This window comes from Harpia harpyja, chromosome 2 (genome assembly GCF_026419915.1).
Source record: "Harpia harpyja isolate bHarHar1 chromosome 2, bHarHar1 primary haplotype, whole genome shotgun sequence".
NCBI lineage: Eukaryota > Metazoa > Chordata > Aves > Accipitriformes > Accipitridae > Harpia > Harpia harpyja.
The window spans coordinates 1,526,320-1,754,840 of NC_068941.1; the positions used below are offsets into that span (position 1 = coordinate 1,526,320).

At 41.6% G+C, this 228,521-nt stretch overlaps 3 protein-coding genes and 2 long non-coding RNA genes across 9 annotated transcripts; 2 read left to right on the plus strand and 3 right to left on the minus strand.

The window, feature by feature from the left end:
• Positions 1-9,244: 9,244 nt before the first annotated feature.
• On the minus strand, positions 9,245-13,591 carry LOC128153083 (uncharacterized). The gene is made up of 3 exons (XR_008238843.1): positions 12,694-13,591; positions 12,280-12,409; positions 9,245-10,785 (listed from the first exon to the last, which is right to left on the minus strand). It is a non-coding gene; the product is annotated as an uncharacterized LOC128153083 (long non-coding RNA).
• Positions 13,592-20,757: 7,166 nt separating this feature from the next.
• Positions 20,758-33,653, minus strand: LOC128153088 (albumin-like). 2 transcript variants are annotated; one of them, XM_052811987.1, is made up of 15 exons: positions 33,513-33,653; positions 31,953-32,013; positions 30,909-31,041; positions 29,993-30,207; positions 29,145-29,277; positions 27,968-28,065; positions 26,776-26,905; positions 25,630-25,844; positions 24,952-25,084; positions 24,020-24,117; positions 23,722-23,860; positions 22,961-23,184; positions 22,295-22,427; positions 21,196-21,252; positions 20,758-20,950 (listed from the first exon to the last, which is right to left on the minus strand). In XM_052811987.1, the coding sequence occupies exons 1-14, from the start codon at positions 33,595-33,597 to the stop codon at positions 21,202-21,204; spliced, it is 1,848 nt and encodes a 615-aa protein (XP_052667947.1). In that variant the 5' UTR covers positions 33,598-33,653; the 3' UTR covers positions 20,758-20,950; positions 21,196-21,201. The 2 variants fall into 2 exon arrangements, with proteins under 2 accessions (XP_052667947.1, XP_052667938.1); XM_052811978.1 differs by having other exon boundaries at positions 20,758-20,955.
• Positions 33,654-34,211: 558 nt separating this feature from the next.
• Positions 34,212-59,195, minus strand: LOC128153100 (uncharacterized). The gene is made up of 3 exons (XR_008238845.1): positions 59,073-59,195; positions 54,567-54,731; positions 34,212-35,092 (listed from the first exon to the last, which is right to left on the minus strand). It is a non-coding gene; the product is annotated as an uncharacterized LOC128153100 (long non-coding RNA).
• Positions 59,196-59,530: 335 nt separating this feature from the next.
• Positions 59,531-156,458, plus strand: ANKRD17 (ankyrin repeat domain 17). 4 transcript variants are annotated; one of them, XM_052812007.1, is made up of 34 exons: positions 59,531-60,114; positions 104,332-104,485; positions 105,099-105,255; positions 107,642-107,789; positions 108,093-108,240; positions 109,418-109,651; positions 111,688-111,782; positions 117,023-117,260; positions 117,845-118,036; positions 118,420-118,529; positions 119,377-119,464; positions 120,458-120,585; positions 121,048-121,191; positions 121,783-121,885; positions 123,449-124,204; positions 131,882-132,030; positions 133,457-133,568; positions 133,743-133,888; positions 135,936-136,078; positions 136,845-137,058; positions 138,112-138,287; positions 140,295-140,457; positions 141,252-141,347; positions 142,525-142,641; positions 143,457-143,628; positions 144,398-144,845; positions 145,256-145,411; positions 145,676-145,825; positions 146,353-148,001; positions 149,898-150,095; positions 151,205-151,453; positions 153,399-153,574; positions 153,903-154,067; positions 155,859-156,458. In XM_052812007.1, the coding sequence occupies exons 1-34, from the start codon at positions 59,734-59,736 to the stop codon at positions 155,916-155,918; spliced, it is 7,815 nt and encodes a 2,604-aa protein (XP_052667967.1). In that variant the 5' UTR covers positions 59,531-59,733; the 3' UTR covers positions 155,919-156,458. The 4 variants fall into 4 exon arrangements, with proteins under 4 accessions (XP_052667967.1, XP_052667975.1, XP_052667992.1 ...); XM_052812015.1 differs by having other exon boundaries at positions 131,885-132,030; XM_052812024.1 differs by lacking the exon at positions 59,531-60,114 and adding an exon at positions 80,755-80,862.
• A 2,092-nt stretch (positions 156,459-158,550) lies between these two features.
• On the plus strand, positions 158,551-164,704 carry LOC128153129 (cytochrome c oxidase assembly protein COX18, mitochondrial). Its single transcript, XM_052812044.1, has 6 exons — positions 158,551-158,821; positions 160,207-160,307; positions 161,035-161,198; positions 162,316-162,428; positions 163,481-163,588; positions 164,374-164,704. Exons 1-6 carry the CDS (start codon positions 158,555-158,557, stop codon positions 164,545-164,547), a joined length of 927 nt encoding a protein of 308 aa, XP_052668004.1. The 5' UTR covers positions 158,551-158,554; the 3' UTR covers positions 164,548-164,704.
• Positions 164,705-228,521: the final 63,817 nt, after the last annotated feature.

Here is a 228,521-nt window from a genome sequence, read left to right on the forward strand (position 1 = left end):
CAAATAAGCTCTGTCCCATTGTTAACTAAAAAGCCCTATAGGAAATAGAGAAATCTCCTTGAAGAAAGAAGTCTGGAGGTTATGGACTGTATTTCTACGTATATGATCCTCATTAAGTCCATAGGAGCCGATCAGAGAATGCTTTTCCCATCCAGCTGTTTCCAAAAAGCCGATTCCCTTACGCTTGTGGCAGTCGGCGCTATCTCATGTCTGCTAGCGGCAGATTCCTCCCTCCAGCTCCCTGGACCCAGCAGCATCCCGTGCTGAGGCTGCCAGAGTAGAGTCCTTGCCGCGGCAATCCGGGGACCGTCCAGTCTGTTCCTGCTTCCCTTTCCCCAGAAGTAGCCAGGAGAGAGGCAGATTGATCCTCTCATTTTCAGAATAACACCTTAATACAACCTTGTCACTGTGAGCTTTATAAAAATACAGGAGGTGAGGGTGTACTACTTGAGGTGGAGCTGCAGAAACAGCTGATACACTGATTCAGAGACTTTGTTCAGTGGGTTCTTCTTTGGTCCAGAAGAATGTCTTTTGGAGACTGTGTATGTATCATGTGTTGCCCTAAGTATTTCTAGAAGCTGCACTTGGCTGCTGCATTTAAAATCCTTTAAATTAAATTTCTCCACTGCCCTTTTCCATGCTCAGCAGGATGGTTAACTACTTTTCCCTTTTCTTTGAAAATACTTGCCACTGTTTGGATGGCAATCATCTGCCTGTTTACAGTGAACACTCTCCCATTTGCAGGAGGGAAATGTATGTACAGTATTTAACTGGAAAGAAAGAGTGTGGCAAACACTAGAAATGAGATCCAATGAAGAGCTTAAGTCCTCATTAAGAGTTCCCATTGTCCTTCAAAGTAGGGAAACCATCTCAACCTATTCAGTTTTACACCTATTGAAGACCCAGCTGTTTCCAGAACTTCTTAGAAACTGCCTTGCAAGGTCAAGATAGAGCTAAAAGCAGCTGATAGCCTTCAGGGTGTGGAGTTGTGAATTCCCATCAGCTGGGGGTGGTTGGTGGGGGATGCTCAGTACACCCTTGAAATGCCCGGCAGTCATGGTCTTGGAGCTTTTTTGTTCTGTGTGTTATGTAGCAGAGAGGTGAGTTAGTTTTTGCAGGACATTTCTTTTTGATGATGTTCGCCAGCTTTAGGGGAAGGTCTTTATGTCTCAGGCTGGTCTATGTTCCTGATAGATTTCAGTTGCTGATTTTCAAATTAGGCCAACAACGTGCAAATGTGTGGGCCCAGAGCTCAGCTATTTTGTTTCTGTTATTACTAAAGACAGCAGAATTTGTGAATCCTCCTTTAGCTTGGGTTGTTTTCTTCGTGATGGTATCAATACTTCAATTCTTTTTCTTGCAATTCAACAAGGGTGTTTTCTGGTGATATAAGTAGTGCACATACAAGATTCAAGTACATTCTTTCTTTAGAGTTAGAGACTATCCTTCTTGTCAAATCTGGAGCATTCACTCTAAAAACAGTAATGCTCATAGGGAGTTCATGCTCCTGAAAGAACTCAGCTTCTTCCCAAGTAGTAAGAAGGTTTGTCTTAAAAAAAATCTGAGCTGCTTTGATGTGATATTTGGAGTTATTTTCCGTGTAAGTAACTTGAAGTTCTGGGATGCGATGTGTAAGAGGCATGCTGGAACTTCATAAACTGTTTTATAAAGAAAACATCTTTCATGTCAATGTGTTTAGGTGGAAATATCATGGAAGGAAGGTGGCTAGACTTTATCTGATTATGTATTTTTCGATCTGTCTTGTTTGGGTTCTGGAGTCTCCTGCCTGGAGAAGATACAGTACAGCAGCAGTTATGAAAGATGAGTGGTGATTTCCCTCCTCCTCCTTCCCAGTGTTTCTCTTTGTTGCAAACCCAAATCACCACAGGCCTTATGAGTTCCTTGGGTAATGGAATTACCTTCTTCTTCAGGGGGGGCTATTGCAGGTAGCTAACCTCAGCACCGTCTGCTATGTGTTTACCACCGGCTCACCCAGTACGTAGGACATCAGCAGTTCTCCGGCTCTGCTATCTCTCATCTAGTGTCCAGAGCTCTTTGGCGGTGGCAAGAAGAAGTTTCCAGCCCCTTCCCCCTCTCCCCAGAGGCGTGAGGCATTTCTGTGGGTTGCCCTGACACCTATTTCAGCGTGTTAGGCTGTGCTCTTTTATGACCCTGTGAAACGGACATACCTGGCTGAGTGCTTGCTTTGAATTTACAGAAGTGATCAAATTATATTCCAGAGAAATGTATAGTAATTATGAAGAGTGACAGTCCCAGCTTGTGTAAACTGGTTCTGCTGAAGGCAACATGATTATCCCAATTTACAGTAGCTGAGAATCTAGGCCAAATTTTCTCATGTTGCAGCTTTTTTTTGCTGGTCAGCTGGGGCATGGGCTGGCCAGAGGAGAACTGGAAATAGCAGAGAGAAGTAGCATTCTTTTAATAATTACAAATATGTTAACATGTAAAGTACAAACTTTTTGTTATTTACCATGTTTCTGGCAAAGCAGTCTTTGCTGGTAACGGAGATATTGTTTGCAGCTTTGTAAATATTTGAAGATGGAGCCCTAGGAAGTTTCTTGGCTAAATAAAACCAAAAACATGAAAAAGAAAGGGAGGATGGGAGGGGGAAAAAAAAAAGACGACATTGGAAACTTGATAATGAGTTAAGTTGCAAGTTGTTAACATTTCTGTAACTTCTGTGGATCCATCTCTCCAGAAAGCCACACAGGAAGAGTGTCTCCTTAACCTAGAAGTTGTTGAACCCTTGTTACTCAAACCATTTATCTGCGCAGCCAAGAAAAACGAGGTTTAGATCATATGCTGGAGAGACGCTCTGTTATAACCGGGCCCTTTAATACTCTAGGTCTATGTTTCACTCCTGAGGTCTCCCTACTCGCACTTATTGCTCCACTGAGCAGGAGCATGACTGTTTTGCTGCTCATGAAAGTTTTGTCCGTATTGAATTTAGGTCTTGTCATTGTCAGACTGAGCCTGCTGCTTCCTGTGTGCAGTAACGGCTCATTAGTCCTGTCTTACCTCCCAGGCTATTTTGGGTTTTCACGGAAAGGGAAGAAAGGCATTAAAGATGACCATTTGAGAATGAGGGGTTGCTGGTGCAGTCCTTCACTGCCTTCCTGTAAACAGTTGTGTCAAAAGATGAAAGCAAATAAATTTTTACACACACAGAGACGGATTTATGTGTGCATATATGTATACACATACATTAAAAAAATAATAGCTGTTTGAACTCTTTACACTATCAAGGTGGTAAAGCTGAGATGGTCACAGATTGCCCTTGGAAAAATCTCATCCACAGGGAGTTTCATTCTGTATTGTTAAAAATAATCCAGCTGGTGTGGAGGTTGGTTGATATATATGGAAACAGCCTGTGCTGTCTATAAGGCATCTAGCACTGACTGTAAATATTGTGATCGGCCTGTCTGTAATGACTTGACTTTACGTATATCAAGCTTCCATGTATCAAGAAATACACCCAATGTGTATGATGCAGCTTGCACTTGTTGATCCGCTGAGCACGTTTGCTGCAGTGGTAGCAGAGTTGCTGTTAGGATGGTGGGTGGCTGCTGTTCTGCCCTAGAAGCAGAAACTTTTGCCGTTTTGGAAATAAGGAATAATTCCCTGCTATGAAGAACAAGAATTTATAATGACTGATTTAAAACTAAAAGGGTAAAAGTATTGTTTAAATGCTAAAAATGCAACAGAGAAAGTCTGGTTCATTTTTGCAGGTTTGCTTTGTTTAGTTTTCATTGAAAACTCTGACTCCTTTCCTCCTCGTCTTCCAGTAATTGCTTTGTGGTTGAATACACAGAATTTTCCATGGAAAGCCAAATCCATTTCAGCTTTTCCATGTTGTTCAGTTAGTTAACTTCGGATTCCCAAAGTGAACTCACTTTCCTAGAACATATTTGAGTCTTTTCTGCAAATATTTAGCTCAAAAATCAGCAACAGTCCTCTGTCCTCTTGTACGTGTGTGTGAATGGCATTCCAAGTGCCCTGAACTGGGATTACGCTCAGCTCCTCTTGCTTACACTGAATTAACCACGCATACTCGGGCAGTATGGGCCAGATCCAGCCTAATTCACGTGAGAGCCTTTGGCTGGAGTGTTACAACTTGACGCTTACTGAAGCAGAGGAGAGTTTTTTATGTGGCTTTGAGGGTCTACTTTGAGGCTTATTGAAGAGAGTGGAAGCTTTGCTCTTGAGATCACTTGTCACAGTATGGCAACTGGCACTCATTGCTGAATCTGTGCCTCAAAACGTAAGGTGTGGCATGGGGCATACTACATAAAACTTTATTACCTGTATATTCAGCAAATCTTTTCCGGTGTATGTAGCCTGGAGGCAGTACAGGGAGGAAATCCAAGTTGTTCACTTCATTGCTGCAAATGACATATTTGGCTACGCTGGGAAGTCTGATGGTAAGAATTGTTCTTTTCAGCCCCTGCAAATGACTAATTATATCAAAATCATTTATGAACTTCTGTTTGACCTGGAGATTATTTCCTGAGTGGGTATATATTGCCAGAAGTGCATGTCTTAACCTCTTCTCTGACTATATATGTAATCCAGACCTTGTTATTTTTAGAAGGCTTTATAAATTCAGGGACTATCAGTACGTAGAGATGTATGACTTGTTTCATGAAAAACAGGCAATTTTTGACACGCCATGGAAGTATTCTCTTGTTCCCCCGCCATGCCTTTTTGCTGGTATACGTTGAAAAGATGTACGTGGTGTAACACAAACTGTAGTTTGTCTAGCTAAAAGGATCCTGTTCAAATTCTTTTCACTTGCGGGAATGAGAAGATTCATGTATGATGTCTGGCTTCTCCCTTTTTTTAGTTACTCCTGCATGTTTCGCATGGCCCCTTGGTTTGATCTGAATCAACAGTTTTTCCTTGAGTCCTCGTCTTCAGGAATCTTCACCCAGTGGGTGTATAAGCATGTTGGCACAGGAGACAGGATAGCCTCTTGCAGTACGGGTGGGAGCATGCCCAGGCCATGCACGCCTACGTGCTGCCATGAGTTGGCAACAAATCCCTCTGTCCTTTGGTTCCTCTGAGTCACTTGGCTGGGAATGAAACAATTTTCCTTACCACTTTTCTGGCAGTGCTTCTCCCTATCCCTTTTGTCTCCGGGCTTGCGAGGACACATTTGCTGCGTGTTTTGTCAGTGGCATGTGGGTGGAAAGTGCACAGGGTGCTTTGCATGGTCCCAGTGTTGGAAATAAATTGACAGTTGTCCCAGGAGGACTTGTCTGTGTGGGTGTTTGTAGTGTAGGTCTCTTAGCACGCCAACACAGGGAGAGCTTGATTTTTCTTTACAGTCCAGATCGGTTAAACAGATCTCCCTTTTGAGAGGCAGAAATTGGCATACGACAGAGTGTCACACACAGATCACTCCCAAGAGGGCTCCAAGGAAGTCTAGTGTTAGCAAACGGGGCTCTCGTCCTTTCTCCTGGTGCGCCAGCTGTAAGACTTAGCCTGCCACAGGGGCTGGTGAAACTCACCAGATCAGTGGGCTGCCAGCAGTGCTGTTGGTCCTTCAATGTTATTGCATCTAAGGTCAAGCACTAGAAATCTTGCCTTGTCTTCAGCTTCTTTGATTCTGGTAAATTGTTCTGGAGTACTACAAAGAGAAACAAGAAGGAACAAAGCCTGTTAAACTGACAGATTAAATCTTCACATACAGGAGATATATTAATTTGCTTCAGCCTCTCTAATACTCTTTGCAAGATAAATTCACATAAAACTCACAACGTTTCTTGCATTGTGACTTCTTTTTTCCTTCATGCCCCTTCTCTTCCCCTTCATTTTTGTTGTGATGCTGACAGGATGCTTAAAGAGGGATGGCTGCTCTTCAGGATGTCTGCAGGCTGTGTCATACCCTGTGGGTAGCAGAGTGACAGAGCCATCTAGTTTTCTTGAAGAGGTTCAGTCAGTGACTGCTGTGCCATGAAAGGTGACCTTACTGCCCTAACAGATGTGATGGTTATTTATACATGGTGAAGGATTCCTGCGTGACCTGTTCTTGAGGGAATTACTCCCGAGCTTCTAAGAGAAGATCCAGGTTTCACCCATATTCGAGGCTATTCTCCCAGCTTCTGTTGCATAAAGCTATGCCTTCCTCCCAGGCATGTTGTTAAGCAACAAGAGTGTAAGAAGAAAAAGCAACCATCCCACCACTGCTGCCTGCTGAAGTGGAGCTCCATGGCACTGTTCCCTCTTCCTCCATAGAGCAGGGAGTCAGCCTTTTGTTTCGGTCTTTCCAAGTACAGGATGTCATGCTTCCATCTGGAGTGCAATTTGGTCACCTCCATGGCATGAGGACCGAGTTGTACCTGCTGAGTTTTACTACTCGGATTTCCACCCTGCCCTACTCCTCCACTTCCACTTAATTCCAGAACTATGTCAAAAGCAAAATAAACTTCTCCTATAGAGTAGAAAAGAAACATTCTAGTAACTCCAGGAGCTATTGCTCACCTCAGAGGCAATCTCTCTTATAGTAAATGTTTTTGACAGTAAAAAAAATAGAGAAAACAGACACCTATTTGGGACTTGGAGGTCTGACAGCTCTCTTCAGGAGTTCAAGTTCTAGTCTAGTTCAGCGGGTGGTGTTGGTGCCAGTATGGCTTCATCAAGAGAACTGAGTGTCTGCTTTTGCTCTGTAGGATGCTTTCTTTCACGCAGTAATGAAATGGTTTAATTGGATGTAACCTTGTTCCGCCTTGGGTGAGGATGATTACCAGGAGAGGCTCTTCTGCTTTCTGTGTTCAGTGCAATGAATGTCCTGCTGGAGATTCTGGACTGAAGTAGTTATTACCTCCTAAGAGGGAGGAAAGAAGTAATCATTGATCCTAGGTGGTTCCTGGGTATTGGGAGGGGGATCTGCAGCCCAGTATTTAGTGTGAAATCTTTGAAGGGGTGATGTTTTGTAGAGGCTGCTGCATACATGTTTGTTACCAACACAATATGCCCTTTATTGGGAAGCAAAGCCTATATGCCAGCTAATTATGAGAGCGTAAGATGAACCTACAACATCTGGAATGGAACAAGTAAGAAATTCCTCAAGTTAAAATCCTTCACCCCCAACCCACCCTCCCCTTAACTTCCTAAGCAAAACACTCCCAATTTTATCTGTGTTCCAAATCCCACTGGGGGTTGATTGCAACTGAACTGGACACAACAAAGTACAAAGGGTGACATTTACAACTTGTCCTTGTCTTTATCTGGCACCTGTAGGTGTAATGGTCTAGCCAAGTGAAACACCATCGCTGAATGTCAAAACAAGTTATCTTAATACAACACAATCACTGTTATCTTATCTGCCTTGTGGCAAACTTAGGTTGCAGTGACCTGCTTACACAGCGTTTTTATCTGCCTACAGGTAGCAAAACAAAATACATGGCCCCAATTAATTCCTTGCAGCTGCTTTGTGAAAGGCACTGCTCCCAAGACACCGAGTATTCTACAGCTCACTTGGGATGTAGTGGAGTTTTAGTTCTTGGAGTACAAATTCTCCCTTGACTCCTGGAGTGAAGTGTCTGGTATTGCCTTGTCCAGTCTTTCTTTTCTGACAAAGTCATCCTTTTGTCGGGTCAGTTTTTTTACACTGGTAGTTCTCCTAAGATGACTCCATTTGCAGCTTACACCTCAGGTGTGACTCTTATGGTGGCCCCATAGAGCAGAGAGAGCTGTCAAGCCCAAATCCACTTTTGAAGCCGTGCTGCCTGGTATTTCGTATCACTTTCTGAAAGGGATGGGCATTTCCCTTGGTTCAAGTGCACACAGTGGCTCTTTTTGCCTTGTGCTTGCAAAGGAAAAGTTCTTCCACCTCACCAGGTTTCTGTAAGGGTCTGTTTGAGACACTTGCTCCAGTCAAGGACCTGGTCTCTCAGTGGAATTATACCCCCCCCCGATCTTTTTTTCCTAAAAAAGCCAACACTGCGATGGGTTGTTGGCTCCTATCCTGTCTTCATCTTCTCCTGACACCTTTTAGGTTGTTCATGAAATAAATAAGGTTATGGTTGAATAAACTATTTTCAAGAACAGTTGTGAAGTCCTGATAAGTAATCATCTCAGACTAAAGCCCGTACTTGATTTTTTTGTTTGTTTTGTTTTTGAAAGGAAGAAAGAAAAATGTCAACTTTTCCAGTATTCACATTTTCTTGTTTTCCATGGACTAACACTCCCTGTGTGTGCGCTTCTTGGGTTTAAGAAGCAAGCACACACGGTAGGGTTGAGTACCCTGAACACAGAAGCTGTGTGACGTCATTGGGTAGCTGCAATACTGGGGAGGGGGTTGCCTAACATGGAACTTTGCCCAGAAGAGAGCTGTGACCTTCTGTAGTAGTAGATAGAGACCAGGCAGGTTACCTAGGGTATCTCAAATGGCGTTAGATGCTTGCTTTTAGGCAACCGAATCATTCCTATGGCTTCTGCATGTCTGTATAATCAGAAAAGCTTAGGATGCCTTAGGCTTCTAGAGGCTTAAGGGCTTGCTTGTCCATCTTGAGGGCGAAACGTATACAAAATTGGTCCCCCCGTACAAGGGAGTGTTCAAGTATGTCTACCTGGCAGAAATACATATTAGGGAAAAAAAAAATAGCGACAGGAGCCTAAAATGGCCTAACTGCTAAAAATAAGTCAGTGGAACTAGCCACAATTGATTACCAAACCTATATAGATGTTCTATAAGTAAAGGAAATGGAAGCGTGAGGAGGCAATGGCTTTCCTTTGTACCATGTCCCCTCTCACATCAAACCACTGCTGCTTTGCTTGAGTTGTTAATTTTTGCTTTACAGAATTAAACAGTAAACTGGAACAATGTAGACTTGTGAAGTGTTTCTCTGTTGCCCATTTAAAAGAGACAACAAGAGAATTGAAAAGGATATGAAAAGTCCATGTAGGCTCAGACACTGAGTAATTTCGGTGACTTTGTTACTGCCGGGAAGAAAAGTAGAGGCTGAGCAGAAGGCTTTTCCAGCATTAGCATTGTTAATCTAAACTGAGAGAAACCAAAAAGATGGGATGCAAGTCTAACGCTTACGTAAACCACCAAGAAGTCACTTGCTAAAGTTGGTGAGTCACAACTCCAAGGTGCAGTTCAGGCTTAAGCACGTTAGTGCTAGTCGCCCAGAATGTGGGCTCGCTCTGCCTCTGACCTGAAGAAAGCAAGATGAGCCCTGCTGCAGAGCTTAGCTGCCACAAGTAATTAGGTTCATGAATTGGAACTGCAACACCAAAAAAAAAAAAAAAAAGACAAAGGCCACAGAAAGCTGGATTTCCCTGAATGCAAGACCTTATCAGTTTCAGCTTGTAAAAACCATCCTTGATGTGTGCTGTGTTCTGAAAACGGACATTTATGTTCCTGATCCACCTTGTGGATGCCTTGTCAAAACCTGCATCTCAACGGAGTGTTGATTCATTATGTGAGTCAAAGCCGTTGAAAAGCTTTAGTACTAGTGATATTAGAGGAGCGCTCTCATCAAGGAAGATGTCTAGTTCATAGTCTCAAACTTAGAGTTCTTGAAGAGCCAAGAGTGTTCCTGCCTTTTGTGCTGTGTTTTGAAATCTTCTTCTCTTCTACAATTTTGTTTTGCAGTCATCTTTTTCTAGAACTCACTGAGGCCTTTTGTCTTATGACATTAGGTTTTGCTTGTGATAGTATAGTGAAGAAATTTTTCATCTAATTATGCATCTAGTTGGTCTGAATATTTATGTGTAGTAGAGGGATGTTGTTGCTGTTATGTGCAGGGCTTTAGATACCATTTCCTAAGATGGCTGTAGTTTGGGCTATCAGGTTTGCAAACTAGAAGACTACAAACATAGGAGAGAGAGAGTCAAAGGGGACTGTGAGCACAACCTTTCATACAGTTTATGTCTACTAGTCTGGTGTCAAGAGACACAGAATGTACCATTCTAGACACACTAATTTTCTTAACTGTTTATAGAGAATACTTCCTCTGGAGCTAATGAGCTCACACTGAAGGGGATCATGATAATAAGGAAAATGTAACCAAAATGTATGGTAAGTCTGAAATACCGTCAAGTTATTAATTTCCTTTCAGTGCAAAATTTAGGCTTAGGAACCGATATTTACACGTTCTGAAACTGTGGTTTGAGACCTCTCAATTGCTGCACATAGGTTTGTTTTGGCTTTTTTTGAAATGTTGATTTCTTCTGTGGAGTTGTTCTGACATAGCATGCAGAGATAGCAAACTTAAAGGAACGAATGCTGTTGAAACTGGAAAAAAGAAGTGGATTACATAACTTGAGACCACAATCACCTCAGCTCTTCATCTGTTTTCATTATTTTTGGGGGTGCCTCCTTTTACATAAACCATCTGTTCCTATAATTTTCAACTTTCCCGTGTGAGATGCCTGAAGTGGATCAGTCACAAGGAAATTACCTTATGTGTGTCATGGGTGACATGTTTTGCAGTGCAATGTAAAGATTAATTAGTCTGTGTGTACATAAAGGTGTAGTTTATTATCTGTGGGCAAACGCATGGCAAAACTGGCTGTACAAACGGCCACTCTAGCTGGCTGAATTACTTGATCTAAACGTGTTCACCGATATTTGCTATGTCAGCTTTTGTTGTCAAGTGGTTTGTAAAGATATGAAATACCTCTTCCCCCAAGTATGTCGCAGCACCTGTTTGCTTGCAGCATTTGTCTATCATAGCAGTAAAATCGGCAATCACTTTCTTTGCTTGTCCATCTGTCATCTGAGGGTTGCATTTAATGAGACGGAGCAGCAATCTGGAAAGGAAGTCAAATGCAGAGTTAGCGCTAGTTGCTGAAGCTTGATGTGTGGATTTGTAATATCATCCTAAGTTTGTAACTGTGCAGTATGTCCAGAAGGGCATACACGCTATGACTGTCACCTGTGGCTATATTTCTATCTCACTTTGTGTCTGCTTCTCCCACAGCTGTCTTCTCCCTTTCTCTTCCTTCACAGCAGGAGGAGCTGTGGAATAGTGTTCTTGAGTACACGTTGATTTTTTTCAGTAAAGCACATTAATAAGACATCACATCTACAGACTTCAGTCTAGTCAACTGAGATGCTTACATTGATAACAAACTCTATGTGCTATTGGCTAAACAGACGTTCTCAGTTGAATGCCACTTTCTAAAGTCAGTCATGTTTGGAAACACAGGCAACTATAAGGCCTACTAGTCTCTAGAAATGTGATCCAAGATGCTAAAGATTAAAAAAAAAAAAAAAAAGACCCTTGAGTTCTTCTTGGACACAATTTTTGTTTAGAAAAAGAGGAGACAGGTAGATGTATTAATTTCCCTCAGAAAATAAAATTATTTCCAGTTTGCAGGCAAGCTCTCTGAGTCATCCTGGTAATTTTTTTGACAATATACTCCATCATTGGCAAGAACTGCAACTGAAGTACAATTCCATCAAGTGTAACATACCTGTTGTCATCTGTGAGAGACTTGTGTTTTAACTATTTGGTTTTCTGTTGAAGTGACCGAAGACTGAGATATAATATGATTCTTACATGCAATAAGTTTGCCAAAATGTAGAATAAGCGTTGCAGTATTACAAAGAATTACCTGTTGCTGTCTCCATAAGAGAAGGATCTGCATTTAAAAGCTGATTAAATCAAGCTGCTGGAGTTGATACTTGTGTAACATTTGTTTCTAATTAGGAGTATGGGCTATTCCCTTCACTTACAGTAGCAGACACAGTCTCAGCATCGGTTCTATTCTACATTAAAATCAGAAGGACTTAACTCAGAAAGCAGCATCGGAACAATGGACACGCTTCTGGAAAATCTTCCGATTGAGTGGTATGTGAGTTGCAGATGATTCCCTATCTCTGTTCTCCACTGTATATTCAAATTTTGGGACAGCCTGTCCATATCGCTTTCTTAAATGGTGTTTGGACACTTAGTCTGTTGTGAAGCCTGTCTCTCCAGACTTCTTCAGAATATCACAATTGTACTCATGAATCCTGCTTAATTCCTTGATTCCTTTCCATAGCTGAACAAGCTACGATAACGAGCATGTTATCTACTAAAATGAGCATGTTTCACGAATGGAGAGACAACCCCCTGAAAACTTATTTCCTTATGCAAGTCTGACATTATTGGGATCCAGAGTTTTGATTTTTTTTTTTTTTTTTTTTAAGCATTGCAGCAGGGGAAAAAAAATGCACTTAAGGTTGAAAAAATTCAACAAACAGAAGTGTGCTTAACAAAACCAAAATACAATTTTTTTGGGTGAAGAAAACTCTAATACCTTTAGATTCAATCAAATGCTGGGACTAGGCTGTTTGCAGCAGTTTTCAACTGCACTCTCGTAGTTGATAACCAGAACAAGGGTAGGAGCAGAAAGAAAAGCAGAGCTTCTTGCAACCATATGGATGTAACTGTAACAAAAAGAAAATTTAAAAGCCGTTGTAATGCTACAGAAAGCTTGTAAGAAGCAATTTTAGTAAGAAAACAAACAAGATCTACTTTTGCATCTGCTGATGGCCGAAATCAGTCATGAAAGTCACCATATGCCTCCTTGCATTTTCAGACCCAAATGGTAATCAGCACTCCATATTTAAAAACATATATATATATATACACACACATGTACATGGAAATATGATGATAGCCAAAGATTTCAAGAGTTTTACAGTGGAGAAATCCTCACTCCCATACTTACCATATTTCTCTTCTTTGTGCTTTCTTAAATTCAAGGCTTTTTGAGAGTTGTCATTTTTCCTGGGAAAATAGAGAGGAAAGGAAGGTAGAGAAATTGAGAATTAAACTTAGGACAATACAGGTGTTTTTACTAGAATACTGAAAACTGAAAATATAGAAGAAGGTTTCTGAAGAGAAGTATTTTTCTTACAATATTGTGTAAAATAAAAATTATCTGATTTGACAGTGGTGGGTGAAATACTCCAGTGTTTGAAATGTGTGTGCAGCTCTTTCTAGGCATATACCAATATTTCTTCAAACTGTTCTATACTACCTGACTAAAAAGTATGTATCCAGTACAAAATAAGCAGTTTCCTTACTATTCCAGGAATGACACTTTGTTGTCCTACTGTTCCTTGAACAGCATACTGGGCTCTAGGCTCTGGTGTGGTTGAAGGAAATACTCATTGGGAGTTCTGAAAGGTAGGAAATGCTGATTTATTTCAGGGTCAGCTTTGGGACAGCAGTCAGCTGCTGCACAGGCTTTGTGAAGTTTTCCTGACAGATCTTATCCAATGGTGGGCTACAAGAACAAAAGTAAAGAGAGGGAAGAACATCAGAATGATGGGACTGTACAGAAGTCTTGTATATGATTCTATCAATTCAGATTCCTGTAAAATACGTGTGTGTGTGTATATAAATCCACAACTTGTTTAACTCTGGGGACAGATTCTCTGTGATGGTTACTTGTCAGTCTTGGTTGGCTGGAAATATAACCTTAAGATTAATTTCTTACAGGTGGTTTAAAACACTCTGGTGTCACCTCATTGTGACCACACCAGTGTGCAAGATGGACAACTCTATTCACTTGTTCTATGCTTTTTGTAACGGCACTTCTAGAGATACTGATAAAATGTGACCATGGCCCTGAAAGAGAAGTACTTTGTCAAACAGAGGCACATTTCAGACTTCCAGAGACTCTGACTTCTGCATTCTAAGACTTCGACAACTATCTGTAGGGACTGGGCTGAGAGCACAGCTGGCTACAAGAAGCTAAGTCAAGTCACTGCAACTACAATTTCCAATGGGCTTCAATGCTTTTGCGCTTAATTGTATGCATACCCCTAAGGAAATGTACAGCAGTGTGACTTGTTCATTCAAATGGTCCCAGAAATCTGTGTCCTTCCAGGTTTATTCCCTTCTCTGGTGAGTTATTTTTATGTTGTTGTTTTTCTCCTATCCAAAGCTTTATGTTGACTACAAATACTTCAGATAAGGATTCCTTCTTGTGTGCTTCCTTCTTCTTGAATCCAAGAAGCTTCTAGGTGCTTTATGCTCTTAATTGTTTATGATAACTGATAATAAAATATTTTTCTGCCTCAGCATGGTTGGTGATATATTTTTTGATGGTTCTTTTTGAATTCCCTTCATTACTAACATCTACTGGTTAGGATTAATATTCTCAGGAAAGGCAATGTGTCCTGCCCCAAGAGGGGTTATCTGCCAAGGCCCTACCATGCATGCGGTAGCAGGTTGTGCTGCGAGGATGTGCAAGGTGGCACTGCTTCCAGATTCAAGCAAGCTTTAGGTATTTCTGTCTAAGCTGGATATTTTCTATGCTGTGGAAAAGCAGAAGCATCTGTCAAAGGGAAAAATATTACTGAAATGAGAAATGTTAAACTGATGGTTCACTTAGACTGCTTTAAAACTTCTTCCCTGTAAATTTCTGAACTGCTGGACAAAATAACATATAGATTCCAGGAAGCAAAGGAAGAAACCGTGGGGCTTTGTGCTGCAGTTACTGTGGGGAGATGTGTGCATTCGCTCCTTTTGGGAATAAATTAAGGCACTGGGTTACAGTTTACAAAAAAGCTAGTTTTCCACCAACTCTTGATGGGAATAGTACCACTAGCTTCACCTGGTATAGACCAAACTGGTCTTAAGTATGTTATGAAATGTCACCCTTTGACTGCCTGGTCCTAAGGTGAATACATTTGTTAGCTCTACATCCTTAAAGGCTTCTCCAGGTCCCCTGAGCTCTCTAGTGACAGAATATCTGTGTGTTTGACTGGGAAAGCTCAAGCCCACCCTCAAAATGTTTATACGGTTACAGGAAATAACTGGTGCAGGTCAGCAAGGACTATGTACAAGTATTTGTTTTGGTTGGCTTTGTTATGGTTTGTTGTTTTTTTTCCCTCACAAGCCACCACCACCACCCACACGCACATGTGCTATTTTAGCCAATAGTGTCAAATAAAATCACATATCCACAGGTTATTTGGAAAACACTGGTAGGCTTTCCATTTTGCAGATCCCGAAAAGAAAGAACTATTAGACTGGATTCTGGTTACATTTGACACAAATCACCACCATAAGGCTTCTGTAAGAGATAGGATTAGTTGGAAGTTTTCAATTTGTTCCACTTGAAACGCATATGTTTAAAAAAGGCAGGTCTTTGCATACAGCAATGTGTATCTATATGTAAATTTGAAGCCCTTTATCTAGCATTCATTGAAAAATTTTCAGTACGTAGAAAGCAATTACTAGAACTTGTAAGATAATGAGGATTCCCATATGCTGAAAAATGACATTTAAAATGATGTTATTTGGGGGTTTTGTTGATTTCTGTAAACTTTTTTTTACTTAAACCCACATTTTTGTCTAGAAGTAGTGAATGTTTCATTGAAAATAAAGATTCTTACCTTTCACTGAATTTTTTTTCTTTTTTCTAAATGGGAAATTAGAATCTTTAAGGAAGTACAGGTTCTTCCTGTTTGGGGACCCCCCCCCCCCCCCCATCAATAATGTTTAATTTGTCATAGTTAGCATATTGTATGTATTCCAGTAGCCTGAAAATAAGGGTGTTTCACTTCATGTTCATTACGAAATTAAGTGAAATCAATTGCAACCAGTTATTGACACAGTTGCAAAGCTTATAAGGACATCATAAGAGGGAAAGCAATTCACCTAGAATGTTCTTACCTGCATTTCAGGCATATCTTTTCTGATTTTTGCATGTAGCAAAACTGGAGCAAATAAAGGAAATAAACAGTATCTGCTTTATTATCGTGGAGTATTTGCAGGTGTAGACCATGCAGGGGAGCTTGGAAACAAGTAAGATTGAAGGCAATGAAATCATTTGTATGCTGTTAACAAGCACTGTCTGTAAACAATTAACCACACAAATGTAAATTGCTGTAAATTTCCACAGAGATTTGGAGAGGGCTCCCAGGCTGAACCCACCCTTGCTAAGTGAGCATGACAAAATATTACGTTTGTGATTTAGAGGGGGTGGTTTTGAAAAGATGATGTAATTTTAGCTTTTTGCTTTGCCCAGCTACATAAGAAATTGTGCAAATTAAGAACTGGGTTACAAGATGTTCATGTAAAATATAACTAGGTTTAATCTTACAGTTGTGCTCTCTTCTGTCCCTCCTTTTTGGGGGTGTCAGCAGTGAAGACAGTATTTGTGGAATACTGTTCTGTATTAGCGACTAATGGCTGAGGCAGAGCTGAGAACTGCCGTCACAAATCCCTCAGGACTGTAAATCCTTAGAAAGTTAATTTAGAATTTCAATTGTTTTACATGAGCTGAGGTACATTTTCCTCAGCATGTTCCTGGTGCTTTACAGGCTTCCACTGAAAGAACTGAAGTGGAGGTTCATTTTTCTTCATGGGGAAGCCCAGAACAGACGGACTGCACTTGTGGATCTGGTTCAGTACTTGCAGCCGTTTGAATTTGGCAGATTCATGTGAGCCACTGCTGCAACCAAAGCAAAATACCATGTATTTTAATCCTGATACCCCTGGTGCATAGTAGTTTTATGTTAATTGAAATGCAATTGACTACTGCTAGCATGCAGAAAAGTCACATTCAGTCTTTGGACAAAGGCAGTAATGAATCGCGAATTGGAAACCACCAAAAATGAAGTCATTTGGACAGCATTGACTACGAAAGTATGCTTACTCATAATTAACACAAAAAGCATAACCCCTGCTGGGCAGCAAGGCAAGTGATACTCTTAGTATGAGGTAACAGAGAACAGCCCCAGGCAGTCAAGTAGGTTGTAAAGGTTTATATTAAGAAAACATACACCCAAATGTACTGGTGGACTGCCTTGTACATTTTAAATACTTTGCACATCTTCGATCTGATGCAGTCAAAAAGGTTTCACGATGCCAATCTGAGAGCTGAAAAGGGCTAAACAGTGCGCTAGCCAAAAGGAATTTTTCAGAAAGCCAGGAATATGCTCTGGTCTGAAGCCACTGATCGTTACCAAGGGCTGTACATGCTCTACTGTATTTTTGCTAAGGCTGAGTGCCGTGAGATCAGCGTAGTAAGCTGGTACAGAGTGCTGGAAGAACGTTCTTGCTACCCGCTCATTTTTCTATTTGTTTTGTCACGAACTGGATATAAATTGTTCCAAATGTTCAGGTGGAAGCTGAAGCACACATTAAAGGAATTCCCATACATGAAGGCCACATCTAGCAGCCTTCTTCCAAGAGACACTCCAGAGTCATGATGCTATGCCTAGCTCCCAAGTATCAGCAATGAATGCAGAGCAGCTGGAGCCTAAGGGTCATGACATTTCATCAACCTCAGAGGGACCGTGAGAAATCAAGAAGTAACACAGAAATGCCATGACCAAGAGATCCAACTTAGCCCAGTGACCTGGAGATGACAAAACCTTTTAGGGATGTGCCTAAAAAGACCACTACCAATACTCACTGTTTTAAAGGATACAGGAAACTGTGCTTACAGCCAGGACAACTGTCACTTCATGATTCAGAGTGTGGTAGAGGTACGGAAAGGAGAAGGACGTTGAATAATTCAGGGATGAAGAAAGTAAGGAGCTTGGGGCAGATGGGAAGGGAGTCTGATGGATGCAGGTGATGTGTGGTCAGCTGAAGGAATTAACGACTGAAGGAGAAGGTAGAAGGAAACCGATGTAGCCCCTTACTCTTTCACCCTAGAAGCAGTACAATAAAGAGCTTGCCTTCTAATCACCTCAGAGAAAAGTAGCACTTCTAACTTCTGATCTGGCTGTTACTTTGAAAACATTGGAATCTGCCGGTAGAACTTCTTTGCCCAGCAATGGTAAGTTTTGCATTTGTTAAGAATTAATGATTTTGTGTGTGTTTGTTTCTCTGTGTTAGTATAGAAAATCTACATACAGCAAATAAGCTAATTTAGAGTTGAGTCTGAGGAGATTTCTATCATTAGTGTTAATGGTTGGTGCTGTCAAAACTGTGCTTGTTCCAAAGGATGGGTGTGTGGTTCCCATAGGGTTTTCTCCAAAGATTGGAAAACTCGTTTACAGGAATAGTTTTTGTGAATATTAGAAGTTCAGTGGTCGTGGCTTTACTAAGCTTTATAGAGGATATGTGAGAAAGAGATATGGGCAAACAAAAAAAGGAAAATGGAGGAAGTAAACATTAGCCTGCATATTACTGAGGGGTAAAAGTAGATCACAAACTACAACTACATATCCATTCATTATGCTGTGCTGTAGAGGAAAGAGAAGGCAAATGGTGCATAGAAAAAGGAGCAGACTACGAGGTGTGTAGTTCTTCATATTATTCTGTACCACGAAGGTCTCGCTGTTTTAGATCTTTATCTATTACCACAGCATCATGTTTCTTCCTGGGACACCATCTCCCAGGGAAGGAGTTTCTATTTTTATCTAGCCAGAGACAGTAAATGTCAGCCTCTCCTGGGCACATCACATACCAGCAGAACTGCCAAGTGAATTGTCACAGTACAGGGAAAGGATGCTTACACCAGTGCTCTGGCTGATCGGGCATGCTGTTGCAAACTCAGTTGTTTGCAGGCAAGGAGAGGGGCCTACAAAAAACTCATGTCTGCCTTAAAATCGATGTGCTGGTTTTTGTATTGTTTTCCCCCTTGAATACTCAGGAATACTTATATAGTTTTCAGTGAGTTCTAGGGACTAGAAGTTGCAATAGAAGGATTATAAAACCTAAAAGACTCTTGAAATTACCTAAGAAAAGCTGCTGCATGACAAGAAGTCACAGGTGTGTGAATAGTTATCATGACAGCTGGCCCTTCTGAAATTTGAACCCATCATTCAGGTTTGGTAGTATTTAACAAATTTAAATATGTTCCAGGTAATTAGGGCGAGATTTCCCTACCTCTTTAGGCGACGCTTCAGTGGTTAAAGAATACTTTTGTACAAGTGCAGTCTTAGCTACAGCTGCAGGTGTGCTTATTCCTTTTCCTTCTGAACTCAGACTCTACAAGGGAAAAAGGAAAGTCACCTCATTACAAAGAAACCCAGGTGGACAAAAATGTATCGGTTGTGGAAAACCACGGCCCAAAAGAGAGCCCCAGGAATATGAGGAAGATTACTCAGCACGGGAGCAAAAGCTCTTAAGAAGTAATTTTCAAAACCACATCAACACTGAGACTTAAGATACTTCTTTAAGTGCTGCAGCTTGGCTGCAGCGCTCTATCTTTATGCAAGCTGAAAGACACCGTGACATGCAAAAGTGAAATAGGTGGGTTCCTATGAATTGTAGAAATGGGGGTGGGGTGGAGGGAAATCAATTCTTTTCACGTATTTTTGGTATATTGATATTCGACTCGACTACTCTCTTGACACATTGCTCTTTTCAGCATTGATAAATGCAGCCCGGAAATCATTTCTGTATTAATTCTGTATCTGTCTGGAGCCAGCAAAATTACAAACACATTAATTATAAACACGGTTTCAATTTCTAAATCTTAATGGAATCCTTAATCCGCTTTGTATTGGAGTTATTTAACGTGCAGTTGAAAAGCCATACCAGATGTGACAGGAAGCTAACCAGCACGTGTAAGAATCGTGATGTGTCGTGGCATGGGGATCAGCTGGAAATCTAATGAGAAATCCACGCTTCCTGATAGATTTGTGGGGCTAGTGTCGATTTCTGTGCCTCAAAATCTTCACCGACCCTCCTCCTCCAGCAAGCTGAACTTGTCCTAATTAACTACAGCTACACTGTCCTAGAGCAGGTTAGTTTTAGCTGCAGTGAATCACTGTCAGCTTTTTGGATGGTGGATTAGATAGTGGGAATGGTCTTCATAACGACTGTTTGTGCTCCCTTAAACTAAGGGAAAAGGTGCATCTGACAAATCTAACTGCATCTGACAAATGATTGTTGCTCAAAATCACAAAACTTTACATATTGAATGAGATGTTTGTGAATGCCTTGCGGTCACATAAACTCTTCTAAACCAATACATAACTATGACTTAGGGCGATTGAATGTTTAAACCTTTCAATCATAACAAGACTGATGAGTCTTCATTTAAAATTTTCAACCCAATGTCTCCGAATGTTTCATTCAGAGTATACTTCTATGATTCTGGCGAAGATTCCCAGTTCATGAACTACAGGCACAACGAGCGTCAAGGCCGAGGAAACTGCCCTTACGAAATGCCTTATTATGCAAGGGCTCTTCTAATGATGCAAAGGTTATGCAAGGGTCCTTGTTAAAGCGTAGAAGACTGGGGGGTTTCTGTTCGCGGACTGAAACTAAGTATGTACTAGAAAATCACGCTGTTTTAGTGGCAGAGAACAGAAAAATTTATCTCTTAGGAGCTTCCTGCGAGGAAGGGCATGATTTAGGTGGTGGGCTTTTCAGAAGACATCTCTAAAGTCAAAAGCTGTTTTAAAAACAACTGAAGACATGAGAAGAAGTGTCTAAAAGCAGATCTGTTTGCAGCTCTTTGGAAGTGAAGAGGTACTTGATTTGTGGCTGATGCAAAGGTTTTTTTTCTTTTTATAAGAGCTCACTGCTAGTCCTCTTATTTAGACGGAACAGTTCCTTTGAACATTCTCTTAATCTGTAATTATAATTGCTGAACTAAAGAGTAAAATGAACCTGTAATTGAATCAGAGTATTAAAGTCTAGCTAAATGTCTTAGCACCTTTAATATTCTTTCATACCTACTTTCCAAGAGCAAGAAACAGAAAAAAACCCAATGGACTCCCTGGCCGTATATTCTACTTATTGCAACCATTTTGTGTAGGGAGCGCTGCAGAACTTTGCCTTATGGTAGTCACCAGCAGACAAGGACAGATGCAGATTTATAAAGCTTTTATTTATTATTCATTTCTTTCAAGGTAATAGAATTGAAAAGTTTCTGGAAACGTATGTGGTTTGGCAAAACACTTAAGATTTATGAAATACTCATTCAAAACCAAATGAAAAAAGGTAATGGGCAGGAGAAGTTACACAGAAGTATTTTTCTTCATATTTTTCCCACTGGCAACCTAGACTGGAGAAACAAAAAGGATTATTTTGTAAAATGGTAGCACACTAGCAGTACTTCAACTTTCTGTATGCTATGTAATGGCAGATGGTGAACCACCCATTACAAAAAGCAAATGCCTGGTGGTTAAAGGGAAGCTAGAAGCTTTTTGGAGTTGAAGGAGTTAAATGGGTGGAATGGTGGGCAGAGAGGGGTAGACAGACAGATGACCTGTCTGCATATATATGCATTGTTGCTGTTACCTACCGCGTGTTAAACACCAATTCCTAATGTGGCTCTGCTCTGGACTATTAGGTTTGCACCCTAGAAAAAGGAATACAAACAGTTGTGAGAGAGAAACCAAGGGAGCAAAGTATGTAGCGCTTGAGCAGGAACTTTTATAAGCTTTAACTTGTGTCTGCGTTACGGTTTGGAGGATAATTCTAATGGTACGTCCTAAGCTTAGAATCTGTGCGCTCCTGTATGTTGGGTATTTTTCAATTTTGCAAAGGTAGAAAATGAACTTTTAGAGTGAATTACAGAAAAATAATTCTTCCCTAAGTCTTCCTAATACATCTACTTATGTAATGCTTTGGTTATAAATAAAAAAGAAGGATTCAATCAATAACCAGTTTAAGATATTAGTAATACAGTTCTATGCTTCAAATGATAATGAGGTTGCTGTTGGAAACTGTCATTTATACTTCCTGTAAATGCGTTGCGCTTGCTCAGCAATATGGCTACAGATAAACTTCTCCTGTGGTTATTTCAGAGACAAGTGAATGTTGAATGAATGAATGTACCTGTGGTTGATGAGTTTTTGAAAAAAATGGAATGATTGTTCATAGGACATAATCAGCTGGACTCCCCCTGCTAATATATGTATATTTGCTAGGCACCTCTAATAACTGATCCAGATGCACTTTTTACTGGTAATCCTTCAGAGTTCTATAAGAATCTGTAGCACAAAAGGAAGTTTATGTATGCTAGAAATATAGTTTAAATTCTACATATATTTATTTTTCAACTATGGCTTGTAGATATGCAACTCTTCCAGACAAGGCCCTGAAGAACCTTATCTAATCTAGAATTTAGCTGTGCTTTGAGCAAATGACTGGACTACATTACTTCCAGACAACGTTTCCACATGCAATTGTTCAATGACTATAATCAGTGACTATAATCTGTACAGTCAAGATATGTGTTATGCTCTGTAGGCGAATTTATTGTAAGGGCACACGGACAAGTAATCATAGCAGCGTGCAGAACCACTTTTGTAGTGCATGGTTTCCTAGTGAGTTTCCACTTTCCTGTACATGTGGTTTTTTTTTTTTTTTTTTTTTTCTTAAAAGGAGATAGGAAATACCTCTTCCCCAAAGCATGTCTCAATATCCGATTGCTTGCAGCACTTGTCTACCATGGCAATGAACCCATCAGCAATTGTCTTTATTTGTTCTTCTGTCATCTGAGGCTTGCGTTTAATGAGGTTGACAAGCAGTCTGAAAACAAAGCCACAATACACAGTTAACGCTACCTGTTGTAATTTGGTTTCCCAATTAAAAATATGCCATTCCATGCAGGTACAGCTCATTTATGAGGTTTTTTTTTTTTTTGTCACGCCTAGAGGAGTCTGTGCCTATTTGTGACCCTAAACCCCCAGTCCACCACAACCATCCGTTCACTTTTTGTTATCCCAGTTACAGGTGGGAAAATAACTCATTGAAATGATCTGTATGTTGTCTCAGTTAAGCACATCTTAAGACTTGCACTGGCAGTGGACCTACATGAAACTCGTCAGCGAAGACACTGATTTTATTTGAAGAAAATACCCTATTTTGCCTCTTCCAAACTACATGATGTTATGCACTGACAAGCTCAGTACAAACACATAGTTCCATCTGGTTTTCTCTCTGTCACTAGTGAAGTCCCAGTCAGATGACAAAACAGGGAGTTTGTAGCTTCCTTCTGCCCTCCACCCCCGTAAAGTGTTACACTTCAGAAGTTTTTCTGCAACGTATTTCTTTTAGCTTACTTCATATGCCCTAAATCCCGTTCAGCAGGAGAAGCAGTGCACAATTTTTCATCAAAGCTGAACATCTCGGGGTCAAATGGTGGAGGCACATATTTGGTATCTACTCCCATGGCAGTGAAACACGGTCTCCTGTAAGCGTAGGAGTCACTGCAGCAATGTGAAACGTTGTCATTTACAGGTGTGGTCTCCTGTCTCCGGCACATATCTTGAATCACCATGCTCAGCTGAAAAGAGAAGGAAAGGACAAACATGAGTTACACCACCTACAATAACAAAAGAAATCTGTGATGTTTGTGTCACAATAGCATAGCTGGAAGTGGAAGCTGTCATCTAAACACCTGATCGGAAATGTCATGGTCTTAAAATTTAAAATAAAGACATATTCCTGAAGTTGAGCATTTCTTAATCTGCAAACAGTCTGTCCACTGGGCTACAATCAGTAAGTACTCTTTTTTTTTTTTTTTTTTTTCTTAAGAGACTGTTCAGCTTTTCCAAATGCAAGCTGCCACAGACCCAGTCAACTTACTTGTGCTTTCTGAGGGAGAGCGAAGTTGAACTAAAATTTTCACAAGCTACCATCAGACAACTATTTAGGTTCTCACATCCATTAAAAATGAACAGGCTTCAAATTCTGTTAAGTAGATGCTTAGCTTGGGGTTTATGAAAAATCATTGTGAGTTTACTATCTCACCAGAATTCAACATTTTTAAAAACAGAAGAAAACTCCACAAGGAGTAGAGAGAATAAACAAATGTACTCACATATCCCTCAGAACAAGGTAGGCGTCTGTCTTCAGGAAGCTGGCAGCACTTTGTACCAACGTCTGTCATTTTCTTTCCAATTTCAAGCAAGGTATCAGTTGATACCTGAGGCATTTTCTTAGTGTAGCGGATCAGAAGTCTGAAAAAGTCGTATCAGAATGACTGTTTGCTCACATTTGAAGAATGCTCTACTGAGTTAGACGACTAAAGTGAAAATAGAAGTGAAGACCAAATAAATTTGCCCAAAGCAGCCAGCATCATGGTTTACACTAAAGAATATTTATCAGAAAGTACTTACGCTTTAAGAAAGTCTGCCTCGCCATGGGTAGTGAGAAGCTCACAGTTGGTCTTTACAACATCCTGAGTTTCTTTGATATGTTTGTTCAAATCCTCTTGCTGCAATCGAGTATAAATTTATTAGTAACGTTGGAGGAGGACATCTCGGTAACAGTCATACACATATACCTTTTGACGTCTTCTAAATATTAGTAGCTACAAGATACCCATTTTGCAAGGCTGATCACTTCCGTATAGCCTGGATGGCGTAGGAAGGACTTGATTCTCATGTGAGTCTTAAGTTCTAACAGAAATTTTGTTAAAAAGGCACCAAGATTTTTGAAATTTAATTTAAATTAATTACCCATTGGACTTACTTTCTAGACAATAGGCGTTTTTTGTTTGTTTGTTTAGATTGGGTGAATATTTTTCAAGTATAGGATTATCAACCACGAGGGGAACATCCTCTTTCTATCCCTTGGCCAAAGCTGTCAGTGACTCAACTTGTGCTGTGACTTGTGTGCGATTCAGTTTAAGATTAGGTGACCTAAGTTTAGGCATCTCTATGTGAGCTGGCCAGGCAGGTTCCCGTCATAATCCATGAGCAGCCCTACTCACTATAGGCAGTGGAGCCTGTAGCTAACCAGCTACAAATTATCTTCTTCAGGATAAGGAGAATCACTTCTGAGAGATAGAGGCATCAGGCAGTTGAGTGAGAGTAGTCTGAAATTTCATGAGGTGACCAATTAAGTTACTCTGTGATGTGAGAAAACTCTGTACCCTTGCCAAGGGCCCTGCACTGCTTCATCTCCCATCAGAACACTGACTTCCCCTGGGCTTAGTCTCTCCGAATGCTTTCTGTCTGCTCTTCCATAGGACCTTATCAACCTAATTGTTTCACAAAAGGTACCGATCAAGCATTCCAGTTATCCGCAAACAAAGCTTTGCACCTACAGCATTTCCGTAGCATTCAGCAGGGTTGTCTGTCTTGCAGCACTTCTCCAGGAGTGTTTCGTATCCCTTAGTAATTCTCAGAATCAGCTGCGTGGATAACTCGGGGTGTCTTCGTGAGTAATCATAAATAAACCTGGAAGACACACAAGCTGACATAATTAGAGCTCCCGAATAACATGCTGCTTTCTTTGTGCACAACACAGTAATTGACAATGACAGTTCCTCGGATAAGATCAAGTGAGGTGGACAATGAGCTTGGAATGCTGTCTGCTTGTTTTAGTAGAATTTTTTGGTCATTCTGTTTTCTGCCAACAGGGCAAATGTGAGAGGAACAAAATAGTTCCCTAGGACAGAATAGTTCTTAAGCAGAAAATGTAAGTGGGCCTGCACAAAACCCTCAAATAAAAGAAAGGCACTGATAAATTCAGCTGTGATAAGTAGGACAGTGCTGAACAGAAACAGTCACAAAGCATGAATGAGAAATGAGGGGTTCAACTAGGGTTGAAGCCACATTAGTTATATCGGACTTGCATGTGGTCATCTCTTTTCTCCATATGCACTTGAAACACCCAAGAGGACAGTTTTTCCAGTGGTGCAGAAGGCCAAAGTCCAGGAAAGAGAGAGGATTGTTTGCAGGAACTCTCAAATGGAAGCACGCATGCTGCTGGCACTACTTACTCTGACAAGAATGCATCATGGCCTGCCTCAAATCTTTTACACACTTCCTTATCTTGTATGTATTTTTCAACCAGTGAAGGAAGATCTTCAGGTTTGTCATCAAAATCTGCTTCGATAACGCACTGGCTTCGTTCCACAATTGGCTTCTGACAGCAGTCTTTGATTTTACTTGAGAAAACCTCTTGTTTAGAGCACATATAGGTTATAAGCTCTGCCTGTAAAATAAAAACATACTATCAATCAGACAAGCTATGAAATAATAATTTAAAGATAGATTAATTTGTCTCCTCTCTCTTTTCCAGATTCTTCCCTTTTCACTCAGGTCACCTATTTACTTAGCACTTTCCTAAGGAAATGCTGTCTCCGTACAAAGAGAAATAACCAGAGGGACGGGCACGTCCTGTGCGCGTTGAGCACGATGTTCGCAGGCGCGGGGGACAATGTGGTTCCCTCCCTGATCTCAGAAACTTTGAGAAAACAAACTCTGGAAAGCCAAGGAAAGTCACTGAGTGGTCTGTCACAGGGATGCCTGATTGGTTTTGTCAGTCCTGTCAGGTGCCCAGCTCTGATAGAGAACAAAACATGAAAAACCCCAGAGCTTCATAAAGCCAGCACTGGACACCAGCTGGTTTAAAAAGTCTGTCTAAATTCCAGCCAGCCAGACAATATCTAAATCATGTCACTATTGCACAGTTTTGCTAATCGTCCCATGCAAGCTGTTCTCTAGAGTTCATTGGCATTACAGGAAAGCTGGATTAACGGCAGTGTGCACAACAGGACAGCAAAAAAATTGTGGCCGTTTTGCCTCTGCTTTCTTTTGCTTTGTTTATGATTGATTTGAAGTGAGTATATACCATCAAACAATATCTCCCTGATAAATGTTTTGATTTCAACAAAACACACGTGCTATACTGTAAGTAACAGCTCCTTGCCCTCATGATCATAAAGGGCTCGATCTGGAAACTGGTCCAAAACCTAGTTCCAGTAGCAGTCAGCTGAGCTGGCCATGAGTTTTTCAGTGGCTGAGGAACCTTCCAGAAGTGCTGAGTCTAAGTTCCCTGGACTGTGAATGAATAGAGGCACAAATTATTGTCTTCCTAAACATTTTTCAAGTATGTAAACATTTCTGAAAAGGATTTAGCTTACCCTGTCATCCATGCACTCTACCATGTCCCCTTCACAGCACTCTTTGTAGATACCCTTAATACCTTGTAGAACTTTAACAATTTCTGAGAATGGAGCCTTGGGATATTTCTGGCCCAGGAGAGCAAGTTTACTAGGTGGAAAAGAAGAAAAATACACTTGTTTTAAAGCTGGGTATGGAACAGAAACCTTGCAAATGCCCAACATTTATGATGCTGAAGATCAGCATTGTTTCAAGTAAATATTCATTCATTCTTCTCATCTAATTTCTGGTGGCTAAGAAAAAAGAGCATTGACACCTGCACCAGTAACCCAGTGCTCCTTTAAAAGAGACAGAAACAACTAACTTTGTGATTCTTCTGTTCTGAGCTGTCCATGTAAGAGTCACATCCTAAAATTCCCCATTGCTCTTGAGCAACTGTAAAGCATCTCTAGATTACTTAGCACGGACGTATATAGTCCTACTTAAACCTTTAAATCAAAGCTGACTATGTCTAGTAAGGTGATCCTAGTCAATGTTAGTGTATTAGACTAGCCACAGAATGAAAGCAGTTCTCTGTGCTTAGGCAGGTGACCCGATTATTAATTGCAAAAGTCTTTCTTAATCTTAAAAAGGCACTTTTGACAACAACTGTGACTCTGCCCAATTTGACTCTTTGACCACTTTCAGGTTCAAACTAGCAACTTACTTTGCTGATTACCAATGTGCCTATCGCTAAAAGCTGTAGGCATAGGAACGTGTCACAGCTTTGGCAAAAAAGTAAATTAAACACACTGGAGTCTCTGGTTCTGAGTGACACTCCATCAGTTAACTCCGCGTCTCCTGGATTTGTTTCAGAGACGGTTTCATTTCTCTGTAACTCTCATGGCTGATCTTTTTACTAGTACTTACTATCAGCCTGAAATACACAGGTTCCCCTTTGCGTCCAGTCTTTATGTAGAAACCTGATCAGAATTAAATTCTACATTTAAATAAATAGGCTAAGAAATTGCCGTCGGCCTAGCGTTGAAAGACTGACCCGCTGATTTCTATTCTGTTGGACGATGGTCCTCAGCCAAAAGTATGCTAGGAAGTACCACGAGTTTTCAAATGCAGCATATAGAAGTGAATTATATATGCTGATGTTTTCCTCTTGAGTAGATTCAGGTTTAGGTTAACAAGCCTACTTTTTGCAAAAAACTGACTGGAACTTACTCTGCTTGGAAGGTTCTCTCGCCAAACTTCTGGAGGATTCCACAAGAATACTGCTGCATCACACTTATTTTCTTGGCTTTTGCTTTTATGGCAGCTGCCTATAGTAACAGGATGCACACTGTCACATTAAACTGATTACATTTAATGGACTGAGAAAAAAAGCAGATCTGAAAACCCCACTTCAGAAACATAGCAGGTTCTGGTCCAGTTGGGTCTGATGAAAAGCCAAGCCAACTGAGAATTCCTTAGGCAGTCCTAACCAGTTTGCGATCAGCGTTTAACTTCTAGTCTATACACTATACCTTATGGCACAGTGCAATTCTTCTACAGACGTGCTGCTGTTCACCAAGTACTTCAATTTCATTGAAACCCTGTGGCTTCAAAGGAGCGTAAGTTGTCTTTCAAAGCACCGCAGTGATTATGCAGAAGTCACTGGGACTGAGTTTCAGACAAAGGGAAAGTTTGGCTCATGCCATTCTCAAGGTTAACATGAGCTTTTGGCTACAGTTCTCTAAACACCAAAGCTATGTGGAAGTCATCCGCTATTGATTCATAGCACTAACACATGATTAATCCTGACCCTTCTCTGCAAGTTCTTCATACAAAGGTTTGCACGAACAGGAAGATTCTACCCATTCTCACTGTTTCTCCTCCATTTGCTTGGGCAATGAACAGGGGAAGAATAGGAGAGACCTCTCATTCACCTACATGTCGGATGTGGCGATGGCATGTTAGGCTGCCAAGTGAGATCTGTCTTTCCCTAGTGCCTCTTCGGTAGCGTGCCTTCTCGCTACAGTTTACCACAGATGAAAAATTCCAAGCGCTACATGTTATTTGGATTCAGCACATCTGTGCAATACTCATAGCTGCCTGATAATGTGTTAGCAAAGGGACAAAAAGACAAGCTTAATTATCTGCAGTTTGACTCTTTTGTTTTTTCACTTAAAAAAATCAAAATATGAATTTTTCGACCATCTTAGCTTCTATGAAGCCATATACAAACGTTTACTGAAAACCACCACGGGAAAGCGCAATTTTGGAATTATAAACCGTAATTTAACATTAGCCTCTTAAAATCACTTCTGACTTTAAAGAGAATTACTGCTAAAATCAGAGAGCTACCTTACGTAGCAGACCAGTTGCTTAGTTTTCATCCATACTGAAAAATTTTATATACCTTTTCATCTAAGCAAGCATTGATATCAGTCTGTTTGCAACAGCTTTGAAGCGCGTGTTCATAATCAGCAGCCAGGCTGAGGATCGTCGGGGCGTACAAGAAGGGGTTTCTTCTTGCAACAGAATAGATGAAACTATAAGGAAAAGGAAAACGTAAGTTACGTATTCCAATGACAACAACAAATGGCCTTACATCTCTTACAGCTTCTATAACTTTTATTTCTGGTTTAGAAATGTAATCTACTTTCCTAAGATAATACCTACTAATGGTAAATGCTCGGCTAAACCTCACTGTTGCCAAAGCAGGACTCAGTAACAATGACAGAAGGATGAACTCTTTACACTGTCAGCTACTTAGTTTGTTGTACATATGCTTTTTTAAAATGCATTGTCAAATACTTGAAAATTCTGATTTTGAGTGTGAAAAATGCCATTTCACCAAGATTCTATTGCCAATTTTTACTCTTTTTACTGTTCTCTTTCTTCATCCTTTCTAATTACAACGAGGGTAGTGGGAAGCTGGAGCAAGTAAATTATTAAATCAATATTGGAAACACTGTGATTTTTCAGGGTTTTTTGGAAAAAAAAGAAGTCCCCCAAGATTTATAAAATGTGATCCCTTAAAGCCCATTTTTTAGTGGAAAAACCTGCTCTAGCATGGAATGAAAAAAAAGTGATCAGAGCTTTGGATATTTAATGATTGAGCAACTGTTTTATACATGCAGATATGAGGTTCAGTACTTGCAGCTTTTTCAAATGTCCTGCATGTCCACACACTCTGTATAGCTTGGGGATCCCTCTTCTGCACGACTAAATACTTAAACAGTACAAAATGGCCATTTTTCTTACTGTCCCAGTAATGACACCCGGTTGTCCTGGTACTCTGTGCATATCACATCAGAAGCTGGTCTTTGGTATGGCTGAACGAAGTCTGGTTGGTGAACTTTAAATGACAGGAAACAGTCATTTCTTTCAGGATCAGCTTTACTACAGCAGTCAGCCATTGCACCATATGAGTCGCGGAGCTTATCTACTTGGCAGATTTCATCCAGGAAAATGGAGGGCTATAAGGGAGATGCTGAGGGTCAGAATTATTGTTTATAGACAGTATAATGTACATTATATTTATCTGTAAAAGAAAACCCAGATTGAAAAGTAAATACGTTTTTACTGGATAAGATTTAGACCATAGATCAGAATAATCCATTGTTTTCAACACAATTTCATAAAGTTTTATGTGGTCCGGTATCAAAACTGTTGCAATGCTTTATTGAAAAAAAATTAATTTTAATTATAATTTAAAATACTCTGTGCAAGACAGCGATCTCCTTCTACTTATAATCTGACTAAACTGAATTTTCAGATGAATTGAAGCAGGATTTGATATTCTACTTGATGATCAGCTTGGGAAACCTTTAGGGAGAACTAATGTAGTCACGTCATTTCATCTGAACGTTAGAGCTCGCAAGAACACAAGCGCGTAACTTTCTGAAGGGCCGGGCTGAACCTGCTAGACATCCAGGGAGCTTACGTACCTGCAAAATTCTTCTGTTACCTGATCTTAGAGGAGTTTTTTTAAAATTTCTTAAACTAAGTACCTTAAATTAGCACACAACACAAGTTCTGTGTTTCACCACTAAAATCTGAGCATTGGCTGATGACAACAGCAACACCTGAAAGGATCAGGTGTAAATCCTCAACAAGGATGATTCTGGTAGCTGCATGGAATGAGGAGAAACACAATACCAAAGGATTCACTGCCTACCAGTGATTTTGTGCACTCCGGAGCATCCTCATTGGCCACACACTTCTGTGCCAGATCAACAACATCCTTCACCAGCTTAGACAGTCCATCATAAGAACATCTCTGGAGATACTGGGCAAATGTGATCATGGTACTGAAACACAAAGCACATTTTGGAGTATGGAGATAAGAAACTTAACAGTCAAATCTCTGGAGATACTGGACAAATGTGATCATGGTACTGAAACACAAAGCACATTTTGGAGTAGGGAGATAAGAAACATAACAGACAATATTTTCGAAGGTGCTCCTGGATCCAAAATTGTTTGTTCAAATGACATGCACAAATTCTGAAACAGAGTACCACGAAGAGCATAGTACCAGATCCCATATCCTTCCTCTTCTCGCCTCCTTTCTGAAAAATGTTTTTAAACTTACTTCCCAAGAACAAAAGTCTTGAATAATAGACTAGAAACAAAACAGAAAAGACTGTGATTTGAGTCTTCTGCCACTTTCACCAGCATATCTGTAAATGCCATAAACCAAGCTGGTTTTTGCCATTGTTACAAATTATGATCTTCAGGCTGCCTTCTTTCAGAAGTAGTTATGCTCCTGCCAGGGCCCTCTGCCATTCCCAAAACAGGAATTTCCCCAAATCATTGAATGGTCTCAGAAAACCTGTCGCAGGTTTGTGTTTTGAGGTTGGTTGTTTAGTTGGGGTTTTTTTGGTAATGTCTGAATCCAGCACAACTCCTCTCCACCCTAAAGTTATCAAAACTGTATTACTCATGCCTATTTTCTTTTCGTATAAGGAACACGGGTTTTCTCATGAGGTTTGCAGGGAGTGCTTTTCCCAGAGAGCAAGAAAGTCGTCGTGACTTTTGCAGGCCTTGAAATATTTGTAAGCTTTGTACACTAACAGTAAGATGGCTAACTCAATGCCATACTTCAGTGAGACATACGCACTCTTCACTAGCTCATACAGTGTGTTTTAGTTTCCCTTTTTTGTCCAGTATCAACAGAGACAGAAAACAATCAGAAAATGTAAGCTGAACATTGACTTACACTGCCTTAAATGTCTCTTCCTTCAAATCATTGTAGCGATGGGCAATCTCACTCTTGTGCTCTAGAAAAAAAAACAAAGAGAACAATGATGCTCTCTCTCACATTGGCTGGGCTAGACCCCTTAAAGAATACATTCTGGGCCCCTTGGGCCAGATTTTGAGAAGTGTTCAGCATTCACCCAGCTCTTATACTTAAGGGAGTAATATAATTGTTTTGAAACAGACCAAGTTAATGCTGAGCACTTGTAAAATCCCACCTTTGGGTACACCATCCTGGGTAATCTGTACTGCTTTTCCGGGAACTTCAACCTAAAGCTTTCTTCAGGCCACCTTGAACTCTTTGTTGTCTCAGATGACCTTTCTTGTCTGTTTGTCTGCAGATACCTAACTCTTATCCGTGCTCCTCTTTCTGAAGCAACCCAAGCATGTGATTTTTAGGATTCTAATACAATATTTACCTCTGTAAGCACATACTTAATGCAAATATTCAAAACGACTGCTGTAGCCTACTATTAAGGGTTAGCAAACATGTCCTTTGCGTAACAACAACATTATTGTGTCTACACTACAAATAAAGGAATGCAGCAAGCATTAGTAGAATTTTCTCTTTTTGAACACAAAATTAACTCGGCAGATGCATATTCTTGTTCCACCCAGTACATATCATCTGTGCTCTTCATGAGCTTTGCTTGGTCCTGATGGCAGCAAATACAGGTTGCAGTTATACCTCGCTCTTGGCGAGAAGACTCCTACAAGACCTTCCCAATAGATACTGAGGTATACGGCAACACTACTGAATGAGCTACAATGGGGCAGTTGTTTTGTTCTAGAAATACCATTCACCAGCATTTAGAAAACGTGAAGAGTAATTGCCTTACCTAATGGAATACACCTGCTTTGATAATAAGGGTTTCAGTGCAGAAAATCGTAATTTGAAGATTTTTTGCTGTTGTTCACTGCCACTTCCAGCCAGCTCCGGAAAACTCAGTTTTGTTAAATTTGGGTATTTTTACGTTTCAAACAAAATTCAAAAGTATCAGTGGAAAAATTTCTGGGACTGCCTGCAGAAATATTTGTTTGACCAAGGTCTAAAGAGTTATAATACAGAGAGAAATGACACAATGAGGAGTTTTCAGCTAGCCTTCTTATAGCCCAGACTGAGATGCAGATTTTTGGATTTCTGGCCTACTCGTGTGAAAACCGTTGCCTTTAATTGGTGACGAGCTTGCTTATGAACTACCATTCAAAAGACAGCACTTCCAAAAGCACAGCGCATCCGCCTTCTCCATGCTGGAAAGCAAACAGATTCTGAATAATCAACATCTGTTCATGCACTGCACTGATGTTGCAAAGGGACGCTACCCAACTTGCTCGCCCAGTTAAGTTGTCCTGAGTGTTCTACCCATCTCCCCACGATTTCTTCATTTAGTTTCTTTTCAAGTCAATCAAGTTTTTCTGTTCTCTTTGGATCAGGCTTGCAAGAATTGTTTGTGAAATTGCATTAAAGACATTAAATTGATATAACAAAGACTGCAAAGACAACTAATTAGTCCTTTCTTACCTGTGTCTCGAGCAACTCTTTGCAGATTCCTGGAGCTGGCAGAATTTAAGAGGAAAATAAATGAAATTAACGTTACCCACTTCATGGCTGCAAATTATGATGTGGGCTAAATTGTTCAGAAATGCTAGGAAGATTGAAGGGAAAGCATTTGCTTATATAGCCTTTACTACCTGTGTCTGTAAAATATTAACCACAGAGCTGGCATTTGTAGATTTCCATTTGGTCTGAAGAAGATTACAAAACTTGGACTGTCCTTGCCAAAAATGAATTTGATATTATTTGTTTATTATGTGTTACTCTGGGCCTTTTTGTCCTGAAAAGGTTGAACCTTCCAGCACCCGAATAGATAAAAGTTTTGCGTAAATTTCCTTATCAAATGACAAACAAGGAGTTCAAGGCATCAGACAAAAAAGTCATCAAGTCTAATCCTATAGCTATGCTTTTCTTTTTTTTTTGCTAGTATTTGTTGAAAAGCAAAGCAAGTTGGTATTGTACAGTAACAATTCACCCAGATAGGGCTCAGTCCACATACTCGCTTGTAATTAGACAATTTTAATTTTAAATCACTTGACGAAGATGAGATGGCTCATCTAGACTTTGGTATAAAAAAGATTACAGATTGGTAAAATACAGCAATGAGCACAAAGGTACAGGTAAACAGCACCTCCAATTTCAGTTGGCTTCTTAATTCATAAAAGAAACAGAAGGTAAAAAGTGTGGAACAGGTACCACAGAATCTGAATCTCACAACGTATGTAGCTCCAGAGTGGAAGAACTTCGTGCAGACAATGGATCTGTGTCAGTAAGTTGGAACTGACACTTTTACACTGTATAAGACTGCTTCTCACGCCAAATTTTGGGACGTACACGTAGGGTAACATCCAAAAGGAAGACTGCTCAAACAGCTAAAGGGCTGATTTGAGCACCTGATTTGTTAGGTTCCTTTCGGGTTTTCTGTGGGTACTGCTATTCACCAGGATCCAGAAAACTGCCAAATACATGTGTAAACATTTGCAAGAGCTGTCATTTCATAATTTTTGCAATTCCTCATTTGAGCTGACATCCTCCCACGAGTAATCTCTTAATGAAGCACCGCTCTCCTCTTCAAAAATTTTCTGTGGATTAGTCGGTAACTTAGGAGATCAGGCACAAGAAGAATTGTGAAGTTTGCACAGAGCCCCGGCACACGGAATAAAATTGAAATTATTTTTCCAGAACACTCAGTGAGAGGCTTAAAAAAAACCACAAAAACCCACGTATAAGGTTGGATCCTTACTGAGTGCAAAGTGATGTAGTTCCACAGAGGGAAATACTAGGGTTTACTGTTAATGAATTTGACTTGCCGGTGGCTGGATGTCAACCCACACAACTATTCTCAGTGCGTTGCTGGAGGTCGTGCTCTGCCTTGCAACTCATTGCTTCTGGTAGCAAGTACCCACCTGGTATAGCTTAGAGCGAAGTCTTGTAACGCTTCCTTAGTCCTTAAGGTTCCCTTTTCTACTCTGTTTTTTTTCTCAAGTGGGCAGTTCTACCACAACTCTGTATTATTCCTCCTGGGAGTAGTATGAATTTTCAGTTTTCTGGAAACTTGACACAAAAAAAAAAAAAAAAAAAAGAAAAAAGACTTCCCTTTGTGTCTGAACTTGAGTTTTTAAACATGTCTTAAATAAATCAAATTATGTGTCTAAGCATAAAATATTTGCAGGCAGTTTTCATTTAGAAAAATGTCAAGGCAACGCATCGTGTCTTTCAGAAAGACCATTCTGTTCTCCATGAATAACCACATAAAACTTAGATGAGTTTACAGAATAGTTTGATACAATGAAATTAGTACTACCTGCTGCTTTTGCAAAAAAGTTTTGCATTTTCCCAAGTCTGCTGCTGGTATCTTTGTAGGCAAAAACCAGCATTCCTGTTAGTGATTTAAAGGAGCAAGGCTCTATTTTGGGAATTAAAGGTTACCTGGATAACTCTTACATGAAGGATGTTGGGGGGAAAGCCAAATTTGCAGAAAAGCACCCTGGTTTTGTCTTAATGTTAGAAATAGGGATAATTTTCAGGTGGTTGTAGAAAAATCCCAACTTTCTGCAGAATGATGGGAATCACGATGAACAATCTGGACCTTTCAGATCTGTGCTGCCTTAGCCTAACAAAATCCCAGGAAAGAGCTGGTTAAACGCTTCAGCCTGTAATTGGTTTTACTGACCACATCCCTCTGTCAAAGAAGAACCCATCACTAAAACGTGGATCTTTTTGATTAACCTGTAATGTTCAGAATGGCTGAAGACTACCTAGCATTTTTTTGCACAGTCCCTTAAATCACTGACATTTGGATGTATGAGCATTCTGAGTTTGGAAACTTCTGCACGTATTTTGCACTGATATAAATGGTGAGAGGTGGAATGGTGATACAGGGGCGTAAGAATACTTTTTCCAAGATCTCCGATAAAATGAATGCAAGGAGCTAACTCAGAAATCTGACAAGTACCTTCTGACCCAATGAAAGCCACTGTAAAAATGGAATATAACTTTCCTACAAACATCAGCTTGATTTACCTGCGTCTTCAACCTGTGTCTCCATTGAGTGAGATGTAAACACACTTTTAGGTGTCTTGCTGATAACCATAAAGTGACTGTAAAAGGCAACCAGACTGGAACATTGCCCAAGTCAAAGTGGTGAAAAAATGTGGTAGTGGCAAATCGTGCCTTAGAACAGCTCTTGAAATGCTCTCGGGCTGTATCAAAGCAGTCTTCAGAAAATGACAGCTAAGGACTGGGAGTGGGAAATATTTTCTCTTACACTGAAATTTAGCACAAGAAAAAGTCTCGGTATGTAATGTTGCATCTTGGAAGCTATCTGGAATTTTCCCCTGCAGCATTGTGCAGTGTTAGCAGTAACACTACTGGTCCCCTAGAGTTAATATGTAAGTCTGTAATACAGGGTCCATGTTTATTTCTAGATATCTTCTGTTGTCTGTCCTGTACTTCATGCCAACATTTCATATAACTGCTGAAAGAGAGATCTGAACTCCAATGCTGATGTTTGTTAAACAATATTAAATATTATACTGAGTTTCCTGTTACTCAATTCTTCCATACTGTGTTGAGTACACTTTCAACAAAGTCCTGGTATTACAGAAAGGAACATATCAATTGCATTTTAAGACGAATGCATTTTCACACACATTTATGTCTGAAGTTACAGACGGTGACTAGAGTTATTTCAGATGTGGGGGACCAAAGGACAGTAATGCCAAGAGTAATTGACCTGGAAAAAAAGGACGCATCATTTTTAAATATTCCATCATACCATGCTGTGCAAAGTGGAAGAGTAGATACAAAGAGGATTGCTTCATTCTCAGACTCTCACTGAAGAAATACTTTCAGGGATACCTATTTAACCAACCTCTGTTTGCATATGGCCAGGCTTCATTTTGTGCTGTGGGCTCCCTTATGCTGGATACAACAAAATTAGTAAGGATGAAGAGATGCCATGCTAGAGCCATAGCTCTTAAGGAATTTCTGAGCCATGAATTTTACCATAACAGCTCCATTATCAGAAAAAAACCCACCCATTCACCTCTATGTTCAGTGGTTTGCACTTAAAGGAGATTGCAGGAGAGTGGAAAGCATTCAGAAGTTGAAGGGAAAGCTATTCATATTTCACTGGGATTAATGTTCCTGCTAAAGGTTACACATATGTGGACCAAAACGTACTAAAATTGCATGAGACTTCTGAGCAACAAATTTGATACATCATCATAAGAACAACTGCTAGAGCACTTTTGGAAACTAAGTCCTTTTCAAAGTGAACTCTCAAAAAAAAAGACTATTAGTAACCCTCTAATTTTGTGGCCCTCAATTTTATTTACTGCTGTTTTCCTTTGTTTTCAAGACGAAAACTTTTGTTTGTGTGACTGGACCATGAGATATACACCAAAACTAGAGACGTTCATGTGCCAGCATCACCACTACTGCCAGTAACCGCAGTTCTGTTTTGGAGGTGGTTTTGTTCTTTTTTTTTTTTTGCTTTGGCTTTTTTTACGTATCTAATGATAACACGAAGGAGGGCAGCCAAATAGCAATTTTTTTTCTTCCTCCAAATGAAAAATAGCCTTCTGCCAAAGCGGACAGAACCAGCAAAAAGAATGCTGTTTCTCATCCGTCTGCAGGTAGAGGGGAGATAATGCTGAAAAAGGTGTCGCCATCTCCTCTTCCCAGTCCTGTGCCTACAGACATGTGGCTTAGCTGTTTTGTTTTTTTTCCATTGGACAGTAGCTCATTTTTTAAATAACTGTAATTATCAGTATATTTCTAAATAAGCGGCTGTAGTTCTGGACACACGGTCAGGTACCAGTCTTTTCCTGCTCTGGTGCATTATGTTTGCTATTCTTATCACTGATGTTTGGCTCCCATGCAAAGCAAGTCAAACACCTCAAACAGATATATGCCTTTTGTTTGAACAGAGATGGACTCATAGATATAAAATGAGCAAGAAGGCCCATCTGATGAGCAAATATAAACATGGAAAGGATTTGATCACTATAGCAGAATAGGCAGAGACCTGCTAAGGTGTAGCTAACAGCATTCCATGACAGGACGTATCTTCTGGGCACATCCTCAGTTCTGATGCTAAGCCACTCTCTTGGGTGATCAGCCACTCATCTGCAATTTTACAGAGTTTTCTCTCATTAAAATAAAATCAACTATTCATAGTCTCACTGCACCTAAATAATCCAAACACCTAATTCCGATAAGCTCAATTTGTAATTTACTGTCTTATTCCTGTAGTCCTCTGCTGGAACAGATTCAAGACCACAAATCTGCATCCTCAAAACCTAAATAGTTTTGCAAACCTGAACTTCATGCCAAAATCCAGAACACAGACAGGAACGGCCAGAACATGCAGTATTTGGTGCTGACTTCAAAGTGAGGGAGAAAGACCTCAGACAGGGTAACATGCAGACCTCATTGTCCCCTCTATGCTCTCTCTACCATCAAGTCCATCTAGAAAGCAGACTTTTTAAAAATTATGCTGAAAAGCATACCGGAAAAAATGGTTTTCATATGCGTATAAAAATGTTTTGTATATGTATTGTTACGTATGGCAGATGTACGTTTTCCAGATTGCAAGGTTAAGCTTGAATTTGATAACCTGATTGCATAATTTGAAATTATACCTTCCAAAGTCCATCTCAAGACAGACACATGCACACATATGTGAATGACTCTGCTTTTTAAAGTTATTAGTTTCTTTTTGTTTAGGTAGTCCCCTAATTACCTGTTAACAAGACATTTACCGTGGCAGGGGTTGGAAAAGGTTCTTTCACACCATGCCAACCCTAAAGGTCTCGGGAAGGCCTTGCAAGCAGATGGGAGGAGAAGCCAGCGCAAGTCAGTCTTCTTTCTATGTCTTGTTGACCAGGTCTCAGTAGGCTGCCTATTTCGCTGTGCTCTATATTGTCAATATTACTGTTCCTCATTGACGGGACTGTAAGGATTTACAGCTTCATTAAAGTGAATTCGGTGCTGCCTTCCCTGAAGAAGCGGGTATCTGTTTGTCAGACACTTACTTTCAAGTGCACAGTTTGAAAACGATTCATGCATGGTCTTCTGCCTGAATTTTTCTGCTAAGCTGTTCGCCTCTTGGTTGTATTAGGTTTCAGACAATACACGCTTTCCCTGTTCTTCCTATTTTGTCCTTTACTTCACTGGCAATGGTAGTGATATCAAGACTTCAGGCTTCCGAGTCAGCTTTTTCCTATTCATGTGGCATTTGTGTATATTTCTTTGTTGTTGTGCTCTCTACTACGGTATTGAGAAGTTTGCCCAGTACTTTACCTTTACTATTTGACTGGCTGTAATATAATGAAGACGCAACTAAATGTCTGTTTCCAGCCAAGTTGCACCAACCGGCTCCAAAACAATTACGGTAGTATGCCACCCATTGAAATGCTATGTTGCTTTGCTTACAGCAATTGCTGCAGCAGTATCTGGCAATATGTAACACTTCCAAAAACCTAGATAATGGTTTACGGTAACGCGGTAATTTATGTGCATTCCTAATGTATACTGAGCTCTACTGGGAACATTGCACACTTTCATTGTCTGGCCCTGGATTTTCCTATGTACGACACAGCTATTTACCAGGTCTTTCATCTCTCTTATAGTTATCTGCATATGAGAAATCAAAATGGCTCTAATGGATATTTTCAAGAATAACTTTTCTCAAGAATACGTGTTTAACAGTATATTGCTTATATATGATGCCTTTTTTTCATATGCAGATCTTCCAAGTATCCTTAGCATGCTAGTAGCAATTGTGACCCTCTGATCAGAGCTTATTCTTGCTCTTTCAGGTTCCTGCCTTCAATCTCCTATCTAGTTGCTCTAAACGATGTTTTCCCTTACGAAGAAAAATGCATTTTTCATAGCTTTCTCTTCGTGATCTAGGACTTCTGTGTGAGAAATCATTTATATGCATCTCATGTTATCTCCGTTTTAGCTCTGCTGTTCCAAGAACACCACATAACAGTGTTCTGGGGGTGTGTAGGGTACTTCATAAAAATGCCTTCTGATTATTTACAGTAGTGTCTGAAGACTCTCCTTCCCCACTGTGCTGGTGGAGCTTATTACACATGCAAGTGATTGCGAGATACTTCAGTTGTGCGTACATTTTTCTGTGGGTATTGATGTGAAAGCTCCCGGTTGCCATATCTCTAGAAACAATGTCCCAATCCCAGCAGCATTGTCCCTATGCTCCCTATCTCGGCAGCAACAAGCTTTGCAGGTCTCTACTCATACACACCGCAGAATATCACTGAATTTCAGAACGGGCAAGTTACTCCCTACTCTTTGCTTTATCATTTGGACGAACTGCGACTCTCGCCATTTCTATCTTCTACTCACCCTGGGCATCTATATACACTAGGCTGACATGGAAAAAAACATGTTAAATATCTTTTAGTGAAGGCTTTGATATGATGTAATATATCTTTTAGATGTGGGATATCTTCTCTGTTGGTTTTACCTGTTCAAAGCAAGCTGTGGGTAAGTTAGCAAGTACCTCATGTACTGTGCAGCAGTGAGCCAGAAATCACGTTGTTCTTCCGTCTTCCCTACTTACACTGATCAAAGGGAAGAGATTGAGGTCATACCTTGCTACGCTTCTTGTTATGCTGTCTTTACATCCAAACTACTCTCCATTTCAACATTAATCTCTGAAGTGTTTGAGTCCTGTTAGTGAGTCTTGTTGCCTGTCTTGCTTTTCAAATCCTGTACATTTGATCCATAGGGCATTCCACTATCCCTACCAATTTGTCTCATGAAATCCACAATGTGGTGATGTAGCTGTTTTCCTTATGAAGTAACAGTTGCCACTATCATCCTTTGGCAGCAGGTACAAGAAAAGGTTTTTTTTGCCTTGTGAGGTAATACCTTACTGACTGTAGGCATTTCATATTGACTCCTCTATAATGCATTAAATTGCCTGAATCTATCCAAATATACAGCATTCAGTATTTCTTGAGGGCTATCAGCTGGGAAGATTTATTCTAGGAGCAGCGTTACTCAGTTCGTTAAGTCCGTATCAGAAAGAACCTTTTGCTTCAGTACTTTTTATAAATTTCTTTGATACGCTATCTGGAATTTAAATTGTTGCGGTGGTGCGATTGATGTTTGTTTCATGATACAACTATCGGTGGTGATCTTTTTTCTTCCTCTTACATAATTCTCCAGAGGCCTTTGGAATCCAGTACATTCACTTGTGCCCTAGAAACTTTTTGGCACTCGGTTTCCAATTTCCATGCTGCTGCCTGAGCTTTGCAGCCTGTGTTCTGAATTTTATGATCCACCTACTTTTGCTGGTTTGTATCTCGCTGATGTCGTATCTCCACAGAAGCTCACATTCTCAGTGGCTGCTTGCATTCTTCTTTAAGGTGCCGTTTAAAAACAGTTGGCATAGCTGATATATGTGGAACCACATACATTTCATTAGTGTGTTTTTTTCAATAGCACACTAAGCATTGTTCTACTTCTGCTTATATTTAGCTGTGAGCTACTTCATGTATTTCTAACGATCCTAACAGAGCTGCTGTAAGTCCTCTGAAAATTCTCACTAAGAATCTCTGCGGTTCATTCTTTTCACCAGTCTGTCTCCGTTGTGGCTATTTTGTTTCCGATAGCTAATAAATGGCATTCAACCTCTAAGAAATTGTTGGTGGCTCTGTGCCTGGAAAAGTGCAACTGCAGTCAACTGTAGCTTGATGGTCCTTGGCAGTATAGAAGAACCATTCAGCGAACACAGCTCAGTCAAGGGCCAAAGCTGAAAGCTTTTGTTTGACCAGAGATTGTTAATATTTCTTCCCTAGGTTTGACGTACTTCAGGTCTAGCAGCGAAAGAGATATTGAAAACTTCTGAGGAACGGCAGGAAATGTTTTGAGTTTTTTTTTTTTGTTGTTGTTGGTTTGAATTCCTTTTAAGGCATTTATCTGTGACCTCCAATTTATAAAAAAAATGGCTACAAACTTTTTTGTGAGTGTAAGCAGGTGTATTTGCTAAAATCAGAAGAAAGGCATGTTGAAAATGAACTAATGATACTGGGAGCTGGTGGTTTTGCTCCCAACTTGGAACACTTTAAGAGTTGAAAAAATTTTTTTATGTCTAGTGGGGCTGTAGGACTTCTGGAAAATTTCTGAGATGTTACACAGACTCCCCCATTCTGCAGCTGACACACCCAGATGTTACTGCATCACTGACAGCCTTTGACCCTCAGCAGTGCTGACACTCTTACTTTGTCCTATTTTTCATTTAGTTTCATCATAAACTTAAGGTTTTCCCATTCTGTCCTAAAACCTTCAGAGCTGATAAATATTTTCTCTTTCGTGCGCATCCCCCTAGAAACAGAATCTGTGTTACTGCTATAATTGTTCTCTGATATTGTGCTGTTTTTTCTGTTACGGCCTCTGGAATTCTTATGTTGGTTTGTTTCTTGGGAAGATACTAGTTTATCTAGTTAAGACAACTTGTAAATGTTCAAGCATTAAGGAGAAAAAGAGACTGATCCTGTTCTCATTCTTTCCTCCATTTCTGAGTAAGCAATTCCTGGAGTTACAGCCCTCACAACTTTGAAAAATGGAAAGATAGTTATTTTAAAGTGAAGCCCTGGAGCAGGAGTGGCGTTTTCCACCTCAAATATCCCCTACTGCCTTCAGAATTTCTGTAGCTAAGAGTCAGGGCCTGAACTGGCACCCTAACAGGAGAACAGAGTTTTGTACAGCCGCTCGTAGGTCCTCGTTGCTGGAGGAATGTTTATGGCGCAAGCGAGACAGATGAACGTGTAGGGAAGAATCCTTTCAGTCCCGTATATACCGAACAAAGTTCTGTCATGGTTGTATTCAAAAATATTGCTCCTTTCAGCACTCCTGTCAGAAGCCAGATTTTCAGTTTCCTCAGAGCCAGTATCTGGATAGAGGTAGGACTCACCTCCTGACATCACAGCAGGGAACTCTGAAACTGTGAGAGCAGAGGGGTAAGGGTGAACAGCAAGAAAGAGGGTCCAGGGCTCTGCAGCCTGCCAAGCGGCCCTGCTACAGCTAGGACTGAGCCTGTTCCACTCTTCTGAAGCAGGCAGGGTAAGAATTTTTTATAGTTGGCACTGTCATTTACTCAATGACATAAAAAAATAATCCACTTCTGCATATTATTCTGCTGTAATGAATTCTGAGGCTCCACGAACTGAATGTGAAGCTTTCCGTCCCCGCAGGTGAAATCCAAAACCACAGTGAAATATTTCAACATTTTTGTCTTAGCCTCAGAAGCAAAGTTCAATTAGTCAAACCTAAGCATGTGTACTTTTCTGTCTGAAAAAATCAATTGTTTTTAACAGCTAAAAGCTCTTCAAGCAGCATTCAAACAGACCACATTTATTAGGTGATCTCTGGCTTGTAGTTTCAGGTCCAGTACTACCTTAAAAGTGAATCAAACTCCCAATGATATTATCAGCATGTAATGGTCTCTTAGAAGAGAATTCCATCTGCAGCAGCAGCACTAAAACGCTGTCTTTCTTCTGGTTGCCGTTTTCCTTCCTATGTTCTCCTTTACCTGTATTTGTTACAATATAGCATGTAACACTGGAAACCTGGGACTCCCAGTGTTAAGGAAGTGACTAAAATATAGTATGAAACTGAGGAAGTGTTGCTCGTTTTGTTTGTTCGGTTGTTTTTTTCTTTAGAGTAGTGCTTGGAACCTCTGATTTTCAAAGGAGACGAGTGATTTGGGGTACCTAATTTGAGAGCCTTCGGGAAGACCTGATTTTAAAAGAGAGGTTGCTCGCTACATTCCAAAAATCAGAAAAGTTTCATCCAAGACCAAAACCTGTGATTAAGCTTAGCAAAGATCCGTATCGTTCATGTGGTTGACTGAAATAAGCAATAAAAAGATTGGTCCTGACAGTCGCATCAAAGGAATTAAAAAGAGGCACCAGATAGATCTGTGGCTTTGCAAAGTCTGAATAGCTGTGTTGGTTTTTGTTTTTTTTTTTTATTTCAACGCTAACCCGAGAATCCTTCTCAAGTCATGAAAAGAAATATTAACAAACTCTTTGCACATGAAGCTTTTCGTGTTGTCTTTTGGATCAATTAGCCAGTGGCTATACTCGCTAGGCCATTCCTCTATATTGCCCTCCAACCCCATGCTGACAGTCCTTGACATTTGCTTTCTGTTCAAATGCCTTTTATTCTAATACCAACAGTGGTTCAATATTGCCCACCAAGCATATTCATGATCTATCTATAGGTCTCAAAAATAACTCATGAAATTAAACTATAAGAATGAGTTCAGAATTGCGCTTATCTGGCTCCTGCGCTTTTAAGTGATCTAAGGTTTCTGACTTTTCTCCACGGCTATAAGTGCTGCAAACACAGAGTGGGATTCGTCTTACTAAGCTTCGGGTGTCTGCAGTACAGGCACCTGAGCTGTTCTCACTGCAAAGAGACTTGAGGCTTCCTGTAAAGTCAGTGCAGATCTAGTCCATATAGCCATGGAGCGAAGGACGCATGTCATCTAACCAAAAGTAGGTGCTTGATTTAGAAAGAGAGGAATCCTGCCCTGTGTCCCTTACAGTAATGGGGAGGGGTCTGTCTGTCCTTGTTTGTAAATAGCTAGTCATGTTACCTGATTTATATGTTATATCTGCCTCCTGTGTCTTAATAAGTGTTTTCCATGCCGGGGTTGCCTAAGGCTGCCAGATTCCTGGCTCCCTGGGAAAGGAAGTTGGAAGCTGTGCAAATTATGTGTCGAACTAAATCTCTCACAGTTCCTACTGGCAGAGCGGAGAGCCTAGCGCTGAGCCAAGACCTAGGACTCAGCTCCTGGTGTAAGAACAGGAAGCCTGAAAATGCGGAGCGCCTGACATGAACACAAGCCTCACGGTCGCCAAGGTCCTGCTGCACGGTCAGGCACTGTAGCCTCATTGCTGTTAGCACTGTAAAACTTTGGGGATGGATGCTTTGGCATCGCAGAACACTGATGTTCTTGGCTCGTTTGACTGGGTGCCCCAAAGCTAGAAATCCTGCAAGCACAGGGCCTGCCTCCCTGCAGGTTTGTTTAAGCCAATATGATGGTTCTATAGGAAACATAACTTCGGATTTCATGAACGTTTCCAGTCTGATGTTTCCAGCGAAACGTTTTTGGATTCAACTAATTGACTTTTTACGTGAAAACTGTGCAATAAATAGGTAGACCAGGTCTACTTTACGTCATAATGGTTGCTTGATCAGAAATATCACCAGCACATCTTTGCTCCTACTGAAGTAAAACAGTAAAACTCCCGACAGGGGACTGAGCTATGGTTAGCATTGAATCCACGGGAAATTACCCTTCTGAATGCATTTGTTGTCCCTGGGGATGGCGTTTTGTGGTCTACAACCAAAGCAGTTCAAGAAAGAGTGAATGTTTAAAATGTTCAAACCTTTCAAATGACAAACATCTCTTAATCTGCTAACCCTGACCTATGTCCAATAAAATTTCAAAACAAATTAACAAACTACAACGCTACTAGCCTAGAACCAGTACTCAGTGATGACCTACATGGACAAATGCCCGTTTCTCAGACTAGGAATGACAGAGTCCAGCTACTATGCCTGACGTTGATGCCTCTTCTCAGAGACCAAGACTGGCTATTTGTGACAGACTTAGCCTTTTACAGTGGCTATTATTCTCTTCAGCCTTCTAGGAATGTGCAGATTAGATTGTATTAGTCCCTGTGACACTCTCAGACATGTAAGCCCGCTCCACATCTTCCAAGTTGTAAATGCAAATTTGAGTGTTGAATTTATCCTGCCAATCGTAACGAGCAGTCTTAAATCTGAAAACACGAAAGGTTTGAAATAGTCACGCAAAAGATGATAAATGTAATTCCTGGAGATCTTACACTGGAAAATAGACAAAAGTCATTATGTCTTAAAAAGACCAAGCCTCATGTTCCTTGTGTACTTCATTTCTGTCAGAAAATCGGTATAAAAAGGAACGCAACATAAGCAAAACTGAATGTGCACGAGGAAGCGTGGTTTCAGTTAAAATACTGCATATGGAAAGCACAGGATCCATCGTTATCGGCAGTGTAAGTTCAGAATGTTCGATGCTATTCCCACTAACGCAAAATAGAATAAAATTTCTGATCCTGCAGGCCCCATTTTGTCTTACGCTGACTATCTCATGAAACGGAATGAATAGAGACTAACGCGATGTGAATTTTACCTGTAAAACTGGACTGCTTTGGTAGGTGCCTGATTTCATGCAATAGACAGATGGGAATGAGAAGATATCCCATAAACAGACCGTCCATTAAAAATATGACCATTTGAACCAAGTATAAAATCAAGAGAACAAAAAGATACCAGTTTGTCGCCGGGTCTGCCTCTAAAATTAAGACATCGTCTCTATGGAAATTCAAGAATGACTTTTTCTGTTTAAAGACCTACAGACCCAGACCCTAGGAAAGATTTGTAGTTGTCATGGTTTTAGAACAACAAATGTGGAAGCCCTTGGCTAGTCACCTTCACTGTTTTACTGATAACAATACTGATTTTTGTCAGTCCTTATGGCATTTATTCATGAAACTTTGCACTGAATTTTCTGTTCTTTGGAAAAAACACACAGTTATTGTACCATGTGGCAACAAACAAAAACTCTACTGACATGGACTTGGGTCATTTTATCTTGCCACCCACAAAAAGAAAACTTCATGATCGAGCTGGTCATAAAATTCAGTGCAGAATGATGTAACACTGGAACTAAAAATTATTGTGTGGAGAAGGTGAAATTTAGACTAGGTTTCCCAAGGAATTTCTGTGTTGGTTTTTTGGTTTGTTTGTTGTTTTGGCTTTTTTTTTTTTTTTTTCAAAGAAAAAGGAAACTATTTTATTTGATTCCTGGCTATCAAGTAGGCAACCTACCTACTTCCACTTCTGAAAGGAAAATCAAGTACTCCCCTCCTCCTTTTGGTATATAACTGCACTTTCTTTAAGTTGGGTAAGGACCGATTTAAATGAGACAAATCAGAGACTCCTGTCTGTTGGACACTGACATTGCCTAAGTAGCTATTTGACAACTCAGTAAGGTTATCAGGTCCTCAGTGTAGGATTTTGAAATACATTCAGCATTGGCCTAATTCTGGTTATGTGGAAGCCAGCGCTAAAACTCGCCTGACTTCACTGGAAAATGAGTTAGAAAAAACCGCGTGCTTTTGAGAAACGCACTGCTGTTTTACCCCAGTTGCAACCAGAGAACTGGATAGCTTAGAAAAGAAGATGAGAAACTGCTGAATAATCAAGCAATAATCAAACTTTTTTTGAGTAAAGTACCACCTAAAATCACAGATCCCTTCACGTCAGGTCAAAATTAAAATCTTTAACCTGCCATGAGGTCTGTGCAAGCAAGCCTTTATACCAGTGGATCTTCAAAGGTAGGAATTACAAATACGCTTAATTGTGTGCACAGTGTATAGCCCCATTGAAGTCAAGCTCCAGCAGAGACACTGGTTAGCATGAACGGCGCAGAAACAGTTTATTTTACACAAGTGGCTACAAGTGGGAGGCTGCTCTTCATGCAATAGGCTTTTTATTAGGCCTTAGTTTTGGAAGGTAGGGGTTTAATTTACAAAACTGCCGAGAGATACTGTGTCTTGGAACTTTCCCCGTGGACTTTAGACACTCTCTACAACATTTTAAGGAATTTATTTCACAGCAAATCACACAAATATTTTTAGTCTGGTTAGCGGAAGAGTAGGAAATGTCCATGTCACACAGCAAAGAATTAATACGCGTTTAATTACCTCCTGCATGTAAGGCAAAGCGACCCCTCAAAACTGCAGGTGAAGGCTAGTGCAGATGGAGCGGCAGTAATAGATGAAAAGGCCGTTGCAATGAGCTGCGGGAAAAGCGCAGGCTGGGAGGAGCTCTGGCATAAATGCAGAAGGCACAAGTACGGACAGTAAAAAGCAGGTCTATCCCAGGTTATATTGAGATTACTCTAAAACCAATGTTCAAGCCTAATCCTTTCCTAAAAGACAGCTCTGGCAGGGAAAGCTAGTGTGTGCCCCGAAGTAAACAGGTGTCAGCCAAGAGCTAGTCTTGATCAAGATGCAGCAAGCCTTTTCCAATTCCTCAAGCAGGAGAAGTATGCCACCTACTGTTAACAAAACTCTTTTGCACAGCGAAGCCGTGGACCTCAACGTTGACGAAAACGTTAATGTTCCTGTGGGCAAAGAAAGGGCTATTCTTTCAGTTTATCAGAGACATCATTCCTACAAACTATGTCCACTTAGTAACTAGCTATTCCAGGATAAAAGTTTTCTGTTTTGGAGAACTATAGGTGTTAAAAACATAAGAATGGCTCAGCAACATTTAAAACCATCAAGATAGCGATTATTTGTGCTAGTTTGACAGGTACTGCAGCAGTCAGGCCGTACTATTACACCAGGATAAGAGTTTCCTTTCCGTTAATTGTACTTTAACTTCTTTTATTCAGGCTGCTGTAAGTAAAAACCATTGAACCTGTAATTGCACATTACAGGTGGCTAGAAATGATCAGACTGGTACTGCTGAAATAACCCTGCAAGCTACCTGTTATAGCAGATGGTCAAAGGCAGAAGCATAGGAACGAAACCAGAGAGAAAAAGCATTTGCAACGGATAGGTCCCATTCTTGGCTTTGCCATTCACGTTCTGCGCGACCATTTCTACTTCGCTAGCCCTCTCTGCTTCTGCTTCCTCTCTTAACTTTTTTAAGATTTATCGGTCCATAGCACAAATACTTTTGGTCAGGACTGCCTATCAGAAAGGATCTGTATGGTACCAATAGAGAAATCCTGAGGTGCCCGAGAATGGCAGTGTTCTCGGGAGGCTAAGCCTTTTTACATTCTCTTCATTTAAGAACTTCGCAGAAATGTTTGCTACTTTAAATAGTTATATTCGACAAGCATCAGATGATGATATTAGGGGCATGATATGTCAATGAAATATAGAAAGATGGTGCATCTGTGCAACTTCCCTTTTTTTTACTGGGCCAGCAGGGCCTTTGGCAGTCTGCTCTTTGGCCGTGCAGGGAGCACTACCAATACCTAGCAGCAGCCTGACGGAATAAGGCTTCCTGAGGATACGTTGTCCATTCTTGGTATAAAATACCACTTCAGTATGTCATAAATCTACCCATTTTTTTCCTTAGGGAAAAGATCTAAAGAAATGTAAATATTGTTACTCTACCTGTAGCTAGGAACCACTGACTTTGCCTGTATTGTTTTATATAGGTCTGCAGAGCCAGCGATTCACAAACCACGGGGCTCTTACCAGTCCGTTTCTGTGCATGTGCACGACACGCGCACCACACACAAATATACAGGGAGTTAATGTCCCTATCATCACAGCATCTGTTAAAAATGTGGTCGCTGAGGGATTAAGGGATATCTTAAACGAGAGAAGTAGAACAATGTGTAGTGAAACCACCATTCATATCCATAAATCTCCTGCATTCTTTCTGGTAGCAAAAACATTTAGCTTCCTCTTGTTTGGCACTGGGGAATACACACAGCACAAGGTATTTGTCAAACACCGAGCGGAAACCACAGTATAAGGAAGCATCTGATTTTTTCCTTAGCTCTAAATCGTTGCCGTTTCTCTCACAGCTAAGCTGTCTGAAATTGAACTTTATTAAAACACTGTAGGGAATGATCCTGTGTTGGTTAGAAAAGGAAAATGAATTCAATTTGAACTACAAAAATAGCCTACACAGTTACAAGAGGGGGATGAAGTGAAGGATTCAGCTCTGAAATTGTTGTCTGTTGATCTCTTGAATTGTCTTTTTTCCAGCCAGAAGGTGAGATTTTCCTTTTCCTTTTTTTTTTTTTTTAAATTTTTTAAAGAGCTGCACTTTTGGCTCAGATTACTTTCTTAAGCTCAGAGTTCTCTGAATGCATAGATGTCACAACAATTTCATTGGCAAAGTTGTCACCTAATGATTACAATTATTAGTAACTAAGTGTCATACTGAATGCCCCTCAACTCAAATGCTTTATGGGAGACTTCATATAAAGAAGTTATCGCGACCACACTTACCGATTTTTTTATAACGTACTCATTCCAAATTTCAGCTCCCTAACACCATGGTTGAGTCAGGTATCATCACGTAGCGTTTTCACATTATGGATGAAAACTGTATCCTAAAAAGACACATTTCCCCAGATCAGCCTCTTGTAAGGATCTGATCCGTTGTGTTCAAACGCACCCGAGCGCAAGCTACTGACCACGCTTTGACAACACTTTTACTGAATGCAGTTGAGGAAGAATGAGGCCTCTAGGAGGCTGAAATGGACCTTCGTCTCTGCCATGGCTGGAGGCTGAATGGCAGCGTGTACAGTTTGGAATAGAGCCTTCCCTAGCTTGTCAACAGTCAAATCAAAAGCCCAAACCTAACAGTACACGGATCTGTCTGCAATGCATTGAGGTTGCAAGTTCTCTGACTAACATATACAAGAAATATGACAACATATACAAGAAATGCTGACAAGAAATGAGCAGAACGTAGGAAATAATTCCATGACAGATGAAAATTCGAAGTAGAATAGTCGCTAAGTATGTAACTGTCTCTAACGTAATCTGTTTAACAAAACTCAGGTGTATCTGCTTGGGACTGACAGTCCACATAGGCAGGTAAGTAATGTATCTTATTTAGGATATTCTAGCACACAAAACAAAAAACCACGTCTAATATTCCAGTGCCAGTCTTAGAAAATTGCCATCGTGAAGTGTATAACAAAGAGATCAGCTCTCACTGGGGTTTTGATTAATAACAAAGAGCAAACTTGACTTGTCGATTAATAAGTATGTGCGATTTATTTGGCGCTCTGATTGTGAAGTATTTGTGTAAGACTTTTGGAAGTACTTCTATTGAAAAGTGTTTTCATTGTCCTTAACACTGGTCTTTTTAAATTAAAGAAAGATATTTGAAATACAGAATCTAAAAAGTTCCTCAAGGTATTAGGTGACACGGATAAAGCATAGCATTCCAAAAATTATGAACAGCTTTTCTGGCTAGTAATAGTCAGTAGCTAAGAAACAGGTGTGCCAGGTTCGGAACTAGGGTACCTAAAGGTTACATGTACTTTGTTGTGCTTTGCTGAACGCAAGTAGGCTGAAGCAGATGTTTTAAATGTCGCTGAAGTTAAGTGGCATTTAAGAGCTTTGCCAAACATGGGGAGACTGTAGTGATGTCTGAAGGTGAGCTTGTGAATTTGTGTTCAAATTGACTTCTGGAATACAATGTTAAATACTGAAAAGTAATGCCTTGTGTATAATTGAAAATCACACACTTGAAAAAACAGATCAGATGTTTTAGGCTGAGTCCACGCATCGAAATTCATGAATGAGAATAAATGATCCAGATGCACCTTTCAACACCCTCATAAGCTCACTCACCAGACATCTGTAGGTAAATGTGTATTTTGACTTACTGCAGCCCTCTTTTCAGGTACTGTCTAGTGGTACTTCCTCATTTAGAAATATAACTGAATTCATGTTCATGAATGAGAAAATAAGAGAATGACAGACAGGTGACAAAAGGAAAATTCACCCCATCAGCATTTTTCCTCCCATGTACATGAAATGCTTACTGAAAAGGACACTAATTCAGGAACACAAAGCTATTCAAGGCAGCACCTAACTTTGTAACTAGCTGGCATTAAAGTCAATGGCGTTGTAAATGTCACACAAGAAAAAAATCCCTGTTTAGCCGGCTGGAAATAAATGAGAAAAAAAAACCCCTTATATTTACTGTTGAATGGGAAAAAAAAATATTTTTAGGACACACATGTTCAAGAATCAAATGCTTTAGTAAAATTTCATTTCCAGAATGTTGGGAAGAGTAAGAATTTGTCATGCACGGCCCTCAATTCTGACTAGTTTTATCTCAAGATGGATTGCCAGCTTCTAGCTCCATCTACTGTGTCAAACTGAAATAACAGAAAGATTGGTCTTCCCTCTTTTTTAAAAAAACTGTATCCCAACCTCCCCATAAAATAGGAGATCAGGAATCAGCAACATGTAGCTGTTGAAAGAAAATGCATTAGAGCGAAGACAAAATGGCAAATAACATGAGCCAGTAAGTAGAATAGCACACAGTAAACAAGGTAGGGAAGGTTCTGTTTTGAAAAACAGAGGCTCCACAGGATCCGGAGGGGTGTTAGAAAATTTTAAGACGATTGAGGGCTTTTACACCATTTTTCTAGTTATCATTTAAACTCTGCGAAAAATGTTTTGCTTCCACTTTACATACCTTTTTTGAGAAATCAAAGAAATTTCTGACATTGCCTTCACTGAAACCAAGATCTCACGAAGTTTCACACAGAGATTCTCACTCCCTTTCTCATCCAGAGATAAAGTGGCCTGGTAGTATAAATATTTTCTAGGCACACTTTGTATGAAAATAGAAAAGCAACAGCTTGTACCTTGTTGTTCTGCATGCCAGCAGAAGGCTGCTTGCATTAAGATCTCCTGAGCAGCACAAAGAAAAACAATTTCAAGGACTAATTTCAGAACTAATCAATTGTTTACTTAAAAAGTGGTTACTATAGAAATTATCATTATGGACTGGCAGGACTCAAGCAAAACATAAAATGTAAGAAATGTTCAACGTCCTAGCTGATTCTTGTGTAGTCCACAGCTGATGCTACCTTAAATGTCAGTAATAAAAAAAACCAAAACCAAACCCAAACAACAAAACATTAGTTTGACAAGTAAACTTCGATATTCAAACACAGGTGGTTTTGGCCTGAGAGGTGTCGTTCACAGTTTTGGAGTACAGATCCATTATACATTAACCGCAAAAAGCTTCTCTTTATCTTACGATTTGTCTTGTTTTTATTTTATTTTTATCTTCTACAGCACTTGAAGACAATTAGAACGAAATCCAGAATCTCATCCAGATGCTGTTTGCCTCAATTTGCCGTGGTATTTTTCGATTTTATACTCGCAAAGGGTAAGCATTTCGAAAGCGTGTGAAGCAAATTAGGAACCTGAAACCTACTCTCAAAAATCATTTATGCATGTAAAAATGTAAGTCTTTCAGAGTACTAATAAGTTTTAGGATTCCGACTGCTTAAGCCATTTCCTAAAGAAGATACAGACTCCCGAAGTACTAAATATATTACAGAACAAATGCCCTTCTAGCTTAACACTTTAGGTCAATTGTTAGCTAATCAACCCTTTAGAATTTCAAGTTCAAAGTACTGTTACCTGCTGGGTAGTACTGGGGCTATAGAGAAGGGTATGAAATAGTGACTAGTTTGTAAAGCTCACCGTAAAAAACCACAAAGTACAAAAATTACATCAAAACCTTAATTTTAATACAAAAGGTATTGCTTTCCTTTGACCCATCAGGCTTAGGCTGCCTGCCTAATGTCTGTCCGGGGCCATCAGTGTTTCAGCTCAGTCTTCTCTGTCAGAGTCAATCATCTTGTATCACCTACGCTGTACACAGATTTCTCAAGTGCTGTCTTAAATCGTAGTCTTTTGCTTGCAGTACTCTTGCAGGAAGACTGCTTCCAAGCCTCATGTCTCTAACTAGAACTCTGAACTTCCAGCCCCCAAACAGTCATGGTGTATTATATATCACTGTTTACACTTGTGCCATTATTGTATTTTTAACATTTGCCAGATTCTTTGGAAAAACTAGGCCAGCATGGCCACAGCTAGCTAGCTCCTGTTACGTTAACACGCACGCCTCTGCCTAAATACTCGAGCGAAAACGGCAAGATGAAAAAACTGCATTCCGAACTTGGGAGCGCTTTTCCCTCAAAACCACACCAGAAGCAGCAGTGAGTAAGCCCCGCTGAACTACCTGAACCAACTCCAAGTGTATGGGTAGGCATCATCGCATTCAGACGCAAACCAGAACTATTCCATGCCACTGAAAGTCTCCAGCGCTCCTACTGGCCTCCCAGCGAGTGCCCTGGTATCAAACACCACTCTGGACTTCAATGTCCTGTAGGTGGATGAACGCCACTGGCGACACTCCTTGAGATCGAGCTGATCGCTTCTAGTGATGACATCAGGAAGGAACCAGGAGAAGGTTAGTCTTTGTTAGCAAAGACTTAACTGGATGGAACGCCATAATTTCCTGCAGAACAACTGCGCTTTACCTTTTTCAACAGAGCACCTGCGTATTTCTTCAGCCAATCAATATTCAAAAGGTTTTGCTTTCTGGACTTGTTTTTACTTTCCCAATCCTGCCTGTGAGGAAGTGGTCAAAGCTGGCATGACATTGTATTAAGGTTTAAGGGCAACTACCAGAACATGTAATATCACTATCTGAGATGGAATACAAATACTTTTCAAGACACTCAAGCGGGATATATATGTTATTTCAAACTGACACCGATCATCTTTAAGTGTAGCAAATGGCAAAATCACCTGGCTTACCATGCCAAATGTAGGCAGAAGTCAATCCCAAATGGGCCTTCATACTGGCTGGGTTTGAGTGTTAGCATTAATGTTAATGCTTTACCTTCTGCACATATAGAGGTGCCGTCCCGTGATGAACCGGGCTGCTGTAACTCTAAGCAGTTCCTCCAGGCTAGCACCGCTCTTGTTAAATTCTGAATCTGTCTGGATTTTCTTTACTTTCTTTACTCACAAGGCCACAGCAGTTGAGATGCTCACAGGAAACTTGCTATAACGGAGAAATATTTAAAAAAATGTCATTTAAAGCAAATGCCATGGCTGCGTAAAAACAATTTTTAATCATTCTTTTCCATGTGTAATTTACAGCTACTAAAACTGAGTGCTTTAGGCAAGCCTTAAAACATATATCACAGAAAACAGACTTCTCTGAATGCAGAGACATTTGTGTTTTTTTCCTTCTTTCTCCCTTTGACTTGGTCAGCAGTTAACTGCGTAATTGCTGAAGAACTTCAATTTTATTATTTCTGTTTAAAAGAATTACCGATGGTCTAGTTTTAGTTTATCTTGTCTCCCATTTCAGATGTGTCTTCCATTTTTTTTTTTGAGACAATGCTACGCACCAAGGACGTTCATTGAGCCAGTCCTTTTGGTACGTGTGTTGAAGGAATACAATCATTTGGGGTTCACAATTCCCAGAACGATACGAATAAAACTGTTGCAGCACATACAGAAGCTGCAACAGCTGCAAAACCGTATGCATCAAAGATAACCAATGAATTCACTCCTTCTATAACCAGTAAGACAGGTGTGATTTGGTTTTTGGATTAATTTCATCGCTCATTCGGATAATCATCTCATCTGGAGATGTAGAACTGCTGTGCTCCTCCCACGTTCCTCCTACTGTGACAAATACTATAACTGGACACACTCAGTCTTGCCACGAAGAGACAAAAACGTGGGGGGTGTGGTTTTAGGCTGACCGCATTCGCCCTTTTTAAGAGGCATTCGCTCTTTAGCACTTAGAGGAAGTCAGCTGAAGGAGTTGTATTCACAAAAAGAGAAAAATCGATACTGAAACTGCTGGAGTGAGACAATGGGAAAAGGCAGCCTTGTTGCAGTCGTAGCAGTCCCGAGTTTGGGTTAAAAATTCAAGAAGTTTTCACAAAAACAAATACAGAGAGAAAATACATTCACCCTTCCCAAAAAGAAAACTATTTCAGTGATTCAGAAGTGCCATTTCAGTGCATTTACAACAAAAGTTATTGAAGTTAAAAGCTAGATTATTTAATCTTTGCACATCAAGAATGAGACACCTTCTTTCATCCTTTTTTCTCTCCAGCCCTCAAGTGATAATTTCAGAAGTTCCGGCTGTCGTTCAGGAGCTCCTAGAAATAAGAGCTGAGTGTGAACAGAGGGTGTTTAGGACTGCTGGATGGCATGGCACCGAGCACAGGTGGGCTGACTTAGCTGACACGTGTACGAACCGGGAGGGAGAGGGTGCACATGTAAAATCAGGGCAGGAGGGCAGGTGGAGGCAAAAGTCACAGACTTGCGGGGTGTGAAAACTTGCATGTTACACACGCGCGCGTGTGTGTGTGTCTGTGTGTGTGTCTGTGTCTGTGTGCTGGAGGGATTACTAAAACTCAAACCAGGAATAACTTTTTCGGTTTCTGTATTAGTTATAATTCCAAACAAAACTCAATATCCCCGCTTCCCGACTTTGACGATGATACTGCTCCCAGCAATTATAAATGAAACTGAGAGCAGATCCATACAGATAATTACACCACAGCATAGGTTTAAACAAGTGAGTTGTCCCACAGAACTTTTTAAAGAATCTGGCATACACAAGGCAGTGCCTGAAGGCATTCGCTGAGTTCAGACCTCAGGTTTTCCCAATATTTATACTGAGTGTTTGGTGGAGGGATCAAGAACCAGAAGGGAAATGAGTAAATACTGAAGTAGAAGACACAGATCAAAGGCATAACGAAGGATTATTATTTTTCTCAAGATTTCCTGCAGCTTTATGCCAGCAACAAACCCAAATGTCCAGAGTTAATCAACCTTACAGGCTCACAAAAGGAAATGTATGTTAGGTATTACTTCCCTGATTAGGGCCTATACTGACTTTCCATTGCTATATAATCCATTACCTAGCAGCCCTACGAAAAGCAAACACAGCTTTGGGTCATGCACCCATGTGGAAACTGGGATACAAAAAAATGGTCTCAATTATTTAGTCTTTCATTATAAGCCCGTCTTGACGATTATCATGGTACCTATGAGAATGTTTTATTTTGGTTTTCTAAAATATAAAGCGCTGTTATGCAACCCGGAGAAGTTTCACGCCTTCCCAAGGCGTTCTCTTGCTCAAACCATCACAGGACTGATAGTTGACTTTTGTTAGCAGCTTTTGCCTGTGACAAAAACAAAGCTTATAAGCCCAATGAATCCGACACTGAGCTTCTCTAAAGAGCACAAGTGCTTTTATTGCTGCTGCACTCACAAAAGGCTCAAACTAGTAAGGGTGGTAGGGAGAGCAGGTATAAACTGTACGTTACAAAAATGGAGAAAACCAACTTCCTCTACACTGCAAGATTAGAAGGAGCAACTCTTTGATCAGAGCAGAGGTCACCATCATAAAAGAAACTGAACAAATAGTCTCAGATAGTCCATGCTGCCTGTGCCAACAAAAGTGGTGTTTTGTAACTACTCCCATCTGATTCAGGGCTTGAGAATACAACGCAGAGTGATAAAATAACACGGTTGCTTTCATTAGCAAGAAACTGGACTGGATGGCTCAAAATACCCTTTCCAAGCCTAACAACTTAAATGGACTCTTGAAGAAGTAATGTGCAAATGTTGTAGCCCAGTATTAAAATGCAGATTTGTAACGCAACCGAACTGAGCGTTACCGCAGCCCCGCTTGGCCTCGATCAGCTCAGCGGCAGACCGACCCTTCGATGCCATTTCCCAACCTCACGCTGCACTGGAAAGGGACAGAGAGGGCAACTCCTTGCTAACAGCTCAAAGGGTAAAATCCAGTCCTGCAACCGCCCTTCCTGAATCCAAGCGGGTGAATTTCGTGCATTCGGACAATCTGTTCCTCTGCCCGGCTGCTTGTACAGCCAAAGAAATCTTAGAGATGTTTTGTTTAAAGAAGTCAGTCACCTCTTGGATCAAACGATGAAGACTAGGTCACTTTTCCAGGCTTATCACTTGAAAAAAGTGACATCCTTTTCACACCCACACCATGAATCTCAGGTGGTAAGGCTGAGGTTACCTATATTCACTTGCAATTCTGTTTTCTGCTTGTTGTGATCGCAACAAGTAAGAAATGCTTCATTTGTGCTTGTTATCTCTACGTAAATCAGTAAAAATCAAGGCATTTGCCACAAGAGGACAAAAACACTATTCTCACTGATCTGCCGTCACGAATCTTGTGCCAGTTTTGAGATTTTTGTGCAGTCATACCAGGAAGTAGTAGGTAGGTGACTGGAACGTTCAGTTTATTCCTCGCACCTGAACACTAGAGGTTAAGAACTACAGTTATAGCCAGATGACTTAGAAATTATGTAACTTAATGGTGGTGCTGTTACCAGTAATGCAGTCCTTTTATTAAGAACATATAAAGGCACGTGACAAGAGCTAGGTTTTGGTGGGATGTAAGGCACGTGAAGATTTGGGGGGAAACTGTGCAGACTTGCTTTTGTGACGAGCGTTAGTTCTTTGAGAATTTTTTTTAAAAGCAATGTTTCATTTCAGAGGTGCTGCAGACATGACGGGTGCTTTCCAACATTATCCAAAGATGACAAAAGACAGCATTTAAGGGTAAAGTAATCAAGTAACGACAAGCTCTTTACGTTTCCCTAAAATGTAACTGGAGTAGACACTGGTGGTTTGAAACGCTAATTCCAAAACACCCGCAGCGTACCAGCGCACGAGAGCCGTTACCGATCTTTAGAGTCACGTGTTTCTGTGGTTAACAACGTTTTTCCCTGTTGATTTCCATTAGGTCTAAAGGAAGAGAAAAAAAAAAAAAAAAAAAAGCCCATTCCTTCAGCGAGCATTCGCTGGTTGCTTATATTTAACTGCCACAAGCCTTTTGTTACTGCAGGACCTGACCGGCATCAATGCAGGCGACATGTTTTTCCACACAAAAAGTTGAGTATGACTGTCCCAAGTACATCTTGGGTATGGAAGTCTGGGCTGGGGGGGGGGGGGCTGAAGGAGGAAACGGGATACGGCGACACAGTTTAAAGGACGTAATCAAAGCGCGTGGTCAAAGTGACACAGGCAGCCTGATGCTTCCTACTTTTTTTTGGCGGTCCTCCACCGACTTTCTTTTAGAGCAGGGCTGAGGAGGTTGCCTTTGAAGCCCAGAGGGTCCGGGGAGGACGCACCGTACGGAAGACCATCGCCAGCGGTTGGACATGGGGGTTGTCGTGGTTTCACGGTGGGGCCGAGCTGAGGCCTTACTCGTGCCTTGGCCGTTTCCTGAGGAGGTTTCCCGCCCACGGCGTCCCCTGCACCCGCACGGCCGACCCCCCCCCCCCCCCCCCCCGAAAAGTGTTGCTCGACAAGGCCCCCCCCCCCCTCCTCCTCTTACCCCTCTCCTGCCATTTCGTTTGACGCAGCAACTCCACCGGTACAGAGCGGCCGCCTAGCAGCCGCCCTGCCCAACCACCTCCTCTCTCCGACGGCGACCCCCAGACCTCCCCCTCCCCGGCTGTTCCCCTGCCCTCTGCTCCACAGAGCAGCGGGGCGGGGACGAGGAGATGGCCGCCATCCCCGTCCGAGGGCGGGCGGAGAGGAGGGAAGCGGCCTCAGAGCGCCGCCGCGGCGGGTGATGACGTCGGCGGCGGTTCCGGCGCCGGGGCGGTGACTGAAGCACGCACGGAACGGTGGAGGAGGAGGAGGAGGGGGGGGGGGGTCGCCGCCAAGGAGGCTGCCGCCGACGGAGCGGGGAGCGGCGGGGGAGCGTGGCGCCGGGCCGAGGCCGCGCTGAAGCGGGGCGGCGGAGGGAGGGAGGGAGGAAGGGAAGGGGCGGGCGGGCGCGGGGCGGAGGCGGCGGGAGCGGCGCCCGCCGCGGTTGCTGCTGCCGAAGGCGGCGGCGATAAGTATCGCGAGAAGTGGTGCGGCGCCGGCGCTAGAGGTGACCGAGACAGCGGCGGCGGCCCCGGGTGCCTCCTCCTCCTCCTCCTCCTCCTCCTCCTTCTTCTTCTTCTTCCTCACCGGGCGCCGGCGCTGAGCGAGGCGGATCGGCGGCCATGGAGAAGGCGGCCGGCTCGGTGGTGGTGGCGGCGGCGGCGGCGGAGGGAGGCGGTGACGGCGGCGACGCCGGGAGCGCCACGGCGGGGCCCGGTCCCCCGGAGGGGTTGAACGGCGGCGCCGGTACCTCACCGCCGTCGTGCCCGCCCGGGGCGGCGGCGGCAGCGGCAGCGGCAGCGCCGCGGGGTTTGGTGCGGGTGTGCGACCTGCTGCTGAAGAAGAAGGCGGCGCCGACGAAGGCGAAGCGGAGCGGGCGGGCGGGCCGGCCGGCCAGCAGCAGCGAGAGCGGCGGCGGCGGCAGCGAGAGCAGCAACAACGGCAGCGAGGAGGAGGAGGAGGAGGAAGACGAGGAGGAAGAAGAAGAAGAAGAGGTTTCTGAGGTACCCCGGGGGATGGGGGGGGGGGGGGGGGGCAGGCTGTGGGGGACGGGGTTGCTCCGCCTGTCCGGGGCCGTGGATGGAGGGGGGGGGTGTGGGACGGCGATGCCCGTGGAGGGGCGGCCCCGCAGGGTTGCCCTACTGCTCCGGTTTCATAATTCCTGCCCGCTCCCGCCTCCCCCGCCGCAGAGGCAGGAAGGGGGCAGCACCGCGCCGCCCGCGGGCGGCCTCGTGGTGGGGCGGGACCGGGACCGGGACCGGGACCGGGACCGGACCGGGCCCCCCCCGCCCGCCGGGGCACGGCGGGGAGCCGCGGCCGGGCCTGGCGGGGGGCTCGGCGCATCTCCCGCCTCAGTGAAGGCGGCGGGAGCGGTCACCAGTGCTCCCCCCCCCCCCGCCGCCGGTTTCTTTGTGGGGGGGTGTCGGTGTGTCCCGGGGGGGAGGCGTGGAAGGGACCCGGGGGTCGGAGGGTCGCCGGGAGGGTCAGGCGGCGGTGGGCCTTGGTTCTCTGGTTTTGGGCACGTGTGGTTTTTTTTGTTTTTGTTTTTGTTTGTTTTTTTTTTTTTGTCGTGGCGCTGCTGAAGGGAAAGGCCCGAGAAACGTCGCGGGTGCCCCCTCGACGCGGCGTCGCTCGACGTCGGCGCGTGTGCCATGCGGCGGAGCAGAGGGGAGCGGGAGAGCGCGCCGGTGGGAACGGGGCCGGGAGCAGGTTTCGGAGATAGGCCTGAGCTCTGGTAGGAAGCTGTTTGTGCTCCCGGTCGCGGGAATAGATCTTCCTGAAGAAAAGCAGGTGAACGCGCCACCGAAGGGAAGGCTGGCTTAGAGCCCTGGGCGTTCCGCTCTCATCCGGCGCGTTCTCTGAACCTGACGGCAGCCGCCCTTTCAACCCACTGCCGAAACAAGCGCCAGCAAGCGTTATTGACTTGTTCTCGTTTAACGTTAGGTTTCTCAGGTGGGTATCGCTGGAAAAGGCCGAGCAGGTCTTGAAGCCCCTTTCTTATTTGCATATGCAGTCACACAGAGCTGCTTTGCCGAGGAGTTTTGATTCTGTAACCTTCTAAGCTGAACGTTCACTTCCGCTTTTTTTTGAATAGCGTCCTCAAAAAGGTCCACGTCAAATTTGTAAGTTTTTCTTTGAACTTTATTCCTAAGTGGTTTGGCTTTTAAGTGGTAGATCTACTTTTGTCTTAGAAATTAAAACGAGCAGGAAGAAAGGGAAGGAAGAGTCCGATACGTTTTACGAAGGGCTGGGCTAAGATGGTGATAGGTTTTTCCACGGTTAAGAAGCACTCTGCAATTTATTTCTGAAGAAGTTGGTTCGAGAAGCATTTTATCCAACTGCTGTGAGACAAATTGCACACGATGAGTGTGTCTCAATTAACAAGTAATTATGCCTGGTATTTTGTTTCGGTAGTGTTTATTTTTAGGAAAGCGCGTGTCATCGCGTAGGTAGAAGTTTTTGAGGTATAAAACTTGTAAGATAGGCAGCCATGGTTACGTGCCGAACTGTGCTATCTAGCAGTCCTAGAGATACTTGAAGAACTCTCTTGCTCTCTTGAACAGAGTCCCTGGAGTTTTGCTATGGTGGTGTGTGGCGAAGGGATGAAGGCCCCCTAATGACTTAGCAGATGCGTCGGTTGATAGTTAAGCGTTGAGATAAGTTGTATGTGACGGCAACCTTCGACAGATTTCACGTAAAGTGAGACTTACTGGCAAAATCGTAGGCAGACTTATTTTGTGGTCCATAGCCGCTCTTCCAAATGGCTCCTTATACTGATAGCTTTCAGATGTTGCTGTGTGTGGCATGATGAGAAAGGCAGAGGCAACCGAGTACTATGTGTATTTTTAGGTGAGGTGAGCCTGTGCTTGCATGTTGTCCCTTACATAGCCATAGGTACCTATTTAATATGCTTTGAGACCTGTAGAGAGATAAAAAAGATCATTAGACTATCATGAAGCAGCAGAAGAACACTTCACTTTTCTTTTTTTGACAGAATGACACGTGCTGTAGATACCGATAGCTGGGAAGGCATTTTTGGCATCTGGAAGCTTCTGCGCCGTTTTTTATCTTATTCATAGTAAGTGAAGGCTTTCCCAGTCTAGGTGGTCTGGAATTAAATTTTACGCAGAGGCAAGTAAGTGATAAACAAGTTAATAATATCGAGTTTATGAAGTTAAGGATAGGATATGTTTTGTCATGTACCAGCTTCATATAATTCTTTTTCTTGATCATTCAGGGTGCTTGCAAAAAACTGTTCTAGTCTTTCTCTCAGTGACTTCAGGATGAAATGATAGAGCTTGTAGAATATGCACAGCCGAAATCACAGTTTTTAGGAATGTGAACGTGAGGATGGCCTGATTAATGGAGCAGAGGATCTAACTTCAGAGTAGTTCCCAGCAGCTCCTGGGGAAGAAATGTGTTTTGAGTGTTCTCAGTGAAAGGGAGTTTTCCTTGTCTGAAAGCAACCTGATGTTTAATTTTGGGTTTTAGAAGCTTTAAAAAAAAAAAAAAAGTTTGTTTCTACTGTGGTATTTTTATTTGTTAGGGCTTTAATTTTTTTTCTTTTAGTTCAGACTTACTTGGGATGTGCATAGCTTGTATGGCTTTCAGCAGTTGGATTGTGGTCTTCTGACCACTGGCGGTCTGGAAGGCACATAAAATGAAAAACACAAAGAAATCTACGTTTATGGTTTTGCTGTAAATGGAAACTGTTGTGGAAACACTGCATAAGATGGTGTTCCCTCCCAGCCATTCATTTCATTATGTCTGTAAATTTAAGGCAGTTTGTCTTAGGCTATTTTTTGCCCTTCCCATGCTTAATACATTAAGACTTCTCTAATCTCTGAAGCGAAGTGCTTCTAGATTTGACTACTAATGAGGCAGCTTCTAAAAATCAGGAGTACGGTAGCAACAAGTCAAAGGAGTTACAGTCGGAAACCTGGCAGATACTGAATCACGAAAACCCCATGAGTGGAAAGGTATTGTTTGGCTTAGTTGTTGCTGAGCTGATGGAATGGAATAAAAAGTTGTAATCCGATGTCTTCATCTCAGTCTGTTTCTAAACTCCATTAGATCTTGGTGTGGAAGCATAGGTGCTGGGTAGAGTTTTGGGAGAAGTTAAGTTGGAATTTCATACCAACAACTTAATGAGCTCCTACTACAATATTAATGGCAACCTCCAAAGTTGCTTGTTGAAATTGCAGCAAATGGCTGTTTGCTAAAAAAACCCAAGATTCTAGGTAGCGTGATCCAGTATTGTCTGTAAATGGACAATTGCCTTTTCCCTAACTACCAGTTAAGAAAAAAAAAAAGGCAACTCTTTTTGGTACACAGGAAGACGAATCTTAAGGTATGAGAAAAATGACGGTAGAAGTTACATACTGGAGGAGGTCAGCTTGCATGCTTCCCGGCAGAATTCTGGCCTCAGTTTATGAACTGTCACATAAAACAAGTGAAATGGTTCAGTTTTCATAGAGGTAGTCTCCTAAGCTGTTTAAGGAGCTGTATTGTTGTTAAATAGGACTGCAGTGCCGCTTTGATCGGGTGGTAACTCACAGAGAGCGTGCTTTCAGGCAAAAACTGGATAGGTGCAGTGACACATAGGGAAAACTTAACTGGTTGACATGTTAGATGTTTAAGGATGAGATGAAGGTGCATCTCTGTTCTCCATCAGAATTGTGTGAGGAGTGTCATTGAAGAAGACTATAGTGTTGGGCCAGTGCCCTAACGGGAAGCTGCTTTAACTTTTTAGCGGGGCTTTGTACGGTGTACCTTCTGTCCCCCATTTAGCATAGCTTATTATTGATATGTAAATATGTGAAACAAATACAAAGAAAAATGCCTGTCAGATTTGTGCCTTAGGTCAAGTCAAAGGTCTGTCTTCCGAGCTGCTTAAAGGAATGATTTTTCAGGACAGGAGTCAAAAAAAAAAAGTGTGTGTTTGGGGGAAGAGCAGGTTAGACAAATGGAAGCTGGCCTATAATGTGAAACTTGGGAACATTATTATTGTTTGGGAACTTTACAGGTTTGGGTTTTGTTTTTTTTTTTGTGAAAACATGGTTTAGCAGTTCCTCTGAAGAGGCTCAAATAAAAAACAAAAATATGCAGATTTCTCGAAAGTGTTCTTGTATGTACTGATTTTGTTAAACATTTGTCTTCAATAAATAGCGAAGTAGTGCAGAAAATGAGCAAGTCCTAGTAGCAAGTTGCTACTTAAAAATCTGATATCCAGAGTGCATTAGGTCTTCTCTTACTAAACACAGAAAGGCTTAATTGTATAATAAAAAGTGTTTACAAGCTTATTTCAAGTCTTTGAACTCACAGGATGTTTGCTGCTAGCAGCAAAGTTTATAATTGCTTTTCCTAATAGCGTATCAATTTTAAGAGTTTGTAAGTTCAGTTTTCTTCGTGAGCAGAAAGTCTCGTGATGATTAGATGTAGATCAGCCTTGGATTTGTGTGTGCTTATTTCTGTTCTTCCTTTTATTTTTTCTGACTGGTATGGTATGTTACTGGATTCTCATATGACGTGCAAATCAGCTTTCCTAAACGTAATCCTCAGTAGTGTTAGCTATACCTGAAAGCGCTACCCCATGCAAAGGGTGTTTTTTGAGATACTTTGGTTGTTTCTTAAGCATTCTTGTTTTTACTTGGGCCTCATAGCTGCTGTAAATAAAAGTTCATTTTTGTTTTTTCAGCTGCAATTGAATTAGTAATTGAACTGAACTAGTAAGATGAACTGAATAAAAGACCAAAACACCACCGGTCTTCTAAAATTTGTTCATGCAGAAGAAGCTACTCTTAGCTTCTTTAGCTTCACATATAAGGTGTTAACCTGACAACTTGGACTTACAGGTGTGATTTCAAGAGCGTCACAGGCACATGGTTGTAATACTTAGAACTGTAAAAGGCTTTAACAGCTTAAGTGTTAAAGCGAGCTGTTGATCTGAAACACAGAATTTATTTTAAAAATTTTTTTTTAATCCCAACTGTCTTAATTAGAATCCTGGAGTAAGGCCTTTGGATTCTGCAGCACTGCTAAAGAGCCGGTGTGTCTCGCTTGACCGCTGTATGATACGTTCTCTGTACTACTATTACTTTCATCCCCTTGTGTCTTCAAATACGTGACTGAACATGCAACTAATTGGGCTCTGTCCTTGTTAGCGTGCGACATGCGGATGTACAGTTCAGTCTCGTATTCTGCTGCATTGTTTATGCTGTAATTCTTTTCTTGCTGTCTACTTTGGCAGCTTCTTGCCTGTACCGTTTTGTTTCTTCCCTTCAAAAGAAGAAATAATGGTGAAATTCCTTAGGAAAAAACCCCACCTTGTTTAAGACCTAAGGTGATTTTGGCATTTTCCTCATCGGTATAGTTACTACAATGTGTAGCTCGGCATAGCAATAGTTACCTTACATCAGTTCACCTGATGTGACCCAAAAAACAGGTGAGCCCCAGCAGGGTCCGTGGCAGACTTCTTTTCCGTCTCCGGAAAGCACCTTATCATGATACTTCAGAAACACCGGTTTTTACCTGTATGTTATGTAGTCCCAACGCAAAGCCCTCTCTTAGGGAAAATATTTTAACGGGGTTGGTGCTATGGGTGACATTTTTGTTTTATCTTGCGTGAGGGATAGGGTAAGTATGATGTAATATAACTGTTGAGAGTTAGCATCCATTAATTGTCTCTGAAGGTGAGTAGCGTTAGAGGCGGCCCGGAAGTGTGAAAGGATGTTTCTAAAAAATCGCTGAAGTAACAGGGCCCATCGGGATGTTGGTAGGTGAATCCTGCAACCAAGTTTCACAATAATGAAATCTGCTGTAGCTGACCCGACCCCAGGAAGCATTAGCCAAAAATGTTTAACAAACATCCCTTCTTTATTGTTCCCCAGACTAGGTTCCGGCAAAATCGCTTTGGAAAACTGGAATAAAGATTTGGCTGGCTTTGGCATTCCCTGGTGTAACTCCTTTTCTATCATTACTGGCATCGCCCTATAGGTGATGACTAGCATATGCCCCCTTATCTGAGGGAGTAACATTACTAGAATTCATATGCTGGTTAGGAGAATTGAGTGTACTGTTAACTGGCTGAGGTGGTAAGCAAAGATTAAGTAGGGTCTTTATGTGCATGGCAAAGAGTCTAGGTATGCAGAGCTGATAAATCGTGTCTGGTTAGACCTAGTGCATATTTTATAAAAAAAAAAAAAAAAAATTGAAGTTTTTTTTTGTCTGCTCTATGTAATTGAAGTTATTAGTGAATATCTGGGTTTAACAAGAAGCCCCCTGCATCAAATGACCACTGCAAAAGGTGGGCTTAAGCATTGGTCGTGCCATGTGAATTTGTTTACTTCCGCAGATCTTTCTCCAGGAAATGTCCGTATAAACGTAACTCCTGTGTGCAGGCTGGAGCCAACCAACCTGTGTTTTAAGCTAGTAATTTAGTTCTTTAAACAGTATTATTTCTCTGGAAGAGATTTAGCTGAGAGAATTTCCTCATCTGTCAACTTTGAAGGCAAGTGGGATTATATATGTTTGGGTTTTGTTTTTCTGTTTTTGTTTTTTTTTCCTCTATTTGTGTTTTAAAACCAAAACTATTTGTGCTTATTTAGGCTACAGCTGATTTGGAAATTGGATTTAGGAATTGAAAAATCAATGGTGCAGATCCATGATAAGTAGGAAGACTTTTTTCTGAGGTTAGAGAAACAAGCCCTTTTAACTTTGATTTAAGAAAAAAAAATTACACAAATTTGATACTAGTTTTTTAGGCGATTTGAGGCAGAATCCACGGCTGCCTTGGTAGGCATTCTGCTCTTTTTCGGAAGTGACGATGTGCTTCTGGTTTCTTGATGGTGTGGCATTTTAGGTGACCGAGTTGAATCGACATCTTGAAGATGTGCTGTATCTATAGAGCTTCAGTACCTATCCTGGTCATCTTTGTCATGTCAGTAACTTTTCATGTTTTGAGGAAGAATACTAATTGTGTGGGTGGGGAAGGACTTAATGCTAGCAAATGGTTTGGATAAGGTCATTTAACTAACGTGTACTTAGGGGAAAAAAAGTCTTCCTTAACGTGTGGTTAGCCTTAGCAGTGAAGGTAAATATGTCTTGGTGTTGGTGTGTGAATTCTGGTGACCTCTATGCAGTCATTGTGCAGTGTTGTCAGGAGTATTTGAAAAAAAATACATGCTTGACCAATGAAGGGCAGCATTTCCTTTATGTTTTCACTAAGCAGTTAGTGCTTTGTGTTAATCGGTACTCAGAGAGGTTATCTCAGTATTCCAGATGTTTTTCAGCCACATTTGCCCCCCCCCCCCCCCCCCCCCCCCATATGCAATCCTAAGCTCGTAACTATCTGAAGAGCTAATGCCATGTGGAGGTATTACTTAACTGTTGTGTCACCTTATTTTCACATTGGGTAGTAGTTGTATACCAGGCTAAAAATGAGCCACGAAACCAAGCATGCCTGTAATACATCTTTGTGCTTGCAGTGTTTTCTTTTAGGCTGAATGTTGCAGTTGGGATGATATTGTTTGAGCTAACCAAAGCAGTTTTTGACAAATTCAAATGGCTGGTGTGTGATGTGCAGGTGTTTTTCCTCTGCTGTATTTTAGCTGACTCTTCAAGTCTTAGGAGTATAATGGTGTATTCTAGGAAATGAGCCGAAATAAACTTTGTTTTTATTTTTTTCCCTGCCCCACCCCAATATCTTAGGTCTTTGTGGTGTTAATCATCAAGAATGGATAACGTGTCCAAATACGCAGCTGTTCAGATGCTAGAAAGCAGAGCTAGGAAGAAGTTTGGAGGCTTAAGAAGTATGATGAAATGTCGCTATTTAGAATATCAGTTTGGGGTTTTGGCCTCCATGCTCCTCAAGTTCAAGTTGAAACAGTCAAAAAGTTAAGTGTCTGGATTCCTTTTTTTTTTTTTTTTTTTTTTTTTTTTTAAGGTTAAAATTAAAGGCATCTTTCACACAGTAATGTGACTTCTTCCTATTGGTAAGGAGGCTACCTCATGTTTAAGCTCAGGTTCGTTTCCCCTTGCCCTAATAGAAAAGGAATGTTTGTTTCTAAGCCTGTACATCTGTCCTTCTTTGCAGGAACTGTTTTGTGGATTACGGCCTCAGCAGAAGGAGAACATCTGAAACCTCTCTCTAGGGCAGGGAGTAATTCAGAGATAAGAGGACGAAGGTTGTTTTTATCTTCCCAGTTTTTCCCACACGCAAGAATAGAACTGAACGCTTTATTTACCGAGAAACTGGTGGTCCCTAGTACACCTGTGTCTGGCTGTTATCTGGTGACTCACATGTTTTCCTGCCCTTGAACTTTACCGTTTCAAAACTTCAGCTATTTCTTTCCTTTTGTTCAGTCTTGTCCTGAAATGCTTTGCCAGGGGAATTTTCCTTTTTATGCTGTTCTGCAGGTGTGAATTGTTCTCCTCCACAGAATGGTGAACAATGCTTTAATGAAGTTTAAAATTTCAAGTCATCATGTGACTTAGGTTTTTTTCCCTCAAGTGCTCAGTGTTGTTCAGCCTCTGTCAGCGTGGGTACTAATCCCACTGAAGTCAGGGGAATTGGGCTTGTAGGAAGGTTGCAGTGAGCATGCTGCTGCTGAAAGGGGAAAAAGAAAAAGAAAAAAATAAAGGCATTCATTGCTCCTCCCAGCCACTTGGGTAATGATCTTGTTGAAAAAATCTCAGCAACAGAAAAAGCATGTTTACAGTTGATCAGTTCCTTGATCCAGTTTGTCAGGCAGTCGCAGGAGGGCTTGTGCTGACACAGCGAAGAGCCAGGAACTTGAGCAGGGAGGAGGGATGAGGACTGCCTTTTTTGGTGGAACTATTCATTTAAATGCCAGTCAAAGAAACGCTTGCATTGTCTTCGAGGACTCGAATTGTTAAGAAAGGTACAGATCTGTGAAAATTTTTATATTAAAGTGAAAGTAGTCCTCTTGACGCTTCCTTTGGATCTCCTATTTGAAAGTGGCTGGCACAGTCCTGGAAAGATAAATCGCGCAGAAATTTATTCCTGCGTGCCGCTTTAAAACTTGAAAGCTTCTTGAGATAAGATCAGCGCTGACTTTTTTTATCTCTGGTATCTGTTAAGGTTCTTGAAAGCAGCCTATTAAGGATAGGGAGAAAGAGAGGAACGGGGCGGTATTTTCTTAAAGTGTTGCCGCACTTTTGAGTATCACCGTCGCCGCTTTTGCGTCATTTAGTGCGGGGCAGCAAAGGACTCACTTTGTTCGCTGACTAGCATAAAGTAGTCACGAAGCATAATTGTCATCAGCACGGTAATCGTAATACAAATAACGAAGGTGGTTTAAAGAAAAAGAGCACTTTCAACGTAACAGTCTGCTAGATAGATGAACATATGCCTTCTGTCCGTCTCAGTCGCTAACAGAAGTGAAAGTTGGCATAACAGCATGCTGGTATTTTTGTGAAGCATCAGCTCGATAAAGGATCTCCTCAGTGATAAATATAGTGGCAAACTTTATGTGCTAAACTTTGAAAAAGGGCTTTCCTGAAGCCTGTGTGTGAGGGAAATGTTTATGCTTCTACACAGCTCCTGTGTAACATCGCTCTAAATATACTTGCGTCTTTGAGTTGAGGTGGGTTTTTAGAAACATGCTAGTACGTGCACCGAAGTTGGGTTATGCAAAAATATTTAGGATATGGGATGGCATAATCTGATGAGTTGATCTAATAGCTTACCTCTGCCAAGAGGGGGGAATGTCTTCCTCTGAGCTATTCCCAGCTGTGCATTTACGCTGCCTGTTTTCTGGCAGCTACCTCTGTAGCAGGTCGCTGGCCTGTGATCTGTCTGAAAGGTGGTAAAGTGGGTACAAAGGGGGAAAGGGGGGAGAGCTGTGTGGAGTTGTTTGTTTGTTTTTTCTTTTGAGTCTGGAACTGAGGTGTTACTTCAGCTCAGGATGTTGCCTTGTTCACCTGTGTAGGACTTCATATACCCAAATCTTCAGCTGAGCATTGATGAAACGGCTCTGCCAAGTGGAGTGTTTGTTATGAAAGTTGATATCGACATTAATTCCTCTTGTGCTTTGGAACTGTTGTGTGCTGTTCGGTCCCAGCATCGCTTAGTGATGTCAGTGTATGGCCAAAACCTTGGTTGGGTTGCAAATCTCTGCCTTCAACAATAACTATCAACATTACAGGTTTTGAAGAAGTGTGTGAAGCAGTGCCATCTAGTAAGCGCTAGCTTGAGTGAATTAGACTTGAAATAAGGTTAGTAGTAGTATTGTCAATGAACTTCATTTAAAAATAATATTTTTTACATCTAAAAAAAGAAAAGGGCAAATGTTTTCAAGAAAGGCAGGTGTCTTTGGTGGTGGCTTTTGTTGTAATCCAGAGATGGGTGTTGCAGAGTATGCAGTCTTTCCAAACCGTTGGACTACTTGTTTGTAGAAATAACTTGAGCAATTGATTTTGTAACAGAAGTATAGTGTACGCGGTCTGGCACATGTTTAAATATTTTTTTTTTTTCCACTTTTTGTGAACTTCCAATGCGTTTATTAGATTTTGTCATAGTAGAATAATTCCTTTAGGCTGTGAGTGTATGATTTAATTTAAATGCCAGTGGAGGGGGAGAGGTTCCGCTATGGGAGGGGAGTGCTGCACGTATGTTGGGTTGAAAGGGCACCTCAACCTCAGCTGTCAGGGTGGTGAGTATTGTCTAGCTATGCTGTTGAAGACTGCTGAAGATTTTTGGGTTTTGGAGTCTTGAAAGCCTTTAGGGTTAGTCTTGGGCTAAAATTGGGCTATTACTGTGAGCGCATCTTGAATTGAGAAGGGCAATCAATAGTTTGCGAGTTAACTGTTGTATCTTTTTTCTGGTACTTTGAGATAAACTGACCTTGTGATATTATTTCTGAAGACTCAACAAAGAAGAGATGGGGAACAGGGGGTATTGAACTCCAGTGAACAAGCAGTGCTCAGCTAGAAGTATTTCAATTTGGCAGCTGGTTCGGCTATATTGATAGTAAATGCTGTGAGTTCTGCTATGAGGTCCCCAGTCTGTCTTGATCTTCCAAGTAACTTCAAATGAAACGAGAAGTGAACAACCATATAGAGAACACAAGTGTCTCTCGCTGTTTTTATTCAGTTTATGTATTTTTCCTTCTTCAGCCTTTTCTAACAGCTTGATCTCTGGTAAACTCTAGGCCTGGTATTGCTGTCAGGGAATGGAGTAGGTTTTCTAGCTGTTTTAGTTGGTGAACTTGAAGATGCTAGCTAAGTAACTCTGATTATTGAGAGCTTTGTAAAAGAAACAAACATAAAGTACATTGTTATGGGTCCCGCTTGTTTCCATAGCAGTTAGGAGAGGTCTCAAAATCTGATACTAGCCAAGTCCAAATTCATTCAGAAAAGCCTACCTGAACGTAGAGCTGTTGAAACAACTGACTGATTCACCGCTGGGAAAAGGCAGACAGGTACGTCCCGATCCAGCAGATCCTGGATTAGAATTTGGCATGGAAATACTTCATATCAGCGCTCACTTAATTGGATTATTATGCATAGAAGAAAATGACGGACTAGGCCACTTAAAAAGGAGGAGGAGACTTTGTTCTAGAAAGAGGCTTTTTCTGGTTGAAGGTTTCCTAATTCTTTGTGGGGAATGTATTTGCACTTCAGCTATTCAGGAACTTCCAGTGACTTACAGCTGTTACCTGCAGAAAGTGCTTAGATTTAAAACATTAGACAAGTTCCAATGTATATTTGTATAAGCTTAATGACTGAAGAACTGGAAATAAGGAACTAGTCTCCTGCATGTTGCATTCAGTCCTTTTTATGGTTACTGAGTCTTGGATTATTATTTGTTTGTTGTGTTCTGTGAGTGCGTAGCCAAAGTAGCCAGAAATACTTTGTGTTGCAGCAGGTGTAAGAGAAAGCGTCTATATTAGGGAGCTTGCATATCAATATTAACCAGGTGAAAATAAAGAGCCACGTTTCCCAAACTATGCATGTTCTCCTACTTGCATATCAAATGGAGTGCACAGATAGAGCATATGTTAAATGAGAATGGTTCTGAGCTTGTACTCAAATTTTCACATACTAATGTGAAGATACCTGGGATAAGTAACTATCTTAGAATTTGAGAGGTGTTAGTATGAGTGTTGTTGGACTGTACGTGACTCCTGCGTGTGAGAACTTACTATTCTGTTTAGAGGCTGTCCAAATGCTGCTTACATTATGTATAGCTTTCCTGTCACCAATATTTCACACGTGGAATGAGAAAGGAATATATTTGAATTTGTTGGACGAAGGAACCTCCCTGTTCCAAATTGCTGTCTTACCTGAACGTGTTCCCCATCTTACTTGTGTTTAGCCCAAAAGCAGATTTCTTTAGTGTGTTGAAAGTTGTTGGACTACAGGCTTGCAACGTAGTATTACCCAGTGAAAACGTGGACTACTTAAAGCAAAGAACTTCAAGTAAGTTCTCTTATAGAAAGCTCCCCTTAGACAAAAAGTTGTGCCAGTAATCTTACGCTTCTGATGAAAAACACTTTTAAAATGCTTGTGTAATGCTACGTAATTTTGTCTCACTTTTGCACCTTTGTGTCAGTTTTGTTTGAATTTGCGTTGGGCAGTTCCTCCATAGCAAAGTTGTAGAGGGTCCTCCCACATGAGAGAAAACGCACTGGACAAATGAGAAGGCAGAACCGCAGGAATGGATATTGACTCAGTTGCTTTTTAAGGATGTTCTAGTTTAGTTCATCTTCAGGGCAGTGCTATGGATGAGTAACGATATTTTCTTTCCTCCTTTTTCCGTGTTTAGATTTGCCTTACAGAATTGGAATCCAAAATAATAGGGCTGATGTAAGCACTTACTGGGGAAGAAGGCTCTTTGCTGTTTAGAAGGGTTTCTTTTGCTCTGTGCCAGAATGCTGCTTACCTGCTGCACTATAAAACTGTTTAGATGTCAGTTTCATTTAGGCATAGTTAAAGACTTATTTGAGAAATATTTTTAGACTGTGCATCTACCTTCTGTTTTAGGATTGATGGTCTGTATAAGAGGCTGCTAATAGAATTTAAGACTACTTAACTTACGACTCTTGACTCGAGTGTTGCAATCTTGCTTTAGATAGAGCTAGCTTTTGACATCCCTTGCCTTAGTGTTCCAGAACAAGTCCTATAAGCGGAATGCTTTTGCTTTGAGCTTCTATGTGCTGTCAGTGAACCCTTATAGTTTCCTTAGCTTCCTGGCATTATGTTGCTAACTTTTTTTCAGTTGAGGAAATGATTGCCTTTTTTTACTGACCCTTGAATGAGAAATCTTCTATGAAATGGTAATGCAGCGTGAATGCCGAAATGCCCCAACTAGTACTGGGAGGAGGTAATACCTATTTGAAAAGGGTTCTCTGCATATGGAGTCATCATCTTCCCTGATCCCACCGGAACCTGATAGTTCATGCAAGCTGCCAAGTATACTTTGCCAGCATAGTGTTTCTGTTAAGGGAGAGCAGATCCGAGGAGGGTTGTGCGAAGGGAATCAGGCAGTGTTATTCCATCAGACAGGTCATAAACATCTGAGTCTGTTGTCAACAGGCAGTCTTTAAACCTTTTTAGTTTTATGCAGTCTTTTAAATTGACATAAAAAGCCCAGGATGTGTTTATCTTGGCACTTTCGAAGGTAGTTAAGTACAGACACCTTTCAAAGATACTAGTTTCCTTGGAGCTGTGGAAAACCTAGGTCTCAAGAATACCATATTAAAGCTCCTTAAAGAATAGAATTTCAACCTCTCTGGCTTTATATGCTTACCAAAATGAGTAAAACTAAATGAGGAGAAGATACTGAATGTGACAGAAGGATCTTGAATGCCTTGCTGCTGCCCTAGGCCAAGTGAAAAATATGCTGGACAGAAACGAAAGATCCGTCTTGGGAGAAAGCTTAGTTTGTGAGTGGGAAATTATCTTGGACGGTCAAAAAAGTTGTTGCATAGTTGTTACAGAAGAAAAATATGTGGATTTGTTATGGGCGTTTCATTATCTGTGGGAGGTAACGGAGCTGAAGCGAGGGTGGTGTGATAGTAAGGATGGGCAGCAAGGATCGTGCGATTGTAAAACTCGGTGAATGCTCCACCGCAGTTTTTGGCAGAAAAGTCTGGAAATGCTCAGAAAGATACACTGAATTATAGGCATAAGGGAATAAAAAGAAATTGGAACAAAAGTATGTCTTAAAACCTGTAGATTTTTATCAAGTTAAAGCCCATCATCCCCACATGCCCCCACCCCAATAATAAAAATCAAAGGAAGAAAGTAGATTTTTTTGATTTGAAGTTCACTAAAGCACCTATCTGAATGATGTTGGAAACATAGTCAGGCTGACAACTGCAGAGATGTGATTGCTGTAAGAAGTGAAGAAAAGGAAAATGATAGACTATGTGAAAATAGAAAAAGCAGTGGAGGGCTATGACTTCAGATGGTTCCTGAGGTTTGTTTTTGGACTGACTTGATTTTATGTAATCACTAACCACTGAGGATCAAGAGTAAGGAGTTCGATGAATCTGTCTGGAGAGAGAAGGTGAAACAGTAGGTTTAAAACTTTTTTTTTTTTTTTTTTTTTTTGTATTGACATGGAACTAAGGGACCTTACAAAATGCACCAAGTGATGACTGATGCAAGCTACTATGAAGTAGAGGTCGTGCTTTTGCAGTATAACAAGATTTTTGTATTTAAAAAAAAAAGACATGATACGAGAAGTAGCACAGAAGAACATGTTTAGTGTCTTAGTGGTTATCTGAACCAGCTACTGACAATGATGGAGTGATGAAAGGTATATGCACAGGTGGGTATGTAGTTCCTAATGAAGGTTGATAAATACTAGTTCATTTATCTGAAGTAGTGTGTACCCTTAGGGGGTGTCTGGGGAAACGTTCACTTCTGACTTAGCTGTAGAGGGTTTTGAAAAAGTTTTGTTTTTACTCTAAGAGCAGGTAGGAAGAAGCTGGCTCAGTCCAGCAAGATGAACGTGGGTAGGAGTATCATAACTCTCTAAAAAGGGAAGAAATGGACCCAACACAAAGCTGAAAGCTTGTATTAGCAGAAAGAGGGGGAGATGTACATTAGGTGGTGGGTAATTATAGTGTGTCATTTTGAGTTGTTTACCCGTTAGTGTGTTTCCCAATTAAGTTAGGTTTCTTGCCCCCCCCTTTTTTTTTTTTCCTTTTCCCTGTGCTACCTTTAAGATAATTTTGGTGACTGCATATTCTTTAATACAGAATAGCTTCACGAAGTGCATCTGTTTTCAAGGGACACCAGCTTCCTAGATTTTTATGAGGTTGTTGCATGTAAAGCGCTGTTTTGGTGATCTGCTTCTGCAGCCTCTAAGACAGAATAAAGAAAGTCCAGAGTACCAAAAGTCATCCCTTCAGTGTGTAATGACTTGTGAAGACATCTGATTGATTTTTGTGGATTATTCTGTAGGTGATTTCTTGTCTTAGACATGTGTTTTGCTCTTCCCTTAAGCAGTAATAGGAGTGCTCTCCCAGTACCAATAATGAAACTCGGGAGAGAATCTATAATGGGTCAAGTTTCTAGGTGCTTTACCGCTGCTGACTTGGATGTGTTTCTCACCCACGTAGTCTTTCAATACAAGTTTGAAGCAGCCTTTTGAAAAAGCTATCTGAATATTGCTTGCACCATTGAATGTTTCTCTTGCATATAAACAACTGCTCATCTGTCTTACCATGTTTTTTTGTTCCGTGTTAGAAGAGGAAGCTTGGTCAGTTGAAAGTTTTAATGATGGAATTTTCCCCTTTGTGGATTAATTGAGTTTTTTCATTTCATGGATGTTTCTAATCCATGTGAAATGTCAGTCTTCTCTTTGCAAGTCTATCCTGTCATATTCGACATGTTCAAATACATTTTGTTTGTGGTAGATGCCTCGGTTTTCAAGGTATTCTGTGAGACAACGGTGGGATTTTTGCCTCTTGGCGCTCTACACGTTGTGGAAAATCGGCATGTCACAAAATTTCGGCTGGAAAGCCACCCTGCTTTTTGGTCTTGACTGTCTCAGGAACTTGTTGACTCTATCTGAGGTCATCTTGTTAGGGCTTTTAGCTACTGCTGGAAGGAGAAATCCTTGGAAAAGCCGTGCTGAAGGGGGTAACCAAGTGATGCTTTGTACTGTATTGAAGGGCTATTTTCAACTCTTCCCCCGCCCCATCTCAAAACGATCTGTGTTTTTAGTAATGAGTGCACCTCGTGGTTCTGCTGAGTAAGGTGTTGGCATCCGCGTGGGACATGGTTTAAACAACCCAACCTTGACATTGAGCTCTGTGACTCTGGAAACACACAAAAACGTGTGTTTGTGTGCTTTGGGACGGTTGGTGACCAGTACTGCTTGATCAGCTGTAAATAGATAACAATGTGCTTTTGTGATATAAGAGTGGGAATTGTCTGATCAATTGTTCAAATGCTTACATTTCTGGGTGCCAGAATCTGTCTCGGATCAATTGTTAAAATGCTTGTGTTTCAGGGTGACGTAATCTGAGCGATGACAGTTCAAAATTCCTGGTGGCCTGTGAGGTACTGGAAGATGGAACGAAGAGTTGTCTTAAAAACTGTCCTCTGGCTCTTGCGCATTTATAGCTCTGCTATATACTTCATCCTGCACGAACAACTGTGTTCTTGCGGATGCTTTTATTCTCCCTTTGGTCAAATCATACGCTTTCCCCTTAGTTACCACTGCTGTACGGGGACCGTAGCATAGAATGAACCAACCCTGATTTGTACTCAGCCCTGGCTGTGGCTTTCACAAAATACTAACTCAGGATTCCCTTTGGTCTAACACGCTTCAGTGTATCTTGAAATAGGACTTTTTTCCCCGTTTTTAAGCAGTGCTGTGCTAAGTTGTCTCCTCGAGCTGCACTTCAGATGTTTACTCTGCCACCTTCTGTGTGGGGAACATAAGGGCTTTTCTGCGTTTCAGGCTTACAGAATGTAAGGGACCGTAGTAAGAAAACATGACGTGCACGGCTTGGACGGCTGCGTTGGTTTGAGGTACCACTTGTTCAGAAGGCTGCTTTTTAGTAGTGGATAGTAATAGGTGAGAGTACTGACTGGATCATGCCCTTCAGAGTAAGGCAAAATAAAGATAATGAGCTTTCGAATAGAAGCTGAGACATTTCAAAAAGAGAACATGTTTTTTTTTCTAAAACCTCTTAGTTCATAGTAATTCATAGAGTTGAACTTGAAAGCAAGGAAGAAACGGATTTGTGTTCACCTTTGCAAAACTTGAAGCTACATTTTCTGACCTGTGTTTAAAACCCCAAACTGCACAGTAGAACTAAGAAAGAAATTAATCATGGACATTAAATAGGGTTTTTTGTTTGGTTGGGTGCTTTGCCCCTCGATGCCTCTTTTTCCTGCAGGAACAGAATGGAAGCCTGCATTAAATCCTTTACATTTTACTGAAGATCTCATAGCAGTGGCGTAAAGTGTTGGGAACAGGCTTTTTGGAATTTGGTATTCCAGCCTATAAATTTTTTTTAAGTACTAAGTGGAGTAGTGGATATCATTTGGCAAACGAGTGCTTCTCTCGAAGCCTGCGCCAGAGGGCTGCAGATGAAGGTGGGCCTGGAGAGGGGAGGAGGTGAGGGAACACAGACATGAAGGGGATTGGAGTATTGAGAATTTGAGTGTGAAAGCAAACATATGTTGAGTGTGACTTGCTTTCAGTGGAGTATCTAGCTGGTTAGGTTGTCTGCTGCCCTCATTGCTCACGCGTAGAACCTGGCTCCTCGTGGTGTTTCTGATAGTGTAACACAACTTGAGAAGCTCCGAATTATTCTTTTGCTTATGGATTTGTAAGTGAAGTTAGGTTGTTGCAGACAGAACTCTCTGCTGTTTTCCAGGTGGGATGGGAAAGGGTGCAGCTCTTGAGGTGAGCTTGTTTCTCTTCCTCCTGAAAATCTTGCACTTGTTTTGTAAAAATGGAGATTATGCTATTCAGTTAGTTTTGCATGGAACAGACAACTTCTTTTGTTCCTGTGTTATGCTGTCTTTCCATTTGAAAACGTTTTCGGTGTTGTCTTGTGTAAACTATCTTAATTTCGGTGCTAAGTTGTGCATTTTATGCTTTTTTTTTTTTTTGGTGATATAAGGTATCTGTTAATTCCTTCTGATGCTCAGAAGACTGAATAACTGGTCTTCTGAGACATGAGTGTTATGTGGGAGGTGGTAGCTGGGTTTTTTTTGGTTTGGGGTTTTTTTTAGTCTAAAGGAATCCTTCAAGTTGGCAGGGATAACTTTGTACTTGGGCTAACATTTGTGTGTAATTGCTAGATTGCATGTACACAGGATCAGTTGCAAAGGGCTGCTAAGGATATTAGAAATGCTGACCTGAAAGCACTACTCCAGTGGAACCGTGGAGTTTTGTCCTGTGATTGTTAGCATGGACAAAAGTTTCCTACAGGAAGTAGGCTGTGATGGGTAGATGATGTATGATTCATTTCCCTCAAGACAGCTAAGACTTCTATGAATCTTCTTGACTATGTAACTTTAGATTGCTGAGCTTTTGCTTCTGTAGGTACACGTACCCAATAAAGTTTGATAGGAAGTCAGGAAGGCATTACTAGATTTGATCCTGCAGAAAATACTGTTAAGACAAAGCTCAGTGGGTTGAAGTCTATGGTAAATGTTGGAAAATGTTGTCTTGTCCTCGCAATTAACCTCCTATAAGGATAAGTCATTAATTTTTTCTTTTTAAGATTGTTTAGAACTTCAAAAAAACCCAAACTGGCTGAATAACAGACAAAGTAGTAATGGCTGGGTTTATCAGTTAACTCTTTCAGTACAGTACCTCTGACAGGAAACCTGACCAGCTGAATGGGCAAAGTTCAGAGCTCGCTAAGGTATTTGATGACTAGCATAAAAATTCTTCTGTGACATGAATGATGTAGGACATACTAACTTCTGACAACAGGCTCAAGACAAGTTCTGCAGTGTCAAAAATGAACAGCCCGTAGAGGAGGTGCTCCTTGAATGAGTTCCGGTAAAACGGTTTAGAAACTGGGGTGTTCCCTAAAGTGGAAAAATAGTATGGACTGCTGGAGCAGGTGTAGAGTTTGTCTACAGTGAGGGACTTTCTGATAGGTGAGTAGGAGGTATTTCCCATTTTTAGGGGTTAAAGAACAGAATTTTTGGCAGAAGAAACGTAGCTGTGCTTACAATTTAGACTGATCAACTAGAAATTCTCTTTGTGATGTTAGTAGTTGGTCTGGTCAGCTTTCTAAAACCAGGTAAGAATATTCTTGCTGTTAGGAGGAGAGTATTTGTTACAATTAGAGCGTATTTTGGAAAAATACGATGTTGATGAGAAAAAGTGAGTACTACTAGCATTTCTTCAAGTCAAAATGTGAACTGAATTTCTTTGGCCATTAGACGCTTTTGTGCTCTGCTAAAACGAGTTTGAGAGAGAGGAGATTTTTGTGGGGTCGACAAGATTTATTATGGTGTGTTTTTTGAACTGGAAAATGAAATATTTTGAGAGCTGCAGATGCGATTGCTCAATGATTTTTGACCTGCTATGCGCGGAATGGGTATCACTGTCACCTAGTGTTTGAAGGAGCGTGTAAAATTTCATTCTTTTGGTCCGAATTATCACTTGGTGTTTTGAGTGAAGCAGAGGAGAAGCGTGGAGATGATGATGGTGGTTCTCACAACCACCTTGTGGAGACCTTTCTTCACATGGTCAGTCCCTTTGTTACTGGTGTCGCAGGCTATTTCTGGCATTCTTGCCGCCCTGCATCGCCCTCGAGCAGTGGAGGAGAAAAGGCTGGGGTGGTTGGAGACACGGTAGTTGACAGTGCGGCACTTAAGATGGGTTAGTTGGTTTTAGGAGGTTTTGCTGGAACGGGAAGCCAGATGATAGCGCAGAAAAAAATGTGGGCCATGCCATAGCTCTGCTTAACCTAAGGGTTGGTGTTTCGTTTGGTTTTTTTGTTTTTTTTTTTTTTTCGTTTTCCTTTTTGTGAGGAGTGCGCTTTGTTATCGAGAGCAGCTAGGACAGGATAGCAATAAATAAGACTCAAGGAAAACCACCTGCAGCGGATTTGCCAACTTCACTGGGTCAGAAGGAGCATGTCCCTTCCAGCGTCCCCCGCCTTGCTGATGTGCCCCCGGAGGGTTTGTCGGACCCTCTCAAATGGTTTCGTGTGCGAGTTGGGGGGGCTCGGAGGGCCAGGCGGTGGGTGAGGAGAAGCACCGGCCGCCGCACGAACGGCAGGGGAAGGGAGGTGAAATGCGTGATGGAAACCAGAGGAAGGAGCTGGTTTCGTTAGGATTTTTTTTTTCTTTTCTTTCTTCTTTCTTCTCTTTTTTTTTTTTTTTTTTTTCTCGGAATGCTCAGGTGCTCTTTGCAGGGACCAGGGCAGAAGCGCCCCGAAGGAGGAGCCGGGCGGAGGCGCTGGCCGGGGGCTCCCGGCGGGGCTGCCGCCGCACCCCCCCGCGCTCGGGTGGTAGGTGCCCGCCCTGCGCGGTGTGGAACAGTCCATTTCCTGTTCCCGTACTGACAGCGGGGGGGTGGGGGGGTGGTTGGAAGCGAGCGTGCTGCTGCCGCTGCCGGGCGGCCGGCAGCCCGTCCGCCCGTCCGTCCGTCCGTCCGTCCGTCCGTCCGTCCCGGCGCCGGCGGAGGGTCGGGAGGGAGGGAGAGGAGAGGAACATGGCCGGGCGGTGAGGCAAGGGCGGAGGCGGCGGCCGCCGCGATGGAGGCGTACGTGTTGGAGGACATCCTGGAGGTAGGGGCGGGAGAGGGCCGCAGAACAAAGGGGTGCGCGGGGTCGGCGTCGGGGCGGGGGGCGGCGGCGGCCGAGCCCCGGGGAAGCGCCCCGGCGGCGGCGGGGTTCTGCCGGGGGAGACCGGCCTCCCGCCGCAGGGCAGGCGGGTCCCGGCGGCCCCGAGGCCGGCCGGGAGTTGGTTTGGAGGCGGGCGGGCACTCGGGGCCTAGGGTGGGAGCGCGGTGTGCCCGCCGGGGCAGCGGCCGCCCTCCTGCCGGGCGGGTGTCCGCGGGGCTGCCGTCGGTTGGGTGGCTGGCGGGGCCGGACGGCGGCCCTCCGCCTGGTTCGGTGCTCGGGGACGGGGACACGGAGACACGCAAATGACCGGAGGGGTGCTGGGGGAGGAGGGAGGCCGCCTGCGCGCCGTGGAGGGTGCCGCTGCGTGATCCGGGAGGGTTTTCTGGAGTCCCCGCGTGTGCTTGGGGCTGACATTGCGGGAAGGCTGCTACAGCTTTCAGCCCTTCTGCAGAACGGCCGGTTCTCGTAACTCTCTTTTTGTGTTTTGTTTTTGGTTTTTTCTTTTTCTTTCTTGTTTTTGCCAGTGTTCCCGTTGCTTGCACCAAATAGGTGTTAGGCCTGTATAATTTCTTACCGTCTTTCTAGTCATCTTAAGCGTGGTCTGCTTTTACTTCCTCTGCAGAAGTAGATCCCACGTTATGAAATAAATGACATAGTCCCTTCTGGCGAGTGAAATGTGAAAATGCTATTTCAGCCAAATGGGGAGAGAGGCCTGCCTAGGAATCGTAAAGTGAAACTTCTGTTCCAAGTGACACAGGTCTCTGCTCCAGATTGTATTAGCTGTAGTACTTCAAGGAAGTATCTTCTTTTGTTGTTGTTATTCCTGTGGTTTTTCTGGTTTTGCAAGCAAAAAATATGATTTCGTTGCCAGTTGACTTTTCAATATATCTGCATGTACTCTTTATTGTAAATGGAAGCTGCTACCTTATTAGCTGCTGTCAAAATTTAAACAAACCAGTGCTTTCGGTGACGCTTGTCCGGTAGGTTTTTTCCTTAATGGTCATACTTAGGTTACTCTTTACGTTGCTCTGAAATTTTAAATCGATAGGAATACATAGTGTTGCTGTTAACTTCCTTGTGAACCTTGGAACTGTCTAACATAATGACATCCAGAATGTTAACACAACTGCTCAGTTTGTGCTTAAGAAACTGGTACAGATGTACAGACAAGATGTCTTTACCAGTATCTGTCTGAGCGGCTGGGTTTCTGTGGTGAGGTAGGAAGACCAAAAGTGAACTGGGCTGTCTGCCATCAGACAAATATTTCAGTACTTCACTTGTCTTACTGAATACCAAAAGCTTTTTCTTTTTTTTTTTTTTTTTCTTTTTTTTAAATACAGTTGTCATATGCAACTCCATAGTATGTCAAATTGATAAAATACTTGGTATTTATTAATAGTCTCGTTTGGAAAGGCAGTTAGCAAATTAATTTTGTCAGTATAGCAGTATTTGGGGTTTGTATGTGTGAGCTAAGCAATTACATCTTACTTCTCGGAGTAGGATGCGGTGACTTTTTTCTTTTGAGAATTTCATCACACATTTTCTTCCTGGTGATGAGACCAACTGTATCCAGGTAAAACATCTTCAAAAATCAAGTACGGCTTGTGTGACTTTAGGTGTGTGTAAACTATGACTGAATCAGTCGTTCATGAATCTCTGAAATACTCTGGTAGCAGTGGAGGCTGTTCGTAATTTCTTAGTGCATCAGTAGAAGCAATGTAATTGTCTTGCGTTCCCAGTACGGGTCCAGAGGTAAAACTCGGTTCCCTCAGAACTTGTTTCTATTGTAGCTTTGAACAGCGTGTTTACGGTGTGTGTCTTATTTTTCCATTTTAGGGCTTTTTTTCTCCTGTGGAGCAGTTTCTGATGTTCGTTCAAAGACAGCAGTGTGAAGATCGGGAGAACTGCTCTTGCTTAGGCAGCAGAATCTATGTCTGGTCTCTGTTTTATTGGACAGACTTTGTACTGCTTAGTATTTAGTTAAATTTGGAGGGATCAGTCCTTGCCTTTTCATAAAATCTTCAAGAATGTTTTCACCTCTAAGTTGGTTATAATTTAAAACAGGGAAAAAAGGCTTTTTTTGTAGCGTGCTAGTTTATGTTGAGTTAGCGTAGAGACTGAGGTTCAAACTGTGTTAGAGGTCCTTACCGCAAGAAGCGAGTGGGTCCTTCTGGGGCAAAAATCACTTCTGAGTTAAAAAGGTAGATAGTCATCAAGTAATGCGTACTTCACGTGTTCTAGCTTGCCCTAGTGTGAAGGCTACTTCCTTGGGTAGAGGAAGAAACAAGATGAGGTGAAAGCATAGTCTCTGCTTGTTTCATTGCTGAAGTTGCAGGACTCTGTTAGAAATAATTTTTCCCCATGCTTCTTTCCTATCAGAGGATACAACTAAAATAATTCTTCAGCAGGTTTAACGGAACTGCAGGTGGAAATGGTTGTTAGCCTGGAAGATACCATGCGGCGTCCTGGCTGCTGTGTGCTTACACCACCTTCAAAGAAGGTGTACTTAATGCAGAACTTGAGCTGGCTTTGCTTCTATCAGCTGAAGATGAACTTTGTTTTGGCTTTCTTACTTGAATCTGGTATTTAAAGTGCTGTGTGGGAATACAGTTGAATAAAATTTAAGTACTGTGGGGTTAATTTGCAGGTAGCTTCTCTCTCATTTGGTTCTTCTGATAACGTGTATCTTGGCCATACTTCTGTGTTGATGTGTGACTGAACTGACAACAAGGCTTTTTTTTGTTGGTATAACCTTTCAGGTTTTGGCTCATCTGTGCTACTGAAGGAATAATTATGCTACAGGAGACCTTGGTATGGTATTCCAAGAGAGACATAAACCCGTAGTCGTGTTTTTGACACTTGAGTGAGTCAACAGAAACATTTTTTCGGTTGGGAGAAAAGGAGGTACGTTTTGTCCTGTCAGATGAGGATGGGGTCTGTATTGTGGTGTGCTGAACTCAGACTGACAGCACGGAAATGCGCTTAGGAAGCTTACGACAGTAGAGGGGTAAATTTATATTCCCTGTGTTGATTTCTCACTTTCCAAGAGGAGCAACGATGTGTTCTGACCTTCAGGTTCTTAGAAATCTTGTTTGTGCTTGACTTAAGAGAAGCAGACCGGAGTATAACGCAAGCCCACATGTGGCAGCTTCTTTATGTCCTTGGGAAGTGCATTAAAAGAAAAAAAATTCCTTTGACTTTCTAGCTTAAGTATCTTTCACCTACCTTGAACTGAAACTCAAAATCATTGCTAACAAACCTTCGTTTCTTACTGTGATATTGGGAGTATTTCCGAACTGCAGAAGATTTGTTTTAATTTTGTGCTAGAATCATGGGGATATTTTAATAACCTCTAAGATCGTGCTTCGGTTTGTACGTAGCTGCCATTGGTGTCGGTCAGAGGTGAGGTAATATGGAAGGATCATGTATTATACATTCAATTGTCTAGTCGAGCCACAGTGAGGATAGTGGAGCATAGCTCATGTAGCGACCAAAAGCTTTATATAGAGTGGAGACTACCCTGCTTGAGTACACGGTTGCTTTGTGAAGCAATCATGGAAGGAAGAGCAAACACTAAATACAGCAATGTCTGTAATGTAAGTTTGGAGATCAGAGAGGCTTCTGCAATGCAATTTTTAATTTTTTTTTTTTTTTTTTTTAACAGGCCAAGGTTTTAATATTTATAAACACTGTAGTCTGTTGGTCTGAAGATTTAAGTCAGGGTTACGTTACAGTATTTCTGGTTTGGGCATTAGTAGCTTTGCCATGTTCCAGCTCTTAAAGAAACGATTCTTTTCGCTATTTTCTTCCTCACAGTTTCTCTTGGTAATCTTGTCTGTTTTACTTCTTGCCTCTTTTCCTGTCTTTTTAAAGAGTTTGCCTATATGAAGTCAGTATTGGCTACTAATGTGCTCCAGCATTTCCTAGTGAATTTGTTGCAGTTGTTCATACGTTGTTTCTCAGAACAAGGTCGTCTTGTTGTGTTATTTTCAAGTAAGTTGAAGCACCGATGTACTATTCCTTTTATTAAGGCATCATTACTAAGTCTGGGCTGCATTTGGTCCCAACCCTAGCTGGTGATACTGGAAGCTTGTGTTCCTGACTGGGTCCAAGGTAGTAGGATTTCTAAGGTTTACTCTCAAGAAATACTGAGCTAATGTTAACAAGAGGAGCCCCACTTGAATGCTGCGAGGTCGTCCCCCGCAACAACGTTTAAAAGGTTTAGCTGAAGCTGGTGGCGAGGCAGCAAGAATGCAGTACGGAGCGCTCCGAGTACATCAAGACCTGGACTCTCACTTGTTGCGGTGCTGGGAAGTTATGCTGTTGCCTGATAGTCTGAAGTAGAAAGGACCTTTTTGTCAGAACGCGTGTTCTGCTGAAGAGTAGCTACGACCTTCCATTTTGTTAGTCGTTTGCATCTGGTTAGTGCACTGGCGCCAGTCAGTAGCTTGCTGATCGTGCCATAGTTTGCCTAAACTTTAAGAAAAGCAGATGGTTTCGGTTGCCTTTTCAGGGTGTGGGACTAAATTGTTCTGAGGTGAACTCATGTTCAGGGGCTCTCTGGGTGAGTGAGAACTGAACGTAGTTGAATAGGCCTTGTCTGAAGTATTGTTCAGAGAGGGAAACTGGCCTGAAGGAAAGCAAGCTGAACACGCTAACGGAAGAGGTTAATATTCATCAGCCATCTTATATTCAGGAGGTGGCACTAATATCCCTAGCGATGTGCAGTGAAGACGAGTAGGAAGACCAGGATGCCTGAACTTGTACCATATCCTTGCTCGACTGGTAGTATCACATGAGTCTTTTAGGAAATTTTAGAGCAAAAATACTTTTGTTTTTTGTTTTTTTTGTGGGGTTTTTTTGTGCCTATCTTGAATCAGCTGGAAAGAAGAGGGGCTTTCTAAGCTTACTGGCTGAGATACTTAAGCAGCTTTCTGATCTACTATGCAACTATTTATGTAGTGAAAAACTCTGTGCTGCCGCCTTCTTCCCCTGGCTCGGTGGATTTGACAGAATGGCGTCAGTCTGACTGAGCAGCAGTGATGGCAGTCACCTAGGCCCTGCTAGCTTGTGTGTTTGCAGTTTCACGAAGGTGAGTGGAAACTAGAGTGAAGCTGCCTGGCTGGTTCCCAAGGGCTCTTTCTGTATCGTTGTCTAGTGCTTTCAAATAAAACATAGGAAGGTGATTTCCCTTCCCTTGAAAATACTCTCCCCCTAATATTGCCGCCTCTGCCCGTTTTTTTCTGTGGTGTGAGGCAAAGACCTTACAGCAAGGGTGTAGGTGTAGTCTTCTCGAAAGGCAAGTTCTGTCTTTGATTGCTGTTACTTTCCCCCTTCCAGTTAATTTGGTAAGACTGTTTTGCAGGGCAAGGAGCTAATTTTCAGCTGCTGGATCTGCGTTCCCCTGCGTGACAAGCAAGAAGCAGAAGCTGGTAGATGTGATTTCTTTGGGTCCTAAGCTGTCTGTCCTTGACTTGCAGGAAGAGATTACAAGCTTGATAGTATAATTGGAAACCGTTCTTGTTATTTATGCTTTATTGCTTTATCTTTTTCAGTAACAGTTGGTTCTTGGTACAATAATATGAAAATTCAATTATCGTGTGAGAAACCTTTAAGGCGATAAGTAACTTCGTACTTGTGTAACTGCAGTTTGAAAGGTCAACGTTATTCACTGGTTGTGTCTGCCCGTGAGCGTCTTGCTCATTGGGACAACTTAACCAAGGCCTTGACTAGCAGGTGGGATCGGATGACCTGCAAAGATCTCTTTCCCACCCTTCTGTCTTTTAGGCTGTTGGTTCAAATGAGGTACTTCATCAAAAACAATAAGAGAATTGAGAGACATGTTTTAGGTGAATTTATTGGTGTTTTTTTCCCCCCATATGTCCTGTCTTTAAACTTCTATAGAAGTGTGTAAAAAGGTTCTTTTCATGCCTAAGGTACTTGTCCCTTTTTTCCTGCATGGGCATAAAATCTCTTCAGATCTTTGCCTTGCTGGAATTTGCTGGCTGTGTTGACTGACAGGAAGTCACATGCTCTAAAGCTGTAACCCACACTCAAAACAACCTGTTACACCACCTCGGCGTCAAAATCACACGAGAAGGAAATCTGGATAACTGGCTAGTATAAATGTGGTTTTCTGTCACCTTATGGCCACCGTCTCCCATGCTGCACAGTTCTTGCGCAGTTCCTTCAATTTCATTGCACTTAAAACAGCAACATTCTGTTAGTAGGTGACGGACTTGAACATCTTTGATGTTTTAGGAAGAAGTGTGGTGTTCCTGTCTCTCACTGTGGACAAGCATGTTGTAATAGGAAAAGGAACTTTGTACTAGCAGTTTTATCTGTGATCTGAATATAGCTGAACGTAGTTTGTGCTCAGGGAGGGAAGGAGAAGAAATGAGTCGTGATGCAGCTTGTCCTACTGAGAAGCTGATACTGGAGCTACGTTTGTGTAAACATTGAATAAATATGCTAAAATACCTTTGTGGAACAGATGTGATCAGAAGCGTTAAGGGGAGAGTAGAAATCAAAATTGTGGTAGTGATTTGAAGGAACTTGGCACACAATTGTAATATCTAGCATGCGAAGAAAGACTCCGCTTAAAATTGCTGTCTTTGCTCTGCCCTTAAACCTTGATTTATTTTTTTTAATAGGACCTCTTTTTGATAAGGGCGGGGGCAGGAAGATGTATTTGGATTTAGTCAAATACTTGTGCATTGCTTTAGCTACCTTCCCAAGTCTGTTAATTTACCATACGTAAAAACTTTTTCAAATCTGTTCAATATGCAGCAGCTTTCAGTTGGGTGTGCCAAATAGAGCAAAATAAAAATTGTAATTCATTTATTAGGTACGCCTAACAGTAGTTTGTATTGAAGGAAGAATTCCGTGACTATCAAGCCTGTCAGAATTTTAACCAAATGAGTTGAAATTATTAGAAATAATTCCTTCTGTGCTCAGTTCCCCAGGCAGTAACAATAGGAATTCTAATAAGATACTGCACTGTCTCCTCCTGTAACTTTATCCTCTCGCTTCTCATCCGAAGATTGGTAAACTAGGCCATATCAGTTCCTGTGCTGAAATGAAAAAAAGACTTCAACTGTAAATGCCAAAAGGAAAGGAGATCTGCATAATGTTTCAGTTTGTTCTGTTTCACTTTTTTGTTGGGCTCAGTTTTTGCCTGTAATCGTGGTTGGTTGTTTTGGGACAGTTGCGTAGCTATTTCTCCATTTCATTTTACACGACAAGAATAAATACCAATAAACAAAGCTGGAATGACTCAAAGTAATTTCAAAGTTCTTGACCTAAGTAGTCATATCTTTCCAAACTATTTTTGGTTAACTTCATATATGTCTCTACATAATACTTTGATTTGGTTATGCTGCATGATGAGAGATACTGAAGGGAGATTTCAGCGGGATAATTACATGGAGAAAAGTAGATGTTCTCTAAGGACCTCTGGTTTCTACTTTCCCCTCCCTGATACTGATGGGTTAAATTGGATGCAGGCCACAGAACTTCTGGAGGCAGTATACTAGAAAGGTCTTAATTGTCATCTGCGCAGGACAAAAAAAAAAAGGGGGGCTTCTATAGTTTGCTGTGCAGTTGAATGGCATGTAGCATTTGATTTGCTTGGGATGAACCCTTTTTGCTGATCTTGATGTAAAGCACTTCCCTTAAGGAGCTATTTTTCAGTCTCCTGGTTCTGCTGTGATGGTGAATTTTAAGCGGTAGCAGCGTGGCCGGTCTCTTTGTTTCCTCCATTTGGAAGTTAAGGTAGAAGGGAATGGTAGCTAAACCTGCATATGCTAAACAGAATAGCAATTTTACTTAAACGTTGGGGAGGCTGGAGAAAAAATGCAGATGTTTGCTATGTCTCAATCTTTTTTTCATTAGTAGAAAAATGTTAGAAAACTCTGTCCTTCTAGTAAGTATTTTTTTCCCTGTATTGTATCGCTTTTCTTGTTTGTAACGTGCTCTAGTGTCCGTGTCTCTTGTCTGTTGGTCACTTAGTGTAGCATGCCTTGACTAAAGGAGCTACCACCTAGTGTCAAGAAGGATGAATAGTTGAGACATGTATAATGTTTCTTTGGGTTTTTTTAGTCCCTGGAATAGCATATTGCGTTCTGACCATGAAGAGAGGGGCACACTTGTCTTATACTTGCACTGTGTCCTATACAGGGGACTGTTGCTCTCATTGCTTTGATGATGGGAAGGGAAAGCTGTGATGAAGCTAAGCTATGCGTTGTGTTGCTTGAAGAAAAAAAATTGTTCTAGCGTTCCTGCATTTTGGTTTACATCTCTGCATACAAGTTGATCCTGTATTGCTGTGAACAAGCCTGTGCACACATCGCTGTTTCATTCATGCCAAAGGGAATTCTGAGTTGGACTCAAAACAGAATAGCTGTTTGTGCGTTCATCCTGTCCCTCCTCCACATGTCCTTGTTCCCTTCTGACGCTTCATCCTTCATTGCAGAGCACTTGCTTGCTATGGTGAAGAACAGCTGACCAAAACTACTTACAGAAGGGAATGATTTCCTGCCAAATTTGTGTAAGAAAACATGTGGGCAGCTTAAAACTATTTCTGTTTCAAAACCAATTGGTGTTATGCAGTTCAGGCCACTTGCTTACTGTGTTTTATGCTCAGTAGTCACAGTGAATGATAGAATAAATTTGTGTGTCCTTCTGGTGACTGTGGACCTGATGCCTGGAATGCACGCGTCGGAGTATGTGCAAAAGCGATTAGAATTGAGAATCTGAGGATTTTTTTTAACAGGAGCAATGAAGGAAAAATACGGAGCTTAGGTCAAAACGAGCGGTAGCACTGCTGAGCATCATTTGTTCATTGAGGGCAGTGAAAATACTGTTTATCTAAAATTGTAATCTTTGTTTTTTCAATATTTTTTTTCCCAAGCCTTCTGTTCCCTGGTGTTTTCTTACAGGAGAAAAAAAGCTTCTGGAGGGAGTATAGGTTATACATAGTGGGCAAAACAGGCAGACAGGAGTGGGAGGCAAACAGCTTTTCTTTCTTGCTGTGCTGGGAGAGATGGATATCTGCAATTGACATGTCTTTTCCTCTAAAGTAGATCCTCATTTTTCTGAGCGCAAGCAAAGAGGTAGTCTGCCGCCATGGAGGGGACAGATGGGGAGGGGTTGGGAGTGTGTTGTGTGACAGTATTTTTTGTAGTGCCCGGTAACATTTCTTCAATCCCTGATGGTATTTTGGACTCTCTGTTTTGATTTGTACCCTTTCCAGCGCTGTGGCAGAGAAGGCAGGGAGAGAGCTGGTGGGTGCAGCGGGGTGCACGCCTCACCTGAGGCGGCCTCTGCCACGCTTTTTTTCCGACACTACATCAGCCCCCTGCGCTACTACCGCAAAATGCAATTTTGCTGCCCCAGGGTTGGTATATCATCCTTTAAATGGCTAATTTCAAGTCGGCTGTTGTTACTGAAGCTTTATGCTAACTTCCACATCGGCTTTTATTAAAAAGAGAAAATGGGATGCTTTGGGGGGAAACCTAAGTCTTTTACTGCTCAGTATGTTCCACTCAAAAGTGTAGTTTCTGGTATGCACCTTCATTACTGTGCAAGCGGTTTGGTAAAAATTCTCCGATGGTTATATACTATGATATCGGTATAACTGCCACACGCTTCTCTTACGCCTTTTAACAGCTGATGTAATGGAAGCCTGCAGTTTGTGATAGGTGTTCAGATAAGCCCTGAGCACTTTAAGCAACACGTTAAAGTAAATAACTGGAGTTCTTGCAACACAGTGCCACTAGGTGTGGGTTTGAGAAAAGCGTACCTGAAAGAGCCGACTGCTCCTGTAAAGCCCCAGTGCACAGAGCCATTTTGTGCCTCTTCTGGACAGGTAGTCTTGTTGTACTGCTTCTGGTTCTCCTTCTTGAAGTGGAGTTGGTTTCAGGCAGGACACTATCGAAATACTGCACTTTAGCTATGAGTTGTCCAGGAAGCAGTTAATGTAGATGCCTGACTTATATTCTTGATCCTGACCAGAGAAAAAAGGCGGGGGGGGGGGGGGGGGGAGAAGTGCTGTGAGCGTCTTTGCTTCTTCCTTGATGCTAGTCTGATGTTGTATGAGGGTTTTTAAAGCTCTGAGATGCAGCAGTTGGGTGACCACCCCCCAGCTGTTCTGACTGAGGGATGCTCTCCTGGTAGTTATTAGACATGAGAGGCAGTTCAAGGTGCCACTACAGAAGTAAAGTTATAGTTGTTGGTGCAGCAGGGAAATTGATTTTTCCTTAGTCTTCCTGGTAGTCGAACAGCTTTGTGGTTGGGAAGGGGAAGTCTCTGAAGCATGAGGTTTGTGTGTACCCCAGATCCAAACTGAGTAGTAGAGTTTTGAAGTAGACTGCTGTAATGCACAGAGCCTTTTAAGTGTCTGTTGGATTCTCAAAGGTTGATCATGCTTTCACAGAACTGTAGCGTTGTGGGTTCCTTTTCCCATGACAAGAATGTGTGGTATTCATCATTGCTGCGGAGCCGAAGACGACTGGTCCTGCCGGATGGGTGGTGGTGGGTGCTGGTGGTGGGTTTCCACAAACGTTGTCAGGAGGGCCTCCTTCCGTCAGAACACAGAGCTGTTACCTTTGAAGCTTTGGGGAAGGGGAGGAGTTTCCTAGAGATGGGGGACATGGTGTTTGAGTTAACAAAGGAGTGCATTAGGCATCAGGAGGTCTGAGGTTTAGTCCCGAGGGGAACAGTAACTTGTTGTGATTATTTCTGTTCCCATTATTTCTCTTGTCCTGTGATCCGATGAATCTGTATAGCTCAGTATCTGTGTTTGGGGATGAAAATATGTGGGCAAACATGAATCACTTGCCTTCTGATATTGTTGAAACAAAATAGCATTGGCTTAATAGCTTGTCTGCATGTTAGAAGTTTCAGGCATTTGAGGTCTTCCTACATGTGTATTTTGTGGCCAGAACAAGAGTGGTCTGCTGTTTGGAGGTTTTGTGGTATGAATGAGCATGTGAGCTGCCCTCTGTTTTGGGGTTGAGTTTGGCTTTAAGGTCAGAGTTGGGAAACACACAGAAATAAGTCATTTGACAACAGTTAGGGAACAGGAATAAACTCCTATTGGGAGTTGTAGCTGATTTACCACTGCTGTAGTCACTTGCAGATGCAGGGAGGAATGAAGCCAAGCTGACTAGGCTAATTGTTGAAAGTTGTGCTGACTGAGAAATGTTTTCTGGCAGATTTAGCGTAGCAAATCTGAAGCATCTCTTTGCGAAGACTGAGAAAGTCGGTGGTTTCCCTCTTCCTAATGTTTCAAATGGAGCATGCTCTGTCAGTGAAAACTCACCATGTAGCAGTGGTAGTGGAGGCTTTCTTTTTGCAAATTTATTTTGAATGGACATACGATTCCGGTGTTATATATTGTACGTAATGAGGGGTGGGAGGGTGGTCTTGCCTGTGATTGGCATGAATAGCTAGAAATGCTTGTCCTCTTTCGTCTGAATCTGCATAGTTTGCTAAGTTTGACAGCTTCCTTGGCGTGGACTACAGAGGAGCTGCTTTGGGTCAACTGAGGCCTGGCCTCATTGCAAGAAATAAGCGTGTGTTTAAATCTGAGAGAAATGCTTTTGTGTTAACGAACTTCAACTATGCTGTTAGAAAATCTGGATGAAGGCAAGGCTCCGCAGCACTGTTTCGGCATAGGGCTTTATTGCTGCTAGCTTTGTCTACACCGAAGTTATGATGTTGTGTTTCCATTGTTCAGCTGTGCTGATCTACAGTCCTTAGAATAACAACTTGTTTCATCTGGAAATGGATGGGTGTGCACAGTTCTGAACTGAAATGTCAACAGAGTGCATCGGGCCAGTGAAATGGAAGAGGTGAAAAATATTCCAGAAAAAGCGCTTGTGAGAAGTTGGGCCACCTTTAGTTGTGCTAAGCTGCTCTAAAGTCCCTTCTCAAAGGATTAGTTAAGGGTCTTGATCTGTTACAACAAAGCCTGAGAGTGACAGAGAAATGGCTGCTTATTGAGCTGTGAAAAGAAAGCTCAAGATACTTCTCCTCCAAGACTCTGCAGGCAACAAACATGCAGACAAGCCCCCTGAAGTTAACCAGTGATAAAGATAATAAATTATCATTGGGAGTTCAAGCTTGGCTCTTGTAGAGATAGCAGAATCGAAACGATGCATTTGTGCTTTTAACAGCTCAGGATTTTCTTTTCTTTTTTTTAAGTTTTCACTTTTTTCTTAGGTGTTATTTAAAAGGAGGATGCTTCAAGCTTCTAAATCAGTTGATGTGGATCTGTCAGTGTAGCAAGGCGCTTCACTGTGGGCTTGGAAATGCTTGTATTGAGAAAGGATCTGTTAAATCTATCCTTGGAGTATACAGTCAAGGCAAAAGGTGAGTCCAGTGGAAACGGAATGGGACCAACTGTTAGAGAAGGATTTTCTCTTTCTAGTGAGCTCACCTTCCTTAAACAAGGCTCAAGAGAATAATTAGTCCCTTGAAAATAGGTCAGTGAGGAATAGGACGTAACGGTGCACGGTAGGACTGCTTAGTCCTTTTTCAGTAGTGCACACATTGTTCAGAGATGCTAGCGTTACTGTGAATCGAGGTGCTCTTCAGGTAGACATCCAAAACCTTTTGTTAAGAGCAGAGTCACGCTTAATGTACTCCCCCATTTTTACATACCGAATGACAAAGCTGAAGAGACTTTCATACAGCTGTGTTGTTCTGTACTCCTTATTTTCTCTGTGTTCCTTAGTTCTTACTACTGGATCCATCGAAGGTGGCCATGTCATGATTAGGGGTTAGTCTGAGTCTGTGGTGGTGGTCCTCAGGATGTGCTTGAAGCGCAAGCTTATCTAGAGAGATTTGCAGTCCTTGAGCTGTCCTTCAGCAGGAGGAGAGATGGGAAAACTCTAAAATGCCATTTACATAGCTCAGAAGGCTTGTCTTAAAGAGCCTGCGATACAGTCTGGGTGGAGCATTGGCTAGGTGGTCAGAGGCTGCATAACCCCTCTAAGCTTTTTACAGCTGTAATGAGTAGGCTCTGGTTTGTGTGGCCCTATAAGTAACTTGTTAAGTAGCTTAAGTGATGCTTACCTCAGATACTTGAGTGAATGTCTTAGGGGGCTGCAGTTGTTGTTCAGGTGTGACATTGGGGGACTTCGGTGACAAGGGAAGAGGGTGATTCTGGGAAGCTCGGTTGCATCATCTTTTCTCTTCGTAGTTGTTATGTGTCCCCGTGATTCTGTCTCTCTGATAGATGAACTTGTATTGTTTGGGAAGATATGACAGGTTACTTGCTAAGGGCAGCAAAAATTGCCTGCGTAGGATCAGGCTGTCTGTTTAGTATCCTTCAGCTGCCGGGGTTATTTTGCAGAGAGCTGTTTCCATTTTGGTTTTGCAACGGACAGTGTGGGAACAACCTTTGTTACATGTGTTATCTATTTGTCAGTGGCTCTGATGTAGACCACCGCATCTCGGGGGTGGTGCAGAGGCAGCAGCAGTCTGAGCCAGTTATTCGTACACTGTCAAAGTTTTGCTTCTGTGGTCAGTTCTTCCTAAGTTCACTCCAAAAGAGATGGTTTCTATCAAATGTTCGTGTTCGGCTTTTTTGTGGGGCTTGGGAGAGTGAAGGTGCGTACCTGTGTTCAAGTGGTTGGATTGGAAATGTGTCAGCTTTTTTATTGTTAATATAAAAGTATTGTCTGAAGCTGAGCTTTCAGAAGCATGATGGCAGGTGGTTTCAGAGTGTTTTAATGATTTTTTTTTTTTTTTGGTGGTTTTTACATCCTGTTACTCGTCAGAGACTAAAACTTATTGCTTTTTTTTTTTTCTTCCCCTCTGCATAAATGTGAAATTAGGGCAGGGAACTTAATAAGGTAATGAGTTGAGGTGTTGTTATTTTTACGTTGGCATGAAATTCTTCTCACACAAACAATTGCTGCTGGATACCAGTTAATGCATAAATTTGCTTAATGTGTAAGTATGCTAAGTGTTTGGAATGAAGATTTGAAATGGAAAAAGAATATTAAACTGAAGGTGTTTTTCCTCATAGTTTCACAACCTTCTTGTAGCTATAGGTATCAGTCTGCCTGTCTGTCTATTGTTGTTTGTAATGCTGGGGATAGGGACTACAGAGGAGAGGAGGGAATTTTTGTGTGAATACATCAGCACCTGTCTCGTCATCAGAATCACAGTAATACTGCAGTAATAATGCAGGTGTCCTTGCAGCAGAAACTCTGTTGGTGCCAGTCATGAGGACGGTGTTATGCCATTTCAGCAGCATGGACTGTTACTCTTCCCACCGTTCTCCCTCCCTCCCCCTTCTGTATTTTTTTTTTTTTTTAGCAGCAGCGAGAGAAATGGAGGGTATAGTTGATGGAATAAAATGAAAGAAGACACTGTTGAGACGTTCCAGCTGCCGGACTTCAGATTTCTGCTGAACAAGGCATTTAGGTTTGGGGAGGGTCACTGCATGTTTGAAAGACAACAGATCTGATTATGTATCCGAGATAACTGGAAGCAATCCTCACTGTACAGGGAAGAAATGCTGCCGTAAGACTTTGTGTCTGCGGTGACAGTGCTGCTGTAGTAGCTGGGTAGGGCAAGGGAGAATCACACAGCTTGTTCCTGTATCAAAATAGATTTGAAGAAAAAAACCACAAAAGCTGCAAGTCTGAAATTGAGTAGGCAAAATAGTCTGCTTCACTTGGATTTAGCGTACGCTTTCCCTTTCAGTAACCAGGAAGCTGATCTTTATCTAAAGAAAATGGTGTCTTGTGTAAACATCCAGTAAACCATCATTTTCACTTCAGAGCTATGTCATAAAAACTAGGTTGTCCCCACAGAAATGGCAAGCAATGCCAGAGGCTTGTATTCAGTAAAGCTTTGAATGGAATTTTTAATATAATACATTATTAATGCTCTGAGGATCTGCATGTTAAAATGGCCTGAAACCTGTGTTAACTAAGTGGTAGTTTCACCTGAAAACACGTAGCCTTGGGTGAAAAGGCAGAACCATACACTTTGCCTTAATATTTGGTTTGATCAAGTCAAAGTCTGTTCCCACTGTTTTATTTCAAGATGTAAGTTGGTTGCTTTGTCTTGATGGTTCCCATAAGAGTATTTTTTCCAGTGAGCTGACTTTCAACTGAGATGGGTTAATGTACTTCGAAAGTGTAAGCGGTGATATTCTGAGGGCTAAAAGGTAGCGGGGTAAGGGAGAGCAGACGCTAAGTTCTTGCTTTAGTATGGGACACGCGAGGGGCTGAAAAAATTTCCTACCCTTTTTTATGCTGAGCTGACCTGTGACTAAGATGAACAAAAAAATGCAGTGCATGTGTGTTTTATGGGCATTATGAAGTACCTTTGGCATAATGAGTGCTTTGTCTTTCCAAGACTCCCACGTGATTTTTTGACACTTAGAACTGAAAGCTACATATAAAGACTTTGGTAGCCCATTAAGATTAAAAATGCGATGGAATGATGCATTGTAATTTGTAGGTTTGGGGTTGCCTATTTGTAGGTTAGGTTTTGTGTGCCCAAGTGAAAAATTGGTGCTTGAAATACTTGGTCCGGTTTGCTACATTGCAAATGTATCATTGCTTTAGTTTTGATTCACTCTTACCTCACGAATCCCTTGATGTGTGTTGAATGTTTAGATATGACATTAAAAATACCTAGCAGTGTTGTGCAAAGCAAACTTAACTAGTTATTAGTCAGAGTTGGACTTTGTTCTTGCACAGGGAATGTTGTTTTATTTCCTCTTGTGTGTTCCAGTTGCAAGGTAATAGTATGAAAGTTGCTATTTCTGTGTAAAATGGACTCGTAGGGTATATTCATGCAGTGAACAGTGGAAAATACTTTATTTAAAAGAAATGCTCATGAAACTTGTATGGAAGATGGAGATACATATATATATATATATATGTGTTTTGGTTTTTTTTTTTTTGGTGCAGTGTCTTGGAATAACTTGGAACAATTTCATGGTAATCCCCAAGGCTGTAGGAAGTGATTAGCAGATACTCAGTGGAACTGATCAGCAGCTAAAAAATACACGGGGACCATTTTTCATAGAAGAAGAGAATCTTGACAGGGGTCCTGATCCTAAACTCCAGGAGAGTTTATAGACTTGTCTGTGATCTTCAAGAAAAGGTTTGTCTGTGTGCTGGTCCGGTGCCCCCTTCCTGCCTGTCCAGTCCCGCACATGCCATTTGTGAGGTGGAAGTGCTGTAGGTCCAGCTTTAAATAAGTAAATGACATAGGCTGTAAAAACAATCTGTTGCCTTAATGAGATGAAGGGCAGGGACAGAAATAATTAACTCTCTGCCATTGGAGGTGTGAGAGCTAAAACTGTTCTGGAGCGAAAGCTGAGATTATCTTGGATATGAGTTGCTGGAGTGCAAGGGGAAGGCAGTGTAACTGTGGGTCAGGCTCTGCTGTTTATATGAGGAGTTCCTCGTGTAAATCGGGATTAAAACCGATCGCTGTATGGGAGCTATTTTTAGCTGAGGAAGTGAAGAATCTGAAGGTTCCTTGCTCTTCAAGCTGGTAACTTGTCGCTGTAGTGGAAGTAAAGTTTATTAACTGACCTGGTAATGGTTGTCGTTTTGGTCTGAAGGTGTCTTTGCAATACCTGACAGACTTGAAAATCCATGTTAAATTTCATATTGTCTTTAAAAACCTTTTGCTGCTCTCCAAAAATTCTGGAGCTGGGAAAAACGGACTGTTGCAGTGCTTGCAAATTGGCAGTAAGTCCTTCTGTGACTTAAGAAATAGTACAAAAGGACTGTCTGTTAAGGTCTGTTTGAGGTGGTGAGGTTTGCTACGTGGCTGTAGCCACTAGCTGTTCCTTGTACGCCAGGTTCTTAGGAAAGGCTTTGTACTAAGCCTTGATTCTCATAGGATCCATTTGACACCCTCTGGGTATCAAATGCTAAAGGCCCAAGGGCCAAGGCAAAAATGTAGCAAATTCTAAAATTGTAATCAGTGCCTAATGTGAGGCAAAAGTCATGGGAGTCATCTGAGAAAAGCTGAGAAACAAATCTGCTGCTGGATTGTAAGCCTAGAAAATAGGGTCCAGCCCCAAGAGTAAGAAAAAAACTTGCAGAGAAAATATTTTGTCGTGAAAGGTGTTTCTTGGGCCTTTTAAAAGACTTCGTCTGGGCTGGTGTGGTTCATGCAAATCAGGTTTCAGATGCTCTTGCTTATGGAGCTTAAAAACACTTGAAGCTTGAAAACGTTTCATCCTTTTATGTTAATGAGTACAACTCGCTATTTCACAGCCTTTGAGGTCTGTTGTTCGCAACCTAACTGCTAGACACTTAAACTGGATTTCACTGTTTACTTGATACTTTTTGAAGAGCTGTTTACTACTTTTTTTGAACATGTCTTCATCTAAGGCCTCAAGGTAGAGAAACATTATATTGTCTATTTTCTCATTATAAACAATGGCTAAAACGCAGCTAGGAACTTGCGTAGCTTCCAGGAAGATGTTGCTGGATGTTTGGCCAAGAGTGCTTTTCACGTTCTTATAAGCAAGTGTTTCAGCTGGGTTAATGACATTGTGTGCCTAAATGTACCATACAATAAAGCAACTGTTTGCTGCCCTCCATTTCTGTGCATCCGCTTTCAGATGGCACATGTTACAGTAATATGATGTCAGTTTTATAATTTATATGGAATGTAGGGTCTTGAATGTTTACTCTGTGTTAATTGGTAACTACATGCTGGAAAGCGGTAGCACATAAATACTGTCTACATGCAGGATGGCCTTAAAGAGAAGGACTAGGGAATGGAATTGGCAAAATGGGCTCTTGAAGTCAGGCCGGGAACCTGAGATAAGAAGGAGAAAATTACTTCTACAGCCTTTTCTTAATGCCTCTGGGTTGTCCTTGTAGCGCAGCTGTGATTGAGGAAAAACTGCAGAACAGTGATAAACAAATGCTGGAGATGCTGTGTAAATTAATGACCAGAGCTATTCATGGCAGCTATGTACTGATTAGATGGATAAATAATGGGCTTTTGTTGTTTTGCAGTAAGGGCTTCAGTAGGTAGTGGATGCTGGAAACTCTTTTCTACCATTGTTCATAAATGAAATTTTAAATAGTTGCTTTTATGTTCTCTGCTACTGATGAAGTTTACTAATCATAAAGTTCCCTGGTAATGCTTTGTGGGCAACTATATTGATGTAAAGTGTAAATATTACAAAGTCTTAGATATGTATGAAAAGACGGAGTTCAGACACTAAACCGAGTGACATTTTAAAGGTACCAAAGTCACTAGCGTACCAAAAAGGCTTAGCTTTGCTCTTGGGTTCTTTCATTGCGCGGCATCAAACAAGATGAGAACTTCTTACTAGTGTAGTTGTGCAGTCTCATCAGAGTTCAATAGTGTTGTGGCCAATCTGTGGCAGGTACTTCTGCTGAGAGTAAGATGAGAGTTGCTGTTGTTTTAGGCTTGTAATGTTATTTTACGTATTGTATACCAATTTTGGTAGTCAAGAGACTTGACTAGCTTGATATCTTAGTTGATGACGTGGCTCCAGAGGAGCCGTTTCGTGTTGAGTACTGGATTTCTATCTCAAAAGTGTAGAAGATGTGAAGAGATAGTTGTTTGTAGCTGGAATGTATCTTCCCTCCTCCCTCCCTCCCTGGCTTGACATAAAATTAGGAAGACGCTAATCTGTCTTTAGCCTTCTCAGTAGTAAAATTGAAATCAATAGGTGACCGACTCCTCTGCAAATCCTTAATGCATGGGGGTTTTTTTGTGTGGTGTGTTTTTTGTGTTTTTCGTGGTGGGGTTTTTTATTTCTGTCTTTTTTTTTTTTTTTTTTTTTTGTGAGGGAAACTATGGGAGAAAGTTTATTGTTTGACCTTGGTTTACGTCTGTGTGAGACTATGTGGAGGCATATGTATGGACTCGGAAGACTCTGCTATGGGGATATGGGGGGATGTTTGCATCAGCGTGTCCACCGTGAGATCTATGCTGATGGCAGTTTTATATGCATGTGGCTTGATGATGAGAGATCGATGAAGTTTGAGTTAGCATCAAGAACTGAATTATGTCTCTGGCTGATCTAGTATCACATGGTGGCAAGAGCCATGCCAGTTAGAGCAAAGTAACTCAATTGTGCTTTTTTTTTTCTGCTCTTACCTGGCATTTATTAAACTGTATGTTCAGTATCTGGTATTTGGCAGTCAAAACATAAAATTACTGACATCTTGCAGGACTGTCTTTAGGGTGTATAGACATGAGTCCTGGTGGATCAGCTTTTACCTGGTTGAGGTGTCTATGTCCACGTACCAAATGGCAAAACAGTACTAAAAATGCCCACGTACTGTTCTTTACGACAGAAAAGATACAGTCTTGCCCACAGAATCGTTTTTGTAAAAAGTTAGACCTCCTGGTTATGGTCTGGTGAAGAGGAAATCCCTTGATGTTATGTGTCCTACCTGAAGGGGAAAACAGAAGGAGCAAACTGATCACCCTAGGGTTGGAGTAGGAAAGAACAGGTGGGGTTCCGAGTCTGTACTTCAGAAAACAGAGAACACGAAATAACCTAGGTCTGCGTGAGTGCGTGCACACAATGGTGTGCCGCGTGGGAGCCTGGGAGTGTGCACGGGGAAAAGGACAAAAGAGGTCACTGAGGGAGAGGATGAGTGCGCAGAACCCAACTTGATGATGTCGCAAAACTTTGCTAAGTAGGGAAGGACTCGTCTTTTTAATAAGAGGTGATAAAAGCGTGTAACATTGAAAATTGAAGTTCAGTCTAGTCTTACAATACTTGGAAAATTTAGAGTGACTTTTTTGCCTAGAAAAATAGGACTCGGAACATATGCTAAGGTACTTGTAGCATGCAATTTCCTTGAGGTTTGGATTTATGTACCTGTTAATACTGAGCTTTTCTGAGCCATTTTTAAATTTGTCTTTACAGTGATGTTCAACACATCAAAACTGTAGGCTGTTCTTTTTGAGAGTCAGAACTTGGTGATTTTGTTCTCCTACCATGTTTTTTGATTGCAGAAGCATCAAATACACTAGAAGTGATTACGGGCAAAGTAAACTTGGGCAAGTACAGAACATGAGATTCTTATTGCAGGATGAGAGAGGAGGAGAAATCTTGTACAAGGCCTTCTGTTTGGGACTGTCTGAACAATTGGATTATGTCAGAGTATTGTTTGATCAGAGAAATACTGACCAAGAACCCAGATTAAGTATTCTGATATGTGAGGTGGAGCATTTGTGGACTATTCTACACATTTTTTTAGTTAAGGGAAATAAAATACATCTGAAGACCATTAAAGGAAATGTCTGTTTACTTGGCCTGGTAACTGGAAATGCTTTGTCTTCAGTTCGTAGCTTCTGTAGAGAAGGCAGTATTTTCGGAGAAACGAAAATGGAATTTTCACTTCTACCAAGACTCAGTTTTATTCACCGCTGTTAGACACTGTGTCTTTTATCACTGTCACCCTGTATGGTATTCTGTGTCATGCTGAACCGGCTGAAAAGACAAGACTGTAGATCTAATGAAAATCTTAAGCTAAAAGGCAATCGTGAGAATACGCAAGAGTGTAACTGGAGGCTTGGATGAAAAGCTCTGCAAGCCACAGGTTGAAGATGTATCTCTTCTACCTTAGAAAAGGAGAACTAGCTGTATTCAATGTCATAAACTAGTCTAAATTTGTTATTTAATAAGTTAATTTCTTGAGACGTTGCTCTGAAGTGGTTTAAATGACAGCTCATAATACAAACATTTTCAAGACTTCATTGCAAGGGAAGTTTTCTTCTGATAACTTGTGGTTGTCTTGGTGCTGTATTGTTTGTAGGTGGATTGCTTTTTCTCCCTGTTCTTGTGTTATAGTTGTTTTTTTAATCATACCACGCTCATATTTTTAGCTGGAAGGAAAATAGGAAGATTTTTCCGTTTGAAACTTAAACTGCCTAAAAGACCTAATTGGAAGGGAGAGGAAGTGAGTGGGGGAGAGATGTTTTCCGATTTTGACTTTTTTCTTAGCAAATATTTCATAGTGTTAGGAAGAACCACGACCAGCTGTTAAATATCTCACTCAGATGGGTTTTTTTCACTTAGTCTTAAGTAGTAGGGATTTTGCATGAGTTGGGTGAGCCAAGAATCCTTCTGACTGCTCAGTAGTTTGCCTTTCCGGTGGTGAAATCTGTCGCTTGGCTCCTGAACAGCGGAGTAGTTCCTTTCTCTTGCTGCGGCAGGCTTAGGCCTCTGGAAGAAGACAAATGGCAAGTCCTCAGATGAACCAAAACCAGCCTAAAAACTGCGTTGTAGATGCACGGAGCAGAGCTGGCAGTGACCAGCGAAGGACCCTGGCGAGGCAGGAGTGAACCGTTCCTTAGGGCTGGGGAGGAAGCTGGGAGTTGCCTGCACCGGTTTGCCAAACTGGAAAACTGCAGCGTGTGTGAGTATCACTTGGAAAAAGTAGTGCTGAGGACCAACATGGAATACTGCAGGACTGTCCTGTTGTTGGCAGTTGTTGACATCAGAGCCACTTTTGTCAGAAGCTGGAACTCAACTCCTTCAGCTTGCTGCGTTCCCAGGTTTGAAGAAGGAGGGCAAAGAGGCTTCAAAGGAGTGGAAGGAGGCTTCGGAGATGCCCTAGAGATGTATGCTTGTGTATTGACAAAAGCTGTCTGACAGGAGATTTGGTTTCTCAGTGGTATCGTTGAAGTGATAAACTGAAGTAATTTCCAAAGTAGTTCTCAGCCCACCTTCCTAAACAAGGTGTTTAGGTTCAAGCTATGTGCTAGTACCGTATCCTAGTAAGTTTTGAGCTGGAGGCAGACCGCGGAAGGAGAAGTTCTTGCGTGAGCTCTTCACTCGTGAAAAGAGAATAGGTGGGAGGATGGAGGGAGACTTTTCAGGAGTCCTGACATGAATTGGTCGCTCTTCTGGTTTCTCTGCCCACTTAGATTCTTAGGGCATTTATCTGCAGGAATCTGAACTTGTGATGCTCACGAGACTGCTTTTAAACTTTGGAGACACACACGAATCTTAAGAGTAAAATAAATTGTATTTCTATCTTAATGAGCTCTATTCCATGTAGAAATAGATTACTGCTGTACTACGGACAGTAGCTGCTTTTATCTGAAGATGACTGAAGTTTCTAATCATGTTGTAGGGGTGGCTGGCACGTGTGGTTTGTTTGTCTGGCAGACTTGCATTTAGGTTGATTTTGAATTTGGATGGGCATTGGTTGTGGTTTTTTGTTTGTTTTTGTTTTTTTATTTCTTTGACTTATTTGAAGACGTGGATTTTTGAGGCTGTTAAGCTTTGTAGGGGGGTGTTTAAAGTTTGCCTTTATAATCTAATAAATGGTTCGAGATGGCTAGTTCATAGGCTTAGGTGTATGTTTATGGAACTCTTAGAGGAGTGTCTTCTCTAAAGTACTTGACCCTGTTCTCTTTTGACAGGCAGTGAAACACAAATGGATGCTAGGGGCTTTTCTTTCTAATATGCTGATCTGTTCCTTAATTTCTATGTGTTTCACAACCAAAACAAATGGAGAGTACAGGAAAGTAGGATCTTTAGAAGAACTTAGACCACTCAGCATCTGTTTTATGAAAAAGGCAGATATCCGCAATGGCACGTTCTCTAGCTAATGTTTTAAATAAATGTTTTCTCCAGAAATATTCTGTGAAACCTTTGTATGTTGCATTTGAGTTGATTACATCTAGAACATGTTGCTTGTCTTTTTGTGTTTTGTTTTTTGGGTTTTTGTGGGTTTGTTTTTTTTTTTTTTCTGTGTTGGGTTAGGAGACATCAGACTTGAAATAAGTGAGATAGCTGAGAGATTTTTTTCTGCAAGTGAGAAGAAAACAGTCGGCACTAAAATAGTGATGACTGTTAGTTTTCCTGGTTTTGTGTGCTAACAGAGTGTAATGCCATTTGAGGGTAGCTTACTTCTTTGGAAGATGACTGGGTTGTGTGAAATAGAACAATTCTGTCTTTGTTATATGTATCTTTCATGCTTCGGGGAGGGAAAAAACAAAACTAAGCAACAGCTTGCATAGAAACTCGTGGCCGCTGCTACCTTTAGGCCTTCTGGAGTGATACCTGTTCTCTCACTTTTCCCTCCCTGTGTTAAGTTGGACTTGAAAACTGTAGAGTGCAGTGTGGAGATGTGAAGTCAGTCTTAAACTTTCCTAGTATATCATGTGGCTTCTAGACACAGAGCTAACGGATAAGCTGATAAAAGGTGCATTCGTTGTATGGGATTTTGGAAAATCTCATTGCTTCCGTTGATGAAATAATACCCCTTTGAGTCAACTGAGGATAGTTTGGCTGACAAAGTACTTCAAAAGCAAATGCTTAAGCGATAACTACAACTGTGGGGTTTTTGTGTTTTAAGCGTATTCAGTCAGTTACATAATTCTTAAATGAGATGGGCTGTTTTTCAGGTGGAATCATTTATCTTGGATCAGGATGATCTCGAAAACCCTATGTTGGAAACAGCTTCTAAATTGCTTTTGTCAAGTACTGCTGATGGTGCTGACCTGAGAACAGTAGATCCAGAAACCCAGGCAAGATTAGAAGCTTTGCTTGAAGCTGCAGGTAAGTACTCGTGTCCCATACAGGTTTAACCCCGAAGCCCTTACACACGAGACCATACTGGAACTGCTTGCATAAGTCTAATCCATATGAGCATGATATAAATGCAGAATGTAAGGCGGTGTGAACTTGGCAAGGTTGTGCAAGTCACTGTAGAGAGAGAAGTTCATTAAAGCATTTCAAATTTTGGAAAATCAGAGTTTCATGTGAAGGCTGTGCTTCTAATTGGGTTCCTTCAACGCTGGATTTCTAAAAACCGGAGTAAAAATTGACACCTGGCCTTGGCTTGCAGCCTTATATCAAGAACTAAATTGCTCAGTGAGGCTTTGTTTTGTAACAACTATTGTATGAAAAGCTTTACTAGTTGCTTATACTAAGTAGTTATCAATAGTTGAAAAAGAATGCCCTCTGTGGATCGGAGAGTTTCATTCATGCGCACCACATCTGAGTGCAGCTTTTAAATTAGTTTTGTAAACAGTAAATTCCTTCATTTTGGAAGCTGTAGTTCGTTATGCTTGGAATGTTTCTGCCAACAGATCTCATAGGCTCAATTTCAACTTCTCTGTTTTCTCCTTTTCTGGCATGCGTACCAATTTGTTGTAAATTGGAATGAAAGGAATAGGTAAGCTGTCTACAGCTGATGGTAAAGCATTTGCAGATCCTGAGGTGCTTCGCAGACTGACTTCTTCCGTCAGTTGCGCGTTGGATGAAGCTGCTGCTGCGCTTACCCGGATGAGAGCAGAAAGCACGGCAAATGCAGGGCAGACGGACAAGTAAGCCAAATTTTATACTGGATTTTTTCAGTAGTTTGCTACTTTTAGAAGCAGTTTTTTGTGTTGTATCACTTCTGATTACAGGGTGATGAAACTCTTATATCAAGTGGAATTAGTGCCAAGTTATCACCTGTGATTCTCTTGCTAAATATTCCTGGACTGTCAGGTCTTAGAATGGGGAGTGAAGCAATTAATACTGCTTAGAACTCGGAAATCATGCTTCGAGTAATTTAACTTGACCAACTATAGAAACAAAATTTCTAAGCTCTTAAATAGTGTGGGCCTTAGAACTGTACCAAAAAATAGCAAATCCCAAAATGGGTCATTCAGTGATAGCATGAAACTAGCTTTGGGACCAAAAAAAACCCCCCAAACCCCATCTGTTGTTTTAGAGAACTTTAGAGCGCCTTTTTAATTGAGGAAGGAAAAGAGTCTGGAGCGACTGGAGCGTTCATAGTGGTCAGCAGCTTTCTCGTGGTGGGTAGGACCTTGGACAGAGCATCGGCCAGGGAGTCACTGCTTTTTAACTGGGCTTTTTGGCTTTTGTTGTGGTTTTTTGTGTTACTAGGATGTTTATGAGGGAAAGCAAAACAAGCTTGCCTTGTAGGCTGTCATTAAGCTTCCATACAACAGAAACAGAGTATTAGTAGGAGCAACTAAGTGCTGCTGTGCTAGTTGGCAGTTTGTTCCTTCTAAGTAACTCCTTGGAGTAACTCCAAAGAAACATTTCTTGGTGTGTTGACAAGGACATATGAAGGAGAGCAGAATAGTTTGGAGTTATGTCTGCTTCTATTCTGTGTGTGTCCTTCCGTGCCCCCAGCTATGTCTTGCGGACGGTGGCTGTTGCCAAAGTTGTTACCGGGACAGAGCATGTGGGAAATAAAAATAAATGTGGGAAATGCAGAGAACTGACATATTTGAGAAAGAATTCTCCATATATTAATATTGCATCTGGTGGCACAAATTAAATACGAGTCCTGGGCACGATATACAGGTGTAAGTTAGTCCTTGCTACACAAATACCCGCTTTAGTATTTTAAGCGTTGCTCGTATTTGCAGAGAGTTATATGGTTTGAAAAAGTTTTCTGTCAACTACCTTATTTTTCCATTCCTTTTTGAATTAGTTCTGTGTTGATGGGACTTCTTAAATGGAGAAGAGATGAAAGGGCAGTGGGTGGGGTGGGGCCAGTAGTCTTGGATTTATTATTATTGATCTAATTATTTGGAGCAGAATAGATAAGTATGTCAGACTTGAACTTTTTTTCTCACAAAGCAATAACTCTTTTGGAATGAAAGCAATGTAGACAGAAGACAGAATCGGCGGGATTGAAGAATATGCTTCCAGTAGACACTTTTTTGACTGAAACAGAATTGGAATGATAGAAGCGAAGAACTTGTGGAGTGACGTGAGAACCACAAGTACTCTGACTCAGGCCTTGCCAAACCAGGAGAATTTTATGCTTTTCTGCTTGTTTGAGTTAGGGCCACATCTGCAACATCGACTGTGTTACAAAATTCTGGGGTTTTCAGCACAGGGCAAAAGCGAAGTGATTAATTTGTTATAGAAGTGTGATGCAGGTCTGGCTTTTTTTAGTTCAATTAACAGTTACAGTGCTGAACAAAAGCTAAAGTTTTGTTAAGATGGACAGGCAATTTCAGTCTCCTCTGGTCCTGGGGCAAAAGAGAATGTGAGTGCAACTCTGAGTAGCGGTTGCTGATTTGGAAAGAAATACTCACGGTGCTGTTCTTACCGTGATTTAATCAGTTCTCCCTTTCGTCGAACCTTATTTCAGAAGACACATGGGACAAAACCTGTGTTTTTAAACGGGAACTATAAAGCAGAAATAGGCTGAGAGTGTATTTTATGTTGTAATTAATAATATAAACCAACAGTGATTTGTTTGCAGTGCTATATGATTAGCCGTTTGAAAGGGAAAGTTATTACCTGTTTCTCACATTATTAAATGATTACCAAAAAAGGTTTTGTACTTAGGTAGCACATAACGTCGTGCCGCACGTATAGTGCTGCGACGGTAAATCAGGTCCGCGGTCGTGTCTTCTCTCAACGTGTTTTCTGCTTGAATTGTACGTAATGCAGAACTTGATAACCTAAAGGGTCATCCTGCAGATGTTTCTCTTGTAAACTCCTGTTAAAAATGAGTAACAGTAGTGGCTGAGTATGCACATTACTCAATTTTCTGAAAATTTCTGTGGAAACCTCAAGTGTAAAAACAGCACCTCTTAAATTAGCAGTTGGCGCTTTTTAGGTTGTATCTCCTTTTTTGTTGACTGCATCCTCATGGCATGTTGGATTTTTACTCTGCACGTGGAGCAGGCTTTTCAAGCATAGTCCATTTTCACTTTTAAATGCTTTCTATCTTACTAGCCGCAGCTTGGCAGAGGCTTGTTCAGAAGGAGATGTAAATGCTGTGCGGAAGTTGCTAATTGAAGGACGAAGTGTGAACGAGCACACAGAAGAAGGGGAAAGCCTCCTTTGTTTAGCCTGCTCAGCAGGATATTATGAGCTTGCGCAGGTTGGTTTCCTAGCTGTTTTTAGTATGTGTGTATTGTACAAAAATAAGTGTTGAACTAATCTATTCCAGTCTTATGCACCCGGAAGGCAATATTAAGGTAGTGGAAAATGTCAGTTAACTGGCAAATGAAGACTTATACGTAAACTGAATGTTGCTAATGCATTCTTTGTGCTTACTTTCTGTAAGTGTTTCTAACACAAAACTGTGTGTTGGTGAAGGTGGAGGCTTTGTGTAGCATTTCAACCATCTTGAATGGGTTGGTTTGTCACTTGCTGGTGGTGTTGATCACCCTTCTGTTCACAGGTTCTTCTGGCAATGCATGCTAATGTAGAGGACCGTGGTATTAAAGGAGACATAACACCTTTAATGGCTGCTGCTAATGGTGGACATGTCAAAATTGTCAAGTTGCTGCTAGCTCATGGTGCTGATGTGAATGCACAGTCGTCAACAGGTAAGTAAGTGTGTTAGAGCGTGTTGAAAACAATTGAAAAGCTGAGACTTGCAGTGTGCAGGGAACTTTGTGTGGAAATTTGGGAGGAATGGCTCTCAGCCAAACAACGCAAAATGCTTTCTTGTGGTTTTACTGTGCAGCTTCTGGGGTTTTTTGTGTTTTTCTTTAACAGAGTTGTAAAATATTAGTTGGTTGCGGACATACAAAGGTAGGTAAGGTCAATTAGTAACTGAAAGGTATTTGTGTACCTAAGATGTGTTGCCACATAGTATTTTAAGCACAGTTTGGGAAGTTTTTGTGCACATAGAATATTATTTGGTGTCAGGTTTAGGAAACCAAGGGAAATTAGTTAAGAAGAAGGCGGCCCCCTTTTCTGCCCCTTCTTTCCCATGGCAGTTTGGTAGGCATTTGTGTTGAAGTGACCAAATTGGGTGATTTTCTTAGTTTGTGCAGCCTTGAAGTGGAGAGATTGTGTGTAATGAACAGTCATTGACAAATGGAGTGGATTACTGACCCTGAGTTAATGAGGGAAGTTGGGATACCAGAAGATACTTTATCTATCTCTATCTATCTACACACATATATATATATATATTTTTTTTTTTTTTTTTAGTGAGGTAGTTCAGAGTAGTAATACTGCTTTGACCTTTAACTCTTTTCAAGGCATCTTTTCATAAAGGCAGATTCTTTGACTGTTCTGTTCACATACATGTTTCTGTAGTTTTTCTGTGGAGGTTGTTTTCATCTCCTTGTGAAGACTATGGGCACTTTTGAACTAGCCCTTTAGGGGTTTTTAAGACTTGATATAGAAGCAGCACTTCATTCTGTTCCTTGTTTTGAGCTTTCCTTTTTACAGCATAGGATGACCCTGCTGATGAACAAGAAAAGGGATGGGTTTTTGTGATGGAAGCTGGGATTAGCTGGGATAGAAATCGGAAGATAAGTGAATCAATAGAGTCACCAGGCACATGGAGATCTTCAGTCTGTGAGCACTGAGCTACTTTGTGCAGTTACTTGCTTGTTTTTCCCCTCCCTGTAGTTCTTGGTCTGTAGCCTTAAAAAACCCTAGTCCATAAGGTAGCCAGGTAAAAGGGATGAAATGGAGCATAAGTGGAAGTTCCCAGTGTAGAAATGCTATCAAATTCACTTTTCAAACTTTTTTCTCTTCCATCTTCAGGCAACACAGCCCTTACATATGCCTGTGCTGGAGGCTATGTAGATGTTGTGAAAGTTCTGCTGGAATCAGGCGCTAGTATTGAGGACCATAATGAGAATGGTCACACTCCTCTGATGGAAGCAGGAAGTGCTGGCCATGTGGAAGTGGCCAGAGTGCTGTTAGAAAATGGAGCAGGCATAAACACGCATTCCAATGAATTCAAGGAGAGCGCGCTTACCCTGGCTTGCTACAAAGGTAGAGTACCAAGTACCATACTTGTTACAAAGGTCTAACAAATGTGGAAAAGTGTGACAGGTGTGAAAAGTCTTTTCAAACACATATTTTTTCAGCCTTGCTGTCCTGGACAAAATGAATTTAAAGGTTATGAATAGACACTTTCTAATGCTTTTCTCCTGCCTGTGATACCACGTAGCATGTATGCGCTGTATGTAAAATGATGATCAGTGTGGAGAGTGTAATTATCAAGATATAAACTTTTTCTCTGAATCGTTATGATGCTTTAAAAGATTCTCTGTTACATGAATTGGGAGACGAGGAACTAATACGCTTTACCATGGAGTAAGTATGGTAAACTTTCTGTATTGCAGCTGTGTTATACAAGATACCTCTGCTTAGGTACAGAAATCACTTAATTTTAAAGGACTTGGCACTTGGGAAACATGCAAAATCTAGGACCTTGCCTTTTAGGTGTCAGTGCTTAGGCAACAGGCCTTTCTTGCCTCCCTTAGAGCGTTAGGCCGCTCTCTTGCATCACCCAAGAAAGGGATGAACATGTTTAAGAGGCCAGAGGTGTTCACACGGCTGAGCAGTTGCTGTTATAGGCACTTAGGACATGTTTTATTAGAGCTGTTAGAGTGGCTCTTGGGATCATTGAGTAATTGATGTTGTTGTTGGAGGTACTTCTGTGGTACCTCAGCAGAAGAGTAGAAGATGGTATTAGTCTTTTGTTCATGTTTCGTTTATCTGCCTTGATAAGTTCTTGGTTCACTGTTGCTGGACACCCTCATAAGCCGCAGTAATTTCCTTTGGTGGTGGCTGTTGGAGCAAAGGCTTGTGTTTGAAAGAGGGGAGTGGGACCCCAAAACATTCCCTCCCTGAGAAAATGTGCTTGGGCTCTGAATCCTGAAGTGAGGCTGGAAAGCGGAGATGAAAAATGAGAAGTCTGTGCTTAGTCAGTTGTTCACTGTGATACATGGGGCAGAAGTGAAGATATTCAGGCTTTTATGTTTTTCACCTTATCTTTATGTGGCTTGTCTATCTTTTGTGCATTTCTGTATTGCTCCAAATCTCATGTTTAGGGCATAAAAATAAGCTCTTAATTTTCTCATGTTGCTTGCTTCCTGTAGTAGAATGACATGTGATATTTGGGACCAAGAAGGTCACTAACTTCTCCCAAATACAGGGGGAAGGGTGAAAAGGCAACGTAGCCTCCTATTGAGCAGTATCTGTGCTATTCGTGGTGTTGCTAGGTGTAGTTCCAGTTTTAAGGTTTAGCCACGGTCATGTTGAGCTATGAAGCGGCAGTTTTATTTTCTTTGACTTGGTTTTATATCCTTGCGTATTGTGTTGGTCATAACGGTGTAGCAAAGTTGACTGAACTTGGCACACATACAGGACTTGGTGAACTACAGCCATGAATTAATGGAGCAGTTGAGAGCAAATACTTTCAACAAGGTGTGAGGTGTCCTTATCTATGGAGGATTCCTATAGATGGTGGAGTTCCTAAGAGGATGTTTGGAAGTGTGAAGGTCTATCTGTTTGGTATGTTTTATGGTCTGAGGGCCGGTGTGAGCTCAGGGACTGGTTACAATACCATTTATAAAAACAGTAACCCTAAATCCTTCATGTCAAGCAAGTAGAGGGGAAACCCTGACCCCCAACAAAAAACCAACATGGAGTGGGTTTTTTTTTTTTTTTTGGATGAAAAAAATCCAAATATCTTTGCACAAAATATATCATCCTGTTAAAGTTTCTGGAGTGTGTTCTACTTAGCTCTCATGTCACCTCAATGAACGCGTGTAGTGCAGACATGCTTTTAGAAACTAAGTGAATTGGATTGTATTTATAGTAACCACACTGTTAAGTTGCTCTGTGCGTTGAATGCATAGATAGATACGAACAAGTCTTTCAAGAGTGTTTCGTGGGATTTTTTTTTTCAATGTTGTACCATGGCCTTCTATTACCTTCACTATGTTCGTTAGACCCTTTCTATGACTTGTGAAATGCGCTTTCTAAAGTAGTTTTTATCTGTTAAATGTTTCTCCATACAGGCCATCTAGAAATGGTGAGATTTCTGCTGGAAGCTGGTGCAGACCAGGAACACAAGACAGATGAAATGCATACTGCTCTCATGGAGGCTTGCATGGTAAGAGATGTATGGCTTGAGCAGTGAGGCATACGTACTCTCTCTTCTCTTCCTGAAGATGAACAGGGATTCCTTTTGGCCTCCTTTTGGTACAGAACCTAACTATGTAATGGTTCAGTTCTCCTGTGTACTTGATGGGCCTTTTGCAGAAGAAATTGGGGGGGCGGGGACAATACCTGGTCAAAACCCAGTACTTCCTAAAACAGTAAAATTGAACTCATTCCTCTCGTGGCTAACAAAAGTAGTTGAGTTCTTAAGAGACATCAGCTAAAACTTGCATCACGTGAGCATTAGCAAAAGAGCTCTATTAACCCATCCTTAGAATAAGTAGGTTTCTGTATGTCTAGCTGCACTTTATTATTTTTTTTTCCTGAAGTGGTGGAAGTCGGTGGATAAGGCTGTGCTCGTTGTCCCAAAGCAGCTTATGTAGGCTACATCTCTCGTTGTGCTGTGGTATGTCACTTGCTCTTTGCTTTTTGCCCTTCTGATAATCATGGAGGCCTGGTTTGAAACAGATACTTTTGTGAGCTCGGTTCAGAGACATGAATGACTTCAAGAGGTAGCCAAAAGTAAATAATAGTCATTTATTTGAACAGAATTTTTTTTCTTCTTCTTTGTGTAATTTTTCAGGCTTCTGGGTGAGCAACTTTCAGTTTATGATGGGAAAATCCTTTATACAGGAATCTCCAAATTAAATAACTTGAAGTGGAGGATTCTCAGTCGTTGTTGAAATGCTTTTAACAATTCTAAGGTGCTAAACGTAGCAGTGAATATGGTCACAGCCTGGCAATTGGAGTCATTAAACATGCCTATGTCACGTTTAAAGAGTTTGTAAGCTAAGTTCTCTTTCATTGTAGGTGGTTATGTTTAGGTGTGCGTGTGCAACTTGTTTCAGTGTGGTTCACATAGCCACGTGCTCCTTTAAAACACAGGATCAAAAGCTGTTTGGGAAGCAACTAGGAAATGGAAGGGGAAACTGCTACCTTTTACTAGTAAGAGTACTTTCATGTTGCTGCTTTGCCCTTTTGAGGCAATTGTAAAATGACAGTGTAGAATAGATTACATTTTTATAAAATTTAGTAAGATTCCAAGAACCACTCTGTTTTTTTGGATAATAGTTTTTTGCCGTAGAAGACAAATACGCGTGAAGCTTTCCCTTGAAAATGTTTTGTGTGGGTACATTTTTAACACTGGAATGGTATAATTGATGCTGGATTTAGGATTCTTCCGGGCTTCCGTGGTGAAGAACGCTTGCTAAATTGATGTCTTCAGGTAGTTTTTCTGTTTGGAGTGCTCTTAGGCTTGAACAGCTATATAAGTCTCATATATCTGCATCATCTTTAAAGCACATATCCTATTTGATACCTATTTATTACGTATTATCTGAGGTAATGGGATTCAATTGCTTGGGCTTTTCCTTTGGAGATTTCTTTTGATGATGGAGTAAATGTGCCCATTTTTTCCCTTTATTTCTCCTCCAGGAATTGTTTAGACTTTGGTACTCCCTCTCAGAGAAATGAATACATTGCCGTGAGTTTATTAACCCTGCACCATACCACGGGTTGGCAGGGGTAAGCTAGCAGAACGAAAAATCCAGGAGGTGTCAGTTTGTGTTTTTAGAGCTGAGAATGTTTTGAAACATTTCCTGCTGGGGAAATGAAAATGAAACAAAATGGAGCAGAATTAGGCTCCATTTCTAGACTCCCCAGGTTTTCTTTGTGACCCTGAATTGCAGTAGGCTGTTGTGCAATGCTTACTGCAGAGGTTTCCTCTACTATTTAGGATGCATAGCTGCAGCATGCTTAGGTAGGTTAGTAGTTTATCCCTTATGCCACCGTATTCCAAATCCTTCATCTGAATATGGAACTTAAATGTAAAACTGAATACTTGTCTCTTAAATTTCCTTTTTACCTTCCTCTCGAAGTAGCTTTCTCACGGGTCAGGTTTTTCACGTCATTAGCCTTGTGTAGTGTCACGTTGTGAATCTGTGGCCGTAGAGGAGTGCCGCAAATCCTTATTTAGTCTTCCCTTCCCTGAAATAACTGTAATGGCTCTAAAATCAGCCAGTTAGGTCTATTCAAGGAAGTTAATGGCCTCAGATATGGGAATCATTAACAGAAACCATTATACTTCTCAAGAAGTCGTTAGAAAGCCATGCAGATAAACAGGACTTCAGCTATTGTTTATCTCCTCGTCTGAAATCTTAATAGATAGCCACATAAATATCATGGGCCTTGTCCTTGCAGCGAGTTCCCTGGAAGGTGACGATAAAATTATCTTGTCTGATGTTGCAGTCGCCTTCTCATCAGGACGGCTTCTTGACAGATCAGAAATTTGCAGAGAAAGCTGCTATTTCACGGAGCAAGCCGCCTTTCCCTTGCCACCCTCTTCCCACTCCCTTCTTCCTCCAGCAACAGATGTAACAGAAGTCCATTGGACTCGCAGAAATGTTGAGACCCCTTTTTTTTTTTTTTTTCTTATTAAGACTTAGTGAGCAATAGGAAAAAAAATCGTCACCCTTATTTCTGCAGGAAACTGTTCCCAAATAGGCATTTCCACGCTGCTGCTTAGAATTGACAGGTAGTTGAGAGTCTCCGTACCTTCAGCTCTGCTTAAGAGAGGGAGCAGCTTTCTATAACAGTACTTAAAAAGATTGCAGGCTGAAATAAAGCAGTGCAGGAGCTTCTCATCTCGACATGTTTTTTCTGCAGAAACAGTTGTTGCTCTTAAGTAGCTGAAGAAAAATACTTTCTCCGGAATAGCATTGAACTCGAATATATGTTAATGAATTGTTTGTATGTGGCATAGCACTTACGTACGAGCCAGTGAGACTGTTTAAACCTTGTCCTACAAGGCGTTCGGGAAGATTTCTGACCGAGAACTTTTTTTTTTTATAGACAGCAGTTAACATTGGTTTAATGCAAGTAAGTCGTTGGGCAATGTGACTTGCCTTGTGGGAGCGAAAAGCAGGTTTGTCTAGTTGGCACTTCCTCTTACTGCAGTACAGTGAGGGCTGAGTACTGATTGCCCACAGCGGTTCATCTTTAGAATACGCCTGGTGCGCGTGTGTAGATGTGTCAGATGACTTTTTGTGATCTAATAGCAGTTATGAGGCTTTTTCCAGCTGCTGTAGAAGAGCTGAACAGCACCACCCCGTTGCAAGGTTTGTTAAAGCACGGATAGAATTTCCTCGTGTGGTTAAACGCCAGCAGTTCTTCTCAAGGCTGCTTGGCCCTTAGAAGCATACCTTCATACTGCTGTTTGCCATGCTTGTTGTGAATCGGGGATGATTAGCGAGCTGTCTTGCCAGAGCCTGATGGTTGAGGCACCGTCTCTGCGTTTCCCTGAGGAAAGATTCTTTATGGAGTCTTGGAGTTTTTCCCTAAAATAGTATTGTCATTTCATGTAAAAGGTGAATATGTCCTAGTTAATGTCCTAGATATTTTTCTGAGAGGAAATCATGCTTTGCTCCCTGGATATCTAAAACACCTAAGAAAAGGAAGCACAAAAATGTCAGATGCAGTTTTGTGTTTTGTCTGGAAAAGAGCTTTTTGGGGTTGTGGTTTCTAGCTTGGCGAGGATGGCTGTGGCTGCGATATGCTGCCTCTTATTAGTTAATCTGAGATCAAGGCGTACTTTGTTCAATGACAACCTTGGGATAGCCTTGCGTTCCTGGTAAGCTGCTGTTTTTTCTATGCAGCCCTCCTGTGTTTTGTGTGTCAGACCTTTTCCATTCTGGTTACTCCCAAGTTTGAATGATGGCAATTTCCTCATGGAGAAAACCAGCTTGGAGAGTTTGTGCTGTTGTTGGACCACAGTGGCCAAGCTGGTCTCTGTTTCTGTCTAAACCAAGGCAGAATTGAATGGCAGTTGGATAAGTTACTGTCAGGCCTCCAGTGTAAACATATAGCTGAGAAGCCACTTCAAATAGTTCCTGAATTTATGGCATACTAAAAACATGACGAAGATCATATGCTCAAATATTTTCTTTGTTTCTAAAGGAAGAAAGCAAACTTAGGAGCTACCTTTTGGTAAAACGAGTTTGAGGACTTGATAATGGTATCTGGAAAATCCTGCAAGAGGAGGCTGTAGTTCAGGTGGCTCCTGTGATGTATGAGGAACCCCTGACAAATGGTCTTGGTTTTGGCTTTTCTCTTGGAGGGAGAAAGTAAGTCCTGACTCTGCTATTAAATTGAGCAGTGAAATAGCTTTGCAGGAGCCGAGAGGCGAGCAGTGTCATCGTGCACGGCTTGCTTTTAAGAAAGGAAGGAAGCAAAATTGTTAAACTTAAATCTTATCTTCTAACAGACTGCACGGACGTTAGGACAAACTGTATTCCTGACATGCATTGTTTTTATAACTAAAATACACTGTATTGGAACAAATGATGCAACTGCATGTTGAATTTAAAACCAAATTCCCTCTCCTTGACCAAGTGGGGAGCATTGGCGTTCAGTGACTTGTTTGTAATATAAAGGTTTTGTAGTCTTTAGGAAGAACATCAAAACCTGTTCTTACATGTAAGTGAAGATTTTTTTTTTTTTTGTCTAAAATTCTCTTAATACTCCCGTATTTATTAGACTGCTTGTGGTGTTAGTAGTAAATTGTTGGCAGAACACAAGAAGAAATAGGTTTGAATGGTAACTTAGAATTCGTGTTCCTCACATAATTTCACACGTACGGTTCTGCATCTGCAGTCTTTAACAAAGAGGAGGATTGGGTGTTAGAGGATTTCGGTATTGTTCTTCTGCAGGAGGTAAGCTTCTAAAATAGTGTTGAGCTGCTTCTCAACTGTTTGTGTTTTGTTCCGCGCGGCCAGCCTCACCCCCCCCCCCCCCCCCACCTCCCAGCCCCCTGCCCCAATAAGCTGATCCCACACACTTGAACTTGAGTCTGATAAGAAGAAGTTGACCAGCTTGCTTCTTGCACCATCGGCAGGCGAAGTGTGATACGTGGTTCGCAATATTTTCGTTTTGAATTGAACAGGTCCGGTAAACCATGCTTGAAGTTTCTTCTGGTGCCTATTTAAGAGTTCATCTTTAGCCTTTATCCAAATACTTAGGGAAAATATTTAGGAAAACTATTAAGCAACTTTTATTGGGTTTTTTTACTTCTTTACTCACTTGTTGCTTTCTGTGTCTTCTGAGGGACTCTTGAGTTGGTGGCTACTTAAAGCTTTGGAGAATAGCATTTTTTTTCTATTTTGATGATCTTTTGGTCTTGGTTTTTTGAATTCCTAGGATGGCCATGTGGAAGTGGCAAGATTACTTCTTGACAGCGGAGCTCAGGTGAACATGCCTGCTGACTCTTTTGAGTCTCCATTGACTTTGGCAGCCTGTGGTGGGCATGTCGAACTGGCAGCTTTGTTAATTGAACGTGGAGCTAACTTGGAAGAGGTAAACGATGAAGGATACACACCCCTAATGGAAGCAGCTAGAGAAGGCCATGAAGAGATGGTGGCACTGTTACTTGGTCAAGGTAACTATTGTGGTGCCTTCTGTGGACTGTAATTCAAGAGGCAACTGCATATGTTGGGGGGAGTGGAAAAAAAAAAGCTAAGTTACTGTAATTTTTGTGTCCTTCTTCAACAACTTGTGAACTCCCCATGGTCTGCTCCCTTTTTGAGGAGTTGGTGGGGTTTTTTTTCTTTTGTTTTGTTTTTAGCAAAATATCCTTTGCTCTACTCGTTGACTTTGTAAGTGGTCGTTCTGAATTGTTCCTCAGTACAGGTTTGTATTTTTCAGACAGACATAGAATAGTGAAGAGCTTACGTGGGTAACTTGCGGTCTGCCTTGGCGTATCTTGAGATGGTGTTATTGCTGAAAAGCTGTAGAGAAGTGCTTTGAGGCCCTCAGAGTGGTTTCCAAAGTCGTTAAATAAAGTTGAAAGATTTTAGTTTGGTGTGCTATGATTTTAGAAGAAAGTTTCTGCAGCTCAAGAAATGAGATACGTAGTAAGAAGATGCCTTGTGCATCAGGAAATGGCTTTGTCTGCTGATAATGGTTTCAGTGACTGGTGTTTTCTGATGAATGTGTGGTTTTGGTATTGTGTTTTGTTTTAAGGAGCAAACATCAATGCTCAAACAGAGGAGACGCAAGAAACGGCATTAACTCTGGCTTGCTGTGGAGGTTTTTTGGAGGTGGCAGACTTTCTTATTAAAGCTGGAGCTGACATAGAACTTGGTTGTTCCACACCTTTGATGGAGGCTGCTCAAGAGGGTCATTTGGAGCTGGTTAAATATTTATTAGCTGCAGGTATGGAGGAATTTTGTTAACGGTTTTGTAAAGACTTAATGTAAGCTTAAGAGAAGAATATCTTTTTCCATATTCATTCCATATTCATTAGCAGCTTCTTGAAATGGACTGCAAAGGTTTGTCGAACCTTAAGTAATTTATTAGTTGGACCCTAATTTAGCTTTTGAAGATTGAGTTGATGTAAACTTGTTTGGAATGGAACTTCTAGTTTGTTTGGATTTTTTATTTCTTTAGAGTATGATTAAGTTGTCAAATTCATAGGTGTTGGATTGGAAGGGGGAGGTTAAAAATTTGCTATCTGATCTAGTAAAGATTATGAAGAGACGTGCATATTTTCTGTAATGAACTTCATGACGCTTACGTGTTTGTTCCTACTGCTTCAGGGGCTAATGTGCATGCAACAACAGCAACAGGTGACACAGCACTGACATATGCCTGTGAAAATGGCCATACTGATGTAGCAGATGTCTTACTTCAGGCAGGTGCAGATCTGGTAAGTCATTACCTTCTTAAAAAAAAAAAATCTAATTAGGAAATAAAATTATAAAGGTCTATTTATTTATTTATTATGGGTTTTTTTTGGTCCCATGTTTATTGCTGAAGACTTAACAAGTTTGCTGTTAATTGTTATAGTTGTATTCAAATTATCTTTTAACCTTTTTCTTTTAACTTAGTGAGAATTGGTGATGCTTTTCTAATGGATTTTAGGCTGTTTAATTACCTGAAAGTGCTTAGGTCAGTTACAGTACTTTGGTGGTTGATGTCTAGAGCATTTCCAAGCCATTCAAGGTTGCTTGTATGGAAAAATAGGGGATTTTGTTCTTTTGTCATGTGCAGTCCTGAATGGTACTCTGCTTTGAATTGTTGAGCTGATTATGGGTTAGTACTTGTACCTGCAAATTTGTTCTGTTCCTTATGCAGCAAACAGTTGGTAGTTCTGTTCTCATGTGACTATTTAGTGTACCGTAATGGAATTGAGATGACAGAGGTAAATAGATTTTTACATTTCAGTAGGCTCGTACACCGGTATGTTACCAAAAAGTGAAGTTAAGCATGACAGAACACATTTCGTTTAACTAAAATCCCCACCATGTGCTTGAGTGTTTCTTGTCCAGGAGTCTCAGACCTGTACAAAGGTAGGCAGATACTTTCATCTGTCTGCAAGATACACTCAGTTCACATGTTAGGTAAATTTTTATGTCTGTAGTTTGCGAAACGGTAAAAAGGGATCTTCCATGTCTGGTGTCTTTCCATTCAAAAAACCCAAAAGGCTGAATTGCATCATTTCACGTGTGCTGCTTTTGAGTTTTGAATTCTAAGCCTTTCTTTATCTGCTGTAGGAGCATGAATCAGAAGGTGGAAGAACTCCTCTCATGAAAGCTGCAAGGGCAGGTCATGTTTGCACTGTTCAGTTCTTGATTAGCAAAGGTAAGAGTGTGAAAAGGTTTTGGTTTTCCTGCTGTTAGAAATACTCAAAGTTAAGAGCATGTCAGTACTGGTGTAACTTCCTTGGATTTGTTACAAATATTTTAACTCAAGTAGGTCATGGATTCTCAAAGTAGGTATGTAATGATCACCTCTGGTTTCTGGTGAGATTAGTGGGAACTGCAGCTAGTTCTAAAAATAATTATATTCCAGTCTCTAATTCCTAGTAAAAGCAGCAACAGTAGTACTGGTTACTGGCTGTCTCCATGCTCCTGGTGCAGCTTTCGAGCACTGTCTCTTCAGAAGTTTAACTTCAAGTGCCTGTTTGTTTCGAAGTTTTGACTGTAACTTGCTTGATGTTGTCAGAACTATTAGCTCCAGCCTTACATCACTGTTGAATGCATACAGTTGATACAGAGCTCAGAATTGCTGTTTTTGCTCTCTTGAGCCTATATTGACGGATTTTTCTTGCACCTTTCATGTACGGAGCAGGATTGGCCTAAAGCTTCCTGTGTGATGTAATTTTCCTTGTGTGGGTTGTAGAGGAAAGAAGCAGAGCTGTGATAAATAATCCGCTTGCTGGTGCTGAGATGCATGGATCCGTGCGCTGGATCTTAGCGGGGTTTTTTGGTTTGGTGGTTTTTTTTTAGTTTTTTTTTTTCTTTTTTAAAAAAAGGCATAGCCCTGGCACAATTGCTGGCAAATTTAAAAGCAATAGGTTCACCTGCTATGCGATGTTCCACACTTATAACGTAGCCATTTGATTAGTGAGTTTGGAGTGCTAGTCCAGGTAGGGTTGATTTTCTTTTTGTGACATATTAAACGGTCTTCTGATGGTAGTAATGATTGGCTGTTCAATTTAATTTGTCAGTCGTAAGTCTGCAGCCACGGAGAAATGTTTTCATATTTAAGAAAAAAGTTAACTTCGTGTCACTTTTGGTAGAGGAGAACAGGTTGAAGTCTCTTTGAATAATGTTACCCCCTCTGTTTTTGAAGGAGCAAATGTGAATAGGACCACAGCTAACAACGATCATACCGTATTGTCGCTGGCCTGTGCTGGAGGTCATTTGGCAGTTGTGGAGTTACTGCTAGCTCATGGTGCTGATCCTACGCACAGATTGAAGGTTTGTCGCTCAGCTACTTTACTTTCCTCTGAGGTGGTCTTTCATTAATCTTAAAACTAACGAGAGTCGAGTGAATTTGCTCCTTTTGTATTCTCTGCAACTGACCCAAGGTGTCATGATTTCAGTAGAAGGAAGATGGAAGAGCTGGTTTTCCCACAAGCAGGCATTATGCTCGTGAATGTATCTATAGAAGTTGGAGTTAGGAGGAGTGCAGGTCTATTGATTACCATGAATGTAAAGGTTGCGCTCCAGTTGTAAGGTCCTGATTGTGGAAGGAAAATTTTGAAGTACAATTTCTTCTCTTCTTTTTTTTTTTAATACTTAGAGTCCTTAAGTTTAGATGTGGACTTGATGCGGATAGAATGAATATTCATTAAAGCGGTGTGCCGTGTCTCCCAAAACGCTTGTGTTGTCATGTTTTGATGATGCTGTTTTCTAACACTGTGATCTTTCCCTCTTTAGGATGGATCAACTATGTTAATAGAGGCAGCAAAAGGTGGTCATACCAGTGTGGTTTGTTACCTTCTAGATTACCCAAACAACTTGCTTTCTGCTCCTCCACCTGATGCTACTCAGCTGACCCCACCATCCCATGATTTAAATAGGGTAAGCTTTAAGCGCTGGTTATCTGTGGATTTGTGGGGCTTTTTTGCATTTCTTCTTGCAGCTTACTCAGGAGTTTAAAGATGAGAGAAGAGTCAGTCATGTCATTTCATGAACTACTGAACTGTAGGTGAACACACTGAAAATTATTCGAGCTGTCGTGAGAGTGGTGAAAACTTTGAACGTGATCGCGTAGTGCTTTCATCGTTCTTCTTATTGCTCTATAAATATTATTGGAAAAAATGATGAGGGGAAAAAAAAACCCCAGCAGGTGAAAAAGTCTGCTTTAATGAGGCTCTTCAGAATTACACTTGTAGCCCATTGTGGCTTGTATTTGCTTTACCGTAGCGTATCGCTGTACCCTGCTGAGATGTGTATTGTTTGGCAAGTAATTTCTTAGGTTAAAAATGCAAAGTATATAGATGTCAGATGATCTCAAATTAACAACTGTTGAACTCAGCATATTAAAAAACGTATTAAATGTTACTAGTCGCCATTAAAGTCTGCTTTTCTAACAGGTTTTGTTTACCTTCTATTGAATTATAACTAGATTAGAGTATGAGAAAAGTAATCTGTTAGTATCCAACATTTTAGGCTCCTCGTGTACCAGTGCAGGCGCTGCCCATGGTCGTCCCACCCCAGGAGCCTGACAAACCCCCTGCTAATGTCGCCACAACCCTTCCCATCAGAAATAAAGGTCAGTCTTAGTTCTGGAGCTTATTTTCTAAATATCCTTCCTAGGTAGAAGATAGAGGGTTGCACTTCTAGCAGACTAGTTCCTATGAAGAGTGTTTATGGATTCAGTCAAGGAAACTGCAATTTTTTTTTTTTTTTTTTTTTTTTTTAAGGATTTGCTTATCTGCCAAATACAAAGTGTCAGTCATCTAACCCTGTAATCATAAAGCGTCAAGAAATCTGCCTAAGTAAATACGTTAAAATATGTATTAGTCTGACATACTGGACTAATGCAGAATGTCACCCAGAAGCCTATATAAATTTGATAATGGAAGTTGTAAAAACAATGTTAATCTCCATATCGTAGTTGATCCGATAGTTTGTGTTTACGTAGTTTACTTAGGATAGTAGTCTTGGAGTGGGTTTGACTAATTTGATTGAAGGCGGAATTTCTTGTGCTATAAAATACTTAGTCTGATGTGGCTCAGGTCCTCCTAGGACTAAATTTGCATCTATTTTGATATTGCCATTTTGACACTTAACACTTTCTGTACTTAAGAATTCTCTTCCAAAACAATTTTTACCAAGGATCAGCAATAGTGCAAATACAGGCGTGCATGTCATAAAATTAATACTGTGTGTACACTTGTATTGTTCTGGAAATACAGCGAGGATGACTGGAAGAAACTGGGCACCTCCACTGCCTCAAATCCTGAGTTTTGATTTGCCTTTCGCCCTTCAAAATTAATTGATTGTTCCTTCTCCAACTGGTATGGCAGACCATGTCAGCTGTGTTACTGTGGACTTCTTCATAAAAGATGAATTGGATTAGTCCATCACGCATTCTTACAGGAAGGCTGAAATATTTGCCTTGCCTGGGCAGAGAGCTGAGTTTTGACACAGGCAAAATCATGTCTGCTATGGATTAAATGTAGTGGCTAAACATAGCCTGTTAGATCATGTTAAATATAAATGACTATCCTGGGTTCTAGCGCTGTTTGTCAACTGAGAAAAGCTGGATACCTGTAGTGAAAGGATTCAGTAGTTCTAGAAAGTGTAGTGCTTCCTAAAACGTACCGAGTTATTCACAAAACTGGTGGCCTAGAACAAGTCGCCTGTCCCTCGAGATGTTTTTGCATCACTTTTGCTGTGCTTTCAAGGCTGTAACCATGCTTTTATGTCTTAACACGATACCAGACGCAAAACATCACGTAAAGAGACAGCATAGCCTTTCTTTTTGTTTCCATTTATCTTGTAGCACCACTTGATAGCAGCGGCTCTTGAGACAATCGCTTCATTTGGCAAAAGTATAACAATTGTTGGAGTAGATATGTCAATGTAGCACAGGGTTATTTGGAATGTATGCGCAGTAATCTGTACTGTTAAATTGCAATCTGACTGCTGTATTAAAATTGATAGCGAAAGATACGGTTTTCTTTGAGGGCCTTACAGTACACGCTGACCTTCTGTGGGTGCTGTGTCTTGGTGCATAACCGGCCATTTAGCATCCCAACAGTAGCTCTATAATGAGGATGCCATTCATATGCACTTCCATTGGTTCTGAGGGGGTTTCTTTTTCACACAGCTGCTTCTAAACAAAAGTCCAGCAGTCATTTGCCAGCAAACAACCAGGATGTACAGGGTTACATCACCAATCAGTCTCCAGAGAGCATTGTAGAAGAGGCTCAGGGCAAGTTGACAGAGCTGGAGCAGAGGATAAAAGAAGCCATAGAGAAGAACGCTCAGCTGCAGTCCCTGGAATTGGCACACGCTGACCAGCTCACCAAAGAGAAGATTGAGGAGCTGAACAAAACGAGGGAGGAACAAATTCAGAAGAAACAAAAGATTTTGGAGGAACTGCAGAAAGTGGAGCGAGAGTTACAGCTGAAAACTCAGCAGCAGCTAAAAAAGCAGTATCTAGAGGTAAAAGCGCAAAGAATTCAGCTCCAGCAGCAGCAGCAGCAACAGTCTTGCCAGCATCTGGGACTACTGACTCCTGTTGGGGTAGGAGAACAACTCTCAGAGGGAGACTATGCACGATTACAGCAAGTGGACCCCATCTTACTTAAAGATGATCCTCAGCAAGCTGCTGCGCAGACGGGTTTTGCACCAATTCAGCCTCTGGCGATGCCACAAGCTTTGCCTCTGGCAGCAGGTTCCTTACCTCCAGGGTCCATCGCAAATCTTACAGAACTGCAAGGTGTTATAGTTGGACAGCCAGTATTGGGCCAAGCACAACTAGCAGGGCTGGGGCAAGGAATACTGACAGAAACACAGCAAGGGTTAATGGTAGCCAGCCCTGCTCAGACGCTCAATGACACGCTGGATGACATCATGGCAGGTGGGTTTATATTGTTATGAGCAGGTATATTTGCTTGACCAGTTGAGGCTATGTCCACTTCTTTATATGTGTGTGTGTGTGTGTTTGTGTATTCCCGCTAGCTCTACAGCCAGTACCGCTAGCCTACTGATCCCTGTGTTAAGGAGTTCAGAAAACTAGTTTTAACTTTTCAATTTGCAGGGTTGCCTTTCCTCTTGTTGAGCTAACTGGTGCCTGTTTGTCAGGTTGGTATGTCAGAAGTGGCATTTTTAACTCTTGTTAGGTTGGGGGTTGATACGCTAGGCTCTAAAAGTTCTATTTCGGCCTCTTTGTAGCTCAGGAGCAACATCTTGACCATACTGGTTAGTACTTGGGACTAGCTAACTGAGAACTGACTTGGAGCGCTCGGAATAGGCTTTGAGCAACTATAGCACCACATCGAGCCTATAAAGTGTAAGGAACGTGTAGGCTTGTCTTTTGAAGGAGAGCTGCTCTAGTTGGCCTTGAATAGTCTACTTATTGGAAGGTTTTACTTCTGTTTGGGGAAAAAAAAAATGATGATCCTATGACTTTTTAAAATGTCTACTCATAAAAATGGCTGCTTTCCCAGCGAAAACCAAATTTAGCCTTACCAAATTCTTCTTAATCGCTTTGGAGAATTCTTTACCCAGTGACATCAGTCTTTTAAGGCCTTAAGTAATAAAATAAAAGAATGAAACAGGTTTTAAATACCGCAGGAAATCTGAGATGTTAGTGTTTGTTTCCTTTACACCCCCTTCAGTTGCACTTAATCCCTTTTCCCTGTTAAAGTGGTCGCTGAAATGCTCATTTTGACTACTTAGTTGAATACAGATTAACTGTTAGGACAAAGTATTTAAAAAATCATGTCAATTTGCTTTGGTGCTTTTGCTTAGGCTGATGAACTTTCATTTTTAAAAGTGCTGTCTGTTTTGACAAGTCTGCTTTGTAAAGCACGTTAGCATGAGGGGTGTGTGCTGGAGGAAAGGCAGGCCTCTGAGAATGCTTTAGCCCAGAGGTGTGGAGCTGGTCCTGTGTATACTGCAAGAGTTATTGGAGGACAATAGTGGTGCAGAGTGAATAGAAGATACGATAATGGTTAAAAATACCAAGCGGTGATTGTTTAAAATACTTGGAACAACGCTTTACATATTAGGCACCTAATGAGTAACCTGATGTTCAGTCAAAGCCTCATTAAAGATTACTGAAACTTACGGGAGCTACAGAGATTTTTTTCTGAAAATGTAGTGTTAGAATTGAAGCCTAGACATAAAGATTGGAAGCTGTCAGTGGATGAAACCAAACTGGATGCATGAAAAAGTAGATAAAAACCCCTACATCCGTCACGCATTGATAGTGAAGATTTCTGTCACGTGGAGCTGCTGGGGTACATGACAATACCAGCTACTCAATTGAAGAGATGGGATAATTACAGTTCTTGGTTACTTGTGAAGCATCTGTGCAATGCACTTCAATTGTGTTCACATATAATTTAAACTTTGAGTTAGGACATCTGTTAAGTGTTTAACTGCATATAACATCTTGAGAATCTACGATTTTAGGTCATCTGCCACCTACCCAAATGCTCATGCATGCCTTTTTGGAAAGGTCAGGTATTTTCAATGTGAATTTTGAGTGAATGTTTTTGTACTGCTTAGTCCCGGTTCTTAGTATGTGCGTGTGCACATGCAATTGGGAGTGAGGTCTAAATTCATAGGATCGTAGAATAGTTTGGGTTGGAAGGGACCATTAAAGGTCATCTAGTCCAACCCCCCTGCAGTGAGCAGGGACATCTTCAACTAGATCAGGTTGCTCAGAGCCCTGTCCAACGTGACCTTGAATGTTTGCAGGGACAGGGCATCTGCCACCTGTGCCAATGTTTCACCACCCTCAATGTTAAAAAAAAAAAAAAAAAAAAAAAAAAAAGCCAAAAAAACCTAACCAAAAAAGCCTTCCTTCTATCTAGTCTAAATCTACCCTCTTTTAGTTTAAAACCATTACCCCTTGTCCTATTGCAACAGGCCCTGCTAAAAAGTTTGTCCCTACCTTTCTTACGGGCCCCTGTTAAGTACTGAAAGGCCGCAGTAAGGTCTCCCCGGAGCCTTCTCTTCTCCAGGCTGAACAACCCCAGCTCTGTCAGCCTTTCGTTACAGGAGAGGTGTTCCATCCCTCTGACGATGTTTGCGGCTCTCCTCTGGATCCGCTCCAACAGGTCCGTGTCTTTCCTGCGCTGAGGACTCCAGAGCTGAACGCGGTAGAGGGGCAGAATCCCTTCCCTTGACCTGCTGGCCACGCTGCTTTGGATGCAGCCCGGGATAGCGTTGGCTTTCTGGGCTGCGAGTGCATGTTGCCGGCTCATGCCCAGCTTTTCAGCCACCGGTACCCCCAAGTCCTTCTCCGCAGGGCTGCTCTCATCCCCCAGCAAAAAAAAATTGCACTCTGGAAGGTGTTGGTGGCAAGTCTGTTAAAAGCTGTACGGATGTTATTCCATCCTTGCTTTTCTGTGAAGTGGCTGATTTTAGGGTTTGGTTTTTTTTTTTTTTTTTTTAAGCGAGAGCAGACACAGACCTGAGTATACAATTTAAGTGCCAGCTTGAATCCACACATCAGAATTTAGCGTGGAGGTGAAATGGGCTCAATGTAACACAAAACATTTAAGCAGCAACTAAATATTTTGTTAGTAGCTTTGTGTATTGCTTTAATAGGAACCCTCTAGAACATTCCCATGGATTTACATCTCTGTTCCTGAGATGATTTCTGTTTAGTTCCATCACAGAGCTGTGGCTTGCAGCACGGGTTACAGAACCCAAGCTTCACCTTGACTGTGCAAACTACCCAGTGTTCATCTCTGTGCTTAATTAGTTGGAAACAATGAGTTTAAGTTTCCCATTTTAAGTACTTGTTTCCAACAAGGCCAGGTGTGCAAATGCTGGTATTTGTCAGAGGCGAGCGTAAGACGTGGGTATCGCTGTAGAGGTCAAGTGTTGTTGCTAGATCAAGTCAGGGACTTCAGAGTAGGATTCCTTGCTGTTAGAGGAGCTAGCTGGTGTTACCAGAGGTCTACGCAATTTGCCTGGAAACACAGTGACAGAATGTACCAAGTTAAGGGGTTTGGGGTTTTTTTAAAGAACAAAATAGGGTATGTTGAAAAAGCACTAAATAATCTTTCAGTTTTAACTTTGGGCTCCTTTCTGGTCCTGCTGGCATTGATGACAAGCAAAAGGTTCGCTCTTCAGCTTCAGATGTTGGACAGATTCTTTGCTTGTTGTGAGGCTAGTGAATAGAAATATTTTTTTAGGGCTAGTTATGTAACACTTGAATGAAAACATTGTGTATGTTAAATGGTGTGTTAAGTATATAAAGAAAACAGTATATTCCTGTTTTTTAATAGCAAACTTTTTTTAAGGTAGGTACTATTCACAGGATTATGTCCAGTAACAGAGCCTCACAAAGAGCTTCAGGAATCTTGAAGCACTTGATAAGATTAGTTCCTGGAAGCCACCTTGTGGGATGAGTCCATTTTAACTGTAGCTGTCTAAATTAATACCTAAGACAGAATATGCATTCAAGTTCTTAACTCCATACTGAAAAAATAACTGTAGAGCGGCAGCAGCACAGAAAAATTGGGAGGTTCTGTCCCACTCGCAACCTGTGCGGGAGCTGCAGAAAACTGAGGATGCAAGCTTTTATGCACTGGTGTAACTACAGTTGCTTGCTGGCAGCGGTTATGCCGTTCTTGCAAATGGATGGTAAATGCATTTAGACCTTTGTCCTTGAGATATTAAAAGACTTCCCTTTATTGCTAGCAGCTGGTTTTGTGTGGGACTGAGCCTGTCGCAGTCTACCTTTCATGCTGTAACTAGTAATCATCAAGACTACACGTGTGGTGTGGTTTTCGGGCTTCATCCATGGCGCTGTTAGTGCATAGAAGCAACACTATGTGTTTGTGTTTGAATTCAGAACGTAACTTTGACTCTTGTAATTCGAGGCATGTTATGCATCTGAAGTGTTCTGTATTGATTTTAAGCATGTGTGACAGGAACATAGTTTTTAATAACTTAAGATACTACAGAGAAATTGGGGGCAGAGGAGAAGAAGCTGATGTGGAACAAGCCTGTTGAGTTGGCTTGAAACAAGTTGAAAAAGCTGAGGTATCTAACATATTTCTTGTAACGTATTTTTTTTTCAGTCCCTCATCTTGGCTTATGGCAATGTGATGTGAAACAGTTCTTTTATACATCTACTGTTGACATTATAGGAGATAAGGAATAAATGCGTAAGAACAATGCTGTGCCCACAATCAGACAACACCAGTAAGAAGCTTAAATGGTCGACATAAAGATGAAATGGGACTATAAAGGTGCTTGGTTTCTGTAACATCTTGCGCTTTGTGAAAATACGAAGTATTCAAGGAAGCAGCAAACTTGAACAGCGCAAACAACCCCATGTTTCTTTCATAATGTCAGGCTTTTTTCCAGACATAGGTTTTGATTTAGGACATGTAGATCAGTGAGGAAAAAATCCTGTTGCCGCAAATGTCAATTATCTTGTGTTAGTTTTCAGGTTTTTTAGTTTGTCAGCTTGGCTGTTTGCTTTCCTCCCCTGATCCTAGGGCGGCGTTTGTAAGCCAAATGCTTCTCTGGATGGTGAGGCTGTTGTGCATGGGGGAGAAGGTAGCAGCTGTGAGGATGTCCTGTTTTTACTTTAAGCTAAGAGACAGTTGAGATCTCCAGAAAGAGAGCAATGCGAAAAGCAGCTGTGCTTCTAATATCAGTAAGCGCAAAACTGGTTGTCTAATGTTCAAATCTAAAAGAGTTTGACCAGAGTAGTCAAACGGTGCTTGCAGTGATGTATTCTGACAAAGAAGCTTGACCTTGTTTCATAACATGATTAAGACTGGTAGTTGGTCCCATACCAAGGCATGTATATGCTAAAATATTGTAATAGTGAGTAAGCTTTGAAGACTGTTAGCCCAGGCATAAGGTAATGATGGTTTAATGTTGAAGTACAGACTTACAGTTAAATTTTGCCACTGTTCCATTAGAGTAGATGGAGGGGCGGAGGGGAAAGGTAAACCTTCGACCATCAGTGCATGTAGATTTGATGATCAAGCTAGTTGGTTACTTTTTTCACTGCTCAAGACTGTTGTCAAAACCTTGGCTTATTGAAAACTTATAATATTTTCGTTTGGACACGGTAAAGGTTCTCTTCATTGCCCTTGGCATGTTCATTACAAATTTGAAGTCTGCACAGGTGATGTTGAAATAAATATAATCTAAGTCATTACCCCAAAAAATTAATATCTTGTCTCAGTGAAATGTGCTGTAGGGATATGAACTATATTTGTTGGTGAATTATTGCTGAAGCACACTTGAAATATATCTAATATGAGAACTGTAAGTCAACATGCATATTCTGCTCTGCTAGCGTGCATAAAACCATTTTTATATGGCTTGTACAATAAAGGTTTTCTTCCTTGTGAAAAGAGGGGTGTTGGCTTTTAAACATGTCTCTCTTGGTTTTTTGTTTTGTTTTTCCTCCCCCTCACTGTAACACACTGGTATTAAAAAAAAGAGTTTACCTGAGTTGAGACCTTTTTAACTACCTTGATTTTTTTTTTTTTTTTTTTTAATTTTAAGTGTAAGAACTTTAATAGTGTCTCCTGTAATGTAGTAGATGCTCCCCAGCTCCCATATTGGGACTACAGCAGTAATTCTTAGCAACTGTTTAAAATACGCATGCTACTGTAGCGGGGTTAACTTCTTATGTGTGGATTATTTGATGATCATGCTTTTATCTAATGCAAGTTAAGTGTACGTGGTTAGTTTCCACTCTGTTTTGCCATCTTTATCGGGTTCTTTTGGACTAGCTGTGAGAGTCAAGAATCATGATGCTTTATAATTCCGTTACTATTTTATGCTGCTTTAACTTCTTCTTTGAACTTACAGAAAGAAGGTAAATATGCTAGTTTTTCAAAATTACTTGTTATGACTGTACATGTAAAGAGGGAAGCAGGAGTTGAAACTGACACCTTCTTATCCTTCTATATGAAACCAATTTGAAGTTCTGTTTTTAGGTTATATTTCTAATTTACAGTCAGGATAAGGCATGAGACGAGTTTAAATTAGATGTTTCACTGAATGATATTTTGTTATGATCTTTGGTTAGTTCTCCTCTGTACAGAACTCCCTTAGGCCATAGTTTTTGACCTTATGTCAGAATATTTTGGCTTAGCTTCTGTATGTTTCTTTTAATCTATACCTAGAGTGATCTGTCTCATAAGATGAGAGAAGTTTTCAAAGGGTATTCTAATATAAAGATCAAGGGAGTTAGAATCTTGATTTACTCTTAAATATAAGATTAATTATACTTCTTGTGTTCTAAGTTGGGGCTTCTTTGTTTCTCTCAGTGACATTTATTAGCTTCTTTGCTGGGATTTGGTATAGGAAGTCCAGAAATTAAATTAGTAACGGGTGAAAAACTTAGGAGCCTTGCAGAGGAGGGAGTACGCAAATTGGCATGTTAGGATACAATTTTTGTGGCATCTCTTGGAAAAACTTAGCACTTCGAATTAAATACAGGAGCTAATTATCAATGTCTGGCAGTTATAGACACGGCTGATGATTAAACCTGTTGAAAAATGAACAGGACTTGAAAAGTTGGGGATAAAGGGGCCTTATTTTGATGTTCCGTAAGGTTACTTGGTGGTGCATACTAGATGAACACTGACAATGTGTGGAAACTGCATTTCTTTCATTTTGCAGTTAAAGGTGTTTTTGTCAACTTGACAGGAGAAGCGTACAATATTTTATTTTCTCCTTTGCTCATCACACCTGATAAAGACCTGTAGAAATACTGGAGAAAAGTCAGGGAGAAAAACATGGAGTGCTTTAAAGGCGGGGGGGGGGGGGGGGGTAGGAAAATGGGAGTTTCCCCCCACAGGCTGTTTTAGATTCAAGTTTGCTCTGTGCTTGTAAACATTATATGTCTGAAATGAATTTCAGGGAAGTGTGCCAGTCGGTGCTATTTTGTGTCATGTTGATACACTGTCATCAACTATAAAATGGTGTTACCTTTTGCTTATCCTAACAACCTTCACCAAAGTTTCTGCAAAATGGCTGTTAAGAAGCTTCCACTTCTCTGGTTTCAACAAATTCTGCCATGTGAGCATCCTGATGCTAGCACTGTTGCTTTTTTGTTATGTTTATGGGGGCTGGGGGGTTGGGGGTTAAAGGTTGGACAGACTTTTATGTGAGAATCTTCAAACTGTTTTAAGAGAAATTGCATAGATGCCCATTGATTGGACTTGTGCTGCAGTTGTGTTTCTAAAGGTATGGAACTCCTGGTCCAAATAATGGCTGACTTGTTGTAGGAAAGATTTTTTGGTTTTTAAAAAAAAAAAAAAATTTTTTTGTGCTGGGCTTCTAGAAAACATGTGAATCTGATACTTACCTATTTCTTTGATTGAATACTGATAACCTTTTTCATAGTTGTCAAATTCAAAAAGTTAAAGGTTCAAAGATTGGGTTAAATGTGTAAAATACATATTTGTGGAAAGTGAAGTTTTTAAGGAGTTCTGTCTGTCGGTGGGAGTTCTGTCCCACTGTTCATTTATTGTCACATTTAACTTTTGAAGTAAAGTGTTTTGCTTTTACTAAGTGTAATTATTCTGTTCAACAGCAGTGAGCGGAAGAGCATCTGCAATGTCAAACACTCCTACCCACAGCATTGCAACTTCTGTCTCCCAACCTCAGACGCCAACTCCGAGTCCTATCATTTCTCCTTCAGCCATGCTGCCAATCTATCCTGCTATAGATATCGATGCACAGGTAAGCCTGCAATTGTCCGTGCAGCACAGATGCGTGAAGCTATTTTGCTTCTGCATCCTGAATAATTCAACGATGGTAAACAGCTCTGTTGTGTAACGAATGGGGTTCTAGAGGCTTGATTTGCTGCTTTTCGAAAGCCTGTACAACTCCCCGGAGAGTTGCAACCCACTTTCCTCTGTCCTCTTGCTGAACAACAGAGAAGGTCTTTGAAGGACTAAACACTTGGATTTCTTACTTCTTTGTTGTTGTCGGGAGTCATTATGAGAAACGGCAAAGTTGTCTTCTGACAGAAAGCAAATATTCTTCTGGCCTGGTATCCCAAGACAAAAATAAGCCTTAAAATGTTGCACACTGTTGTTTCTGGTGGTGCTTGAAGTTGTTGGCCAACAATCTCCCAGTTTGACAGAAGTATGAAAGTATTGAAACTAATAATTTTTTCAACAAGAGGAAATGATGCAAGCTCTCATTTCCACTAAAGAACAGGCATTTCTGTATCGAAAGGAATTTTAAATAGGGCTACTTTATCTTGACTTGCAGCTAGCTGGCCATCAGAAAAAAAAAAAGCACGCATATACTAACTAACATACGTATGTGCATAGCCCTAGACTATACATAACGCGGCTAAGATATGGGCAGTGTGGAGAAGAGGAGAGGCATGAGATGGTTGTCGACAAAGGGGGAGAAACCTCTGGAAAGCTGGGCTTGGCTACTTCAGCTGCTCGTGGTACTGGGCTTGGTTTCTCCTGTGACCATGTCCAGGAGCTCTTGCCACAACCTGACTGGCCTCGTTGTTAGCTGGTAGACACCACGGCAGATCAACATTACCATTAGTTGCCAACTATGCTGGGTCATAATAAAGTGAAGTAAAACTAAGTTCTCATAGCAGCTAAGAGATGTGTGTGGGTTTTGGGTGTTTTTGTTGTTTTGGTGTTTGTTGTTGTTTAAGAAGGGAGACATGTCACTTTAGTCAGTTCCTATGCTGTAACTAATAGTGCCAGTAGTTCTCCGAGTTTCTCAGTTGCTCTTTCAAATAGGATGGAGGTCACATACAGTGGCCCGGGCGACACTGAGAGTTAAAGACAGAATTCTTACCTTCACGGTACCATCTAAAGGTCACAGTCAAGCAGTGGTAAAGGCGGCGATCTAGTTAGCAAATCACAGATGAGATCTCGGTTCTTGAAGAATCTCACTTCTTGTCAGGAGTTGTTCACAAATCTCCCAAAGAGCTGACTTGCAAAGTAGAATCCTACTATGAAGAACACAAAAGATAACTGTGAGGCAATCAATAGACATGTCTTAAGCTTATAGAAGCTTTTTATTTTGTCACAGGTATAGTTGTACTTGGGCTAATATGCAATGTAACAGGGGTTGTACTTGAAAAAGGAAATATTTATCTTGCTGTATATGTGATGTCTGTTTCCTTTAGACTGAGAGTAATCATGACACAGCATTGACACTTGCTTGTGCTGGTGGCCACGAAGAGCTAGTACAAACACTGCTAGAGAGAGGAGCTAATATTGAACACAGGGACAAGAAAGGTAGGTATCTCCTTACGGCGGTACAGACTCTCTGGTTTTCCAGCATACCACACTAAATAAATACACCATAAGCATTGTCTTTATGTGAAGTTTTTAGGCTTGTTTTTCTGATGGTTTAACTTGTGTCACTTAAGCTATGAATGTGGACTCTTCAAACATCCTTTTTCGTTTCAGGGTTTACTCCGCTTATTTTGGCTGCTACAGCTGGCCACGTGGGTGTTGTTGAAATTTTACTGGATAACGGAGCTGATATTGAAGCCCAGTCTGAGAGAACCAAGGACACTCCCTTGTCTTTGGCTTGTTCAGGAGGGAGACAAGAGGTGAAGTAAAACTTAAGTCTTCAAAAGCAGTGTATAGATCACATTGTGTCAGTATACTAAAGCAATTTTCCAGCAAAGTTAGAGTCATTTAATTCACTGTTCTGTTTCAGGATGGTGTGTTTTAAAAAGCATGCAGAGAGCTTTATGTTTTCCAAGTTACATATTGCAGCGCGTCCCATACAGATTGCTTTTTTCTTTTTATAAGCTGGACCGGTGCTGTGCAGATGACCTCATGACTGTAATCATTAGTGGCTCATTATGGGGCTTTTACCAGCATAATTACATGTAGATACGAAAGTGAATGCAATGAATGTTCTTTTCGCAAAGCTGGAGTTAGACACGGATCAGTTCCATATAAGAGTCAAGAGGGTTTTCTAATGGATTCTGTGTAGGCCATAGGATGTCGCAGTACTGCACATGACTCCAGTGTCTCTGACTAAAAACATGAAAAAACAGTTTTCAAATGATTGATCAAAAGTAAACGTAGGCGATGTTTTTTTGAATGGTATGTGAAATACTGTATTCTGTGATTTAATTACGAAATCTGCATTTTGATTTTTTTCTAATGGTTGTTACAAAATTTAAGTATGTAATTCTTTTAATGTTTCTACTATTTGGATTGCAAAAGCCGCAGTGGAAGCTGTATAATCTGGTGCAGGATCACCTTCTTCTGTGGCCATCTGGAAATTAATGAGGTTGGAGATACCTCTCCTGCTTCTGCAGGTTGTCTTAACAGTGAGAGTGGGGCATTTAAAAGGGGATTACTTCGCTAGACAAAATCTGACTGAAAACTTGCAGCTATTCTGGCCTGTTTTTAGTGCCATGCGGAAGATTTCAGACATTGTGGAGGATTAGCTGCAATGACAATCATATGCTCTCTGGGGAAGGGCAAGGCCTGCTTTTTAGTAAGTCTGTCATAGCAGCCTTTGTGGCCAGCAACCTCATGCAGCAAACGTGAATTTACGCTTACTTTTTCAGGGATTTGATTGATCTGTGTTTCTCAAACAGTATTTCTTGGAGGAATGCATTGTGTTTTCTTTCATGTTTTTTGGTAAAGAAGATGGGAAAACGCTGGGCTTTGGGCAGTAGAGATGATGTCGGGATGCCCTCCCGCCCCAATTTTTGTATTTGGCAGTATGTTTGTCCTGTGATTTCATGGAAAAATACTCTGCTTTTAAAGCCCTTGGCTTCAGTTGTGTGGGTCTATTCTAAACATGTTTTATGTTTAAAAGCTGAAAGTGGAGCAAATTAAACATTGCGCTGGAGATGACACAGTGGGTTTTCACCTCAGTGTTCATTTTGATTTTATGTAGCCAGACAGTTTAGTTGCTTGTCAAGTCTTCTGCAGAAACTTGATTACAGAATGTAAGCTTCATGTAGAATGTGGGAAGCTGTAAATTGTTTGGGTTGTAAATGAATCTGTAAGGAAGGAATAACGTAAGAACTATTTGTGGTTTTTTTGTTAATGTACAGAGAAAACCGGCAAGGGATGCAAATGTTAATTTTTCTGATGGCTCTTGCATGAGATTTCTCTGTACGAGCTGTATACCATTCAATGTAGTGGTGTAAACAGATAAGATAAAAGCGTGCAACTTCTTTCTTGTTTGCTCCGCAGCTTCGGTTTGAGGATGAGTTTTCAGCTTGGTAGTGAACTGAGCATTAAAATGGGAGAGGACAAAACCCAAGACTACCTTGTGTACCATATTCAAAATGAATCTGTTTTTGACAGTCTTTAAAGACAGCTGAAATAATCATAAGAAGATCTCAATTTTTTCTCGCTATGTTACACAATTTGGTATGAATGGTTTAAGCATGCTAATGCGTGATCGTGATTGATTTTTTTTAAAGGAGGTTTTACAGTGGCTTTGGGAACATAGTTGCAGCCTCATCTGTTCAGGGAGGCGAGGATTATATGGAAGCAACTGAGTAAAATTGCTTTCTTACTGTTGGAAGATGTCAACGGTATATTTAGGCTTCAAAAACATTTGCCCTGGATAGATTTGCAAGTTCGGGAGAAAACCAGATGTTATTTCTTAAAACACTGCAGGTGGTGGAGTTGCTGCTAGCTCGAGGGGCAAACAAAGAGCACAGGAATGTTTCTGATTACACACCTTTAAGCCTCGCCGCTTCTGGTGGCTACGTGAACATTATCAAGATTCTGCTAAATGCTGGGGCAGAAATAAATTCCAGGCAAGTTCCCTTTTCACCCCTTCTCTCACGGTTTCGGTAGTTATCACCCTCTCCAGAAGAATTTCTTGACAACTGGACAACTATGTGGAGCAAAATCTTACTATTCTTACGTGATCACAACCAGTATATTGTTTAGTTTGTAGTAGGCTGCTTTCCTCTTAAGTTGGAAACGAAAGGTTTTGACTGTGCTTTTCTAATGCTCTTTTAACTTCTACTATCTCTCTCTGTGTATTTTTTAAAATTCTTTCCTGTATCATATGATCAGTCGTCTTTTGCCAAAGACAGAAATCTTTCTTTTTCCTCTGGTTGGCCTGCTGGATTGAAATTAGTTCTGGGTTATGTGAAGAAAGTGTGTGTGTGTGTGAGTGTGTGTGATTTCGTTGTTTTCCCTGTGTAGTTAAATGACGGCTTTTTCTGTGTGTGTATGCCTGTAAGTAATGCTTTTGCATCCATTGGGAGGTAGAAAATAGCTCAGCTGTGCACTGCACAAGTCAAATGAAAGGTCCAAGCAAAGTTAGGCTCCTCATAAGAGATGCCTTTAGATTTACAGCAATTAAAAGGTAACACGCACAGTATCTCTTAAGTACAAATATTTGTCCTAAGCAATGCTACTGTGGAGAACCTCGTGTAGTTTCAGTAATAGTTGCTCTGTAGCTGATTTTTCAGTCTTGGGTAAGTACTCTGCCTTCACTAGTTTTGTTGCAGTCATTTCAGAAACATGATTATGATTTAAAGAGCTTTTTGGTTTTTCTTTTTTCTCTTTCAGAACTGGTAGCAAATTGGGCATTTCTCCCTTAATGTTGGCAGCCATGAATGGGCACACTGCTGCTGTCAAGCTATTACTGGACATGGGCTCTGATATAAATGCCCAGATAGAGACCAACAGGAATACAGCACTGACTCTGGCTTGTTTCCAAGGCAGAACTGAAGTGGTTAGCCTGCTGCTTGATAGAAAAGCTAATGTGGAACATAGAGCTAAGGTAAGGAGCAAACAGCTGAGTAAGTCTCCAGAAAGAGATGCTTGTAAGTCATTACTTTGCTGTGGTTATCTGATTGTGTTGTCTTTTGTACAAGTTAACTTCTGTAGTTCAGTTAACTGAACTGGACCATGTCTTGTAAGGAAAAATAATGGCTGCACTTAAGGGCTAGTGTTTTGGTTGTTACACAATTAATCAAAAATAAGTGCTTCTTCTGAAGCCTTAATAGATCTTCAGGTGCTTACAACCCTAAGAACAGTAATCCATTAACATAATAAAAATAGAAGGTTGTAATGTATTCAGAAATAGCTAGAATCTTGGCCTAAGTATGCTCGTGGTCTAATCCGTTTTGTCTGGCCAGCTGCTTATATCCACAGTGGGGATGCAGAATTGAAAGGGGATATGTGTGGTTGAGAGTCCGTCAGTTGACCCCAACTCTTTAAATGGGAGGAAAGGCTGTTCACTAGAAAAATGGCTAGAATGTTGAGGAGGAGGGGAAAAGAGAGATCTCCTACAAATGTGGCATTTCGTTTTCCTTTTCCGCTGCACTTAATGGTTGCCACAGAGGAGCTCAAAAGGACCTGCACGGTACTGATTGCTGCTAGGTATTCTTGCTGAAATTACAGGTCCCCTTGACCTAGCCAGGTGCTTTCTGGATGTTGCTATGTAGGATCTCCTAATGAAGGTGGTAAATGTGATTTGCATCATCTGTATAATAAAATGGGCACTTTATGGGACTTAATGCTGATGATGCTCATCTGTTCAAGGTTGGTTGGGTTAGTTTTGAGAAACTGACAGCAGTGGGCTTTGAGTCCTGCTTAGCACTGTGCAGCAGCAGAGGGCCACCGTGCTGCTGGTGGAAGGTCTTCTCAAGTCAGCTGAAAATGAGCTCACCTTCAAAATGTTGCTAATTTGTTTTAAAATTTGCCAGGTAACAATTGGAATCCATACATCAGAACTAGAAATATATTGCTGGAAGTTGAAATAAATCCTGGCTCCCAAGTAAACCGCCCCACCCCCAACTAATTGCGTATGTTTCCTGCTTGCTTGTCTTAGACTGGTCTCACACCATTAATGGAAGCAGCTTCTGGTGGATATGCAGAAGTGGGCAGAGTTCTGCTGGACAAAGGTGCAGATGTAAATGCTCCTCCAGTACCTTCTTCAAGAGATACAGCTTTAACCATTGCAGCAGACAAAGGGCACTACAAATTCTGCGAGCTTCTCATTAGCAGGTACTGTATTTGCAAGTGGGGGGGGTTAACCCTGGCTGGATGCCAGGTGCCCACCAAAGCCATTCTATCACTGCCCCCATCTCAGCTGGACAGGGGAGAGAAAAAATAACAAAGGGCTTGAGGGTAGAGATAAGGACAGAGAGAGATCACTCAACCAGTTACTGTCATGGGCAAAACATTCTCAGCTTGGGGAAAATTAACTCAATTTATTACCAATCAACCAGAGCAGGGTAATGAGAAATAAAACCAAATCTGAAAACATCTTCTCTCCACCCCTCCCTTCTTCCTGGGCACAACGTCGCTCCCGGATCCTCTGCCTACCCCCCGTAGCGGCGCAGGGGGTTGGGGAATGGGGGTTACGGTCAGTTCAGCACATGGTGTCTCTGCTGCTTCATCCTCCTCAGGGGCAGGACTCATCACACTCTTCCCCTGCTCCAGCGTGGGATCCCTCCCACGGGAGACAGTCCTCCACGAACTCCATCGTGGGTCCTTCCCACGGGCTGCAGCTCTTCACGAACTGCTCCGGCGTGGGTCCCTTCCACGGGCTGCAGTCCTTCAGGAGCACACTGCTCCAGCCTGGGTCCCCCGCGGGGTCACAAGTCCCGCCAGAAAACCTGCTCCAGCGCGGACTCCTCTCTCCACAGGTCCGCAGGTCCTGCCAGGAGCCTGCTCCAGCGTGGGCTTCCCACAGGTTCACAGCCTCCTTCGGGCATCCCCCTGCTCTGGCGTGGGGTCCTCCAGGGACTGCAGGTGGCTATCTGCTCCCCCGTGGACCTCCCTGGGCTGCAGGGGGACAGCCTGCCTCACCGTGGTCTTCCCCACGGGCTGCAGGGGAATCTCTGCTCCGGCGCCTGGAGCATCTCCTCCCCCTCCTTCTGCACTGACCTGGGGGTCTGCAGGGTTGTTTCTCATACGTGTTCTCGCTCCTCTCTCCGGCTGCCGTTTCTGTGCCCCCCGCAACTTATTTTTCCTTCTTAAATCTGTTATCACACCGGCGCTACCACTATCACCGATTGGCTTGGCCTTGGCCGGCGGCGGGTCCGTCTTGGAGCCGCCTGGTATTGACTCTGTCAGACACAGGGGAAGCTTCCGGCAGCTTCTCACAGAAGCCACCCCTGTAACCCCCCGACCCCTGCTACCAAAACCTTGCCACACAAACCCGATACAGCAAGTGTGCTGCTTGAAGAAAAATATCTTGAATATGGCTTTAGTTAGAGTAATCTTTCCCAATATAGAATAAGATTTCCCAATGTACACTACAGGGTAAGAAATGGGAAAGGGTCTGTGTCTGTCAACCTTTGATATGTTTTTTTATTTATCAAAAGTGAAGTTCTCGTTGGTGTTCAAGTGCCTGCTTTTGCCCAGATGGACTAACTCAAGTTTTTCCTGTCTCACTGAATCATGAATGTTGGAAAAAAACAATTTCTTGTACAGTTTACATATGTGGTACTCATAATCATGACACACAGGCATTTTAGATGGTAGTGTAAAGTCCTTCACCAACAGAAGACGCGTACTAAACTTATATCTTGATGATTTAATTTTTTTTTTTTTTTTTTTTTTTTTTGATTGATCATGATGCACATTCAGTGTAATTAAGTTTCCTGGGTAGCTTTTGAATATGTCGTTTTCAAAGTATTCGCGCTAGTTGTTGGCTTGCACTTGCAATGTCATACGTTGTTCTGAGTAAGCTTATGAAGAATACAGTTTATTGATGGATGGGAGTTAACGAAGCAATTGGTGAAGCTTCAGAGACAGCTGACAAACAGCATGATTTAAAGTATTAAAATTGTCTTTAGGCTGAGTTCAGGCTCTTGACATCATCAGAAGAAACAAAAACGTAATTTTGGAAGTTGAAGCACTCCATGAATGCATGTGTTTGATGTAAAAATGAGTATTGAATTTTAACCTATTGTTCTTGGGTTGCATGTCCAGTTTGCCAGTCCAGGTGATACACGAAACAAAAATCTGGTTCAGAGGTTTGATTGAATGTGTTTGTTTTTGTAGAGGAGCTCACATTGACGTGCGTAACAAGAAGGGGAATACTCCGCTGTGGCTGGCAGCAAATGGAGGGCACCTAGATGTTGTCCAACTGCTAGTTCAAGCTGGAGCTGATGTGGATGCTGCTGATAACAGGAAAATAACTCCTCTTATGGCAGCCTTTCGAAAGGTAGAATATTAAGTTCAGCTTTGGTCTTAGTTAGTATTGTCTCGATCATCCCTACGCAGTTGTTATAAAGAGAACGTAGCTGACAGACTACGTATTTAAAAATGTCAACTAATATTAATATTTGGCAGTCAGTCTTCAAAAATAAGTATGTGTGTCACCTGTATAATATCTGTGTTAAATTGTAGTTAAAATTTGCTTTATAGGCATTTAACTGAGGCTGGCTCTCACGGGTATGAGAGGTGAAAATCGCAGTGTGTTTGTGCAGAGGGGGGGAATACACGATAGAACTGGGGGGAAATGGGATTGGTTTCTTATGCAATAGAGGATGAGCGCTTTTGCCAAAAAAAGTGAAGTTTATCCTAATTTGACTCTAGAGAGAATTGTTGTTAGCAAGGGAGTGTAGTTCAAATGCTGCAGTACTTGAAAAATTGCAAATGACTGTAGGAGCCTGCAACTGTTAAGTTGCCAGCTGGGCATTTGAAAGCTACCACAATAAAAGGTAGAAATATGTGAAAGTATGGCTGGAGTAAGGGCAACTTGACAACAGGTACTGTAATTGCTTGCCTTCTCTTCCCATAAATGTGAAGAAACATCCCTCACAAACATCACCTCAGGAAGTGATAAAGATTAAAAAAAAAAAAAAAAAAAAAAAAAAAGTTAAGTGCTGAGAGCATGCTTTGAAGGCGTTGAAAATAAATATTTAGCAATGAGTGCTTGGACTAAAGTGTTTTTTAGCAAACAACCAGAAGCAGCTGGCCTGATACAAAATGTCGTCCTTGAAATTTCTTTTTCAGGGTCATGTGAAAGTGGTGCGCTACCTAGTGAAAGAAGTAAACCAGTTTCCATCAGACTCGGAATGCATGAGATACATAGCAACAATTACTGATAAGGTAAGATTGTAAGAAAGAAAATACTTGAGAAGGAATAATGCTGTAGCTCAGCTTTAGAGTCCATGCTATGAATAGTCTTTAGCTTCCTGACACACCAGGTTTCAACCAAATGATAAGTCCCAATGGAATTTTTCAGAAAAAACGTTGCAAAAAACGGGAGCACGCGGCCACAGTAACTTTGCGTGCCTTAGTGCTGTGAGAACAGTAGTAAACGTGGTGCTATTTATTATCCATGCTTATTTTCAAGTGTTCTCCCAGTCACTACCTCACTCTGCTCTGCATTCCTCCCTGTTGAGCAAGTTTGTACTGAATTTATGATGGCTGTTGCAGTGGGGTGGAGGTAACAGAATGAACTTCTGCTAAGAGTATATGTGAGCTTAAGTACAAAGATTCACAAACTTGTAAAAAAAAAAAGTTTGTACTGGAAAGAAGGTAGAAAATATAATTGACAGTAAAGTGGTTTCTTGCAGCCTGTTAAGTGGACTGCTGCGCTTCCCTGTGGAGGTTCAGTTTTATTTGGTTTATCTTCAGTCCAGAAGAACAGGGCAAAAACTATTTCATAGTATGAAAAATGAGAATAGCAACCGGTGCAGAAATAGGGTCATAATGCTTCTAACTCCTCGCTGATCCACTGCGCTGCAGCTGAGTTTAAATCAGTATGTGTTTTATTGGCAGTGGCTATGACCACTGTCCATTTCCATGATACTAGACACCTCATACATTTAAACATTTTTACTGCTATGAAGCCAGTATAGGTTTGAGTAGTACTGTAATATGTATGTATTTCCCAGGCGTCTTAAAAAAAAAAAAGCAGCCTTGCTTTATGATATTTTTATTTCTGCAGTTGCTTCACCTTTCAGACACCCTTCGCCTTTTATTTCATAAACTTGTTTGGTCTTGATAATGGGCATAGGTTATGAACTGTCTTTGTACCATTTACAGCACACTGAGACGTAGGTTATTGATTGCACATCACACCCGTGACTGGAATATCAGTTTGCAGGGTTGGGCATGAAGAGGAGCTTACTGGAGGGAATTTAAAGTTTTCCCTTAAAAAAATTTCCTGTCCAAGTAATGCAACAGTTATTAAATTACAAGTGTAAGCTTGCGCTCATATATTCAAACACATGCAGTGTTACTTTTTCAAACAGAGGGTTGATGTACTTTATCATTTTAGGAGATGCTGAAGAAGTGCCACCTGTGTATGGAATCAATTGTTCAAGCCAAAGATAGACAGGCTGCTGAAGCCAACAAAAACGCAAGCATTCTTTTAGAGGAACTGGACTTGGAGAAGGCAAGTTGAAAGAGTTTGGAGCTCTGAATATGTGATAAAATTCCAATTTCACATTCCTTCAAGATTATAAGATAGGTGAAAGTATGTATTAGAATAAAGAAGTATGTGTAATTACCATAATTGGAGTGCCTAGAGCTGAGCATCTTGTTGTTCAGGTAGTCTTTGAACTTTTGACTATTATTCAGAGAAATTGGATCAAGAATCTCCGATATAACTATTTCGTCTGGAATAAAATTGTACCAAAAGAAGGATTTCTGAGTATAATTTTTTGTCCAGTGCATGATAGATGGGCATTTTCCAGTGGCATTGGTATGGATTTTAGTTCTAAACCATGTTTTGTGTCTTAAGGACTAATAAAAAATGTACTAATTACGTTACTAGAAACCATAGCACTGTAGTGGAAATGTAATGGAAAAATCAAAGTACAAGTATAGTGTCAAGTGAGCGCACGCTTTATATTCAAGCTAGCTGAAACCATGTTCTAATCTTCGAAAGGGAGATGGTGTTGTTTGTGTGTCTCAGCAGTACAGTCCAAGGTTACACAAAGATTCCTGAAAATGCGTCTTGGGAAACTCTGACTTAAGTTTGTATGGTGTCTGTCCTCTGTTTCTACACTAACCGTCTGTTAAAGTGAATGAACAATCTGTTTGGACGAAGTAAATACGGAAAAATAAGGATCATAGAGAATTTAGCTTCTATTTTGTAAATATGTTAGTCTAATATGCAAGTTCAGCTTCCTAGGAAATAGAAAACATTTGCATTTCTTGAAATGCCCGGGACATCTTGTAACACTGTTCGGTGTGCTTGACTTGTAGCTAAGGGAAGAAAGCAGGAGACTAGCTTTGGCTGCCAAAAGAGAGAAAAGAAAGGAGAAAAGGAGGAAGAAAAAAGAAGAACAAAGACGAAAACTAGAAGAAATAGAAGCCAAAAATAAAGAGAATTTTGAACTTCAAGCTGCTCAGGAGAAAGAGAAGCTAAAAGCTGAAGGTGACTTAAAATATTTGCCTTATTTTTGAAACACAGCCTTGATTTTATTCCCAGTATTGAAAATTTACTTTTCTGGTCAAAACTTGAATACAAGCTTTCTTATGACTTGCTGAGCTTTCTTTTTGTTTACCTTTTCTGTTAAGCCCATAGATTAGCATGATGGCTTTTTTTGTTGTCTTGCTGCGCAAAGGAACGGCTGCCAGCAGCTTCAGTGAGAGTTATGGGTTAACTTTACCATGGGGATGGTGTTGGCTTGTTTTTTTTTTTCTTCCAGGTCCCAATGCTTAAAACCAGGTCAATTATTTTTTTTTTTTTTAGCTCACAAACAGAATGGTAATAATGATTAGCTGTAAAAACTGGCAGTATGTAAATTCCAAATATGTATCATTCTCTTATTACCCATCAAAACCTGGCTCTTTTGTATCTTACGGCAATGAGTTTCACGTGGTGTACTGAGAAATCGTTTTCACTGATTGTTTCCTTGCTCTGATATGCTGGAAGAAAGGGAAGACATGTGACAACTTTATGTTGCTTCATATGCTTGTTTATGTCTCCTAATTGTTTGCGTCTGTCTTTTCATGTCTGAATTCAGTTTCACATTTGTTAAATTGTTACTGCATTTGTTCCAAGACAAGAATGACATTCTGCATGAGTTAGGATAAACATGGGGAGAGGCTCCACAGTATGACATAAGTAATAGTTTTACAGATGTCCACACAAGCTTCGTTAAGCCAGCTACATTGGTACTGTTTTTTTGCTCTTCCATCAGATGATCCAGAGGTCCCTATGGAGCCTCCTAGTGCTACCACTACAACTACCATAGGTATATCTGCAACTTGGACAACGTTAGCGGGTTCCCATGGGAAGAGGAATAATACCATCACCACAACAAGCTCCAAAAGGAAAAACAGGAAAAACAAAGTAACCCCTGATAACGTTCAGATTATATTTGACGATCAACTCCCAATTTCCTATAGCCAACCAGAAAAAGTGAATGGTGAATCTAAGAGCAGCAGTACTAGTGAAAGTGGTGATAGTGACAATATGAGGATTTCCAGCTGTAGCGACGAAAGCAGCAATAGCAACAGCAGCCACAAAAGTGACAATCACTCTTCCACAGCTGTTACTAACACACAGAGCAACAAAAAGCAACCATCGGTTCTTGTCACTTGTCCAAAGGATGAGAGGAAAGCAGTTACTGGCAAATCATCCATAAAGTAAGTTGCTGTGACGGTGCCTGCCATTTCAAGGTGGCGTTGCCCTATGTTTGAGCGATGCGCCATTGTCTTCGTGAACTTGCATTCTTAAATCAGTTGTTAGGAAGTGTATGAGGCAGTGTGTCCTTGCTCTAGTGGGTATAAGGAGCATAAACACTGTTGCAGTGTGAACTCGGAACTTGGTAGTAGGTTCTGAAGCAAGAAACGTCATGATGGATCTGGAATTAGGGAGTTGTTGGGGAACTTCGAGATGTAAGCATCTCAATTCAAGCAACTTCTAATAACGTACTGCTTTTGGGCTAGAAGAGAAAAATGGGTTGGGGGAGCTGGAGAATGGGCAAAATGCATCCTTAGGGTGTTTTGGGGTTTTTTTTGACTGCACAATTGACAGCATTTAATTTCTTTTAAAGGTTGTCTGAAGTTATTAGTGAAGTGACGAGTAATTCCTTGTCTACTTGCACAAAATCTGGTCCTTCTCCCCTTTCTTCTCCAAATGGAAAGCTAACCATTGCTAGTCCTAAACGTGGTCAGAAAAGGGAAGAAGGATGGAAGGAAGTTGTGAGAAGGTAAGCAAAATGTTCCCCAGCTCCCCCTTGTTGATGTCCTTTGTCAGAATATTTTATCTACTGTAGCCCTCTCTGGGGTTACTGAATGACCACCTTCTTAGTGGACCTGGTAGATTTCACAAAAGTACTGCTACGTAGTTGCATCGAGAATTATAACATGATTTTGACCAACCTGCCCACTGGTTCATGCCATGGAAGTGTTTCCCAGTTAATATTGTTTTGGGGGTTTTTTTGTTTTGTTTTGTTTTGTTTTTTTTTTTATAGATCCAAGAAGGTTTCTGTTCCATCCACTGTAATTTCCAGAGTCATTGGCAGAGGAGGATGTAACATCAATGCGATACGTGAGTGCACGGGAGCACACATAGACATTGACAAACAGAAGGACAAAACTGGAGATAGAATAATAACGATAAGGTAAGCGGGCTGCTTAATTTACTCGTTTCTGTGGGGATTTTTTTCATTGTAGAATGCTGTTCCGTACAGAAGAATGAAAAGGCTTGACCTCCTTGTCCATTGAAAGATCACTTTGAGACAGTCAGTTCTTTGAGGCAGGGGAGATGAATGGCATGGGGAAACCGAGAGCAACTGCCGATTGGTACCATCGCGTTTGTACAAAAGACGACTTTTGAGATAAGGTGGAGCACAAACGTTAGGATTCTGTGTTTAGACTAGCTTAGACATGGCTAAATATGTAGGTGTGTTTAGGGAAGTAAACATTTTAACCATTGGGGTTTTTCGGGAGTTAGAGTTTTCAACTTCAGCTTGTTAAATAATTGTCAGCAGCAAGAACATGCCAAGCTCAGTCTTGAGGTCGAGAGTTATTTTTCTGTCTCTGTTAGCATGACAGAAGACAGGCTGGATCACGTGTTGGAGGTGCCTCGCTATAATGTTTGTAAATGCTTTAGGTGCACTTTCTCTTTTCCCTTCCTTCCTTTTTATAGGGGTGGCACAGAATCAACAAGACAGGCCACGCAGTTGATCAATGCTCTGATTAAGGATCCAGATAAGGAAATTGATGAACTTATTCCAAAGAACCGTTTGAAAAGTTCGGCTGCAAACTCCAAAATAGGGTCGTCGACACCTGCCACCACTACAGCTGCTAACAGTTCTCTCGTGGGCATCAAAGTGACCACCGTAGCTGCTTCGTCAACATCTCAGACTGCCTCCGCGCTCACCGTGCCTGCAATTTCTTCAGCATCGACTCACAAAACCATTAAGAACCCAGTGAATAACGTGCGGCCTGGTTTCCAAGTTTCTCTTCCATTAGCATATCCTCCTCCGCAGTTTGCACACGCTTTACTCGCTGCTCAGACTTTCCAGCAAATCCGTCCGCCTCGGTTGCCCATGACACACTTTGGAGGTACTTTCCCACCAGCTCAGTCCACATGGGGTCCGTTTCCTGTTAGGCCGTTGAGCCCTGCAAGAGCTACCAACTCACCGAAACCTCACATGGTGCCTCGCCATAACAGTCAGAACAGCAGCGGTTCTCAGGTGAATTCAGCAAGTTCTTTGACAGCTAGTCCAACAGCTACAACAAGTTCAGTGGCTTCTACTGTGCCTGGTTCTTCTGCAAACGGCAGTCCAAGTTCACCTTCAGTCAGAAGACAGCTTTTCGTCACGGTCGTGAAGACATCAAACGCCACAACGACCACAGTGACGACCACGGCGAGTAACACGAGCACAGCGCCTACGAATGCCACGTATCCAATTCCTACTGCCAAAGAACACTACCCTGCATCTTCCCCCTCATCTCCTTCTCCTCCTGCGCAGCCAGCAGGTGTTTCCAGAAGCAGTCCTTCCGACTGCGCGGCAAGCTCTCCCAATAAAGGTGCACCTTCGTCTGATCCAGAAGTGGGTAGTCCGCCAGCAGTGGAAACGAACAGCTCGACCAGCAGCAGGCAGCCCAGTTCTGGTACCAGCAGCTCATCTGTGCACCCTGCTCATCAGCAGCCTCCGGGAGCTCCTCTGCAAGAGGCAAGACCCCCTCTTCAGCAGCCTCAGGTTCCTGCACCAGATCCTCGAATGGTTGTGCCTCCAAATTTAGCAGCGACAAGCTCATCCGCTCCTGTGGCAGGTCCAACGAATGCCCCGATGACCTATCCCATGTCTCAGACATCAATGGGGTCTTCTCAGCCTGCAGCTAAGATGGAAACTCCGGCCATCAGACCACCTGTCCATGGAACCGGTAGCGTCCATAAGAATCCAGCTCCTGTGCAAAATTCTTCCGTCGCAGTCCTCAACGTTAACCACATCAAAAGGCCCCACAGCGTTCCTTCTTCAGTGCAGCTTCCTTCTACCTTAAGTACACAAAGTGCTTCTCAGAATTCAGCCCATCCAGCAAACAAGTCTATGGGTAACAATTTCAGTGCTACTTTACCATTTGGGCCCTTTAGTACGTTGTTTGAAAACAGTCCTACGTCTGCTCATGCCTTCTGGGGTGGTTCCGTCGTTTCATCTCAGACAACACCAGAATCTATGCTATCAGGAAAGTCTTCATTTTTGCCAAATTCAGATCCTTTACATCAGTCTGATACTTCCAAAGCCCCAGGTTTTAGGCCACCGTTACAGAGGCCAGCTCCAAGTCCCTCAGGTAAGTGTGTGTTTTTGCGCTCAATACCTTAATAATACACTTAAATAATAACTGCTGCTGCATGTTTTTATTTTGAACACGTAATACTGTCTGCCTCGGCTTTTGTGGTGATTTATAGTAAATCACTGTCTGCCCTGCAACAAAAGGGTGCTGTAATATAGTTTGTTGTTGTTTCTGTAAGCAAAGCTGAGTTCATCTTCCTTTTAAGTGCCACCTGTCAAATCTAATAACTATTTTGCAGCTGATGAACTTGATAAAAGTCGAGCTGAGGCATTTTTCTGCCATTCCAATTTACTCTTCTGCGATAGCCGAGATAACAAAACACCTCACTGTTGTTTCCGCCTCCCTTCCCTACCACCAGCTAATAAGTATTCTAGTTTGTGACAACTTGCCGCTTGTCCTGAGGCTGCAGAAAGATATGCAGCGTCTTGAAAGTGTTAGGATCATAAAAAAATTTGTGTTTGTATTAAGAGGTGTGTTCTCTCAACTATTAAATTCAATCAAAAAACTTAATTGCATTGACTTCCTGAGTTTTGTAGCAAGACGTTTAGCGTTCTGCACAAACAGAGATCAAGGGGTTGTCACAGAACTTGTTCTGTAGCTTCCAGAACGTATGCACATGGTTTGTGCTGTCTGTGCCTGTTTTAGTAGGACCTGCGAGTTGTTGTTTATGTAGCTTTTGTTTATGAATCAAGAGACGTAGCAGCTAGGTTTTTCATATTTTGTGAGTATCGTGGCGTTGCGTAGCTTTTGAGGTGCTCTCTGTGAATTTTGTCAAATTAACATACTCTTAGCATTTTGACTTCGGCACACTCGTACGCTGTCTATCACTTGAGTATGCCTGTCAGTTCCTGAGTGAAAGCAGTGCTTTAACCACAGTCCTGCTGTTATTTCAGCAATTTCCCTTTTGGAAGGCTGCAAGCACATCAGGTTAAGTTGGAGGTGTCTATTATAGAGTCAGGAAGTGTTACGTTAGTTCAGGGAAAAGTAGCCCCTGAGAGCCTGCAGAATTTGACAAAAAAAATAGAGGTTGGATCTCGGTAATGATTGATGCAGAGGAGGCAGGTGCTGTGCTGCTTAGTTCTTCTGCCTGTCACTGGTGAAGGGATTTTTTTTTTTTTTTTTCCCTAACTAAAACTACAAATTCAAATCTTTTGTCACGTGCTTTCCGAGTAGGAGAAAGATGCAAGTGCCACAGCAGCTGGGTGGTAACAAGCTGCTTTAATATATGTTTTGAAACTTAAAATCCTAAGATTTTATTTTTCCCTTTCTTTATTGAGGACAATATTAAGGGGGTGGTAATTCTTGTATTTTGAATACCTTGGCCGATTGGTGCCACCTGGTCTTAATAAAATATCATTTTCTTAAGCAAGTGAAAACGTATCCTGGGATTGGGGAAAAAACCACTTCAGTGTTGATCATGGTGTATGTAGACATCATTCTGTAAAATAAAAAAAATAACGGAGAAAGTCTTCAAATCTTTAGTATTAGTTCCACTGTTCTTGGTATGAAGTCATACTTTGTAAACATAGGAATTTAAATTACGGGTTAATAAAATGCTCAGTTACTTTTCCGATGTCCAGTTATATCAGAACGTGTATTATATTCCCTTAATTTCTTTGCTTTCAGGGTTACCTGCATGATAACGTAAGAATCATTTTTCATTTATATATATAGCACAACTGTCACATACTGTCAATACTTGCAGAGTATGAAGGTTAAGATTCCCCGTTCTCTTTGGAAAATAGTAACACACACACACCCCCCCCCCCCCCCGGCCCCCCCAGTTGATTGGACAAATGTTTTCCTTCCTTCTTTATTATTTCCATGATACGGGCGATCTCTTCACAGAGATCTTGGAGTGCTGGGTCTCACTTGTGCCAATTTGTCTCATAGGTATTGTCAGTATGGATTCACCCTATGCTTCTGTAACACCTTCTTCTACACACCTGGGTAATTTTGCCTCAAACCTTTCGGGAGGTCAAATATATGCGCCTGGGACACCTCTTGGCGGAGCACCTGCAGCTGCTAATTTTAACAGACAGCATTTTTCCCCACTTAGTTTATTGCCTCCGTGTTCATCAGCATCAAATGGTGAGTTCCAGTCAGCGGGAAACTAGTTGATAAGCCATTGTACAAATAAAGTGGCCTCATGCATGGCCTGTTTTAGGTAGACTTTTCTAGTTGTGTTGATTTTTAAATTAAGGTTTTTCAGATATGTTTTAAGCCTTTATGCAATCTCGGTTTTTGAGATAATTTTCTTGTGCAAGTTCTGATCTCTAGTGGGGTTTTTTTAGCAGCTAAGGTCATGCTATAGCATAGTTCCTTATTCTTGCTGCAGTTAACTTTGGCCTGTTAATGTATATGACGTTCTTTTAGTCATCTTGCAAAGAAAAGGTTGATTCTTTGGTGTGTGAAGGTAATATTCCAAGCGTGAGTTGTGTAAACCTCATAATAATGTTTTACTAAGGCTCGCTCGACAGTGGTGATTGCTTAGTTTTTCTGATATTCTTAGAACTGTGTAATGTATTCCAGGAGAAAATACTAGGGCAAGTTCTGGTACCTTCCTCCATGATTGGCCCCTGCAGTTTTGGCTATGCAGTGGAGTTTTTTGGACAGAAGACAAATGAACTGTTGAGTGCTGGCTCAGTCAGGGAACAGTTAGTCTGTTTTACTGGCAAAAATAATGACAAACCAAACCCACAAAAAACCCCAAAACCAAAAAACCCACAGACAACAAACCGGGATTAAAAAAACCCAACCAACCAAACAAAAAAAAAAAAAAAAAAACCAACCAAAAACCAACCAAGAAGAAACAAACCCAAACCAACCCAACAACAACATGGGTTTATTTCAGCTGTGCTTTTGAATATAATCCTCAAATCCTCTATTTCTGATACAGAGTAATGCTTAGTTAAGATTTTGAACCGTCTGTTGTCATCGGTTGTGGTGTACGTCCAGTAGCTGAGCTGACAGGGCATGATAATCATTTTATGTAAGACACTAAATCGACGGTGAATGTCTCTCTGATCTGAAAGTAAAAGCGTTAAAATTATCCTGAAGTGTTTGCTGTATGAATCTGACATTAACAAACCACGCATTTCCACTTGTTTGATATGTGGCTTGACATTGAAGGATAGGTTTGTGGTGACTTGAGAGGATCTGGCTGCCCTTACAAAGTGCTCTCGTTGCTCTTCTTGCAGAATCTCCTGCTCAGTCGGTGTCTTCTGGCGTAAGAGCACCATCTCCCACCCCTTCAGCAGTGTCCTTGGGATCAGAAAAACCCAGTAATGTTTCTCAGGACAGAAAAGTTCCTGTTCCGATTGGGACTGAACGGTCTGCACGTATTAGACAAACTGGAACGTCTACTCCATCTGTTATTGGGAGCAACTTAGCTGCTCCAGTGGGACATAGTGGGATCTGGTCCTTCGAAGGTATAGGTGGCAGTCAAGGTACGTAGTGTTAATAGATGTCTCTGCGCGCGCTTGCAAGTGACCGCAATACTGTGTTTTCCTAACTTGCCTTTGGAGCTGAAGGACGATGCAGAAGTGAGTGCCTCAAAATGTAGGAGTGCTCTTTCCGAAGGAGCTGGAGCAGGGACTTCTGTTTGCCCTCCTATCCACTTAATTGTGTTTTAACAAGGTCTCAGAAAACCTCAGGGGTTCTGAAACTCTCTGGCTGTGAACATTTGTTACTCGAAGCGGGAAATAATGGGGAAAATAAAACTGCAGGGTTTACAGGGATGAACTGAGTGAGGATCACTGGATTTAGGAAGAGGAGAAATGAAGATGTCTCAAGATAACTGTATATTTTCTTTCTGTAGATAAACAGATTATTTTGTACAATAGCAGTTAATATTTAACTTAAATTTGTAGCCAAGATCGAGCTTTTTGTGCTGAGGATCGTGCAATTTATGGTTTTATGAATTGGTAGTATTCGACATTTGAGTTTTCTTTTGTTCCTTGCAGTCATGCCGTTTGCATTTCACTAACGCAAGGCTCTTGGCTCTCCTGTAGTCGCACAGAATTCAGTATTTCAGAATTCGTTAAAAACTTAAGTTACTGATGGGACAGCTTTTCTCAGCAAACGCTTCAGGAGTCTTGGATGCAATTTATAGGAGACTGCTGAATTTTTTTTACGTTGTCTTTTGGGGGGGATTGGTTGGTTGGTTTAGGGTTTTTTTTGTTGTTGTTGCTTGGGATGAGGGGGACAGAAAACGAGACCATGTTGGATGGGACCTATGGAGGTCATGTCAGCCTCCTGCACAAAATGAGATTTGCTGTGAGGTCGGACCGGGTTGCTCAGGGCTTTATCCAATCTGATCTTGAAAACCTCTGAGGATGGAAACTGCTCAGCCTCTCTGAACAACCTGTTCCGCTGCTTGACGGAGGAGTCCAAACAGCTTAAGGTTTTAATAGACTTGACTGTGCACATGCTTTGCATGTATACCGTCCCGGGTTTTTTTGCCCAAATACAAAATAGATAGGATATACCCAAACCATTTTGTACTTCACTAGAGGTCTTTTCCCCATCTGTGTAGTGAGAGGCTATTCATCATTAAGGTTTTAGAAACGGAATATTTTTATATGCATTGTCTAGGTGTAAAACTTGCCCTTTATGTCTCTCTTGGCTTTTGGAATGCTGCTTTCTTTCTACTTCGTTCAGTTACTTCAACATTTTGATTGTCAGTTTAGAATAGGATTGGCTCTTCTCCTGTTGAATATTAGGATGGCTTTGGAAATGTTTCTGTATGCCTTCTCCGTCCCTCCAATATAATTTCCTTATGTTTTGGGGTTTTTTTTTGTTTTTTTTGTTTTTTTGTTTTTAAATTGGCTTTCTGGATGTCTGAGGTTTGAACTGTACTAACAATACCAAGCTGCCTCTAATGAATTCACGTAATTAGAACGTGAGCACAGGTCTCCAGCTGGTCATTTTGTAGTTTTGCTTTTGAAAAGTACTTCTCTGTCTCTTAATTCATTAAATGATTCATGAAAGAATGGTAACGAAGTAGAGCAAATAGTCTTCATAGCATACATACCCCTTTCAGAGCACCAAATGTGCAAGGAGTTTAGGTTTTTGGAGGAGGAAGAGGTACCACAAATGCCAGCTTTCCCTTTCAAATGAAGGAAGATTGCAGAGGTGACGCTTTGGTTGCATATAACTGTTCAAAACTCCTTGCACTGGCTCAAGGCTCTTGCCGTGGGGTGTGCAGGTACCATTCCTGATGCTCTCTGTCCCACACGCACCTAAGTTTTAATGCAAGTAGATGCACAGGAACTGCAAGCTGAGCAAATGCCACTTATAGAAACATTACAGCGTGCAGACATTTAGGCTGGAAAATAGATGATTAGCGGGTATCAATGTATAATGCTCTTGCTGTGTCTTCTGTGTTGTTAGATAAAGTGGACTGGTGTCACAGCGGAATGGGGAGCCACATGATCCACAGGCCCATGTCTGATCCAGGGGTGTTCTCGCACCAAGCCATGGAGAGAGACAGCACGGGAATCGTAACGCCTTCCGGTACATTCCATCAGCCCGTTCCTGCAGGATACATGGACTTCCCAAAAGTCGGGGTAATGACTGTCTTGGACTTGGTATGCGCGGTACGCTCGATTGCCCTGTCAGTGCGTGGGGCAGATGAACAACGCGGGGGTATTGTTCACTGTGCAGTTGAGTGTGTGTAAGATAAAACACTGACTAGCCCTCACAGTATTGCAGAAGCCTAGATCTAATAAAAAATAAGTTTTCCCACATAGGAAAGTTTTTCTTAAATGCAGGCGTTTCATTACTGCTTTCAGACTGAGAATTTCTTTAACACGAATCCCCTTTTGTCATTCTGTGTGTGCAGTAGTAGCAGTGTTTATGAATACGCACTGATTCTTGCTTTTTCCTCCCCTTAAGGGTATGCCTTTTTCTGTGTATGGGAATGCAATGATTCCTCCTGTAGCCCCCATCACAGATGGTACTGGAGGCCCTATATTTAACGGGCCTCATGCTGCTGACCCATCTTGGAACTCGCTGATAAAGATGGTTTCAAATTCCACGGAAAATAACGGGCCTCAGACGGTAATTTTTCAATTTTTATATTCGCAGTTTTGCTTCAACTTAAGAAACAGCGCGGTGAAGATAAGATCCTAGCTGTTAGAAAGTACGAAAACGCTGTTAAGAAGTATGAAACACAGTGCAGCGTTTCTTCTTTTTGCTTGTGTCTCTAAGGAGCTGATGCAGCCCCCCTACTCGCTGCAGCCCTGAGCGCTGTATGTGCTTGCTTACACCTTCTAAACATCAGTCATCGCTCCAAAAATAAGTGTAAGATGTCCGGAGAAAAAGTGAGCATCGCTAAGTTGATACAGTTCAAAGGAGCGTGCTGTTGTTACTTCTGTCAATATACTTGTGCTTGAGAATTGGGAAGCTTGCTTCCAGCTGAGCTTAGAGAAGCTGCCTATTTAATCAAAGTTAATTACGGCAGATCAGCTTTTCTGATGATGTGTTGTAGGCAAGTCTGGATATAAAAGATAGTTTTACACTGTATATTTTACTCAAAATGATCATGATTTCTGTCTGTGCAGTTCTGCATTTGGGAAAACACGATCAATTTGCTTTTGTGAGAAAAGCCATTTATTTGCTGTTATGTAAGCTATCCCTTCCCAAAAAGGGAAAACGGCAATAGGTCTAAAGGATTGATGGCTGGGCACTGAAAGGTATGATGTCTTCAGTGTGTTAGGAGTTCAAATAGGAAGGGAGTAAGTAGTTCTTCTGTCTGCTGCTCTGATCTTGCCTGGGTTATAGGCTCGTCCACTGAATACAATCCAGGTATAGGGATTATGTTGCCCTAAACCTCTTGTTCGTACTCAGCCAGAAACTAATATTATAATAGATCATTAGTAGCTCGTGTTATATTACATCTTGTGTTTATTTTCAATTATACAGTGAGCTCTGTTACACTGTTATTGAATAAAGATGTTTCTGGACTTAATTTGCTTGGGAATCGTCCAAGCTGCAAACAGCAGCTCCCGGCTCTGGCAGAGCGTAGGTGTGCAGAAGAAGAGGCGGTCTGTTGTTTGGCCACAGTTCACGTATTGCTCTGAAGCGGCTCCTGACCGTTACGAGGCGACTTCTGGTTTAATAAGAAAACTTTGTCCCCCAAAGAAGGCTTTACTTTGTTATGCTTGGGTTTCCCCAGAGATGAGGGTGTTGGTATGCACTGGGGGAAAATAATTCACGGTGCCAGACATCAAGTTCTTGATTGTCTGAACTTCATAAGGAAAAGAGGAGAGGTAGTCTTTTTTTTTTTCCTCTGAAAGCTGGAGGTCTTCAGGCGCTGTCCTTGCAAATAATTTTGCACATACAGAGTCCTGGTAATTCTCCTTGACAGCTGACCTGGCATGTTTAGAGGGAGTACTTATTTCCCTGGGTCTCAAGGGATACATTTTTTCCCCTGGAACAGTAAAATACATGTTACATTAGTGTTGCTGCCATGGAGGAACTAGTGGGCATAAATAAATAGCACTGATTTCTCTCTTTGGTTGTGCTGTGATGGAAAGTGGTCAGGCTGGGTTGAACGTATTTTTTTGCACCAAGTAGAAAGGAAGAGGAAGATGGACACTTGGGCCAAGGGGAAAAGGTACAGGCGGAAAGATTAAAACGCCATTTCCCTCTTTTCTCACTGGAATTACAGCAGGATGAAACAAGTGCTGAAAGGAGCTCAGTGTAGTTTGATGGTGGATTGCTGTGTTGTCTGATGTTGGGCTTTACTTGGGTGCAGTGAAAACCATAAGCACTGCAGGGTAATTTTTGACTTCTGAACTGTTCTGAGCAGCCCCAAAGCATGGTGTTAAATGAAGCTTTCTCTTTCAGGTGTGGACTGGAACTTGGACACCTCACATGAACAGTGTGCATATGAACCAACTTGGCTGAGTGGGATCAACTTGCTAGCCTTGAGATTCCGTTTTTGCAGAGGAAACCACAAATGGCAGAAACAGTTTATGTGCTCCCAGATCATTCTACTGATGTGCTTGACTGAAGTGTGTAGGCTTTTTGCAGAAGAACTTACTAACTGACCTTTTTCTGTGAACATTGTGACCGCCCATTCCCCACCATCATACGTTTCAACTTAGTTAGCCTTTATTCTTTCCTTTCCTTTTTTTTTCTTTTTTTTTTTTTTTTTTGACATAACTTTCTGTTGAAGCTGTTCTTTGGCTGGTTGGTTTTAGTACTGTAAACTGCTTCTGAGCAAACACAGAAATTTAGCAAAATTATGTAAACTTGATCCTGAAGTTTTAGAATGGCAAATAAATGTACAATTGTTTACATAACAAATGGCTAAGCAGAAAGTAAATTTCAATATGTCAGTATAGAGGCTCTACTTTATGTAGACTTAAATTAATGTGAGATATGTACCTTCATATTCAGAAATCTGGATGTTTCCTTCATACATTAAACTATTAATAAGCATAACTTTTCTACTTGTGTAATTTAAGTACCTTATAAAAAAAAAAAAAGGGCATTATCGGAGGGCTTCTTCCAAATGTGTGTTGGATTTTTTTTGGTAAGGCATACATTAGTAGTAACAAGATACTAAGCGTTTTCATTTTCCTTCCATGAAAGGCTTTTCAGCAAAAAGCGCCTGAGAAAACGGCCTTTTGGCACATTCAGACTTATCTCCACACTGAACTCCCCTACTTGCCCGGTAAACAGAGGAAATGTATCACGCTGCAGCATTTATTAAAAATTATTATTCTTACAGTTGGGTTGATGCAGCAAGGTCTGTTCTGTTTCACTAGTGCTCCCAGAGCTTCTGTTCCTGTGGTCCCTTCCCTTGCCTCCAAGTGTCATTTCAGAACATACATTCTTGGTGTGTGTTAGTTCAAGAATGAGAGTTTTGGAGTTTTAGCAGAGCTTCACTGAGGAAAACCGGCTTCGAAGGAAGCCTTATTTCAGAGTAAGTGGCTTGGTTCTAGTAGACGATGTCTTGCTCCAAATTGGGTCACTGCCCTGTGTAGGTTTATTTGGAAAAGTCCGAGTGAGAATTTCCTTACAGTCGTCGTCAAGAGCTGCCACCTTTTTCACTCACAGTTGCTTGGAATGAGGAGGAGTACCGGGAGGGAAAGTCTCAGGGGTCCTGTGAGGCACGACTCGGTCAGCAGTGACAAACGGCTCCAGTCAGGATCCCCGTACAGTTTGTGTACGTATGGTTTAAAGTTGATCTACGAGTGGAATGTATTTTTGTGCGGGACAGGCGAGGGCCAGCGTGATCTGTTGCTGGTTTCTCTGCATAGAGGAAGGCTGAAGGAAAGCTTGTTTTTTCCTTGCCGTGTCACTTGGTGTCAATCCTTCTGTTCTAAGTTGCTATCCTGAGAGATACAATCTGGGAAAGAAATATCCCAGATGAGTTAAATGGGGTGCTGGTAAGGCTGGAATTTAAGAAGTGCTGTTTTGTATTTATTACGGTACTCCTTTGGAAGCCAGAAGAAAAACCCACTTGTCCAAAGAAACCTGCTGCCTTTTAAATATTGTGGTATTGCTGAGGTGTCCAGAAGGTTTGTGCATACTGATGTCCATATACATGCCCTTAGGTGATGCTCTGAATAAAAGCAAGCTCCTTTTTCCAGCCGTCTGATCACCTGAAATACGTTGTGTAAAGAATTGGTGGTAGCAAAACGGATACCAAACTGAAAAACTGCTGAGAAAAATGATTGATACTCCGTTTCAGCACCTTACTGTGAGTGAGGAATAGTGCCCTTCTTCTAGTCTTCTGTATCACCTTTGGCCCTCTACTAGAATTTTTTGCTTCACGTTTCACTGCTTTTTAGGATTATTTGCATTCTTAGTTGGAAATAATCCTACTGCAAAGTACCGCTTGGTATTTATTACAACCGTGCACGCCGTGGGTCAAAAGAACAAGAGTGTCCGAGGGTTGTGGTTTCCTACCTGTGTGTGGTTGACTTGAAAAATCAAGCTGTGGCCCCGGGAGCGTAGAACGGATGCTGCTTTTGTGGCATTGGCCTTGTTTGATGAAATCCTGGGGCTTTTTGGAAGTCTGTATCAGGAACAGTCGTTTATTTATTTTTTTTTTTCTTGGATACTTTTTTTTTTTAATACTTAAAATGTAAAGGTTTTTATTTGACCAATAAAAAAAAAACCATACTGTGTTGGGAGCTGGCAGGTCGTCTTCATTTAAGAAAAGGGAGTGAATCCACGTTGAGAGATGGGTGCTAGAGCTATGGCAGATCCCTGAGGCCGAAGGAGAAACGAACAAGGCGGAGCCCTCAGTAGCTGCCCGTCTCCTCCAAGCGCTTTCTTTACCTCTCCTTGCCCTGCAGGAACGAGGTAATCGCCCACCCTTCGCCCACGGCTCTGGGCCGTGCCTGCGGCGCGGCAACCCCGCAGCTCCTCATCAGGGACGACTAATTAGCGGCCGCCTGCAGCGCGGCTTCCCGCCTTTCCTCCTCCCCTCAGTCACCATGGCGGGCGCCGGCAGGGCGGTCGGCGCATGCGCGGCCGCCCTCCCCCCCCCCCCCCCCCCCCCCCCCCCCCGGGAAGAGCGGTTAGCCATGTGGCGGCTGGCGTGCGCGGGCGCCGCTCGCGCCCCGGGCGGGCGGTTAACGGTCGCGGCGGCGGCGGCAGCGGCGGGAGCGAGCGGCGGCTGGTACGAGCGGCTGGCGCAGTCGGTGCCGGTGCACTGGGCGGAGGAGGGGTTGGTGGCGTTGCAGGCGGCCGCCGGGCTGCCGTGGTGGGCCTCCATCGTCTGCGGCGCAGGCCTGCTCCGCACCGCCGTCACTTTGCCGCTGGGCGCGCACCAGAGCCGCCTCCTGGCCAAGGTGGGTTGCCGGCCGCCGGTCTTTGCGTCCTGAGGGTGATCGCCCTGGTTGTGTGAGGGAGGAGGGACCGAGGGGCACGGCCAGCGGCCCTGCGCCTGGGCTTCGCGGCAGACGGGGCGGGAATTCTGGTGAGAGCGGGGTTTCGCAACGAAAGTGGGGGTACTTTTCCACAAAACCGCTCTAGCGGGGTCCTGGCCGCAGTTTCTCTCCCCCCCCCCCCCCCCATCCTTTAGCGGGGGGGCCCGCTTGTGCTGCCTGTTGACCTCGTGTGGCGGAGGGCACCGCAGCTGGTGGGAGGTTTTTCGGTGGTGGGTCCTTTCTTGGACACGTGAAATCTAAATGAAACTGAAAAATGGGAATGTGCGTCTTTTTCGTGGTCACTACACGAAGATGGAGTTGTTTCAGTGCAAGAGTCAGGTGGCGCGTGCAAGGTACTTTCTGCGATTTGCTGTGTTAACTTAAAGCTTTTGCTAAAGCTCGTCCTGTCAAAGCTTGAAGTAGACTAGTCTTCAGCAATTTGTAAATATCTGCTTTTCCTCGGAAGCGAGGAAAACGGTCGAAGTTACTAGAGAGGTCATATGCTGTGCCTACAGCGGTAAAGGAGCCTTTGCAGTGCCGTGGTATGAAGTAGGGTGTTTCCCCTTTTCTGGTCTGTTTTTTTACCACCTAACGAGGACTGTAGGGGGGTGCTGCACAGCTGCTAGGATTCAAGGCTGATTAGGAATCAATTCGATCTTTGTTCTTCACTTGTGTAGCGGTCAGATGGGTAAATGCAGGTGTGTTTCTGGGACAGGGTTCTTCAGCAGCTGTTGTTCAGAGTGTTATTGCAAAAGCAGCATAATTTAATTCTTTTATTGCAGCGTGTTTGGGGTGGGGGATTTTTTGTTTGGTTTCTTTGTTTTGTTTTTTTTAGTGGCGCTTGTTCATTTTTCCTTTTCTTTTGATTGTAGAAGTGAATATCGTATTGTAGTCTTGTGTAACGGGATCTCTTCTTACTTCTCAGGATAGTGACTTCGGCAGCTGCCAAGTTGTATGTCCTGCTGGGCTTTAAATTTTTTTTCAAGTGGCGTTAAAGGGTTTTTTTGTTTAGTGAAGTAGGTGGTTACAATTCCTGAATGAAGACAAAAAGATGCTTGTTAGGAACAAAATATAAAATCTAATTCTGTATTTATTTCATTTAGCAACAAGATGGTATCTTCGATTGTTACTGTAAATACTTCTCAATAATTCTTTCACCTGTTTCTTTTGCTTAAAGATGAAAGGCATTCATAGATGTGTGCCTTGTCCTTCACAGTCGTTTTTAATGTGTTTACAGTATCAGGTGGGAAGAGGAAGTGTTTGTTACACGTAACTGCGCATAAATATTTTTCCTTTTCTTTAGCTAGTTGGAAAATTTGCAGCCTGAGATTAAAAAACTAGCTGAGCATCTTCGCTATGAAGTTTCTGTTCGTGGAAAGCAACTGGGTTGGTCTGAAAAGGTGGCCAGGTAAGATGGCAATGGCGTATACCTTATAAATCCATTGCAGATTGAGGGGTAGCAGGAGGGAAAGTCCTACAAACAACAGTCTTGCAGAAAGATTCTGCCATTGTTCAAAGCTTAGATTTTCTTACCGCTTCTATGACTTATTTGTGTTTCTTATATTGCCCGTCAGAGTATATCTGTCTTAAAGCTCTGAACTTGTGATAGGTTTATGATTACAGGACCAAATGCAGGATTGTTTTTGTTGTCTTTACTTGTAGCTCATGTTTCTTTAGCTATTGTGGTATCTAAATATTGCTGGAACTTGAGCCTGGAATGGTGGTGGTCCTGTTCATTTGTTAGCACCCCGTGCAGTAGCAGCGTATCTAAGCTGGGTTACTGAGGATCACGTAACTGGCTGGTTGCTGCTGTATTGAGAAAGTTATACCCTGGTTCAGACAAAAAGCACTGTGAAATTAAATATCAGACAAGTTAATGGCAGCTGCCGATGACAAGGGGAAATTCAGTTGTGAAAAGGTGCTTCGAGCAACAGGGCTAAAAGTTGCGAGGAAAAGGGGTTGGCGAAGGAGAGAGGCACGTTTGCAGAGGAAAGACTTTCAGGTTTTCGAGAGTTGCACCTAAAGAAGCCCATTTGACATGCACAGCCTGTAGAATTGTTATTTGAGAATTTGAGAAGTTACTTTGTAACAGGTATTGTGAGAGGACTTTTTTTTTTTTTTTTTTTTTTAAAAAGGTTCCACTTTAAGAAAAACCTACGGAGGATTATTACGGAACTGTACATTCGAGACAACTGCCATCCCTTCAAAGCCACTTTACTGGTGTGGGTACAGATTCCAATGTGGGTTTGCGTGTCCCTCGCTTTGCGCAACTGCAGTGTTGGTGCCACGGAGTCAGGAGGTGATTAATCTGAACAGACACACTCTTAACAGTCATTTTTCGATCAGTTACAGTTTTTGCAGATGCTTCGTTGGTTAAAGAACACAATCTCCCGAGTGATACGTAAAACTACTTCACTACTAAGTTTTTAAACTTAATATAGATTAAGCATACTTAAATGGCCGATAAAAGTAAAAATGAATTTCACAGACTTTGACTAGGTACATTGTACATGTTGTACTAGATTAAACTACCGTTCATGTAACCAAAGAACTCGCATCTGGACCACAGCTGTACATTTCTTTGGTTTGAACTCTTCCAGCAGGTATTCGCAACGTCTAGAGCATCACTGATCTCTACTTATACGCTTTTGCTTTTTGTGATACTGTTCTGAGCTTTGTGGGATGCCTCTTGAAAAGCAGTACCAGGGCCTGAGCTCTGGGAACAATGTAGGGCATTTTGTTAGGCTGTGTGAGCGTTTAATTATTTTGTGGTCTTCCGAAGACAGGGTAACTAGGAAAAAAAAAAAAATTGTCTTGGGATTTTTCTGTTTCACAAGATAAGCTTATTTAGCAAGTAATATAACCCATGCTGCAGCACAATCGCTATTAATCTGTATTTTTTTCTTCCATGTGAAGTTTCACGAGAAGGACTATAGGCAAGGTGAATGTGTGGGGTTTTTTTAAATAAAAATACTGGTATTTCCTTTTTTTTAGAAAAGAGTTTATAGTTTCTTGTTCTAAGAAAAATGTAACAAGTTATATAGTTGTTAAGAAAAGTATTTCAAACCCACAAAATATGTAGTCACTGTAGCGTACTGCATTGCATATTTTTCTCATTGGCTTGTAAAATGGTTGTGGAGATCAAGCTAGTTGTTATCGCAGGTTTACCTGAATCGGTGGCTGTCATGAGCTAAGCTGGACCTCAGCTTGCATCTCCCACCATTTTTTACTTGTATTGATAGCAGGCTGCCTTGTCATGGGATGTGTTAAACCAAATATTTCTGTTTTAATAGTAGTTATTGTGTAGACAAGATGTACCTAGAAACTTGGATGATTTGATTGTAATACATGGTATGGTTCTGTTTAACTTGAGGTAGCAAATCATGCTTAAGTCGGTATTTTCTTTATTCTTGTAGTTCAAGAACAGTTTTCAGCAGGCGGAGCGTTATGGTTTACAGACCTCACGGCACCAGATTCTACATGGATTTTGCCAGTTTCGCTTGGGCTCACGAATTTGCTGATAGTGGAGGTATGTTGGTGGAATAAATAGGATGATTGCAAAAGGATAATTCTTATAGAATTGTAAGACAATATTGCCCAGTTGTAGAACATGGTAACATAAGGGTAGTTTCAGATAATCACTGTTTTAAATGCATTGGGGAGAACTGAAAAATAACTGAATTATTCTATGCATTTGAATGGGTGGGTGTCTTGTTTAGAGATGACAAATTCTTATGTGACACATCTCAGATGCTTTAATGGCTTTGCTTGAGCATCAGTAAAATTTAGTCTTGACTCTGATGTTTTTCTTAGAATGACGTTCTGATGAGCTTCCTGGGTGTTAAGCATCCAAAAGCACATATGGGTTTTCTTGGTTTGTTCTACACCCCACCCCCAATTATTTGTTACTGTATTGTTGTCAAAACTAACAATATTATGTGTTCTTAATAAATTGAAAAAATTCAGAACTTTTTAAGATTGCTGGGGAGATGAATCAACAGAAACAGAAAAAAAGTCTTCATTTCCCGTTTTTGGGGGTAATTTAATGGAAATATTTTTCTTCTTGATTTTTCTGTTAGGTGTTCTCATCAAACTGTAACCCTCTGGATTTCGTTCCTACTCCATTTTCTTCTATGTCATGTGGACTGACACTGTCTTAGAGAGAAAAAAAAAAAAATCAGTATGTAACTGTAGACCTGATTCTGCTTTCGTTCAGTGATCTATCCACCGTGTTTGGTCTGTTTCCCGTTGGCAGCCTTTTCTCAGAGGGCTGTGCTTCAGGCCGAGGTGTTGGAACTTTTGGTGTGCAAAAGTCACTATGTAAAGTTATGTTACCTGGAAATGATTGTTGGGTACTTTGCTAGGCTGGTACGGTATTTTCTACAAAGGACTGAACATGTAAAACATCAAACAAGTTGAATGAAAGATTGTAGCAGTATGTTAACTGAAATGGAAAATGCAAAACGGAAGTAATAGGTGAACAAGAGTGCTGGGTTACAAGAAAGCCCACTGTTGCCTTTTTTCCCATTTTAGTCATTTCAAAGAGAGCTTGTTTATAACTGCGGGTTTCTCCCCTTTCAGATCTTTGCTTCGCAAAAAATGGAAGTTTCCCGGTTCCAGAAGCTTGCTACGAATTTCTTTCGAGTGGTGTCAGTAGTGATGATCCCTGTTGCTGCAACAGTCCCCTCTGTAAGTACAGAGTCTTAAGGGTGCATCCATGAACCTGTGACTCTGGTACGTTCCTAGTGCGTAAAGAGCAGCCCAAATGCCTGGTGTATTTAATAGGCCATGCTCTCTAATACAGCATGCCCTAAAACAAATAAGATGTTTTGTCTATGTATACATTTAAATTCTTAACACGTGTAGAATATTTTTGTCCAAGAGGGAAGGATCTGCAAACTTACTGTTTCTAAACATCATTTTCGCAAACTAGGGCTCGGAAGGACGTTCAGAACGGGTTAGCATCCTTTTTATCATCTCAGATATGAGAGGAAGACTTTATATAAGGACATACAGACAAGCGTTTGCTAAGTGTTTGCTTACTGTGAGAGGAAAACAGCCTACTTCTTTGATGAGGAAATTTTCCACAGTCTTCTTAAAATGCTTCTCATTTTTACCAGGTGTTCTACTTCTGAATATTTTTGCAGTGGATAGCAAAAACAAAGTATCTAGTTGTTTGGCTTATCAACTCAGTGTCTGAAATACAGAAGTTCGAGCGAGTTTAATATGAGTTAATTTATGAACTGTTGTCAAACTTCAGTGTAGATGACTCTTTTTCCCCAGAAGAGTTGAGAAAGAGTGAAAAACACATTGAAATGGAAGCCGTTATTGTTATTGAGAGGAGTGGTTTTAGGTGAGTTATTTTTCTCAATAACTGGGAGTAACCAGTGGTTGTGGTTTGTGAAGAGCTGCCTAAAATTGTAGTGTTCGCGTTGCATCTAGGGATGCTGAATTCGATATTTGTCTCATTGCAGTCCATGGCGTTGTACTGGCTGTCCTCGAGCTTCACGGGACTCTCGCACAACCTGTTGCTGCGTTCTCCAGCCTTTCGTCGGCTGTGTTGCATACCAAGGACCAAATCTGACTCGGATACTCCTTACAGGGATATTGTGTCTGCATTGATTACCAAATATGGTTTTAAGAAATGATGTCATTTAAACTGTCCGAAGAGCTGTCCCACAAATGTTGCATGGGTAATTAAGTAGTGCTGTCTTATAGAGATGTACTTATTTACTGTAAAATGTTGCGTCTGGAATTATATTTATTTTCCAAATAAAGCATTGACTGTCTGGCCATAAAGAATGATTGTTCAGCACAAATGTATGTTTATTGGGAAGTTTTGTTTCAAGGGTGGTCGTTTTGCAGTTAGAATAGTCCAGTAATACAGGTTTGTCTCCCGAAGTATCGTAAGGAATTGGGCAGATGAATATTGATTAAAACTGTGACTTATCTAGGCTGCCTTCTTGTAGTGAAGCTGATCTGACCTGTGGGCTAGTGAGCAACAAGTTTTAGGGTAAGGGAGAAGGCTAGATGGACTGACGCTGTAGTTACTGGTTTATTTAATTAAGACACTGGCACAGATTGATAGGTAGTCAGGTATAGTCGTTTGATATCCAGGTGGTTCACGTGATAGTCTTCGTAACAGTTCTGAGAGCTGATTTCCTGTAACTGCAAAGTAAACTAGGTTGTTGTCAGTGTCTTGTGCATTAGATTTAGATTTAGGAGGACAAGTTTCATGTATCGTTTCTGGGGATCAGCTGTTGAGTGGCAACACTCTGCATATACTAAAACGAGGCAAGTAGCACCTCGAAAAAGAACGAATGATGATTACAAACCAAATACTTCATTCAACTGTGTATCAAATCTCTTTTAATGTAAGTCTTAAAGGTCAAGTGCAAATATTTTATGCCTTAAAGGACCTGTGTTTGCTATTTTTTTCATGTAAACATCAGTGTCATTACGTGTAAGCACTTCCTGTAAGGGTGTTCAGATTCGCGTCTCACCTTGCTCTGCATACATCTTAAGTCAGCAGACATATGTTGTTTTGAAACTCTGCATGCTCATTTCCCTTTGCACTGAAGTCTGTGCAAGCCCGGTCTTGTAAAAGGTCGAATCGGCATAGAGGGCAAAGCATTGCTTGTACTCTTTGCTCTCAGATGGTTGTCGTAGTGCAGAGTCAGGATGATTCATGTTTTAACTGTTAAAGTTAGTGCTCGTTAATCTTTGATAATAGGAAGTGATTTTTAAAATAGCTGGGATCTTTTTGCCATTAGAGAAGACTATATAGCACTGGGAAAGAGAGAAGCAGGTGGCACACCAGGTGGATGTAGACAACAGTAACGAGCCAACAGTCACTTGCCTTTGTTGTGGTGGGAAGAATCTGTAGTCTTGTTTTATTTCTTTTGTTAGTCTGTTTCCTGGCGCCCTGACCCCTGAGCAAAAGATGGGGTTGAAGGAGTTTATCAAGGTTTGGTGTGTAGGTAGGGCAGGGATGTTGTTTCAGAAATGTTGTTTGAAACTAAATGTTCCTAATTTTCAGTCCTGATACTGCACTTAAAATTACCTTTTAGTGGATGTATTTCACTGGGGGAATGCATGATACGTTCTCTCACACTCGCTTCAGAAGCGTAAAAAAATTCATATAAATTCTATTTTCTTATTGCATTTTATTTGAATTTAGTGTTGCCATACGACTTCTCAGACTGCAATCTACCCGTTAGACAGGATTGAATGACAGCAGCAGCAGTTGGGCTTGGTTTCTCGCTGTAGCGTTACAGAGTCTGCTGGTGGCAGTATGCTGATCTGGCAGCAATTCTTTGAAGAGTTGGGTCCTGGCAATGGCCCGATAAGGTGAGGAGGTGGAAGTGAAATCCTGTGTTTTCCTGAGGTGCCTGGTTGTAGGAAGGGAGCAACTGTCTGCTGGGCTGTATTAGCAAGAGTGTCGCCAGGAGGTGAAGGGAAGTTGCTAATCCCTGGCAGTTATTGAGGCCGCATCTGGATGCACTGTCTAGTTCTGGGCTCCCCAGTACAACACCTGAATGTACTGGAACAGATCCAGTGGAAGGCTGCTGAGACAGACCGGAGGCTGGAGCCCATGGTGTGCTGAGAGAACTGGGTTTTTGTTCAGCCCCTGAAGAGATGGCCTTGCTAAGAGAGAGGGGAGATTTATCACTGTCTACAAGCAGTTAGTGGGAAGCGGCAAAGGAGATGAAGCCAAACTCAGCTTGGAAGCGCACAGAGGAAGGATAAGAGGCAACGGCGATGAGTTGGAAGATAAAACCTTTCATAATTGATATAAAAACATGTTTTTTACCTTGAGGATGGCCCAACACCTGGTTTCCTGGATGAATTGTAGGATCTGCGTCATCGGAGGTATGGCACTTGAAATGCCAACTGGACGAGGCCAACTGAGGAACCTGCTCTAAGGGGCCTGCACTGAGCAGGGGGTTGGCCTCGAGACCTCCAGAATCCTTTTCCAGCTGCAAGGTTCTGTGATTATATTAGTGTCTTATCTGGAGAAAGACCACAAATTCTTTAAAAAAAAAAACAACCCTTTTTTAAGCATACAAATGTGAGCATTTTCAGTATTATGGATGGTGTATTGCCAGTTGCTGTATAGGTCAAGATGAGAATGCAGTTTGCTGTCCTGTCCGGGTAATGCTGAATTTCTGGCAGCATCCCATCCTAAGAAGCAACAGACCGATCGTAGCCTTGTGTCACATCAGGGGCTCAGTGATCCTTTTGTCTACCTGTTTCTTCTTACGAATCACTGACTTGCTCATTTTCTTCCACTCGTATGTACAGTTTGTTTAATAATATGCTGCCTTACATTCTATAATTTTTAGAGAGGACCAGCAATTGAAATTTTAAGTTGTGCTGTTCAAAAATACGTAGTTTTGAATTCTAACTGTTTCTCAATATTGGACTACTATTTCCTTAAGACTAATGAATGGCAAGCTTGCTACTCTGTAATAAGGTTTCTTTCCCCAAAAGATATTTCCTTCCCTTTTGAGATTTCAGTTGGAAGTTGTAGTCTCATTTGCAAACATGTATGCAGTTCTTTAAGTACAGGAAAATAGGTTGGTTATTAGAGTAAGGAGGTGCCTGTGCAAGATTTTGAATCTTGGTGTTTGAACTTGTGTTTTGTCTTTAGTGTTGTAGAATGACAGGCTTCACAGAACTTGTGTTTTGTCTTTAGTGTTGTAGAATGACAGGCTTCACACTGTTGATACCAGCTCTGGCTGCATGGGAAAGAAAGGCACTGAAGCTCAGTGAGATACAGTGCTCTTGATGTGGCTCACAGAATTATAGAAAGAGTGACTTTGTATTCTTTGTCATCTTAAATAGCACAGCAGGATTTACTGAGGCAGGTGGTGATTTTTTTTTTTTTTTTCCGGAGTGTTCAGGTGCTAAGTTTAGGAGTTGATAAATACACCACAAAATAATCAGAGTTAATAAAAACTCAAAAGTGAATACAGAAGGACTATAAGGTATTAGACTTAATGGGAACTGGCCACAGATAAATGTATTTAGAGTTAACATAAGGGTAAGAAAGGTCTGGAATGTTTTCAAATCTAAAAAAAAATCTACTAAACTAAACCCAAACTCAAACTGTTAGGACTAATAGGAAAGTGCTCAGGAGGTGAGTTACTCCACACTTGTGTTTTACTTGTTTCCTGCATTTTCTTCTTAAGTACCTGTTTCTGGGTGCTGTTAGAGGCACTGAGGAGGGGACGACAGGACACAATTTGGGTAGAGCTGGAGCCATTTGTGACAATTTTGGCATGGAAACCTGGTAACTCGTGCCACGCTTGTGGCTTTGCAAGTTGGAATTCTGCATGATGATTCTGACCGTCTCCGGTGCTCTCTGTGACGGGTTAGTCACTTTTGTCTCATTTACTGCGTCAGTTAAGTTGTCAAGAGCATGTACTCAAATATAGAAAATACTTTCATTTGTTGGGCTGAACTTCTGAGTTTGGAAAATACTAATGAAGTGTTACTGACGAAGTGTTTTTTGTCCTTGCTCCTTCCTTTGATAAGTAGTCATAGAGTCTGAGATATGAGGCTGGCATGGAAATTTGTCTCACTTCTGCATCCTTGATCCCCCATCTACGTGGCAGAAGTCCAGGAAGACTGAAGCTATTTTATGGTGGTGACACCACTATTGGAAAGGACTTCAAACATGACTCTGGTGTTTACTATTGTTTCTGTGTTGGAAGAGAAATGTGTATTAGTAGTAAGGATATGAGGTCAACAAAATCCATACTGCTCAGACTAAAACTGAAAAGAAAAAAACCCAACTCATTAATTTACATATTATTTTAAAAACATAGGTACGAGGCTGTTGTGAAATAGAGTGGTTTGGACCGCTTAAAGAGTCACCTTCAAGGGTATTAGCAAAAAATGATTTAATAGGAATTTATATAAACGTGACTTCACGGAATTCGATGGCAAGGTTCACTCTATTACTTAATACATGGATGTACACAGGATAATTAAGTTAGAATCAAACTAAAATTATGTATACAGAAACCGTCGATGCCAAAGATTGAGAGAAACATACAAAGGAAAATCGGGTTATGTATTGCGTTTGTGTGGCAAGGTCTCGGTAGCGGGGGGGTTACAGGGGTGGCTTCTGTGAGAAGCTGCCGGAAGCTTCCCCTGTGTCTGACAGAGTCAATACCAGGCGGCTCCAAGATGGACCCGCCGCCGGCCAAGGCCGAGCCAATCGGTGATAGTGGTAGCGCCGGTGTGATAACAGATTTAAGAAGGAAAAATAAGTTGCGGGGGGCACAGAAACGGCAGCCGGAGAGAGGAGCGAGAACACGTAAGAGAAACAACCCTGCAGACCCCCAGGTCAGTGCAGAAGGAGGGGCAGGAGATGCTCCAGGCGCCGGAGCAGAGATTCCCCTGCAGCCCGTGGGGAAGACCACGGTGAGGCAGGCTGTCCCCCTGCAGCCCAGGGAGGTCCACAGGGGAGCAGATATCTTCCTGCAGCCCGGGGAGAAAGGACCCCACGCCGGAGCACGTGGGTTCCCGAAGGAGGCTGGGACCCCGTGGGAAGCCCACGCCGGAGCAGCCTCCTGGCAGGACCTGCAGATCCGTGGAGAGAGGAGCCCACGCTGGAGCAGGTTTTCTGGCGGGACTTGTGACCCCGTGCGTGGGGGACCCAGGCTGGAGCAGTGTGCTCCTGAAGGACTGCACACCGTGGAAAGGACCCACGCCGGAGCAGTTCGTGAAGAGCTGCAGCCCGTGGGAAGGACCCACGATGGAGTTCGTGGAGGACTGTCTCCCGTGGGAGGGATCCCACGCTGGAGCAGGGGAAGAGTGTGATGAGTCCTGCCCCTGAGGAGGATGAAGCGGCAGAAATAACGTGTGCTGAACTGACCGTAACCCCCATTCCCCGTCCCCCTGCGCCGCTGCGGGGGGTAGGTAGAGGATCCGGGAGCGAAGTTGTGCCCGGGAAGAATGGTGGGGTGGAGAGAAAGTGTTTTGACATTTGGTTTTATTTCTCATTACCCTGCTCTGGTTGATAGGCAAAAAATTGAGTTAATTTTCCCCAAGTTGAGTCTGTTTTGCCCGTGACGGTAATTGGTGAGTGATCTCCGTCTGTCCTTACCTCTACCCATGAACCTTTTATTATATTTTCTTTCCCCTGTCCAGCTGAGATGGGGGCAGTGATAGAATGGCTTTGGTGGGCACCTGGCATCCAGCCAGGGTCAAGCCACCATAGGTTACGACTGGTTTCTCATGATTGGTACAGAGATCAGGAATGTAAAAAGGTAGGGGAGACCCTCCCGTTGAGTCACGGGTTCAGAGAAGACGCCCTTGCTTTCTAAACTCCTGTTGGAGTCTAGGGGCAGCTGGACCGACTCCTAGTCCCTGACTTGGTCATGGTTTATATCTAAAGGGATTATGAGTATAATAGCAGCCTGAGATTCATTCACAGTTGAATGAAGTTCAGGGCAGTGACTTCTGTATAGATTTGAGAAGCAATATTTGTAATACACTTGCTATAGAGTATTCAGGTTAGTGCACATACACATGCACAAAGACACTAAGAGATATGCTTGCTTATGCAAGTGAAAGAGATATACCTGTTAAAAATTCCCCTCAAGTTCAGTGAAAATATTCACATGAAATGCTTTGGCATCTTTCTCAATGGGTGAAGGGTCAAGCCTCGAGGAGCGGAGAGTATCAGCCCAAGTCTTGTCGTCTTCTGGCGACAGATCTCCAATCTTTGCAAACCGAGGAGTTTGCGCGCTCTGAGAGGTGTCCCACTTGGAGGGAGATGCTGGTTGTAGCCTGCTGCGGTCCAGGAGAGCTCAAAGGGCCTCACTTAGTACCACTGTTTATAGGTTTGGCAGATGATTTGCTTTAGTCATTAGCAAATTACTGGGATTCCAGTAGCACTGGTACCGTTTCACATGAGTTACGATTCAGATAAGGAAGGCTCCAAGGCTGTCAGAGAATGACTTAAGGTTCCTATATGCAATGTTCCAAGGCTGTGAGGAGAGGATTGAGATAACGTCCCAAGGTTGTCAAGAAATGACTAATAATCCCTACTCCCGTCCCCAGCCTCTGCCAGGCAACAGGAGTCCTTGGTATGATCGGTGCAGCTCCCTGTCTTAGCTGTGCGAGAGGTCCTGGTACGGTCAAGGGCGCGTAACTGCCCAAATCATTGTACTTATGCCAAGGTCTAGTGAGGGAGGCTTCCCGAGTTCGTAGGTCAGCCCAGAGGGGGGGGGGGGGGGGAAGAAATGCACCACCACAGAGGCGAAACTATTTAACCCTTCACCACTTGGCTTTGAGAAAGACACCATTCTGGAGTACTTTGGCCAAGGAGTTTCAAATTAGCCAACGTCTGGTAAAATATGTGTAAGGCATACAGGGGTTGATTATATTTTTCATGGGATAGGTACTACCACAAATGAAAGTGCTATTCTTCAGAAGCACAGAATATAACAGAGATGCTAGGATACGTCACTGGGGAGACCATAGCACAGCTCCTGGTTCATACAACTGACTTAACGCAAAGAATTTTATAAATAGTACTGTGTTCCTTGGAAATGTCAGGTAGGGGTGCTTAGTTTTAACGTACCTATTGCAAAGATGAGAATTTGGGTTTCTTTGGCAGTTCAGGAAAGCAATTGTACTTCTAATTTAAGAGATAATTTTATTTCCTTTGAGATGTGTCTCAGAGAGGGTGCTAGTTTGAGTGAAGCGGATCCCAGAGATGAATTTCGTAGGGTTCTGCGTTTTGGTTATCTGCAGGTCCGTAAGTTTCCTGGGAGCAAATAAACTGTGCCATGTATCTTGTTTTGGCTGTTCCAGATACTGAGGCGATAAAATTCTGTCTTACCAAATTTAGCTGCATTCAGAGTAAAGTTTCTAGCTTTTGTTGCAGTTTAGTGTTCTGTGTATGCAAAATAAGAGGTGCACCTATATATTCGTGGGGGAAGAAAAAGCAGAAATTCTGTGGTTTTCAGAACTCTGTTGGTTAAATGGCAATTTTTGATAGGGTTACAAGTTGACAATTCTTACAGTTATTTCCTGAAATACCCTGGCTCTAAAAATAAGGCTTGTTTTATCGTTATAGAACATGCACGAAGGAACTGCTCCTCATTGTCCATTCCTATTTGCATAGGCTAACACTAGAGAATCCAGGCATTTTCAGCATCTTCTGTTTACTCAGAAATTTAACATTTGTGCATTGCCACTGCTTTATCTTTGTCGGAAATCTTAGTGATTTTGCATAAGATTTATTTTGTAGATGTCCCTCAAATAGAGGGGGAAAGAAAGTGGATAAAAGGAACATTTGGGGTTTTTTTTATCTTTTTCGCTCCCTTCAACTTCCGAGTACGGTGGTATGTATGGAATTTGTCACGAAAGGGAGTGTTGTGAAAAAGAATTGCTTAAGTATGTTCTGCACAGTAGTCTTCCTTTCACTGCCTGGCATAAGGCAGCAGATTGGAATAACTAAGGATGTTTTTGTTTGTGGAACAGATGGAAAGAGTGATAATGACAGAACAGAAGTTGAAATTCTCCCATTAAAAAAAAAACAAACCACTGATAACTTTTACTAGTATTTTTATTTCTGAATTATGTAGCCGTTGTCCAGGCACAATGCAAGTTAGCGTGATGCTTCAGTCCTAAATACAGGCTATAGTTCCTCATGTCTAGCCACACCCTCGCATGACAGTAGCTGCTGTAACTCATTTTGTATTGTGCCAATGGAATAAGTGTCTTAACCTTTCATTTATTGCTGGAGGAGACAGTGACTCAGATCTCAAAAATTTCCGCATTTGATTAAATGAATGGTATCTGTCAAAATACTCCCTAATAATAAGATTTCTGTAAAATAAAAAACAAGCTTCTAATTTATGTGTAGTTTCTGAACTTCAGTCGGTAGATCCTGCTCCACAAATTCTTTAAATACTTCCAGTACAATCAGAAGCACTGGAATTTCTAAATTGTTTTTCCTATCGTTGCCCAAAAAAACACCAAAAAAGTAGAAATAAGTACCATAAACCCCACGAATCTCTTGGAACATTAAGCTGACCTTTAAACAGTAGCAGAAATAAGTAAAATTCAGTAACTGTTTCTACTGTGCCATACTTGATGAAAAAATCTGAAGAAGGGATTATGAAATAACATCCCAAGCATGAAAGAAGATTTATGGATTTCAGCCACAAAACTGTCTGAAAGCTGTTGAAGAAAAAAGACGGGACAAATTGTAAAATAAACTATTAGACAGGAAGTAAGTGTTCCACCCAGGGATGAAGAAATTCATGTGCCTCAGACATACCTAAGTGTTGTCTGAGAGCTGATACCACAAGCCCTTAGTAAGCAAGAGACCGCAAGGCTGGAAAGGGGCAAAAACCCCCTTTTTTTGTTGAGAGACAGTATATATACCCTCAGACATACATGTACACACCCCCAACGCCCCAGCCCCGCAATCTTTCTTTTAGCCTTTCTCCACAGTTCTGTGATTTCAGGAAAACAGTTTTATGTTTGCTGATAATTTTCAGATTAAAAGCAAGCAGAACTTGGAACTCAAGTAAGAAAGTATTATCTCTGTCAAAGTGCACTTTTTCCAGATTCTTTTTGAGTTAAAAGTATCACCGAGTGCTGAATAATCATGCTTAGATCCTTAAAGCAAGCCATAATTTGTCTTTCAACATCATGAGTCAAACAAAGAAAATAACATTGTTCCATGTAGTTTGCTTCTGGTTCTGTATGAATTGGTACTGTAATGCTTTTCTGTAGCTGTAAGGGCTATATGCTGACGGACCTAAAACAAGACCTGAGCTTCTCATGTAGATTAGCAAGTCACAAGTAGGCAACCTTGCTTTGCAGGCACCGGTTGTTTAAATGGATAAGAGCAGAAGTGAGCTCGTAGCACTTAATGGTTTATTAATTTTAAAACATGACATACTCGGCATGAGGAATAGGTGTGTGGCACTGCAAGACTGAACGTAATCTTTTATTTTGTAGCTTGCGTGCTTACTTGTTCCCTTTCTCCCAGAAGTCTCTTAACTATGCTTTCGGAAAGTATCTTGAAGCATATCTGAAAACAGTGATAAAGCTGCGCTTGTATACCTGTCAGGATATTATTCTTTAACTAGCAAGAGAAATGAAATCCAAAACCGGTAACTACATTTTGCATAAATTCCCTAGACTTCATTTCTGTTTAGGGAGAGGGAACGGGAGAATGGTCCATTTCGTAGGAAATTTTCTCCTAGCTTTTTTTTCTAGGCGTTCAAATTAGCGCTAGTTAATCATACGTTATCCATATGTCTTTGATCGTCCTTTTCCCCCTTTAATTTATAAATGCCTATTTTTCTCTATTTTTTTCTTCAATGGAAGTGCTTTAATAATTGTGTAGATTAATATGGAGATGCATATGTGGATTTTTTAAGTTTTGTTGCGAGTATATGTCCTCCTTACCCCGAAAACTGCAATGTTTCTGGATTTAGAGCACTATGATTTTAAAATAGTTACAGATTTCTGTGCTTTCTGTAAATACTGGGTTTGATTTAGAGCTTTTTCTTTGTTAAAATGAAGGGTAATGAATTAATTATTTATTTTAAGTTTTTAAAACATCCCAAGTTACTTTTTTTGATGTAAACTAAATTAAGAAAAAGTTGTGAGCAAAATTTTTAACACAGAATTTGAAGCGTTTATTTGAATTGTGGTGGTAGCTTAGTGAAACTCAAGGAGAACTAATTGTAGCATTTGCTTACCAATTCTGTTATCTGTACGTGTTAATCTTCCCACTGTTTTCCTGGGTCAGCCACTTAACTGTTTGTTGTGTGATGGAATTGCAGAATCCTGTTTCTCCTACGGTTGCTTTTTGGCAACTTGGCCAACACATTTAGGCTTTTGAAAGGGTATCAGAAGTCAACTTTCCATAGGAGGGCGTTAATTGATACCACTAACAATATGTTGCAACATTCTACCTACTGCATAGATCTATGCTTATGCAGCTGTAACTTTACAGACAGGGAGAGATACGGTTTCTACCTGAGAACATCAATTCTGGAGAAAAAGCGAAGTGCAGCTGTCATCATACTAATAATGCTGTGCTTGCACAGATTTGGCAGGTGGAGGTCATTTCACTGTCCGGTTATAAATCTCAGAACACCAATGAGATCGCTACATCTGTATGCTGCCAGGATATTCTTATGCCAAAAAAACTTTCTGTGCGTGAAACTGCAAGTTAAAGGAGGAAGCGAGAAGCATCTTATCTAAGGAGACAGAGCACCTCAAAACCCACAGGTAAGGAGGTCGTGGCAATTGATACGATAAAACCCTTTCCAGGGTTGCATCAGATGTAGGAGATTGTTTCTAGATTTTTAGAGGGTGTTACGGATCTTTCTGAATGTCGTATCGTCATGCGTGTCTGTCCTGGTTTCAGCTGGGATAGAGTTAACTGTCTTCCTAGTAGCTGGTACAGTGCTATGTTTTGAGTTCAGAGCGAAGAATGTTGATAACACTGATGTTTTCAGTTGTTGCTCAGTAGTGTTTAGACTAATGTCAAGGATTTTTCAGCTTCTCATGCCCAGCCAGTGAGAAAGCTGGAGGGGCACAAGAAGTTGGCACAGGACACAGCCAGGGCACCTGACCCAAACTGGCCAACGGTGTATTCCATACCATGTGACGTCCCATCCAGTACAGAAACGGGGAAGTGGGGGGCAGGGATTCGCCGCTCGGGGGACTGGCTGGGTGTCGGTCGGCGGGTGGTGAGCAATTGCACTGCGTATCATTTGTACATTCCAATCCTTTCATTATTGCTGTTGTCATTTTATTAGTGTTATCATTATCATTATTAGTTTCTTCTTTTCTGTTCTATTAAACCGTTCTTATCTCAACCCACGGGTTTTGCTTCTTCTCCCGATTTTCTCCCCCATCCCACTGGGTGGGGGGGAGTGAGTGAGCGGCTGCGTGGTGTTTAGTTGCTGGCTGGGGTTAAACCACGACAGTCCTTTTTGGCGCCCAACGTGGGGCACGAAGGGTTGAGATAACGACAAACCTGACCAGAGCTTGTTAAAACAAATTTGTTATAAGCATTCATTATATCGGTCTAATAGTTGCTGGTCATTATGTTGATTTATGTGTTCTTAGAGTTGTTGCTCTGGTTTTTAAAGTTCTGTTATGTATCACCTCGCTTGCTGTATGTAGTCCCTCTTCTGCTGCTTATCATCCGTGGGAGGTGGATTAAGGTTTTCGCTTTGATGTATTGTATAACACTGGTTTATGGTATGATAAAGTCGTCGGCTGTGGGATTAATCCGGTACTTGCACCCAGCATTGTCACCTTTATACTGTGGAAGCCATCTGTGGGAAACTATTAATAATTATACCATTTACCTTTCCTCCTTGGAAAACCAGTCTATGGGTGGGATACCTTTCTTCCCCTCTCCTTTCTCCTTCAGTCCAGTTACAATGGTGTTTGAGAATTTTGAAAAATTTGAATACTCTTGGGATGTTGGGACCAGCACGGTCCTAGCCCTACTGCTAGGAATTAGCATGCTTCTGAATGTGGTTCAGCTCTCATTTAAGGTTAAACAACTATTTAAGAAAATCACCCAGAGATCTGCCCCAAGGCTGGATAATTATGAGTGGCAGGGTGTGTGGGGTAGTATGGGCAAGTACCTAGAAAAGTGGGCACCTCCAGTGTTTTGGAAATTCACCCCTGAACAAGTGCAGAATCCAGAAGAACTAGTAAAATATTTGGAAAAGGTATGCTGTCACCCCGGCAGCTCCAGAGAGATACAAATTACTGCAACGTGCTGGGGCCTGGCCCATGCCTATCGAGCCCTGTTCGACACCACTCAGTACCCTCAAGGGGAAGAGAAGGTCTCTGGACCTAACAACAAAACGATGAGCACTGTGGCTATCCAAACCTCAGCGACAGGCACTGCAGCCCCTCCAGCCTCGGCAATGAGCACGGCAGCTACCCAAACCTCGGCAACGGGCACTGAGGTCCCTCCAGCCCCAGCAACGAGCACAGCAGCTACCCAAACCTTGGCAACAGACACTGCGGTTATCCAAGACCCGGCGAGCGGTACTGCAACTGAACCAGTGGACCAACCTGCACCAGTATCAGTTGCCCCCGTACAGAAAAAGAAATATACAAAAAAATCAGTTCGCTTAGCGAAGGATGAAGGCGAACCAGGGTCATCACGGGAACAGGAGGAAGAGGCAGAACCAGAGGTAATAACCCGGTCCCTATCCTTGAGTGAGCTGCGGGATATGCGAAAAGATTTTGGCCGCCGTATAGGTGAGCATATTATCACCTGGCTCCTCCGATGCTGGGACAATGGGGCTAATAGCTTGGAATTAGAAGGTAGGGAAGCCAAGCAGCTGGGATCGCTTGCCAGGGAAGGTGGCATTGACAAGGCAATTGGAAAAGGGACACAAGCCATCAGCCTCTGGAGGCGACTCCTGTCAAGTGTGAAGGAAAGGTACCCCTTTAAGGAAGATGTTATATGTCAATCAAGCAAGTGGACAACCATGGAAAAAGGTATCCAATATCTGAGGGAATTAGCTGTGCTAGAGACAATTCATCATGATCCGGACAACCCACAATTACCCAAAGATCCAGACGAAGTCCAATGCACACGACCCATGTGGCGGAAGTTTGTACGGAGCGCACCATCGTCCTATGCCAACTCACTGGCAATAATGACCTGGAAAGACGAAGAGGCACCGACAGTGGATGAAGTGGCTCGCCAACTCCGTCAATACGAAGAGAATCTCTCCTCCTCCCTACAAGCCTGCATTTCGGCTGTGGAGAAGCTGTCCGAGGATTTCCAGCAATTCAAAGAGGAGATGTCCTGTTGCCCACCTGTAAGGACCAATGTCTCAGCTATTAGGAGTGAGCGCTCCTCTGCCCAAGAGAAAGAATATAGAAGGTACACACCGCGAGGTGCCCTGTGGTTTTACTTATGTGATCATGGAGAGGACATGAGGAAATGGGATGGAAAACCTACCTCGGTCCTAAATGCACGGGTACGTGAGCTGCGAGGAAAAAACACCACAAAAGGGGATTCTACCAGGAAAAATGCCGCTCCGGTTTCCAAACAGAGTAGAAGGGCTGATCTTATTTCTGATCCTCTTGAAGGGACTTCTGAGCCAATTTTACGAGAAGTGAATACTGGATACTCTGACCAGAATTAGAGGGGCCCTGCCTCCAGCCAGGTGGAGGAAAGGGATAACCGGGTCTATTGGACTGTGTGGATTCGATGGCCTGGCACGTTAGACCCACAGGAGTATAAGGCTCTAGTAGACACCGGCGCACAGTGTACTTTAATGCCATCAAGTTATGAAGGGGCAGAACCCATTTCTATTTCTGGTGTGACAGGGGGATCCCAAGAGTTAACTGTATTGGAAGCTGAAGTAAGCCTAACTGGGAATGAATGGCAGAAACACCCCATTGTGACTGGTCCAGAGGCTCCGTGCATCCTTGGCATAGACTATCTCAGGAGAGGGTATTTTAAGGACCCAAAGGGGTATCGATGGGCTTTTGGTATAGCTGCCTTGGAGACGGAGGGCACGGAACAGCTGTCTACCCTGCCTGGTCTCTCTCAAGACCCTTCGATTGTGGGGTTGCTGAGGGTTGAAGAACAACAAGTACCAATTGCTACCACGACGGTGCACCGGCGGCAATATCGCACCAACCGAGACTCTCTGATTCCCATCCACAAGTTGATTCGCCAACTGGAGAGCCAAGGAGTGATCAGCAAAACTCGCTCACCTTTTAATAGTCCCATATGGCCCGTGCGAAAGTCTAATGGGGAGTGGAGACTAACAGTTGACTATCGCGGCCTGAATGAAGTTACGCCACCGCTGAGTGCTGCCGTTCCAGATATGCTAGAACTTCAATACGAACTAGAGTCAAAGGCAGCCAAGTGGTATGCTACAATTGACATTGCTAATGCGTTTTTCTCAATCCCTCTGGCAGCAGAGTGTCGTCCACAATTTGCCTTTACTTGGAGGGGTGTCCAGTACACTTGGAATCGACTGCCCCAGGGGTGGAAACACAGCCCCACCATTTGCCATGGACTAATCCAGACTGCACTGGAAAAAGGTGAAGCTCCGGAACACCTGCAATACATTGATGACATCATCGTATGGGGCAACACGGCAGAAGAAGTCTTTGAGAAAGGGAAGAAAATAATCCAAATCCTTCTGAAAGCCGGTTTTGCCATAAAAGAAGGTAAGGTCAAGGGACCTGCACGGGAGATCCAGTTTTTAGGAATAAAATGGCAAGATGGGCGTCGTCAGATCCCAATGGATGTGATTAACAAAATAGCAGCTATGTCTCTACCAACTAATAAAAAGGAAACACAGGCCTTCTTAGGTGTCGTGGGGTTTTGGAGAATGCATATTCCAAATTACAGTCTGATTGTAAGCCCTCTCTATCAAGTGACCCGAAAGAAGAATGATTTTCAATGGGGCCCTGAGCAACAACAAGCCTTTGAACAAATTAAACGGGAGATTGTTCACGCAGTAGCCCTTGGACCAGTCCGGACAGGACAAGATGTTAAAAATGTGCTCTATACTGCAGCTGGGGAGAATGGCCCTACCTGGAGCCTCTGGCAGAAAGCACCTGGGGAGACCCGAGGCCGACCCCTGGGGTTTTGGAGTCGGGGATACAGAGGATCCGAGGCTCGCTATACTCCAACTGAAAAGGAGATATTGGCAGCATATGAAGGAGTTCAAGCTGCCTCAGAAGTTGTTGGTACTGAAACACAGCTCCTCTTAGCACCCCGACTGCCAGTGCTGGGCTGGATGTTCAAAGGGAGGGTCTCCTCTACACATCACGCGACTGATGCCACGTGGAGTAAGTGGATTGCACTGATCACACAACGGGCTCGCATAGGAAACCCCAGTCGCCCAGGAATTTTGGAAGTGATCACGGACTGGCCAGAAGGCAAAGATTTTGGAATGTCGCCAGAGGAGGAGGTGGCACGTGCTGAAGAGGCCCCGCTGTATAATAAACTGCCAGAAAATGAGAGGCAATATGCCCTGTTCACTGACGGATCCTGTCGCATCGTGGGAAAGCATCGGAGGTGGAAAGCTGCCGTATGGAGTCCTACACGACAAGTTGCAGAAACTGCTGAAGGAGAAGGTGAATCGAGTCAGTTTGCAGAGGTGAAAGCCATCCAGCTAGCATTAGATATTGCTGAAAGAGAAAAGTGGCCAGTGCTCTATCTCTATACTGACTCATGGATGGTGGCAAATGCCCTGTGGGGCTGGCTACAGCAATGGAAGCAGAGCAACTGGCAGCGCAGAGGTAAACCCATCTGGGCTGCCGCACTGTGGCAAGATATTGCATCCCGGCTAGAGAATCTGGTTGTAAAAGTACGTCACGTAGATGCTCACATACCCAAGAGTCGGGCCACTGAAGAACATCAAAACAACCAACAGGTGGATCAGGCTGCCAAGATTGAAGTGGCTCAGGTGGACCTGGACTGGCAACATAAGGGTGAGCTATTTATGGCTCGGTGGGCCCATGATGCTTCAGGCCATCAGGGAAGAGATGCAACATATAGATGGGCTCGTGACCGAGGGGTGGACTTGACCATGGACACTATTGCACAGGTTATCCATGAATGTGAAACATGTGCTGCAATTAAGCAAGCCAAGCGGTTAAAGCCCCTGTGGTATGGAGGGCGATGGCTGAAATATAAATATGGAGAAGCCTGGCAGATTGACTATATCACACTCCCACAAACTCGCCAAGGCAAGCGCTATGTGCTCACGATGGTGGAAGCAACCACTGGATGGCTGGAAACATATTCTGTGCCCCATGCCACCGCCCGGAACACTATCCTGGGCCTAGAAAAGCAAGTCTTGTGGCGACATGGCACCCCAGAACGAATTGAGTCAGACAACGGGACTCATTTCCGAAACAACCTCATAGACACCTGGGCCAAAGAGCATGGCATTGAGTGGGTGTATCATATCCCCTATCATGCACCAGCCTCTGGGAAAATTGAGCGATACAATGGACTGTTAAAGACTACATTGAGAGCAATGGGGGGTGGAACTTTCAAACATTGGGATACACATTTAGCAAAAGCCACCTGGTTAGTCAACACCAGAGGATCTGCCAATCGGGGTGGCCCTGCCCAGTCGGAATTTTTACATACTGTAGAAGGGGATAAAGTCCCTGTAGTGCACATAAAAAATATGTTAGGGAAGACAGTCTGGGTTACTCCTGCCTCAGGCAAAGGTAAACCCATTCGTGGGATTGCTTTTGCTCAAGGGCCTGGGTGCACTTGGTGGGTGATGCGAAAAGATGGGGAAGTCCGATGTGTGCCTCAAGGGGATTTAATTTTAGGTGAGAACAGCCAGAATTAAACTGTATATTAGTTGCTATATAACCCTGCTACTGTATATTATCCTTACTATAATTATGTGCTATATCCATAGTACTATAGTAAGAATCACTTAGATCAAGCAAGAAAAGAACTGTGATAAAACTGAGCAAAGCGCAGTAGTGATGGAACCAGAACTGACTCCAGCATGCAACAATCCAACGGTGCACACCATCCTCCTGCTGCGCCAAATGTCACCTGCTTGTCACACTGCACTGAAGCCCAATTCTGCTCTACCGACTGAGAGGACTTTGCACCATCCCTCCTGCCCAGAAAGACTGGTATGACAGATGGAGCCCAGAGTCGGAAACTAAATGAACTCAATGAACATTTTATGAACATGACCCATGAACTAAAGGAATGATATCTCTGTGTGTGTATACATATATATATATATCATTGCTCATATGTCTTAAAGGGATGGAAAAGTGATGATTGATCAGGATGTAACTAAAGGTATGGGAACTGTGCATGACGTCAATGGTATAGAATAAGGGGTGGATACTGTCCTGGTTTCAGCTGGGATAGAGTTAACTGTCTTCCTAGTAGCTGGTACAGTGCTATGTTTTGAGTTCAGAGCGAAGAATGTTGATAACACTGATGTTTTCAGTTGTTGCTCAGTAGTGTTTAGACTAATGTCAAGGATTTTTCAGCTTCTCATGCCCAGCCAGTGAGAAAGCTGGAGGGGCACAAGAAGTTGGCACAGGACACAGCCAGGGCACCTGACCCAAACTGGCCAACGGTGTATTCCATACCATGTGACGTCCCATCCAGTACAGAAACGGGGAAGTGGGGGGCAGGGATTCGCCGCTCGGGGGACTGGCTGGGTGTCGGTCGGCGGGTGGTGAGCAATTGCACTGCGTATCATTTGTACATTCCAATCCTTTCATTATTGCTGTTGTCATTTTATTAGTGTTATCATTATCATTATTAGTTTCTTCTTTTCTGTTCTATTAAACCGTTCTTATCTCAACCCACGGGTTTTGCTTCTTCTCCCGATTTTCTCCCCCATCCCACTGGGTGGGGGGGAGTGAGTGAGCGGCTGCGTGGTGTTTAGTTGCTGGCTGGGGTTAAACCACGACAGTGTCTGCAAAGGTGGACTGATTTTTTGGCTGGTAAACTGGCAGTAGGGGGAGCTGGTACTCCGTGCAGCTCGAGAAGGACAAGTCCCCTTCACCTTCCTCAGCAGGCTTAATCTGAAAGGGATTCCTGTTTCCACCTTAGGAACAGGGCATGCTGAAGCTTCTGGGCAGGACCTTAAACCAGATTCGGCTTTTCTGTACTAAAAAAATAACATGAGATTTCTCGGGAAGCATAAAGAGGGCCTTGAAACTGATCGCTGAAAAATGCCTCACACAGGTTAACAACTCTGTCAGGACACCAAATACTTAATATGTGAAACTGGTTATGTTAGATTTGCTGTTCTTTTCAGTGTATTGGAAAGTCTGCTACTTTCTAAGATTTGAGTTGCCCTAGGGTTTGGAGGAAGAAGCATCTTTGTTTTCTCTGGTATTATGTCTCTGCTGGAGCAAGCAATATGTGGCATACATACATAAAGAGAATGCATATTTAATAGAGTTGCATACAGATATAGATACATGTACACCATATGTTTTCCTAAATATATATGTTCCTATATGCAGATAATCATGCGCATGCTGAAGAGCTGGCAGATCCTTGTCATGGGAAAGGTATGCATAATGGCTGCCCCGGCAAATATTTGTCAGGTGCTGATTTAAATGTGGGACTCCATTGTCAGTTGTGATAAGCATTTATATTAAATGCTTTGTAACAATTAATTTGATATATCGGTACTATTTGACTGTTTCTTGTTTATTTCTGCAATCCCCATGAATCCATTTGTGGCAGAAAGATTGCTGTGCTGAACTCAAGCCGGCTTATTCCTAGCCTTTGTGATTTTTGTCAACTATTTTCTCTATCGCAAATAGTCCGTTTCAGGTCTGAGCAAATTGTGCACCATAGATAAATGTGGGAATTTGTATAGAGATGGAAGTTTTCACTCACGTAAAACTTTAGCATGAACTTTGCCAGTCAGTTTGATTGCTTCTACCACACGAGCAAATTTTCAGTGCTGTTTTAGCAATATGTGGGTGCACTAGTCTGGTAATCTAAATGCTCAGTTCTCCATTAATTCATGTCTGCTTTATGCCCTTTTAATTCTGCTTACCTTATAAAATCACACCCAAGGTCTGCCAGTGCAAGTTAAAAGAGAGTAAGGTTCCTCCGATTAATGTACTTGGAGGTGGATTTCTTATAGCTTTATTTTAGATGAAACCTGAGTCTGGAAGAGGGTTGTTGAAATAATGCACCTACCTAGGAAGGAGACTAAACTTGAGGAACTGAAATCTGTCGAGTCATGTTCAGCTAAGTGCAAGTTCCTTGAATGGGTTCTGTTCTGATAGAACTCAAAACTGCTGACATACCCTGGCACAGATCCCATATGGAGTGGAAGTTGGAGCCTTCAGTGTTTATATTGCTTTTCTGTTCCAAAGCCATAATCCAGAGCATGCGTGGAAACTTTCCAAGCCATTGTGAAGTATTCATTAGACCTAATGCAACACAGAAGATAATTCTGCAAAGGCAAGTCGAGAGGACTTAGGGTGAAAATGAGAGAAAGGTAATTAAAAAAAAGGCCCCATTTTAAATGCACTTTGACTGCCCCTGCCTAGCCAGTGCAGGTAGGGTTTCCTTTATACGCATATAGCGCGGAGAACCTACTCGTGCGCACGCTGCATACTCGCCTTCTTAGTTCAGGATTAATGATACTTGAAAGCCTGGACTTTGAAAATAGGGCTGTGATGCTTGTTAGCTTTAATAGTTTTGACCTGAAAAAAAGGCTGTGTGCCCAAAAGCTTACCTCCTTTTTCAGCCATGGTAATTACCCTGTTAAAATATATTGTCTGTACTAAAATCCTTGTCTTGATGTTTGCTGCTGTTTCTAGTGAAGAGGATCAGAGCGTTGCTGTTTCCCTTCCTATGATGTATGCCTATGGCAGTGTAATTCTTTTGTTTTCAGTCCGTGTTGATGAGACAAGGATGGAGCAAAGAAAGATACAATGATCTGTCTCAGGCCAAATGAGCTTGTAAGCTGTGGAGAGGAAGTAGTCCCAGTAAGACACCTGCTCTGTCCTTTATGCTAACCTTATGACTTTAACCTTGCAAGCGGTCGTGTCATGTTAGAGGGTGTGCTTTCTGCAAATGAACAACTGGAGGTGGGTTTCTGGAGGAGAAATCAGAAAAACCGTTGCTGTGTATTCTGAGAAAAAAACTGAAGTGTCTTGAAAAAGTCTGTATAGTATTCTTTCTGGATGATACCATGTTATTTAAGTAATGTGACGTATAGCTCTGTTTGGCTTAACCGTTTCTTCACCTATTCTGCATGCTTCCCATTCTGGCTTTGCTAAACACAAAGACATTGTAAGTAAATTACCAAAACCAGCTAGTAATTAAAGTTTTGAGATTTTGGAAAGGAGGAGAGAGTTTCCTCCTTAACTTCCCTCTGCTTATTAGCTCGAAGTACTGTAAGGAAGGTAAGTTGGTCAGTGTCACAATGAAGGCGCAAATGTCAGTATAATATAACACCATTTACAGGGTGCTAGAGGGGAATGCTGTTGTCTGCCAGAGAATGTGGTACTCTGCCAGTCCACCTGGTTGTTCTTTGTGGTTGTCGTAGTGGGGAATCCAAATTCTTAATTCAAAGCTGAATTACTAGGGTGGATTGCTTGAAGTGCAGGAATTTTTTCCAGGGCAAAGTGTCATTTTTGGCACTTTAGTTCCATGGTTTCTGGAACGAAAAAAGTGCTTAAGTATTTTTGAATATGCTGCTGTACACACGGGGGTGCTCAAGCTATAGTTGATGTTGTTAGCTGTTGGGCTGTCAGGGTTCTAAAATCTGGGGCAAGCAGGCAGGCCTCAGATCAAAACATTTTTCTTCTTCTGTCTTTCATCTTGATGCTGTTTCAGAACTTAATCAGCCCATCCCTTTGCAGGGTACACTGCTTTTCCACCTCGTTGCCGTGTCCCTTTGAAGTAGCCCAGTGTTTAACGCTGCTGATCTTTAAAATAACGAAAAGAACTTGGTAGCTGCTCCCTCTTTGTGGGCTGAGGATGCCAAATGGAAATTGGCAGGTGTCGGGACAATCCCTCTTACCGCCTAGTTGTCTTTGCAAAGCCATCCGTTTATGCAGCCATGTGGCCAGCTGGCAGGAGAACTCCTCTTTCTTTTTTCACTTGTTATTGTTGGACTACCTGTATTTAATTGATCTGACTTATTTCTAATGGTAAATAAAATACTCCTTGTTCCTTTGAAGCTCAGCATAGCGCTAAGAGTAACAGCAGCTGCTGTTCTCACGAGTGAGGGTTGTTGCTCTGTTTTTTAAGTTTGAGGGATCACAAGTTAGTATTATGTTGAAAGAGAGGCGAAAAGGCCCGTGGGGAATTTGCACCGCATAAAAACTGGCAGAGAGAACGTCCTTAATCCCTTCTTTTCATTCTCCCCCCCCGCCCCCCCCCCCCCCCCCATTTTGTACATCTAGGGCTAGTTTAGGCCATGATTTCATAATATTACTAGACATTGCTGGATCTCTCAGCAGTACAAGCGTGGTCTAGATCAAGCTGGACTATGCAATTGCATTTGTGTCAAATTAGAGGACACAAATACGGAGTTTATGCTGACGTTAGGGCTTTTTCTTGCCAGCGTCATGCCAGCTGTGGGAGGATGGATGATACAAGATGTAGCAGAAAGTTAGTCACAGAAAGACACTACGTGCTGTGGGCCTGAAGCTACAAAGTTAAATTGGCAAAAACTCTTGAACACACGTAAATTGGCAAAGTGAATTTACAACAAGGGATCTGTGCTTTTCATCAATGTCGCCGTGATGTTTTTGATCAATTTTTGGTGCACACAAGAATCCTATGGCGCTATGGGCTTTTGGTTTGGGTAGGGATCTTTAAAGAAGCCTGTACAAGTTTAGTGCCTAACTTCAGTGCAGATTAAGGTGAGTGCACACATCCATATATTCCTTCATTTAAAGAGTTGAGCATCGTAGACTCATTTGTCTAAGTGCCAGTTCACAATCTGAAAGCCTTGATTAACTTTGCAGTTGAAGTAGCAGTAAATAACGTTTTTTAACCTGCTTTGTTTAATATAATCCCCTACTTTTCTTTCAAAGAAAAAAGGTAAGAGTCCTTCAGGAGAAACTGCTGCTGCATTATTTATAGGGATTGGGCTTCTGGATAAGGGTAGTAGCTAGCCACAGAGCCCGGATGGCTCTTTTTTGCCCACTGCTTCCTTGTCTGGGGAAACGAGGGTCCCCTCTGGCAGTGCGGAGGGACGTCTCTCTGGGCCTCCTTGCAAGGTGACCGATAAGAATTTGCTGCCGTGTGTAGGGTCAGGTGTTTAAACTTGGTAAGCATGCTGTCCCTCCCAACTACAGTTACTTCGGCAAATTCTTCACTGACCAAATTATTCGCTGTTCAGTTTTGACCAGGAGTAGATAAAATGATAATAAAAATAACATCTCTGCTTTTACTTAGTTCCTTGCTAGAAAATCGCAAAGAAATCTGCAGTATTAGCAACTGCAATGAATGAGAACTGGAATTTAAGCCTATGGTTTTCATCTCATTTCATACTTAGACTAGTGAATTAAGACCATCATCATCTCTCTGAAGGAGTTAAATTCTGTTCCCCATAGTACTGATAGGGGGAGGCTAAGGACCATGTAGTCTGGTGTAAACCTAAAGAAACTACTAGAACTCGCCAAACCCTTTCCTCTGAATTCTAAGCATCGTGGTTTGAGCCATTTACTTTTTTTCCTGCAAACTAATCCCCAGTATTTGTTTTCTGATTATTATTTTTTCCTGCTTAGCATGACAAAATACACTGAAGTATATTATTATTTGATTGTATAAATTTTAGCTTGTTTGCAGGCTATGTGGTGAATCACTTGGACAAGGCGTAGTTTGTCCTGGATCAATTAAATGAATGTGGTTTGAAACCCATGGAAAATGGGAGACAAATAATACTCATTTCCAAGTTTTCAGACGGACAATTAATGTTTTTACAAAAAGCTAACATGCTTCTGGGGATTGGCAAACATTTTCACAAAAACAAGTAACAAATGCAATTCTATACTCCAGGAGCAAACCGATATGCAAGTGGTGGAATATTAAATGCTGGGGAGCTAGTTTCAGTTAAACAGCATGCTCGGAAGTTACCCAAATTGTTTGTGCTGGAGATGATTCAGAAAGGTCCCTCTGCTGTTTAATGTGTGTCACATATTTACAGAATGATGGAGGCTTCTGTTTTTAAGGATCGCAATTCTCCCTAAGTGCTAGATAATCTTTCCTGCTCTGAAAACTGTCCTGTCATTACAGACCTCAGATGTTATAATGATTGGAGCGTAAAGACAGACTAGCGAAGCTAGCGGTGAGGAGTTCTCTCATTTCTTTCAGATTCCAGGGGGAAAACTTAACGTATAACAAATGGTTCCGACTGGCATGGAAAGGAACCAGCCGTCATCGACATTCCTAAAAGCTAAGGACGGAGGCAAGTGAGGATGGCTGTCCTCGTGCCATCCTTCAGGATGGAAGAATTTCTGTGGGAACTTGTCGGGCTTCATTCTGCCTGGAAGCCTGTCCCCTCTGTTCACCCACTCACACCCTTCCACCCCTCGCGCTGGGATGCCACGGCAGTCAGCTGTTTCCAGTTTAGCATTCTGCAAATGAAGCCTAGAAGGCATTTAAATTCTGGCATCTCATGTTCTGACTTCATGGAACAAGTATGGGGCAGGCAAGAGTCTCAGTTATTTGTTTAGATGCCCAAAATCGAAGCAAGGCTTTTATCCTTTGCTTGGAGTGTTCCTCAAGCTCTGAGTGTTCATCTCCTACCAACAGTAGGTATTTGAATACAAGTGTGTCCCTGCAGATAACAAAATCTTCACCATGGCAGGCATAAAAGCAATGAAATCTTCCAGCTCCGAGAACCCCTGGTACTCAGATCCGTCAGGAAAAAATGGGGTATTGCACTGTATACTCTGAAGCTTAATAATACCAGGCGTTTTTAGGCCTGGAGAGAGGTAGGGAAGGAAAACACATTTACCTGTGCCAAGTACCCTGCCTTCCTTCAAGGAAATCACACTTTTGCATCCGCACTTGAACAGTAAAAATACGGTTTTGGTACTTGTTACTAGAGAGTACAGCTGAGAACTTGTGATACTAACACAAGCTTGATTTTGGCTTTACGAGTCCAAGGTTCAAATGTGTTAAATGGAGGGGCCAGAAAGGTTGAAAAGCTGTTTGGAACGTTGATGGGTACCACGCACGTTGTAATGGGAAGAATGTTGTTAATTAGAAACAAACGCCAGCCTTCAGCATCAGCCAGTTTTGAGGAAAAGGGCCTGTCAGATTCAGAAGTTTGGGCCTTATTATGTTTGTTTTGAATTTGCGTGGGGACTGTTCCCTGGTGCCGATCAAAAGTGGTTTGCAGTTGTTCCATAGTGGATAGAATGCAAAACCATGGTAAATGATTGATCCTTGGAAGTGCGAGAGAGTGAGAAGAGATCTTCGGATCGTAGTTAAAATGTATTCTTGCAGCCAAGTTAGAGCAAGCCAAGAAGTTGTTTTTCCACTCTAATCTTTTAAGACGACCTGGTTTATTTTGCACTGAGATGGGCTAGGAATCTTCAGGCAGAGACATGGTAACTTTTGAAGTACTTGAACTTGGGTAGTGGAGAACCTAAATGATTCTATGATTCTGTGATCTGACTGGGTTTAGTATTTGTTCCTATTTGAGGGCTGTGATGGTTGACCATTTGTCATTGTGTGTGTTTTTCACTTTGGGAACGTGTTTTAGAAAATGGTGAACCGTGAACTTCTTTCTGGCAGGATAACATTTTAAATATGGATTTTGCTTGAAGTTTCTGAAAGGCTGAACTGGATTTGAGAGGTCTAACTGAGGTACCAGAGCACTTAAGTCCACTGATTTTCTTTCAGCACTCAAGTTTGAACAGACAACTGACCTCTACACTGATGGGTGTTGATGATAGAGGTTTTTCAAACACGATGAGGAACGTGTGTAAGGGCAGCAGGTCCTTTAAGAGTCTGAAGCATCTTTGTTCAAAACAGTAATTGCAGGATAGGTTAGTTGAAGCAGACTGTTAGAAGGATTCGGAGATCATTTTTTCTCCATGCAAATTTCTTGCACAGTTTTAGCTTCATCACTGTCGATGAAAAGCCTTGCCGTGAGGAGGGGCTTTCCTAACATTCCTGGTTAATATAGCTGCCACAGAGGAAAAAATAGTCATAAAGGTGTTTTTTTTAACTCAAGGTGCTGAATCAGTAAGTTAGTTATTGTTTGCTAGTTAATTCATAGCGTGCGTTGTTAATGACAGGAAAAGGAGTTTCTCTATGAAGCTTCTTAGAGAGGATCCCCTCCTTTTCGTCGTGTTTCACGTCACTGGTGGGCATGATGAAGGCAAGAAATGTCAGCTAGAACTTACCAAGACAAATGTGTCAGGAGCACAGTGGACTAACAGTTCCTCTGAAAGGACCCTGCCTTTTCTAGACCTTGACTTGAGCTGATACTGCTCGTGAGGAAAAAAGAATTATTGCCAAAGCTGTAGGGAGACAATGTTCTGAGTACGGTACAGGGCTCTGCCACGCACACGTTTATTTCCCTGAGGATTGGTACTTCAGTGTTTCAATTTTTCTTCATGCCTTTTGTGCTACCTGTGCAAGACATTTTGTACAGCTACGAATTTACATAGTAGATTCGTGTAGGTTACATGCTTGGAGTTTGGTACGGTGTGAATACAGTGAGATCTTGTTCCCTGTTGGAGTAAACAGCTGGTCTGCTAATTGGAAGTGTTAAGAAAGAATATTACTTTTTAATGCTTGGGAGAGGTGGATAACAGTGGAACATTGTCTCATGGGGGGCTTTTCAGAATATGGTTTGTTAAACTGAGAAGGGCCTGTCAGAGCTATAATCTTAAATATTATACATAGACACTAACTTCTACCTGTAAGTCCCTGACATCTGCCCCAGCCCAACGCTGAGAATGTGTATCCTCCATAGACCCCTGCCTACCCTACCCTTCTTGTTTCTCACAGAATTGTAAGTAATGTCACCGTTGCAGAGTTATTTTGTTTACACTGTTGAGATGCTCTTCTTCACCTCTGCAGGGGACTGTTGTTTTGTAATCTTGGGTAGAGATGCATAGCCTCAAGTGGTTTAGAGGTCATAAGTACAGATCGGGATGTTTAAGCAGTTTTTCTTTCACTGAAGGTGAGTGGACTAGCACGGAGATCCCAAGGCAGTTAGGACACATTTCTTTCTGGTTCAGCGTTTGGTTGTAGTTTACTCTTTTTGCAGTTGCTGAGTGAAAAATCTGACAGTGGTCCTCTTCTCCTTGATGCCAGTTCAACTTCCACCGAAAGTTACTTTTTTTAACGCCTTTGTGCAGTATTATTTCCATCAGCAAATGAGGCAAATGGAGATTAAGAAACATTTTCCACAGGTGCAACATGGCTGTACATGTCCATATCCTTTTCAGTACTTGAACTGTAGGGGTTCATACTGTGATGTGTAATCCAGAAGCTGCCAGAAGTCAAGTCAACCACTGCAACAGGTAGCGGCACCCTAATTTTTTCCATGTTTAGCTGTTTTTATGTTTGTTGTCTCTACACTAAAAGACATTCCTTAAATTTGGGCAATGGAGCTTGAAGTACTTGGAGCTCGGCTATGAAGAAACATGGAGAAGTGATAAGCGCTCAGTTCCTAAAGGGTCATAGGTTGCAGATCAAAAAGCGGAATATGCATACTGATAATAACTGCTCAAAGGAAGTCTGTGGCAGAACTGTGAGTGGAAATTCAGTCTTCGGCACTTGGATCGTAACAAAATCCAAATACCGCTTTGTATGTGATGCACATCCATGTCTTTCATACCGCCTTGTATTTCCCTTTTTCTTTAAGAAATAGGCAGGTGTTCAAATGATACCCTAGAAAGTGCAAATTCCACTTAAACGCTGCACAAACTCAGTAAAGAAGTTTTTCAAACAGAATTAGGATTTGCAGATATGCAGACCTGGTTTTTAAGTACCTGAGCCTTTTTTCTGTACTCAATACTGTATCATAGGATGCTTTTAGACTTTGTGAGCCAAAACATCAGTCTCCATGGTTTGATCCTCCAGGGTCTTTTTACTGTCATTTGTCCCTATATTAAATAATGTCTTACATCTTGCAGGTTATTATCTGATTTGTACTTTGATAAACCTGGATAGAGTTGAAATATTGGTAGGCAAGCTAATTATTTCCAAAGTCTCTTTGCAAAGATAGCCGGCCGCGTCACGAATACACTGTTAAATTGGGGTGTATGGGGAAGAGAGCGAGCAGAAGGAAACATGTTATTATAGTTTCATGTGCGGTTTGGATAATTTTCCGAACTTCACCATTTGTGTAGTTGGTTTCATGACGCGCTGTGTATTAGTAAATACACAATTCAGTGTGGCCTAAAATACTGCTCCTTAAGGAAGCGCGAGTGCCTCTCCAAATCCTTGTGGAACTACTGCCCAGCAAGTGGCTGTCGTCTGGCGCTTTTCCGCATTAGTCTACAGTAAGTACCTCAAGCAAAGTGCAGTTATCTGCCGTAGATCACTTGCCATCAGAAGCTGTGAACCATTTGAGTAGTATAGCAGGGTAGAGGGGTTGCCATGGCAGTGGCTGTGGCGTGAGCATCTAACAGTTTGCATAACTAGGTACGTCGGAATGAAAGAGAGCGCAAGTGGGTTGTGAATGTGTCTGCATACAGTATGCGTTCTGGGCCTTGGTGAAGGCAGAAATTGCAGTCTTCTAGCCAGGAGCAAGAACGGGTTTGTCCTTTCAAAGACTCGGAAGGCGTTGCAGACTCCAGACGGCACCCAGCTCCATTTAAGCTGAGGGACCAGGACACAGTGCAGATAGTGCAACCCATTTTCCCATGGAATAATATGCACGGGGATAATTCGTTCATCTAAATGTGACTTTATGTTACAGAAAAGTATGTTGTTTGTTTTAAGACTCGAGTAGCTTGAATTGAGCAAACATGGCAGGAATGTAACAAATCATCTAAGGTGATAGAAGCGATTTATGTGCTTGAATTGATGGGGTAGGACAATCTTGCGTTCTGTAATACTCCCAGCAGTGACGCTCATGGCAGAGCTGGCAGCTGAGTCGACTCTGTGATAGCAGGATTGGTTTGTAGGTGCTTGACAGAACATCTTACTGTGGGCTGAGCACACACGTTATGTTACAAGGAGCAATTTGTTTATTTGAGTCTTGTTTTTTGGGACTCTCTGTATTTAGAATAGGTTCTGTGTCTATAGGCTGGGATTGACTAGCTTTGGAAACTAACTCAAATTTCTATGCTTGCCCCATGAAGAGAGATGCTAAGGTATGACTTCCAGCCTGCTGTTACAGAGAACGTAAAAGACCGCTTGCCAGCTCATGGGTCCTCCTGTGCTCAGCACCTGTGGAAAATGCAAGTGGCCAAAAAAAGAACAGCTGTAGTCCAATGTGATCCTGGTTGGGAGAACGTTAAGATGTAGGAATTCAGTTTTGAGTAATAGGCATAATTGCCCTTAAGGGCTCAAATTAAAACTGAGGCCCTTTTTGTTTTACACGCTTGATATAAGCGGATGGAAATCATATTGAGCATAGCTACAGATTGATGTAAGTCAGGAAACATACTTGCTTAAGGAGGCGAGAGTCAGAGGGACTGCACTGTAAAAATGGCACGTGGTCTAGCCTTGGGCGGCTAATAGCGTACTTTAATGGGAGCTGCTGCAGGCAGATAAGGTTCTCTTCGGTACGAATTTCTGAACTGTTAGGCTAGGAAGGGGAAAACAAACATGGATTTGAACTCTCTTTTACGGTGAAGAACTTGAGTCCTTTTTGTCTAGAAAAGAGTTAAACGATAAAATCTAATAGGGAAAGTCAGTTGCTTAGAAATGTGTCTAATAAAATAAGAATACTGGCAGTACTCTCTAGGTACGTTATTTCTGCTTTAAGGAAGAGTTTGAAATTGAAGGTTGGCAAAGAAGGACTTTTTAGAGGTTTCATATCAATGTAGCCTAAACCTTGTCTTTTATCTTGCAGCTACAACTAAAGGGATTTGCCTTTCTGAGCACTCGTGTTCTTTGTGCGTTTTGTTGAAGTCCAGCTGGCCAGTCTACGTAGTGAAACAAGATACATTTTTTTTTTTTAAGGTTCCATAAAGCAGAGGAACTTAAAACTCGGAGACAGCTTCTGAAAATGTTTTCATTTATGCCTAAACATGACACTGTTTATGCAAACTTAAGATTCATTCTTGGGTCAAATTCCAATTAAATTTGCCTACAACACCATCCTTCCCACGAGTTCCATGTCATACCATTGTGTTGGGTCTTTTTGCAGAAAGCCAGCCTTCTTTAAACACTTTTTAAAGAAAACTATTTATGTTTTTAAATCTGTCTCTCTTGCTATTCAGTGTTCAAGCCAGGAATTGGGATTTTTACCTTTTCTGCAGCTGTCCATGTGGTTGATGTTATTTGCTAATTAAAATATTATGTTCTTTTGACACTCAGCTGTTTGAAAATATTTTTGTTCCTTATTTCTAGGAATTTCTTTACTACATTGCCAGGATTATAGTTGAGTCACCGGGTCCTTATCAGCTTCTGTAAATGGAGAAGATCCAGCTTTATCAGAAGGAAAATAGTGAGGGACTGAAACCAGGTCCATTGATTCCAAAGTGGTGCCATTTGCAAAGAAGCACTGATTTTTGCCTGTAATCACTGTGCAGTTCATGTTCTTTATTTAGTTACTGCCTGTATAAGTGCTTGCTCCAGAGAGTGCAACTAATAATTCTCTTTTATTTTAAAAAGTAAACAACCTCAGATTAATTGGATAATAAAAGCTTTGCTATGCTTGCATTTTTCCACTTTATATGCTATTACTGGAAGGCTGAGAGATAAGCTTTGTTTGGAGGTATTTAGAATAATGATTTCAGCAATAAGTCCCCAGCACATGACTGCAATTGTTTAAAAATATATGGTGACCTTTTCCCCTTCAGATGCAGATCATCTAGAATGAACTCATTGTAGAAATCAGGAGAAAATAGAAGCAGCAATGCTTTAAAATGCTTTAATGCAGCATACCTGCTTATTAATAGCTAGTCCTGCAGGTACTTCTGTTTCCCTTTGCTACAGCACGGCAATGTTGACTTGAACATGTCAAAATGGAACAGAATGTAGCTGACAGACGCCGAGAGCTTGGAGCTTTGGTGTGTTTACTTTTCCAATGCAGCCAACTCCCTTAAGGAATGGAACAGAAATAAGAACAGTCTGGCTCGGAAGTAAGTATCTATCATGTTATTTGCTGTCACAAACTATTTGCTCTTGTGACAATTCAAAGTTTGGATTAAAAATCTCTGTGGAAAATCGGGCTTAAGTCTGGGAGGTGCTGAAATGCAAAAGTGAGGACTTGACCACAGTATAGTCTTTTAAAAATCTTAAAGATAGGGAAAACTAATTCTGATATTCTGGCCAAATGAAATTTGTTTGGTGCTTTGGGCTTTTATAATATTTCTCCTCCAAGTCCTGTGAGGCGAGATGATGTTCTTATGGTGTTAAATAATGCAAAACACGGATTCGTGGTTCAGGCCTGAGCAAAGGAGCTGTTGTGTTACTGTGCTGGCATTATAATGGCTGTCAGCATCCCTGGGTTTGTAATGGTTTCTGACTTTCCTCGTTGCTATTTGGACGAGCATCACTATGACATGTTATGGGCCTGTAGTCAAACAGTATTTTCTAGTCCTTGTTGCGAAAGCTTTTTTGGTGCCCTCTCAAAAAATTGCTCACTTTTTTCCTTACAATTCACTCATTTTCTGACCTGAAAAATGAAGGCAGATTGCCCAAATGAGCATGCAGCCTCACAATCAGTTACATAACTCTTAGGCTGCAGAAGATGCAGTATGGTCTAACTCAGTTTCATTCGCAGTGAAAAAACAGCGAAGTGAAGGTGCATTAATTTAAAACTTTTTTCCCCCATGTACGAATGCAGATCCTTTCCTTAGCTAACTGGTGCACAGTACTTGAGCCCACAGCCAATTCCAAAGTTTTTCCAACAGGATCTTGGCCAAGTCTGTTGATTTTTATGCTTCACTTGACTGATTTCATCCATCCAGAGACTCTCTGATGTCTTGAACCTGCTGATGCCAGCAGGAATTTTGTGACCGGTTTCAGTGGGATAAGGATTTCATTCTTTTTTTTTTTTCTTTTTTTTTTTTCTTTTTCTCCTTCTTTCTAATAAGACAGGTTGAAGCCAGATCAGTTTCCGCTCCCTTGGGTGGTAGTCCTCTGTGGAACGTGCTGGTCTTCTAAGCTCTTAACACTGGGATGCTGAATTGGGCACTGAGTGATGAGGACACGTCTCCAGATTTTGGTACTGGGGATGTGCTGAGAATGGCCTGTGATTTATGAAGTTCTCTGTCGACTGCACAATTCTATATGTGGTAATTTGCCTAGAACATTGGCTTTAATTTGTGCTATCTTAGTGTATATAATTATGTTACTATTGAGTAGTTTTGCACTGATGAGGATGTTAATTTTGTGTTATTTTGAAGTCATTTGAGGCGGAAGAAGTAGAGACCAAAAATCATGAGACGGTAATACATGAATTTTCAGAAGAGAGGGTTTTACAAGTTAGTAAGTGATTGAGGGTCTCAAACGAGATGTTGAATGTTCACTGCAAGTTGTATTTTCCAGTGGAAATTGAATATATTAAAACAGTCTGAAAACCCTGAGAAAAGAAGATTCTGCCTAAAAAGTAAGCAGAGTTGGAGCAAGCTATAATATAGGGGCCTAACTATGGGTTTAGCTTACCGATTTAAAAATTCAGTTTGGGGTGAAAGCTGTTATTCTCTCCACACAGTGAACAGTGAATCTTTCACAGGTTGTGAGTACCTAAAAAAAAGGACTTTTCTCTATCTAAAGCTCAGTAATTTTACTGGGCAGCATGCTTGCTTCCATTTTGATGAAAATGATCACCTACCCTTCTGAGGATGTCAAGTAATTCAAGCAGGACCTGCTATGAGTTGTTGAGTTCCCGTATTGATACTTACTATTTCGTATACCCATTTCTGTTTCTTTTCCACAGGCATGATCTCACAAGTCCTGTCAGTGACTGTGTCTGTGATAATGTAAGAGGAGGTATGCTGGCACTCCCTTAGGGCCAGCGTCCTATTCATGAAACTAATGAAGCCGGTTTGGATTTTCAGTCATTTGGAAATCGATCCTTTGTGATGCGGAATGATTTTGATTTGCATAACCTATATGGGCGTTGAAGATGCGTGCGCGGTGTGAAGCGCAGAGGTGCAAAGGGTGAAGGCGCAAGTGTGTGACTGAATGAATTCTGTCTTCCTCAGCTTAGAGCAATGTATTTCTCACTCGGAGGGGTCCCACGTATCTTACTTGAACAATCCGCTGATCTGAAATGTAATGCTGCCGTAGGACCCTGCAGGCTTCAGTCCCAATAGGATCAGTGCTAGAAGAAGAAGTTGTGAAGGAACGTAGTTGTGTTCCACCAGCTATACCGCTTGCTGGCTGTCGTAATGTGGAAGGAGTTCAGAGCAGTCAGGAGGGGTTCTGGATCCACTTTTTATTGCTGGGTCAGCATGTAACTATTTAATATGGGTCAGAGTCTTTGTAACATTTCATCATTCATGTTAATGGTGCTGTTGGAGGTATTTAGGATTACTTCTCTGGTATTTTTTTTCAAAAGCTGGTCAAAAAAGAACTAAGTGTCAGTATGATGAGACAAACTTTTAGATTATGGATGACCACGATAAAATGAAATTGTCATTTTCTTATGGCACAGATTATTAATTGTCAGGTAAAAAAAGCAAAATGTATTAATGCTTACTCCAAGCCTTACTCTCCCTGACAGTCTGGGTAATATTTTGCCCTTTGTTTTCTCCTTCTCACCGTTTGTCTGAAAATTTTCTAAGTGGCTGAGATGCAGATAGCAAAACCAAAAAAACCCAACCAAACACCAAAATGGTCTTGTGCTTTTATCGCTCCTAGATTTCACTTGCAAAGTGAAACTGCAGCCTATTATACAATTTGCTTTCTTACGTTTTCTGAAAATGTAGACATATATGGGGTAGTGATGCAGTTCTTAAGGGAAAGAGAAGTGTCTATAATAGTCTGCGCATCGTTGAAATGCCACTTTTCAATGGCATTTAGCTGAAGAGAAGATGCAGGTTACCTTAAGACAGCACGAAACGCCGTAACAATGTTGGGAACTGGAAAGATATGCCAAAGCCTTCTATGAACTCATATTTTGCGTGGTCAGTTAGATATTTTAACCCTGAGTTTGTGTGCCTTGTCACTCGTGTCCCTCTATCTCCTTTAAAAAATCAGGCCTCTCTGAACTTTACCAAATGAAGGTCCAAAATGACTCACTTATCAAAGACCTGGCCAGGTGAGCGAGGCTGTGAGTGAAGAAAGAGCAGCGTTCTTCCGTAACAACAGCTGCCGAATGGACCCAAGCCCAGGGAGTCAGTTGAGTTGTTAACTTGGAGAACCTGCCAGGTAGCCCTTCCCTTACATGAAAATCCTGAAAACAAAGATGTTTTGATGTATGAAACTTTTGAAGAATAATCAGTAATTGTGGAATCCATATTTTGCAATGCTTGCTCCTTTGAGAAGACCCACTGTATTTAATAAGACCGTTAAACAGATACGTCAACGTAACATGTTAGGCTACTGTCTGTTGGGTTCTGGTACTCTAACATATAGTAAGCTTGTAATTGGCTCACTTGCTTTATCGGAGAAACTTACAAGAAGTTAAACCCTTTTTTCTTGTTGTCATTTTTTAAGCTTTAGATCTCTACAGGTGGTAATAATAACATGGATATGAATAATATGCCAACCACTGGTCAGTATAACACAGTGGAATGTAAAGGGAAGGGAGGATTATCTGGAGAGCAGTGTCTAGGGCAGAAGTCTGATATTTGAAATGCTAATAGTGGCTAGGAGCCAGCATACTGCTAGTAGTGAACTGTTTTCTTTGGAGAGAAGTACTGTCCGTACTAATACATCTTAGTTTTATAATACTTGTTGGTACTAAAAAGCCCTCCATGCAGAAACTGAACTAATATTTGGCAAACGGGATGAATACAGCATCTGAAGCTCTTGAATGATACAAAGATTGTTTCTTTTTTCATGCTTTTGATTATGCTATGATTTGGAAGAGTATATGGAAAAGAAACATATCTCATGTTGCATCTGTATAACAACTGCCAAAAGTATTGGAATGATTTAGCAACAAATACTTATTTTTCTCTATAGCATAAGGGTTATGGCTAAGCATTCCAGCATTCTTGGTAGAATCCTTTCTCGCTGTTTCTATCTAAATATTTCTGTTTTATGGAAGGAAGTTGAGCAAATAAACTGCTTGTCATCATAGCTCTCTCTTAAAGTTTAGAATACCCTTAAAGTTGCAAGAGAAATGCTCTGAGAGGTCAACTATATTAGCTTTGTCCGGAGTTTATCACAGATTAAAACCCCATAGCTTATTTTAGGAAGGCTTTTTACTTTGTTTTGGGAGCCTCTATTCTTCAGATGCTCTCTACAGAAGTTTGGGTTGTGGGGAATGTTCACGTCAGGGTCAAATGGCCGTTCTATTCTTACGTCTGTCCCAAACCTATTTGGGGATACTGTTGTGCTGGGTACAGAAGGTGCTGATCTGCAACAGTTTTTCTGCTTAAGCTTAATTGGTATTGCAAGCTTGCAGCCTGTGTTATCTGTTGTTGCTGAAATTTGAAGTTCAGAGGCTGAGTATCTTTGTAAAACCCAGGATAAGCTAACCTATAAACAGTAGAAGCAGGAAAATACACTGCTCTTGCAGAAGTAAGACTGTTTCCTAATGTGAAACTAAATGTATGTTAGTATTTCTGCCTGCATAGACATGTGTATGTGTCCGTACAGATGGAAACACCTTTTATTTATTCAGTCTTAACAGGAGAGAGACTCTGCCAAACTCAAATGCAAATATCAAGAGATATTCCTGAATATGATAACAGACCTAGATTAATGAAAACAGATTCTTTTTTTTTTTTTTTTTTTTTAACATGTGATGGGAAATAACAGTAGTTTGGGGGATTATTGTTTTTGTTAGTTCAAAGCCTTAACAAGGTACTGTTAATCAACAGATTTTAATTAAAGAAACCCAGCTATAAGTAGAGAGACCTCATTTACCACAGTAGACAGGTAGCTTCTATGAGGCTCCAAGTACTGGCTTTCACTTTGACATCCGTGCCCTGTGTTCCGCAGTTGTCATACGGGAGAGTCTTGGCAAGAGCCAGACCTCTGCCATCAGTCTGGGCTCCCCATGGCTGAACACTACAGAAGAGCTCTGGGAGGGAGTATCTACATCTGGGCTACCTTTTCTGCCTGCTCACCACCACGGCCAGGGTCAACAATCCCCCTCCATACAGGCAAGAATGCTGTTTTTCTATGCGTTTCCTTTGCTTGAGAGACATAGGTATGCATGAGGCTTCTGGTGAAACTAGGGCACTGGTCTGTGCTCGGCAGAGAAGCAGCAAATAATTGCTGGTCTACCTAAGAGAGCTGTACACCTTTAAAAGCAATTCCCTGGGATTGTGAGAGACATCTTCGACATGCTAACTACTCACACCAAATACTGTCTGCCCCGTGGCCGTCTTGTTGGAGTGCTTAGCTCTGTCCATGTGACGAGGAAACTGAGCATGCACTATGCTTTGTTAATCCATATTTTTGTGACTTCTGTCCGAGAAGTATGCTCTGAGACTCTTTTCCTGGGCAAAAGCAGCAGGTAGGGCATATGAGACTTTAATGGCACCAGGCACAGCAGCTGTTGAAACCCTGCCCCAGAGGTAAAGTCCTCCTGTAAAACTTGGGGTGGTTTCTGATATTTGGAGCTTGAGGCAGTAGTGAATGTAGTCGAGGTTAACGCTTTTCTCCTGCCCCCTCGAAGCTGGGGCAAGCATTGAGAACACGGCCACCGAGGGTGAAAGTCAGTGGACTCGAAGCTAAGAAAGCAAAGGTTTACCCTTGTACCTTTTCCCCATTTCTTTTCTTATTGATCATTTTAATTCTCAGATTTTATGTTCAAATGGTAAGGTCGTCACGGCACACATCATCTTGTAGTGTGTGTGCTTGCTTCACCTACTACAAAATACCTCTGACCGCTGCTAGGGTTCCAAGGTGGTTGCTGTAATACAAATTATAATTCACATAGTTCTTCTGTGCTGAGAAAAAATTTCAAATTGATTCTAGATAACGGCATGCATGCAAGCTATTGTATACTGCATTTCGATTCAGATATTGAAATGATTTTGGAACCGAGTCATAAAATCAAGTAAGGTTACGTTATCGCTGGGAAAAAGAAGGTCCTCTAGCAACATTTATGTGTACATTGCTGAAGAATATTTTCTGAAGAATATTTTCTGAACGTGGTGGCTATACTTCGTGGACTGTATATTTGCTTCATTTGTGTGAGAGCGATTCTAGATCTTAGAATTTATAGACTGATGTAAAAGGCGAGGTGCTCAGATATTTCTAGACTTCTACAGCTTGGCACTTGTTGGACTTGTAGAAGAATCTAGGTAATAGTAGTACTTAGTAGTACTTAGTGCCTAGTAGTACTTTTATGTGCTCAAGAGGAAAAAACAACTGCTTCAGAATAAAGTTTTCCACTGGCCCTGTTTACGTTAAACAAGACAAAATTACAAAACATCTTCGTCAAGTGTTTGGCTGCAAAGACCATCTTTTAACAAAACATTGTGCCTCTGAGAGGACTGGAATCCTTAGAAGCGTTTTGGTTTGGAAGAAAAGGGAAATGTGTTTGGAATTAAAGCAGAGAACAACTTGATCATTTCATGTGAAAAGGTGGAGGTTGCAGGCTAATAGTTCTGGAAAACCATAGTAAAAGGGGTGACCTGATATTGCTGCTAACCCTTTGGCGTGGGTGAAAAGTGTTAACGTGTACTGAAGAGTAATTCCTCACTGTATAATTGCAATCTAGGCCTCTCTTTGCTAGAGATTAAATGGAAAAAAACCACCGAATACTACATTCAAACGAGACCATGCTGTCTACCCATGTAACAATCTTCTTGCGGTATACATACGTGAAAATGAGGCTGTGTTGTTCCCCAGGTAGACTTTGCTCGGATCCTTTTCTGATTTTTTTTTTAATTTTTTTTTTTAACAAGTCTGCTTACAGTAGGCAGGGGGTGGGGAAGAAAAATCCTGATTACCAAAATAGGTAAGGGCACATAAGGTTGAAGTGCCTCTGACTGGCATTTATCTTTGTTTCAGAATCTGTAAATATTACATAGGTGACTGTGGCATCAGGCATGCTCTTATATTGTTTAGAAAGAGAAGTATTAGATTTCACTGACTGTGAAACCCTGTCATTTTTCCCCCCCCCCTTCCCTTGGGGCTTAAACCAGCATTTCATATTGGGTGTAGGAATCTCTTTGCCAGCGCATCCCGCATCAGGAAACAAATTTCAGCAGCATCATTTTGTAGACTGTATGTTAGCTTTTTGTGGATTACATGTCTGGATGAACTGTAGGTTTGTTAGAATTAAATGTGTGGCTGAAAGATTGAAAAAATTCGTATTTATATCTCTGTGTGGTGTTTTTAAACAGAAGTTTCCAGCAAGGATCTGTAGTAGTCCCTCAAGTGATAGGAAGGAAAAGCGGAAATGTGTAAGATTGACTGGGTTAATAATGTGTGCATTAAATATTAATTTACGCACATGCTGTAATGCCTGTATTGAACAAGAGCGGGGGAGGTAGGACAAATGTTGCTGCGTAGACTTAGAGTTGGGAGACCTTCACTGTGTTTCTGGTCTGCTGCTGTGTGACCTTCCGCGATCCCTTCCCCACGTTCAACAGTCAGCAAGTTTTTGGGTTTTTGCTTGCTTTCTTGTGCTTTCTCTGGCCTGCTTTGGTTGTAAAGTTTCCTAACTAGGGTCTGTCTCCGCCTACACTTCACTTTGACCAGCTAATCTGTGTTAAAATTACAGCTGATTTGTTCTCACTGTGATTTTAATACAGCTTGATTAATAGCTTAAAATACTCTGTTTTCCAGGTGTGAATACTTCTAGAGTGTAACCTAATGCAGCGTTATACAAACAGTAAATAATACTGTTTGCTTGTTATAAGCTAGCAGATCGGGAGTTTTGTTTGCTTCCTATCCTGCTTTGCTTTGCTCTTAGGTACAGTTCTAAGAAACAGATAGTTCAAGATGCCTAACTTCTGAGTCACAGCGTGATGTCACCTATGTTGTGTTGGGAAGAAACATATGTGCTATGACACAGTAGTTGTGTGTGTTCTTCAGTACTGTTTGACATGCAGTTCGTGTTGCTGCAGCAGACGGAGTAAATATGCTAATGGCTTCCAAGTGGGAACTGCATGCTCAGGAGCTGCGTGTGTAATTTATCCCTGTTATTGTGTTCTAATACAACTCTTCAGACTGGCTGCACGTGTTCAGTCATTTCAACCCTCCAGTTATTTAAGTGTATGTAATATAGCTGCTTAACCCTTTCTCACACCATTCTGATAGACTACTCACATGGTTAAGGTAACTGTTCAAATGAATGAAAACAAACTACCAATAAATTGGCTTTTGCGTTTACTATTAAAAAGCCTATGTAAAAGGCTTGATTCTGGTGCCATAAAAGCTTTGTGTAGGGGGAGTATAAACAAAACTAATGAAGGAATTTTGAAATGCAAGTTTCAATGGGTTTTGTGCTCTTTGACATCATGAGGACAGCCACAAGGCAAGTTTTTCTATTGCATGTCAGACGAGTCTACTGAACCCTGGAAACAATTTGACTCCAAAGACCTGTTTTCTTTACTACAGAAGGCAGTTTTGCTCTAAGGAATTTAGTCAGGGAACTTCATTAATGTTACATGTGACATGAATTCGTCTCCTGAGACGTGTAACTCACCCTGGATTGGTGCATCTGTGCAATTGCAAAATGATTTTATAACGCATTAATGTATGTAGCTTCATCTTGCCACAGAGGTAACGTAAGAAACAAAAACTGGATTTAATGCCAGCGAGATTTGTACGCCGGACTGAAGCAAACATTTGAACTCACGTCGTTCAAATCACTGTTGGCATGATGCTTCCCTTCTTTGTTGTATCTCGCTTAAATATAGTTTCAGCCGGGGTATACCCCAGGTTTAATCCAGGTTATGGTACTTTGTGTATTATAAATGTGAATATTTGAACTGAAGCAAAATATGCATGGTAATCGGATAGCATTTACCATTAATTGTAGGGCTATGCCCATCCACGCTTGCGTGGTGTACTTTTGTGGAAACACTCAAGATCCAAACAGAAAGGTGGCTCTTTTTCATGACTGAAGGTTAAGGTTCCTCCATAAAATACAATGAAAAAGTGATTTATGCTAAAGTAAGAGACCCCACAATAGAAATGGAAGAATACCGCCACAATAATTTCAATTTAAACTGTCTCAGGAAAAAATACGTGCACAAATGAGACTTAAAGCAATGCTACACAAACTACTTAAGCCAAAAGTAAAGCACCTCTTGCCCACTGCCATAAATTATTTTCCTGGCCTATAAAATCTTCTTGTATAGAAAGTATCAAGTGAAGTGTCAGTGAGACCACATATGCCTGCAAACTTGATGTGCCTGTATTTCATTATTTTTGGATTGTGGTGTCAATAGAACAGTGAGTTTATGAATATAGGCCTGGAGCAGCGGGTAGCAGGACATGCAGTCTCTTCCTCATCACATATTTAGTTCATACGCCTCTTCCTCCAGATAAAACATCATTCTCTAGGTATAAATATGAGCTGGCTTGTATGCTGTTCTGTTCCTCGGTCAAATGAAGGCGTTGGAAGGAACACCTAGGGGTTTGTGGCTTATGTTCATTTTAATGGTAGCGTTCCCTCAGAGCAGAGGCATAAACAAGTGTCTCACTGAAACTCATCTTTCAGCCTCCGCAGCCCTGCAAGACAATACCTCTGACTGCAGGATCCCCCAGTCCGAAATGGGTCAGAGACAGCAAGCAATGCTGAAGACTGCGGCGGTTACCAAGCCCTTTTCTGGTTGGAGAAGTACCCGTGAGCAGGCTTGCATGTTTGTTAGTGATAATGGTTGCCTGGCTGATTTAAGTGTTTTAGTCCATGGTCAAATTTATACTTTTACACAGCTCCTATTGCTCGTTGGAGTCGTTCTCTACCTTGCTAAGCCTGGAAACAGCGCTGTTGCTCGCTCTCTAATGGGACACCCTCCCATAGTTCTTTGAATCAAATGTGTTTTGATACAATTGTTCACAAAAAAGGCAAAGAAGAAGGAGTTGGTAGTAAAAATAAAAGGTCTGGCGATTATTTTTTTGCTGTAGTGGTTAGAAGCTGTTCCTGTCTTGAAAGTCCGTGTAGATTTTTATGTGGGGCTTGGCTGTCATTCAGTTTTTGTACGTTTATGACTGGTCCAGGTCCAGGTTGTTTTGGTGGTGTTTGGGTTTTTTTAAATGAAAGTATAGTAGTCACTGGAGACAAAGTTAAATTGGTATAAAGCTTCCTTAGATTCATATAGCTTTTTCCTCTTTCCAGACTGGCTCGAGATATTTTGGCAAAAGGTCAGTATTATATCATTTCCACTCTATCTCCGTTCTGGCTGACTGCAGGTTTGCTGATAAAATTGTAGCATGGAGGTTAAATGGTGAAACTTCTGTGTCTGAGGCTGTCACTCTGGCATGTCATAAAAGAAGCCTAGATGATTCTGTTCACATAAAAATCCCCTTCTCAGCATAAGCTATGAATGTTTTTCTACCAGTGTACTATTTAAAGGAAAGGAAGAGGTGATCTTCAAATCACAATATATGTAATACCTACAAATATTTCGATTTTTTATAATTTTTTGTTTAATAGACTATATGTTGATATATATATCTTACTCAAGACCCAAAGAGGAAGTGTGACCTAAGGGGACACATGTATTTGTCAAAAACTGTTAAAAGCTCCTTGGTTTGCAGAGCTGAGTATTTAAATTACAGAAGTGAAGTTGTCTGCGCAGTTCTCTTCATCCCTGTGTATGTACCTGTGTTACGATGCAGTGTTAAATGACCACGGACTGTTTTATTCTCGGCAGCTCTGCCTCAGTGCACAGGATAATTGATGTTCAGGGGTTTGTGTACTGCGTGAGGCTCTTGGACATGCCGTAGTGGATGAAGTTGTAATGAACCTGGTGAGTAGGTCAGGAAGTTACAGAGCAGAAAGGACGGTTTTGTCCTGAAGGTGGCTGAATGCTCCCTGGCTTTGGTATTTTATCTGCGGGCAGTTCAGAAGGTAGTACAAGAATCTCTCTAGCAAGATGGAGCATGTCTGTGCAGCACACTAATAACGTGTTAGAGGACTTCCTGCAAAGGAAGAGGCATGGCATATACTTATGTTCAAAAGGGTGTCTAAAATGCACGTAATGAACTCTGTTATGCTGACGGGTATGGTGTTTGTTCTCTCTTCTGTTCCTGAGCTGTTTGTGTATGTTGCTTTATTAGATAATATTACTGCTTTATATGAACAGAAGAACACTAATAATAGGCAAGCCTTAGAAACATGGAAGGTATCAGCAGCATCCACGCATGCTCATATCCAGGTTGGGGTTGTAGGATGGCTTTTCTAATGCTCTCTGACTTCCTTGAGGAGCGATAGGTTGTTTAGCCGTAATCTGGACTGCATTCCGTACTTGCCTTAAACTGCTCCCAGAGAGACCATCAGCTTTAGCTACATCTTACGTAGGACTTCTCCTTTAAATTTGGACTCAAACTTGTGGAGTTCATAGCATGTACATGTGTCTTCGGGGTCATACACGTGATGAGCGAATTTGTAGTATTTGAACAAATACAATGCTTCCTTATCTCGAGCATATTTGTGCGTACCTGTGGTCGATGTTTCTATTGCGTATGCGAGGCCTGGGTGGGGGACAGCACAGCCTGCTCTTGTTCTGGCCGACGTTGTGGAGTTTCTTTTTCTTCCCTTTTCAAACTCTCTTCAGAATCCGTTAGCCTACAAGGTATGGCGAGATCTTTGTCAAGAGGAAGGAGGACCTATGGATCCTTATTGCTAGGCAAAATAGTAGAACATTTTGCTGACCAGCTGTGAGAGAACTCCGGAGGAGTCAGCGTGGTATATTCCAATTCTACCGTCTAGATACTGGCAACTGATCGCCACAAGTTTATTGGACTCATTTAGACCCAAACAGGAAATGCTAACTTGCCATTTTTGTTCTTGGAGTTTTTTGTGCTGCATGGAGAAAAATCCGATGCACTCGGCTAAATGTTTTATTTGCTGTGGGAATTTGCATTGGCTAATGCAGTTTTTAAGACCTGTTGGTTCATTCAAAGGTCAAGGAACATTTATGTAAGACAGTCTTCAATAACATTCCTTTAACTTGGCAAGTTGAAAAAGCACAGCGCCAATTTTTCTCCTCTTTTGAGTATTAAATTTTTGCATGGATCCTTTTGACTTCCAACCAAACAGTGAAATTGCTTTTAAAACCTGAGGGCAGCATCATGTAAAGGCAGACACATGCAAAATGAATTAGTTTCCGTTGATCCTCTCCCCCCCCCCCCCGCCCCATTAATGAGGGTTAACCCAAACCCCAGCACACGACCTAAGAGTTTTCAGCTGAAATGGTATACAAAGGTAAGATTTGTCTAAGATTGCTTAAGTCCAGCTATCTGCTGTTACCATTTTTCACCCATCCACACATTCTGGAGATACCAGATGTGAGGGAAGGCCCCATTTTCTATGTGTGTAGCTGCTTCTCTTCACTGAAGAATAGTAGTATTTTGGTGTTCGCTGTATTTCTCTCACGCTTGCCATCTGTACAAATGCTCAAAGCATTTGCCTCCTCTTAAGTTCATTAAAAAACACCCACTCTTTGGTAAATTCCAGGTTAAAAGGATCAGATTAGGAAACATTTTAACTGGTTTCTTTCCTTAGAAAGACAGACAGACTCTTCTGTCACAGGCAGCGAAGTGGGTTGAAGGGCGGTTTACCTGAGCTGCCTCGTGCGACTTCAAGAAATAGAAAAAGCAGATGTCTCTCCACAGAGTCTTCTTATACATTAAACATTCTTCCTCCCACTTCAGATGCAGTTATTTCATATTATTTGCACAGAATTCACGTTTGGTTTATGTAAAGCTGAAGGAGGAGGAAAATTGGGGACACATTGCCGAGAAGCAGCATGAGATCCCTAGACTCCTTATTAGCTGCTAGGTGCCAGAAGGATTTCAGGTATCGTAGGAGCACTTGAAGGAAAGCTACTCTTAATTTTCTTTTCCTCCTTTTTGCTGTTTCCCTTGGGACGGAATTATATTGCTTGTTTTATTATCCCATTGTATTGACAGATCCTGTGCTCTGCAAATGTGAACCATGGTTTAAAAGGAAAAAAAAAAGCCGTGTGTTTCATTCTAGAATGATACGCTCGATGTATGTTTGCTTTTTTTTTTTTGACCCTGCGATTTAAACAATAGTAACCCAGTCCTTGTGTGCAAATGCCTACTTACAACACCTAGCTTGCGTTGCAGATATCGCCAGAAAACTTAGCAGCTTATCTTACTGCCAGAATTACCCTAAGTTACCTGGACTGAAACTCAGAAAACCAGCCTTGCCACAAACTGTGATTTCAGCTGGGAAGGTAACACCTTTCAGCTGAGTCTACGCAGTTAAAGAAAACGAGCCACATACCGCTCTTTGGCTCAGAGGCTAGATGTCACAGCTTAGTTTGCGTCCGTGCAGCTTGTAGCTAAACTCTTCTTCCCCAGAAGAGAATGGTTGCGTCAAAACTGCCTTGCAAGGAGAGGTTTCCTGAATCGTGCCGGGATGTTATTCAGTAGAGGGATAGCTGACATGGGCAAAAAGTGCGCTGGGGAGTGAGAAAGAACCAGGGTGAAGGATCGTGTGCCAGTGTTTGTGTCGGAGCCTTGTCCCTCTTTTATTTATAAGTGGAGACAGAAGCCTGTCAGTTCAGTGGAAATAATACAGAGCTGAGCATCTTTTATCTGCTTATATAGTCTCCTTCTTCAGTTGGCATCGCTTAACAGAGGGCTCTCAAGCATGAGAGCAAAGCCTGCAGTACCTTGCTTTGGAAAGTGATACGGTGCAAAGGGTCCACCACCGACCTCTGGGTCCACTCAAAGGAGACGGGAAACATTCAGGTGTGTGCGCTTTGTTTTCTTGCCAAGGTTCTCAAACACTATGTGGCTAATTCTCTCTGAGAGATCACCTGGGCAGCGAGGCAGTGCATACTCATATATTCTTGAGTTGGAAGCCAAAATGACAGAAGTAGAGAATCGGAATTTAAAAAAAAAAAAAAAAAAAAAAAAAAAAGATGCCTGGATTTAAGAGACTAGTTCTGGAGCAGTATTCTAAATGACTATTTGGTCAGCTCTGTCGTTCTGCTGCTTTTTTCTCAGGAGAAGTAGCTTTTACCCAGGTGTGATTTTTATGATCAGGAGTAGCAAGAATCAACTTCTTGTGTACCTCAGTAGTATTAGAAGCTTAGCCATTTCCACTGCTCAAAATCGAGCCAGCAGTGATGCGTATTCAACATAGCCCCTACTCAGAAAACAGCCGGTTCTGTCCTTTATCCCAGTAGAGCTAACTGCTGAAACTGAGAAAAATTCAGCGCTTAGTTGAAGATGCAGCTTATGACATGGAATAGTTATACTGATCGGAAACTCACAGGCAACCTGGAAAAGAAGTTGCCTTTCCTTTCTTAGGGCAGCAGCGTAGTATTTCAGTTTTGGTTTTTGCTATGGCTGATCAAAGTCAAATCAGGATTTCCATCGTTGGGCAGAGCTTTAGCTGATTTGTCCTGTCCCTTGCTGTTGCTTTTCCAAACCAGCGATGATGTGTGCAAGTGGCAAATGCAGAGAAAGAGGTAAAGAGTTAGGACTGTGCATTCACACCTAAGGCAGAAGATGCCTCTCAGGAGAAACCTCCTGAAATGAGACTTGAGTGAGCACAGCATTGCATAGACAGCATTGCCACAGAGACCTCTGACTTGCACTTATCATCAGGTCCGTGTTAGGGCTTCAGTCCTCTGGGTCAGCACTAACAATTCACAAGCTTGCAGTGATTCTTCCGTAAAACCGCTTTTGACAAGCTTGCTAGGGCTGCTTGCTTCATTGTCCCTGGTGGTTAGCGTGTAGGTGTTTGGCAGTCCTTTATCCTAGCTATGTTCCCTCTTTACTTGCTTGTTTGTCACTTTCCTGTGTGTGTTGTACCTTTTACCTATAAGAGCTTTAACTGCTGTATTTGCAGTTGTTGGGAGAAAAAAAAAAAAGGAAAGAAAAAGAAAAAAAAAGACAGCAGATGATGTCTTTTTGTGTGGGAGAAGCCCTGGGTGGTGCAAAAAGTTGTTTGTAAAGCTCTGAAAAAATCTGCATTGACCTTGAAACACGTTTGGCCTTTTTTATCCTATTACAGTTCTTGCAGTTATACCTGGGGTGAATTAATCTCTTCATTAGCTATGTCTGACTGCTCAGGCAAACGTATCATTCAGCTGCGTGAGCATTCTGACATTGTTTTTATGCAAAGAGATGTCACCATTTTTAATAATACATCCCGGGGGTGGCTAAATCTTTTCACTGCTGAGAAAGACATGTTTTGGCTTTAAATGAAGTTTAAAAACCCTAGTGTACTAAGTATATTCCAGTGCCTAAATAGATAGGCACACCTGTATCTGTGGTCTCCTTTGCTTTCTACCTCCTTTTGGAATTCTGAGGAGTATTCATAGTTACTTGTTTCCAGACTTACTGATGGCTGCTTGTGATTCATGTTTATGTACCTTACACACAAAAATGGCAATGAATCTTCTTTCAGTGTGTTGCATGAAAACCTGAGCGTTTCCATTTTAAAGAAATGCGCTGCCTCGTGCCGCAGCTGCGCATTACTGTAGGAATAAGCAAACTTTGTGGAAACCGATGGTTTGCAAATATTTCGAAGTGCTTTGCAGTTTCATGTATATGACTAAAATACGTGAATCTGACTGTCATGGTAAGCCAAACCCGCAGGCACAGACTTTGAGGTGGTGTGAACTGGGAGAGCTGTCTTTAATGTGAGTGCTTCCCGCACCTTCTCCCTATGCATCGGATACGTGCCAGGTGGAAGTAGGGGTGCTGGGGGTAGCGTGTCCGAGCTACGGGGAACTGGTATGAGACTGGTGAGTGCATTTGTTGTGCTTACAGCTTAGTTGTTCTGCCTCTGCCTGCTCTCTGCTTCCTCCTTTTTCCTCCGCTTGCACTGATCTCTGTGCTGCAAAAACAGAATGTAGCGGATGAACTGGAGTGTGTCAAGCCAACACCATGTGAAATGGAGATCATCTACTCTAAGACTTTGATGCAAATCAGGAAATATTTCGTAGGGACCTACAACTGGAAGGGGCATAGTGTTTGTTCCAAGGTGCCCGTACATTATAATCTCTCTATCTAGGATGAAAATCCTAATGTTTTCTATTGAGTGAGACCTTAAGGCAACGTTAATGTTTGTCCTTACTACTCGTGCTGGCACGTGAGTCCCAGCCTCAGTCCTCTTATGTATAGAAGCTTTAGTCTGATTTTCAGCACAAATTTTATTCCTGGCTAGTTTATACCCCTTTACTCTTTTGTCATCAGCATTCTCTAACTGAAAGTTTTTCTCCCTCCTTTGACAGGCTTTTCATGATATTTTCAAAGAAATGGATATTCCAAAAGGATATTGAAATCCATATTTGGATTATGCAAATAGCATCTCAGTCACCTGTTAAAACAACTCCTCCAATCTATCCCTTTGTTGTATTTGTGCATATTGGTGATTCTGTCACCAAAACAAAATCCGATTAGAAGTGATTGGAAATATTATTGGAGCATTAAGTGCCTTTGGCAGGAGAGGAGGGACAATAAAAGGCATTTAACTGTGAAGGAAGAGCCCACAAAGGAGTATTTTGTGCACAGGATGTACAAAAGGCAGTAAACTGCTGGGCTCTCTTCCCCTCTGTCATCCGAAGGGATGTTGTGAAATGTGTTAGCTATTACGAAGAAAGGCTCTAGCTCTGGTTGCCCTATATATGTGCTAGCTTTAAGAAAATCTGTGCTTTTGCTGCTGATCTGGTAGTGATTTCCTGTCTGCAAAGGAAAAATTATAATTTTTAATTGTACTGTAGTAGAAACTCGTGTTGATATCACATGTGGTATTTGTTTGCAAGTTTAGCTTTATTCTGTAGAAGTTTAGCAGTAAACATTGACTACCAGAATACCTGCCAACTGCCTCTTCCGCCAGATCTTTTCTGTGATTTGAGACTTACAGTGCATCTTTCTTTACCGAGTTCACTTTTCAGTTACTGAGTTCACTGTTCATCTAAGCCAGATTTTTACTTCGCTAGTGAGTGACACTACCATATAATAGAAGCACAGTGATACCAGAGATTTATGATAAATTGCCTTTCTGTAATTCCAAACCATTTCATTGGATGCTGTAGATGGTTTATTTGCTTGTATGATGTACTTTGAGTAAAACAGGCAAACTTCTTTCATTATACCAGAATGAATCTGGAACAAGTCAAAGAAAATGAGAGTGCAGCTCCACTGAGTTTGTGTTCAGCAGACTTCCCCTAGATGTAGGCCAGGGAAATCAATAGCAGCTGGGTGCATTGCTGCTGTTATCTGAACTTTCCTGTTCTATGGAGCGGCTGCTCACTATTCAGAATCACAGGGTAAAAATGCTATTGTGAGTGAAGGTAAATTGTTTTGAAGCTGCAGTTCATGCATTCGTGCATTTTTTCGTTCTAAAATTCCATTTTTGGTAATGTTTACTTTCAAGCTTTTTCTTAGTGCTTTTTTTTAATGACTTTGAAGTGCCTTTTCAGATTTATTTTCAAGACACTTATCTTGTAAACAATACTCGAATCAAGGATTTCATTGTCTAGGACAAATAAATCTAGATTTTGAATAATCAGAAAGCATTACTGAAAGATTTTCAGATTTTTCCATACTGCTAGTGTATGGAAAAAAATGCAGTTTTCATAGTCCTTTTGGATTTCGGGCCCTAATGTAACGGTCTAATAAAATCCTTAAATTTTGTTTCTAGATAAGACTTTATGTGCTTTACCTATAAATTTCAGACAGTTCTTTGCTGAAATTGAAACCAACCTGGGAAGAGTATTTTGGAAGGCGATGGGACTTGCGATGATTGGAGGGAGGAAGGTACTCACTGTGCTTAAAGGTTCTTCCCGGATGGTGATTAGTTGCCCTCCTAAGATTATTGCTGAGGTGGTGAAATTATTCCTGAAGGAATCAGTATGTCTTACATGGTCCAGGACATTTGGAAGGAGTTTGAAAAAGTGTCCTCAATAACAGTGTTTCTGTATAAAATTAACGTCTTGCACCTTTTTCTATTAAACCTTCTAAGAGAAAGCTAAATACCAACTAGGAGATTTTTCAGTTCAAATTAAAAAAAAAGGAGAGGACATTATACCCCAAACTATACACTCACCAGACCCCTCTGTGGTTTGGATTAGTTTTAATATTTGTAACCAGTTCCCAAAACAGATTCGCTCTCAGTTCATTCCAGTGGCTTGTACAAATCTCCCTCCAAAGTTCAGGGTGGGGGGAAGGATGGAAGGGAAAAGGGGGACTTGCCTATGCAGGCGTGCTGTGGACAGTCTGCTTCTGTGTATTTCAGTAACTCCTTGAAAAAAGGGTTGTTTCCATTTTTCTGCGTGGGTCAGTTCTGGTTTTCTTAGAGTGACGGTGAGGGAATTTGGGTTCTTGAAGAAAAAAAAAACGACCCACATCTTTTCAGACTAAATAAAGTACATAAACTTGCTAAAGATCCTGGCTGGCTGAGCACGTTAGAATTGCTGCTGCTCAGTTTCCACTGCTGCTTTTAACCACTCTAACTGGACTGAACTAGCACAGGTATGTTAGCAGATAGAGTTGCACACTACATCTGCCATGTGTATACATCTGTAGAGTTCTGTCAGACTTCCAGTATTTTTCAAACTGAAACAAGCAGCTTTCCAAATATTTTGTGGCACCCCGGCGCACCTTTGTTCAAAAACCCTTATAGAGTGAAGTGCCGTTTACTGTTTAATAGGCTTTTCTGAGCCAGCTGTGAACGATTTGCCATTTTTTTCCTGAAGCACAGTTTGGGGAGTTTTTGCAGGGGAGGAGAGCTTCGGTTTGAAGTGCAGAGTCAATGCCCAGAAGAGGGCACTCCTGCCCGAAGGAGCATAAAAAGGGAGGTTTCTCGAGCAATACATTAGAAGTGTGTTTCCTTTGTCATGCCGCAAGTGAGCCAGGAATGATGTACCTGATAACACTAGAGTGGGATAAAAAGCAATTATTTTTCAAGAGGCATTTAAAAGCTGAGCTTTCTTTCCTGTCAATGAGATCTGGTTTTGGTCTGGTTGGTTGGTTTGTTTTTAAGAAATTAACTTAGAATTAAAGATAAAATTAACTATTTGCGTCAAGACCTTTCCTACCCTTGGTGTATTCAGATGGCGTGATCCGAGTAGAAATAATATTTGAGTAGTCCGTGTTTGCTGCCAAGTTTTCGAGGAAGTCAGACTGCTGAATTGGTGCAGGTCTCTGGCTAATCACCCAAACTTGATGTTTGCTAGCAATGTACTAGTTTTTAGATGACATGAGTCTCCTCTGTGGGAGCAGAGAGAGTGTTTCCTTGACTTGATTTATTCTGTTCGTTCACTTCAGCCCAAAAAACCTGGTTCACTGACAGTTGAGGAAACCAAATGGAGGAGAGAGGGAGCTTGCAAAGTAGGGATGCTGCCTTTATTCTTTGACAGTAGGAATAAAAACAAGCTGTGATGTACCAATGCTAAAACTCTGAAAAATAGAACAATAAAAAGCGTTTAGTTCATTGATTACAAACAATGCTTTTTTTTAATAAATCGGTTGTTTTCCATTGCAAAACTTAGTTAAGAGGTCTTTTTTGTGCATTCAGCTTTTTTTAACAGTTTTAAGGTTTGGCAGTTGTAACTTTCAATATACTTTGCTAAAAGAGTAATTAATCACTCTAAAATTTATTTAGAACCTTATTAATTATATGATACTAAAATGGATGTATTATCTATTCTGGTCATTGAAAAGTTCAGTTCAGAGGTTTTATTTGCATGTCTTAATGGTTACAAATGATGAGTGTATCTTTTCTTATGATAGTAAATAAAATTTGCAAATACAAACCAAGATCTAAATCCTTGCTCTAAAGAACGGTTCCTTGTTTCTGAACGCATTGTTTTTTTCATCTGTGATGGTCTATAATAGATCCTTTGGTAAAACACTGGAGTACTGGTTGTATGATAGAAATTAAAATTCAGCCAAGGGACACTTCTCTCTCTGCAGCAGGTGTTTTCAGGTGCTAGCAATCCCGTGTCCTAAGAGAATGGGAATTCCAGCATCAGAACTGATTCTCTACTACCTCTGTGTCACCTCCTTTTTCACTTATAGTTCCCTTCCTTGGTACTGCAGGGTTTCTTTGTGCAATCAAACTGTAATAGCTTGCTGTGATTGTAATTGATGTATTATCTATATCTCTTTAACTTCCCATTTGTCTTTGAGTTGGGATAATGAATTCACACTAATCAATCCAGACTATGCTGGAGTTTATTCCTTTGGTATAAGTTTTAGCTTGAATGTACATCCTCGGAAACTGAAGTCCTTTTCCTGTTGGTTAGGTTTGCCAAAGGTAGCCAAATTCCCATTGAAATCCCAGCATCTCTGCGCCCGAGTCCTGAACTGAAGAACCCGAAAACAGGAGGACTTTCTTATCCTCATTTTCATCCACGTTCATAACTTTTCTGCAAGTATCACTAACAAGCGTGTTACTAATTGGAGTGACTTCTGACAGTAAGAAACTGAGCCAAAGTATCAGAATTGTTTCGTTCAGGTAGACTTAGATCTGTTAGTAATTCTTGGCCAATATCAAGCTAAGTTCGATCTCATCTGTTGCTTTACTGATTAAATATTTAATCTTTTAATGTTTAGCACTCTCGATAAATTTTGGTGTATATAACATTTACGAAAGAAGAGATCCGCATTGAATGAATGATACACCGATATGAAGTGAATGACTGGCCATTTTGATGTTTTGAAAGAAAAAAAAGTATTTGTCAGAAAGAAATCTCTTCTGGTTTTCCTAAAGGAATTATAAATGTATAAGAGCTTGCTTCTTGCTTAAAATGTTTTTTTACTGATTTTTTTTGAACGTACTATGCTAGGACTTTTAATGGAAATGCTAACAGAAATGTTGCTATTGTAATGGTTATATAGAGTATAGAAAGCAGTGGCAGTGCCTTTAATAACATGCTATCAACACATGTAGCATCAGGCAAGGCTGCCTGCAGCTGTTGCTTCCAGTGGGAAGCACTGTTGTAACTCATTTTCTCCAAGACCTTTCAAATGTGCTGCATTGAAATGGGGTCTCCATTATGTGCATATGGGAATAAATATTCCCTCCTTTGGAAGAGCCTATGAAAAATACATTTTTATAAGCCAGCTGAAAGTTTATTCTTGGAAGGCAGGGCTTAAATTGTTAGTAATAATCTTCTTGCGTCTCCTAAATACGTTAAATGCTAACTCATGGAAATGATCTGACTTAAAAATTACTGTGATGGTTCTTGGGTTGCTCCCTGTTGTATTTGTCATTAGAAGAACAAAGTGGGTGGGTAAAATTGTGTTGAAAAAATAACCTACTAAGTAAAAATCTATTCATATCTATTCAAGTGGAAGACATACGTCACCCCTGAATAAGCGATGGGCAAATCTGAAAAGCTTTTTGTGGCCACCACTTCAGTAAGAAGGGGAATTTTCAGGTACTTATCCCATTATCCAAATTATGACCCAGATCTCTTAAACCTTCACGCCGAGGTCAGAAGCATGAGAACAAGCTGGCTCTAGAAGGACTCAGTACTGTCTGCTCTTTAGCTGTGAAAGCAGTGCTGCGATTTGTGTAGTCTTTCTTTTGAGATATTTTGGTGCATCCAAGATCAACTTCCTGTCTGAGTCACTCTAGACAAGTAGATAAATCAGTAGATATTCAGACAGTTTCCAAAATGAAAATAAATTTATGCCGGCAGAAGTTTGTTCAGGTGGAGAAGGGACAGACTAGAAGATGCGGCAGAAGGAGCAGAAGACAGTGGAGAGCCGGGTTGACTCACGTGTGAGGGAGTTAGGAGGAGGCGGGTAGCCGGGCGTGAAATGAGCAGTGTGACAGAAAACATTTGGGGGTGAAGCGCTTGCACCTACTTGCTCTTCTCTTCTGCGTGATCAGCGATGGAGAAGGGAACTGGTGGAGAGAAGGGGAGTTTTATTCCAATTAATTTGCTCCACAGAACTGAGCTGCGCTAAATACCGTCTTGGCTGGTGTTTTGACTAACAGAATGGCTGTGAGTCCCTATAAAGAGTGATTTTGTTTTCAGGCGGCGGTGGTGTGTGACTGTGACAAGGGATTTAAGCCGTCAGCGCTTACCCAGGTCTGAAGAGGAGGAAACTCTGCTTAAGTCTCGGTGGACCTGCAGACCTAATTCAGTGCCGAGTCGACTCTGCTCAGTAACCTCTTCATTGGTGTATGGGAGAGTTTGTGCCAGGTTGATTTTTAGTGGGCAGGGTGGGTCTGGAGCAGCGTTTGCTGGATTTAGCTTTGGCACAGGGAGAGTGGCGTTTAAGCGGCAGCCTGCACTAGAGCAGATGGGCAGCATGCTTTTGGAGAGGTGAAGTTCCTCGCAGGGTGAACGATCTGGTTTTGGCTACAAAGCTAGCGCCGGCAGATCCGATGTAGTGCAGCTCGTGTAAATGCAAGATTTGTAAGCACAAGGAAGAGTTAGATTCAGTTCCCTGGCTGTCGTCATCTGTCTGTCCTGTTTGAACACTGACTACAAAGACAGAGAGCGGGATAATATGCTACCAGCGATACGGGATCATGATATCAGTAAAGCAGGGATAAAATAACGTTGGTGTTTGCTCTACTTCCTCCCTATTGCTTTGGTTTTCAGATGTTTCAGAATCCATGTACTCCCATTTTCTGGAGTACAGAAATATCCGTGTGACTGAAGTGTTGCTTTAATGATTTCTGTCTGCCACTGAATATACATGAATTCATTGCTTGATAAGCCATACCTGGCTATGAATGATGCGATAAAAATAGGCTATCTCTTACAGTCATGTGAGTAAATCTAAACATCAGTCAATTTTAAATTGCAGTTTCTGTTTCTCAACAAGTGAGGTTTCACGTATTAAGGGCACCAATATTTTTCTGATTATCATGAAATTATTTTGTTTACCTGATGTCCCTAATTTAGAGTGAAGTTTCCAAGCTATTCCAAGCAATTTTGTAACCTCTGCTAGAACATTTAGCAAATGTAGTCTACAGAAGCAGTTAGCTCAGCCAGAAAAGATATTTTCATCCTTCCACAGCACAGTGTTTTTACCACTCTGCAGAAAGAGCACAGCAACTAAATCTTGTTGCGAGGAGGCAAAACTATCCTGGTTGAACAGCCAGCCAAAGTTTTACCTTCCTGTCTAGCTAATGTTTCTTCAGTAAGAATTATTTAAAGCACTGATACTTTACTGCAAAGGGGACTCTTTGAAGTCCCCTTGACTCTGCTGTAGTTCACAGGTCTTTGTAAAACAAATTCATATCTTGGGAAGAAAGCTGTGTCAGCTAATAGGGAAAGAGAAACTTGGAAAGTGACTTCTAGTCGGTATATTTCTCTGGCTTCAGTTCAGCAGGACAAAGAATCTGCCTGAGGATTAGACTTAACAAAATGTATGAAAAAAAATCTGTGGCCAGAGGAGTTACAAAAAAAAAAGGAAGGAGGGTAGATGATAGAAGTTGGAAATAAAGAACAGCAGTTTCATATGTATTGAAAAGGGAGCAAATAGATCACGAGTAGATACAAGGTGCTTTGTATTTCTTCTTATATGTGGTGATGTCAAACCTTTTACATATCTCAAAATGATACAGAATTCAGTTCAAGACTTAAAATTATCACCAAAAATTGGTACCTATTCCAGACTTCTATTAAGCTTCAATTAGAATTAATTTAGCAAGTTTTGTCTGGTAGGCCAATAGCTAGTGTAAGCCTGTAGTCGAGTAAAGATTTCAGGGAGAGATTTTGTTTGGGTTTGTTTTTTTTTTAATAGTGATAATTTTCTGTAGTATTAAATCATCTCATTCTTAAGACCTACCATTATGTGTTCCCATAGATTACAAATGAATGCCAGATGTTAATGAATAGTCAGGAATTTCCCGCTGCTACGGAAGGAGAGAGATGATGTAGCAATGAGAGAAGATTTGACTTCAAAAATACAGGTGTCATCAAGTGCAGTTATATAGTAGATCTGCCTGTGTTTAATCTGAGCATCCAGACTTTCTTGTGAGGGCAAAGTCACTGATTTTCAGGCTGGAACTGGAGCTGGCTTAAGCCTTGCAGCTTGAAATACAAATGCACACTTAGAACACCCTTTCAGTGTCCGTCCATGAGCACATCTGTTATTTTAACTGTAGGACACTTTCCAGGGGCCGGAAGACTAAATACTGCTTACTGTCAGGCCTGAACTGGTATATATTTGAGGGGAGCTTTTGATGTCTTGTTAATTGTCTGTCTGGAAGATACTTTTCTGAAGGTGGGCAATGAACAGGGAGGTAGTTCTGCCTTGAGTGCAACAGGGAGGGATTTTTCAGATGACTTTCCATCATATCTATAGCGTATGACTGTCTGTCTGAGTCTTCTGTTTGAAAGGATACATGAGGTCTCTTCTATCGTATCAGTTAGCTACCCGGTCCTAGGTTAACGCTTTTACCCCAGGACTTCTCCTTTCTTAATTTTTTCCTGATCCGGGTTGTTCTCTTGTAAATCTTGAAGTTTGGGTGGGAATTCTGCTTCTGAAAAGTTGGGCCACTTGTCCACTTTGACACGCGCACACACACAAAATTAATTAAAGGTGGTTACTTAACCTTGTTCGTGAGGCCGCACATAAGAATATGAATTTGACTGCAGCTTGAGGAAGGAAGTTTCAAAGCCTAATTCAGTTTATCTGCTGAGTTTCAGAAGGATTTTGAGCACCTAAGTTTTGAAAAATTCAGCTTAAGCTTTTGAGTTGACATTTGTAGCTCCTATCTGCCCCCCCCCCCCCCCCAAGTATTACAGTTTTTGAGAAATAAGGCCATTTGTAGTGAAAATGTTCCCTGTCAAAACCAGTGTTTCCATACCACAGTAGTAACCAATTTGGGATTAGCTAAATCCATTAAACAATGGATTTAAAGGTGGGAAACCAAGCAAAGTAAATTTGAGTGAAGTTCACAAAGACATGTGTAAAAGAATAGTCTACATAATTTAACTTACTGTATATAAAGCGGCCAGCACAGCACACTCCTGATGGCCAGGGAGGTTGTGCTGTCCTTAATCAAAATGGCTGAAATGAATTCTCTCTCTGAGACTGAGGTGATGAAATTAGAAGACATATTTAAAAGGGCTTGTGTAAGCGTCCAAATGGACATAGTGATTAGAAGGAGCGCTTGTTCTTTGTGTACACAGAGTATGTCAGCCCACAGATATTGGTCTTGTGTTTTGGCAGATCAGGGAAGGAATGTGTACAGAATGGCGTTGATTCTGTAAGTAACCGTCAAACAAGGTAAAACAAGAACTGAGACCTGGACTTTTAAGTTCTAGCTCTGTGCATGTAAAATGGTGGTATGGAGCAGTGTACTGAAAGTTTGGAAGCTTTTTGGAAAGTTTTTGTTTGTCAAACACTGCTAAGCAGAATTATTTGGAAAGGCAGCGTGAAGCAGCGTTCTGAAATAATTCCTGTCCTCGCTTAGTACAGCCAGTCATTGAAGCTGTTGTTGAAGGTGACAGAGAAACAAAGATGACATACAGCAGCGTGGCTGTATCGTGAATGGAATGATACAAATAAACATCAGCCTAAAACTTAACTCGGTATCTGAAATAACCTGGGAAGTGGGTAGGAGAGAGAATTCTTCTTTCCACACTGGGGACCTGGCTTGATTGCTGGAGCTGGCTGTCCATGCTCCTGCCAAAGATAGCAGACGATTTTTAATGGCCACACCTATTTAGGATTGTTATTTTATGTCTCATCCAATAAAGGGTAGAATAAATGTTGTTCTGTTTCAGAAAAATACAACAGCCGTGGTAAATGCTTCCAAAACTAACAATTCTTTAGAAAAATAACCGTGTTCTGGGGAGTAGCAGAATCAAGCTCTTTATTAGTCTAGCGCTTGCATAATGTGACCGTTAATAATTTCATTAGTATTTGTTGTGCCAACTCTAGTTATGAAACACATGCCATCTTCTTCTTCTGTTTGTTTTTTTTAAAAAGTTTTTTGTATGGCCTTATAGTCAATTAAAAATTCCATACTTCCGTAAGGTGACTCTCGAGGGTGGTCCTGGTTAGTTGCCGAGAGCAACGCACACACCGGCCTTAGCTCCCTTCGCACGTGCTCCAGGGCAGCGCGGTTATCCCGTCCGTAACGGTGGTATGTTACCACGCTCAGCGGTGCCACGGCTGGTTCTTGTCCGTCTGTTCGTAGCTTGCACCTAGTGCTGCCTCTCCGCTGACTTGGCCCACCATTTCACGTTGCGCACTTGGGTCGGCACAGTTTAGGCAAAGGCTATCCCCGTTCCTATCCTAGAAGATGTTATTGGAGGTCGTGACATTCAGGGGGTGTCAGTACTCTTCCAGTATTCTAACAGTAGATCCAGACCCAGTGGACTTGATCTTACTAGGTATCGTTTTTTGATTCCTTTATTCATTCATGAAGTGTGTGCTGAAATAACCACTTAACAAGGAAATGCAAATAGTAGAATTGAAGTGGCTGTTTTGCTTCCCCCAAACCAGAAAGTTTCATTTTTGGACTACTGTACTAAAAGCCAAAGAAGCAAAGAACACGAGAGCTGAAAAATGGTGGTGCATGTGCTACTTCCACTTTACGTCCGAGTAGATAATAGCTAGGCCATTGCATAGGAACTCTTCTCTAGTTCTTATACTTGCTGGCCTTTTCTGTATTTTATAAACTGCAGAAGTAGCAAATAGGCTGTCTGAAGTGCAAGTGTATTTTTAAAAAACCCAAGGCAGTTCAAAAAGCATTTGCTTGCTTAGGGACTTAGGTGATTTTGCCTGAAGAACTGCTGTTAATAAATGTAATTATCGTATGTAAACGGCAAGTTTTATGCAGTGTTTCTGCAGTTTGTATTATTGCGTAATTAAAAGTTTGGGTTTAGCTTTGTTGAATTTACAGAATTACTGTATTAACTTGCAACAGGGAGGCTTCTGGAGTGGTTTCCAGCATTTGCTACAGAACTGCACTAGCATTCGTAATCCTGGAGAGAGCCTGAATTCAAACTGGCGCGCACGGCGTTAATGAAAGCATTCTTGATTTTCGACATTTTGGTTTTTTTAAGTTTCTGCTTTGCGATACCCAGCTTTATTTGCAAGGCATGCATGGTTAGAGGCTTCTCGGTGTCCTCGCGAGAGCAGCCTCAAAACCAGCCAGCTTGCTGAATTAGAGCCTACGGTATTATTACTGTCCCCAAACTCCAGCCAGCATCATGAAACCACAAGAATCGAACAAACAATAGGATTTGTTTGGTAAAAAAGATTTTTCCTAACCCTGAAAGATCTCATTTGTTGTACTTCAGAGATTAATGGGGAGGGAGGAGAATTCCACTCCTTTGAGTCCAGTCTCAAGGGAACATGTGAGCATTTGTCTTTTGTCCTGTGAAGCGGGATGGCTAACAGTTTCAGACAAGGCAAACTCAGTTGTTTGGGACAGCTTTACAGACTGGTAAATACAACTCCCAAAAGCAGTTTTCGCAAGTGGCTCAAAGTTGATAGCCAAGACATTCCTGACTACCTGAGGATTGCTTTGTCCATACAATTCATAAAAGGAGCTGTGAGACTAGTAGGGAGCCCCCATCTTAAAGATGCACGTAGGAACTCGGTGTTCAGCTAAAACCTAGTGTCACTGATTTGTGTTGATGAAGTTCAGTGCGTGCGGAGTGTGGTGTGACTTCATCTCTTTGTCTTTGGAAATGGATTTCTGCTTGTCCTGTGCACATCTAGCACATTGGTTAGAAGTTAACACAGTGTCTTTCCCAGTATTGTATACATTTCATAGTCTACTGTAGACTGTGTAACCCAGAATTGCTTGGAGGTTTCCAAAATTACTAGGATATCCTAGTAAAGTTTTGGGTTACATGACGTCATTTGAATATTTCCCAAGCATTTGTCTGAAAACACTTTTTCAAATAAAATAGAAGTAAACAGATATTTATTTTGTGTTAAGTAAAGGAAAATAGTTTTCCCAGAAGTAAATGTAGTTCGAAAACTCCTGTCTCATTTTATACAAAATTAAATTTCGCAAACATTATTAGGACAAAATCGAACCAGAGTCTTAATGAACTGTAGTTTTACTGCAGTTCAAAAAACATATCATATGTAATTCTCATTGCAGGGAACATCCAGGAAGAATTAAAGCAACTGAAAGCAAACTGAAAGTTTTAGTGTTTGGCTTCAGTTTTGTCATTTTAAAACTTCTAAGTGCTCCTTTCAGTTGTCTAAAGTGCTTGGAACATGAAGGAAACAGCTGACGATTAGCAATAACTTCAGTTGAGATGATGCTTAGAAGAATCAACCTTTACCAGAGCTTTTCCTATCTTAAAAATGTGGAATTGAAATTTTTAAAACATTTCTATTATATGTTAGGAAACAGGGACTGCAGTTGATTTCCTTAGTATCGAGTGCAGATGAGCAATCATGAGACTGTCAGATAGATGTTTTTAATTTCTACCAGGGTGACTTTTCCCTTACAGTCTCTGTGTAGACAGTTAGGCTGTTAACAGTTTCACTGCCGTGTCAGGCATTTAGTAGAGTCTTGCAACTGTTAAGTCACGCAAAGTCTGAAGATCTTACGACCTAAAATACTTAACAATAGTGGTAAAACATTGAAAGCAAACCTTTCAGAGTTGTAGAGGAAACATCATTGGCAAGGCATGCTCTCTGTCTTATAAAAAACTTTAAAATTTAAAAGTACTAAGAAAATCTTTAGAAAATTAAAAAAAAGAAAGAAAAGATTGGCATAGGAGTCTGGTGCAGAACCAGCATTTCTTGGCTGTGTACAGATTCTTTCAAAGAAACATTTGGAAAAGTTCTTCGCAGCATTTTTATTGTGTTTTTCTTCATCAGTTTCATTGCCAAAATAATTTAATGTGGGCTGAATACTTGCTCTCATTCTCTTTAAGCTCTTCGACATGAGCATCTTGTCTCAAAAAAAGGCAACTTCTATCTGTTAGACAGTTCAGGCTGTTACTTGGAGCCTAATGGCAGCAACCGTAACGTGCTGTAATCCAGACAGATTTCTGAAGGCTTCGGACCAAGGCTATACATTCTGTGGCTCGGGAATTTTTTTAGCGCTCTGCTGTGGCAAACAGAGATGGCTATTCCCTAGTTAGGCAGTGGTGATTAGTGAGGGTGGCAGAAGAGATCCTGACTTTGAGATATGCCAGGAGCTACAGAATATAGTAAAACCACTGAAATGTCAGTGGTTAAAGTGGTTAACAATTCGTATGGCACCAAACCCGGTAAGAATTTGGAATTTCTGTTGAGCAATGGTATGATTTTAAGAATAGAAGAGTTGCATTAGTAGAACAGATAATTGTCCATCTGGCCTAATATCCCAGTTCTGGTTGCTTTAAAGCAAGGTGTTAATCTTCCTTTCTTCTATATACTGTTAACTACCTAACACTATAGCCATGGTGGGGTTGGAGCAGAGGGGATTTCTTTCTGATCCCGGCTGGTGATCAGCTTATGCCTTGATGATAAGGATTGATAGCCCCAATAATTCTTATATAAGCTAACAGCAGTTGATATGGAAAATATAGAAATTTCATAATGGAAATTATATTTATGTTTTGCAGACATCAAGGAGATGAGGTGGAATCTTACAAATGTTCCAGCAGCTTTTTGAAATTTGCTACCTAGTTTGTCTCAGTAGTTTAATTCACTCTTCTGCAAGTCCTGTAAATTTGCTTAAACCGCAGCTGAACTGATCCTCTCACATAACGCTAAGATCTGAATCTTTTCATCCATAGTGAATAAAGTCCTATTATGTCTAACAAGATTGACCCCAATCCTCCCACGCATGACATGCAGCGTTCCATCTGTACAAATTTCAGTAAGTAGTATTCCTCTTCGTTCTAAAAAGTCTCTAATTTTCTGAGTATGCCCAGCTCTGAAATTTTTGTGGATAATGTGAGCAGTCACCATGATCATGAGCGCTTCATTTATTTGCTGTCTTAATTCAAGAAAGACACAGAAGAGCTGTGAGATGGCCCTTTGCCCCTCTGCAAAGACTCCAGTTTGGGTTTTTTTGATAGGTGCTTTCCATTGGTGTAGAAGAGTCGTTGGTAGTTGGGATTAAATATCTTGGATTTCAAGGCTGGGATTTCTTTACAGAAGCAAGCTCTTGATGTCCCCTTCTAATTTACTAATGCTCTCACTTCCTCCTGTTTTTCGGATTCCTTCCAATGTAGTCTTAGCAGCAGCTGTGACCAAGTGTGTATCTTCATTAAGCTTATTTTGTAAATCATTTGTGCTGTGTCCCTTTTTGAATACTGAAATGACATTCTGATCACAGTTGTCTGTTCCAGATTAATAAGCAGTATGTCTGCATAGGGAGTTTTCTTGTGCTGGGATGTGAATGAACAAACAGATTTTAGTTCTCGTTCGTGCTTTCTTCCTCACAGTGCCTTTGGCTGAAGCATCTGGGCAGTTCCATCTGTATATTTGGAAAGCCAAAGTCAATGCCTTCCTTATCTCAGAGGGACTGTAAGGTTGGACAAGGCTGCGTGTCACTGGAATCTAGCATTGCCCTGACTATGTAAGAGAAAAGCAAGATCAAAATGTTGTTTTGTAGCATTGGCAGCACCCACTTCAATTGTGCCTGAGGCATTCAAGATCAAAAGAAAGAACCGTCAGTTACAACCGTATCTTAAGTGTCACTACACTTTGCAGGCAGGCTTCCAGCTGTCTAAGGGAGATCAAAGATGCAAGAGAGAAATCGGGCTGTCCGCATCCTGGAAACTCAACACAACTGTGACGATGTGGCTGCAAGGTCTGTGACCAGCCGTGTGGCACTCCTGTGCCTGGCCCTACGAGTAAGTATTCATTTAACATAGCGACGCTACAAACGTGCCTGGAAAGGAACTGCACCGTGTGGCGTGTTTTACTGTGATATTTATTTCCAAAGCAAGGTGGCTGACTGCAGGACGCTCATGGGGAATACTCATGTTAAAACAGAGACAGAAGAATTGTTGGGAAGAATAAAATGCCAGAACTGACAGCACGCACCCTCCTAGCTCATGGTAATTCCAAATTAAAATGTATTTGCTTAAACCACACTAAAGATAATGAAGAGACTGAAACTGAGGATGGGTTTTAGTTTACTTTGAGTTGGTTTTTTGGTGTTTTTTTTTGTTTTGTTTTAAGTTGACATTTGTAACGAAATGAGAATGTTCATATTGGCGGTTATCATGTCTCACCTGCGGGCAATAGCTTCTTAGGATGTCCTCATAAAGTTCCTTGTAAATATGCAGTAATCCCTCCAGACTTGTGTCTGTAAATCTTGCATAGCTGATTCTGAATCAGGTGTTTATTTCTTGCTTGTAAATAGTTGCAAATGGACCTGGTTTTAATTCCTGTGAACGCTGACAAACTCTTCTGACAGGCATTGGTTGGCTTTCTGATAGGAAAAAAAAAAACAGTTACCATTTCTCACACCTACTTTTCATTTTCTATAGCTCGCTTTCATATATTGCAAACTCAATCCCAGGAAGCCGGATCCAAACCGTAGCAGGATTTCCATCAGGGCCCAAGTCCATATCGTCATCTTTTCTTTCCATGCCTCTGGTGAAACCAATGTTCAAAGAGAACTGTAAAATCCATTGTGAATTTGTACCATGGCTGTATGGACATGTCTCGAATACTGCATGCAGACACCCAGATGGGAAGCGATGAGCACTTCTTCCTTGAGTATTTCACCTGCTCCGCTACGGGCCGGTAACAAACCGCATGGCTACTTCAGTCATTGCCAGTATGATGCCAGTGAAACAACATAAACTTAAGCATCAGGTAACGTAGTTGTATGCTTTTCATCTCTGCGAAATACTCAATTTCTGAATCCGTTAAACTCAAAATGGGGCCCAGTATGGTTTGTACCTAGTTTTTTCAGTCCTTTGCCTTCCCTTCTATCTTTTCAAGTAAGAACAACATGAGAGTCCTTTAATTTTCTGTGTCAGTACTGGAGATGGGATAAAATGTAAACTTGTTTGCCTTTTTCCAGCATGCGTTGCATTCACAGACCATGAAGAAGTCTGTGTTCTACCAGAGCCATGGTAACCATTGCCAGATTTTGATTTGATGGACCAATTTTCATTTTCACTGCTATTATCGGACTGAAAAACAATCCTTTTATATGCCAAACCTGGCCCTCGCTCCAATTGCTACTAGGATTGGCAAACATTCCAGGAATCTCATGTTCTGACTTAATTCCAGCATTCCCCAGTGATTCACTTATTTCTTAGAAAAATATGTTCCATTTGAAATTAAACACTGGCCATGGTAGTGTGCATTTGTGTAGCAACATTTCACCCTGAAAGATCCCAGCTTATGTTCCTGACTATATATGCTGGACTACATCCTCACCGGCACAGCAGTTACGACGTGACCAGTGGTATTTCCACTTGTGCTGCCCACGCTCAGCAACCACTTCTTCGGTGCAGTTGTTAGGGCTGGAACACAGCAGGGAAGTGGGACTACACAGCACTTTGGGAGAGGAAGTAGAAATCTTCTGAAAACAAAGGCAGGGGAGTCCGGGGATGACCTCTCCGTCCCCTCTCTGTTTGGTAAGTGCAACATGTTCTTCGGCAATTAAATGTGACGAAAACTGCTGTTTTCTCTCGCCCTAGGTCAGCAATCTCCCCCTGTCTTCTTAGTAGGATGTATGGCTGGTTTAAGCACTGTTTAAAAGGAAAACCTAAGCTCCTCCAAAAAGGCGAGTCAACTGGAAGCTCAAGGTTTGTTGGGAATGTGACCTCTAGAGAGTCGAGTCAGCTGTAAAGGAATAAGGCGTTCTTCTTTCACAGTGAGCGGAGCCATGCTTTTCAGTGTGCCTTCTTCCTACTTGGGGTGCTTGTTTTCCCACCTGATAGGCTGGAGAGTCTGTGCGTGAATTTAATGTTCAGGGAACGTTTCTCTTGTTTACAAAACCAAGTTATGCGGCCTCTGAATAGCAGTATTTAGCAATACTGGTCACTGTTAAGTGAATATCAGATCAAGTGACTTTGGGGTTGTTATTTTATGTTATTTGTATGATTGGAAGTTTGCCCTCAGGAAAACTTGAGGCAACCTTTTTGGATTACGCAATGCTTTGTGAAGCTTCTACGTATACGGCCAGGGTAGGAGATAGGGAAAGTGTTTGGGTTTTGTTTGTTTCTTTTTTTTGAAAAAAGATTTAATTCTGATACGTAGATCTGATAGGAAACTTTGTTCCCTTTTTTTCTTTGAGGCCATATTTCCGTTCTGTTTTCTGGTATTTCTCAGCATATTCACTTGACTTGTGCATATGGAGTAAGTTCTGAGAGGCAGCTGAAGAGACAAACTGGCAGAAATTATACATACGTATCTTATTTTTGGTCTGTGCCCATATAGGACGGGCACCTGTTAGTAGTAGGTACTATAGGGCTGGTCTTTATTTCTTCATATTGATTTCTCTCAGGTGTACAGGAAAAATGCCTCTTGTCATTTTATAAATAGTAATTTCCTTGTCAGCCTTCAGCTATAAAAAAAATACAAGCTTCTTTCATGCAGATTACTTGTATATTTAGGCAGATTGATGCATCTCTCCTGAGACTGACACCAACATGAGATAAAACGTTAAAAGGTTTGCAGCAAATTATGCCTTTCTCCTTCTCAGATTTAGATGAATGACTCTCTATCACTTAAACACTTATGCTCTCAGTTGTACAATTTGCAAGGACTGGCAGTATACAAATCAAAAGTACCATTTGTTTTATGTGGAAACTTAGCTGCTCTTAGAAT

Bases quoted from the DNA above. Each gene is read 5' to 3' on its own strand.
- LOC128153129 (XM_052812044.1), top strand. From the start codon at position 158,555: ATGTGGCGGCTGGCGTGCGCGGGCGCCGCTCGCGCCCCGGGCGGGCGG. The intron at 160,308-161,034 runs GTAAGATGGCAA...TTTTTTAAAAAG, and splicing joins TGGTCTGAAAAGGTGGCCAG to GTTCCACTTTAAGAAAAACC. The intron at 163,589-164,373 runs GTAAGTACAGAG...GTCTCATTGCAG, and splicing joins TTGCTGCAACAGTCCCCTCT to TCCATGGCGTTGTACTGGCT.
- ANKRD17 (XM_052812007.1), top strand. From the start codon at position 59,734: ATGGAGAAGGCGGCCGGCTCGGTGGTGGTGGCGGCGGCGGCGGCGGAG. The intron at 120,586-121,047 runs GTTTGTCGCTCA...TTCCCTCTTTAG, and splicing joins ATCCTACGCACAGATTGAAG to GATGGATCAACTATGTTAAT. The intron at 143,629-144,397 runs GTGACTTAAAAT...CTCTTCCATCAG, and splicing joins AGAGAAGCTAAAAGCTGAAG to ATGATCCAGAGGTCCCTATG.
- LOC128153088 (XM_052811987.1), bottom strand. From the start codon at position 33,597: ATGAAGTGGGTAACGTTAATTTCATTTATTTTCCTCTTAAATTCTGCC. The intron at 25,845-26,775 runs GTAAGCTAAATC...TTTATTTTACAG, and splicing joins TAGAGTGCATGGATGACAGG to GCAGAGCTTATAACCTATAT. The intron at 22,428-22,960 runs GTAAGCTAAAAG...CTTTGTTTTCAG, and splicing joins CGGGATTTAGGGCATATGAA to ACTGCTTGTCAACCTCATTA.